Raw genomic sequence first — 288,358 nt, 5'->3', positions numbered from 1 at the left:
TAGAAGTAATTCACACTTGCAGTGACTGAACTTATGAAAGTTTTGCAATTAATTTCAAATAAAATCTCTGTAAATGAAGGGCTAACTCCTGCCCTATTTTTTTTCTTGTGCAGGGTGATTACAGGCAGTAGGTTTGCTTTATGTAAGATACAATAAGACCAGACCTAGTTAGTTATTATGAACTCCATGGTTTGTAACGATTATCTGATATTTGAACATTTCATTCGCATTAAAATAAGACAAACTGGGTGTTTAAAACCCCTGGACAACTTTGAAATTTCCAGCCAGCACATCTGAATTCTGCTGAGGGTCTGACTCTGTATATGTTCACGCAAATCCTATTAAAGTTGGTGGAAGTCACAAGCATGTCTCTGGGGCAGAGTGGGACCCCCTGCTATCTAGTCAGTGCAAATTAACAGCTGGGAGTGGAAGGAATGTAAAAAAGCAAAATCTCTTCACAGGGCCACATTGATATGCAAGGGATTTGCTTGTCAGGGTGAGATGTGTGATATGAAGTGAATGTTTATTGCACACTGCAGGGAGCTTCCAATAGTAGCCAAAAGGAGATATCTATAGTAGATCTGGATCGGAAGCCATCTAAAAGCCAAGACAGAGTGAAAAGCCTTTTGATACAGAATGCCTTTGTGATGCTGCTTATTTCTCATTAGAGAAAAAAAAAATTGCCAACATTTACAAATTGAGAAAGAGGAAATTGGGAATCCTGACACTTCACCAGCACTTGTAACTTGACTATTTTGCTCTATTTTGAAGTGTGCTTATCTATAGCTGTGGGTTGATGCACAAAGCTCAGTAAATCCCAGCAATGTTCCCACAGGAACACAGGGAGAGAGGAAAAGATTTTCAACAGAAGTGGTGTTAACTTTAGTTTGATAAGGTGGGTGAACAGTCATGGTCCCTGACCAAAAACACAGGCGTGGCTGGTACAAAAGACACTCACTATCCCTACCTCCCTTACTGGAAAACTTACATCCTTTTGATCACATGTGCCCTGGAAGAAAATATTACGGACTTTTACTCTGTGTTGTGTTTGGGTTGGCCTGCTAAAGCTTTCCTCCAGGAGAAGCTTGGAGAAGGACGTCGTTTCCTCTTCCAACAAGGAGCAGAGGCAACTAACCCCTGATTTCTTCTATTTACTGCTGAGCTCTGTTCAAGCGTGTGGTACGAAGGCAAAGGTTGCTGCTGCTTGCTGCTGCCACTGCTATGCAACCCCCCACCCTTCAGGGGGACCAAGCAAGTGTGCCAGGTCCTTGCTCAGGGAAGAAGAAGATACCCAGTGCCGATTACCTAAGGGTTAATCTCTCTGCCACAGATTCTTCAGAAGAAGCAGCCAACCAGATGAACAGCACCACACTGGCTGTTTAGGCTGAAATCACCTATAGCGCTTGGGATTCAAATGCTTTTAGTTGCTAGTTACATATGTTGATAAGTTTCATATGTTACTGCACAAATCATAACTGCACTACTAATACAAATAACAATTTGAATGATCCCCTGCAGATCAAGAGCTGCTTTCCAAAAGAAATTTGCAAATTACTTTTTTTAATGGCTGCATCAGTGAACTTTGCACTCTATTCATGGACCATTTTTGAATAGAAAATGAGGAGCATCATCAAACAAATCACTCATTTTGAGATACTTGCTATGCTCTCACTAGGAGCAGTACTAAATCCAAAAGTAACACCCACACACATCCCAGTACACTTAACCAGTTGGTCCAAATAGATAGCACGAGCCAAAGCCAGAATGAAAAGTGCAAACCAACACAACTGGGAGAAAGTAAACTGTCACATGCAGACAGAGTTGATGGACACAGAAGCTGAAGGTTTCTGTAGAGTTAGACAACAGGACAAGGTTGGCTGTGAAGCCCATGGGGAACCTGCTGTCCTGCAGGACATCAAGCTTGCACTGACGAGTGGGAATGGCTCCATGCAGTCCAGCTGCCGAGGTGACACAGCCAGCTGTCCTCACTGTCCAGACAGCTGGGACGTCTCAGCTGCTCAGCAATCAGTGTCCAAACCACCACAGTTTGTAATGTGGCATTTTGAAGTGAGCCATCACACTTTGCCTCAAGACCTTCACTATGAGCTTCTAGACTGGATCCACATAGAGTCATTTGGGATGTCTCTGGGTAGGGTGCTCAGCAGTTACACCAGTCCACCAGACCAGCCCTGCTGAGCCCCAGCTGGCCAAATGTATGAAAGACATTTGCAGATAGAACAACTCCGGGTCTATCTTCAAATGTATTTAGTGAGGGTGTCTTGTGCCTACCTGTAGCCTCTTGAGCCCTTCTGAGTCCTGCTGGTCAAAGTCTGCTTCTTCAAGTGCAATTTTCTGCTAGTGCTAATGGGAATTAAAGGAGATAGCTACCTAAATGCCACTAAGGATCAGGACATTAAGGCTATGGACTCCTGTCTACTCCTGTGAGGAAACTCATAGGATTTATCTCTTCTTAATGCTCTGTCTTTCTCTTCTTTCAGACTGAAAATTCAGATTTTTCCAGCAAGTGCTGGAGCAGGGGCTATACCAGTATGTATTACCAACTTGGATTTAATCCTAATTATTTCTTTCCCACTGAACACCTGCATTTGGGTTTCTTTCCTCTAGTCATGCTGGCTAACATGTTTCTACAGTCTGTCTCAGTTTAGGTTTGTGATTGCAAGGGTGGGGAGGGGTGCTAGAAACCTTTGGCGTCAGCAGGGCATTTCTCCCCTGATCTCAATAGCAGCTCTGACTTGGAACCCAGGACCAGTCAGCCAGAAGACACCGGCCCCCAGCACCAGCTCTCTTTCTACCTTCCTCTGGCACTAAGTTCAAAGCAAAACTTAGGAAGAAATTACAGCTATGTCCCTCGAGCCCTATGACTCAGCACCGGCACACCAGCCTTCCACGTGAGGAAACATAGCGCAAAAAATACCTTCCAGGAGGCTTCTGCCTAATGCTGGAAAGCACTGATGCACTCTGGCTCCAGGGAGAGGTAAAAAGTTGATTGCCACCTACTCAATAACCATTTCCTTCTGGGTGATCGATGGAGCATCATCAAAGACCAGTCTGGTGTCAGGCGCCCGTTAGCTATCGGAGGCAGAGGATGGGAACAGCTCTGTGATAGATGCTTACGGAGAGGGAAGCAGTAAAGAGCATGGCAGTAGTAAAAGGAATCAAACAGGCTTCCTGCTGAACGGAGGAGCAGGCAGTAGGATAAACGAAGGGACATTGATTGAATCGGAGCATTTTTTTAAACTCAGAGCACCAGCTGCAGCACTCTTATTGCACCATGTAAAGTCTCTTCCAGTGCATGCTTGGTGACATCTTGACACACTGATTTTAGTATAGCTTACTCTGTAATCCCTGGGGGCAGATATCTGAGCTCTGAACAGTGCTTTTGAGTCATACCTGCCAACTAAACTTATTTTCCAGTTCCCTCCCTGCCAAGGTCACTGAGTTTCTGATCTCAGAAGCAAAAGCTTTACAGGAAAGGTGAGTGGAAAGAGGAATGAAGGCTTGTGCTGCTCCTTCGGGGTACCAGCTGGTGCAGCTCAGCCAGTGCTGTTTGCAGGCAGCATTGGCTGATGTTACACTAAAGCTCTCCCACGTAGGCAGAGCAAGAGGACGGGGGGAGCAAGGCTTCCTCAGAGCCACAGGCTGTCCTTGTCTTGCTTTGGAGATTGCATAGTAAGACAATCTTCACACAGGGCTGTAAGCTAAAGCCAAGTTTTTCTTATATCTACAAGAGAGCCTGGAGCAGCCCGGATGAAACGGAGTAACTGGTGGCAGGGGAAGGGGCTGTGGATGAGAGATGCCTGTTCCCATGCTGTGCACCTCCAGCTGCTGGCAGGGCTGGAGGGGGCAGCGAGGAAACCCTAGCTCTTGCACTGGCTGCAGGAGCTGCCTCCTCTCCCATCACTGCAGGATTAGGCAATGAGAGAGCTCCCAAAGCAAAAATATTCGGGTATGAATGGGAAGGTCTTTCCTTCCCCTGCCTCAGCTAAGCTGCTGTGTTATAACAGCTTTTTAAATATCCTCCCCAGCCCAGTCTGTGAGATGCTGTTACACAAACCTACATGTTATCAAACACGTGGTCTCTACCTCCATGTCTCTCTCATGCTGGTACTGCTTTGCCGTCTGAGCCAGCCTGGCTGCACGAACAGGGCTCTCGCACACATACTTGCATGCATATTGGCACAGGGTGACTGAAGAAGTTAATAAGCTTCAAAGCATGCGACGTGATAATCAGAAGTTCACATCAGGACAAGAAGAGGACATCAGGGCCTTGCAATGGACAGATAAATGAACTTTGAGTCCTATGTTCCCTGTGCATTCATACAGACAGACTCATTTAACAACGGCTGGAAAAGCAGTCGGGGCAATGGTACCTGTACCCCCCATCATCAATACTAACCAACTTCCAGCTCCTCCCCAGGGCAGTGGATGGTATTTTATGACTCATCTCTTTTTATGTTACCCCTTCCACAATGTGTGAACCACTGGGGTTTGGGATTCAGTGTGCACCCACAGCATGTTCTTGGGGAGAAGAATATTATCGCCAAGCCTGAGTGCAGGCCCTTGAAAACACTGGGGCAATGGTTTGCTTTCTACACATATTTCATGAAACCATCAGACAGAAGAAACAACCAGGGAAGATGAAACTGCCTCAATTTAAGGTGAATAGCACCCCATAACAACGAGCCTTACGGAATAAGGAGGACTACTGCTCCAGGAGCAGGCAGAAGACATGAGAAACAATTGTGAAACAACTGGATAAAATAAACAAAGCTTCAATCAGTAAATGTTTGGAAAAATCACATCCAAACTAAGGCTTTAAGGCATAAATTTTCTCCATGCAAAAATAGAATAAAATATATCCACCAATTCAACACCATCACACACCTATCTAGGGATACTGTGAAGGTACAGAACAATGTGCATATAAAACACAATAAATCTATGTCTTATTTGACTCATACTTTGAATTTTTCACAAGAACTGCTTAAATATTTTTTTACATGACTAAATTGTTTTGGGAGTAACATGAGACTATGTTTAATAATATGAGGAAAACTTTGAATGTTCATCTTCCAGATTTTTACTTAAGGAAGTATTAGTTGTTAAACCTCGGCATTTTTTTTTCCATTCCAGATCAGTATTAAAATATTTCCCATTTCAACCAATCCAAAATACAAAAAATAAAAAAAACAACTCTGAAAAAATTACTTTGCATTAGTCACAAAAACTTGAGACTGAAAAATTTTTTTGGCTTTATCTTCCCCACTTTTCAGGGTTAATTTCTAAACTGAAAGGCCACATCAACTGAAAAGTCAAAATCTTTGCAATAGGTAACTACTAAAAAGAAATGCTGCAATATTTAAAGGAAATTCTTTGTTTCTTTTTCTCAATTAAATTATTCCAGTAATTTGACTCAAGTTCTATCCTGACCAATATTTTTAGCAATCTTCTGTTTCCAAAAAAGAAAATTATCCATTGTACAGTTTTGATATTTACCAAATGGCCATCTCTTATAACTGGAAAAGTTAGCAGAATAAGGGAGTAAAAGAATGGGTCCAAACACAAGCACAGTAAATAAACTGATTAGTCTTGTCTAACTCTGCAGTGATTCAGGATGTTACCAAAAGGGATTTCTGAGCACCGGTTTACAACAACTACCTTCACTGCCTGTTCAGAATCCTTCCAGTGAAGAATATATATATAAATACATTTTAATTATATATACTTGTATACTTACAGATACATTTTTAAAAGATCTTTTGAATAATTGCCTTTAAAACTTATATGAAATAAAAGTGTATTTCAATGTAATGTGTACTCCCACAGGCACATATATATCTAAACCATGCACTTTGGATCATAGGAAATGTTTTACTGCATGTCTTAAAGGTATCGAAAATTCTGTAAGGGAATAGTTTTGAAGATTTTCTTATTATTATTGATGTCCTTGGAAAATTCAGCAAATGTTGCAATATGATGGCTACACCAGAGAAGTTCATTATAACTCCATAGCTTTCTTTTGGTGCTACATAAAAGGCTTTCTTCAAAATGTTGCAACATGTTGTACTGCTTAGCTGAATTGACAGCATATTTTCTTGTCCTTCAGACATCATCAGCCACACCTGGGAGTGGAGGACTCCAAAGGACACACAGGTTCAGCGAGGCGATTGGGGACCTGATGGTTGTAAGAGGTGTACAACCACCAGCCTGATCATGGGTGTCCTGAGCCAGCCTGGACACGGCAAACCAAGATAGCAAGCCAAACAGCCCGAAGTCTGTCTTGTTTGCTGTCAAATACAGATAGCTGGGGCAAGGAGAAACACAGAAAGAAAAGGCGGGGGGGGGGGGGAGAAATTAAAATGTTAAAAAAATTTATTTTTAAAGTTACACTATGCATTCTTTATGCATAAAATCCATGAAAATTCCAGGAAAAAGGCTGTCTACCCCAAAACCATTTCAGCTTTCCTGTCAAACCCACTCCCTTCACAGCCATCTCCCCCTGTGCCAGCAGCAGTGTAAGGAGAGACTCCAAAGGACACTAGGAAAATATGTTATTGCTCCAGAGTAACCTCAAGCCCAGGGGCCAGAACACTAGCTGTTATAAATTGCTATATCGACTTCACTGGAGCCCAGGTGATTTACTTCAGGGTCCCATTCTTCACTGGGTGTACAGAGACCACAACAGAGCACAATATACGCACCCGTCATCCTGCCTGTCCTCCATCACATCACAAAATCCCCATAAAAACTGGGTCTTGCAAACACCACCACCCTGAGCCAGTCACAGGCAGGAGATAGGATGCTCCTTTCCCCCAGGGTCATGGCCTTCAAGATCCTGCCTCTCACTTCTAAAAAGTCATAAAATGAAAATATTCACTGAAGTAATCCCAGGTCCTGCCTGGAGAGGAAGCAGCAGAGTCCTCTTGGTGGGGCTGCCTGCCTCTGGGATACATCCACCCCCAAAATTAGCTCTTGGAAATGGCATGGGCATCTTAACGATCTGTGTTTAAAAGAGCTTGTCAGATAAGGGCAACGGTAACATATCATATGCAGCCTTCTGAAAACTCACTGAGTGTGATTCTGGTCATCCCTTTTTAAGAAAGCTGAATGCACAGGGAAATAGGCACAGAGGAAGGCTACAGAACTGACCAGGGACATGGAAAGCCTGTTTTACAAGAGGAGAAAAGATGTACAAGTTTTGTTTAGTTTTGCAGGACAATGGCTGACACAGAATATAGTTGCTGTATCTAAATATCCCATACTGATAAACACCACAGAAGAACTATTTAAGCTACAGGATGATTGTTGGCACAACTGGAGCAAGCCGGATGTGAAGACACTCAGTGGGGAATAGGGATTTTCTAACCATCAGAGGAAGAAGTTTTTGAAAATGTAAGAAAAGCTGTGAGATTTTATCATGAGATCCAGTTAAGTAAGCCATGGAAGTTTGTGATATTACTATAGCAGGGGGACTGGAATCAACAAACCTTCCCATCCCTTCCACCCCTACATCATATAAAAGCCAAAGGGGATTTTGCCACGGATTTACTTCAACTTACTCTGAAATGTCAACCCTACCAGCATTTGCATGTGGCTCAATCAATTCTGGGTCTTCAAATGATTCACCACAATTTTTCAGACCAGATATGGACTTTAAGCTAACTGAATGGATAAATTGTCTCTTCGGCAGCAGGACTCCAGACCTGGGTGTGTAGATCTCAGCACATAGAACAAACTGTAGTGGCCACAGATACAGTTTATTAATCAATTATCTCTGTGTATTGGAGACCAGGATCTTCCTGCAGCTGCTAAACCCAATAACATACAATGACAATTATGTAAACTTTCATGGAACTCCAGAAAAGCTATCAGCGGTTTCCTGGCTGTAATTTTTGAGCTGATCTAATCTGACATATGGTGATTTCTTGAGTCATTTGATAGTGCAGAGAGCTAAGTAAACCCTTTTCCAAACAGCCATAAAAAGCAGCCCTGCAGTTTTTGCTACTTTTGGAAACCCAGAAGCATGTTGCTGCAAACAGTCAAGCATGAACACAGGAAGGATTAGATCTTACAGCAGATCTTGACCTTGGGTGCATCAAACGCTTTTAAAACAGAAATATGTTTTCAGATAAACAACCTATTTTTATAAAAGGGTCAGTTTTCTGTGAAAGAGCATGACTTTTCATCAGAAACTGAAAAATCTAACAGACAAAAATCTTCATCCTAACATAGTATTTTTTTCAACAGTACACTTGCTCAAAACGTTCAGTTTTCAGCCACTTAAAATGAAAATATTTGTAACGGCAGCTGAATTTTCAGTGCAAAATGACACTAGTGATGCTTCTGCCATTTATGGAAATTTATTCTGCAAATAAATTTCATCCAGACATTTTCCAGTGCCATATTTTAAAGTCTGTCTTAACTGGATTTCTGTTTCTTGCTTTAGCTTAGGTCATTTGATTCTCTGAGAACTGATTGATCCTGTAAATCAACTATCTGTATATCTAAAGAACCTAAATTTCAAACTTTATAATAGGATTGCATATCCAGGCCTGTCCCTTAAATATCTGGAAAACACAGACCATTAGAAAACCTGTCTCAGAACGTCAGTCTTACAACTGATACCTACAGAGCAAAACAGAGATTAGCCTAAAAAATTTATATTAGCTTATGCTGAACTGTATAACATGCTTAGTAATAAGACCACATCTAAGTTTAGTGGAAAGCAAATGTTTGCAGGAAACCAAAGTACACAAAAATGGTGGCTCATGATCATGCAGCAGCTCCTGGACAGAACGGAACTCATCCTGCTTCACCTCCATCAGCGTCTTAATAATAAGGACTCTGAGTGTAGATGAGATTACTTGTTTCCACAGAGGAAGTCTTGCTTAAATTTGCTGTAATTAATTTATGAGCCAGTGACCCACTCAGAGGGATAAGGGAAGGTGCTGGTTGTGTGAAGGGATTTGGTTCCACCAGCAGCTGCAGCTGCTGCCGGTGCCCTATAGCAGTTGGCATGTGGGGAGATGAAGAAAAGGGCCTAACCAAAGAGCAGGAAAAAAGCAGACACTGGTGTGAAGCTGATTTCGTGCCTGCAGCTGAAGCAGTAACAGAGAATATCAAATGTCAGAAGAAAGTTTATCCTTGCAAGCTTTCCAGCCCCATTTTGCACAACAAAGAGATCTGGCTAGTTCAGATAAGGAGTGGATGAACATCCCAAGTTTCAGTTGCTTATTTATCTGAGCCACTCCACCCTTTGCTAAACATCTCCATTCCTAGAATGATGCAAGTCCCTTGACTAAAACTACAATGAGCATTACCAGAATACCAGTCCTACTGTGATCTGCCTGTCCCACCCCCAGAGAGCCATCAGAAAACCTGATTCTCTCCTCCCAAGTTAGCAGAACTCCCACCAACCTCAGTGGCACCAGTACCAGGCCTGGGTAAATGTTTTTGATCCATACACAAGTTGTCTTATCCAGTCATTCTCAACAAGGGACGATATTCCCACACACACCTTTCTTAAACAAAGCTTTTCCTTGGCTTTGTTTGTACAGCAATTTAAACACCTTGCACGGAAGGGATATTTTTCTCCAGTTGCCAGAACAACTGCTCACAATAACTGAGAAGACTGTGTATCAATAGGTCCCTGTGAAGAAGAGAAAGGACAACCTTGTCATGGCATAGACATTTCTTTCCCTTTCAAACCTTGCAAGCTTTAGTCAAGTCCTTATCTCTCTCCACCTGTATGTTCAACCTTTTTTGATCTGCTGATTTAAAAGACTCTGCTTGATCAAAGAGCAAATCCCTGTATAGAAAATGGGAGTCAGTAAAGAGTAGGCTCACCTTCCTTAGCTATCTTCTACAAATGTGTTGGAAGTGGTCCCCAGGTCTTCTTCGATGATCCACATATGGAAAATCTTTCCTGCTCACTAGTCTTTCAGAGACATCCAAAAAAACAACCCTGACTTCTTGAAATGTCACTTATCCATCACAAAGATGGAGCTGCTTTCAGGAGAGCTAAGCTGCAAATCATTTGCTCAAGTCTCAGTACATTAGAATTGCTGTTCCGTACCTGACTAAAAATATGGAGAGGGCACAAGTTCAAATGCACATCCAAATGTGGTACTTTTCTCTACTAAATTCAAAATTATTATTCTTAAGTGAAAAACTCTTTGCAGATTTACTGCATCACCTATGCAGACTAGATCCTCACAAATCCATGGGCCTTGATGGGATGCACCTATGACTTCTGAGGGAGCGGGCAGATGTTCTTGCTGAGCCACCCTCCATCATCTTTAAGAGGTCTTGGAGGACAGGAGAGGTGCCCGAGGACTGGAGGAAAACAAATGTCACTCCAATCTTCAAAAAGAGCAAGGAGGACCCGGGCAACTATAGCCCAGTCAGCCTTACCTCCATCCCTGGAAAGGTGATGGAGCAGTTCATCCTGGAGGTCATCTCCAGCCACGTAGAGGAAAAGAAGGTTATCAGAAGTAGTCAACATGGATTCACCAGGGGAAGACCATGCTTGACCAACCTGATAGCCTTCTACGATGGCGTGACGGGCTACATCAATAAAGGGAGAGCAGTGGATGTTGTCTATCTTGACTTCAGTAAGGCATTTGACACTGTCTCCGATAGCATCCTCACAGACAAGCTTAGGAAGTGTGGGTTGGATGAGAAGACAGTGAGGTGGACAGAGAACTGGCTCAACAACAGAACTCAGAGGGTCGTGATCAATGGATCAGAGTCTGGATGGAGGCCTGTCACTAGTGGTGTTCCCCAGGGGTCTGTGCTGGGTCCAGTCCTGTTCAACATATTCATCAATGACCTGGACAAAGAGACTGAGTGTACCCTCAGCAAGTTTGCTGATGATCCCAAGCTGGGAGGAGTGGCTGATACACCAGCAGGCTGTGCTGCCATCCAGTGAGACCTGGACAGGCTGGAGAGCTGGGCCAAGGGGAACCTCATGAAATTCAACAAGAGCAAGTGCAAGGTCCTGCCCCTGGGGAGGAACAACCCCATGCACTGGTGCAGGTCAGGGTTTGACCTGCTGGCAAGCAGCTCTGCTGAGGAGGACCTGGGAGTGCTGGTGGGCAGCAGGTTGACCATGAGCCAGCAATGTGCCCTTGTGGCCAAGAAGACCAACAGTATCCTGGGCTGCATTAAAAGGAGTGTGGCCAGCAGGTCGAGGGAGGTTGTCCTCCTCCTCTACTCTGCCCTGGTGAGACCACACTTGGAGTACTGTGTCCAGTTCTGGTTTCCCCAGTTCAAGGACAGGGAACTGCTTCAGTAAGTCCAGCAGAGAGCTACCAAGATGATCAGGGGACTGGAGCATCTCCCATATGAGGAAAGGCTGAGAGACCTGGGTTTGTTTAGCCTGGACAAGAGAAGACTGAGGGGGGATTTCATCAATACCTAGAAATATCTAAAGGGTGGATGTCAGCATGATGGGACTAGGCTGTCTTCAGTGGTGCCCAACGACAGGCCAAGGGGCAATGGGCACAAGTTGGAACACAGGAAGTTCCACCTCAATATGAGGAAAAACTCCTTTCCTGTGCGGGTGCCAGAGCAGCGGCACAGGCTGCCCAGGGAGGCTGTGGAGTCTCTTTCCTGGAGACATTCACACCCCACCTGGATGCGTTCCTATGCCCCCTGCTCTGGGTGTCCCTGCTCCAGCAGGGGGGTTGGACAAGATGATCTCCAGAGGTCTCTTCCAACCCCTGCCATTCTGTGGTTCTGTGATCTGTCACCCTGAGGGTGGTGGACCCTCGCTGTCTCACCTTCTTCTTTCATCTGACATCTGCCTCCTGCCAGGTCCCACAGACACTGTTAAACATCTTTTACGTTCATGTGTAAGTGAATTAGTTCATAGCATTTTCCAATATTTTCACATCTTCATATGTTTCACCTTAATGTATCCTCCTTTTAGTGTCTATTTCCATCTATTTCACTTTGCTGTCAGACTTCAACCAGTTTAGACTGAATAATCACTTAGTCTGTTTTACTCCATATGTAAATCAATCTGTCATGTTATTCGTTTGACAAAATTTTAGCTATTGTTTGTATGCAAGATGCTACACATTGTTAAGTTTCATCCTATGGCATCAGCACAGTTAAAATTATCTCCAGGTTTGTCTCCCTCACAATTCAGTTTCACCTTCTAATGAGCTAAAAATTAACAAGGTAGATACAGGTCATTAAATTTGTGTATTCATCTTTACCAAAACCAAATGGCACAGCTGCAATAGAACACATCATTTTATGCATTGCTGTAGAAAACAACATAACTCCAGGAATTTCAGACTTTAAGCAGCATTTTTCTAAGACTGATAATTATTACAATGCGCAACATACAGAATTCCCCTAGACATCGTCTGCAGATAATTTATCACTGTAGGTCTCTGCACAACCTTAGGACCTGACCTGAATATGGTTCCTTGTTTTTTCTACACTCATGTATGATAACCTGGCATCAGTTTGCAACTAATCAATTAATAGGTCACTCATAGACTGTGAGGTAGTCAAATATTAACATGAGAAGAGAGGAAGTGACCTCCTCCCGTCACTGCAAAACCTTTGGAGTGGTGACTTCAGTGGGCAACAAAATATTAACCAGCTCTGCTGGGATCTCCATGAATGAACTTCCCACTCTCAAACAGTAAAACTTTACTTGCCCTCTGGAATATCGCAGCATGAATCTGTCACATATCAGGGATTTCCCCTTCATGCTGTTAAGGTATCTCAGACTCAAACAAATACCAATAATTAACAGGCTTGTTGAGGAAAGAGAAACAGCTTACTTAGGACTTGCCTATATATGGAATTATTTCTACACCAGTGAGGACAATCCTTTTCTTGAACCTATACTCATCCTGAGCTTGCTTACTTATTACTTTGCACAGAGAAGTAGGAGTGTGAATCCAGTGTATACTCCTGACCCTTCCTCTCAGAGGATGGACTTTGTGAAGGGTTGCTCAGGTTTTATTCCCTCAAGCAGGCAGATAGACTGTTTTCAGCTCCAACTTCATCAGTTTTCAGGAAGCTAAACTGCTCTGTATCTGGATCTTGCCCAGAAAAAAACCTAGAAGCTGTAGGTCATGATTTGTGCTGCAAAACTGGTGCCAGTGATTTCGTGGCAGATAGTCACACATCTGAGTCAGATCTAAACAAATGTGGCTAGATCGTGTCAGAAGGGTACAGAGCCACCAGAAGTGCTGTCTTTTAGATTAAACATAAAAGCAAAGTTCAACCGTTGCTTCTGCAAGTAGATTAAACAAGTCCCTCTGTGTGCTCTTTGTGGGCCCCTAACTCTGATGTCCTTCATAAATCTCAGCCTGGTGAAAGATGCCAGATTCCCCAGTAGACACTGGCAGGATAAAGGTATCTTTTGTTTCCTAGGAACCTGCAGTTGTGCTCTCCTCTGCTTTTTGTGGGTCTTCTCTTCCATAAAGAAAGAGAGATTTTAATATTTTTTTTACGAAGCAAAATTTCTCCTCCAAAATTTTTGGTGTTTGTCATCTCTTGTTGTCACTTCTTTCTTGTGGAAAAGCTTAGCATACCACTGGCTGGAAAACAAAAAACCCAAACCAACTTTCTTGGTCATGAAAGCTCCATATCTAAAAGTCTATAAATCATTTTAGTGAAAAGAGTACCTTGCAAAGCTCACACCAGGAAAAAATATAAAAGAAAAAAATACAACAGGTTGTGTCTGAGGAGGGACTTAGTGCTCTTAAACAAAGGCCACCTTTTACCTCACAGACCTGAATGAACCAGTCCAAATTTCTTCTTCACGTCACCATTCCCATTGCAAGTGCAGCTGGCAGCTGTGGGAGGTCAGACCTGGTGTTTCAGATCCTTTCGAGCTGATATAGATACTTCTTTTTCACTCTGATACAGATACCTTTTTTAAAAAAAAAAACCTGATACAGGCAAGATGGGCTTCAAAATGTCCATCAGAGCTTGCTAAGCCTCCTGCAGTCCTCTTGTCTTTGTGGAACTATTTATTTTTGTGGAAGTGGTGGAAATCTGGTGACAAAAGAGGGTAGAAAGCACACTGCAATACTGCTGGGCAAGAATGGGATGTCCACACTTCTGGAGGCTACAATATCTTTACAACCAGATTTGTGAACACCGAGAGGGTGGCTTGGCTCAGTCATTTTTGCTATGAGAGTTAATAAATTTATGCCGACAACATCATACTCTCCTAGAGAACCCAAACTTTCCAAAGCCATCTAGTTTCCAGAGCCATGTACAAAGTCAGGCCTGTAATTATGGCTGTGAGAGACAGACCACATAATGAATGATAGAAATGAGTCAGAAGGGGGAAAGGACACATGAACACCCTCAGCTCAGCATTCAGGCAGCGAGTGTGGCCATCAACCAGAAAGAGCAAAAACAGCAAGCCAAGTAGTGTAGCTCCCTTCCCTATTCCCCACTCCATGGTATCAGCGGGAAGGAAAACTGGGCGCAAGGACCAGAAGGGAGTTGCAAACAGCTTCTTCTGACTGAATTTTTAGCCCTGTCCAGGATCACATGATTGCAGAGGAAGAAGAACCGTCAGTCTGTGTAACCTCTCTGATAGCTGTGGAAGGTGGCAGGAAGGAGCAAGACTTGGTGTTTACTGATGTCTTCATGATGGAGGCAAGGAAAGCAGAGTGCAGCTCAGGTAATGATGGTAGAAGCTACTTTAAGAAAACTTTAGGAAGTCATGATGCCAGATTGCAAACTACAAAGTAAACAGGTATGTTAGGACAAAGAGAAGATGTCGTGATTTAATAGATGGTAAGGAAAGAGACCCTGGGCTTTTCTGCAGAGACATGTCTGTGGAGATAACTTCCAACCATCCTTAATGGCGAGAAACCACATGCAATAGTGGTCTCTACCCTTCATTAATGACTGAGCAGAGTCTACAAAAGATGCTTCGCTTGGGTCCTCAGAACAGGTCTCTACTCATGGTGGAGATGAAAAACTAGTTACTCTTTTACACTAATCAGCTGAGTAGCAGCTGGCCTTTGGGTAGACAATGAAAACCTCTCTCATACTAGCGACAAATCCACTTTCTTAAAGTGACTACCCAGCTGTAAAATGGCAAGGTTGAAAAAAAAAAAAAGACAAAGAAACAGAAAATGAAAAATCCTTTCAGGATTATTCACTTCTTTAAATTACACTCTTATTATTCCCATAATGCCAGTCCAACAATTGTCCAACTCTTCTCTTTGTAAATTAAACCCCATGAAGAAAATGCTTTTCCCTTTTCATCTTAAAAATGCAGGTACGTAAAAGTACTGACCCCATGAATCAGGGGTCAATTATTATTTCTAAATGTGTGCTTACAGACAGGCAAGTAGACGCTGGATAGACCCCAAAAGGCTGTGGACTGTGTTCTGGCTGCCTATTACAGTCATTAAGTAGGTGATTCATTGCCTAGTATTTAGGGCTGCCAGACTCTGCCTTTCTATGCAATAAAGAGGGAGAAGGAGTTGCAACATCAAAGTCAGGCACTCACAGTTAGCCATCTGCCTAACACTTTGACTTATGTCCCTTTATTGTACCTGGATCAGGGTCTACGATGGTGTCCTCTGATCACCTACCAAACATCAGAGCCATTCTAGGTACCCATGTTCATACCAGGGGCCCTGCTCAGTAATAAAACCAGCCCCATCTAAGATGGGACATGAACAAAGCACGGAAGGTCACTGCAAACAATATACGAAGGAAGGCTGGCAATGCTTTAGAGAAGAATGGCAAAGAAACCATATCTGATGCTGTGTTCACCTGCTGTGACTTAGGTTTCATGGAGTAGGCAGTGGTCTGCAAGCATGACGCTCCCCACTTCCCCAGCATCTCTGTGGGCTGATCTCAAGGTGCTTTGCTGAAGTGAGCAAATGCTATTGATTCCCATTTTCCTGAGGAAGCGGAAACTTCATAACATCACCAAGGTTGCACAACGGGAGTCAGACCCAAATGGTTTCTCCCCAGAGTCCTGCTTAATGCAGGGAGGAAGAGCTGTAAACTGGCCTGCTACCAACCTCCAAAGCAACATTTGAAGCCAGGACTGCACTGCTAATCCCATGCCTAATCCACCCCAGGACAGTACAGGAGCAAGCAATTAGCATGTCTTTGTTGTGTGAACTCTCCTGCAAAGTACGCAGGGCTGTCAAAACCACAGGACTGCTGTGATCCTCTCAGTTCAGACTAGGCATTAACCCTGGAACAGAGAGAGCGGGCAGAGGTGTTTTGGCAAAGCGGCTCTTCCCTCAAGAGTCAGAGTGCATTGCTTCCTGAACAAGCCCAGCCCTGTTTGCTCACTTAATTGTATAGCTACAGGTCCATTTCCAGCTCTCATTCCTGTCACCAGGCTGCATAAGACCCACCTGGCTTCACACGTCAGGCATGAGACCTACACGCTTGACTCTTGGACCCACCTCTTGTACATCAGGCAGTGACGAAGTTATGCTGCAGGTGACACCAGCAGAGAGTGAATAGACAGTGAATCACTGCGCTGCAAAAAATCTGCCATGCATCACTGAAGACGTAAGTGGCACAGCCGGGCCACTGGCCAAATTGTGGCAACATACTGAGTGGCTCAGGATCATTCCTGCAGGCTTGATTCGCGTTTCCTATTGCTAAGAACCAGGCCGGGCCATGCACAAGCAGCAGGGAGGGATAGCGACTATCACAAGCAGTTACAGAAACCACAGCTGGGCACAAGGGGCAAGGGTTTGGTTTGTTTCATCCTTGTGCAGCAGAGCCGTTGCATAGGACACATCCCTGCACACATCCACTCCTGCCAGTGTGAAACAAGAAGCTCCATACAATGTCTGGGCGACTCTTTAGGCAGCTAACTTTGAAGTCCTTTAAAAGGACCGGTGGCTTGAAGTGAGCTGGTCAGCTTAATATACCCTGAAATACTCACATATCTGAATACCCATTCAGCTGGTTAGCTAGTCTGTGACTTGCTTCTGGGGACAATATTTAGGAAATATTGTTGCAATAATATTGTATGTATTCCTATTTGTTCATTTGGCAATTTTGAGCCTCTCCTGGTTTAGTTTGCTCATTTCTCTTGTGAAAACATGCACACTGATGTAATTCATTGTGCCCGCATAACTCTGTTCTGCTGCTGTGTTTATTTGAGATTCACACGTGCACACACACTTGAGATGGAGATAAAATCACTCTGGCTGAGAGGCTTTATCTTGCCTGTCTGTTCCTCAGATGGGTCCATTTGACTTGGAAAGGAAGAAGACAATTTGATTCCTAACAGAAAATGTCCTCCTTTGATCCAATGTTTCTGCGAGTTACCCATTCCCCTAGATCTTTTGTGTGTGATGTTTTCCTTTTGTTTTCCTTCATACCTGTCTCCTTTTGCAGTAACACATTTGAAATAACCCATCCTTCTTTCAGGGAAACATCATCTCTAGCCCACTCACAGGCAGTCATAACTAAAACTCACAGCACTGCCTCCTGTACCAGCCTGCATCTTCAGTTGATAAAACAGTATCTGGCTGGTCTTGCATTTAAGCCAGCAGATGTTAGTACCACTACATTTCAAAGGACCCCAGTCAATCCGTTTCCTTCATTGTTCCACTCTCAAAAAAACCTAGAGAAGCCTGAGGCTTTGTAGTTTTTGAAGTGCTCTAATCTGGACAGATCTTACCATTGCTGTCATAATTTATTAAGCTGTTGCCAGCATCCCCGGCATCTCCTGAGAGCTGTCATGGTTCACATGCATCAGGGCATGCTCCAAAGTTCACACACTTCCACTAGGCACAGGTCAGTGAGAATTGGGCATCATTATAATAATAATACTTCACACTTGTGTCTCGCCTTTCATCGCAGACTCCCAAGGCACTTTGCAAACACTCACGGTCCATTTCTGCTACCCATCGTCACACTGTGTTATACGGTATAGAGATCCCCTCCCCTTTCAAGAATGTTCCATGGAGCTATTTGCAGAGCAAGATGATCCAAGGACAAATAAACAGTTGTCAAAAATGTGTCATGATGCTTTTGGGACATAAGTATTATTCCTGTTTTTCAAATGGAAAAACTTAACGGCTGTGTTTGCACTGGTCTGCTAAGGGTGCAAGATGCCCCTGAGACCAGACTTGCCTGTCTCCCACATACACTGGGTGACTGCAAGCATTGCCTCAGGAGGGATCAAAGTATCCCCACTCAGGATTTTGTGACCCCAAAATATAGACTTTGTCATACAGGCTGTTTGCAGACTGAGTGTGAAGGAGCCATGAGGGTGGGAGGTGGATGCATTGGGGAACACACTGTATTTACAGGTGATTTGGAGCAGCTTCTTTCCATGTGATTTACCAAAGAGGTTGCAGGTGACTCAGTGTGGGAGCTAACACAGAGCACAGCATTCCTAAATTGCTGCTCAAGGTCTAGTCACTACAACATTTCAATTTTAGCTCACCCATAGATTCATTAGCTACTTATTTATTGGCTGAAAAAAAGGTACATATGAAATTTATTTTTACAAATAAGAAATAAAAAAATAAAGTTTGCATTTTCCATGATCAAATAGAAGTTTACTCATCCAATCTGTGTGTACAGACACAGATGCAGCGGATACATGTTTTTATAGGTGATTTAACGCATGTACAAAGCTGGAAGGGAAATAGTCAGGCACACGTTGATATAGGTGTTCATTCTGTACGAAAGAAAGCTTGCTGTGTGCATGTGTCAGGTAATTTTAAAACTGAGTTTTTTCTTCAAAGGGAAGTGTGTATAGAAGGGGATATTCCCCTCCATAACCAAGGTGGGGGGGTGGGGGGGTGGGCTGTCCTCCAGTCAGGTCTGTGAGCAAGTGGCCAAGCAAGAGCAAGGAAAGAGGCATCATTTGGCTGAGGGAATCAGAGTCTTTACTGGCTGCAGAAAAGCACAATGGGAAGATTCAGCACCCATCAACATTTAGCAAAGCCCTGTCCTGGGACACTGAGAAGTTGCAATTTGCCTTATCTCTTCTCATTTCTTCTATGGTCCTTAAGATGATGACTTTGCACCTCTATTTATCTGCTGTCTCCTTTTCTTCTGTCCAGACTTAAACAGAGTGAAGACAGCAGGTTACTAAAGTAAAATAAAACAGCTCACTAAAGAAAGGGCAAACTGACTTGGAAAACCATGAGCCATCTCTACTCCTACCAGCTGGAGTTTCTCCCACTTCTACAGCCATTAAAGTTATGAAATGTTTGGATGTTTTGCTAATTCCGTTAAGAACCAGAAAGGCTGTTCCCACCATGACCAGAAAATGAAACAGCAGCAATCACACGGGAAAATGCTCAACTTTCCAGACTCAGCAGTTTTATTAGTGCAAATACCCTCCAGATAGACAGCCACACGTTTGACTGCTTCCTTACACTGAACCCTAACTCAGCCTGCAGAGACTAACACGGTGTTACCAACCTTCTCTCCACCTTGTTCCACCAGCAAGAAGGAACTGCCCACCGATGAGGACTCTGACCTAGGATCCAGACATGTATTTTTTACTCTCTCTCTTTTGTGGACTCCCCAAGCAACTTTGGGCAAGTTGTTAGTTGTGTCTATGTCCCAGTTCCCCAGCTGTGAAATGGAAATAGCAGCACTTCCATGCTGCAAAATGGCATTAAGAAGGTTAATCTGGAGGCATCTGGTATATGATGCTAATAAAAACCTTGGAACCACCATTTCCCAAGATCCATCTCTAGCCTGGGTCGAGTTCTTCCCTAGGACTTCTCTAGCAGGGGCAAATGTTAATGTGACAAGCATGGAGCCTTTTTTGTGGTGTTGTGTATGCTTTTTCCTTGATCATTCAGCTCATGAAATCATGTGATTCTGGATAATCTCACTCTTCATTAAAATAAAGCCTAAAGTTTCATAGTCAGGAGTTTGCAGCATGGGGGTGGCAAAGGAAAGAAATGAATACCTAAAAGCATGAATGCAAAAGGGAGCAACTGAAGCAGCCCAACATTAGTTATTTTAAAGTATCAAGATTTCCGAGCTGATAGAGGCTTTATTAAGGATAAAAAAAAAATATTTTAAGTGCAGAGCTGACAATACTGAGTTTCGTTCCTCCTGTTTTTTCCCCTTCAGGTGCTATTGCAGCACAGATCAGATCAGCACAATTTGCTCCAATTCACGAGCACAGGCACCTAAATTTCAGCCCCAGCACTGCTTGGGTCTTTGAGAAAGTGAGATAGAGCTCAGAGCTGAGCTTTGAAGCCAGCGCACACTATGGGCAATCTTGCTCGCCAGACGGCAATGTGAGGAGTGTGTTAGCGTTTAGCAAAGGTATATAAAGCCATGGTCCCTGCCTCGAGGAGCTTGCAACACTGCACTACAGACGGAGGGACTAGAACAGGAAGCCACATAAAAAGAAAGAGTTAAGCAGACATGTTTGCTACGTATTCCTGCAACCACATCAAACCTGGTCAAAGGGAGGAAACTATTGTGTCCTTGAATGCAATCCCCACTCATGAATCCAGGCCCTGGCAGTCACGCACGAGTCGGCGCAGATCAGCACAGCTTTCCAGCGCCCTTTCCCAGGGCCAGCCCACCCTCCTGCATGGGGCTGCATGGTATGCAACAGATAGGCATGCATAAGTTAGCTGTAAGCCACACATGTAATTAAATTACTGGCTGGTTCAGCTAGTGAAAGCAGGCACGAGCTACGTACAATCTGCTAACATTTTCAAACCCTGTCATTAAAAATTCCTTACTCCAGCCTGTGCCAAACAGCATAAGTAAAATTTGTGGGTCCCAGGGCACCGGTGCTCCCATCACAAGCCTCCTTCTTCCTACAGCAGCCGTGTTCCTGGCACAGCTGCACAGGCCCCAGCCCATCCCAGGCCCCTGTACCCCAGAAGTGCCAAGACCCTCCTGCTAACTCTTCTACACCAGGGCTGCAGTGAATTATGTGTGGTCTCAGCCCAAAAGGAAGGACAGCTGTGTCTGGCCTGGGTGTCATCAGAAAGGGGCTGCCTGTTCTTCCTAGGAAGCTGGAAAATTCCCAGGCAATCACACAAAGGAAAGAAAATCTCAAGAGCTGAGGAAGAGAGTCGGGCGCACGGGACTGTGGAGGGACTTGCTCGAGGTCACACTGCAGGTCACTGCTGGAGCTTGACTAAGACTCGAGGACACCTGGTCCCTAGGCTGATCTATGCTCTCTTCCCTTAAACCAGCTCAGACCATGGCAGATCAGGGCAAGACTAAGGAAACTTTCTCTAATATTAGGAATGCCGGCACCCACAGATGATAATGTTGGTAGCGAGAAACTGCTCCTAAAGCTATACAGAATGTGATTTGTCCTTGACTACTCTGTGAACCTTAACTATAACTAGGATCACTACAGCTTCTTTGGGTATCCCAAGGCCAAACCAGCAAATTTCAGTTTCAGGCACCTTGTGGGGGCACAAGGGGCAATATAACCTGATCTTATTTAGCAGAAGCGGTCAGTATCTCTCAGATATTTAGCGTTCCTCTGCAGAAACCTATCAGGCTGCTGTGTGGAGCACTGCACATCCTCCTTTCCCTCTGTATAGTTTATTGCTTTCTTAAAGATAAAAAGTAAATGGGCCAGATCTGCAGCTGACGTAAATCAGCATCTCCCTCCTGAAGTCAATGAAGCTACACCAACGGGCACTAGCTAAAGATCTGGCCCAGTGAGTTTAATGCCATGAGGTTATGAATCACTGTTATTATGTGGCGCTGCATGTAATTGCCTGATCCCTTCTCCCCATCTCCCCACGGGGTCCAGAGCAACCCTCCTCATAATGCTGCCAGCAGCAGGGGGAGATGAGAGTGTAATGTTCAATTATCTTTTGCATGTTTTTCCAATAGTAAATCACAGCAGGGGATGTGACCCCCTGCTAATTGGAAGTCATGTCCTGTGGGGTACTCTTCTTCCCTTTTGCTCCAGTGTATATATTTGTATTAAATACTGATAAATGGCACAAATGCGGAGAGGTAGTAGATTCTGTGGAGTTGCAGCTCTAATGAAGATTTCTCTTACAGATCTGTTTTTCTCTGGTTTCAAAAATGTTCAATCATGTTTATGCTAGGTTTTAGCATGAGGGGCTAAAGCTGATGGAGATTACTGTAGCCAAACCTGATTTAAATCAACTGAGCTGTTCCTGTGTTATAGGAGGATAATATTTCTTTCACTACCATCTACCACAAGGTCTGAAATCCCTCCATGACCGCTTTGTGTTTCAGAAAGGGCAAAACCTAGAGATGGTAATGCAGTAGACAGGAAGCATTTGTGTGTAGCTCATCAGCAAACCAGTTTAGGTTTTCAAAGGGATTTAATCGGGATGAAATTCAACCCCGTGGTCAATGAAGCATTTACATTCCTCCCAAAGCTCAGCAATAAGGCATAGGCACCTAGGGGTGAAATTGTCAGGCAGAGATTTCCCGGGGGGGATATCCAGACTGTGACACCCTACTGTGGGGTGATGGGTGTGCTCTCTCGTGTCACCCAGGGCTGACAGCACACCTCCCCCTGTTTTGGACCAGGGTCACTAGACCTTCTGGTGGTGTGTACCATCCCAGTGTGGAGGCGCTGCTTCAGGCACTGTGCAGAGAGACCGCTGCTCTCCCCATGCTCCCTTCACCCCTTAGGTCTGTGTCTCAGGCTTTTACAGCCTTGTAAGTCCATGGGACACAAGTACCTGGTCAACCTGTTCTACACAATGTCCCCAGCTGTGGGGTGGCTGCTCTGGAAAGGCACTGGACCATAACCAAGCATGATGTCCCAGCAATGTTACCACCAAACTCTTCCTCCACCCAGTGCCACGTATCAAATATGCTCTCATCCCATAAACCAACCCAGCCCTGTCTCACATATGGAAGGCTGATACTTGAGAAGCCTGTTACATCACGATGCTGTGAGACAAAATTACACACCTTTGAAATGTACCCAGCACCTATTGCATCATGAGAGATGTACCAAGAATACGATTAGAGAAGGATAAAAGGTGTTTCTTTAATTTAAACGCATTAGCCAACGTGTTTAATGAATGTAGTTTAAATGCCAACTGCAGACAGAACAAAGTGTATTTCGACACACATTAGCTGATCAAGGGAAACCTCAGGAGGAAGTCTAAAGGGAACAAATGAACTTGGCAAACTGGAGAATCCAGCCCACAGAGAATTGAATGGGAATTAGGGCCCTAATTCAGCAAGGTATTTAAAGACAGATTTTTAAATGTACTTAGTGAGTTAAACATTTAAATACGTTTAAAAATCTCATCCACCAACATGTAATGATCTCTAAGTCTGTGTTCAGATCCATCCCTGTTCATTTCAGCAAAGTAAGCAGTACTGAAATGTTCTGCTGAATCAGGACCTAAATCAAATTTAACAGGTTAATCCAGAAATTATCTAAATCCTATACAAGCTACTAAAGGAAGATTCCTCCTCCCATTTTCAGTTCTGGAACCCTCTTGTGAAATCACTTCTCAATATTTTATTAAATTCTGTGGGTTAGTTAAAAAAAAATCCATAGCTAAGTAATCATTTTGTGTCAAATTCTGTCAGACCTTCTGAGAAGAGCAGAGATTTGAATTTCAAACAGCAGAATCAATAATCAACCACTGTATGATAATTTGGAGATTTGCAACACAGAATTACCCACACGACACATAGAAATGATGTTTTATAAACAGCTCTTCTCCCATTTTATGTCTGATTAGGAATACAAGTCACAGTTGCCTCTGAACAGTAACCTAGCAGGAATCTTAGAGGAGGGGGGAGTGAGAGGAAGCTCAGATACTAGAGATGGCCACTGTGTAAGAGCACAAACCAAATCTAGTGAGTCCTATCCACAGAGAGTGAAAGTGGCAGAGAATTAGGGCAAGTCAGAGGTTTAAGTATCTGTCTCAACTGGATGGGCAGAGAGTGAAGAATTCCCTGCACAGGGATTCCCCCACTCCAACTAGCTGCTCATAAAAAAAGTTTGCAAACACATTTTAAGAGGGAGCAGGAGGGATTGATAAGGTGAAGAAGAGACTCTTGACAGTCTCTAGTTCTTTTACCCCTGCAGTGAAAGCAAAAGCAATCTTGGCCAGACCCTGAGAGAATGAGAAGATCAGATACTGGTGATGCTACTTTAAAGTGTCTCCAGAAGAAGTGGCTGACACTACATGCTGCAGTGAAAATCTGATAAGCATCAAGTACTTGACAAAGCTGCAAATCTAAGAGCTTGAAGTGTAATGTGCTTCTTTTCACACCAAGGAGTCTCTGCACTCATCTCCAGAGCATGAAGCGCCCTGGCTGCTGGTCATGCTGCACAAGCACCATGGCTTTTCTGGGTCCTGGATCCACTCCTGGGGGAAAGTGTCTGTGTGTAAGCAGTTGCTGCAGCAAGAAGGTGTGATGGCATCCCATCCCCTGTCAGCTCGCTACCTTCAGGGAGCAGCAAGGCCCAGTCTGTCATGAGCAAGTGTTACCCTCAAACAAAGTTGAGAGCATTTTTTCAATATGGGCAATACAGGAAATACTTTGGTCTGTACTGCAAAAATAACCACTTTACAGAGAAGAGCCCCCTTATGCTTGTCAATAGCCCCAAAGGTGCTACTCTCAGGATGTACAAACGTAAGAAATCGGATCACACATCTTTTACTTACATTACTATTATGGGGAAGGTTTGGGGGCTGGTGTGTTTTTTGGTGAAAATAATACTGCTTTCGAGAAGGCATTTTAAATTACATTTTTATTTCCTAGGGCAAACTATCATATGCTTTGGGCCCGACCTGGGCTACAAAGATCATCAAGTACTGCTATTTGATTAAGTATATGAAAACATCATGTTCCTGAACAAAATTGTGCTGCTAGAACTAGCCTGCACTGGTGTGAATTATGCTGATAAAACCCACTCATAAGCTAGCGGAAGGGTTGTTGGTGTGATTCTGCTGCTGCTGGTTTCACAGTGAAGGAGAATGGCTGATATTGGTGTTATGACTGGTATTAAAAATCACTTTAGGCTGAGGTGGGATCCTTGCTCACTAAACAGCTGCGACACCATAAGATACCATTGAAATGTCATTGGCTTTCCACAAAATGTTCCTGGCCAGCAGCTCTGTTGGCAGAGTGCTTTGTGTGATCACATATACGGCCTAATTCCCTTTGGGGAAAAATCACTTGCAGTCACTCCTTCAGTGGGCTGGAGTGTGGAGCAGGGGAAATTGGACATGAGAAGCTCTGCTGCAGGATCAGTAACCTCCTGATGTGCAGAGCAACATCTTCAGCCCACTCAACTGCATCTGGAAGAAGGTAATTATTTATAACTTCTTTGAGAACATAGCTCAGACCAGGAAAACTTCACTTTTGCTGTCTGTCCTTTCTCACCAACCAAGAAAAATCAGGCAGGGATCACTTGAGGTTTTAATCATATTTCTCATCGTATTCCCAGCCACCATGACAAAGGTCTGGGATGTGTTTGTGGCCTTATTCTGCATTCATTTGGGGAGTTCTATGGATGTAAATACATAAGTATAATTTTTAATGTAAATTCTACTGTGCAAGAAGTGAAGTGTGAGCTTTGTGTCCACACTGTTTCCCCCTCTCAACAGAGTGCTTGTGGCTTAACTCCACTCTCCTGTGCAGTGGCAAGAAATCCAAGGTAGCCAAGACTGCCAGTGGCCTCCCTGCCACATCCACATGTGCTTGTGCAGCATGATGCAGACTACAGATAATCTTTCTTCATCAGGGTCTGGCTCTGCTGATTGCTCTTTCTCATGAGCTGCAGGTGACCATCCCTCAGCTCCACTGATGGAGCAGAACATGTTTGATCTCCCTCCTCCAATTCAGGACCATCAGCAGGTCTGTTTCAAACCAGGTACTTGAACTGTTTTGAGTAACCTGGTACAAACTAGACGGCATCTTTCCTATAGATTCCTCCACCAGCAGTCCTTGCTGAAGGCTGTCTTTGGCAGAGGGTTAATGACAAACAGACAGAGGGCATTCATGAGTTAAACCAGATATTTGCAGTAAGTAACTGCTGTAGCTGGAAGGTTGCTGGCATCTCACCTCTGCACTTAGCGACAACACGGAAACTCTGTGGAAACTCATTGAAGCATTAGCTTGCACTGGTCTTCACTTCAGTGATCAGCACTAGAGGTATCCCCCCCTGGACTGATCACTGGGACTGTTTCCAAACAGGTATGAGTAAAATAGCAATAAGAGCAGAAATGTTAGTAGCTTAGCTAGACAGAGTCCAGTGGTACAGTTACAATAGACTAAGACCTAATCAAAATCTGGGGAGATCTCAAAATTTAGGGGAAACAATTACAGAGTTCCATTTCAGAAGAGAAGTCGAAACCTAAAAAATTTCTTGGGGCACAGAAATGGCGAAAAAATGAGGAAACACTGACATAAGCAAACATTTGAATATCTGTAGAGGCTTCTAGTTCTTCTTCATATGGAAATTCTACAATCTTTGAAGGCCTGACAAAATCCAGACTTTCAGAGCTGGAGAACAGTAGCTGCTGACTTTTGAGCCTGGAATTGAAGTCTGGAAGTGTCAGTGCCCCAGCATAAGCTGAGATGGTCAGATTTTCCAAACTCGCAAGAGCATAGTGGTGGGATGAGCAGTGGCTCCACGACCTGGTGGCACACCAGCTCCATTTCACTGCATCTGTGGTGGCATGGTGTCAAAGACTCTATAAGCTCTAGGAACCACAGCCCTTTGGACTGTCTGCATGAGATATTTGCTCTAGGATTTCATTTTCTGAAGCCTAGGCTCCCTGCTATCATTCAGCAAGCAGAGGTGAGACTACACATAGGTTTTGACAGAATTCTTCTTGGTCAAAGCCTCTGAAGGGAATACCTGATTGCAGCTGACCGTTTTTCCTGTGTTTCTTAATGAGAAGCCTGTGAAGACCTGGAGGAAGCAAGGAGTCCCACATTGCAAGTTTTTATGCACTTCATGAATCCAAAGGAAAACCCAGACTCAAGTGTTGGGAAGATCAGGGTCAAACCCTGTCTCCACTACTGACTTTGTCTGCAGCCTTGGGCAGATAATATCACTGCCTTGCCTAAGTTTCTGCGAAACATGAGGATGTCTGAGTTACAATTTTTAAAGCACTTGGGTGACATAAAGTACCTTGTAAAGAGTTACTCCCACGAGTTAAGCTTTGCAGTGCTGGGCTTATAGGTAATTAATTGCTGTCAACTTTATTTTTTAAGTGGGTTTCATGTGTATATTTTCCCACAGAAATGTTTCTTTTGGTGTGTAACTCAAAGCTGTCAGGTTTGATTTCATGTGTTTTGCAGAAAAGAAGAGTAGGTTGCATGTGTCCTGCAAATCTTACAAGAAATCATTACAACTGCCCGTTGATTCAGTGTATGAAATTGCATACTCTAGAATGGGCATTTCTCCTGGTTTTCTACTGAGAAAGTGGGAGGAAAATACCTTTTGTTCTCTGGCAAGGGTTTAGGTTATGTGCAAATGTTCTTTGGGTTTCCTGTGAATGGGAAACCAAACATGGTGAGGGGAAAAAAGGAAAAAAAAACCAACCCACCCCCCGCCTGGCACATAAAAGAAACATGAACTTTGATTTTTATCAAAGTATCTCACATTTCTCGTACTTCTCAGCAGCACATATTTGATGAAATAACTCAACAAATGGGAAAGAAGAGGCAAATTAAATAAAGCAAGCAGTTCACAAAAATATATTGCAAGTGGAGCAGGCCTGCAGGAAGAAAGAGAGTTGCTAGTATAGGCCTAAAGGTTTGTAAGTAAGTACTAATTCCAGTTCATTAGGAGGAAATGCCTGAAAAAAGCCTTTACTTCCAGAAAGCAGTAAATTGCCAAGGACTTTTGGAAGATGAGCCACTTTCAACAGTAGGCATGCAGGAGAGCAAAAGGTAAATTAAAGCCCATGAGAATTATTTACATAAATAATTTTGAGGGCCTAAGTCTTATTTGCTCCAGGTCTTGGTGTCCCAATACTTTGGCGACAAAACCTAGACCTTCTTTCCACAGAAAAAGATTCTGGAAGAACAGCCAGGGGGCTCTGAATACATCGTGACTCTTCAGCCACTGGGACAGGTACCTGGAAGTAAACGGATGTCCTCTCCATTACTGAGACCATTTGAAAAACAATCTAAGCTGTGCAGCAGTGATTAAAAATTCCTAGTTAATGAATCTCAGCAGATATTTCCTATCTTTTCAGCCTCTTGAGCTAATGATTTCTTTGCCAGATGACAGCTTTAACAGCTATGAAATGCATTTTTTCCTATAAAGTTCTCATGCAGTCTGAGCATGCATTGCACTTGCTTTCAAAATGAATAAAGTAAATAGGAAATAAGTCTTTTCAAACCTTATATGTTTAAAATCATTAGCAACCCTAGGACACTTGTTTCTTACCAATCCTCATCTTGGCTAAAGGTCACCTATACATTTCTATACATCAGAGCTGCACGTGTCAAACGTACATTTGCTATACTCATGTTGACTGAAGGTAGTGGAAAAGCTGGACGTGACCCCATACCAGGTCGTCCTCTTTGTAAGCAACAACCTCAGAGTCCAGTCAGTGGAAGGAGTAATTTGTGTGTAGGATTCAAGATTTTTGATCTTATTTCTTCCTTTAGCATCCCCTCCTTACCACTGTGGTTGCAAAGGGGGCAGGCTTTCTTGCAGCTTCTACCACAAACGTGTATGAGAAACAAAGCATGCTTGGTTCCCTCAATTTACTATTTCAGCATCACTTCAACTATTTTGGTCCTTTTTGGCATCCTGTGCCTTTTGTATCCTGTGGCAGGTACTATGAAGCAGCAAATTTGGGAGAAAGGGTGATAAAAAAGTTAAATACACAGAGACATAACATCACATTACACTTACACCAATGTCACAGAAGGCAGCCACCAAGGGAAGATGCCCAGATCTAGCCTGTTCCTACCCCCATCCACCCCTTGCATCAGATCTAACAATCACCTTGAAGAATCTGGTCTGTTTGCTAACCCAGCAGAAAATAAATCTTTTTTTTTTTTCTTGTGTGTGGTTAGTTTCCATGTCAACCCACTGCACATTCGCATGATCTGTAGATGCTATGTGAGGGAGGGGCAGGAATATGTGAGTGAGGGCAGAGAGGGGAAAGTAGGTTACATCAGATTAAATTGAACATCAAACTGCACCCCAAATTCCCAGTGGCACATCTAAATCTACCAACGCTGTCATCAGAAGTCTGAATGGGATGCTGAATTATGTGACAATCCATGAAGATTTTTCACTATATAAAGAGAAATCTGAAGATTTGAAGAGTTTTAGCTAAAAGTTTCAGGCTCTATATCAGACATCAGAGAATTAAGGTCATGAGCGCAACAGTGAACTTAATGTTTAATGGTTTATTTTAGTACAACAAAGGTCATTTAATTCCAAGAATAATAGTAATCAACCTGCAGTATATTAACATTTAAAGACAGAAACAGTGTTAAAATGGACAGTAAGGATGTTTTATCAATAGTCATTGTAAGTTTTCCCTATCATGAAGATTTGTTTTTCATTAAACTTGTAAAGTTAATGCTTGACAACTCTATGACACTGTAATAAAGTAAGTACTATTTTTACTAGCTACATGAAACATATCAATGCTACACAGGTACCTAGCCTATAGGCATAGTTCATGCAGCATATTTAATTTGGATGATTTAGGGATTCTAAAGAAAATAAATATTTGTGTTTCCGTTAGAAGAAAGGGTTAAAAAACTCTCTAAAAACTGTTATGAGAGATCTTGCTTTTCATCGCATAACAAACTTAAAATCTCCATGTGTGAAGGTTGCGATGAAGAATAATGAAGGGTGTTCATCTTGTAACTTGTCTTTCATGCTACATAAGAAACAATGCTTCTACTGTCATCTGAAGACCTTTCATATAATTGCAGAAAGCTCAACCTTACTAAAGAACGTGCATTTAAATGCCCTAGATTTGTCTCAATCTTTATTAACAATATAACATTATATTTACTTTATTAACAATATAAAGTAGAACTTGGAGGCTATTTTATACAGCATTACTGATAACTTTGCTGGAATATACAGTCCAGGCATCACATGCATTTTCAAAAAGTATTTTGATAAATGTCAGTTCAGAAAATAGCTAAGAGGATAATGTGCTTTATCAGCTAGATCTGTCAGAAACATGGTTGTAGCACCCACAGAGGGTTTGAACTAATTTTAGCAATTAGTTCAGGTATCGATGTTGAAGCTTATGGTGAAACATGTTAATTCCTGCCTGTGCCTATGCTAGCCCTATTAAAGACATCTTGAGTGTCTCTGCAGATACCCACAGCTGCACTTGAGGCTAAGCCAGAATGACTTTTGAAGTTAGGGTCAGGAAGAGATCCAGAAACATGACCTCAGCTCAACAGTAAACCCTGCAAATGTTGAATTCAATGTGATGGGAGCAAAAGTGTAAAACTGAAGATGTGCTTTGCAGAATCATGGCCCATAAGATGAAATGATGCTACCTAATCCTCCACAGACAACCAGAAGTCCACCAATGTTTTGGGAAGTGACCCCTTGAGGATCTGCCTGCATTCACAGCTCTGTAGCCAAAGAAAGTCCAGTCACGTAATGAATTTTTCAAGTTTTGCATCTGCCAGAAGGGAAACATATTGCCCCAAATGTTCGTGTTGCAAAACTACTTTCCCAGACATTCGCACTGATGTGAGACATAAGCTCACCATGCTTATGCCATTAGTCAGATGGGACCTTGATGTCTGAACCAAATGTTCCCTTACTGAAAACTGGGCCACTCTTGCTGATTCTGATAGATAAAATATTTATGAAAGGTGTGAGGACCTCATCTGTCAAGATATGAGTGGTGTTAGCAGAGTGTCTCTGACTGACATGAGTAATTAAAAATACCTGAACTGCCTTACACCAACAGAATACAGATTTGAGGGGGGAGATCCAGACTAAACCCATGTTTCTCCTACCAGCAGATGGTACTGGAATCCTGTTGCTGGAGGACCAGATTCCCTCCCCACTAATTCTCACCTTTGTGGCTCTGCTCTGAAAAACACAGAATTGCCGTGGTATGAAAAGAAGAAGCATTTCTCCTTTGGCAATAGACTCATTACAAAGTGCTGGTTCAGCAGAGCAGGAGAAGAAACAGAGGACCTGACTATTGCTACACAGTACTCCCTCCTGGTTTTCCAATAAAACTTTGACATTAGAAACCAGTTCCTACATAGAGTAGTTATTTCGTTTAGAAGAATTATGCATGTGCAAAAGTTATAACATTTATCAAAGCTTCTGAAAGCTAAACAATTCCAGTTAGGATGAAAAGCTGTCTATAAGCCATGTATTTGATGGAAAAAAAGTCCACTGTGTTTGGAAAAAGGATGAGATCCATGGCTGTCCTTTGTGTCACAGCTGCATCTGCAGACCTTAAGAGTGTTATAACCTTTATTCAATAAGTATACCAAAGGGATGGAGAGATGAAGAAATTTGCCCGGTGAAATAAGAATTTGGCAGCAGTTCTAACATGTAGGTGAAGTCTACACAAGACACTTGCACTGCTCCATGCTAACTAGCAGCATGATTCTTTGTTACCATCCCCATGTTCTACACCAGCATGAACACCCTTCCCCTGCTCCAACCTTCCCTTTTGACAAAGCTTATTTCTTTGGGGTGAATAAAAGCACACTCTGAAACCTGCCAACTGCACCTCCAGCGGGAGAAGACACTACTGTATCCAGTCCAAAAATCCTGTCTGCATTTTAGGGTTTTTTTGGTGTGAATTGCAGTATTTATAATTTTGACTGTTTATAGGCATAACTCCCACCAAGTTCAGAGGATTTGGTCCTATAAGCTTTACCTTATCAACATGTAAAGTAGAAATTATAATCCTTTCCTTTCTCATTTGAGCACCATGATTTGTTCCTTAGTGTGATATCATTAATTACGTAGCACCAAGAACTCACTGGGAAATTTTCAGGCAACATCTATGCCAATAAATTAAATAATGCCAGGGTCATTCCCAGGCAAGGGAGCTTGATCATCACCACTGTTGATGGTCCCTAGCATAGTTTGGGTCTGTGCCAGGTAGCATTCTCTGAAAAAATTCCCCAGGCACAATTTAGAAGCTTGCATGGACCAAAGACCATTCCCAACAGGCTGTTTGGATGCAGCCAACCCATCTGGTATGATAAAACATATTAGTAGTAGAAGATGGGGCCTGTGGGCCCAGTGCCAGAGAATGGCCCTGGGTACTATTACTTGCCCGGACATATATTTAAGCTGTGAGTGAGGGAAGAACAAGGCAATTTGTTAGTGGTTTTAAAACCGTATTTATCATTGTCATAGTCAGACTCATAAATAAATGCACAGGATGTTGCTATCATTAAGTATCCTGATGCCAAGTCTCTGTGGCTATGTATGTACTAAATAAAAAAGACCAGAGCCTGACCCTAGGTGGGACGGCTGATGCCCAGACAGCGAGACTGCCCCTTCACTCCTTGGTCAGGCTGCCTGCTGCTGAGCCATCCACCCAGGCTGCCCCCAAACTATGCCACAAAACTGGCCTGGAGAGCTATTCATGGATGATGGTGTGACTGAGCTTTACCCCATACCCTGACCCTTCATTTTGTCAGCTTATATGGAGCTCTGTGCTCTGGAGCCCTCTGCAAATATAAGCAGTACAGCAGGATTAACATTTTTATTGAATTTCTATAGCACAGTATACTCCTGATTTTCTCAAGCCATGACATCAGTTCAGCAATGTGCCATGAGGTCCTTGCATCTCCACCTCATCACAAGACACCCTAGTCAGTGAACGATGCAGGTGGAAACAGTCCGGGGCTCCAGAAGGAAAATCCCTTTTGCGGGAAGCAGGAGGCAAAGGTCCTCAGCTGTGGACTAGTTTTGTGTTGATTCAGCTCTACGAAAAGTGTTTCTGTCCTCATTCAAGAGATGCAGAAATTTTTTTAACATCTAGGTGCAGAGCTGGAAAGTAGGTCAGGTAGAATAAGTGTGACAAGACAGGCCACTCAAAGGGAGGTGGAAAGTTCAGGTATTATAAGTAGCATTGTGACAAGTTTAGATTTGGCATTCGTTGATCGGGATCTCTTAAATGTCTAATAACTTTAACCTTCTCCCGAAAGGACAGTGAGCCTGTGTTTGTCCTTAAAACATTTTGTGAAGTGAACAGTAGAAAGTAAAGGACATATTTTAGGGGCTGAATATTCCATTAAATAAGCAATTCCAAGATACTTAGGACAGCATAATACAGTCGTTTCAGAAATTACACTTAACATCATATAGACAATTTTAGGGCACTGCATTTTTAACTACAGTGTGTTAATGCAAAAGAGCTGATTAACAATAAAGCTAACAACTATGTGTGACATGATCCATGCCTACAGAGATGTATTAATGTAATGAAACAATTTCAAATCATAACATTATTATGTACAAATGACCTAAATTTAATTTTGTACAGAAATGAGAAATACTGCTCTTATTTGTTTTTTTACTTATAAAATAGCCCCCAGCCTTCAGAGAGATCTCAAAAAAATTATATTAAAAACATAATTTTATAAGTGGTTCTTTAATATTGTTGCCAGTAAATCTGGAAATCTTGTATAATCTATAATATAATAATATCTACAAAATCCAGTTAAAACTCCCTATTCTAACCAAAGCAGTTAGAAGCCTGACCAGTTACAAGTTAACGGATCTTAACATAGAGTTCATATATTTCTGCAGTCTTTGTGTCAGACCCCATCACACATGCACAGAGTCACACTCATCCAGCTCAGTTATTGCTCATCTCGTCGATCAACTCCGACAAGGCAGACCCAGTCTGATGTTCGCGTTGCATTACAGAAGTTTGTAGCACCGCTGTCATCACGGGTAACAAATTGGAGGGATGTTGATTCAGCAGGACACTAACTCAGGAATTTGGAGATGTCAGTTCTAGCCCTCCTGTGTCACAAGCTCTGCGTCATGGAGCATCTATATTTAAATACCCCAGAAAGATAATTTTTCCCCTTCCTGATGGGTTGTGCAAGGAAGAACAAGTGATGCTCCACGGTGCTCAGGTACACCAGCAATGAAGGTCACACAAGCACTCTCAGTAATTCAGTACTTTCTGTTGTCACCGTCAGAAGTCCCCCTTCAACATTCACACACTTAAGATTTAACCCAATGCTAAATAGATGTTCATTTATGAGCTTTGGGTGGCCACAAAGTAATCTGAGAATTCATTTGAAATACAGAAATTTGCCTACGTTATATACTAAAAGTCTACCAATTTCTGGCAATACTTTTTTTTCTCTTTCCCAAAAATGCCAAAAGCCTGCTGTGTTTAAAGGACAGCCACACCATGTGCTCAGAGATTTTCTTCCTAAACTTGTAGACTCCCTGCTAGTGCCCCCATACCATAGAAAACCCTCTTCCGACATCCTTCCGCTGGCTCCAGCTCACACACCACCACTTGCTTTCCTGAAGCATAAAGGCAACATAGGCCCGGCAGCACTTCATTTTGGTCGTGCCTAAGCCAGGCTAAGCTTCAGAGATCAAAACAAACTTTCAATCTCGCTTACGTGTCTACAGGCAGCTTGCTGTGATGCTCAGAGCCATGAGACTCTCTTGGGAATAGACTTTTGGTACAAATTTCCCCACATGTGCTGCTTGCACAGGAAACACAGAATTACAATCGATTGTTCAGTTAATAAAATCACCAAGGGCTTTTAGAATTACTTGGGCATTGCTTTGCGGGTTTTTGGACCTAGGGAAGTCATTGATAGCTGGGTAAAGTGGGTGTAAAGTACTTTTCAAATTAGAAAGGTTACATATTACACTTTGCCACCACTCTGGCGTTGTTAACTGCTGCAGTTCATATTTTTCATATTTTATAGTGTACATTAACAACAATAATCACATATTCTGAGTTACCTTTCACAAGGAAAATATGACACATCTCTCCTACAGCCATGAAAACTTTTGTGAGATACCATAACTTTTGGAGTTTCCTAACTTTTCAATGCTTCATCTCACATGCATCAGACTGTGCAAATGCTGGGGGATTTTAAGGGTGACAGGAGGTGAGGGGTTCTGGTTTTGTTTTGGCCTCTTCTTTTGAGGTGGGGATTTGTTAATTCTTGTTTTGCATAAAATTTCATAAGTATTTTAAATCACAAAATAAGGAAACAGGAAAATCTGGTGCAGTGTCTAAATTTTACCTATTTTCACACCTTGCAAAATCTTTATTCCATACAAACTCTGTGGGTAAGTTTCTCCCTGTGGGTCTCCTCAGCTTTCACCTGGCATCCCTCGTACATAGAGAGTTTTACCTTCCTTTAGAACTATTTGTATCTCACAGCTTATAATCTTATTTGAATTTCCCAGAGTTTGGTTCCTCTTTGAAATGATCAACATACCCATAAGTGACACACAAGTCACCACACACAAAATACGGGTTCAGTGAGGCTCTCATATGAAACATTGGTAAAACTCACATGATATAAAGGTGCAGCATGCACTAACTCAGTGGGGCATCGTACGTACAGGCCCACATTCATCCACCTAAGCATGTGTTTAAACACTGTGTAATATCTGGTCTTTTTCTGGCAAAATGGAAATGCTTACTCTTTCTGCACACTGTCACTTAATTGCCATTCAGTCACCCACCATTTCTTCAGGAGGTAATGCTTAAATGAACCATGCTTGTACTAGGGCAAAACCGAAGCTAAGTCAGACCAAAGTGAAGGTCCATAAAGAGACCTCAGAGATGTCAAGGGTCTTTGGGGCTAGTTCCTGGCTGACACAACTTGGTATCTAATGGTTGGGGTTGGAATGATTTTAAAAAGAGCCTCCAATTCTTCACCACATCCACAACATGAGAACAACAGTAGAGATTCACCTGAACGAGTAGAGACACCATGCAGCATTTACCTGTTTGTAGATAAAAATCAGTTCCCAAGACCTATTAAGCTTGATATAGAAGACATATGCAACTAGATCCAAAGCCATTAAGGCATTTCCATTTAATCCATTCCTGGGCTGCTAGGGCCACCACAGAGCTGTACCACACCAAGTGGGTATGTTGGCTTGATATTTACACATTCCCTGCCCCCAAGGACAAACACGTCCAGAGACATATGACCGTGGCTTACCAAAGTAAGTTCACTACCGGTGGGATGTGAACTATTTTGACACACACTGCAGCCTGGCCCAGAACAAGGAGATGCCACAGGCAGTATCACCTACACTTGGCAGCAGAAGCTTGGAAAATTCTGGCTTACAAATACTGGCATTAAGTTCATCTTCTGATCAAGATCATTTCCCTTCCCAGGAAATGTGATGCCCAGAGAGTGATGTCCCAGACAGTGGTGTGCTCACGAATAGAAGAGAGCTTTTCTGAAGATCTCTCAATAGCATCTTCTCTCGGGCAGCTGTGTGTATCTCTCCTTTCAAGCAAGAATGTGGGTTGGGTTTTTTTGTTGTTTGGGCCACTGACAGCATGTGATTTCATTAGACATGTGAGTAAAATTGTGATTTTTTTGTCTTCCTCCTGTGAACTCCCCTCCCTATTGCTTCCGAGAAAGAGAAGCTGAAAATGGCTGCTTGAGATTTTCCTTTCTGTCGGACTGAAAATGAGAGAAAAGCTAAGACTTTCTGAGCACAGCTGTACTTTCCTAATCAATACAAGCTGATCGAGAGCCTGAAATGCTCTGCACACAGCTGCAGCCCTGCATTTCCTGTCACTGCCTGAGCTGAAACCTTCCATTGCCTGCTACGATGATTCATTTCCAAAACTTCAGTTAAGTTATCACAACGGCAGGTGACCTCTGATTTTCACCCATGTCTTTTCCCCACCCTTGCTTTCTTTCATTCTTTTTCAATTAAAATGTGACTCACTGTGATGGAATTTTGTCAGAGTCCATCAACCCTGATCCTCTTCTACAAACCCTGCTCCTAATACATCTGTCATAATTCTTTATTTTAAGCCTCCGTATTTGGTGCTGTCATTTCATTGGATACGTCTGCAGCTTCCAGAAACTGAATTCAGAAGGGCTCTGTTGTGCCAGGTGCTGTACGAACATAATGAGACCTTCCCCCAGGAGCTACCTGTTAAAAAGGTCTTTCAGTCCTTTAATGATACTGTCTCTCTCTCTATTTTCCCTTCTGTTTCTCTTGCTGGTGCTCTTATGAAAGCAGTAGCCTGGCTGAAAGCTTGCCTTTTGCTCCCATTGCAGCAAACTGGATGGTCTTATTGAAGACAGCAGAACTACTCCAGATTTACACTTTGGGTAGCTGACAGCAGGATGTCATCCCTTCTTTCACTCTTTAAAAACCAGTCATGATGAAATGCTGGGATAGGTGCAATGGAAAAATCCTTTGAGATTAGAGATCCAATGAACCTTCCTCCTTTTTTTGATACTACTTGCTTTAAGAGATTTTAATTACTAATTAGCTATGCTGTGTGTTTCTTTTGTTATATTCAGCCTTGCTTTCTGCTGGGATTTCAGCATCTGTTGGGGAGGAAACCTTGGAAGAAAGCCAAAAAGCTATAGTAAGCGGTGTCAGCGATGTGATGCTCTTTTCAAGTCAGAACTGGACCACTGACACCATTTGACAGTAGTTACCCCACTGTGATACTGCCTTGGACCACATCCTGGGAATGTGACACCTGGGAATGACGAGCATATGCTCATCAGTGCTCGGAAGTCCTAACAACAAACTGTAGCACATTAAGCAACAGGCTAAGTGAAAAGGAATTTTCTTTTTAAAGCACTTGTTTATAAATTGCCCTGTCTGATTAAGACATTACTGAAGAACCCTTAACTGGAGCACCCTTGGGTGAACTCATTCTCATAAGCAAAACCTTCCACTTTCCCTATCAAAAATGATCTTCACTTCAAGAGGTAATTGGCAGCAGACTGGCCTACAGACAGCCACATACTGGTGGTGGTGCTAATTGATGCAAAAGGCTCCAGGGTGTTTTGAAGAGACTCTCCCAAGGATCTTCACCATCCTCATCATCCACAGTGCAGCACAGCTTTGTTAAAGAAACAGGTGACCTTCACAAGCCTTTCTCTAAGAAGGAGAATCTAAACAGGGTTGAGAAGTCAGCACCAAATTCTAGTGCTCAAAATTTGAAAGCTGAAGGTAGGTGGCATTATTGTTAGTCTCTTAAACATTTCTGTCAATCTCTAATAATAGGTTTTCCCACATAAAAGGGTAAATGGTCCTGTGTGTCAGAGGTTGCCTTCACTTCAGAATTAACTCAGGTGAAGCTGTTGTCTCTTCCTCCTTCTGGTTCATAGAGACAACCCAAATCTGGGGGTGTGTTTTCCATTCAGAGCATGATTAACCAATTGAAGCTCAGAATCTGTTTTCACAAGGGCTGTCACCCTCAGTGCTGAAGATGGAGTCACAGCATTTGAATGCTGAGTTCCCCAGTGTTTTCCCACACTTCTCTGTGCCCAGAAAAATCACTCCAATTTACATACACTCACATGGGTCGGGGTATGTCTGCGCCATCATGTCACTCCCCACCTCACTCCTGGTCTTGACCCTCTATATTACATAAATGTAAATTCACTCCCATGCTATTTTTTTTTTTTTAAAGTACTAGGCAGCTCCTTTGGAAGGAAAATCAAAGTGTTTTGTCTTAGATATTCTACTCTGGGAACATCTCCCAGCAGGCAGTATGGACAAGAATGCACCAGGCTTGTTTTCTTCTGCTCTGCAGAGTCCTCCAGCATCTTCCCTGCAGGCTTTTCAAACTCAAGAACTCCACTCTTGTCATGTCAAACATACAAGACCAAAATGTAGAATGTCAGCTTCATTCCAGGAAAATACCAAGCAGCAGGACCACAGCACAGCTCACACTTTTAAATTGAAAGAATAGACCCAAAATGAAAACTATGTCTTAGGGGAAAAAGGACCTGCAGGAGACGTAGGGCCAAGTGTGGTAAGGAGAGGACTGCGCTACCCTGCTGTCAAGGAGGCCAGCCTGTCTAGTGTGGGTGCAACCGCTAGTGGATGCATTCATCAGGGTAGATGTAGCCAGAGCAACACCATTTAATGCAGTAAAAAGAATTATAGGATATTACTTTGATGGGTTCAGAAATGCACATGGGTGCATTAGTTCCCTTTGAGGAACTAATGAGTATAGAATATGGCCATGTTTTTCTAACTCAGGTTTAGGCCCACATGGAATTCAACCACATTTTTGCAATTAAGATCTTCCTGTGTGATTGATAGTGGTCCTTTTAAAGGATTTACTGGCCCCCACACTGGAACTTTGCAATGAGTAAAAATATGACAGGTCTCTTAGATGATGATTTTGCTGAGACAAAAGGCCATTAGTACCCCCTCAAGAATCAGAGGGTTTGTGACACTGTTCTTCAGCTGTAAAGTTTTTTTTTTTCTGGTGTGTTTTATAGGCCATCAGCTTTGCAGACAGCAGAAGCCTGGGGAAGTCTATTATGTGGATAACTGACCCTAGTCCTGTTTTGAATGTGGATTTCCTTCCATGATGCTCTTATATTCAAGGAGAAGTATATGCTTTGTGGCTCAATTAACATTGCAAGATTAACCTTAATTGGAGATCTCCTACCTGAAGTGAAAAAAAAGCCAGTAACTATTGTCAATCTACAGTTTGAAAAATTACCTACTTGCTACCCTGTGTCAGACTTCATGCCATAACCTGTTTTCATACCCAGGAGCTCCCCAGCTATTTCTGAGAACATGATTCAAGAAGAACCATGAGATCCAAATTTGGGGAAAATATGATTAGTTGGCTGTGGGTTATGACAGAGGGCAAACACTCTGCTGCAACTGAGGACGAAGAGGTTGTAGTCACTGTGCTAGCTTAAAAGTGCAGAGTAGTCTTATGTATGTCTACAGAGGTGGGAAGGATTGGAAGATTCTCTCCATGCTCACCCCAACTGAGGACTGTGTAGGCAAAAGATGTGAACCTTCAGTACAAGACAATTACAATGGCTGCAACATTTCTGAGGACTTTCTACAGTCTGGATTTTATCTATGGACACACTGAAGGGGTAAGATGGGAAACCTTCTCAAGATTAGGGAGAAAGAACTCACCGTACTTATATAAGCTTTATCTAAACCCCTTAGATCTGCACATTTGGCTTGGATATCTCAGAAGGACAAACATTTGCATGAGAATTCTTCTGATTTTTACTTCCAGAAAAGCCAGAAATAGTATAAGAATATCAAGAATGACCTCTTTACTTCTGCTTTGGGTTCTCTGTAGGAACAAGTATAAATCTCCCAATATGCTCAGTTCAACATGTCAGGAGCATCTTTTCTTTCTTTTCACCAGAAAAGCAGTTAAATCTGGATTGGGAACAGCATTACCAGAACGTGACTTTTTAGTGTGAGAGGTAACGTGGGTAGCTGGAAGTCTGCACTGCAAATAGGATGGGAGATAAAGAACTGCACATCTGGGGTGGCCTGCATATCTCCTTCACACCGGCAAAGTAAGCAAATGGCTTTGCTAAATGACAGCTGTTGGACTCAGCGAACCATTGGCCCCGTCCCTTTTCACATACTGTAAACATCCATATCAGAAAGCCCACAGCTAACCCATATTGAAGCCTTGGCAGATAAAAATCAAAGGAGAGATACTGAAGTCTGATGTCTTCATCCAAAACTGACTGAAGTCAATCTCCCAAATGATTTGGCATTTATAGCTATTCCTAAATTACCCTCTCATTCTTGGGAAAGGTAGCAGGGACAGAAATCTCTCCAAAGTAGGTTTGAGAAGCATTAGTATGACACTACACCAGGTTGGTGTTGCCTTTTTCAGACTATGCCCACAGGATCCGTAAGACAAGCTTATTACCAATCACGCACTCAGTGTGCTAATGTGAGCACTGCAGTTCATTTCTAACATGAGTTACTGCCCATTTTCAATGGCTTGTGCAATCAGTGGGTTTTCTAATTGCTTTGGGGATTAATAACACAATAGGAGGCTATTTCACATTGGTTGACAATTATTTTATCCAACTGTATAAAGAACAGGTGATAAATTAATAAATTATAATCAGTCAGTTATTAAAGCTTAATGGCAGATGGCTGTAACAAGAATAAAGAAAGCCTGAGCCTCACAAAATGGTATTTTGATAGTATTTTTCAATGCATTTTTAATGAGAGGCATATAAAATGCATAAAACTTATAAATCATTTATAGAAGAACAAACTACAGAATTGAATGGTCCAGTTATAATGCTATCATTATATTATTAATATCACAAGATTACACAGCAGCCTGCAAATCTGACCGTCATCTTATTGTGTCAGGTGCTGTACACAGAGTGCTGCCCTGGCGCCAAGGAGCTGGACGGACACGGTTGGATGCCAGGGGGCTGCACACTTGGAAGGTGACCTGCCAATGTCATGGGAAGATACCAGGGCTAAAGCCCACTCACCCACAGAAGCTCTGCACTGAAGTCCTTAGTGACTGTTGAACACAGCCTAGGATTCTGAGACTTTAACCTAGATGTGCATATATTTGTTATGCATTTTGGTGTGCAAAGAGTGCTGTGCTGTGAGACCAGAAAACATCCCATTTGCAGGTGGGAGAATGGATGTGCAACACCTTGCTTTTGGTTTGTAGACATACGGTTTTTCACAGCACAAACGCATGTGCACGTATGTACTTCCTGAACACTTTTTTTGGTATAATAGCCTGAAAACATAGTCAATCAAATCAGTCTAGGAAGTCTACTGTTCTTCTGCCTTTTTTTTTTTGTTTCTTCTGAGGCACTCTGAAACCTACATATGCTTTTGTCATTTCTGTATATTTGCATGAAATCCTGGCCCTTTTTAGGTCACTAGTACAACTCTTTTTTACTATAGTTGAGCCAGAGTTTCAAAGTTTGTCTTTATTTTCCAGGTTACATGTCTACGGAGTACTATTTTCTCCCTTGTACTCATACAGCACCCAAAGAAATAACACCTTGGAGTCCTAGTTCAATGCATATGCTAAGAACAGATAACAGTCTCTGAAGCCTTTTGCTGGTTAGAGACTGGCTCAGATTGACTTCAGTCAGTTATAACTTAGGTTTTTCCCCGTGGGTAATTTGGTGCTAGAAGGACACTGCTTAGGGGACATTGATATACATCTGGCAGTGCACAAAAAAGTTCAGGCTCTTCTACCTCAAACTCACCTCACACAAATTTTGCCCTAATTCCTCCCTGCTGAAGGTTAGCCAGTGATTTAGGCAAAATTAATTTAAAATTTTGGTTCCCCAAAGCCGGATGCATTCCTCACAAAACAGTCATGGCAGATAATATCCTCACTGGCTATATTAAGCCAGAGATCAAGAACTGAATAACCTCTGGAAACTAAATTATGCTTCTTATCCCAGAGTTTTGCTTTGGCACCGCAAAGCTTTAAAAATGTGGTTGACAGCCAAGTAGCCATCCCCAAATGTGGTCTGTCATGGTGACCAGCACTCTCTTGGCTTCCACCTGTTTCTCTCTCTCTCTCCACTCTCCCTAACATCACTGCTAACATTGCTTCTTAATCTTCTTCCCACACCAGAGGCTCTGTAGGACGTGGCTCTCTTTGGTTTTGGTGCACGTACAGACCTTAGAGTCATGGGGAGAGGCTGGCCCTTAAGAAAGGGCCCTTCCCAGAGCACAAATCAGAAATCAAGGACAAATATTCAGGAAATAGCTTGTAATTGTCTCCCTTACACTGAGTTTCTTGTAACCAACCTGTGGCTGGAGCACCAGAACACCAATCTGGCACCTTTTGCAAGCAATGACACTGGTTTTCCCTCAGTCAAGGGAAAAAAAAAGAGTGGCTTTCCTACACCTGCACTGGAAGATGGTTCTGGGGAGTGGCAGAGCAGAGATACACTCTTACTGGGCCTTGAGGGATGTCCTGGACCCTGGCTGAGAGCAGACCCTGTGGGGATGAGGGGAAGGTGTGATGCTTAAGGCACATTTGACCCATCCCATATCCACAAGTGACCTCCCTCCAGCAGGGCTACACTCCTTCTCGTGGCTGCTGTCTGCTGCTTCACAGGCAGGTTTTCACTGTACTCCCCGCTCCCTTCCCCTGCACCTCTAAGTGACCATCCTCTTTCACCTAAGTGAAGGGTGATATGTGCCCGGTCTCATGCCAAATAACAAAGAGGCATGGTTAACAGAGACATATAGGTGAGACTTTTTCAAAGCTCTTAAAATTTCATAGATACTAAAAGAAACACAAGGATTTCCCCATTTCCTTCCCCTCTAACACCTGCTTTCCTTATTCTAATAAAGGTCCCTTTGCTCAGCAGGGAGCAAAACCTCCCCTGAGTCACAGGACTGTTTCTCAGCCCCCTCATATGAGCTTTCAGAGTTCAGTTGTCTCTTGCAACCACAAGAAATAGCTGACTTTTCCAAGCAATCAACAGGGGAGGACTGGTTATGTAGCAAATCAAGGGCATTGATCTTTTGCAAGCTCTGAAGAGCACAGCTGGGTCAAAACCATGCAGTTTCCCCATCTCTGAAGGAACCTCCAGGTGGTCAAAAGCTTATAAGTACAACACCCTTCCTCCCAGCAGACAGGCATGCAACAGGGTTCCCAGGGATTGCGAGTGGGCAGCACTGCGCTCAGCTGGTCCTGCAGCCGCTGGGGTGGCCAGGCAGCCAGGTGAGTGGCCAGGCTGGCCCCATGCCACCCCCAGGCTGAGAGGAGTTTGAGTGACTTCTTTGCCTCCACATCCCCACCAACACCAACCCCACACCCCAACCCGACTACCCCTCTGCCACGAGAACTTGCTCTCTCAGCTGCAAGCCCCATTCCTGTTGCACTGGGCAGGTTCCCGTAAAACTGTACTTTACCCCACTCAAAATGTGTGTGATTTTACTTTTCGAGTCATTTTTCTCTCCCAAGAATAACTTGAAGCATTTTAGACTGTTTCTGCAAAGATCTGGGGAAACCGCATCTCCCACAATTCCCACATGAAAGCTGTCAATATACAGAGAAACCTTCCATCCACTTTACCTTTACCTTTCCTGATTCTAGGGTCTAGGGCTTATTATCATGATGCTACATTTATCTAACCTTTACTGGATACACCATCTGCCATGCTAGACACTTTAAAAAGCATTTAGCTCTGTCTGTATCTAATTGCAATTTTCCTCATTGCCCTCCAAATTTAGCACAATATCATCTGGAAACATTGTGGCTTTGATTCAGCTGAATCACAAAAACCAATTATATCAATAATAAGTATTTAATTTTTTAAAAAAAGAAAAGTTTAAAGGCAAGAATGCACCCAGGGTTTCAAGAACTAAGAAACAGTTCCACTCCCTGCAGGTTTAAATACCAGTTAATATCGTATTATATTTTTACCCGCTCCATAATGTAGGTATCAACCCAGACTTTCCTCACTGTTTCATTCTCCCCCAGCCCACTAAGGTACACAATGCTCACAGTGAGTTGCCTTTTTTTTGGTCTCCCTCAGCACCAATATCCTCAAAGAATTCCAGCCAGTTAATGAGGCATGCCCTTCCCTTCCTGAAGCCATATTAGATATCCTTAATTAGGCCATGCTTTTCTAACTGTTTCTCCCTCAGTATCTCAAAAGAAGAGCTGAAGACTTTCAACTGCACAGATCTGCAGTTCCCCGATGCATCCCCAGGCCCTTTATAAAAATAGAAAAAGAGATCACATTACCTCCCCCTCAACCCTAAGATATCTCTCCCCTGAAGGAAGCAAACTTGTAAAAATAGCAACTATGGCTTCTCCAGTTTCCCAGCCAGAGCAATAGCAGCCTAAACAGAGGTGTATTTTTCTTTCCTCAGCAAGGATGAGCCTCAGAAATGTTGGAAATGTGTTTCAGATGAGCATGAGAAAGCAAGGGAGCACATTCCCCTGCTCATCCTGAGCTCGTGTTTCTATTGTTTATTCTGTTTGCCTGAAACTTTACAAGATAATTTTATGGTTTTCTAAGATAAAGGTTTCTTCTGTTTTTCTTGGTTAGGGTTCTCAGTCCTAACCAGAACTGAAACGTACCTCTTCAGATCATGCAAAGCTTTGGCCTTGTACCAGAAGCTTCTGGAATTCTCCTTTTTGTTTTCTGAAGATAGGCCCAACACAGACACTTGAATTTCTCTTGATTTGGAGAAGCTGAGTTTGGAATTGAGGTTTGCAAACCATAAACTGATAAATTTTATCAAAATAAATCAATCACAGTTTACTCTCCTGGTCCTCTCCTGGAATTGCTGAAACACAAATCAGACATTTTGGTATTGGCTTTGCAAAAGTAAGCCCAAATCTGGCCCTTCTCCGCCTGCAGTTACAGTACTGCCCACTCCTTCTCCATCACTTTTGAAAAAAAAATCTGATTTTCATGTTTAACCAACAGAAAAAACAATTTCCTATAAACATCACTTTCTTGGCTTGCCCTATCACTACACATTTTATTGATGAGGGAGCATCTTTTCAACAAACATGGTTATCTCTTCTTATTTTCTTGATGCAGGTATATATTTTTCTTGCTTGATGGAACTAAAGATGAACATAACATGAATTCCACACAGACCATCCCAAAAGGGAGAAAAGACAATATCCGGCAACTGTGGCAGATGTGTGCTGGATCCAAATGGAGGCCAGGTCTTTCACAGTTGCCAGGCATGGACCAAGCACAACCTCCCCTCAGGTGTGGGAGCTGTTTCATCTGACTGCAGAGCTTTCAAGCTCCGTAGCAGTTGCATTAATGAACATCAGGTGCTCAGAGAAGGCCACACAGATCCGCGGGACTGGAGATTAGGAGGTGTGAAAGTTAGTGCCAGCGGCTTGAACAAGATGCTGCAGATGGGGAAAACTGGGTTCAACACTGAGACTGTGATACTCGGAGGAGAGGTGGGAGCAGGACAGCTGCTTCAAGGGCAGGGCAAGGTTTCTGCCAAAATTAGCTTCCTGTTTACTGGTGACTAACATTGCTTTATGTAAATTACACCAATAGGACTGAAAAAGTAATTTCTGTGACCATTATACACACCATAAAAATTATTGCCCCAGAAAGCTCCAGATTTTGCCATCGCTCAGTAGGTGGGTGACAATATCGAGCGGGTGAAAATCTTGTATCTATCTCAGCTCAGGGACTGTTTGATCTCAGGGACAGAAGCTACTTCCAGTACTCTGAAAATTGTAAGCATTTATTTACTCTTTAGAAACTCCTTGATCTCATTCAGCACAGGTGGTTGTCCTGCTTCAAGTGGGGGGTGAGATGGGTACTATCCAGAGGTTGCAGCCTTTCAGCACTTTTGTGGACCTATGAAGTACAAGTAGATATCTCAAATCCCATAGAATTACTAGGCAATCTTAAAATATATTAAAAATAGTTAGGAATTGCTTGTATAATGATGGTCCACTGAAAAAGACATTATCTGTGACCTTTGAGAAATAACTAGTGTGTCTGAACCCACTGAACATATACCACAATTAAAGGCAGTAAGAAACGTGTGACTATTTCTGTGGGGGAGACATTCACATTTACCCCTATTTCTTACAAGCACTGCCATCAAAAATATCTTTCAATGATGCTTGCACATCAAGAATAATGCTTTCCGCCCCCTCCTTGTCATTTCTTCAGTTCAGTGTGAGAGAAATGTAAAAGCTTTCTGTAAACAAAACATATCTCTTATCTCCAACATGCTGGTTTCTTTGCTTCTTCCTTTGTTGAGGGCAATGCTTGGCTTATCTTCTTACCTCTGTAGCTAATAACAATTTGTGCTTTTCTTTAGGGAAACGCAGACAAGGCATGGTGATGTAAAAACACAGCACAGTCGAAGCATTTCGGTTTTACCTCAAGATAAATTCATAAAGGTCAACATCAAATGTGGGTATGAACCTGACCCTGGGTAAGTCAATCTTGTATTTAAGGTGAAGTGCCGTTTATGTGCATACATTCTGCATGCCTCAGGGGTGCAGGGTACCCACCTCCGCAAGAATGCCTGCTTTCCAGCTTGTTATTCCACCTCATTGGGTAGAATGAATAATGAAGCCCTTTGTAGAGGAGTTTCCCTGGGTTTACATGTCAGAGAAAGCCCCCTTGCCAATATGTGGAGATTTCAAGTAGGTGTGTGCAGCTGAGGCTGATACTTGGTCCCCGCAGCTGTATCCCTACATCCCTTGCTGGGGTTTCACTACCATTTCTGGATGGGCGGGTGTGTACAGGTAGCCTTCTATTCACTGCTTGGGTTTGGCTGTGGTTTGGGGGAAATGCTCACATTTTCTGCGTTATGCTTTAACTCTTGTCATTGTTCATCCTCCTTTCATTGCCATGGAAGGACATTTCTTTCACTTTTACATTTGGCCGCAGCAGAATCAGATAACACTGTGGGAAGTGGTGGGAGGCGTGACTCATCCTCGGAGGTCAACCCGCTCTGCAGAGAGGGGGCATTATTGTCCCTCCTTCCTTCTTGAATTCAGCACCCCCCCTGCACCGAGTAGTGCTGCCTGTCAGTCCCACTTGCCCTCCCTGTCACCTCTCTGCCATCACTTCTTCTGCTTCTTGCTTTCTTTCTCCTGAGGAGAACATCAGAGGTCAAAGGGACCTTCAAGACCAAATTCAAAGCAGGGCTTCCTTTTGTGCACCACTGGTGACCTAGCTGGCCTCCCAGTGCTTGCTACAGGCATGAAGCCTGATGGCTCTGTCCATTCACATGTTAAGTCTAAGTATCAGGAGCTGCCTCATCACCTCAGTACCTGTGGGTTTACCCTCACAAGACTTCACAACTTTAAGGAAAGATTATTCTCCCTTTTTCACAGATGAAAACTGAGAGCCATAATTCAAACACCTTAAAAATGCTGGGTTTACTATATCCTGACTTTTTCTGTACTACGATCAAATAGGAAACCCTGAAGATGAATACTGAATCACCATTGTCTGAATATGGCCCTGGTCTAGTTTGCCAAATTATAAATTAATTCACAGAAAAGTACAGAGTGGAGTCAAGTCTCCACACTCCTTCCCATCCCACTTTTCCTCTTCACCTCAACTGTTAAAAATGTTGCAGTAGCAGAAGAAAATAAACCAACTTAGAAGAGTCACTGTGGCACTTAACAGGCACTCTGTGCTGGAGCCCTGAAAAGCCCATAAGCCATTAATTAAGTGGGAGAAAAGCTATTCCAGTGATAAGCATTTATGAAAATTTCACACTCAGAATCAAGTTGGAAAAAGCATTATGCTTCCCCTCTTGCTGTGCTCTGGAAATATAAATGTCTCCTCCTTTGGTATGTTATAGGCATCTCCTTGGAAAAATTTATGTGGGAGTGAGGAATTCCCAGGAATTCACTTCAGACCAAAAATGTACAGGAATAAATAGTCTTCTAAAGGCAATTTACATTATGAAAAACACTACTTTAATTTCTAGACCACAGAGCTATCTGAATATTGGATATAATCTGTCTCTGTTCCCTGAGTATACTGGTGATTCAGAAACTCAAACATGTACCCTTAAAAAGTGTTTGTTTAAAAAAAATCCTTTACATGTCATGTTATTAATATTATAATTAAAAGCTGATGCAGAATATTAAAAGCAAGATTCATCCTTCAAAGAAATTACCCAACAGAAGTAATTCCATGGGAATTCAATTACCAGGTGTTGGAATTGAGGTTGGGGGTGAGGTGAAGGTTTCTCCTTCTCATTGTTTTCAAGATTTTTATGTTGTGAAGACATCAGTCTGAGACATCTAAACACGTAAAGGCATCACGGGAGTTTAGACTGTCATATCCAGCCACTGTATAGCACTACTGTAAGGACCTAATGTAGGATGCTTGTGCAACAATCTAACTACAGAGGTGAGCCTATACAATTTAAATCATGCTAGGGCTTACTGTGTCACTGCTGTTGCACAATTGGCCCTCATACCTGTGGAAGCTACCCTTCTAGGGGAGAAGCCACACAAAATAAAAGAGAAACTATACCAGAACAGACATCCTGCCCCCAAAAAAGCAATGCTTGTGCCTGCAAAGACAGTGGCTGAAGCCTGAAACATGGGTGAGGATTCTTCTTCCTCACAGCAGAGCCCTTTTGCTCCTGCTGGGGCTCAGCTCCTGCTGAGGTCACATTGACTTTTGCAGCCTGAGCCTTAGTATTTTCGGGCTGTGGTTGCTGAGACTCAGAAAACAAAAGCCACTGAGGCAAATGGCAACTGCTTCCCCTATGAACTTGCAGCATCATGCTTTATACAGATTCCCTTGCTTCAGAGCCACCATAAAGTCATTTCTTCAATACATGGAATTACAAAGGTGCAAAATCAGAGTAACCGAATGGTAAAACCAGACCCTGTGGCTTTACAATTTCTTATAAAATTATTTGCCTAACATAAGAAATGGGCCAAATTTCCCTTTCTGTGGAGAAGGTTGAAATTCCTGGGAATCCACATGCAGAAGTAACACAAGAAGATAATTCTGTAGATTAATTAAAAATAAACCTTCTGAAACTTTCCTGTTTTTTTTTTAATGTAGAACTTTCCATACAGATGATACCCAGCCACAATTTAGATAATCTTATGTTGTTATTTTAATTATAAAAACAAAACATCAACAGTTACCGTCTGTCTCCCTTGGTATGAAATCCAAAGAGCAAAAGAAACGAGCCATTGAAGTAACCTTTTTCCCTGTTTTGAGTTTGAAACATCCTCCAGTTACACACAAGATGGCCAAAGGAATTGCTTCTCATTTACTCTTTTTCTCTCTGCAAACCATAAATTCCCCTTTAAGTGATTCAAAAGGTGGGTAGGGATTAGCAGAATCAAAGTCACACAGGCAGGGGAGACTTTTTTTTAAGACTTCCAGTGGCAAATACAGACAAGGGGGTCATGCAAACACAGTTAAACTCTTTTGATGCAAAGGAAGCAAATGCTCATATTGTGACTTTCAACAGAACAAGTCAAGAAATTAAGACAATGAAGCTATGTCATGTTTTAGCTCACAGTCACTGTAAAGTCTGGGGTTATAAACTCTTTCCTTTCAGACAGGCAAACAGTGAGAGCTCTGTTCTGTTTTCAAGGGATGGATGCTATCACTTAGACAAGATCCTAACTCCCAGTGGGTGATAAAAGCTTATCACCCCTGTGAACAACACAGCCCAGTAACTGGTGGGGGCCTCTATCTCACAGCTCCAGCTGCTGACTTCCTCTGCCTTGAAGTAAAGGAAACATAAATAAAACAATCACCATATGGATATTGCATTATGTAAATGGCAGTGGTTGTAAGGAATGCAGTTTCATACGGTATTGGCAAAGGACTGAATTCATCACTAGCATTTCAAGGCTGGTTGAGCTGAGAGAAATGTTTCTCGGGTATGTTCCTCCAGCAGCAAGGGACAGCTGAGCATTATCTTCAGGACACAGTCTTCCTGGTTAGCTGACACAGGGAGAGTGTTGGAAATTAATAGTTCATGGCTGAGGAAAGATGACTCAAACAAACTGCCTGAAATGAGCAAGACTTTGTACCAGCAGAACATGCTGCATCTTGCATCTAGCTGCGCTTCCATGTAGCATCAGCTTCCACTATGCTCGTGCAACAAAGGGTGGTTTGGGACAAAGAGCTGCAGGAAACATAATCCTGGGCCTGATTCTCTCTCCTAGTTAAAATCAGCAATAATAGCGCTGAAAGAAGAAAGGCAATAATGCACTGTGATTCCTGGACTGGACTGCATGAGGGATTTATATTGTGCTTTAGCACGAGAAAAGGCCTTTCTAAGCCTTCCTCCATCTCAGCCTGTGTTGTGCTGGGGCTGATTTGCTGCTCATGTCCATTTCCAGCCAAAGTCTGTTATTCAGTTAAACCAATGCAAATCAGGAGCAGCCCCAAATGAAGCTAATGAGGTTTCTTCTGACTTGTAGGGGTGTATGAGCCAGCACATTTCAGCCCTCTGTGGTCAGTGTTTATTACTATAAGCGGGGAGTTGCTCAGCTCTGGACAGAGAGCCAGGACAAGGTTGATTTCCAAGTTAGTCACCAAAGTATGCCATGAGCATCCCCCCTGAAGGACAGCCAGGGACCTCATAAAATTTTTAATGATTTCAGCACCGGCCTTGAATAATTGCTGACCACCTAGAAGCAGTTCAGGATTTAGGAATCTAACATGGGACTCAAACTGAATTTCAGTGCCAAAGTCCCAAAACTGAAAGCAGCAGCCCTGCACCCTCCTTTCTTTAAGTTTCTTCGAAAGGTCTGTCGGCACAGAAGCATTTGCTTTTCTGCGCACACCCAGCCCTGTCCTAGGCTTGACTCATGTACTGTGCGGTCAGGGCTGTCCCCAGCCTAGGGCTCTGGTCCACAGGACATGTTCAAAGGGTTCCCAACACATCCTGAGAGGTAAATGGCTGAGCAGTTTTAAATTCTACTCCAGAACCTAAAACCAGGGAATTGCAGGGCCCTATGCCTTACATTGGACCTGGCCATTCATCTCTGTGCTGGGCTTTCAGCACAGGTGTGATTTTCAGCCTTAAACAACTTGAGAGACTTCATTTAAATAAGCTGCCGGTCTGAGTTCCCTTTAATCTCTGAGATAGGGGATTTTTTTTGCTTGTATGTGCTGTGGTTGTAAGAATGAAAAATGAGTGGTCAGACCAGTAGTTTGCAGTTATATTGGCTGTTTCCTTTTCCAAAGATAATTCTTTTTTTTTATTCAATGAATTGGTTTTCTTAATGACTTGCAGGAAGGCTTTTTTTTTGTTGTTGTTTTTTTTTAAACTTTCATTGTTAATAATAACTCTGAAGTAGTCTTAAAGCAGTGTACGCACAGTTTTACAGAGGTGTGAACGCTCTGCTGTGAACCCCACGCAAACAGATCACAGCCCCTAGGAGAGACAAGTGAGTCTTAAAACTGACAGAGCAAAATGAGTAAACCCACTTACACAAACCACCACATAGTCTAAGAGACAATGGTTGCTCATTATCCTTTTATTATACTTAAGCAGAACCCTCTACAAAGCAACAGACTCATAAAAGCTTCTACCAGCTAGCAGCCTCTGAGAAAGCTGTCCCCATCGTTCAGTGCAGGAAGTTAATTCCACAGCCAAGGGAAATTATATTCTGATAACGTTAGGAAGTACACAGCAATAGAGGCAACCATTCAGGTTTTTTAGAAACAAATACATTACTGGGGTCCTTCCCATGAGTTACAAGCCAATGCTACTGAAAATAATTTTGCCCACTATGAGTGACTTATGAACATTTGCTTTCCTTTCTGCTCCAGCAAAGTCAGATACTAACAAACTTGAGATCAGAGGCAGAAGCAGGGCCTCAGCTATGAACAGGATCCTAATGCCTATAGTTCTCTGTAGTGGATACGTTGTCCTGAAGTCTGGGGATAGGAGGAAAAAAGTCCTGTGATCCTCAGGATACTCTTAACATCAGTAAAACTTTAATAAATCTGTTGAAGTTATGGAGCTTCACCATCTAGGTCCTTACAGGGTGCTTCAGCACAGGGCATAGAGAAGGGCCTCTGAGATCAGTTTATCGAATAGTAACTGTCCAAGGATGCTCAGGATGGAACTTCTATAAATTAAAAGATGAATCAGATAAACATTGCACACCTAAAAGTATTTTTGGATTGTTGGGACTGATCATTCCAGTGTTTACAGTTCCTATTTTCAACATTCCCTTTTTGCTAATAGAAGAGAGAAACAACTTTTGGAGAGGAGAATGAATCTTTCTAGTCAGCAAAGTTTGACTGGGTCTGTATGCCTGCAGCTGACTAGATATATGGGGTCACCTGATTATCCAAACAGTTCACTTTTCTTAATGCTATTACATCCTCCTCTGTCCCATGGATCACCTCTAGTTTCAACTCAATCAGACCAAAATTTCCTTCGCCTCCAGTCTGTACACAGGTCATTACCTTGCAACATCACCCTGTCCTTTAGATTAAAAGTTGCAAGACGCATAGACCTTGCATCATTTTCCGCAGTACCCGCAGGCCCTTTGAGGTGCTGCCTATCCAGGGACTTAACAGTTTAGCATTTGTCTGACACACCCACAAGAACCGCCTTCTTCCTCCACAGGCCTTTCTTCTCTTGCCAACACTTGCACTTTCTCTTCCATAAGTAAGAACATGGTTCCTGGATTACTCACAAGGTATGTCTCAGCTGCAGTCATTACTCATCACACAGATACAGAGCATGGAATTAATTTCAGGATTTAGACTGGCCTGAACAGAATAAATACCCATGCAATTAGTCTGCACAAAGATCCTTGTTGCAATACCTACACTACTTAGAGTACATGAACTAGCCTCGCTCAAGCTGACTCAGAGATGCCAACATGGTAGAGAAACATGGAGTTTCCTGAAGCGCACCTACTAAATTCTGTCTTACTAGAGAGATCCATGGGGTTTGGGTGCTCTTGGGTTAGACGCAGTAAGTCCAGAAGATTCTTTAGTCCTGATCTTTTCAGCATATGAAGAAGCACCGCGGCCACATAAAGCATGGAGTTCACCACCATGACTGCTGGAAGGACCCATAATTCCCTACCTTGCTCTTTAGCATTATTTCAAGTTTTGAACCCTACAGCAGTTGCAGTGCTTCTGCATGCATTTCAACAGTAAGAAGAATTTCCAGAAAACTTAGAATCATAGAATCATAGAATCATCAAGGTTGGAAAAGACCCTTAAGATCATCAAGTCCAACCGCTAACCTATCACTGCCAAGTCCACCACTAAACCATATCCTCAAGCACCATGTCTACCCTTCTTTTAAATACCTCCAGGGATGGAGACTCAGCCACCTCCCTGGGCAGCCTGTTCCAATGCCTGACAACCCTGCCACTGAGCATACAAAACTCTGCAGTTACTGTTTCAGAGTCTGATAAGGGATCTCTTACTTTCATTCATTGGTAGAAGGATGAATTAAAACAACCAGTGGATTTCTTCCCATATATAGGTCTCAAGGATGACTGAATATTTTTAGTTCTGAATATGATTAAGCCAGAGTATGAAATCTTGAGTGGTAAAGAGCAAATGATTAGGGAATGATTATTCATTCTTCCCCCTAAAACCAGAACTAGAAGGCAAGCAACAAATTACCAGGTAGAGGATTTAAACCAAAAGGAAGTACCTTTTCATGCAACACATACCTAAACAAATGGAATCCATTGCTACAGGATGTTGTAGGTGCCAGGGGTTCAGATGAATTTAAAAAGCAATTAGACAAATGTATTGAATGAAAATCCATTAGCGACTATGAAAAATAAATATACACCTCCTTTACCAGAAGTTGCTGGAAGGAGATGCTGGGGGAAGTGAAACTGGAGGCTTGACTAATTTTTATACCTTGCCTTTAAACCTTCACAGCAAATCAATGTCTGAGACAGAAATCCTGGGATAGCTGGGTCTTAACTCTAGAGATGCTCTTACATTTCTGTGTTTAAAAGGCATTACCTTTCTTCAGCTGCTGTCAATACCCATTTCTTCTTGGGGCAATTCTGCTAGCACCTGTCTTTAAAACAAGGAATGACATATTTTCTAGGTAATGGTTTCCATTTGTTTCTTACGTGCTATAATCTCAGTTGCTAGCAACCTCCTTTTTGCTAGAAGTGGCTGCCATTTTTATTTAGATATTAATATACCTTTTACAGAGCTGTTGGGCACACTTGTCCTCTACCATTTATCATTTTTATATCTTCACCTAACATAAAGTGAAAGTTTGAATAAAAATATATGGTCATGCCTTGAGTGCCATGCCAGTATCTCTGCAATATAGCTAATTATACACAATATTTCTGAAGTCACTGCATTTCATACTTCCATTGACATGACAAGGTAGTTTCAGGGAAATGCAAATTATCAGCTTCATCAAACTTCCAAGGGATAAAGATTGTGTTTCCTTTTTGGTGTAGCATGCCTTACAAAAAGGATTTCTGAAAGGCATTCCTGCAATATACCTCTGTTTGTGTCCTTCTGCTGTTAAAATGCTTTTTTCCACTACTTGCAGAATGTCAGGGTACCCACTCTTGCAGTTTCTCCTAATTGGACTCATGTGAACACCTCATGAAATCACTTTGTGCAAAAGACCAACAGGCACTTCCTTCCAAGCAGTCTAGTGCATTTTAGCATTTCTTGTTGCTTTGGGCCATTGCCCAAGGAGTAAAACCTGTCCATGACATGAAGTCTCTACACTTGAAATCTCTCATCAAAGGAGGTTGCCTTTTCCTCTTATTTTCCAAATCTCTTTCAGAAGTACCTTGGAGGGATGGGAAGATGCACTAGCAGAGAGAAATATGCAATAATTGCAGCCACAAACTTTCAGCTCCCATCCCCTGGTAAATATAAAGTTGCACGTTCCTTTCAGTATGTCCCCAGAAATGCCGCCATTCATTTAGGGAACCCTTCTCAAAAAATCTCCTTCTGAGTTTTCTTTTGAACCAAAAGCAATAACAATTTGAGAGTGAGCATCAAATCCACAGGTCTACCTAGTAAAAGCACATACATCTAAAGATTAGATCAAGAGAGGGAATTAACTGCATACATATAGAACACAGCTGCTGACTGGCTGTCAATGAAGGTAAATTTTTTCTTAAAGGACAAAATATTAAGAACAAAAAACCACACAATGCTTTAGACTGAGCGCTTCATCCTGCAGCTACAATCCTCTTCCAGGCAGAGTAATCTTCCTGTGGGATATTCTCTTGAGAGCTGGGTACAAGTCAGCAGTGCCCAAAGTCACTGGGAGTGGCCCATAAATGCTGATTTAACTCTGGAGCTGGCTGTTCTGCACAGGTGCAAATTTTGCCCTTGGCAAATGTAAGTAACATAAGTGTGACACATAAGCAATGACTTCTGCGACCTCTCTCAGATGATTTGCATCTGAAGAGAGACGTTTTTGGAAATAGAACTGTTCTGTCTCAATGTCTCCAAAATAAAATGATTTGACTCTTCAATTCAAAATGACTTTTAATTCTGAAACTTCCTTCAATGCTCGGCTATTCAAGTCATGGGCTTTTTTAAAGGTTAGACTACAGAAGGATTTTTTCTTTTGATTTTCACCCAACTCTGAGTTAAGAGCAAAATGCCAGAAGGGAATCAATCAAACTGAGTTATTAACAGTTGTGTCAAACTGAAACAAGGGTGAGCTTATCACAGAAGGTGTTGCCATCAAAATTTCCAGAGCTTTGCTCAAAACATGGGGTCATTTTTGCACATTTTGGAGCTATTCTTTAAATGTGTGGACAGCAATACTGACACGTAAAGAATTAGCAGCTGAGGCTACAAAGAGTGCTGTGTGCCTGCAGAATTCTGTCCCAAGGACCTCACTGTAGTACTGGGCCTTTGATATCCATGGAAATGTGGATTCCCAGGAATTGTAAGTAACCCTGTGGGCAAATTTATCTTATAACACTTGGGAAAAATAAAAGGCGTGCAGCATGAGGTCATCAGTTCCTACTGAGGGAACAATTGACAAGATGTGGTTTAAAGAGGCAGAATTCACTTGAAATCCCTTTACATCTGGAGCTTACTTCTCATGTTACAGGAGTCCCAAATGTTCAAAACAGTGAACCATTAGTGACTGAAGGAGCAGCAAAACATCTGTATAATGCATGAAATGTCTGGAAGTGTCTGACTCTCTGGGAATCAGCTGAAGCTTTCAATTGATGCTTTAATGGTGGTAATTGAAGTTTGCAGCACTGGCACATCCTAGCTCAGTAATTAGATGGATTACAATCTTTCTTGTTTGGCAGCAGTCTTTAAACAAGCTTCAGCTTTTCATATAGTCAACACTCTAGCAGAGATAAATGTCACATCAGTTCGGAGTGAAAAGTAATTTGAGGAAAGACTCAAATTTATCTTCACTGAGTACCAAACAGGAGATAGTTCAAAGACAGGACAATGGCCCTTTCTATCTCAAAAGAATGGTCCATTTCTCACATATAAAGGCTAGCCTGTGAGGGGGAAACTATTCGGGTACCTTCCCTGAAGTCACTGAAGCTAAACCTGCTTATAATATTTTAGGCTCCAGTGTATTAATGAAGAGATGAATTTTGGTAAATAGAAGTGTGTAGTGAAAGGAAAAAAGGGAGAATTCCAAAGGAGAAAAACTGTATTGCAGGATATATAGCAAGATAAGATTTGTCACTGTGATTGGTAACTATATGGCCAACGAAAGAGTAACCCATGGAAAAAACCTCTATGCTGGGATTGTGTGAAGTTAAATACAGTAGAGATCAGGAACCAGCCTCCATCCATAGAGGAATGGGGGACATCCTCTTCAGTCACTTACATCCAAACCTCGCTTTTGTAAATCATTTTCACTTTTACCTTTAAAATGGCAGCATCAAGCTTGTGCTTGATTTAAAGCTACTGATAAATGTGCTACATTTACCTATCTTATTTTATTGGTTCCCTTTGCAATTTCAGAAGGAATGTTTTGGAACCGGTTTGTTTCCTAGCGCTCATGTTGAGGTTCTCTCCTACCTGGGTGTTTTAGTTGAATGATATGAAAACTTTTAGACATCAGTGGGTTGCTTTGTCTAAAGAACTGAGCAGCCTGAGGATTTCACTGAACAGCTCCTCATCCCTATATCCTGGGAACCAGATCGCATGGTTGTGTCACCACCATGATGGAAGCAGACCTCCAAAGCAGAGCAGACAGGTATGGGTGATCTTCTTGTGGTCACACTGTTGCCTCAGCTTCTTCTACAGCATTTCCCATACCTTCACTTCCTTCCTTCCTCATTCAGCAGATAGAAAATGTTGATGCTCTTGCTATCCCACCAAAGTAAAAATATTTAATGTCTGGGGCAAATCAAGCTGGCATAATTCCAATGGTCAAAAGTAGACTGAGAAAGGAACTCTATGTCCTCTCCCAGTTTTTATCCATGGCCTTCCAATCATGTGGACTTTATCTGGAGAAAATCTAATAGCTGCCACCATCATTACTCCCGTATTACAGATTTTGCTTCATGCTTCATTCCCCCATGACTGAACAGAGTTTTGCGGTACCGGTGGGTCCCATTTCAGTGAAATTTATGAAGCACATAGATATTGAAATCTGAATCACTGAAGCCTTGACCTAGTATCCACTGACATCAGCGAAGGACCCTACTGACAGTAATAGCCAGGATCTCACTCAGTGTTCAGCAAAGGTTCCCAAGAACAAAATATCCCACAGGACATACTTAATTTTCTCAATAATTTGCAAGGCGCTCAGGTACTTAAGAGATCTGAATAAACAGAAAAAGAATGAAAAAGACAGAGACATAGACAGATGAGTGATAGAGACCCTCACTGCAGCAAATCACTCAGAAAGTCTGGATTATATTTCCAACTTTGCCACAAGCTGCTGTCTGATCTTGGGAAAGTCCCTTGAAAGCCATTTCCATTCTGAAAACCATCTACCTGAAAATGATAGCACCTTATTCAGCAGATCTGCTTTCTTGAGTAGTCATAGTCAAGTCATAGTGCCTCCATTTCATTTAAAAAAAAATTAAAAAGACCTGTTGTTTCTTCTTTTTCAAAGAGCTGAGCTCAGCTGTAGGCTGCCTTCTGCTTGCTCAACAGAAAAAAATAGTTGTATCCCTGCAACCTCAACTTCACAGGCTGTTCAGGCAAGGTCCCTGTGGACTTATTGGCTTGCACAATGTCTGGTGCAAAATATGCTTGTATTTCCAAGAATGAATGAGTGTAGACTCATTTTGATGAAAGACTGCACCACCTCTAAACATGAGGTCAGTGGTTTACCAGAAAAAGCTGCAAGTAAGAACATTTGGGCATAAAACATATTAACTACTTTTAAGATTGAGTTTAATCAGTTCATAAAAGGGATTATATAACATGATTGCCTGCACACAAGAGACCCTTTTCAGGCCTGCACTCCTTAACTGCAGAATATATCTTAAGGCTAAGAGATCAATCGACGGTAAGGACCCTTCAGAGATTTGACTGTCTATGGGAGATATACTTCAAATGAAAGTGTTTTAGCTATACATCCCTTCCTGTCCTACAACACATTCAGTAATGTAGCATTTAGGAGGATTATGATAAATTAGTAGTGTAACGGTAGGGCAGGGATATTGTGGGTGAAAGAAAACCCTGGATAGTGCTTCTGCCAGGACTGGTTTGAGTGCTACAATCCTTACACATTTTGGAGGTCTCCAAAGCAGTGTGGTGCAAAAGAACACCTTCAGTGGAAGCACATGAAGCACTGAACTAAAACAAGCTGCTCCCTGAGAAGCAAGAACTGGTAATGATGGACAAAGCCACCCACGATGGCCTTGCAGCGTCACCCCCACATTCATCAAGGGGCGTTTAAAGCCTGTGATTGACACACAGTGCTTTCCACATACCTTTACCACATATGAACCAGTGCTGAAGAGGGACCTCAGGAGCTAATTTAAAGCAATGGGGTTTACCGACTTGTACTCAGTGCCACATAAGTCATAAGTATAGCTACACTATTTTGAGACCAGCACTGGCTCTGAGAGCAGCATAGACACATGCACTTGGCACTGTGCCTGCACTAATAAATGATGGCTTGGGTGGTTCAGGTCTGGATCTCTCATCACCTACTGCATCATTTATGGGCAAAATCCACCCATGGGTAATGGTGAACTGACTGTACTGCTAAATAACTTCCGCTCCCCCGCGCACTGTATCAAACCAATGGCCACACATGCATACAGAAACTGAAATCTCCATGTGGAGGCCAGACAGAATTGCAGCAGCTGCAGAAATCACCACTGTCCGATGTAGAAAAATTGCCAACAGCTGTCATTCACCCATCCATACTCATTTGTTGCTAAGCTTTACAAAGAGGATCTCAATGTCCTCATCAACAGCTTAACTGTATAGTTCACAAACACACTTTTCCCCTTCTCCAGGCTGTACCTTGAGCAACATAATTTGTGAAAGACCATTTCAAAGATCCTTCTCAAAACACAGGTTCTCATCACCCAGGAACATGGTTGGGGATTGTTCAAGGTGACAGTGAATACCTGCAGGATACACCAGGTACCAGGTGTAAAGAGTTATAACAACTCCTGCATCAAGTGTGGAATATAGAATGGATGCTGAATGATAACCATTGCCCCTTGATTCATGAGATCTGGCATAGGTGAGATATAGAGGCTGATAATCTTGTTTCGCTGAAGTTCTCTATGGAAGAATATTATAAAGCATATTCTGCAAAACACTCAGCTTCCTATGCCTCACTCAGGTGGCATAAAAGCTGTACAGACCGGGCATGCCCTGGGGATCAGACCTGCAGCCTTTGGAGGTCTGCAAATGTCATGGAATTGATACAGCAGGATTGCACCGAGAACAGATGATGCTCCCTGTGGGACCATTGCCAACTGGCTCTTCTTATCTGCTGAAGGGTGGCTGGAGGTCAGACTGCTAGAACCCCAGTGCAGCATTATACTTTCTGTATATTAAACAGAAACGTGCTGTAGCAGTTTCTTTCTTATTAGGACCCTGACTCATTCCATGATATAAATAACAGGCTTGCTACTTGCATGCACATGCATATCATTTATATGTATAAATTTGAATGGGGCTGTGGCATTTCTTTGTGAATAAGCTAATATCCATGGGCCTCATTCGTGCACAGGTATGATGAGCCTGATCAAGGTAGGACAGGAAACATACGATGATAATTTTAACTTTACCTCAGAGAAGTACAAGAAAAAAATTGTGGAGTATTTTCAACCTGATGCAATTTTATTCTTTGCTATCTGTGGAATTCAAGTGGAGAAGGTCACTCCCACAGCAGAGACACTAATCACTATGGGCACAATTCATTTTATCTGAGATTAGCCATGTAAGAGTCAAACATCTAATCTAAGGCAGTTTTCTAGGCTCTGTACTCCATGGAGAAAGAAGGCAACACCCAGTATGGGCAGGATCAGTCACCCTCTGAAGACAACTCTTTCTGCTCACTGCAGAGGGAGTTCGAATTACTAGTTTACTTAAAATGCTTGGCTTTTATGCAGTTGAGGTTATAAGAGGCAAAATGTCCTCCAAATATTTAGTATTACAATATTCAGGAGTTATGTGTAGCATTCCATCTTGCTTGGGTTCCCCTTCCATTTCAGATAATGCTTTCTGCCAAGGTTAGAATATACCATATCATAAAGGAATAAAGAGCATCGCCTTTGTGGATCTCTGAATAACACACACAGGTTGGGTGCCTTTTCCCTTCACCTGTAAGAAAATTATGGGTCATTAGTGCATTCAAGAGGGGGAGCCAGTCCTGAATTTCAACAGGACATTCATCAATACCTGGCACTGCAATGGCTGAGAAATATCTATTGTTCGTTATAAACCCTACTTAACAGACTAGGGGTAAGAACCATAAAGCAAGCAGACACTCTTGGATTTTTGTATCCTCAGAAGTGTGATTGAAAAGCAGTGACTGGCTCACTGCACTATTGTTCAGGGATTAAGGCAAACAGAACAAAGAAGCGGCAAGGTCATCCAGTCCATCAGAGAAGACACTTTCCACAGTGTGTTTCTGAGTGTTTTGTCCTACCTCATTTTAAAAGTCTCATGCTGCGGGGGCTATACCAGCTCTTTGGGGATTTTTACTAGTCTAATAATAGATCTTCCTTTCAGGAAAAGTTCCTTGGTATTTGCCCTGTTATTCTTTGCATGGTATTATGTTGCTACATTCACTTCTTAGCTAATTCTAATAATCTTTCCTTCAAATTTGGGCTTTTCATGTACTTATACACAAGCTTCACTTCATCATGTTATGGATAATACTTCAGAGCTTTGCTGCTTAGAAGATTGTAAAGGCAAAGAAGTCTTGATGCAAAGCTCAAGATGTGAATTCAAGCTCACATGAATATGGTGGATACGTGGATTTCTGTCCTGGGCAAGTGTCAAAGGCCCCTTCCCATCCACAAAGCTACACATGAACATTAGCTGAAGGAGTAAAAGGTAGTTTCTCAGGTGCCTCCAGCTACAGAAGCCTCATATGATTTACCTGACCGTGCTAGTTCCCTGCGCTCCGGATGTGTTTTTTCTTAACTCGGCCTCACACTTTCTTGAAGTCTTTTCTGTTTGCCAGTACTGTTTTGACATCACAAGTGTCCAGCATTGAACATTTTGTCACAGAGATGGTTATGGAAAACAGAAGCCTCTGTTCCCATGAGCATCACTAATGTTTCTGTAGCACCTAGAGGCTCTGATGGTATTATACAATGTGTGGTAAATGAAAAACATGGTCCTTGTCTCATAATTAAAAGATTTGTTTGTACAAGGGAGCCTAAGACAATGCATGATGCTCATTTTTGTTAACCTCCTCAATCTGGTTGTATTTTCTTATCAGGCATCAATTAGCTCAATATTTTCAAATGAAAAGCACCCAAGATGTGATTAATTTTTCAATACTAATTTAAAGGAAACAGGGAGTCTTAATACTTGTTATGTCAAAACAAACAAAATGTTCCTTGAGTGGTGAAAGTTTTTGTTAAACCTACACCTCCAGTTAAAATCAGAGGCAATATTTTAGGTGGGGAAAAAAGCTGGTTTTCATTCATAAAATCAAATTAGCTTTTAGTGGAAACAAGGGAAAGTAAGCCTGAAGAAGGCAGACTGTAAGGGCTACTAAGTATTAAAATACAATGAAAAGAAATAGAAATGTAAGTGGAGAAATCAAAACATAACATTTTTAATTTGAGGCTTGGGCTGGGGTGAAAGTATTTAATACAACTTTTACCACCATGAAAGTTCTAACTTACAAAAAACTTGCCACCAGTAGGGAAAATAATCATAGGAGGAAGTATATGGTAGGTTTAGAAATTCACACACCCACATGTTCTTCCTCTGTCCCTCTGTCCCAATTGTGTCTGTTATTTTTCTCATAGAACTTAATTTATTTTGCTTTCTTGATCTATATCTGGTCACAATCTTTGCTGGAGTAAATTTCATGTTTTGGCTCCATGTCCCCTGTGTTGAGAGCGGATGTGTCCCACTCAGCTCACTAGGATGAAGTTGATCCTAAATTCGCTGACTCTTCTGGTGTGTACATTTTTTTATCCCACAAACCACTTTATCAGGCTTTCCATTTCCACCACAGGACCTCTTTCTGTTCTTCCTTATTCTCATATCTCTGAACAGGCTTTCACGCCATCAAAGGGGCGACATCTTCCCTGTATACTGCTTTTATTGACAATTGAGCCTGGTGCCACTCTTCCTGTGATGTGGGGTGAGATAAGGCTCTTGATGCCAATCAGTTACTTTACATAGGAGATGCAACATTCCCCTAACAAATTTTTTACGAACCTTTCTCCCAGCCAGCTAGATCTCAGTGAACCTCTATAAAATCCTGTGCCCTACCAGATCCATGTCACATTTCAGGGAGAGGACTTACCAGAAATTTTAAGGCAGGAAGGGTGGGAACAAAGTAAAGAAAACCAAACTACAAGCTACAATTTCAGCTGTTATGAATTAACAAAGCGTCATTGAAATCAAGAGCTGTATCATTTTACTTTGGTTAAGAATTAGGTCACAGAAGTTTATATTCCCAGAACCTCTCCTTGTATAAATTTTAGTATTGAGAATTGTTTCAATCAGGCAATGATTTGGCATCAAGTTCAGCCACTGAATGGGGTCAATATAGAAAAAGTTATATGTAAAAGACCAGTTGAAGTCAATGCACACCAACGTTTCCAGTGGATTTAGTGCAACCCTTTCATCCTGGGGGAAGACCTGAGTGTCAAATAGACCAGCTCTTTACTGACTTCATATGAATATCTTAATCTCAGCTTGATTGGCAATCTTTTGTAAACGGATCACTCTTGGAGGATGAAAGCAAAGGAAAAATTTCACCAGAAACCAAAAGAGGTGGGCAGGTAGCCAGCTGGTGGGAAAGTCTGAAAAGCTAAATTAAATGAATGTTGCTTCAGTGGGGACCACTGAGCAGCTCATCGCGACCAGAGTCTAGAGTGACGTCCCAACTGGGGATAGCGCTACTCCGTATAAACCCAGTTAAAACTCTGACCAGAATGAAGATCTTTGGCACATTCCCAGACTATTAATGTTGGGATAGGAAGCAAGACTTGAGATTTAAGCAATAAGGTACCCAGGTCTACAAAATGCAGGCAGATCTTGATACCAGGGACTGGCCAGAAAGTACCAAACACATATGGATGAGCCTCAGAAACCAGCTGCCCTCAACGCGCTTCGGCTGTGACATGTTCCCATGTCTGGGATATGGTGACAATGCAGATCCAAAATGAGAGGCACTGTCCAAAACTGCAGAGAAGGAACTGACTAATGGGGAGATGACAATGGCCTGTGCACAAAGGGGAACTGTTGGGCTGTAGAGAGTATTTCTGGAGTTCCTCAAGGATCAGTCTCAGGACTGATGTGACAATAATTTCATTAATAGCATTACCACAAAAAAAAAAAAAAGCCTGCTCTGAATGGAATTTGCTGATGATAAGTTTAAAATATCTGGCATTATCAAGGCAGAGAAGGATGAGGAAGTCATACAGAAAGCACCTGCCAATGTCAGTGGTGGGAGAAAGAGAAGGAGAGTGACTTTCAACAGGGAGAACAAGTTTGGCACTTCCCTTACAAGTCAATGAGAAAAGGATATGCTGATCAATGGTGTGAGTATATTAATGCAAATCTGCAATAATATGGATTCTGCTAAGTTTCTTGCTCACCAGTCCACTGGAATAGGTGATCTGATTAGATAGGTGAGTTGCCCTCAGCACCAGCACCTCAGTTAAGAGCTGACCTGACTTGCAAAGTCACCAATATGAAAAAGAACTGGGGATAACAGTGCCCTGTGTGTATCCAAACATTTCTGAAACAACTTTCTTCACTTTATATGGAGAAGTGCTCTCAGTGACATAAAGTATAAATCATTACCATGCAGAGATTTCAATGCAACTAAACAAGGACGGGGGCTCATCCCTCTTGTGCTGATGACTTTTTGGTCTTAATCACTTTGTGTAATATTTCCTTCCCTTTTCAGTATTGCCCCAGTGAAAAGCAGGCAATAGGCACAGGGCAGGGCCTGGCTGCTGGGCACTTAGGAGGGACACAGGGGACACTGCAGCCGGTGGCCTCCACTCCTCAGACAGTCTGAGATAGGCTGGTGGGTACAGAAGAAGGAATAAGTCACCTGGGACAGACAGACAAGCCTCCCTGACCTGTGCTGTCTGATGGCTCCAGCAAGGTAACAGAGCACAGCCGGTGAGTCAGAAAGGAGAAAACGATGCTCCAGAGGTGGGGATGCGAATCAGACTTTCAGCTTGTGAGGGTGGCTCTGAAAGCCGTCGCTAGGGCTGCCAAGAGGCTGAATCCCAGAAACACCACCCAGGTGTCCACTGTTAATCCCCGCTGTCTGAGCTGTCTTACCTGTCAGCAGTTGTCACAGGGTTCAAAAATAAAAAATTTGGTCGGGAAGGAGGCAAACGCCAGGGTATCCTCTTGACTGACTTATCCTGCAAGCCTGACACCCACATGCTGCAGGGACGGGCATCTTGGAAATGCTTGCTGATACCACCCAACACATTCATTTGGGCTCCAGGAGACACACACTCAGACGAATGCACTATGTGGGAGAAATGCAGCTATGCCAGGTGTACAGGAGCCTCCATCCTGGGACAGAGACACGAAGCCACACCTGCAGTCTCCCATCGGGTAGAATAAATTGCAGTTTTGGATCATAGCCCTTGGGCATTTGTACGAGCTAGCAGATCCAACCCTGGAGTGTTTCCCCTTAAGGTTATAAAACACAGAGGGGTTGTTTTTTATTCTACAGACTGTTTTTTGGCACCGGCACTGGTGCTTTTTAAAAGTAAATAATTTAAAATGTAATTTTTGGGGGTGATTCACACCAGGCTTTTCAGAGACTTTGTGCCAATATGTCTTAAGTAAGAAATTCTAGGCACCAAGATCTACAGGCTGAATTTTGCAGAAGCAAAGGGGAAAAAAAATAAAACAAAAAACCAAACATCAAGGCTATCATTTAACCTCCAGGGAAATTAATCCAAGGTCCATAGATTTCCTACTCTCCACTGCTTCTTGCGAACAAGACAAATATGCCTGAGCTGTTAACATCTCACTACTTGAATAAGTGAAATTGCCTCTTATAAGCCTAAAGCTTCCACTAAGAGAGAGCAAAAGTGGAAAAAAAAGAACATTTAAAACTACTGCTGGACACAAATGCTGAGACTTACTTGGCTCTGGATTTTTAGTCAATCCATTAAATGAACGGAGACACACTTGCAAGTTCCTATTTAGCCATACACCCCCAATCTTAAGATATTCAAACATAAAAGTTTGGTTCAAGCCATTCCCAGTAAAGATGTTATCAAAACTAAAAATGTCTTAGACTGCTGGTAAGTTTATTACTCAGAGAGTCTACTTGTCTGGTTTCTTGTCAGCCTACAGAGGTTTTCTGTTGGGGTTTTTCTTTTTTTTTTGACAACATAGTAACATTTTCTTTCTTCAGTGCTTCATTAGCTCATCTTACTCATGCAATTTTCCCCATTTTATTTCATGTAAATCAAATTACTCATCAGCTCTGTAATGCCATCAGTGTACAAAGAGGCTTCAATAAAAAAAAATTACACAGTAAAAAAATGCAAAACTGATACTTGTGCAGGTAGTATAATTTGCTGGAGAACTATTCATAAGAGGTATATAAAGTTAAATGCTCTTATGAGGATAGAAGGACTTGGGAGGAATTTTAACAGGATTAGATTCTCTACTATGCAGCTGAGGTAAGGTGGTCAGTAAATATTTTCCAAATCAGGGGATTTCTACCTTTCTATTTCTTTCTTTCGTTCTTTCTTTCTTTCTTTTGGCCAGTGTGGCTAATGGTACTTACACTTCAGTGCCTTAGTTCATCTGCCACGTATTACCCTCTTGAAAGGATGTGCCATAAGCAGAATATTCTGTTTATTTGCCAGCATAGCCAGGCGAACTGCAAGCAGTTTACAACTTTGCACGTGAGTACTTTCTCATCCCCTGCAAGATCAAAATTGATGGCAAAAGCAAGCAGTGGGGTCGACGGTGCAGACCTGAATTTGACTGTGCAAGAGAGGTTTCGGTGAGAGATTTGCATTCACTCACAGCCATCAGCAATGAACATGCACAGGTCAGGTGAAATGGGGGGGTGACAGCCCTGAAGCAGGGTGCTAGGGCAGGACTTGGGGTCCCCTGTCAGAGGTCCCTCTCATGGTCTGGGTATCTCCACACTTCTCCCCTCCGAGGACAAGCTTCTCCTTCCATGTGTAGGGTGCAGGCAAGAGAGGCGGAAAGCAGTGGGAGGGGGCTGCGAGGATCAGTGCATTAAACACTTGTAAATTACAGTTACAGAGTCTGAAAAAAAGCAGTTCAGCTAGAAAAAACACTTTTTCATTTATTAATCCTGTTACACATCAAGTGACTGATATTCAGATGTATAGATACATGTGCATATGCACACAATTCATTATTTTTAAATGTCTCATTTTACCCCTGCTTTTTATCCTAATATTAAGGTACAGCCAAATACTAAACACAAACCACTGCAAGAGATGATATTAAAGCAGTAAGAAAGCAAATGGTTGAATGCTGAGTGAGCAGACAAGAGAAAATAGTGTAAATCGTACCTAGCAAACCCTCAGGGGTCTTTCCCAAGCATGATCAATAACAGGTTAGTCTTCGGAGCAGAAGGAATTTCTTCTAGGAAAGACAGGCAGCATCAGCTGAAATTTGTCTCTCATAGATGGGGTATATAGGAAAGGTTTCCAAATGTCACTATATAACCAGCAAAACTGGTCACTTGTAGGATTGTCTCATATATACTGAAAGTGATGAGAGAGGGGTCTTACAATGTGCAGGCTAACCCAGGGAGCAAGTGTTGAAGTGGTATCAGTATGATGAGACACAAGAAGGAACATCTGTGAGAAATTTTAAAAACAAAAACGTTAGACAAAATGGTTGATCAAAATCTCAGGGAGAAACTTGGTCCCAATTTCATTAAAAAGAAGCTTTCACCTGCAACTAATGCCCTTGTTTGTAAAAGCCTTTTGGTTTTAACAGAGAAAGAAAGCTGGACTTTGAAAAGATCACTGCTTATGGCAGGGAGAGCACTAATTAGCCAGCAGGAACCCTGGGGAGTAGATCTGTGTATAGTTGTGAAACTCGACAGTTCTTGCTAAATTTTCTGTCAGTCTGAAGTGAGGTAGCATGAGTAGCCAGCAGCAGTCTTTTGTCACAGTATCACCGCTTTCAGGCCTGTCTGAAGCTGGGAAGCATAGTGGGTTTTGAGAGTTAAAAAATTATCTTCCAGTTTTTCATCACAGAGCTTGGTTTTCCCTCTCATTCTGGATTGCTCTTCCAACAATTTAGCCAGTAACGAAACCAGCTGTGATAGCAGACGAGCTGGGGTTAGTGAGCCTTCAGCACCATTCCCTCTCCAGCCTCCACTCCCAAGGACTTCCCTGGGCCAATTCAAGGAGAAAAAAATGATGGGGAGGTTTCCACATCTTCTACCCTTGTTCTTGCCTGTGATTTGTCCTTGAAATGCACACACTAGCATAACCGTAATCCAAAGCCAAGCAGCTGACATACCTCTAATTAGCACTGTTCTTGCAGCTTTACTTTGGATTTTTCCCCTGTGAAATCCTTGGTTTTGAGTCAGAACACTCGTTGCATCTTAAAGCCATTTCTGATGCATTTGTTCAGGATTATTTGTTTCTACCTGGTCACATCTAAACAGCCTTTTAACGGATGGTAGTAGCTATTCTTTCAGTCCAGGGGAAATTTTCAGATAAACAGGAATTTACTGCAAAAAGCTGTCCTTCATTCCTCTTTTTCTTTTGCATGACTGCAGCTGACTGAGGCGGAAATTTGCAGAAAGTAAACGCTGAGCAAAGCTGTCTTCTTGCGCTAACCTCATTTTCAGGAGAGAACTCTTTCTGAACTTTTATCAGACCTACTGTATGATTTGATGCTGTCCTTTCAGCTCTTCTTACCCAAACAGGTCAAAACCTCCTCTGTAAGCACCTGATCCTGCATCAATATCAGCTCCTGGGAATCACAGCCACTCCAGAGGCCCCATTTTTCATGGGAATGGGACATAACAGAGCTGTTATTTTCAACAGCTCAGTGAAATATGAGTACCTTACAAGCAGGAAGCATGGATTACCCCTGTGAACAAGGTGTTTCGTAGCTCTGGCAGCTCTAGGGTCTTCACACACAGGGAGCCCTGAAGAAAGCACTACAGAACAGATGGGCTCAGGTAGTCTTGCTAGCCCAGTGTAGCATCACCACCAGGCTGGGAAGAAAGTGGGGACACAGGGAAGGATGAAGACATGACCAATTGCTCAAGAGGTTTGGCTGTAAAAGGGTCGGCAGCTGCCCATACTGATACACTCCCAGGCCCTGCTCCACTCCTGGAACAGAGGAAAAAGGTCCATTTATACTTATCACCTCCAGTTAAAGAAGGTTTTTCCCCTGGACAACATATATCTGTCCACAGGCAAGGTGGAGGGAAAGTATGAACGCTCTCATTGAGCAGCAGAGCTCGTATTAGGGCTGAGAGAGCCTCTTTGGGCCTCGCTGGTGAATGACACCCAAAATCTGTTTCAGAGGTGGGACAGTGGGAACTTGCAGAGCAGGCTGCCTTCCTGCATCACGTATGTTAATGGTTGGCCTGTAATCCTGGGAAAGTTGGGGTCCTACAGGGACCGCAGGTTTCTATGGAGTCCATAGAAGAAACCAAAGAAAAACAAGCCCATTTCCTCTAGGATTTAAATTCCTACATGTGGATCCTCACCTCTTGACAAAGTAAGAGGAATCATCATGTGGAAATGGACTGAAACCTGCAGAGACACACTATAGCATGAGATGTAGGGCAAGGAATTTTTTGCATTTTCCTTGCATGCTCCACTGAGGGGAGACAGTATTTTCACAGTGTCTTACAGACTCTCAATTAGAGTTTCACTCTTGCCTTCCACTTGTGCTGTCTTTCCAGCCCGCCTTGACATCACCTCCAGCTGTGTCTGCTGCACTTCCCTTGCAACGGTGCTCTGCACCGGTTGCACAGATAACAGCCAGACAAAGGTAGCCAGAGGGCCAAAGGCAGCATCTCTTTCTGAATATAGATTACACGGCTGAAGTCACAGAATGAAGTTTACTCAGGCAATCCTCCTATGTCAGGAAAAGCAGGCACTTGCACTGGCCTCAGGAAGCCTGGGAGGCTGTATGAGGACTCTCATGTTTGTCCTAATTTGGCTTTGTGCAAGAGTGGTTAATGAAGCTCTTGGAAAATAGGTAGGTCAGGGTTCTTGCACAAGGGCTCACAGAGCCTTCTTGTCAGAGGAGAGCCATCTGCTTCCTTCTCCCTATCCATACTCTTCTGAGTTGCATAGCTATGAATGGGGATAAGATGCAAGAGGACAGCATAGGCCAAATTCTTGGCTGTGCTTTTGCAACTGCTGTGGAACAACCTCTTTGTTGAGATTTCCCAGTGGCAGGAGAACATCCAGTATTGCACGATCCCAAATAATCCCTAGATCCAGGAATGCCCTGGGAATGTGCCCTGAACAAGCCTATACCCTGCTGCTGCAACACTTCCATAAGGGTCACTGAACTGAGGTTGCTCTGATTTGTTGCAGTGAGTCAAGTTGTCCATCTGGTGCAGGGGTTTGGAAAACACAGGCTTCTGAGCTTCAGTAAACTGTTCAGTCTTCATGAATATTGGCCAAAGTGAGGTATCTGAATCCTAAAGTCTTACAGGTGTTATAAATATTATTTCAAACTCCCTTTGAACTCAATACAGGAGTAAGTTCTGAACAGGAAGATGCTGAGATTAGCTCCCCTTTTTGTTGGAGGGCTGCAGATTGTGACTGTGGATGGCAGGAAAGCTCCCCTCTCCCTCAAAGAGCTAGGAAACCAGAAATGCTCTTCCTTCCAACCTCTTTTACCTCCCTGCCCTGCCATCAAACTTCTCAGTGTTGCATCTTCAGCAGAGATACGCCCTCAGGTTTGCCCTCACTGGCACCTGCTTCATACTTAACCTCCCAGGAGGGTTTCTCCAGTTAAGATCAGGCTCCCTGTAATAACTCAATGAGATGTATTAGTGAGGTTCAGAAGAGAGGACACACTCCTTTCCCAGATTAGCTCCGGTGGCCTCTAGAGCAGCCTAGGCAGAAACTGCTCCCCCAAAGCAAAGGAGACAAAACTCCCCTAGCCCACAGAAAGCAAAATTATAGGATTCCCATAATAACTGAAATATATGTCAGCTACAAGACATTTCATGCCTCCTATATCTTCTTGTATGACGTCCGAAGTAAAAAAGAATAGTATTTTCATTATTCCACAAGTTCGTATAGCCTCCAAAACACTGGCAAGAGGTGTAAGCGTTTCTCTATGCAAGTCCAGTGCAGCTGGAAACAAAATTAAATGCAGCTGGAACTGGAAACATCACAGGCAGCTGCAGGACTACATCTCTGGCTGTTTGCTTCAGCAGGCAGTACTGTCAGAAAAGCTGTAACATGTGATTTAGATGCTCTGTAATCTAAGCACCAAAGGAGAGCTTTGACACCAGAGTTACAGGTCATATTCCCCTGACAGTCTCCAGTCCCCAGGGTGTGAATCTACAGCCATTCTAAAACCAGTGATTGTCGGCCTTCAAGAAGATTTGATGATTAAATCGTCATCTGTGACAGAAATTAAAAATAGGTAGGAAGCATTAGATCAGCCTGTACATTCCCTTTCTACAGCAGGAGCCTTCCCTACCATGCATCATACAGTGGTCTTCTCAGATGATCTTTAAAGGACAAATAAAACATGGTTCTATCAATTTGTAGATGGCTCTGGCATTTTCACTGCATTTGTCACCTTCATGCCAAGTCCAGTCCTCTCCGCACTTACTCCTACTTAATATGTGGGTAAGATAACCCCATTTAATACCTCCACCTTTAGCACAGGCCCCTCTTTTTGATAACTTAAAAGACTGATGAAGTGGTTGTGGACAGAAATAACTTCAGCATCCACACAGTCCACAACACTCAACTCTGATAGGAATTTTAATTATTCACGTAATTCAGTTTCCTTGACTCAGGTAACACATTTTTGGCATCACGAGTCTCAGAACAGCATGATGCTCGCCAGGCTCAGGCTCACCTTTGCCAGGCAGAGATGGCCTGTCAAGTCTATAACCTCTGCTGAAGTGGCCGCCAAGTCACAAGGTCATTAGTAAGAGTTTGCCAGCACACCACACAGTGAGTCATATTTAATAGCCCATCTGCTGTCACACTTCATAAAATACTTTCCTATTATTTCTCCTTCCTGTTCTACTCCTAAGGAGCAAAGCAATCCTCAGCGGATCTGTAACTGCCAGAACCCATTTTTGCAAATAAAAGAGCAGAAACATAGTTGTTGCCTTTCCCACTACCCCCAAACGTCTGATACCTCTTATCATTCTTGCTGACATTTTAACAATGCTGGCTGCTGTTAGGGATCAGCATTAGGATTCCTAGTCACAAGCCAGGGCCTTATTTTACTAGGCACTGTAAGGGCACAGCACAAAAGCTGCACCCCAAATAGCTGCCAACTAAATACATTCACAGGGCAATTCCCTTCTCAGCACAGACTCCCCTTTGGGACCAGCCTCCCAATTCTCGCTCTTGACTTTGCCTGGCCTTTATGGGGTCCTGCTCTTTCTGAATACCTAACTCCTCATTTTTTTCCTTTATTTGCATATGCAGAAATAAGTTAAAGGAATGACATTTCAGTAGCTGGGTTATTTTATGGCTGTCTCTCTTTACCTTCTTTTTTTTAATGAAATAAACTGTCCTGCATTTCTAAAGCTATATATGCAGCAACATAATTTAAAGAAATTCTGTCTTCGTCCTGCCATTTTATGCTATGTAAGTGCTATTTGTCATCTTGAAATTTAGTAGGTCCATTTTGTTGCCTGTTAGGATTTTTTTTTCCTAGAGTATCCGAAGGGGGCAGGCAGAAGAGGTTATTATGAATGAACTGATCACTTTCTGAACTCATTAAAGATGCCAGAAATTATTAATAATTAATGGCAGCAGGGTTACATTCCCCTCCTCCCTGAGAAGCCAAGAATGCTCTTTCGTAGCTGTACGGCAATCCTTTGAAAATAGACAATGAATCTGCTCCTTGAGGGTAGCAGTAAATGATCTGGATTGATGCTTTCCATTCCTCTTCCACTGCAGTTTGCATTTAACAAGAACTTTAAAGACAAAGGATTTGCTTTCTAGTCAGTTAATATTATGCTTACTTCACCTCTGCAAATGCCTCGAAGTCTAAGTGGCAGATGTCACACAGAACATCGTCTCTGGAAACCTTTTTGCTCACTTCAGTTCCATGATAAAGCTGCATTGCAAATGCCAACAGCTTTCCGCTGAAGAATTCTTTGGAGACATCAGCTCCTGAAACCTTGCAGCATCTCCTCGCAGCAAGCAAGACACCCTTCCCCTGCCACTGAGGAGAAAAGTGAAGCAGAAAGAGACGACTTGCAGGAGACTGCAGGAGCCTCAAAGCCAGAGGATGAGGAGAAAATGAGGGCGACGAGACTCCTGACGTGGGTGGCTTGGATATCCTCCCGATGGTCAGGCAACACCAATCCTGGTGGTAATGATCACGTATTCCACGCCTCCTCCTACTCTGAACCAAATCAGTTCCTCACGGCATGTTGCTGGAAGAAACGCATTCAGTTTTTATTCACCAGTGGGTGATGCAGGCAGAGCAAAGGAGGAGTGTGAAGTGCAGGATGAAGCAATCTCACTTTGAATGCATGAGACTCTGAAGGTCTGCTTATACTTTCATTGCAATTAATATTGCTTGTTTCGATCTTATACAACTTAGTTGTTTACCCACAGGCAAAGGGCTGAAGTTTTCCGGTCATGAAAATAAAACAACTGAGAGAAGAAAACAAAGTGAAAAAATAGCTAATGATCAGTGTATTTTTACAGGAAGTCAGAGTTTTGTGTGAGGGCTAATTTGTCTTTATGGCAGATGGAGAATTTAGATTGCAGGTTAATAACATTAGTAAAATTTAACAGATTTTTTATTTCATACAGGTAGAGGCTGTTCATCCTTCCAGCTCCAGCTCCAGCAACAGAGAATGTGCTTATTCAAAAATTCAAGGATATGGACCAGAACGCAGTAGCCTGTGATTGGAGTAATCTGGTCTTGCATGTATGAGAGAGTTCTGCTGTCCTTTGCATCTTCTACTGCATTTTACACCTTTTAAAAATTAACACATAAATTATAGTTGTCTTTCCTTATTCCTGTGCAAAACAAATGCAAAACTGGATCACTACAGCCATACAGAGGAGGGGGAAAATAAAATAAAATTAAATTAAATAATTAAAAAAAAAAAACCTGAACAAAACTATTTGAAGAAAAATGGTATTTGGTGGATTTGTTTGGCAGGAAAAGTTATGGTTTCACCTGTAAATAAAGAGGAAGAACAAGCTGATTTGCTTTAACTGAAAATAAGAAGACTGGTTCTTTCAGTATTTCCAACTAAAATACAGATTCATTTCTGGTGACTGATGAAAAACGGGACAGTTTTTTTTAGGAGACAGCCTAGTGCAATTGTTGTATGTGTCTGTCAGAAGATGCATTGCCAATCCTAACAGCAACTTTACCCTATTGCATAAACTGGCAAAGAGGAAGGAAATGATCATCTAGAGAAGTAACAGCAATAAAAGATGGAGATTCTGCCTTGGGTTCACAACATGGAGAAATAAATACAGCTTGTTCAAAAAAGATGGGGTGAAGGCAGTTATGATCCTCCATACAAAGCCAAATTACACTTGGAAGTTGGACTGATGCTTAGTTTTGCAGAAGCAGAAGAAACTCATGCTGTTCTAAGCGACAAACACGAGGGAGGAGCACTCAGCAATTTGTGGTGTCCATGCTCAGGACTGAAAGCGGCAGATAAGGGAAAAGTTACTACTTTCTAAGGAGTCCAGAAGTCCAGGGGAAGGTTTAAATTAGCAGCAAACCCACCCAAACCCCACATTGTGACTACTCGTACAAAGCAGAGGATATGAGCCCTGTGGCAGCTCCGTGGGAAATGGTTTTCCCAAACCACTTCCACTTTTGAAATTTCTCCCGTTTCACATCAGGACAAATCTGTGATCTCTAGATTTTCACAGACCTCTGACAGCCACCCATCTCAGAAGGGTCAATAATCTGGTGGGCAGGGCCTCCATGCTGGACAAATACGACCGAAGTTCAAGTCCCTTGTTGACCTCGATCAGGGGCTGGATCTCAAGTTTCCCATATGCCAAGCAAGTCCCATAAATACCAATCTGTCCTGTCCTGGGCAAGATTAGTTAGTTAAAAAAAACAACCTCAAACCTAGACTTTCTGTGAAAAGCAGGGAAGGTTGAAACCTTGAGGAGCTAGTAGGAAAATTAGTGCAGCTAGGAGAGGTTTTTTCTTGGGAGACTTTCTTTTATGGACTGGTGAAACAAATTGCATTTGTACAGCCCACATGAGCTTCAGGGGTAAGAAACAGTTATGTGTGAACAAAAAAAGCATCAAATTGACTGGGAGAAAAGAAAGACAACTACTTCTGTAGCAGCAGCCCTAGGAAAATTGAAAGAAAGGAAAAGAATATGAGCTACAGTATAGAAAAATCCAGCTTACTAAAAAGAAATAGCATGAAGAGAAACCAAAAAGAGAAAGAATATGAAGCTTTAAAACTAGTGGAAAAAGTAAAATTATGAACGAGGTCTCCGCGTGCAAACAGGCAGAGGTGGTGACTTAGGGGAAGTTCAGAGTGTTTCATCTGTAAACAAATGTAAGAGATTTCAGAAAGCAAATAAGGAACTAATAGTAGCAGCAGGAGGTACACAGAGAGGAGTGTTTCAACATCACAGGCATAACCAAATCAGAGCAAGGAAGTGAAAGTCCAAGAGGATGAGTGATGAGGGAGGGGAGCGATGTCGCAGCTAAGGACACACAAGATTTGAGATTTTAGCCTGGCAAAAATGAGATATCGGGTCGCACAGAAACTTTTGAGTTCATCTGTATGTCAGACCTGCACCGCAGTAGCATCACCTTCCTCGTTACCAAAAACCTGCCCCGAGGCTCGCAGGGACTGTGTCTACATGCCCTACCTGGGAAAATTACTATCAACTTACAGGAACAAGTTACTTCTGAAAACAGAGTTAGAAGTAAACTTATGAGGTCTCCTAGTTCATTGTCCTGCTCAAGACAACGTTATCTGTGCCTTGTTCATTCTTGACAAGTTTGTCTGCTCCATACAAGTTTCCTTACATATCTGCATCCAAATTAAATTGCTGCAGTAGTGAGACTTCATCAACTGTTAATGAGTAAGTATGTTCAAAACCTACACCTAGATCTGTCCAGAAAGTTGTCATCTCTACAGGCTGAGTGACAGGCTAAGTCCTCCACTGGGCTGCAGGAGGCTGACCCTACTCCTTTGTGGATAGGAATGAAGCTGTACATACTGAACAGTGTTGTGTTAAGTACAGTTTTGTTCCTTGCAGCATGCATTTAATCCACTCACACACACACAGTCTCAGCATACAAACAGCAATGTGAAGGTCTCTGTGATGTAAAAAAAATAATAAATTTTTTTAAGAACAGCAAATATTGGCTTTAAAGTGCTCTAATTTAATCTGAATGTGAGAGTGGATGGTGCCACATTCTCAGTGCTGGAGAACAACCAACACGTTCACACCACAGCCTTGGGCATCACGCAGCTTCTCCTCCAGCCTCTGCCAGATGCCCTGTTCACACCTCACCTGATTTTTCCCACTGGCACCTTCAAGCCTCTCCAAATCCTCTGCTACTGACTTGTGGGGACTGTGGGACAAATTTCCATAGAATGCCACAGCTGAAAATGGTCCAGACAGTGTCAGTGTGGAGTCAGGCAAGGCTCTGTGGCACAAGTCAGCCCTAGCTGGTGTGGCTACCCCAACTCACCTCACTTTTATCAATACTGTCCCACAGCAGCAGCTATTCAACTGACCCAGTGCTAGGTCTTGTGTAACCAGCCACAGCACAAAAAGTTCACACTGAGCAACACCACACTGCCAGTTGCCAAATGTTTATTGTACAAGCCTGGGCTAACCATAACAGGAACCCAGCTTGGCCACAGCCAAAAGAAAAAGATGCTTAGCTTGGGATGGAAGCCAAGTCAATTATTTTGTAAACAAGCTTGGTGTTTTTCCTAAAATTGGAGGTCAGATCCTTATTCGGTGTAAATGGGTATGGCTTAAACTGATCTCAAAGAGCAGGTCAGGAGAAGCAGCCAAGCACTAAAAGTCACTTTATACGGCTGTTTAGTGCTGTTCAGAAGGCCAAGCACATCCTCCCCCAGCTCTTCGCCTTTACTGACTGCAGGACCAGTCCTGTACCAGGACACCTGCACTTCCATTCCTGACATTGGCTGTAACAACATGCTCTCAATGGCAGTATGTTAACAGCTGAATAGCAAAATGCCTTTAAAAGGCCTAAGACTTCTGCCATGGGGGGAATGCCCCAAAAGATGATCAATACCTCTCTGTGTAGTTTGTTGCTTTACTCACAGCTGTAGAAAATCAGTGTAGGAATTTCATCGACATTAGATGAGATGACCCCTCTCAAACTGCTGCTGAAGGCCACCAGGGAGGTGGCAGAAGCTGGAAAGAATTTCGGATGCCTGGTGGGGTGACAGGCGGGAAGGAGGCAGTGGAAGAAGAGCCAAGCTGTTGTTCTGATGTGACTCATTCATTTTCCACTTGAGTTTGAGACTGTTCTTACAAAAAAAAAAAAAAAAAGCAATACTGCTTTGGGGCCTTATTTTAATTTTTTCTAACAAAAACAGAGCTTTTCTTCATCTTTTCTGTTTCTTCACCTGGAATTTCATGTCATAGTATGCGAGAGCTGATACCTCTTTCCTGTTTTTACCCCATCTGATAGCTACAGATGATGTGGTAACATTTGTTCTCATTTATGCAAAACATAATGACCCAAAACACAATGATTTTTATTCATATTATGCCACAAATCTGGAATTTGGGCTAAACCACGCTCTGGATGGAAGACATTATCTCAAAGACTTGCCCTTGTAACTCATATTTAGGGAATTTGAGTACATTTACTATCATTCAACTAGTTAGTTTTAAGCCCTCATGTTTTGGGTTCTTGGTTTTTGGTTTTTTGGGGGTTTTGGTTGTGGTTTTTTTTTTTTGCTTTAATAATATCAATGTGATAGGAAGTTATCCATTATGCTAAGAAAAATAAACAAACACTAGTAATCTGCTTTAACTGTGGTCTTTTACATCTCTTTAGACTTTTATTTAGTTATCAGGAGAAATGTTATACTGGAGCCCATTTTTTACTTTCTCTGTACAATCCAATATTTTGTATACCATTATTGCATCCATTCATCTTCAGCTGCTTTTTAAGCCAAGCAACACTGCTCTGCTGACTCTCTTCTCGTACAGGTCTTGCCTGACTTTCCCATTCCCCTTTATGGACCCATTCTCTTTCTTCAATACTTGAGAAACTCCCTGGCAAATGCCTGTTACTTTTATTAAATTCTCACCCCTTCCTGACTAAAGATTTATATGGCTTTTTATCCCATCCATGCAATACGGCCCTTTATATGTGTTTTCTTCAGACACATGGAGAAAGCCTATGTTTATATCTGCAAACAGGGATCTGAACCTCTATCAAAAAGAAAAATATCAAAGAATCACCCCCCAACACACACACACTCAGCCAACGGATTAATTTCAGCAAGAGCAGGGGGAAAACCTGGCAGATGGAGTTTTCTTCCCTCTGCGGCATTTTGGCTAATTTACATCCTCATTTCAGAGCTAAAGGCTCACACTGAAAGGCAGCCATGTGTTCTTATTAAACAGGTACACTTGATTAAAGGCTGGACTTCTGGGGCATGATCCTGCCGCCTCTGTACAATCAGCCCTACCAAGGATAATGAGATTACTCACAGGAGTAAAGCACCACAGAACAGAACCCTGGAGTTTCACCAATTAATAGGAGAATTTTCTCCTCTTTCCCCCTCCACCCCTTTCTTTATTGCTCTTAAAATGCCAGGGGAGCTTCAGAGTTATAGCAATTATTGTTATGGAGAACAGGGCATAAAATGAACTGTTATTGCCTTTAAAAGAGCTGGAATCTCTTTACCTTTCAAGAGTAGGGCATAAAAATCTGTATGCAAATGAATAAATATAAATGCAAATATAATCTACACCAGGAAAAGCTGTTTTTCCCTCAGCTAAGGAAGCATAACGACAATCAGGCTCCCAACTGTAAATGGTGTTCACTGTTTTGTAAGGGTTGTGGAAAAATGAGACGAGGGTTTAATCCACTTTCTCTTCTGGCTGGAGGAAACAGGTGTGGCTCCATTTGTAGGTAGCTTATTATTATTTCATGAATATATTACAGGTCCTCTTTGCATATTTCAAGTGGTAGCAAATTTTGCTCTTCCTGCTCAGGAATATTTGCTGGCTACAGAACAACACAGACTAAGATGTTTAACTGTGCTGCTTTGCTCAGCTTTGATGGGATTTGAAGAGGCAGTAAAACATCCTTTGGCAAACAAAGGCTTCCAAGTGGATGGAAGAAGAGTGCATCCTTTGTTTGCCAATGGACAAACAAGAGGGGAATTAAAAGGCAGAGTTTCTTGTCAAAGGCCCCACCTTGCAACAGATATCCCATGTGAGAAGCTTCCAGGAGACCCCTATCCCCAGCCCACATAGGGCAACCGGGGTTCGTATGCCTCAGACCTTGTTAGCAGTGGAGCTCCCTGAAGAGACTCCTGCACCAATTCACAATTCAGCACTGAGACAAACCGTAACTGAACAATGAAAGCATCAAGTATGTAGGTGGGCAGAGGCACATAGGTAAAATCGCAGGTGCTTGAGTGAGTTCTGGACCAACAAGAGCCATGTCAGTCCAGCACAACTGGAGAAAAAATGTTGGTGTGAGCACTACATTTCTGCATGCTTTTGGTTCCCATGGCCCAGAGTAACTGTACTGAAACAAAATCACTGAATACCACTAATCACCATTACTTCAATGTTGGGAGAAAAAGAAATGAAGTACAGTGTACTCTGGTCTAGGTCACAACAGAAGCACATGGAGCAGTTTGGGGGAAACTTGATGACCCCAAGGAAAAGAGAGAGAAAGAGAAGGGAAGCATTAAGTGACCCCCAAATGTGTCCTGTGTCCCAAAGTTCAACTTGATACTTGTAGCAAATTGATGGGAGTGACATCAGCTTAATGAACAAGAAAGTGAAGAAAGCAAGAGATGTGAAAAATAAAGACAGTAGGTCATGGGGAAGGAAAGGAACCAAAATGGCTCAGAGGACACCAAGCTTCTTAAAATGCTAAATGAAAAGACCATTAAAATTCAGTTGCAGACACCAGTCTGGAAGAAACTAAGAGTTCAGCAAAGGAGACAGGTTTAAATCCTCCCAGGATGTGACACAATTATTGGCAGAACAGAGAAGACATTAAAAAGTCCCTGGTCAAACTAAAATTAAAGAGGATTATTTTGCTGCAACGTTCACAAAAGGACAACAGGGAAACAACCGTACATTTCCCATGAGGTGCAAAGGTCAGAAAAGAGACATGAACAGATGAACAAGAAATCGAAACTGCTAGGGATTTGATTGTAACGATGGGATTGTTGCCAGCATTGAGAAGAACAGCAAACTTCTAAGGAAAATTTGGCAATAAACTATTGAGTCAGGAGAGAGCAATGAAAGCAAGATACAATGATGACCTTGACTTCAGTATTAGGGGGAAAGAAATGCAAGGTACAAGGTGTTTTGATCTGGCACAGAATAATGATGTACCATCAGGCCAATACTTAATATGGGAAGGAAAGAAAACATTAAACAAAATCCAGAGTCGAGAAGAAAATCCAAAAATTTTCTTCAAATTTAATGGAAACTTTAGCAGAGCCTTATTATCATAGAATCACAGAAGAGTTTGGGTTGGAAGGCACCTTAAAAGATCATCTAGTCCAACCCCCTTGCCACAGGCAGGGACATCTTGCACCAGATCAGGTTGCTCAAAGCCCCATCCAACCTGACCTTGAACACTTCCAGGGGTGAGGCATCCACAACTTCTCTGGGCAGCCTGGTCCAGTGTCTCACCACCCTCATCATAAAAAAGTTCTTTCTTATGTCCAATCTAAATCTACCCTCTTTCAGTTTAAGATGGTTGTTCCTTGTCCTGTCACTGCAGGCCCTGGTAAAAAATCTTCCTTGTAAGAAAGATTGGGAGGGAAAATGGGTGCTGAATGAAGACAAGTACTCCTTATGCCAACTGGCTCTACCGCATCCCAGCTGGAAGGGTGTCAGGGAACCACCAGGATGAGTGCCAGGGAAAAACACTATGTCAGGGAGAAGGGTGCCCAGCAGAACCATGGATGGGTAGGAGGGATACTTGTGGCCTGAAAATCGCATCTATAAAGAATGCTTGGAGAGAATGCATAAGGGAGAAATGTCCTGGGAACCAAAGTGTCTCAGTATGGCTGTCTGCATACATTGATAAGCCTCTTGTGTCTGAAGCAGATGGAGAACAGTGTGAGTCCATAGCAAGGGAACGAGCTGGGACACAACGGGTAGGCTGCACTGGCAAGGGGAGCCATTTCAGGGCATGTAGGAAATCCTTACAAAGACAAACACAACAGGCAAACAACTCTTATATGAAACTGGACATAATCAGCCTGGATGAAATAATCAAATCGGGGCAAGGGAGAACAAGGAGATAGTTATCGAGTGTGACATATAAAAACAGGTCCTAACGTTGTAAGCTGTTCTGCCTTGGCAGGCCCCTAAACTAACTCAGAACATTACTGATTTCAATGATGCTCCATATCTCTGATGGCATCAGTCTGAAATAAGCAGGATGAGCTGGAAGGTGCTTACATGCTTCAGTATGTCTCTTTTCCCTGCAGCAGGCCAAGATCCAAAACAAGAAGAGCAACCTCTCCATGGGCCCTCATTTGATAGCCTGGAGATGAATGGTTGGGGATGGGGAAAATCATAGTGAAAGCTCCAAAATGATCAGCAGAGTTTTCAGCAGCAGTTGGAGAAATTACTCACTGGTGATTCACAAATTCTACGGTCAGAAGGGGACGGTGATCATCCCCTCTGACTTCCTGCAAAACAAGCAACTAAAGCCTCACTTTGCATCAGGCTTTTCGTTGCTGGCTGGTCTGGAGCATGTCATTTAGGCTGAGTTCAAAGCCTCCAGAGACAGAAATAACCCACCTGCACGTAGGTGTCTGTAATGTCAGGTGGTGATCTTTTTGCAATTGGACATTATAGCCAATGGAGCTTCAGAGCTTCATTCACCTCATCCTAAATTAGGTGCCCGCCTTTGTTTGGGAGAATCACATCCTAAACTTCATTAACTCTGCTGTCTCGATCCTCACCAAAATGAAGCAAGACACCAAGTTCTGAGAAGTAGGTATAGACATATTGTAGGTACCCAAAGCTGGGTGAGATAAATCCCAGCCCAAGATCCACGGGTCCAAAGCACCCTTAATTTTGTTACGATTGTTAATCTCATTTAATCTGAGTGTGTAGATAAATAACACTATAAATGATGTATAACTTCTCTGTCTTCAGCTTCCAACAACCAACTTTGTAATGTCATTGCTTCCTTAACTGAAGAACTATTCACAATGAAATTACTCTGCTGTTCTAGGATCCCTTTCTCTGGATCAACAAAACTCATTATGGACTAGTTCTGTTATCGCTGAAGACTAGATGATGATGCTGAATCAAATCAAATAGTTCCATTAACCAGGAAAGAAGGATCTAAAAGAATCTGTGAACTAAATACTCTATAAAAGGGGTTGGGTTTGCCACTTCTCTACCTTTTTATCCCTCTCAAAAGAAAAAAAAAACCAAAAAATAATAAAACCATCCTCTCAATCCCTCACCCCAAAATTCTTCTACTTCCAAAGCAGTTATAAAAATAGATAGATGTGGATATTGATAGATAAAGCAGCAGTTCCTGTCATGGGGAAGAAATGTGTAAGGAGTGAAAAACATAGTAAGGGAATTTCTCCTGCTTGTTTACCCTGGTGTACTTCCTCTTGGATAGCATAACGAGTGTCGTTCTCATAGTGCAGTGGAGGCTTTGCCTCCAAAAATACAGCAGCCAAAGGGAACAGCCATCAGGTGCTATTTTTCTCTCAACTTCAGAACACAGTTTCTTCCTAAAGGTCAAAGATGAGCTTTAAATGCACCAAACCCATTGCATCTGGATCATAGAAGAAATTGCGAAACCTACCTGTAAAAGTTGACATTCTGTTATCACACAAACCTACTGCACGTTCAGGAATAAAACTGCCACTCAGAATGTTGTACTCATGCATAACTTATCTTGAAAGGTGCAGCTTTCTTTTTTATTCATGCATAACCTTCCTTTTTCACTAAAACTATTTTTATTCTGAAAATATTTTTACTCTTTTTTTTTTTTTGTTTCACAAGCAGAACCCCAAGTCAGAGGGGAAAAAAACCCATGTTGCCGGAAAAGTGATACATCATGTTTCACACTGGTGAAGGATAAAATGAGCAGCTCAGAAAACACAAGGTTAGCCTTGGTGCATCTGCAGTTTGCTTAATAAAAACTGATGTCTGTTTTGCAGTTTCTCTTCCCCCATTCCAGCTAGCTGGAGCACAGGCCAGCATTGCTCAGAGCAGGATGCTGTTGCTAATGATAACCACAGAAATTAGGCACTGGCAAAGACTTCAAGAGGTCATCCAGCTCAGTCCCTGGGATAAACAACCTCTGACAAATTCTGGTAGCAGATGCCTCAGAGGTGCTTTGATGCTGTCCTGAAGGCTGTGGTAGAGTTGTGCCATGACAGCCCTACTGAGCCGGCAGGAGACTGGGTCACACACACATTTTGAAGATGCACTTCACGTCAGCCCTGAGGACTCTGGAAACCATTTATTATCCTCGCCAGCCTAAGGGCTTCCCTTACCTCCACCAGCTGATCTGCTCCAGGAGCTCAAAGGGGAAGGGAAGCCAACCACATCTCTGCAGAGGGGTTTCCCAGCATGTACAAAGCCTTCCACGGGTAAAGAGGAAACCTAAGCAGCTCCGGTGACCCTTGCAGCCCTGGAGCTGCAGGATGCTCGGGAGAAAGGGAAGGGTATGTGCCTGAGGGGCCACTGGCTGATAGGTATTTCTTCTGAGCTCTTTTGAGCTGTTTCCACAGCATGTGTTGTGTCTCCTTTATTTCTTCAGGCCCTAAGGGGAAATGTGGTCATTATAAAATCCAGGCAAGAATCCGGCACTTTCAAAACTGTGCCGTGGAGGCCTGATATGTGCCTGATGCCTCCTTTTACTTCTCCCTGGCAAATCTCTTCTACATAAAAAACCTATCTTCAGCCATGCCCAGGATGTCCCAGGAAGGAGCAGGGTAACACTGTCCCCATCTCCTTATCACAACTGGGATCGGTACCAATGGGATGTTGGGCACTTAATGCATTAAACAATCCTTTCATATCCAAGTTACATTGGTAGTTATCCTGGGCTTTAATGCTCCATGCAGGCAGACATCTGATGTACTGTGAAAAAGAAGGAATAAATAGAAAACTTTAACACAGAGTTAAAGACTGGAAATCAAAAGTCACCAGGAAAAAAAAAATCATACAATCATAGAAATATAGAATTGTTAAGGTTGGAAAAGACCCTTAAGATCATAGAATCCAACCACTAACCTATCACTGCCAAGTCCACCACTAAACTATATCCACAAGCACCATGTCTACCCTTCTTTTAAATACCTCCAGGGATGGAGGCTCAACCACTTCCCTGTGAAGCTTGTTCCAATGTCTGACAACCCTTCTGGTGAAGAAGTTTTTCCTAATATCCAACCTAAACTTCCCCTGGCACAGCTTGAGGCCATTTTCTCTCGACCTATCGCTTGTTACTTGGGAGAAGAGACTGACACCCACCTCACTACAGCCTCCTTTCAGGTAGCTGTAGAGAGCAATAAGGTCTCCCCTCAACCTCCTCTTCTTTGGGCTAAACAACCCCAGTTCCCTCAGCTGCTCCTCATAAGACCTGCTCTCCAGACCCTTCACTACCTTTGTTGCCTTTCTTTGGACACGCTCCAGCACCTCTTGTAGTGAGGGGCCCAAAACCGAACACAGAATTTGAGGTGGGGACTCACCAGTGCTGAGTACAGGGGCACTATCACCTCCCTGCTCCTGCTGGCCACACTATTCCTGATACAAGCCAGGATGCTGTTGGCCTTCTTGGCCACCTGGGCACACTGCTGGCTCATGTTCAGCTGGCTGTCAGCCAACACCCCCAGGGCCTTCTCTGCCAGGCAGCTCTCCAGCCACTCCTCCCCAGGCCTGTAGCGTGGCGTGGGGTTGTTGTGACCCAAGGGCAGGACCCATCACTTGGCCTTATTGAATCTCATACCGTTGGCTCCAGCCCAACCATCCAGCCTGCCCAGGTCCCTCTGTAGGGCCTTCCTGCCCTCCAGCAGATCGACACTTCCACCCAGCTTGGTGTCATCTGCAAACTTACTGAAACACCACAAAAATCAGAAACAAAATCTGTCAGTTAATAATAATATTCTAGCATGGCTTAATTCCATGACATTTTCCTATCAAAACTCCTCCCATTAAAAAAACCCATATTGATGCTTTTGCATTTCTGAATTCCACCAGCCACATTTAGAAAAACCAAACCAAACAAACCCAAAAGCCACCCTCCAAAAAAAAAATACCAAACCCTAAAAAAAAATAACTCAAATGCTAAAATCTGGACAAAAATAGTTTCTAATTAATGACTATTGACAATGTGGATGGATTTATATGTAAGATCACAATGAGCTATGTCTTCCAGTCTTTTTTTTTTCTTCTATTTTCTGAATTAATCATCCGTGGAGAGAGATGAGCTCTCTTCTTCTTTCTGCATATCACTTCTCTGTTCCCTTCTCTTGGACAAGCAATCTATTTAACTTCCTCTGAAAGCTGCTCTCACCTACTCTTCTTCACATTTCTTTCTCAGAACCAAACTGGTTTCTTGAACAGCAAGATTAAGACAGCATTTTTGCAGCAGTCTGCCACTGAAATATCTTTTAGATACCATCTATAAGTAATTCCTGCCCTACTTTCATTTCAATGAGTCAAGCACCTCTACTCAAGTTCAAGCATTCTGTGAGTTATGCTTCTGTCTCTGAAAAATACTCCTACCCGTTTACAATTCCTCCTTGTCCCAAAAAACAACTTCAGTTATTGCTGTCATCTCCTTTTAGTCCACTATAAAGCTCACCAGTAGATGCGATGTTGCACATATGCGAGTATGGAGGATGGTATGGAAAGCAGACAGGTAACCAATTTGCATGTGAGCAGGTAGAATTACCATTCTGCTTACTGATGTCTCAAACTTCCTAAGCAACACAGGGCCTTCATAAGCCAACGTTATTTTAATTCAGTTATTTTTATTCAGCTATAGCCTTTGCTCTGGTAACACAGCCAACTGAAGTACTGAATACTTAGTGAGTAAAATTAGAGAGGTAAGCTGCTCCAAACGGAAAAAAATCAACACACACGCCCACAGAGGCATTATACAGGATGCATGAGGAGAAAGTTGAGGAGTGGAAGGCAAAGACTTGGACACACACAATAAAACCCCCACACCCTAAGCAATCTGTCTCTACAAAACCGACATCTCTGTCAAATGAACTCCATTCGCCTGATAATTTGGAGAAATGTTTGTTTGTGGAGTGGGTGGGTTGGACTCATGACCTGTTTGCTGAAGCAACAAAAGCTCTTGAAAAAGAGCCTTCCTAAGATCTGACAGGCTTTGGCCTTCAGCAAACAACATGTTCAAAATAAGCAAATAATGAGCAACCTTCATCGATGAACTGCCAGCACAGAATACCTTCAGATCTCACAGAGCAGTTCTTGCCTGGCTGTCCTTCAGGTCTTTTCTCATGGCCCCAAATAAGCTTTTTTGCTCTCCAGCTTTCCTTTTAGCGTTTGAGTCATTGCTATGTTTAACCTTCAGTACAGTTTCATAAAGAAGCCAGCTTGTCTCTGGCCAGATTGTTCCAGGTATTTACATGCTACCTGGGTCATGAGAAAATCAATAAGAATTAAATACCTAAATATATTTGAGGACCACTGTTCCTCCTGAAATACCCATCCATCTCCTGTCCTTCCAGTAGAGTAAAAGCACTTCTTTTCTATTAGTAATATGACATAGCCTTCCTGTTCACCCACAAAGATCTCTGGGGAGCGGAGGTTTTGCACTTAACTGGAACAGGCTGCAGTGACTAAAACTGGGAGAACATGGTCAAAGTTACAAGTGGCTGCAACCACCCAATTGCTCCTGGGTGGTTTACGTAAATGGGTTTGCTCAGGCTGGCCTTTTGGAGCAGCTGTTAGGCTCTGCCCAAGCACATCAGTCCTGTTCCTAAAACATGAGACCATCATCCACAGAGCTACCTACCACTTAACAGGAAGAAATTCAGCTAAAGTCTGATGCAGAACCCACAGGAGGCTCTGCAAAGATTTCTGCTAGCTTAAACTTTTCATTAGCTCCTAACTAATCTTTGTTGCCCATTTTAGTGGGAAAGTCAAGCAGGATGCACAAAAAGCAAAAAACAACCCAACCTCTCCCTCCAGAAGTCAGGCTTGAAACCCGCTGGGTAAGGATTACAATATGAAGGTATTCGCATTACTGTTTCCCACCATTTAGCACAAAAGTGTCCCAAGAGTGTAGTCTCTAGGCCCTATCAGTGCAAGACACATACCCATGAGCTTCTGCAACCTGCTCAAGTCTGCACTTGTTTCCAGAGCTGGGAGAAGCCGTTTCACAGTGCACGCAGTAAACCCTCCTTCTCTCACAGCAGTGAAACATGTACATTTCTGGAGCAGAAATTCTGGAACCAGTTCTTGTTCTCATTTGAAATCTCACATCTGACTTTACAACCAGGAGGCTTCAGCATCCTAAAAAGTAAAGAGGATGAGGGGGAGTAATCTGAGGTCAAGCTAAAGCCACTAATTTTTGCCGGCCCAACTTTGCCAGATTTGGCCCGACATAGCTGTATTAACTCCAGCAGAATGAAAGATAATCCATTAAAACAGTGTTCCTGCTAGCAGAATTTATTTTGTTAATGATCAGAGGGTGGAAAGGAAAGGGCTAAATCACCAGCCAAAGCAGACCTTCACCAGGGAAAACTGTGTCCCCAGTAGGAGAGCTCTGTGACGAGTACTGTACCTGGCATTACCTTCTAGCACAGATCTGGTCTGAGCATTTCAGAGGAATCCAGGTGTTGGCTTTACATGGAGTGAGAGTTTGTTTTCCCTGTGTTAGACCTCATTCCCTGGAATTATCCCTGCTCTTAAACCACTGCCTGTTTTGTGGCATCCCCGTTGCTTTTCTCATTTCATTCCATTTCCTTTGTTTGCTTTCACTTCATCCATAAATAGTTTTGCACAAACTGAAATAGCCCCACCCCAAGGGCCATGCCACTCCCCAACAATCATTCACTTTCAGTATTCCTACCTTCACACCAGCCTTCCTTTCAAATCCAGGGGCACATGTTAAAAGGGAGATGTGTTTCACCTCCCTAAGTGACTTGGTGGGCACTTGAAGGCAAGCCAAAGTCAACCCATCACAGGGTACGAGATGTAGGACCAGCACATTCAGGATAAAGATACCCATGCAAGCACCTAATGAATAAATCTATAGCATTTTAGGCCCCATAAAGACCATTTTAACCCTCAACCTTTCAATTATTTTTTGATCTGGACCAGGGCCTTGTCTCAAAGACAGTACCTGACTGTTGTAGCATTGCACCAAAACATTAAAAGTAAAATCAACAAAATATCCAACTCGCAGAGGGAAATTTCACTTACTGCTGACTTGGATCAGTTATTTTCAATTGCATACAGTGTTTACATGTGTAATGCAAGACACTGGAAAAGGCAGTTTTGTTATGTCAGTCTTCTGGCTAATATTTTAATAACTTAACCGTCCCTCTGCCCTTCGGTTGGAAGGGGAAGTCTTCACTTCCTGGCCTGGTATTTCTGCATGTTTCTACTTTCTACTTCATTTTTACTCCAGAGAGAGCTGGGTTTCAGCTTGGAAAAAATAACCTTTCAATACCTGTCTACAAAGAGATTTGAGATCTTTCTGACTGAAAGTGACAGTGTGTATCTGCTATCACTACCAATACTCTGATTTAAGTCAGGATTTAACTTTATTACCAAGATTAATCTAGAAAAAAAAAAAAAGAGGAAGAAATTCACAACAGTACTTACACTGCATGCAGAAATCGTGCCTAGATTATACAGAACAGTACACCTGAACTCCCTGTACTTTTGTCACAGTGCAGCATCCCCGCTGTTCATTGCCATTCTGCATGATCCGTCATGTCTTCCTGGTTAATTGTAATTTTCCATAGTACTTTTCTACTTATGAAGATGCTTTTTCTTAAGCTAAGGTCAGGTTATCATTTCTTTCAGTAAACCAGTTTTGACCAAAGAGCACAGTTTGTCTTGGCCTCCTTATGCAGACAACATCTCCCTGTTGTAAAGCAAGTCACAAAGCTGCAGCTCGCAATAACTTTCTTGCAGTTTTGGCCTTGTCTGTGTTACTTACAAAGTATGTTTTTCACACAGGGATTAATTAAGGCACATTAGTCATCTCCTGAAAGCTAACAACAGGGCAATACTATGCTAACACAATAGGTCTTCTCAACTACATGGCAGAGCTGTACTTAAAACTGACTGGCCTGAATCTTGCTTCCTATGGAACCTTGTGGGTTCTCACTGCACATTTCATTTCTGCTTCAGAAACACTCCTTTTCTAAGCAATGAAGATACAGCCTTAACTTTTAATTTTTTTTCAGTAAGAGAGTGTGTGAAGGTGGTGAAACATAGTGTATAGTGCAGGCACTGTAGTATTCCACAGCATTGGTTTTATATGTGATATGAGGTGATGCTAAAGTGCCAATCCCACCACAGATGATGCAGCAGCCCTGCTGGTGGGCAGATGGATCTGAGCCATCGAGATTTCTCTGTCTCAAACCTGATCCTGGTTTTGCCCCTTGTTAACAACTGACAATGAAAATCCACAAAGCGGGAGTATAGTAATTTCTACTACACTTCCGGAGACACAACCTTAATAGGTAAAAAGTTCATCAACAACACTCTCTCCCTGCTGGGAAGCATGACTGGAGGGAAACTAACAGCTTCTGGATACCACTGAAATCTTCCAGATTTCATCAGGATTTAGGCCGCTGATTCTTAATTTGACACTGAGCACTCCGTACTATTAGAGTTTTTGTGTAAGTACGTAGGTGGATATGAAACAACTTCATAAGACAGCTTGGGACATCTGACTGTGGTGGTTTGTTAAATGCCACTAAAATTGTCTGAAATGCTCAATGTAGGGTAAACTCATTGACTGCCAGGGCCTTCAGCACATGTTTTCTCCTGTCCAGAAGAAGTTGCACAAAACAAAGGAGAAGTCATTTCTTTATGACAGGGCTCTTCCTGAATGGTAAGCAAGAAAAGCAAGTCCATGAATAGGAAAAGACACCCTATACCGACTGTCCAAAAGAAGGAAGGGCTGAAAAGTTGAAAAGTCCCCGAGCAGAAAAACACAGACTTGAACTTGTAAAGGAAGAGTACTCAGCACCAAAGGAAGCTTGGGAGGTAGAGAGGAACTAGATGACTCAGTTGCTTAGCATAAGACAGTCTGTAAGACCAGAGAGGAAAGAAAAAAGTCTGCTTGGTAAAGACAGAGGCTTTGTAATTTGGATCAGACTTCATATGTAGGAAAAGAGGATATTTGCTTAGGGGGCTCTAACTCCTAAACTTCAAGGAAGAAATGTACATAGGTACAGAGCATTGGAAAATGGCAATAGTTCATGCTAATTTCTGCGTGGTCTGTGGAAAATAAAACCCACAGCTTGATGCAAAACCATTGTATTATTTGAAGGCCCTTTAAAGGGCCAACTTCATTATCTGTTGCCATCTTAGGGTATTCCTTCAGATGCTGACTATTGGATGAGGGCTGGAGGACAGGAGAACAGAGGTTTGCATGTAGAAAAGACATGAAATGGCATAGGAAAGAGAAAAACCCAATAATAAATAAAACCAAACCCAGTAATTTAAAAGAGAAAAAACTCTGGCTTTAGCTCCTTGAAATATATGTTTCCAACTTCAACCTCTGTCTTCCTCTAAACAAGGCATTCTATGGATTTTCTAGAAGTTCCTTTTTGTCTTAGAATGAGCCCTTGGAACTTGAGCAATGACTTGCCATGTCAAACATGTAACACTCACTGGCTTCTAAACATGCAAAACTAATATAACACAGGCACGGTGCTCTGCTGCTGTCTGAAAAGTTAGCCATACTCAGGGGTGATTTAATCTGCATTCATTGCTTCTGCGGGAACAATCCATTTGTCGGATGTTTTCCATGTTCATGATAACATCTGAGAAACTGAAAATGAATTGCCATCGAACGGAGATGACTCCTCAGGAAGGTTTGCCAGTTTAGCTGTAATCATATAAGCAAAGCAGACTCATTGACCCTCCAAGAATCAATACAGCCATACTAGTGCAAAATTATTTATAACAGTTCTGTTTAGGCCATGTCTACAGTACAGGCTTTGGAAAGCATCAGTCATGGGTGTGCTGGGCTGCAACGTGTGACAGACATAACAGAGCTGGCAAGAGCACCCAGCCTAAACTGACTTCCAAATAGCTGTACTTCAACCCGCGCAGAATACTACACTAAGCTATAGAGGCTGAAGAGGAGTTTTGCCCATATAACCTGCACCCCTTTTTCTATGCCAGAAATATGCTCCTTGAAATGACCTCATCTTATTGTGGTGTAAAACACTTTTTTAATAGTATAGGTCTCATTTGTGCTGACATAAAAAGCCTTATCATACAAGATTGTGGAGGCGCATCCTTTTTTGATTTCCCCATGTGCAGGGCAATGACTTATGTCTTCACAATCCAGGTTCCTCCTTCCACCTTCTCAGGTCAGCAAGAAACGTGCCTAGTGGGCAGGTCTGCAGGCTCAACACCTTCAAATGGGTGAGTGCCAAGCAGGGCATCCCCCAGAATATCTGCCGATATTCTACTGTCACTTCTGCATTTGCATAAAGTAGGGTCCAACAAGACAGATGAAACAGCCTCTGCTCTGTGTCCAGATTAACCCAGCTGATTTTAATAATATTTTAATAATTAATTTTAATAATTTTGTCTGAGACATCAGTAAATACCAGCAGGAAACCATGACAAATACCTCAGAAAAGTAACCTCTTCTACAGACATGACTGATCTGGAAGGATATCTGTCCAGTCCTCACCGGGTTTTCCTTTGTCTCTCTGTGTCAGAGCAATATGTTATCATTGCTGTTGTTTTCTTTTAGCCTTCCTTCCCAAGAGTATGAGGCCTATGTAATCACACTGTGTACGATTGGGTATACCTGTATGCTGGCCTTCCCTTGGATAACTTTAAAACCCATTATCAGTTTAAAAATAATAAATACATTGATAGAGAGGTGGAAGGCTCAAAGATAAAAATTATGCAAATATGAGGATGAGGAAGAAAAACAAAAAAAAATCACATAAAGAAAATACCTATATTGTGTCTTCTTTTGGGACCACCACCCAATTATAAGAGGGAGACAGACTGGAAGGCAGCCAAGCGAAGAGCACTAAGACGGTGAGGGCACTGAAGCTCATAATGTACAAGGAGAGGCTGGGACAGCTGGCTTTGTTCAACCTGGAGAGGAGAAATCTAAGGGCAGGGGGATTAAGTTGCTGTTTTCTACTGCCTGATGGAAGGAAAATAGGGAAATGGAGCCAGCCCCTTCTGAGAGATGCACAGTGAAAGGACAAGATGGAACAATTGCAACTTGCAACAGGGGCTATTCCAGCTGGACAAAAGAAAATAGTTTCACCTTCAGAGGGGTTCAGTGCTGAAACAAGAGCCTTGAGAGGGTGGGGACAGTCCAACCTTGGAGATCTCCAAACTTGGCTGAACATGATGCCAAGGAACCTAATCTAACTCCAGAGTTAGCCCTGCTCTGACCATGATGCTGGATTAGACACCTCAAGGAGACCCTTCCCCTCTAAAGCAGCCTCATATTCAGCTATCATTAGACACCAGAGAAACACACAAATTCAACCTCAGGATACAGATCTATAGGAAATGAAACTTCCTTGGCTTTGTTACTCATGGAACTATCTGAGCTTTTCCATACTGCTTTTCTCTTGGTTTGCCTTTATTAAGAGGAAGTTGTATTAAAGAAGTAGTGTGGAAAATAAAGAATGGAAATATGTGTTCAGCTTTTCCTTCAATAGAGAGAAAAAGAAAATGCATCTTTTATCATAGTGAAAATCTGCTGCTTAAAAGATGAAAGGAATTTTGCTGTACAGCTTTGAATTCTGGAGACAATATGTAAGTCTCTGGAAAATTAGGTGCATGCCTTCATTTCCAGTGCAGGAAAGGAAACAGCATAACAGCAAGGTACCAGATATTGTTAGTGGTCTATCCCCAGAATGGTTTTTCTTTCTCTGTCCCATCAGATGGGCCCATTGCCTCGGTTTCCCCTCTGAAATCACTGTCCTTAACTTCAGGTTATCTGAAATGTGATGCCATATCTGGCTCTAGACAAACTGTATGTTATTGCTTTTGCCCCAGGACAACCAGTTGCTGAACAGAAACACTAAGTAAAACACTTGACTTTACTTTTCCCCGGCAAGATAGACCTTTGCTTACAGTAGGATGTCTAGCTCTGACCCATGAGGGCATAGAAGTGGAGCAACTCCACAGTCCTTTCTTGGCACTTCCAGATGAAAATAATTGCACTCCGCACCTCATGGGCTCTCATGGGGTACCCAAAATCTCATCAGTCTAGAAAGAATAGGGCTTCCACTCCAGAAGGCTTTCAAAAGCTAACTGGATAAAGCCCTGAGCAGCCCAATCTGACCTCAGAGCTCCCTCAGCTTTGAGCAAGATTCTGAACCAGAGACATCCTGAGGTCCCTTCGAACTTGGTCTGTCTTGAGATCATACAGATATTTATGCAAAAGATTTAACACTCAGCTGACAACAGTCTAGTTGTCTTGCACATCTCCATTCCCCTGCATTCACCAGTTTCAGAAAAAAAAAATATAAATAAAAAATTCAGCTAAACGTGGGGGTTTTGGGGTTTTTAACCAGCAAAAAAAATATAAATTGGGGCTGGCAACTCCTTTCTTACGAGTTTCTATCTAATCCACTGAATTGCTTTTGTTTAAAAAATGACCCCCAACTCTGGAATAATTTCATTTAGGGTTTTTTATTCAGAAAACACATCATCTTTAGACAAGATTTTTAACAGCCTTTAATTATTTTTAATTGAGAATTATTTGAAATTACTTTGTTTCATTTATCTTGACTTAACAAGATATTTGTAGCCCTCTACCAAAGTTTGTTTATATGGCGATGAAGACTGCAGCCTTGAGTTTTTAAGGTGTGCATTGGGGCTGCTTGTTAGCTCACCAGAAGTAGAGATTAATGTAATTTTTGTCTGTTTGAAACAAATGTTTGTCAGAGACTTTGAAAGAGCAGTCAAACCAAGAAGTGGTTATTCCTGTGCCCTGAGCAGTTTCCTTATGTCTCCTGACCATCTCCAGCTTGTCATGGGTCCTTCTCTCCACCTTGGCCATTTCACTAGAGGAAGGCTTCTAGGGCTGTATGTCTTCCCAGCTTTCTGACAAAGCTCCCCTAGATAATTTATCTGGAACAACCAAACAGTGCCTGCTATGGCTCCAGCTTTGCTCTCCCAAAAAGATTCGTCAGCAGCCTCTTGGTGGGGAAAAGGACCCTGCTGCTATTGCATATCATATCCCAGCTGCTGCCTGGAGCTAACAGCAGGACCAGATCACGCTGGACCTATTACTCCTCTGGAAAGGGCCAAACCCTGAAATCCTGACATAATCCCAGGGGGATGGCTAAGTCGGTATGGTTACACAACACACTGTAAAAATGCCAGCAGACCTCTAGGACATTGCCTACGCTTCCATTACCTCCCCAGAGATAGCAGCAGTCATCAGTCTGGAAGAGGGAGAAGCAAAGTGTCCCTGAGACAAAAAGACCAAAGAAAGTCTGTGTTGTTAGATAAAACGGGAACTTGCTCAAAATAAGGCCCTCATGTCAATTTTCATGCATTGAGTGAGGTGTTTGCATTAGGTGAGAGACTGACCACAGCTGTGTAGCTTGCAAGGGACAACAACTCCTAGGCAAGACATCTGACTCCTTAAAATTTTGCTGAAAAAGCCACACGTTGAAACCCAGCCAGCTGGTGTGCCTTCCCACCTAGAAAATAAACGTGAGCAATCTTATATAATTATAATAATTAGCATTTGTAGTATGATGATGCTTTGATGTAACCCATTTTATGTGGCTTTTTATCATTGTTCTTTAATTAAAAAGATCTCCAGCTATTGAGATCAGCACAAGTGCGTCACACCCAAATGAGTGAGAAAGCAACTTTACCCCAGATCCTAAAAATAAGGGGTATTCAGAATTTAGATTACCCCTGAAGCTGGCAGTACTTGTAGCTGGGGTTTTGGTTTGCACTTGTGTCTCTAGGTACTAGCCTATGCTTGGCAGATAAGGAAAAGGACCAGAGCCAGTAAGTTTCCTAAAGCCACAGCTGGAGCTGGGATCTGCCGTGCTGGGTCTCGGTGCTCTGCCAGATCCAACAGACTGTGCACCTTTCCTACTGCAAAAGTTGCAGATGTGAAAAACAGACGGTGAAACAAGACAGATTTTTTTTTTCTTTAATGTGTTTAAAAAAGAGAATCCATTAAAGGAATCGCTATGTGGTGTATTCCAAAATGTATAGATTTCATGGCAGCTTGTGAAGTACAGTCATGGGACTGAAGCACGCACCAAGTGTTTGAAGGTGCTTAACATTCATTCCATCTTTGTTCTGATTTAATTAGTAAACATCTTCAAAGGGAACTGGCTGACTGCTCAGGCAAAGGGCACAAGCAGTCCAGCACCTCAACAAGCAAATAAATGTTTAAAGGAAGATATTTGGAACATACAAGAGCCTGGGGTTTGTCCATACAGAAATGAGAACCACAGCCTTCTGTGACTCACAGCCCTAGTTAAAGACATGGCAAATCTGTGCCTTATTCTGAAAGGAGCCTGCTATGGAAATTCATTTACAAAGAAAGGACTGTGTCTATATGCAGATTTGAACTGAAATGCATTACGGATTTGCAACTGCATTAGCTACATCAATACTGTTTTCCATGTAAACAGGGGTTTTGTCACTGGTTATCATAACAACCTAAGAAATATTGACCTATTGGAAAATAGTGCCCCAGGCTCATGGTAAGCAGTAAGCTGTTTCCAGGCTTCTGAAGAATATTTCTATGCACATCTCGGCATTAGGCGGGCTGCAGAAAGGGCTGGAGAAAGCCATCATTGTGTAAACCAGAGACCTCTTGAAACCAAAGAGTTTCTAAATGGAACTCACAGGAGGACAGTGTCAGGCTTTGACCTTTAAAGTTAAATAGCAGTCTGCTCTCCTCAGTGCCTAAACGTCCTGAGAAGTCTGGTTTGCAGGCTTGGTGACCAGGTCCCAAGTACCTGTGGGGATCAGTGGAAGGCAGACACGTTAGCATCCCTATGGATCCAGTTGGTGGCCTTTCCTGGTAGAACCACATGGTACATCTCCAGCTCCAAGCTGGCACGGGGCACTGGTGAAGAAGCTGGTGTGGGGCTGGGGTGGGGAAGGGAATCCAGGCTGTGAAATAGAGGGGTGAAAAGACAGGCAGCTACTCCCACACACCACTCTGCCAGGGCCAGGAGGGACCAGGTGACTGTTTCTTAAACCATCCCAGAAACCCTCAGCAGAGGCCTTTTCATCACCACACCAAAAGGGATCAAAGGCCACTGCCCAAAGAAACATTGCCAAAATTAGGTTAAACCCTTTCCCCCAAATACTGTAGCTTGATATGAAGACAAAATACCATAGTGGAAAGAAGAAGGAGGGATGTTCTTCCATCATCTGACTGTCATGGTAAATTCAGTCCTGAATGACCACAAACTTTCCCTGGGCTTTTGAAACCTTTCAGTGCAATCTGGATTCACTCTGCAATTCATATGCTATAATCCTTCCTCTTTGCCACCTGTCAGTCGTGTCTGGTTTGAATGCATGTTCTTTTTAGCAAAGACACTTTACTACATAGGAAAGTGCAGACCTGCCACACTGCCCCAGCTGGAATGTCTATATACCCCTGAAATGCAGTTTTAAAAATCAATGGGTTTGCAAATCCTGTGAAAAGAGCATTTAAGCAACCACAAGGCATTTTAGGACTCTTAGATACTGATGATGCAAGAATTAATCATTGCTGATGGAAAACATTTTAGAAGACAAAATAATGGAGTAACAAAAATCCAAAGATTCTTTACTTCAAAACTATTATCATGTAGCCTTATTTTATAATCATATTAACATAGCACACACAACCTGTATGGAATCTGAAAATAGGGCTTACATTTGTAATTAAAAAATACTAATAAAAGCTAGTCAGGAAGTTTTGTGTCTTAAAATGAATAGTTGCAGGGGATTTTTCAGTACCTCCTCCCCTGAGATAGACCCATAGCAAAGTAAAAATTTTCAAACATTAAAAATGTGAAAAAAGTGGGGACTTTTCTTTTTTAGGCTTTGTTCTTTTAGTGGAACTTTCCCGTGATTAAAGGAAAAACAGAACTGTTGCAAATGTTTCCATAGGAAGTACTTATCATTTCCCAAACACCTCACATCTTCTTTCTTCTTCATACTTTAGATTGAAGCTGACTAAACTCTGAGTCCTAAAATGATACTTAAGCACCATGAAAAAAGGGGAATAATAAAATAGTGCTTGGCGGACTATATATAACTCTATGTGACTTACTGGCTAATACCTGTCCTGTTTTTACTTCTCTGCTGTGGGTAAGCAGATGACCTCAGGACAGCAGTGAGTTAACTAAAATAATCCTTTCCTCTCCAAGAGTTAAAAACCCACTTCTTGAACATACAAACCAGAAATGAATTCAACTTTTGCAGCCTTCTGTTTGCTATAAAACAACTCCTCTCTGCAGCCACCAGAGTCCATTAGCTGGGAAAGCAGACAGGTGGAAAAGAAGTTCATGTTTAACCTCACTGGGTTTGAAAGCCGGCGCTGAAGTTTATCAGTTCACAAGTCCATGAAGGGAGGAGGAAAGGCAGAGAATGGGATTTAGTCAAAGACTTACTCAGAGTTAACACAGGCCACTGGCGCTAATAAACAAACATTGCCAGACATCAAAAGGAAGTAAGTAAATCTGGGAAGGTTTAGTCCAAACAATGGAAGGGCAAGCTAAGCCCATTGCAGGGTGGGCAGCAGGGCGGGTGACTTTGAGATATTAACCCTTGCCTGGGCCACAGTGGCATCATAAAGGGAGGGTTGGACCCCAAATTTGTTCTAGGGAAGCAAGAGATGGTTGCTCTCAAAACTGGAAAACCTCTACAGTGATAACCTCAAATTTCTTTGGTTCTCCAGCTTAAATTAATCAGCTCATGTAAGCTTAGGAGTCAGCCTGGTGCAGCCAAGAAGTTACTCAACCAGTGATTTGCCAAAAGATTTGCAGAGATTGATGAACCAAACCTGATTTCCAGGGTTGAAACCTGGCAAGTTTCACACAGTGCCTAGATAAGCGGTGGGCAATGGCCTTAGAGCAGAAGGCATGGCTGCTCAGCACACAGGAGCATGGAGGTTTTCTGTATTTGGGAGACAATCTCCACTGCTACCAGGCAGTGTGACTGCAGCACATGGAGCTTGGGGATGGGGAAGCCATGAAGATGTAGCAGCACTGCCTTTTGCAAGCATCCCCTGAGGTCTTCAACGGCTTTTTGAAAAGCACAGGTCCCAAGTCTTCCTCATTTAAATGGCATCGCTTTACCCTAGGTGATAGCGTCTCTACCCTAGGTGGGGTTGATTCAGCACAACCTAATTGCACACCTACACACACAATTCAGCGGAGGGGCAAAAGTGTCATTCAATCATCTGAAGCTTCCTGATCTGTGTAACTCTGTCTTTTTTTCTTCTTTCAGTTTCTATTCAATTATCAGTTTTGCTCTGCCCATAGCATATTGCCTTGTGAACACAGCTGTGATGGAGGCTCCATGGATGACATATGTACACCCACCCTCAGAAAAAGACTCTTGCTGAAGGAAAAGGGTTTGAGGAAACACCCAGAAGCTGGAAGAAGGGAAATATCTTCTCTTCAGGTGACAGCGCTCAAAGAGTTGTGAGTCTTAGAACTATGCGTGGTCTCTGACCCATCCATGCTCAGCAGGGTCTCCTGAACCAACAGAGTTCAGGATGGGCTCCACCAGGCTTGGCCAAGGATCCCCTTCCAAGCCCAAGGAGCAGGAGCTGCTGCCTTGCACGGGGTACCCTAAGACTACCCATCTTTCTGCAGAGCCAAACATCTTTGTGATCACTTGGCAAAGCTGGGAGAAGCCGCTTCTCACTGAGGCACAATCACACTTTTTTTGGAGGCAGCATCTCCAGCTGAGGGGGAACAGGAGGCACTGGGGTGAGTAGAGCATTGCTTGCTGAGGTCACAGACCACCTCCCTGAGCACAGGGTGCAGGAGCCTCAGCAGAGGCAGATCTCTCATGGGGTCCTGCTGTACATCTTCCCAAAGGCTTTTGGCATCACCTTGTTCCTGAAAGAAAGACCACATGGGGACAACTCCGTTGTAAGAAACAGAAACTTGCCCCTCCACTCTGTACTTCAAGTGGGCAGATCAAGAGCTAAAGAGGGATGCCTTTGATGCATGCTTTTCGTCCAGAAGGGTGTTCCTCTGGCTGGAAGCACAGGCACTACCTCCTGCAGGCTGCCTGCAACATATCCCTTAGGAAAGGACAAGTGTACAAAAGGGAGAACAGAGGAGAGAGCTTGAAGGATCCAGAAAGCACAGAGGCCCCAACAGGACAAACAGCCAGACATAATCAGGTATGTTTTTCTGATCACCGTGGCATTGTACCTGCAGGGCTTAGGGCTCCACTCCCGTAGCTCCCTCTACCCTTTTGCCAGAGCAGTGAGGACAGCTGAACTAGCACTGTCTTTCTCCCAAAGGCAGGTGATATATTTAAAAAAAAAAAAAAAAAAACAAAAAAAACCCACCCATAGAAACCATGATCAACACAGAGGTTTAAATAACATCATGCATAATACATTGCAAACTCCCACCTCTGAGTGAGGGAGAGATGGCTGAAAAGGAGCGTAGTAAAATGAGCCAAAAACAAAGCAAGGCTTTTTCCAAAAGGCAAGGGCTGGCAAATCTGTAAAAGCCTGCAATCTGCCATCATGCAGGTTGTTTGGAGGCCGGGATGAAGAATAGCAAGCCAAAAAGGCCCCAGTGCCTGAGGATTATTAACCTTTTTTTCTTTCTTCTTTTTTTTTATTTTTGTTTGTCATTCCTGCTTAGTCAAGGCTCAGCTTGGCACCTCACGGGCTCCCATCTGCTGCCGGGAGTGCAGACACGGACCACCCAACACAAAGGAACCAGCAAGCACTGAGCCACAGCTCTGGGTGGTTCCAGCCCCGCTCCCTTCTCACATTCCCCACCTCCCAACTCCCTTTCCATCAACTGGGATGCCTTGTCAGGCACTATGTCACCTCATATCTCTTCAGATCACAGCATGCCACCTTCCTTTGTCAGGCAAGGTAGCGCAATGACAGAATGATGTGCAACGGGTCCATGTTTCTTTTATTAGGATTGTGTACCTGCTGTCACTTTGGATAAGGACTATCTGTTTCAAGTGGTTTCCTGCAAAGTCAATGGGGCTGAGTTTCTCTGAGAGGTCATGAGAATTATCTGGAACCTCCAAGTGTGTCTATTCAGACCTGTATCCTCCATCATAGCACGGCCAGCTTTGTTATTTCAAGACCATGTCAGGCACATAAGCATCTAAAGCAGCCACAAGAAGGCCAAAGAACATAAGCATATATTTAACTTTGAGCTAAAGGATTCCTCTAGACTTCAGTTTTACTACCCCTGTGCTTAAAGCTAGGATGGATCCTAACAGCATCAATAATTTACATTACGGAAGCAGCTAGAGGCCCCATTTAAGTTGAGTTTGTTTGTTGTACAAACAAAATAATTGACAGTCCCTGCCCTAAAAATCTTTCAGACTGGAAAATGAGTCTGCAATTCCCTTTGTAGCTTGCTCTTCCCCGATTTATTTTTCCTCATATTTAACCCAACTTAAACACTTCCATGCAGCAACATCAGCATGTTATTTTTAAATTCAGCTCCTACTGACTAATGAGAAGAATTGACCCTCATCTTTATTGTTAGAAGAGGGCAGAGGCAGCTGGGTGCAAATGCTGAAAGATTTACTGTAGAGCTACCGGTTCTGCTGAGGCACTAACTAGATATAAGACATGAATTAAGATGCTTCTGAAATACTTTTGTGAGCTTTCAGCACTAGCAGAGGCTTCTTGTCAGATCAGCTGTTTGCCAGTCAAGACAATAAAAACCACCCTCCAGATGAACTCTTCCCCAAGGAGTTTGGGCTTAAACCACCCAGGATGGTTTTCTGACTGTATTTTGCTGTGTAGGAATTGGTATCAGTCCTGCAAGTTGGATCAGATGCAAAACCAAAATAATAAAAAGAACCAAGCAGCTGGGGCTCCATTTTCTGATTGACAGAGTCTTGTGTATTCAATGTATTTTTGCATTTCTAATCCCATACAGAGCAGGGTCCTGGAGATAAAGCACCTCTGACTATCAGGTGCCTTGCTGCAGAGTCTGAGTATTTCTGTGTGTAATAGTCATGAGCTGTCCTTGCTCACTTCTCTTCCCATTGGGCCAGTGCCCCTCCTCTGCAAAAATACTGATTCTCATTTTCCACAGCTGCTGTAGTCTCCTCTACAGACTGCCCCTTGTCCTCTTCTATAACATGAAGACCCAAACTGAACCTCATGGTCCAGCCACTGCTGAGAAAAGCAGAAAATTGAGTGTCTGGGTACTTTTTATTTGGTTTTTGAAATACACCCCACACTGCCTGCAGCCGAGTAGAGCAGCTTCCTTTAGCACCATGTTGCCCCACTGACTCATAGTGGATTTGTCATCCTCTAAAATCCCCCAATCCTATTCCATGATAGGAAAATACTGGTTAGAAGACAGCAAGTTTCCTCTTTTTTTTAGGAAACTGATAGAACTATTTAAAGGTTTTTACAGTAGCTGTTGTTTCTATAACAGCCTTGGTGTGCACAAAGTTGACCACATCCAATATTCTTCTTAATTAATAATTCTGTAGCTGCAATATAATACGAGCTGAGAGAGGGAGCCGAGGTAAAACAATAAATAGACAAACAGTTTTATTAGATTTCAAGTTTTCTATGGAAAAGGACAGGAGCATCCACAGCTTTGTTACAGATTCCCCATCACTCCTCTGTGTTAGATCCAGTGTACTCCAGGCAGACACAGATACCATCCCCAAGAGCTAACATCCCACTCAGCACAAGGAGATGAAAAGAATACCTTGTCCTTATGATATATAAGCATTTCAGTACCATCTAGAGGTTCCAGTTAGGGGTTTTGAGAGCGAGACACAGCTCACATGTAACCCCTCTGCCAAGCCTTGAATGGGTCAGGTTTAGTCTCCAAAGGCCCCTGCTGAAGAGCAGCAGTAAAATCAGCACCAGTCCCAGCCCAGATGCTTAGGACAACTGCTGAGATTTTCTCTGGCACAAGCAATATTCATCCTAGCAAGTACTGAATCAAAGACATGAAACCCTTTCTTTACAGAAAGGAGGGAAACAACACACAGCCACAGTCCCTATCATGCTGTCTGCTGCCCCTCAAACCTGCCATCCACCCCATGGAGTTGCCCTTATTGAAAACTTTTCAGCCCAAGCAGAAGCTGAGTTTGCAGCTTTCCTGGCTTTCCCTCTTCCAGTGGAGGCTCCTGAATGCCCAGGGCTTTCAAGAAGCCCCATCTGATCCTCAGATCAGAACCACCCTTCATGCATGACCCATCTGGCACCAAGAGGTACAGCTCAGATGGAGAACAGCTTAAGTTTTAGCTATCTCTGTTTCCAGCTCAGGTGCTCCCTCAGCAGCTGAATCCATCCACCTGGAGTGACTGGTGGTAGCTGTCACTTTTGCCAGCCACCCTTGGCCCAGGAGCTGTCATGAGCTGTCCTCTGTGGTAGTTGCCCCAGGGATGCTTTGCTCCCAAGTCAGGGTACAGTTGCACATGCCATCCATACATAAACCCTGACACAGAGGAGGCACCCTGGAGCTTGCTCCTCAGTCCCTCCAGGCTCCCGCTATGCTTCCCAGGTCCCCAGTGAAGCCATCAAGGACCCTCTGCCCTTGTGCTGTTCCACCCCTTTGGGACTTCTCAAGATCGGCTGCTCTTTTAATTTAGACCTGCAGCCATAGTTCAGAAATAAGTAAAACTTCTATCTCCATGAAAGACACCTCCTTAGAGACAAGGGTATTAAAAAAAATAAAATCACTCATTGCTGGTTCTGAGGTAAGATTTGAAGCCCATTTCCTTAGTTCCTGCAGGTATTTGCCAGTACTGATTCAGACTCTTTGGCCCACTTCACCATGTTGGCATATATTAAATGGTGAAAGCTGACTACTTTCATAGGCCTTTTATTACAGCAAGGATGATTAAAGTAGGGGTGTAAGAAGTTGGTCTAGTGGAATTTGTCCATGGGGCAGAGGAAGCAAGCTGCATAAAAAATATTTCTTTGTCTTCTATGTTTTTCAATTGAACTGTATTTAATAGAAAATATTAGAAATCATACTATATCCAGGAGAAAATCCTTCCTTTGTCATCTCTTTTTTATCTCTTTCTTTGGGATGAGCAACCCTCTGATAGATCTTTTCTAGCAGGCCATTCAGGTGCTGCATTGAAGTTATTTGATTTCTGCCTTCCTGAGATCAGCTTTCTAAGAGTAAATTAAATGTGTGCCTTCTGATTTCCGAAAGGGGTGCAAGCAGAGGAGATGATCAAAAACCAGCTGACAGTACTAGAAAGACTCCCCTCAAACTGAATGGGTTTTGGCAGACCCAAAGCCACTTGGTCTGAAGAAGAAGAGGAGCAGAATTTGAGTTTTCCCCAAGTGTCAGAGACATAAGCAAGGCTGCGTGTAATGGAAATAAGGAAAGGCTGGCTGATAAAGATAGGGCACCAGTTTCCTTACAAGCTTTTCTTTGTTCCTATGATTTAGGAAAAGGCAGTTTCTGACAGATTAGTCAATTATCCATTTTTCTTCTAGGACAAGCTGTGGTGAGCATCAGTAAAGGCTGAATATACCACACTGCAGAACAATTCTGCTGTTTGCAGTAACAGCCTTCAGCAAGGAGACCAGCCAGGTGGTCTGACCAAGCGGCAGGCACACAGGCAGCGTGTTGCCAGACACGCAGCTGTATTTGCAGTACACAGTTACCTGCAGTACCAAACAAGAGGTACAATGAAATTTCTCTTACCCAAATGCTGATCAAAGGGCACTGAGATATTCCAGGCCAAGGTAATGATAATCCAGCAACATATTCCCACTGTTGGTACAGAAGCAATAACCCCAACACAATCCTAAGGTGACTTTACAGCTGGTGCTCTACAGCCCAACCTGCAGAGACCCTTAAAAATCCCATAGCTCTTTTACAAGAGTGAACGCAAAGTTCTGATAAAATTAATTTTTTTTAATTACATGCTGCCTACCTACATCTTCCCCATTGCTGTCCCCTGAAAAAAACAAGACAGACCTGTTCCTTGGTGGTGATTGCATTTCAGTGGAAGAAAAGCATGAATCAATTACTATTTCTAAAATGCTTTTAAACCCTAAAAGTCTATAAATCCCTCTATAATCATATCACCTTAATGACTGATGAACTTCTGGGCCAGAAATGTCATTTTGATCAACTAAGTCAACCTTTGGAACAAGACAGGCCAGACAATTTCCTGCAGCAGGCCTTATAATCAGATTAAAACATGTGGTTATAGCTTAGAATCACGGAATCAATTAGGTTGGAAAATACCTTTAAGATCATGAAGTCCAACCATCAACCTAACACTGCCAAGTCCACCACTAAACCATGTCCCTAAGTGCCACATCTATACCTCTTTTAAATTCCTTCAAGGATGGTGACTCAACCACTTCCCTGTGAAGCTTGTTCCAATATCTGACAACACTTTCAGTGAAGAAGTTTTTCATAATATCCAATCTAAACCTCCCCTGGTGCAACTTGAGGCCATTTTCTCTCAACCTATCGCTTGTTACTTGGGAGAAGTGACTGACACCCACCTCACTACAGCCTCCTTTCAGGTAGCTGTAAAGAGCAATAAGGTCTCCCCTCAACCTCCTCTTCTTTGGGCTAAACAACCCCAGTTCCCTCAGCTGCTCCTCATAAGACCTGCTCTCCAGACCCTTCACTACCTTTGTTGCCTTTCTTTGGACACGCTCCAGCACCTCAATGCACCTCTTGTACTGAGGGGCCCAAAACTGAACACAGTATTCAAGGTGCAGCCTCACCAGTGCCAAGTGCAGGGGGACAATCACTTCCCTACTCCCGCTGGACTGGACTGACCACACCATTGCTGATACAAGCCAGGATGCCGTTGGCCATCTTGGCCACCTGGGCACACTGCTGGCTCATGTTCAGGTGACTGTCAACCAACACCCGCAGGGCCTTCTCCGCTGGGCAGCTCTCCAGCCACTCCTCCCCAAGCCTGTAGCGTTGCATGGGGCTGTTGTGACCCAAGGGCAGGACCCAGCAATTGGCCTAGTTAAACATCATACAACTGGCCTTAGCCCATCAACCCAGCATATCCAAATCCCCCTATAGAACCCTCCTACCCTCGAGCAGATCGACACTCCCACCCAACTTGGGGTCACCTGCAAACTTACTGAGGGTGCACTTGATCCCCTTGTCCAGATCACTGATAAAGATACTGAACAGAACTGGCCTCAATACTGAGCTCTGGGGAACACCACTTGCGACCAGCTGCCAACTAGATTTAACTTAACTTTGTTGTGGCAACAGAGGTAGCAAACAGGAATGTTTTTGTTTTTTCCCAGTGAAAGAATAGACGATACCTGAAAGAGTCTTAGCATCAATCTCTCAGTGATTTTAATTCTGAAAAACATTTCAAGAGCTTTACACTAAGTTTTCATTCAGGGAACATAGGTCTGTATTGCATGTTGTAACTGTTTCTGTTTAGGGTAGAACGTTTTTATCCTTCTTCTTCCATGGCCCAAGAACCACAAAATGTCTTTTCCTGGAACAGCTCAATTGCCTGTAACTATAAATTAAAGATGAGCTATCCCTATACTGAAGCCCTGTTCAAGACCCACATCAAAATATGTGTGTCCCACACTTACAAAATGCATTTTTGCTTCATGCTAAGAAAAACTGACATTTGCAAGCAGCTGTGTGCTTTGTGTTTCAGTGAAAAAACAAGTTTTCACTGTGGTTTGTGAAAGGTGGGCTTCTCTCACCAGAGGTGCATTCTCTCCCAGAAGAGGAAGGACTGGTCTCATTAAGATCCAGTTGAGAATGAATGGCCCTGCTAAGAGGTATGTTTTGCAAGTTCAGTATCTAAATAGCGAAGAGAAACACAGAACACTCAAAATAATAAGACCTGCCATTCATGCACAAGTTTAATCTGGAAAGCTGAAGAAGGCAGGTAGGAAAAAATGAAAAGCATTTCAAAGTGCCAGGCAAAACTCTAAATGTGTGGCATCTGCCCACCCCTTGCCATAAAGGTAAGGGTGTCTCGATCTTATAAATATTTTCCACAAGTCCTCCATGCCTACATACCTATAGGAAAAAAAAATGTAATTCAACTAAATGTACTGGGGTTGAAATTCAGATCTCTTAAATTCAATGGCAGTTTTGCTGCTGATTTCAGCAGAGCCAGATTTCACGTACAGCCAACAAAGCAGGTCACTGATGTCAACATCAGGCCACTTCCAGATTCCGTGCATGGAAACTCCTCTTGGGAAATGGAGCTGTCACCCACCTTTCTAAAGTCCTATTTCAACCTGGTACTTAAAGCCCTTGAGAGAGAGATTATTCACAGCTTTACACTAAGTGCTTATCTTGTCCAACTGCAGCCTAAGATTATATCTTCAGGGAAAACACACAAGTGGAAAGGAAGGGACATGTCCTCACTAGAAGGATGACAAGTCTGAGTTCTCCCTAACCATTGCTCTCAAACATCTGTTTCTTTCTGGTATTTGAGTGACTGAAAAAAACAGTTTTCACTTTTCCCCAGTTTGGGGACAAGTGGCATTCCTGAATCCTAGATAATGGGGGGACTCAAGGAGGAAGTGTCTCCAGGCTCTCTGCTGAGTGTCACATTTGTATTAGCCATGGCACCCTCAAAGCTTGGCAACAGTCCTCATACTTTGGGAGTCCCAGAGACCTGGAAAATCCTCTGAAGCCAGAGGTTAGCTAGGTATGACCAGAGGCCAGGGTGACATTCAGAGTGGCCTCTTCCAGTCTTTCCAACTCCTCCCACACTGAAGCAGCCATCACCTACACCGTCTCTAAGGACACCTGACCTTACTCTCTGCAGGAGCCTTGAAACCTGTTCTCTCCATTATTCCCTTCCTCCAGAAGGAAAAAAAAAGTCCACAAAAATTCTCTTTTGGTTGAAAACACCTTGCTGCATAAGACAGCACAAATTCAACCTTTTGAGCTGAGATGGTTTAGAAAAGATCAACCAACACCCAACAAATGAGCAAGCTGTTCTTCAGTGTTTCAAGTTTTAGATAGTTTCAGTCAGTTCTCTGGACAGAGCACATTTTTAAAGAAAAAGGGCCAGAAAGTCCTCTACAGATGAGTCACACTGACTGAATATCAGAGCGGAACAACGAAGCTGTTGTCCTATCAGGGCTGAGCCAAAAATAGTTGCTTTCACAAGCCTTTTACCTGATTCTCATTCTCATTGTGCTGAAGTCCAGTGGGGATGGGAGAACCAGTTTTACTTCAACTCTAAACTCTTTCAAGATGTGTAGCAGAAGTGTATTACTGAAAAGGATGTAGCAAATGCGGTTGTTGGCGAATGACTAAAATGTTGGCAGAAGAGGTGTCCTTAGAAGGTGGTAAGCAGGACATGGCATCATTCTGGGTTTCTGCCTGCCTAATAAAATTTTTTTATGTGCATCATAAGTATTCTTCTTTCCATGTAGATACCCCAACATTTGCTTATTAGTATAATGAAAAGCAGGACCACTCTGGGTATGACTACTGACCCCAGCAGTCACATCGCTGCTGAAATAAAAATCCATAATGACTGCAGAATTGCCTTCAGCTGTCTTTTTATTTCCAGTACTTCATGCTTACACAGGCCTTTCATAAAGAGCAAAACTCACTGTCTTGGAGGAACATATGAGCATGCTCCAACTAATGTACACAGGACAAACCTTTGTTATATTCTTGCAGCCAAGATATGTAACATCCCATCTTCTTATCACTCTCACCTCCATACTCATTTGTGCTGAGTTAGGTTGTTTGCGCAACCAAGAGAAAACTGTGTCATGCCATGGCAGGGGTGTTTGGCCTAAATTCAAAATGGGCCATGGTTTTAAATGCCTGAATTAAGACACAATAAAAGGAGTAAATTTTCAGAAGTATTAAATGTCTTTTCATACAGACAGAAAGAAGAAAAAAAAGGCATTCATTTTCAATTTGAACATTAAAAAAATATCACTAAAGCCTACATTAAGTCTCTGACATGAAAAGACCTTCAATAAGCCACACAACACTCAAAGTTGTCAGATAAAGAGTACAGTATTACAGATCAACTGGCTGGCATAGAGATATCAAATGATTTGCTCAAAACTGCTGTGGAGATGAGGGCAGAGCCCAGAAGTTAGATATTTCAAGTGGTTACCACATATCCCTCCCCTGGAAGCTGGCAGCTAATCCCATATGCATTTTTTAAAAACCATTATGGAAGTTGTCATGTTCTGTGACATGTTGATCAAGCTTTCCCACCAAGCAAGGGGCTTTACTTAACCTCAGACCTGCTTTTGAGTTGTGCACGCATCCAAGCACAAACATATAAGCACAAGTCAACAGACCCGCAGTATCATGGAGCTAAATGTTATTCTTTCAAAGCATCAGGCTGGGAGAGGGGGCCAGAATCCTTTGGCAGTGCTCAGACCTCCCAGCCTGAGAAGAGAGGCTCTCAGGTTGCTTTGTGGCTGCACACATTTTTTTAAACGGATTTCAGACCTTGGGAACATGACAAGAGCTTTATAACCTCCTCCATCTATCGATCCCCTTCACCTACCTTGGTGAGCATAGTCAAAGGATGGAATGTGAGATGATGCAAGGCAAGGAGAGGGGGCATTTTTCCCATCCTCTCAATTTATCCCAAAGTGTTTGTTTTCAGCACTTTAGGGCTACTAATTTATTCACATGTTCTTCACTTCAGCATAAACATTGTAAACCCTTGTGCAGCTCCACTAGCTAGAGCAGTTCAGCTATATCAAGATGCCTGAGTCAAGTATCATGCCCCTTCATTCAAGGCTAGTTTTGTTAAAAAGCAGAAGATACGAAAGCCTGGATGGATACAGAACCATGTATGAAGACCATTCAGAACTGAGAAAGGACCATCCTACACCCTAAGCCCTCTGAGATACCAGACAAATCCCTCCTACCTTTAGATCTTGTCACATACTTGGCTCTTGACCACACACCCTATGCTCATGGGACTCCATTTTAAGAGGTCATGCAGATACAACTACGTATACAAGCAGAACCCAGGCCACCTTCTACTTTTCAAGTCATATTTCTAGCCTTAGTGCCTTAGCCAAAGACATGCTAACTCCTCTGAAGGTAACCTGGCATGGTCAGTGTAGACAAGCAGAGTGCTGTTAATCTTTTGGCTGTCCAGCCAGGCTACCTTCTATGATGAGACAACTGTAAGTTGAAAGAAGGCATCATTCCCTTTTTTCTGACACTCATAAGATTGCATCTGGAGCATCGTGTCCAGTTTCAGGTTCCCCAGTACAAGCAACACATTGACGCAATGGACCAAAATACATTTCACCTATAATTCAGCTGTGCTGGATTCCAGGACTAATGGTTTATACAGGATGAGCTTTGCAGCATTGATTCAAATCACAATACAGTTTTTTCCCCAGGAGCATCATTCCTTAGAGGCAAGGCTACTTATTTATTTTTATCAATTTCAGCTGGGATTTTAAGGGCAGAAAAAGAGTCATTTTTTCAACAGGATCTACAGGTATGACCAGTTTGACTACAGTGAATTGCTATGAGTTTATGCCTAATAAAGAAGTAGACACGAGTACAGATGTGTACAGACAAAGCCTAGACATTTTTATGTGACAAGTAAGACCCTGTACATCAGATTGACTACCATTTCTGTTTGGTATTTCCATGTTTTTGAGCTGTCTTTACTTCTGTTCTCCATCTACTCACAAATAGGGAGATACAGTGTGCTTTTCAATTGTATCAGCAGCAATCTATCAATCTCCTACAGTTTCTCTGTAGATCAGAACAAAACTCCTCCCCAGTCGTTTCACATTTCTTTCACACTATTTTATGTCTGTTATCTGAAGTTGAAGGATTTCTTCCCTTCCTTGCCATATGGGAGCAATAATAGGTATTCAGCAAGTGCAGGGTTTTTGAGAGAGACAGTATCTGAAAGCAGTACCTGAAAGTTCAACAGAAATATGTATTTCAAAACCGCATCTAGAATTGCAAAATTCACATATGTTGTCCCTCACCACTGAGGCTCCTGTATCCCAAAGCCTTCATCTTGTCCACGCATGTAAATAAGACAAGCCAGGGACTGTTCCCTGGCACTGGAGTCAACTGCCCAGCAGCTCATATCCAGACAGCTAAGCCCTTTTACCTCCCCAGAACAAGGTGCCTGCAGCCAAATTACTACTGGGGATGGCCCCTGGCCAGTGCAGGTCCCCAGACAGCGCTCGGGCGTTGTCTGGAGAAGTGCTAGCCTGTGTGGGCTGGAGCTGTGCTAACAGCTTACAGTGTGGACAGGTATACACCACTGCTCAGGGCTATGCCTTGTCCCTGTTTAACCTGTTGGGATAAACCTTGCCACAACCTCCTGTGGCTCTTGTATTTGCAGGTTTTTCCTCTCTCTCTTGGTCGTCGCAGGACAATGGCCTGCATTCAGCCAAAACTCAGCTGCAGTTCAAGAATCATGTCAGCAAGGGCTGGAAAATAGCGGGACAGTACATAAATTCTTAGCGTTTATTGTTAGTATTTATCAGAACTGACTGTATAAGGCATCTTTTAAGGGCTAAGATGACTCTTGTTTTTCAGGAAGCAGATTGGTAATCACACAGGGGCAAATTGGGGGTAAAACCCGAAGTATCTGTCAAGTTCTGGAGATACAATATTAGACAAGAGGTGACAGATGAAATACTGCATGTCTGTCACTTACAGCCTGGTCTGTAAACCTCCGAAAGACACAGCTCTTATTTTAAGGTCATGTTTCCACACCCTTCTAGAGTATCTTTGCAGAACTTGATGGAGACACATCCCTGAGGCACCAACCTTGTACGCACTGGCCCTGCCTGCCATTTATCATTGCGCTGGAAGTGCTCATGAATTACTCTCCACATATACTAGTTTATTTAGAGATAATTCGAGTTGCCGCATGTGTGAACAGGGCCTTTCATTCAAAACCTGTAAGCAGCCAGACGGAGGGAGGGCTCGTGGGGAGGCATGATAAAGTGTTTCAAGCAAATGACACCCCAAACAGTTCCTCCTCTGCAATGCCAGCAGGCAGCCTGCAGCACAAGGGAAACACCAGCACAAACAGCTGTCACTTTTTGCTTGGTCAAAAAAGGGAGTTCTGTGTATTTGTTTAAACTCAGCTGACTATTAAAGTACACACATGTAATACTGACCACGGGTACAGCAATGACATGTTTCACTGGTGTCTTGTTTTCTATTGACTCTTTCCAGCCAGACCAGAAATGGATAATTCTCGTGAAAAAAAAATTTAAAAGACTGGAAAAAGGGAGGGAAAAAGCACATTTTCTGTCTTATGATCTTGAAATAACTTGGGGTTTGTATTAACAGAGCCTGGGTGGATGCCAGGTTTCCACCCTCCTAGAGGGAAGGCTTGAGGATATGGTTCAGTAGTAAAGACATAAGAAGTCTAACACAGCTCAGAGCTACCTGCTCTGTGAATATTTATAACAGCGTTAAGCAATGTCATGTCAATTGCCTTACAATTACAATTGTAATTACAATTACACCTTAAAATTTGAATCCATAGGTGTGGAAGAAGGACACCCATGTGCAGCTGCGCATTGGCAAATCACTGCCTTGGAGGTTAGTACCATTCACTGGCCTCGCGTGAACCTCCCTGGCCTTTCTATAATTTCCCATTCAGCCCTTGCTATTCTCCTCTTACTCTTCTCAGAAGCCAGATCATGAGCCACCAACAGCTAATATATGAAGGACATAGTCAGTTGTTGAGCTGGAGCAGAAAAACCTATCCTTTGGTAGTGGAGAGCACATATTTCCTAGCTTAGTCAATGCGGTGGTTATTAAAATGTAGAATTAGCAGGTTCCAATGCAACTATTATGGTATCATTGGATAACTCCTGGTATTTCAAAGCTGGAAAGTCTGGGCTAAAGATGTGTAGCTTGTTTTGCAACATGAAAGAAGCATACCGGTCTGACAGTGTATGTTGCTGTACAGCTGCTGTAATAGTGCTGAGTAACTGCACTGCCTAAACACATACTGCTATCTATAATTATTGATATCAACATCAGTCCACTTACTACGCTGGTCTGTACAAACTTTACCCAGACCTTTCAGCTAATAACTGACCTCTAAAAGAACTCTATCCACCTCTCAGGTGGTGATAGCTCCATCTAATGACCCCCATCACGGTACCAGACACCAGCATGCAATATCATGATTGCATTGTGAAACCAAGCTCACTCCTTCTTGGAGAGATCTGGCTTCCAGATACTGGCTGAGAGGCCAAAATCTTGACTGCTGAATGCATGCTAGACCAAAGACCAGTCCCTGCTAAATAAAACCTGCAAGAATAATATTAATGATAGCTTATGCTACACAGAACTGCACTTTACTTCACCTAGATCTGCAGATGGGATTATTCTACCATCAACAAGGGCATCTCTAGATCTAGACTATATGTCACCATGAACCATTGCCATTTACAGCCCAGAATTTGTCCTGTTTAACTAATTTGGACTGGTATCACTACACACAAGGACCTTCTGTTCTTTGCATGTTGTCATCCATAGTGCTTTAAGCAATTTGTCTGGTGTCAACCACATTATTCCCCCATGCAGGGAAAGTGAAAAACAATGAGTAAACAGCTTTGTGTAGAGAGAGGTCTTCCAGTCTGGATACTGGTGAAGGAAAAATACTATGTCCACCTACAAAAAGGGCAAAAAAGGAAGACCCAGGAAACAGCAAACTAGTCGGTCTTGTTTCGGTCCCTGAGAAAACTATGGAACAGGCCCTTACAAAAGCTATTTCCAGGCACACAAATGACAAGATGCTGACTGTGAAAAGTAAACATAAAGGGTCCGTCATGCTTGACCAACTTGTTCAGTGGATGAGGGGAAAGTTGTAGATATCATCTACCTTGATTTTAGCAAGGTGTTTGACACAGCGTCTCTCAAAATCCTTTTTGACAAGCCATTAAGATATGGACTGGACAGATGAAACAAAAAATGGTTGAGAAACTGACTAAACCTGCTGAGCTCAGAGGGTTGTTGTTAAAGGCTCAAAGTCATGTTGCAGCTGGTCATAAATAAAGTTCATCTGGAGTCAATGCAATTCAGCTTTATAAATGATCTGGAAGATAGGATTGAATGCACTGTCACCAAATTTGAGGACGAGCCTAAGCTGGGAGAGGATGTAGATGTGCTGGAAGGAAAAGCCACCATATAGAGAGGTATCAGAGGTTCAGCAGAGACAAACATCGAGTCCTGAACCTCGGATGGAATAAACCCAAACAGTAGCACCAGATGGGCACTGGCTGGCTGGACACTTGCTCTGCTGAAAAAGTACAGGGTGTCTTGGCAGACGGCAAACCGAACATGAACCAGCCATGTACCCTGGCAGCAATGAAGGCCAGCAGCATCCTGGACTGAAGTAGTAAGACTATTATTGGTAGATGAAGGGATGTGATTTTCCTACTCTGTTTGGCATCTGCTAGGCCACACCTGGAACACACTGTCCAGTTTTCCTTCCCCCAGTTCAAGAGAGATATTGAAAGCCTGGAGATGGTTCAGAGGGATCAGCAAGATTAGGGGGCTGGAGAACTTCACAATCGAATGAACTGTGCTTGCTCATCCTTGAGAACAGAAGGCTTAGGGTGGGGAAATCAAATCACTGCCTTCCAATACCTAAAGGTTAGTTGTGCCAAAGATGTGCCTTTCACAAGGATACACTATGACAGGAGGAGCAGCAATGGGCACAAGTTGCTTCAAGGGAAGTTCCACCTGGCTATTAAAAACGTTCTTTGCTGTGAGAGCAACTAAAGAGTAGGATCAGTTGCCTGAAGAGAGTGGACTCTTTCTCACTAAAAATATTGAAGACTTGGCTGGACTGAGCCTTGAATTACCTTGTTTAAGGCCCTGCTTTCAACAGAAGTTGGACCAGATGGTCCTGGGAGGTCCCTTCCAACCTAGACTTGTCTGTGTTTCTGTATTTCCTTTCTGTTTCTTTGCTATATATTTTGCTATGTATTTATGTCGGGGGGAAAATTGCCCTGAGCTTTTGAATTGTGAGCAGAAAGCAGGATGCAACAGTATTTGTTTCCCATGAGTGTCCAAGATATAAAGAGTTAAAGATCTCTTGTGAGCTCAGACAGCAGCTCCAGCTCCCACATACCCAGACTTTTAATGGCCTGGGTTGCACCCTAACCATGGGCAGACCTCCTCCCTGCCAGGTTTCTGCCCAGTCTAACCCTGCCCAGAGGGGCAGTGAGTCTCATGCTTTTCGCTGGCCATGGTTGCCCTGACTGCTGACTTGTTTCATGCTCCACATCGTCTGCCAGCCCAAAGCACAAGCCCTGCCCTTCCGCCTCCTGGACATGAGCTGGCATGCATGGCCTAGCCTCTGAGTGGGTGCAGCAACCTCCCATAAAGGTGAGGAAAAAAAGGTGACTGTTGCCGGTAAAGGCAAAACTGGCTGCAGCCAAAGGCCTCAGCCCACCAGAAGCCCCTGTCATGGCTTGAGCTACAAGCCCAAGAGATAAACAGAGCCTCACAGATAAACCACCTCAGGGCCAGTAACTGAAGGGTTAACTGAGGTGCAATAACGAGGCAAACCTATCAGCCTCTGTGATTTTTGGCTGAGCATCTTTGAACTTGCCATCCCACCACCATTTCCTTGCTAGGATCCATATTGAGGGGGACACGATAAGGAGGGTGGGTTTGTCATTCACGCCAATGCTTTGCCATCCTGCATGGGGAGGGCAGGAGGAAAGGAGACCTGGCTTTGGTGGGAGCAGCTGGCAAGTGAGGCAGCGAGCAGGATGGCAGTGAGCTGGGGCAGCACCAGTGGCGTGTGCCTGGGGAGGCATCAGGTCCACCAAGCACCATGGCACACCTTTGGAGTGGCTTCCACCAGTGTGAAACTGTCTCCATTGCGGTAGCCACACCCGAAATACCACTCCAAAATTGCTTCAGATAAGCAGTGATTCCTACCCGGAGGAGCTGGAGACATGTCTAATCCCAAACTCCTCCCTTCCCTGGCCCCAGCTCCTAGCTTGCCATAAGCAAGAGTGATACAGACACCTCCATCGCTATGAAGAACAATGAGATGTCTGAGACAATGGGACCCGCTCGGTGCAGCAATCCTTGAGGTACTTGGGGTGATGCCCAGCTGTGTTTTGCTTGGCCCCATCCACAGGCTTCCAGGAGACCCTACGTCACTGCTCCCTGTCCCAGCAACATGCCAAGGGCAACCACACAAGCCGAGGAGGAAAGCGGGACCATTAGTAGCAGAGCAGACAGCAGCCAAGCAGCCACTGCGGAGCCACTGGGAAATTAGAAAGTAGGCAGAGCAGGCACCTATTTTTGTGAAAATTATCTTCAATTAAATTGATACTGTTTCATGCACAGGAAGATAACATAGGCTTGAAAACAGGCATGAAGCACAATTTCACAAAGGCAGGAAACTGATGTATGCTCGTATTTATACCAGTTTCCCACAGAACGCAGTCCAGGAGACGTCTGTCTGTCTGTCTTCCCTCTGCTGACTACACTGGCACCAAACATGCCAGAGAACTGAAAGATTATAAGATTTCAATCCATTGTGTGAAAACAGCTGAGCAGAGGAGCAAAACCCTAAAGCTGCCAGCCCAGCCTGGGGATGAGTTCATGCACTATCAGAGATCAGAGGCTTTGGATGGGGACCAGCTGTGGTCCTGGGGCTGTGAGTGCAGGGAAGGCACAGATCCTGTCTGGGGATATGAAATGGTGGTCAGATGTCAGGACAGGTGACTGACTTGAGCGGGAGATGGGACATGGGCCTCCTGTGTTAGAGAAGAACTGCTCAGTGCTGGTCTCTGCAAGCTCTCATGCTTGGTAAAACATGGAAAAAGCAGGCACACCCAAAGAAACAGCCGAGTTTGGTAAAAATAGCATTGCAACTTCCTCCTTACACCGACCTACACCCCCAGTGGGATTCACTGGGCCCTACTTTTCACCCACCATTTTCTCAGCTCCTGAACACTTCCAATATTTCAAAAGTTTTCCTGTTTCATAAAATCAGAAGTCTTCAGCACAAACACAAGCAAAGAGAAATACGGGATGGCCAGAATGCCCAGTGCTCACCCAGTGCTCTACCCCTCTCCCTGCAAGCACAGGGGTGGCCATAGGCAGTAGGGAAGACCTTGGGCTGCCTGAGGAAGGGGCAGCCCCAGCTCCTGCCTCTTCTCTTCCCTACAGAAGCAGCCATAACTGCCGAACCACCTGGGGTTGCAGTAGAAGCATTTTGTGAGAAATTGCTATGGATCAGGGGGCTCCCCCAAAATACTTAGTGAACAAATAGTGATTTGGGAATACTTTTACGCCCTTGGATGTGGGTATCTGCAATTCAGCTCTTTGGTACACCCAGGCATTTTAGGTTCTTCACCTTAAAAGTTTTCCAGAGCTTTACTGAATTCCCATTCACCACCTGCTAACTGGTTGCTCTGGGACCAGGGCACTCTCTGATTTTTATTAGAAATCTCATCCTGTATACACAACTTTGCACAAAAGAGGGCAACACCCCAGAAGGACCAAGTGTGGATGACAAGCCAGACAGTGAGGACGATAAACACTGCAGTCCTGATTATAAAGAAATTGTAGTGGGCAATGCAGTTGTCTTTGTGGGCTCCCAGTTGGTCCAAGGCTCATCCATAATGCCTAAAGTATGATAGAGACACAATATAATGAAGACAAACAGTCTGGTGATGTGGGAATGATAAGAAGTTGTGAGGATTATTCCTCTTATCCAAGCAAATCTTCCTGTGTCTTGTCTTAGGGAACTAATTCAAATATCTCACCTATGATAAAAGGGGGACTTCCTAATTGAGGGTTAAAAATAGGAAATCCTATGGCTGAAAGAAGAAACATCCATCACAAGGAGGCATGCAGGAGATGGCACCTCCACATAAGAGAAATATCAACAGTTTCACAAAAGCTGCAGACTACTCAGAAAGTGCTACATTTTAATGCTTCTCCTGAACCTGGAATGCTTTCTTCTTAACTTAGCAGACCCTGAGGTCCTTATCACTACTGGATGTTTAGATGACTTGGCAATCTTCCCGAACATTTTCTTTAAAATGAATAAACCTGACAAGCACAATGCGAGTTACAAACTGCCTTGACTTCCAGGAATAAGAGGATGATTCAAAGAACACAACCCTGGAGTCCCTGATGGAAAAAGAGCATATCTTACGGCAGAGCCTTCCCATCCCCACCCGCATTTTTTCATTCAATTTTCTACCCCCTGCACTTTTGCTACGAGGCAGTCGGGATGTCTCTGTGCAGCAAGACTCATTCCAACTGGCAGCTCTGGATCAAAGAGCACTGGAAACATTAATCAGTGTGCCTAATCATTTCCAATCGCAAGAAACTTTTCTCTGTGACCTGGCATATAAACACCGAGTCATTTCATTCACTGGTTGACGGACCAGAAACCAAACAATCCTTATCGTACCTAATTCATCTTACTCCTCCGGGTTATAGATGGATCAGCCTGCAATCCTCCAGCAGCAGTGGCAAACTTTAGGCGCTTTACTTAATCAAACTGATTAGCAACCTGTCTGTAGCACCTTTTATCTGTTGGTGCCAAAGTAGTTTACAAGCATTAAGTGCATCTAATTTTGTGATAGCAAAGCAAGATGTGGTTACTATTTTCAAAAGCACCTCCAGTAATGAGGGAGAGCTCTTGTTTTAAGGGGATGGGGAGGTTCAAGGCAGCAAGTTTTGCTGATGCATAAAAACCGCTTTGAAAATTAAATGAGCGAATGGTGAAGTCAGGGAGGGAGCCCAGGAATTTTGATTGCCAGCTATCTGTGCTGCCCGTACTGCCATATGGTTTGTTCCAAAAAGGAAAAGAATAATCAAACCAGACATCTGTGCCCAGAGCCTTATCTCTTTGGGCACCATCCTCCGGACAGCCACACTCTGAGCACAAACAAAGGGTGATGAGATCTCCTCTCTGCTTGGCGGGTCTGCAGGGGGACGTGGTGCCTCCTGCTCTCGTTCAGGTTAATATGTGTGTGATCGCCACCTGTTTGGGAGTTTGCTCCTGCAGTAACATTGATTTCTTGCTTAATGCCAAGAGCAGAAGAACAGCCCTGTCACTGTTACAAGGAAAGCTGAAAAATTCAGGTCGCTTTAGCCCTCTTCAGTTTTCACTCAAGTGCCCCTGACTTGGGGAAAAAAAAAAGAAAGAATTATGCTAAAGGTCAGCCTGTTCCAGGGCAGCTTTTTTCCCTCTTTGAAGAGGAGAGAAATGAGGGTGGCACAGAAACCTGCTGCTACACCTGACGGGCTCTCATGGACAACACCCATTGACGGAGCCCTGCAGGAGCACTTTGCAAACCTGCACGACCTGCCTTGAACCTTGCCCAAAACTGTCCCGTTCCTTCCTCTGGTGCACAGTGCCAGAGGCAATCCAGATCCCTTTCTGCTTTCTCCTGGGCACTGAGTAGTATTTCTTTTCCTTGAGAGTAGGTGCCTTCAGGGAGAGGTGCGGGTAGGTGAAGAAGGGCTGGAAGAGATGCGCGAGTGCATGGAGACTTCCCTCCTACATCGATGCAACCCCATCCACTGTGGTGGAAAGTTAAACGAAGGATTTCCTGGTGGAAGGGCTGCCAACCCCAAGCTTGGGAGAGCTAGATTTCAACACCTGCTCAGCCACAGGCTTGCTGCCTGGCCTTGCACATGTCACTCAAAAGCCACATGTATAATGGTACTGACATATCTGGCTCCCAGAAGAAAGTCCACGACACCAAGCTGGTTGGCTGAAGAGGATTAGGGATCTATGAATAGATTTGGCATGAGGCAACACATCCAACAATGGCTGCCAACCAGGGCAAGAGAAGGTGCCAGAAGACAAGAGCAAATCTCCCCTAGGTGTCCGCTGTTTGAGTCGTTCGGCAGGAGCCTGCTGTTGGTGTGGGCAGCAAGGGGCTGGTTCACCCTCCACTGATCCAGCACCTGCAGTGGCTTAGCACATTATCACTCCTTGCTCCCATCTCCCTGCCCCAGGTTTCTGCAACTGTTCACAGACCCCAAACTGCATTTTATCCCTTTGATTCCCAGTCCCAATCTGCTGCAGAGGCTAATAAACACGACTGGACAGTCAGGGCAGCTGGAGGCAGTAATAGTCTCACCAGCTTCAGGGAGCAATGCCAGGGCTGGTCCCTGGGTACCTCTTCTTCTCTCTCTGCAGACGGCTGGGGACACGGATTTTGTACTTCTGCTTGTCACCTGGTGCTCGGGCACTGGGAGGAGGGAGACAAGGCTTTGGATAAGGAGTCACGCACAAACTCTAGGCAGCTCTGAAGAAGCAAAGCAGAGCCATATGTCCCTTCAGTTACAAGCAGTGAGTGGTTTTCTTTATTGACCTGGTTGAGACAGCACTGCATTGTGGTAGCATGTCAGTACCCTGGGGCTACAGAGCCCCAAGTGGGTAGGAGAGTCCAACGGTGTCACTGCCATGCTCGCCCCAGGCTGGGCACTCCCAGCATCGCTCCAGGCACCAGGGCAGCTGTACCAGCATCCTGTGCACCTCTTGGGTTCGCTGCCCAAGACCTTTTCTGTAGCTGCTCAGCTGGCCTTTGTCCTACCACCAAAATGGGAATAAGGACAGAAAGTTATAAAAAGTGTCTCAATCTCACAGTAAGAAAAGCACAGACAGGCAGAGGCTGGAATATTCCCACATACTGACCATTCTAAAGACCCCTCCTTTTTCATAGGTAACAAACCTACATTGCAGCTTTCCTAGCATTGGCTGATGCCTGTTAGGAAGGTCTCAGGAGCTGCAAACCAAGTTCACCCTTCCCTGCACCTGACAAGCACCAAAAAAAGAAAAATCAAGGACTTACAGAAGGAAAAGTGCTGCTACTCCTGCTGTAAGACTGAAACTTGGAATGCTGAAGTCATCAGAAAGTGAACAATTTTGATAATGATGAAGAAGGGCCACTAAGGCCTCCTGAACAAAACATGAGCCAAACAAACCATGCAGCCTGTGTGTGCTGGGAACAGGCTTCAACAGAGCTCATCACAGCAGGGCTGCTTCATCTGGGTTGTCAGAAAATACCCTGTGCAATGCTAAGCCTATCGTGAGTAGCCATGAAATAATTACATTGTAGATAAATACAAATACCTGGCTGCAAAATCAAGTGCACAGGAAAGAGTCTGTTCCCTGGCATGGAAAACTGTACCTGGAACAGTGACGTTTCCCAAGCACTAAGCAATTGAAAACAAGGTCTTTTAACAGGATGTATCAAGCAACCACCTACCAGCTGCCTCTAACACACACTGAAGGTCAGCTTCTCAGCTGGCACAAATCAACCCAAATTCATCAAGGTGATTGGAGATGCATTGATTTCCTTACTCAAATAAAATGTGGTTCTCCTGCTGGTTCTTCAGGAAGACAGTAACTCTGGGATAGACTTTTTCAAACCCTGCTGAAGCTGCTGGTGTGTTTTTCCTGGAATTAGAAAGGCAGAGCTGCTGTGGAGAAGAGAGCTTTGCAAAATCTTGGATCAATCACAGCCAAAGGTCCATATTCCCACAGGCCAAGCAAGCAACCGGTGAGTTTGCCCAGACTGGGGAGTATTGAAACCATGCTCCCGTACTGCTAATTCGAGTTGATATACCCTTCCTCTGGGCAAGGCTTTTGAGTTCAGCCTTGGCAATGATGGCAGGCTCCAGAGCCCAGGGACTAGAGTGAGCACGCGTCTGTCCATCTGCACTTATGTGCATTGATGAGTCCTACATGAAAATAAAGACCTTGATGCAACCATGGTGACTGTGAGATGCAGGCTGCTGTCATTTGGAAGGGAGACAAGGAAAATGGGGAGAGGAGTGCTGCTGGCTCCTTCTTCCTCATCCCCTTTCACTCACTGGATGTTTTCTACTGCTAACACAAAAAAAGATTAGATACATTAAAATAGCCGGGTCTGGGCTGACCATCAGAGCAGGACTGCTGTTAGTCCGTCCTGTCCTGATCTGCTGTATTTTTGATGTTCCCATGATCACACCTCCCAGCCCCTCTTCATTCACTAATGAGATTTGAAAGTAGGTCAAAATGAAATGCTTGCCATTTTGCTCAAATCTAAATAAAATTGAAAAAAATGTGGAAATAACCAAAACCCAACGCTTGTCTTCTCCTCACCCTGTTTCCTTTTGCTGCCAACTTACCAGGAACCATTTAACATATGGAAATCTTCATATGTGAGTAAACATTTTGAATGAAAAAAAAAAAACCAAACAAAAACCCTACACTGCAGCAAGAATGGGGGAAAAATCCCAGTTTTTTCAGTCCCATGAAACATGTTTGATTCATTCCAAACTGAGACTGAAACTCAGGGATTAAAAAAATGTATCCCACAAACCCCACCATTCTCACATTCTCTGTAACGACTCACGCTTTTCAGATGGCACCAAAATATACCACGAATGTTAGGCTTATAGTTACATCATCACCCTACCAATTAAAAAAAAAACAACACAAATCCTTTAGTCAACCACCAGTGAACAAATGACAAACAGGTGAAAGAGGTTTGTACTTCAGTTTGTCACACAAAGAAAAAGAGAACAAAAGATCAGAAAATCAAGGTGTGCTGTACACAGGGAGGAGGCGGTTTGTTCTCCTCTCACTTTGCTGGACTGTTGTCCACAGGCCCTGGAGCATCGCTCTGCCGGGGGAGTCAGCCAGGCCTCGGCATGCCGGCGAGTGCCAGCACCTCGCATCCTCCCAGGGTCTGGCGAGGACTAGTGGCATCCCAGCTGCAGCTTGTGGGACAGGTACACACAGGCGGGTGAAAGATCGGTGCTCATTTGGCAGCAGAGCGGCCCTTCCAAGGAGCATGTGGGAACCATCTTCCCAGCAACACCTTCCTGGAAGGGGATGTGGATTACAGTTTGCTGCATAGTCCACTGCTATAATTTTCTCAAAGCCCAGAGATTTTGGGTTTTTTTACCCACTGTCGCTTTTTTCACTTAGATGCCCCAATCTGAAGCCATTGCAAAGCGGTCACATCCCTTAGAGACCTTACGGATGGGAGCCTGGGTTCATCATGAGCCTCTGCGCAGGCAGGCTTGCCTGCAAGCGCGGACATCTGGCAAAACAGTCATGCGGCTACTTGCTGGTGGCAAGAGCCCTTGCTCCGTCACCGCAAAGCGGGCTACAGCCTGGGGTGGGGGCAGCCAGTCACAGTGCTGGAGCTCAGCCCCGAGGACACACGCTCACAGCAGCTTCCCCAGCATGGTACGGCTGGAGAGACTGGGATGCAGCAGACGGGTGCACGGATGGAACTGGGAAATCATTTGATCAGGCTGAAAACAAATCTCTCCGAACACCTCCCTCCTTTCTGAGCAGCTCAAAAAAAGAAATGCTGCAGAAGGTGGGTTTGCATTTAATAATGATCAAAATACCCCAACTAGTTCTTAAAAAGTCTTACCACTCACTGCCTTCCCCTGTGCTCCCGTCTCTTTTGAGATTGCTGTCCTTTCGTTCCTCCGAAGCCAGGCGGAATGCCCAGTGCCACGCTGCTGGGGCCCAGCAAGTGGGTCAGGCTTGGTATGGGACCTCCAGGGACCGCTCAGCTTGTGAGAGCTGATTAAAGTTTCTGTATTATTTTCATCTCGGACGGTGTCAGATGGATCTTCATTAGCTGCTTTGTTCTAGTAGCTCCTTCTCACTCATGCAGGTGGTGAGAGGGGGTTCATCTCATGGAGCTTCAGACATCCAAAGTGCAGTAGTCCATATCTCAACCAGCTGTCTGGCCTCCCCTCAGAGTCACTGGAGGCAAATAGCCATTACCAGGGGGCAACCTACCTATTTTAGATGCCTGCCTTAGGAGGAGATGGCTCCGAAGCCTTTTGACCTGATAGTTTAAACTCTGCCCAGCATTGTCCGGTCCCTGTTGAGGTCTGGTGGAAGTTTTACTATAGGACAAGAAAGGCATCGGAGCTCTTTCTTACAAAGGGGAGTGGGTCCATGCTGCCGCAAAGACAGGCCAAACCTGGGGCAACCAACCAGGGATGTCCACTGAACTGCTAAAACCACTGAGTGCCGGGTGGCACCATGTCACAAGTCACATTTGGCAGGGAAGAAAAGGCTGCAGATGGCAAGTGCTCTGCTCACACCTGCATTTTCATCCCAGTTGCATAAAGGGAAAGAAAACAAGATTATTTCACATTATTTTTATTTTCATTACATTTCTGGCTCATGATTTTCCCCTTCTTTTCTCCAGCTATTGCATTGCTCTGGGCTTCCCCAAATTTCCCTGTTTTCACAAGGTGCTGTGTAGAAGTGTGGGTGCTGAGTTCAGCTACTCTTACACATCCAGGCAACTAAAGTGTCTCTTTCCTGCCAGTTCTGGCAGTCCCAAGTTCAGTGGCTTGCAGATGAAGTAACTGGACACTAACAAAAGCACATACGCTGCCTTTGGAGCTTTCCTCCCATCTTTGCCTCATTGCAGGATCCCATGGTGCACAATTCCCATGAGGAACAGAGAAAAGCCAGTTGTTGGCTTTGCTGTGGTGATGAGTCGGTCCTCAGATGTTTGTTAAATCAGGGCTGGCATTAGGTACCATCCGTTCCTGTGGTCATGGGAGGCCCATAATAGTCAAGGTAGAGTTGCCTTTGCCACCCATACTGAAATTTGAAGCCCAACAAGCCCAACTTTATCCTCCTCCTAGGACAATTCGAAAGCAACACAGTATGATGAGAGGATGAGAGAACAGATGGGGTTTGTTGTCTGCATGCTACCAAGGCAAACTTTTCAGGCAAACTCAAAAAAAACCCCCTCACTATGTGATTCATAAATTCTAAAAGCTGAAACCAGCTAAATGATTTTGTCTGACCTTCTGCCTAATAAAGACCACAGAATTTCATCCAGTGATTTCTGCCCAAAGCCCCGTAATTTGTGGTTCAAACGGAGCATCTTGACCAGCGTGCTGTCCAGCTTTGATGTGAGGACGTCAAATGAGGCGCTAACCACTTCCCATGCTTCAAAAACCCGCTCTTCTACAGGTTGTCAGCATCTCTTCACCACTGCATAACTCGCCATAGCCTTCCCAAGGACAAAAATGTATATGTTTTTGCCGTCTCTATTAAAACTCTCAAACCATCAAAAAGAGGGAAAATGGAAATTCTGAAGCACAAAATATCAAGTGAGGACACACCAAGAGAAGGATAACAGAGCATCTCAATTTAACCTGCTGCAGTCAAATGGATGAATTCTACATTAAAATGAAACTCAGGGTCCACTCGTTTTGCCACACTGGATGGCACAGTGGAAAACTTATTTTGGTTCAAAACAAAAATTTTCCAAACATGCACCTATGTGAGACTTGTAAGTTAAACACAATTATTTGGTTACAAAAGTAGTTTTTTCTGCCACTTGTAAAGTGTGCTACAGTTTCACAGCAATAAATTCTTCCACAGCAGAGACCCTGAGTGGCCAGAGGAAAATGCACTTCAGAGCTATCCCCTGCAAGATAGGCCCAGTGAAAAGGTAGCTTACTGCTGACTACACCTTATGACTTTCTGTTTCCAAATTTCTCTGGTTGGAAGCACTGATGGGGAAAAGAAAGCTCTTTTTTTTTTTTAAGGAAACAAGCACAAAATGGCAAGCAGCCCAGAAGGCTACAAGACCAGACTTCTGTCAGGTGAAAAATACTTACGTTGAGCACTGAATTAACACCAGCTCTTCCTTCCTTGTATCTTGCCAGTGCGGCATTTGATGACAAGCAAATGATTAAAGTGATTAAAGTTCCTCCACCCACAGACCCACAACAGCCCAGGTGACAGCTGTGAGATTCCTCTGTAACATCAGCCTGTGTTAGAGGGTGGGAAGGGGTTTCACGCACCACATCCTAAATCCACAGAATCACAGAATGGCAGGGGTTGGAAGGGACCTCTGGAGATCATCTTGTCCAACCCCCCCGCTGGAGCAGGCACACCCAGAGCAGGGGGCACAGGAACGTGTCCAGGAGGGGTTTGAATGTCTCCAGGGAAGGGATGCCACAGCCTCCCTGGGCAGCCTCTGCCACTGCTCTGGCACCCGCACAGGAAAGAAATTTTTTTCTCATATTGAGGTGGAACTTCCTGCGTTCCAGCTTGTGCCCATTCTGTGCCCAACGCCCCTTGTCCTGTCACTGGGCACCACTGAAAAGAGCCCAGCCCCATCCTCTTGATACCCACCCTTTAGATATTTATAGGTATTGATGAAATCCCCCCTCAGCCTTCTCTTCTCCAGGCTAAACAAACCCAAGTCTCTCAGCTTTTCCTCGTAAGGGAGGTGCTCCAGTCCCCTGGTCATCTTGGTAACTCTCTGCTGGACTTGCTCAAGCAGTTCCCTGTCCTTAAACTGGTGGGCCCAAAACTGGGCACAGTACTCCAAATGTGGTCTCACTAGGGTAAATCCAGTCCCATTCCTGTTCATCATGAAATAACCATATTCACCTTCATGTAAAACCAAGCCAGAAGGTTAATTCCTAACGTGTCTCCTTTATTGCCACTTTCAAAGACGCTTTCTCACCCTCTGCATCTCACCCTCTGCCTGCACTCACGCCGTGGCCAAACCCAGGCTGAAAAGCAAATTCTCAGGGTGGGTATCTATGGCCCCATGGCTCAGCCTCTGCCAGGATGAGCCTGGCTCAGTTTTCTGCTCCCCCTGCAGAGGGCTTAGTCTCATCTGCAGAGAAGGTGAAGGTACAGTTCCAGGTTGCCAAAGTGCTGAGCTGGCTGTGGCCAGCACGGTGCTGCTGATAAAGGTACTGAGTGTTTATGCAGGGTGTCTCACTTACAGACATGCTCCTTTTGGCACCCAAGCTAGCAAGGTGATGGCAGTAACACCTCTGGCCGTAGCTTTCTCAGCTATCCATGAGCTGCTGCTACCTACACAGCACATAGGACTATGGCAACAGGAGCAGCACACATGCCTGGCTTATGAATTAGACACCTATCTAACAGGTCAGGTCTACACAAACCATCTAGTGCCTTACTGCATGTGAAACTTCAGACTCTTTTAAGGCACAGTTAAGGTGCTCTTTAAGGTTGAACGCACTGTCATTTTGTGCGTGGAAGCTCTCAAATCAATTAAAATCAAATTTGTGTTGAAGTGTACAGGTGCAAACCAACCTGGCACAGTCTGCTTGAAAGCAAAATAAGTGCACTTGAAGCAAGAGTAGCTGTATCCCATTTCTGTACCCATAGATCTGCAGAAATCAATGCTGCTGGTACAATGTAAAGATGCTGTATATCCACATAACTGCACTGACACTGAAGGGTTTTATACTTAACAGTGGTTCTGCTGAAAAGGCATAGCTTCTGAAAAAAACTAAAGCACTGGTTTTTTAGGTTCTGGGCAACCAACAGTTGAAGCTCTGCTTTTAAATCATCCATCCTGAAGCAGTCATAGCAGGCAAAAGTAGTAACCCCAACAGCTCAGCAGCGTAGATGACGGGGTGAAACCCCACAGCCAGTTTAAGTGTAAGCCTCACAGTTTCCATTACTGCTACTGTAATGATTTTGCAACTTTTATTTATTTTTCACTATTTCAGCTGCTAGTTTGTGGCAAATATTTTGCTAAAAAAAAAAAAAGAACCTAAAACCCCAGAGACTGCCCCTCCTTGACAGGAACAGTCCTGGCATGCCTGGAATGTGTAAAACCACAGAAGAGCCATTTCTGTTCATATTACTCCTTATGAAATCCCCTTTTAAAGAAGACTCAGCATTGCAGGCTTCAGCCACTCGACAGAGCCCCTTCAGGATTGCCTTTTGCTTTGAAATGCGACTTATCAGTTGGAGCCCAGGCGGGTTTGGGTGTCTGACTGTTGTGTCCTTTGCTTTGAACTCCAGGACCGTTAAGTGCACGGCCACCAAACTGGTCAAGCCATTTTCCTCTCCTCCTTTGTCCCCAGGTTCGGGGTAGATAAAAGCCACACCAGGCTCGCTGCCCTACCAACGCCAATTTGACTGTTAATTTTACATTTAAGAAAAACCAAAGAATAAAACCCAACACCACACACAGTGATTATCACCGTTACCCACACAAAGGCCAGAGCAACCACAGTGTGATTCAACAAGACCTGGGCTGCAGCGGGTATCTCTGGACACACACGGGAATACTCTCTAGTTTTGTAGCTCCTTCTTGCTCTGACATGTCCTTTTCTTGCTTTGCTTCTACAAGTCTTTTTTTCACCCTCACAACCTGTAGCATTGGTGAGCTGCTGCTGCTGGCAGCAGGGTGGGAGCCCAGCTCTGATCAACCCCTTGCACATGTAGTGATACCTATAGGGCACAGGCTGGGCAGATGGGAGTTTGTTTTGCTGGAGCAAGGAGATGACCAACTCACACCACTGCAGTGCAGTGTTGAGCACGACATCTCTTGAAGTGCCTCAGGAAGGTCAAATCCTGCTCCTGTTTAAGTTACTAGACAAACTCTTGCTGGCTGCTTCTTGTTTCCCTCCTCTCCTCTTTCCTTTCCTGAGGTTTCTGAAGGTTTCTGGGCTCACCTTCCCAGGTCGACCATCACTACAGGCACGTGGCAATCTGCAGTATGAGGTTCATCTCTTTCTTGAACACCAGAAAGCACCAGAGCAATGCAGGGCAAAGGTGAAACACAGTGACTGTTAACCCCAATTCCCAGCACTTACTGCCTCTTATTCATGTAGACTGACATGGAGCTCTGCAAAATGCAAGAAGCACTGTATTTTATAAGCAAGAGGTCTGTCAGAGCAAACATTAAAGACTGTAAGAAAAAACAGGCAAAGAAGTATCTAGTACAGAACTGAAAAAAGAAAAGATAAAAAATGATAAGCAGGAATTCCCCGGTGGTCTTAGTTTATCAGTGTGATTGCTTTCAGGACTTTTTTTGTTGTACCGCCTTGATTTGCATACAAAGCATCTCTAACAGGAAATATCAGCTGTCCTGGAAAAAACCACAAGAAGGATAAGGATTTTTGCTGTCAAGGGTAGCATGGCTTTCAGCACCGTATAACATGCCAGAAAGCCTCTCTCCTTGCTAAAGCAACTCCCGGTGGCACATTGTAGTTCATCCTCACTCCCAGCTCTGCATCCCATCCTTGGGGCCAGCAGTGCATGATGCAGCTCCTCAGGAGAGCTTCCATAGTTAGAAAACCTGAAAACGAAAGAAAAACAAGCAGGTGAGTTGATTTGCATCCCAGATTCACAATTAACACAGCACCGAATTAGCTGGTAGGAAGTGGAAGAGTAAAAAGGAAAACCGCCAACTTGAAAATGCAAATCTTCACCCTACTACAATTGCAAGCCACAGCCAGGATTCCTACTGGCTGGGAAGGCGCTAGTAAGAACGCATTTTTCACTACTTTTTCAATGTGGTCACTTCATGAACTCAACAGTGGCTTGTGATATGTGGTTTCATTCCTATCGCATATATAGTCAGTCTCATTTCCTGAAAAGAACATGAATGGAAAAGCAGAAGACCTTTAAAACGATTGTATCGGTCTTTCTGTCTTTTCTTTATCCTTCTTGTCTTTTATTTCTACCATGCTGCACTAAAAAAACAAAACAGCGTTTTTTAAATTAGTACAGGATAAAAAAATGGATCTTTTCCCAAGGCTCCTGGATCTTAAAGAATATAGGTTGATGGTTTGAAACTCACACACTAACTACTGGCAGCACAGAACGAAACCACGCCATTTTGTTTCAATAGGGTATACATCCATATATAAATACAATTCCTCTACACATGACTACCAGGAATCATGCTTCATCCTGAGCAGCAAGCACAGCAAGTGAGATTTGTTCCACAGCCCTTTGCACTGGTATTGCAGGACTTCAGCTCTCTGTGGCCATCAGCGGTTGCAGCCCCACGGGAAGCACAGCATCAAGTAAAAACTTGCTTTACAGATGAGTAAGTGAGACGGTGGTAATTATAACGCTACACCTCTTTGTGTTTTTCTGCAGAACTCAGTTCATTGCCTTATCTGTCCAGGCTCGGTCCCTTTCCCTGTGGGAGATGTCATTAGCAGTGAGAAGAGGTCTTTGCCACCCCAGGGCTCCTCCACGCTCCTCTTCCCTCCTGCCTGCAGAGAAACACTCGAGCTTTCCAAGGACAATGACAGGTCCTATTTAGAATATCATCTAGGCACAGCCCAGCATCCCAGCTGAAGAGCTCTGTTACTGCTCAGTTGTTGGGCTGGCATTTGTTGGGACCACGGGCCAACTGGGACCTTAGGAAAGAAACTGCAGCAAAGACCAACAGCATCCTGGGCTGCAGGAGCAGGAGCACAGGCAAGAAATCTCAGCACTCATTAGACCACATCTAGATGCTGCATCTGGTTTTGGGTGCCTCTGTAGAAGAAACACATTGACAAACTAGAACAAGTGCCGTGGAGGAGCACCAAGATGGCCAGGGACCGGAGGACTTGCCTGGAGAGAAAAGGCTGAGGGAGCCAGGCTTGTTCAGCCAGGAAAAGAGATGGCTTTGAGGGATCCAGCAGCAGCCCCCAGCACCTGCAGTGGGGTTACTGAGAATACAGAACCAGGTTCTGTGTCTGGCAGAAGATTGAGAGACACTGTGCATTAGGTGAGAAAAGAGTGGTTCAGACCGGATGTTAGGAGAAACTTTTTCCATGTGATGACAGTCAAGCCATGGAGTTGTCTGTGCACTCTCATCCTTAGAAGTCTTCAAGACTTGACTGCATGAAGTCATGAGCAACCTGGTCTGCTCTCACAGCTGACTCACCTGAGGTCCCTTTCAGCCTGAGTTAACCTACAGTCCTGCAAACCACCTTCTAACTGCCACCAGTGCAGTGACTTTGGAGGAAAGGGTGGGAATTGCTCAGTGCTTGGGTACGGTGGTATCACCCAAAAGAAAGAGTTGAAAGAAACACTTACAGCCCTAGACTGTGAAGGCCCAGGTCCCCCTAAGCACTGTAACTTATGTTCTCCTTGGGACATGACAAGCCCCACTTCTACATCCAGTCCCATGGTGACCCAGACACAAACTGGGCATCAGTGGCCAAGGAACCCCTGCCCATGTCCCACCCGCAGCACACACAAGAGCACTATTGGAGGACAGTTATACCTCCTTCCTCCCCCATACACACACGTATTTACAGAACAAGCAGGATTTCCTCAACCCAGTGAATAGCACCGACTATACAAGGGCTCTCTGCCCAAGGCTGCAGCCTCTATTCCACAGGGTGGAGATGCCTCAGGAAGCCTTCCCTCTGCCCTGCTGCGGTGCTCTGGTGCGGAATGAGCAAGCTACACTGCCAGCATGGCCTCCCCCCCACTCCATCCCTTGTGTCGTAAAGGGTATTGGAGTAATGTCTTGCTTCCAGTCAAAATAACTTATGTGGCTAAGAGACAGGAAATGTCACAACTGAGAAGATGAAAAGGGAGCTTACAGAGAGAGCTGCTGAGCTCTGGCTTCTCGGAAGAATCCATACAAACCATGAGGCAACTGTCACATGTGCTGGGTAGGCAGGAGAGGAGGAGGTGGAAGAGGAGAGGTTCATCAAGTGAGGAGGAGGGTCACCCAGGAGGTCAGTGGCAGAGCCGTGAACTAACCTACTCCCCTCTATCCCAGAGTCTTGATGCTCCCTGCCCTCTTCATGCCTCTGCGTGACAGCCAAGCTGTGCTAGGGGGTAAAGCTGACTTCCTGATACTGCACATAACCACACTCCTTTTTGGAGACCAAAGCCTAAGGGATGCCAGCTCTGCACCAGAAGTCAGTCCTGACCAAATAACATCTTTTAAAAATGCAAACCTGCATTTGCATTAAGAAACTGGTCCAGCTTTGAAAATACGCTCACCAACGTGTTTTGAGATGTGGCCTATTCTCACAGGGCCTTAGAGGGTTCACATGTGGGGGTTTTTTTGTACTTGGAAGTGAGACCAGTAAGCATTTTACACCCACCTATTCATAGGTTTTTATTTTCAGTACAGGAGAGGGTATCAGATCACTCAGTTGCAATTTCTGCTGAAACTCCTGCGCGGCCCAGGATGGCTAATTTCAAGCAGTTTCAGAGCCCCCGTAGTGACTTGTGCTGGCCTAAATTTCTGTAACTGCACCCATACCAAGCTCTGCACAAATCAGCAAGAGAAACCACAGCTTCAGCCAAAATTAGTACCTTGGTACAGAAATAAAGATTAAAAACCCCACCTCCTCCTCCTCGTTGATAGGTGAAGTCTTGAAGCCAGATATGCCTTCAGAAACATCCTCCCCCTCCTCTTTCCACCCTCCTATTCCTCCATCCTTTAAGCAAGGTCTCAGGGCAATACTTTGCAGCCTTGTTTTGCTGGAAGAGAAGGATGCTTTCTGTCTGGGAAGCTGGGAAGACTGTGTCAGAGCAGAGCAGACCCTGGGCATGCAATTACCCAGGCAGCAGCAACAATATGTTAATTCACTGGATCCCTCTGAAACGAAGCACAGTGCAAGTCCCTGGAAAAAGTGAAAAGGAGCCTGTTAAGGAAACTGTGTGAAGGCCTTGTGCGCAGCAGCCCCTTGGAGTCCAGACAAGGACGGACTTTGCACAGCCATCGTTTTTAGAGCTGAACTGGCAGCCAGCACCTCTTCTTCCAACCGCATTGCATCCAACAGGAGCAAGGGGAGCACCCTCAATGCTGACAGGTTGCTCCTGTCCATGGTACAACATCCTTATTTTGAAGAGTTGCAGACACACAGAATAGCCCCTGCAAGGGATGCCTCATCTGTGGTGAGTTCACCCTGGACAGATCATGGTCATACGGCCATCATGCCACACACCCTCTCTGTGTCCAGAGCTTTCTCACACTTCCAGAACCACAGTCTCCTCCTTGGTGTCTTCAGATGCCAAGTTCACATCCTGACCTCTGCCCCTCTGTTCAGGGGCCCAGAGCCCTTTAGATAACTCCTGTCCTCCAACAACAAATAACAAAGCCAACACAGCAAGGACAGAAGAAAACTGAAATGGTGTTTTGATGAGTTTATTGCCAGAAGTCAGTGCCCTCAGAAGGTCTGCACTGACCAACCACCTCCTGGTGCATCATCCTTTTGACTACTACTAATTCCTCTAACACCCAGCTAGAAAGTACAGTCTTATGCCAGCATCGTGATGGAAGTAGTCTTCCACTCCTAAACCAGAGGGATGCCTTGCTGCAGCAGGACAATTTGCCTTCCCTCCTCAGTGAAATGGGGCAGAGGAAGGGTCAAGAAGATCTCTGCTACCTCCTTATGTTGGACAGGCTACCCATTCACATGCTTTCAGTGCAGCTTTCAGTTGACTACAAACCTCCTTGAGCAGCAAGCAATGATTTCCATCAAAGGCAACCCTGGCTTTAAATCTGTCTAGCCTCTTGTAGAGAGCTTTCTGTTGTAACCCATAGAAAGATTAAACTGCCAAGTGGAAGAGTTGCACACAGAAGCCCTTTCTGCATAAGGCTGTTGACCATTGAGCTGATATACTGAGTTCAGAGGCTCATCTGTGCTGACATACTTCAACAGGGACATAAGCATGGCTTTCACGCACGTATACAACTGTTACCCTGAGGAGCAGGGAGCAACCAGTTTATCTACAAGAAGTTTAAATTCAGCCCTTAGGTTGCACCAAAACTCCTGGGTTCCTTCAGAAACAGGATCAACAGCAGTGAACATCTAGAGAAAGCGTTTACCAGCTCCCGCCATGCACTGGCTTTTTTGGAGAGGTTGTTTTCTGAGTGCAAGACTAAGAGAAATCACACTGTTGGCTCTTGTTTAAAAATACATCTGTTTTGCATGGACTGACTTTTGATTTCCAAGGAGAAGATGGGGAAAGCAAAGCACAACACTGAGCTGCAAAGGCACTCGTGCCTCACCATGAGCTCTGGCCTTCACAGGGCTCCTGGTGGCTGTCCCTGAATTGGAGCACTTCATTGCCAGATGACGTGTCTCAGATGAGATGAGTTTCCTGAAAAGCACTGACAACATGTAGTTAAAAGCTCGGTTCAGACAAGCAGCGAAACAAGTCCGCTTCTGGTTTTTCAGCTGAATATTCAATGCTTTCCATATTTGCTCACTCACAGGTTATCTGGGCTGCATAATCAGCAAAACTCCCACAAAAACACTTGCCAGGGCTCAGCTACTAGGCGGTCTGTAACAGAGCTGTTCTAGAGAAAAACAGAAGTGTTATTGCGCCCGTGGCTGTCCCAATACAATTAGTCATACCTGATGGAGAGATACGCATCCTCACAGGGCTCTTACCACCTTGTCAACAGATGAAGTCAAAATGAAAACATCCTAAGTATCAACAACCAACTTGAAAGCTGAATCATGAATCCTGAAAGCAGCCTCAACACTACAGAGATGTCTTATCCACAGAAGCAGGCAGCTGGGTTCCTTCCACATGGCTTCTGTTTCCTTTTCCCGTATAATTTCCTGACGTTGCTCAGTGAAATAGTATTTTTTCTTTCATCTCCCCACTCAAGTGACCCTTCTCTGCTCTGGCTGAGGGGTGCTGTGGCATCAGGAGAAGGAACCACACTTGAGGCATGCAGAGGAAAAGGCCAGAGCTTCAGTGGTGGGAAACGATGTCCGGTCGTCTCCTTTACATGATCGTGGGACAAGTTCCCCAACACTACTTTGCCTCATTTCCCCACTGAAATAGCAAGTTCCCCACCACGCTGGGTGACTACCACTAGGATCTGTGTGGTAGGCCTGGTGTTATCAACTGGGGGTTAACACTGATAATAATCAGGGGAGGCTGATGGTGTGTCTAAGCTTCCCTTCCGTGTTAGCATCCTGTTCAGTCATATGTCAATCTTCAACACAACCTAGACCATGGTTTCATTCAGCACTTCTCTACTTGTGTACTTTGCAAAGGTCTCTGTTGGCATCTTCTAGTTCCAAAGGTCTTGAAAAATGTTCCCTACCAGAAGAGCACCACTGCCAGCCTGGTGGTTCAGGAAATCATAGAACCACAGAATGGCAGGGGTTGGAAGGGACCTCTGGAGATTGTCTTGTCCAACCCCCCTGCTTGAGCAGGCACACCCAGAGCAGGGGGCACAGGAACGTGTCCAGGTGGGGTTTGAATGTCTCCAGGGAAGGAGACGCCACAGCCTCCCTGGGCAGCCTGTGCCACTGCTCTGGCACCCACACAGCAAAGAAGTTTTTCCTCATATTGAGGTGGAACTTCCTGTGTTCCAATTTGTGCCCATTGCCCCTTGGCCTGTCATTGGGCATCACTGAAAAGAGTCTAGTCCCATCACCCTGACACCCCCACTTCGGACACTTATAAGCATTGATGAAATCCCTCCTCAGTCTTCTCTTCTCCAGGCTGAACAAACACAAGTCTCTCAGCATGTCCTCATTAGGGAGATGCTCCAGTCCCCTGATCATCTTGGCAGCTCTCCGCTGGACTTGCTCAAGCATTTTCCCCATCCTTCTTGAACTGGGGAAACCAGAACTGGGTGCAGTACTCCAGATGTGGCCTCACCAGGGCAGAGCAGAGGGGGAGGATAACCTCTGTTAACCAGCTGGCCACACTCCTTTTAATGCAGCCCAGGATACTGTTGGCCTTCTTGGCCACAAGGGCACAGTGCTGGCTCATGGTCAACCTGCTGCCCACCAGCACTCCCAGGTCCTTCTCAACAGAGCTGCTTTCCAGCAGGTCAGCCCCCAATCTGTACCAGTGCATGGGGTTATTCCTCCCCAGGTGCACCTTCTCTCTTCACCCCTTAACAGACATAATTCCACAGGACATTTTTTTTGCATTGACACTAATGACAGATGGAGAGGACTGCCAAACAAATGGGAGGAGTTTGGCTTGTAGCTGGTACCGGAGGCAGAACATCAGGATGCAACTCAGTATTGAACCACAGGTGGGAGGTTACCTGGCCAGGAGGCACTGCACTGACCTCACAGGGATCCTATGGTTGCTGTCTGCACGGAGGACCCTGCGCTCGGCAGGGTCTATGCACGCATGCATGATGGTGCGGCTGGGAGCAGACACCCAGCAGTTCCTCTTGATAACCATTATGAAATTCATTTGGAAATGAATTGATTTTTCAGAAGCCTCCTCCCCAGTGCTGACAACTCTTTTGAGATGCAATCTGTACCACCAGGGCACAAGGGGAAGCACACTCTGCTTCGAGGGGTGGCCAGCAAGGCTAGGAGCTTCTGAGCAGATCCACATCCATGGCAGAGCTCATAACCAAAGCCAAATCCTCCAAATTTGGGTAATTCCCAGGCACGTCTCAGCCACAACCATACATCTGTGCTCACACCAAAGAGCAGAGACACATAGAGAGCGAAGAGCAATTGCTGTAGGTTGCCATGGCAGCGTGCATGGATGATTTTATCACCCTTATCAGCTGCAACAGCATTTAGACCCATTATCAGAGGATACCAGAGTATTTTTTAAGGGTGGAATAGGTGGGAGAAGCATAAAATCAGAGTCAGCCAGAAGCCAACAGTCAGCACACAAAGCAGGAGTCCTGGCTTCAAGCAAGCTGCCTCCCTTGGGCACACGGACATCTACGGAGCCCTGGGCTCATGTTGGAGTCCATGGGTGATGTAAGGCTCCCCAGCAGGCCCCCAGCCCAGGAAGAGAGCCCTCCCTTGCACGGAGAGATGTGCAGCCCTCCACGGAGTGCAGTGATGGCAAGCGGAGGGTGTTTGCCTGTGCTCCCCGTAGAGCCGATGGAAGTAGGTCAATCCTTCTGCTTTGCTGAACCTTTTGGCAGGTCGGTGCTTCACTGCTGTTGCTGCTCGCAGCTCGTCATTTGTGCCGCACAGCAGCCACATCGTTCAGAAGTTAACGAATTCAATACATCTAATTAAATCAACCTTGGCAGCAGTTCAAAACCCATCTCACTGCTTTTTTTTTTAAAACTTTTTCCTTTTTATTCCCTACTGTTGGTGGCAAAGAGACACACGAGAGGAGAGATGCAAGAGAGGGCTGCTAAGGGCTGAGCCAGTTTAATCTCTCAGCTATGTCACCGCTGCTCTCCCATCACCGCAGAGATGCTTTGTTTTCCTTGAGGGAACATGACAAACCCACGTACCATCACCCCTTTTTCCCCTTTCCTCCTCCTGCCCCCCCAATGAAATGACCTTTTCTGTCTTCTCACAGGCTACTCAAGGAGTCCAATGCAGGCTGGCGATCCTTTGGCTCTGCTGCTGACACTCACCATGCTGAACGCAGGCTTGGGAAGCAAGCCAAGCTGGCACAGCCAGCAAAAGGAAGGCACATCAAAGTGTGGCCTGCAGCAACTCAGCTGGGCTGGACATGTGGCAAGGTGTGAGCACTGTCTTCCACCATCAAACTGAGCAAAGCCAGAAAGCAATGGGGAGGCCAGAGGCCACCAGAGATGGCTCACCCCACCCACAGTCTCCTCCCCCAGCTCTCCTGTGCAGCTCCCAAGCTGTTCTGTACACCAGCGCTGCTTGATGGATGTTGTCATAAACGCGGGCTCACACTGTAGAAGCCATGCAAGACGTGCTAACAGACGGCCATGATGCTCTTGCCGCAAAGCACTGCAGGATGGGGAGCCGCCATTTGGACATCTTTGGTGCCATAGGGACGCAGCCAGCAAGCTGCCCACGCCTGCTCTCTTCCGCAGTGTGACGTAGACATGGGGTCCGCCCTGTCCAACCTCTCTTGCCTCTTCACTGTGGCACCACCAGCTCTTCCACTTCTGCCATGTCCTCCCTGCCCCGAGACCACCGCCTGGAAGGCAAGATGGTGGCACAGCCTGCCACCTTTCTGTGCTGTGACTTGCAGATCCCAGCAAAAGTGCCATTCCTGGCTGCTGAAGTTTAATTAAAGGCAGTTTGATCATACCAAAAGAGCACAACTCTGATCCTTGGAGCAAATTTGTTGTCTTTTCTGTATCCTTCAGGTCTTCTACAGCCTGCCTGGGCTGGGGAACCAGGACTAGGGAATATTCCAGGTGCCATCACACCAAGGCTATGTTGTTTCCTCCAACCAAGTGTTGTTTCCTCCTTAGCTTGATATGAAAGATCTCTCTGGCAAAGAGAGAACAGTATTATATCTGAATGACAGCACTTTGCACAGCAAATTCATCTACAGTCTGTTCCCTGCTATCAACTCAAAGCCAACACTGGCCTCCCTGCTCAAAAAGCAGTTGTTTACCTTCCCATACCGGCGCTATTTCCTCTCCTTTAACCCACCCTCCCTCAAAATAATTCCTAAAATACTCAAAACAGTCCTGGGCAGCTCTTCCTCTGGACTCCTAAAATGGCACCGTGCTGGGGTGTTGCTTTGCTCACCAGCAGAAGTGGGTACATTTGAAGAGCCCCGGCTCCCTGCGCGGCAGCTGCAGCAGTTCGGTCCTGCTCTCCTCGCAGGGAAGGGCATTTCGTGCAAAACCTTGTGCTCGACCCTCTCTCAGCAATACGAAAGTAGTCTAAAAAGCACTTTGAACTCCTCTGGGATGAAAGGAGAGTGTAAAATATCCCTCCCTCCATGGTAGCGGATGTTACAAGACTCTTGATGAGCGCAGAAAGGCATTTCTCTGTAAGCAATCACCCCCCTCGCACAGTGATGACGACGTGCGATGCTCTGCCAGGCTCAGGGCCAACTCTCTCCTGTGTCCCCTTCCTCGGCTTCTGCATGTGGGCCACGCACACCCAGGCTGCACACCAGCAGAGGAATACTCCTGGATCAGAGGAAAAAAAGGGGAGTAGAGGATACCAATTCAGGGCAACTACCTTGGCTGCTGTGCATCAGCATGCCTTCCCCGACACCACCACTGCCAGCGCCTCTCCCATGCGCTGACCTGCTCTGCGAAAAATGCATTTACATGTTTATTTACATTTCCTTAATACTGATCAGAAATGAGCAGGGCACTTACGTCTCCTCTGTACCACAAAAGCCTGACCCAGCCGTGCTGGGGGCGCTGGGTGCTGCAGGAATGCAGAGGAAGAGGCAGCCTTGGAGGAGGTGCTGATGACCCCAAGAGCTGAGAGAGGCCAGAAAGTCCAAATGCCACATGGCACTGAGTTTCAAGCAATGGTCTTTCATACTGCCGAACTAAGGGGCAACTGTCCCTTGCACAGCGAAGGGTAGTGAGAGAATCTGGTGAGTTTAGCACCGGGGTTGATGGGAGCTGCTGTGACTTTCAAACTTAGAAATAGGAGGTGGCTTGTCGAGGCATACAAAAGTTCACACAAGTGTTGCATTAAGAGATGGATATCTTTCCTGCACCCCTTGAGGCAGGCCAAATCTGGAGGAAGGTTGCAATTTTGGAGGTGGGCTTCCATATTTTGGCTTGCCTGCTTCTCCTCACCCTGCCAAAGGCCTGCAATAACCATCTTCTGCTGCATGGCGGCTCCTTGCAAGATGACCCAGAAGGGGACATGCCCAGGGTCCTCCTTGCTGGACCACGTGCCTGCGGTGGGACCACAGCAGAGACCCCAGTTTCCTACTGCAAGCCGTTGGCACACCAGGTCAAGTGCTGCCTTTGTGAAGCCACGTGGCTACAAACATGACAAGGGGCATGGAGAGGGGAAGGAGCTACAGCTCCTATTGCAAAAGTGGAGAAGGAGCTGATTCCAGGTGCTCTGCACCCAAACAACAACCTTCTCTCTATTCTCCTTTTCCTCTCTACTTGCCACCACCTCTGGCAGGAAGGGGCTTGTTCAGCTGCTCTTTTGCTGAGACATCAGATGGGTTACCACTAAGCACAGAGCAAACACCAGGGCTGATGGGGTTCTGGCCTCTTTGCAGTGGGTTTTGCAATTGAGGTGGTACAGTAAAATCCCACCTCCGCATTGCACGGCATTGCTCCATTAGCTATTGGAAAGGATATAGTTTACAATGATGTGATCTGGACTGCTGAAACACATCAGGTTCAGTCCTCTACAGCACGGACCTAGGAGCTGTGGGAGCACACACAGGGTGAGAGAAAAACCAGAAGCTGCCTCTGGCACTAGTGAGCACACACTGCATGTTAGTGAGTACATGTGAAATACTGTCCTCAGAGGAGCGGCCATCAGCTCAGCATCTCCTTTGCACTCAGCTGTTTTCTCTTTGCACAAACCTCTTGTGCAACCAAGCCAAAAAAGATAAACTAATTCTCACATATTTGCTCTTTTATCACATCTAGGTAAATGAGGGGTCAAACAGTAGGACAGGTGAATAGCCCACATGCCCTTGCAGCTAATAGCACCAGCTAGGGAACTTCACCATGCCTTCAGCAATTTCTCTCCCTTGCATTTTCCTCTTGCCCAGTGCTAGACAGTGAGTCTAAAGCAATTTATTGGCAGAGATGGGAGGAAAATCCAGAGGACCAATGTCCCCAGTGTTCCCAAATCCTGTGCACTCTTTCAGCTCTTCTAGATACCACAAAGCAACAAACACCAGCCTGCCTCAGGGCTGGCCTGGGTCTCACCATGGCTTCCAACCCCAACTCAGCCAGGACCACCCCACATGGGTTCTCTACACTTCCCTTCTTCCTAAAACAGGATCCTCATCGTCTCCCCAAGCACAGCCTAGCATGCTCACCAATGTCTACGAAGTACTCAGATAAGTAAGCAGCTTAGGAGAGCCTGTGAGTGATTCAGCCAGGCCAATGGCTGGGGCGTTTCACACCGCTGCTGTCGATGCCACCAACGTCTCCATCACTGGCGGGAGCCCTGCGGGGCCACGACAGGAAATCGGGTCTTAATCACTGTCTCACTTTTCACTCCCCACTTCAGTTCTGCTATTTTAGCAGCTGCTGCGAGCTGGCTCCACACTTTCAGACCAGCAACCGTTAGGGCACAGGGTTTAGCTTGAGTGTTTTCAGGCTGCAACTCCAAATGCAGAGAAAAATGTGAAGCTGGGGGAGGTTGGGGGAGAGAAATCATGCAGCGATCAAGGCTTTAAGACACAACCAAGCAAGCACCAGCTCCTGCCCAGGTTGATATTGCCTGCACTGCCTGGAACAGGCAGCCAGGCTGGCAAGTCCATATGGGCAGGACACTGGCACTGTGCGGACCTACTGGCTGGGGTTCCTTCCTAATTGGGACAGTCCTGCGACATGGTCTGATGCAGATGTGTCTCCAGGTGCTTCCCCTTCTCCTTGTCCATGATACAGCTATAGATCTGTTGCGATACCAGGGTTGGGCTTTATCAGTGTAACTGCCCAGCTTCTGCAGCAGCCAGGGAAAATTCCCCTTGCAAGGGGGGAAGTCTGCTGCCACCGTAACCCATGCAGATGGCAGAGCCAGCCTCTGTACACCTGCACCAGAGACCATCTAAAAGACACAGAGGGCACTGGCACCCAGAAAGGGATGTGGCGAGAGCTCACTGGCACAATGATCCCTGTGAACCAGTGCAGGAATGCTCGCCAAGTGCCTATCAGCTCACGCTGCCCATGCTCACACAACCCATGGACCTCCAGAGGCAGCAGCCAGCCCAGGAAAACAAGAGGCTGCATTCTGTGCCCAGCTTCGGTCACCTTCTCCTTCTGCAGCCCCTCAACCTAGGCACAACAGGAGGTAATGAGAAAGCAACCCCAAATCTCCCCAGTCCTGAACATCCAGACTGGTGCAGGTGACTCCTGGAGATAACAAACCACCTGTGCATTTTCATGGGTGCTCACACATGTGCTAGAATGACAGGTCCCTGCCATGCCCTGGGGAATGAGGAGCTGTTTGCAGCCTGTGTACCCAACAGCCCGCCTCCTCCCTCCTCTGTCTCCCCCTGCCAAACACTGCCTGCAGTTTGGTGTTCAGCCCAGCAACCCCCATTCCCCACCCCTGTTGGCCTTCCTGGCATGAAGCAGGTTCGACAGTGTGTTATCAGGAAGGCAAAAATAGCCCCTGCCCAGCTCCCACTGCCACTGCCACTGTCATCCTCACCCAAATAAACACCATGCCATATCCTGGGACAGGCTGCTGTACATGGAGGCAGAGATAACGCCAACAAAAAGGGGATGAAAGAGCTGGTTTTTACAGCAGGACAATGGTCCCAGCTGAATCAAGTGCAGGATGAAACCTTCCCCACCTCTTCCACAACAATGACCCTAAGCTGATGCTTTTGCTGCAGCAGAAAGACCTCATTTGTTTATTTTTTCCCCTTCTGCCCCTCCTGATCCCAGCGGCTGCCTCCCCCTGCGCCATCAGTCCTTACAGCATGAAGAAATCAATATGGGCGAGCAGAGCCCAAGCAAAGAGGTCCTTTCCCTCTCATTTCAAGCTGGCAGTATTAAGTGGCATCCTGTGGAATCCCCCCAGTTTTGTGTTAAAACTGTAGATCCACAGAATTACTACCAGAATAGCATGACGGCATTGGCCCAGTACATGAAGGACTTGGCTTTCCCAGGAAGGGATGACCAAAGTGGCAGAGCTTATGGGGATGCTAACACAGAAGTGGGTCCTGCAGCCAGCATCACTGCTTTCCCTCTCCTGGGAAACCATCCCATGGCAAAGTGAAAATCATACAATCACAGAACGGTTTGGTTTGGAAGGGACCTTCAGAGATCATCTAGTCCAACCCCCCTGCCATGGGCAGGAGCATCTTTCACTAGATGAAGTTGCCCAAAGGCCCATCCAGCCTGTCCTTGAACGCTGCCAATGATGGGGCATCCACAACTTTGCTGGGAAACAGGCTCCCATGTCTCACCACCCTCATCACTTCTTTATATCTAACCTAAACCTACCCTCTTTCAGTTTAAAACCATTCCCCCTCATCCTGTCACTACAGGCCTTGGTCTCTTTCTGTCGCCTCTCTTGGACCCTTCTCTTCTCCAGGCTGAACAACCCTAACTCTCAGCCTTTCTTTATAGGATCACACCCCAGGAGGATGCAGCAACCTCTGCGAACCTCGACTGGGCAAGCAAAGCCACTGAACGTCTCTCTCAAACACAGTTCCCACAACCCTAGAAGTCAACAAAACTCTTCCCTGTTCATTGTCACTACCAAGATGGAGGCACTGCAAGACTTATGCTTCTCTCCCATTAACACAGGATGTTTCTATCAGAGCCCAACAGCACGATGCCTCATTTGGCAAACCCAGCTCCTCCAGGATGCAACGGGAATTTCACCATCAACTTATCAGGGATCTTAAGTTCACCCTGCTGACTGAGCGACCATCTGGGCAACAGTGGTTGACCTCCCAGGAGCCCCATGTCAAAGGGGGAAGTGGGAGCAGAGGAGCTTGCGACCTTTCCCTTGGTGAAAACACTGAATCGATGAGCCAAAAGGAAACCTCACACCCTCTCAGGGTGCTCCTTCATTGTGATGAGTGTCCTGAAGTTCATGAGGCCCCTTCCACAGTGATCGATGGTAGGTAACAAGAATTTCTACACTACATTGATGCAGCACAGCAACACCCTGGAAAGACCATAGGAGAGGGAGTAGAAGTGACAATGAGGTTCTCATGACTGGCCTAGTGCCTAGAAGATGATGTGTGCCGGGATCAGAGGTCAGGGCAGACTCTGAGCCTGTCATTTTCCTTTGACTGAAGTGTCAGTTCCTCTGTTGGCTTCCCATCAGTTGCAAGGTTTTCCCCTAAGGCCATCACACAAAGCTGGCGCTGTTTAAAATACACTTCAGATGTCTGCTTCTTAGCTGGCCACCGATTAGCCTATTCATGATAAACCACTCTGGTTTCATCAAAGCATCTTGTGACACTTGCCCAGCACAATTTACCCAGACATGGTGAAACACCTGGGGATCTCTTCCGTGTGACTTAGGTACCAATGTCAAAATAACAAGTCTTAAAATTATGGAGCCCTTGAGCCAAGACCCAAAGCAGCCTTTGCCACAAAACTAACTAAGTCTTTGGGAAAGAGGATAGTATTTATCACCTGCCTTCCCCATACTGCCTCAAGCAACATTCCTCCTTAAAAACCCCCACATGGTCCTTGTGCCATGTCCTCAGGTCCTACCCTTGATTCCCCACCACCTTCATGTATCACAGCTGCAGTGGGTGCGGAGCCTGTGGGTGACACAGCCACAGCCAAATTGGCAGTGCATGGGCAATACAGGCCCATGACCTACAGGAGTCTTCCCTTCTCCAAGCTGGCCTTGGTCTGACCACCTTCTTCGTCAGAAATGGATGGGAATGAAGTCTTGCTGCAAGAGGGGCTCACAAAACTTGCTTTACAAATCCCCCCAAACAGCCCACCATAGCCTGGGGTGCGAGCATTGCTATAGCAGGTGTACGATTCGCCTCACCTACCCTATAGACATCTAAAGTATATGTATCTAAACTAGCTGGCTAGGGGCACACAAGATCTGATCAAAGAAAGGTGTTTGCAGCTGAAGGTGCAATTCACCTCATTCATCACATCCATAGCACCTTAAACCCCACGGACAACGCTGACTAGGTCTCCAGTGACTACAGCAGAAACCAAACGCTGCGCTGCTGACCCACACGGTGGGTACCATGCAATGACTCCCACCATGCCAACGAGTCAAACGGGAAGAAGCAGAGACTTCTAGAGTGCAAAACTGCTCTTCAAAGCCTAACTTAAGCATCTGAGATGCTGCTGCACTCACCCTGGTGCACTTCCAGCAGCTAATCCCCTGTCCTTCCAGCAAGGGGAGGCAGAACAGATACGCCACATTTTGGCTTCCCTGCCTTGGACTCTAGCTTTTCCAGTAAGCGAAGATGGTTTTGTGCTCATACGGAACCATGGATATGGTGCAAATGCACTTGTAGCCCATCCCATAGCCCTGCCTCTGTGGGTAACAGCTTTTGGCAACAGGGCAGGTGGGAACCGGGAGCGGCAACGTCTCAAATGGCTCCATCGGGATTCCTTTCACCTCAGAAAGGTTATCAGAGCATGCGGATTCGAGTGATACATTCAGCATAGCTGTATTAACACAACTCAGTAAAACACCCTGAGACCCCAAGACAGAAAACGCTGCATGGGCAGCTAATTTGCTCCTGATATCGCATTTACCTCTGGCAGAAGTCAGAGACTGCGAGTGCTTCATGAGCCATTCACAGGAATATTTGTAGGCATTACTGAGTAACTTGGGAACTTAGTTACCTCTTTTAAAATGACCTGTGCAATTTAAAAACCTATTTGGATTTTGGGTGCCCTGGGATCTGTGATCTCCCATCTAGTCGCACACCTGGCACAATCTCAGAGTTACCAGGCAGGCCACTCATGTTGCTCTAAATTGTTCTACCTACCTACCAAACCCACAAATGTGCCCCCAGATCCTCTTTCCCAAATAAACAGAGAAGCAAAACCCCAGCAACCACTTCTTTATCCGCTACCTGCTCAAGCTTCCCAAACGAGAGCCAGCGGACACACCCCATCCTGGGCTCAGCAAACTTTCAGCATGAATGTACGCCTGAGCATCTTTAGATGTGAAATATATTTTAAAAAAATATATTTTAAAAATATTTTTTTAAAATATTTTTAAAAATATTTAGGGAAGTCCTTACATTTCTCGGAAACTTTTTGCAACATTATTTACAAGGCTCAGCAGCAGTTTTTAGAGTCCACTGGCAGTTCAGCCTGAACCAAAAGACACACCACGCGTGAATTCTCTTACTAATAATGGCCCACGGGGCTGGAAAGCCCCAGTGCATCTCTCAGCCCCCTGCCGCAGGGAGGTGACACGCCTGGGTGCTCCATTTGAATACGTATGGCTGAGGCCGCCCACGGAGGGAAGCACCAGATCCTGCCTCTGAGCTGCAATCCTGACCCCAGAAAAGCAAGGTGAGCAGGGCAGGGGCTGGTGTTTTCATATCTCTACCCCAAAAGTATTTCCACCGAGCGATGGTTAGGAGCATTCATTGGGCTTTTTGGGGTTTTTTTTAGGCATATCATTATAGGAGGACATGCCCAAAGTGGAAAAACGTGACGGTAAAATTCCCGATTCCCTCCACCCTGGCATTCACTGGCTGACGCTACACCATCCCTGAGAGCCAAACTCCCATCCCTCTCCCAAAGAGCAATGCCAGATTATCACTCAGAGCAATTTAGTCCTGAGATCAGTTCATGGCACATGAATATCTGATACAGAGTCTAAAGGGAGAAGGCCTTAAAGGCATTTTCTGCTTTACTGGCCAGGGACCTAACTGAGCCTACATTATATGCCATCACACAGGGGCTTCTGCTACAACAGTTGTTCCTGGAGCCAGCTGAAATGTAATTTATTTTTATAGCACAAGCAGGATACAGCTCTTTACTCCAAAGTGGCACAACAGCCTTAAGAACAGAAGCTTTCATATAGTCCTCAGCACAAAACACCTTGCAAAGTAGATCCCTCATCAGTTCTTGCAATGGGAGTAGCAAAGCATCAAAATCATAGAATAAAATAATGGTTTGGGTTAGAAAGGACCTTTAAAGATCATCTAGTCCAACCCCAATGCCGTTGGCAGGGACATCTTTCAGGGACAAAACCCCATCCAACCTGATCTTGAACACTTCCAGCGGTGGGGCATCCACATATTCTATGTGTAACCTGGTCCAGTGTCTCACCACCCTCACAGTAAATGCTGAGACCCAAATCACATGATCGGGACACAAGCACAGATCCTCAAGCCTGATTTCTCTTCTGTATTAATGCACTGGGGTTCTAGTTCACATTCACTGAGAAACTGAGTGCAGCACCTAGTATAATGCCACTACTCTAGAGGAAGCTCCTGCTCCAGGTTGGCACTCGTGAAAGAGACGTGCTCCTCGTGCTGCAGCTATTTGGGGTCACAGTCCAGCGTCTTAGTGGAAACCAAACACCTTTGGCAGTTTAAGCCACGGTGTGAAGCGCAGGAGATGATGTCCAAGTGTGTGGTCCAGGCAGGGTATAAGCTGTCCGCAGTGACACCGCTGGCACATCCTTCAATGCCATGCTCTCCATCAGAATGTTTCCTTTTGACTCCGATTTTCACTCATTCCTGCATGGACCCTTTGCACCCCTCCAAGCTGTCTACCACCTTCGACTAGTGCCACCACAGCCCCCTGCCAACCCACTCGGGTTAACACCTCCCCAGCACCTCCTGCCATCCTGTACATACCCCACTGTCACAGCTCAGGCCCTCTGCATCTCCCCCAAAGGCAGGCTTCTCCCCCTTGCTCATCACTTCTTAAATCTCATCACATATCGCTCGCACAGCGCTAACACCAGTGTTTTTGGAAGCAAAGGGAGGTTCAGGCACACACTCCCAGGTAGCCTGTGAATTTGGCCCTGAACACAGTTATTCCAGGCAGTTTCATGGGGCTGAGCATGTTGGGTACGACTCTCACTGCCAGGGAGTCAACAGGGTTTTCTTCCTTTGCTGCAACCAGTATTTTGCCCTTAATGACTCAAAATTAACATGCTGCAACAGCAGTTGCCTTACCTGTTTCTGCACCTTCTGGGTTGTCCTGCTGGAGAAGGGGAGTAATGGCTCTGGAAAGAAAACAAAAACAAAACCACAAAGAATCGAGGAAAGCCACTAACGGCACCTGTTAAAAAGACAAAACCTGCGTGTTGTCCTGGAAAACAGCTACAGGCTGCAGCCCTTCAACACTAGCTTTCATTTTAAGGTGACATCCTGAAGTGTGACTTGAAATGACCTGAGCTGCCCCGTACTCTGTACCTCATCAAGGGATGGAAAACCTCTTCTGTGAACCCTTGAGATGGGCAAACTAAGGGGAAAAAGGTGCCAGAGACCTGAAGCACGTTTGTGGAAACGCATGGACAGTGGAATTAAGGTTCCTGGATCTTGGCATTGTGCTACAGCTGTTATAAAACAACATATTCATCTCAGCCGCACAGCTATCGATACTCTAGCGTGAGTCATCCATAATACTTATCTAACGGTGAGTAAGCTGCTCCCGCCGGTCATACTTTCCAGATAAATCTGTAAAGAAAGCAAGAGGGGAAGAAAACTTATCAGAACATGTTATCAAAGAAGTGAAAGGAAGGGGATGGTACCTGGGCAGCAAGACAGCACCCAAAGTGGCACAGGGGAAGTTGGCTTGGGGTCATCAGATGAAACACGCACACCGGGAGGAGCAAGACAACTATAAGGGTCCATATGGGGTATGCGTGATGTACCACTAAACCAACCATAATGTGACCCTTCCTGCTGGCAGATGCTGCAGCAAACACCTATGGCAGTGATGGTACATGACACAGTTTTGGGGATTGGGACTCAAATTTAAAGAAAATACAGCAGTCTGGAGGTCTGTGCTCATCACTTCCTTGAGGAAAGCAGTGCTTGGCAGGGAGTGTGGGTCCAAGTAAGGACCTGGCACCCAGGAAGGAGATGCGTGGGTCAGTGTCTAAAAAATCCCGAACAGCAGAGAAACCCCAACCTGCCCATGCACAGGGTGCAAAGTGTTCCCGGACATGGGGGATGCTTCCTTACCTAACCCTGTTTTTACTAAAGCTCAGCAACTAGATTGCAAATAATTTCATGGTGCAATTAATGAAAGAAAAAGACAAGGTGCCTTGTTTCAAATCTGTTTGATGAAAGCAACCCTGGATGACCGTGCTTGCTCTTTCGCACCTAGCCGTACATGACCTTTACATTCGCTGCTTGCCTGCGCCTCGGCAGGCTCTGGTGAGCCACAAGAGCAGAGGCCAAGCTGTGGAGGACTTTCTCACCAGAGAAATTGCTACTGGGGAGACTGGGGAAATACCCCCAGGGTCTCCCAAGGGGGCTGAGTCATCGCATGGATGTCTCACTGAGATTTCAGAGGGGTAGCTGGGGACTGGGGGCAGAGGGGTGAGAAAACTCCAAACACCTCCCCAACTTCACACAGCAGAAAGGAAGAGAAAACCTCAGGTATGAATCACACTGCCCTGACATCTCAGAGCCACCAAAGCATTTCACACGGGCTGCCGCAAAGGATTCTGCCAGCAGAGAGCAGCTGGACTGCTGTCCTGGCACCCCAGCTGCAAGGCTTTTTGGGGCAAGAAGCTTCAAGGGTGGGCACAATGCCTCTGTAGGCTTGCCCATAGTGGGCAGCAGGCATGAGAGCACAGCCATGGGGACAATCCAGCCCTCAACACTGAACCCTGAGACCTCCACGCCCAAGGGTGAAGTCCAAGATGTCCACCTCCATCTTCTCCCACCTGCTGGGAGTAGAAAACAAAAGCTCTGTCTCAGCTAGGAGAGCATTTTGTAGAATCACAGAATGGTTTGGGTCAGAAGGGATCCTCAAAGATCATCTTGTCCAAACCTACTCCCATGGGCAGGGGAATCTTTCATTAGATCAGGTTGCTCAAAGCCCCATCTAACCTGACCTTGAACACTGCCAGTGATGGGGCATCCACAACTCCTCTGGGCAACCTGGTCCGGTGTCTCACCACCCTCATCATAAAAAATGTCTTCCTTACGTCCAAATTAAACCTACCTTTTTCCAGTTTAAAACCATTGCCTCTTGCTCTGTCACTACAGGCCTTGGTAAAAAGTCTCTCTCCATCTTTCTTACAAGCTCTCTTTATACAGTAAAAGGCTGTGACATAGTCTTCCTGGAGCCTTCTCTTCTCCAGGCTGAATAACCCCCAACTCTCTCAGCCTGTCCTCACAGAAGAAGGATTCCACCCCTCTGAACATTTTGGTGGCCCTCTTCTGGACCCACTATAACAGGTCCTTGTCCTTCTTGTACGGGGGACCCACTGCTGCGGCAGTTTCACACTGCACCCTCCAGCACTGCTCAGGGCTACCTCCATCTTCCATATCTGCCCTGAGGATGGGGGTTCTTGTAAGGCAAGTGCAAGAATTTACCGCATCAAGAACAAGCTTGACTGTACTTTTTTCTTCTGGGTTAAATTTTGTTTAAGTCAGTGTTTCGACCCAGGTTGCTGCAGGGTCATGTGACCCGTAGCACCAACACCAGGGATGGGCTGGAAACCAATCTGGGAGAGGAGACTTGGCGGGACCAACGTCTTTGGCATCAGCACACTCACACCAAATGAAAAGGGCCATGTAAACATGGCCTTGGACAGTCGCTTTCAGCGCTTAACCATCAACCTCAGAATAAAACTGATTCTTTCATTTGAGCACAGGCTCTGTATGGGGACAGGAATTTAGAAATAAAACCAGGCCAACTTATTCTCTCCTGAATCCTCAAACTAATTTTTATTATATATTTTTTCTTCTCTCATCCCCCCCCCTCCACAGGATTGAGAAGGCCTCCCTGGAGCACGGTCTCCATCTGCATCTACCTCAGGCAAACACAATCCTGCCCAGAATCCAACCAAACACTTCACTCCCACCACTCTTACTAAAAAGCTTCTCCAAAACCTCTCTTCTGACACAGTTAGAGCTTTCTTATCATTTCCAGCCTAAGCACAGTCGTGCCAGGTGAGATCCATTTGCTCCTGAAACAACAGTGTCCTCCTTGCTTCAACAGGTCATCACCTCCCTGACGCACCTGGACTGGGCTAATCAAGCCATGCTGCTCCAGGCTCTACCCTCCCAGCCCTTCCCGTCCACCTCTTGCTATTTGAATTTATCTGGACAACACAAGAACTGGATCCAGTCAACGGCCTGTTTCAGGAGGGTGAACTGTCCTCTAGGAAACCTCCCCTACTTTTCTAGGTGCACATCTGCTGCTCTGAGACCTTTCTAGTAGAGTCTTTAACTCTGCATTTTGGCTTTGGTATTTTTTTTCTTTTTTGAGCTGTATGATCGAAATTGAATAGGCCTTTTAAATGCCTAAATATACATTTCATAGGAAATCAGTATACAGGGGAAGAGGGGGAAAAAACGCCACATCTTACTGTCAAGATGCAAATAAAGTGCTGGGTAGGAAGTGAACCGGCCACAGCTGTAATCTAGCCCTAGCAGTGCTTTTGCAGCACTTGTGATACAAAATTAGACACAGATTAGGAGATTCCTGAAAAAGAAAAGACCGTTTTGCCAGCAATAAATAATTTTTGGTGAAAAATAAGAGGAGAGGTCTTCAAACCCAAATCAGTTGAACACTTGGTCTAACACAGCATTTAGCCTAGCCCGTTTTTCTGGGGAAAAAAATCAATAATTATCTATGTATCAACCTATCACAGCTCTACACATTTCTATCAGTAAATAAACGTAGTTGTATTACAAGGATTGCTCATCTATGTTGTGATACAAAGGCAAATAAATGCACACTGCCAGCTTTGGACCAAGGCTCTGGAATTTACAGAAGCAAGGAAAAATCAACAGGGGCTTTGCCTGAATGCAGACCGCTGCTTTACGCATACATGGCTTGTGCCGATGTTCAGTGAACCGGCTTGGCGTGCATGCGTGTGTGCACAGTTAAAGATAACTATCTTGATATATTTGTATCAAAGAGGGAGAGAAAAAATATCTTGCATGCAAAACACGGTGACGTTTGCACAGATCTTGCAGATCTGGAGGCAACCGAGCAGTGCTCTCACAAGAGGTCACAGCTCTGGAGTTGATAACCTCTCTGACGTGGGCATTTTCTGAAAGGTGAGCTCATTTGGCTGCCCCTACAACTTGTGCTCTACACACCATTGGTGCAAAAGTCACATAGGGAGCACGCAATGAGGTGACGCAGCACTGTGGTCATCCAGCTCCTTGTTTTCTACCATTTGGGTCCTTTATTTTAGGCTTGGAAGTTTGGAGACTGGATTCTTAAGTAAAATGTGTCCGTTACTCTTAACCACTAATGTGACCATTTATTTAGATAGCACCTTTACCCTGGAATTGGTGAAGCATTAGTGTTTTTTACGGAGCAAAATCACAGCCACTGGTGGCATATCAGGGAACTGCAGGTCAGCATCACCTCCTCTACAGTCAACTTCTGCATTTGCATCTGCTTTGGTCACCCAGCTTCAACCAGCTTCTTCAAGCGCACCTCCCAGTCCTACAGTAGCTAATAATTCCTATTGTACACCAGGGTGTAAATAATGCCGTCATCTAAGACGTTTGCAGCCATTAATTAAATTTCCGGCTCTAGGTAATGAGAGATGCTATCTGTCTTCGAAAGCAGCAGCCTTGACTCAGCATACGGTGCAGAGGGAAGACTGCTTCTTCACTTTCTTCAAAGGTCAGCAAGGCAACGCCCCGGAAACCCTGAGTAGTAACAGCTCATCCTTAACCAAGGTACAGGAGCTGTATTTAGGCAGCTTCCTGAACACAAGAACTACAAGGGCACGTGTCTGCTCAGCAACAACCAACTCCAAATACGGATGCCTTTTATTAGCCGCCCTTGTATTTAGCTTTGCTGGGAAGAGCGTGCTGCTCTGCTGGTGGGACCTGCAGTGTATGGAAGAGCAGTTATTAGTTAAGCTAATTACAGACAACGTGGCTACTTAAGAGGGCTAAAAATAGCATCGGTGTATTAATAGATGGAGCACAAAACTGGGACACGGAAGATGAAGATTCTCATCTTGAACGTGGCAACATCCTATACGATCTCGGGTAAATCTCTTCATCTGTGTGTTTTGTTTTCACGGTTTACAAAGCAGGCAGAAAAATCACTTCTCAGAAAGGCTGCGAGGATGAATTCCTCAACATCCGAGAGCACCAAGAGGTCCTCCCCTTTATCTCCATGCAAGTGTAAAGCATTCCTCTGTCAGCTGGACTGGCTCCCTGACAATAATTTCATGCCGTTTATGTGGCAACTCAGGTGACAGTTCCCAGAAAGCTGTAACATTTACCTTAAATAGCTGAGTTCACTAATCGGTGATCAAAGAAACGCAGGCTTTGGAGCCGTTTTGCAGTTGACCCAGAGCTGCTGGAGCAGAGCAGCAAGCGAAGCCCTTGGTGCACTGGCTCGCACCCAGCACCGATCTGCAGGCAGGAAGACCAGGGTGAAGGGGGAAATGTCTGACTCATTTACTCCATGCAACATTTAGCCATTTTAAAAATCTTATGATTTGCATCTAGCTAATGACCAGAGACACAAAGACTTGTAAAGACATAAAACCTTCTGCCTCCCCACCAGACAAGCACGGTCTCAGCCCAGTGCCTGAGAGCAGACAGCAGAAATCAAGCCCCTCCTTCCCCCAGTTTGCAACCTCTCAGTCAAACTACAAAAGCATACAAGCCCCTGACTACTCTTCTAGGCTGGACAAATGCCACCACCGTGCTGGAGGACATGTGAACAATGGCCAGGCAGCAGGAAACCATACCAGCCACCAGAAGAAGGAAAGGACATGAGGACCCACAGCTTCTCTTCCAAATTCCTGATGTTCCAGAGAAGCTCCGATGCTCAAACCCTGACCAGCCCTGCAGGGGTACGAAGGCACCCTTGTACCGCTCAGGCTGCCATCTCCCCAGCTTCCAGGCTAGGTTTGAAACCACACTGCTGATGGCTACGTGCAGGGCAGCCAGATGTGATCAACCTCTGGCCCACCTGTGCAAGCTGCAGTTGCATGGATGCAATCCTGACATTGTCCCAGGATGCCGAATAACCCCTCTACATCTATCCCTCTGATGCAGCTGTTTGCGCAGAAGAATTTTTAAAATTGTCTTTAATGACGACGCAACGGCTGTACTGTAAGAGACCTGTCTCCTAATAACTATAATGCAACATACCCTAATGAGTGAGAAAAGGGAGTGGAAAATTATGTGCTCCAGCATTTGCAGAGGGCTTCATTTCTTTATTTAAAAGAGAGCCTGTGTCTGAAAATGAGATGATGCAATCCCACGGTAAATGACAGTAGTTATCCTACCTTTGCACTGATGTAGGAGAGATAAGATTCTGCCCTTAAGTGTTTTGTTAGCTTCTGCTCAAGAGTTCAAGATAAGAAAAAAAAACAGCAAAAAAACATAAAAGCCACAAACCATACCAGTTTCAAAACAAACAAACAAGGATATTTTCTTTAGCCATTTTTACCATGGCAGGAGTGAGATAAGCCGACCTTTCATATGAGTATTGTGAAAATAGCTGCAGAAAGATAACAAAAACTGAAATATTTGCTAGATGTAACTGTCAGTTACCATCATCTCAGGCTGCAACTGTTCCCACACTTCATCTTTAAGATGAGCAAACAAAAACACCTAGCAGGGCTTCAAAAAGTCACATCCATCAGCTGCACAACTGGCTTCCTAACCAGGAGGGGTGGTGGGACCCACTGGAGCAGAGGCTGCGTCCTGGAGGCAGAGCGCTGGGCAGGAATAGGAAGGTAGGAGGGATGTAGTGGGGAAGGAAGAGACACAGGAAGGAGGAACAGTCTCTTTTCTCCTCCATGTTTCCCTTCCTCCCCCTCTCATGGTACCAAGTTACTTAAGGCTTCTGCCACCTGACGTGTTTCCTAGTGGGCATAAAGTCCTTTACCACTCTCAGGACCAGGCACTTGGAGGAACCAAATTGCTTCAAGAGTCAAGGGTGGGACCAGGAGCTTAAGCTGCCTGGTCCCAGCAGAAGCGGTGCCAGGAGAAGACCCAGCTCAAGGCTGAGGTGCTGGGCCATCCTTGGTCGGCAGTGCTTCAAGCCCCAGCTTTACCATGCGGTCAACTCCGAGTTTGGGTGAGAAGTTTGATCTCCCACAGGGCTCTGCAGCAGAAAGGGGGATGACCCCTCTCTTCTGTACTTCAGAATTCTTCACAGTAATTCAGCTGTAGGACAGCTGCACCCCAGGACCTTGGCAGATGCATGGGGACTGTGCAGCACAGCAGGCCTTTGCTGTTGACGGGGACTCAGGGGCGATACTCTGCAAACCACCAACGGGAACACGAAAAGAAAGCAGCACCAAGTTACAACCCTGGGAGGAAAGAAGTGACATGCCTGGTGCACGCTTCTTTCTTCGTTTTCAAGCAGATGGAACGTTTTCAAATCTATGACCTAAATTTTTCTAAAATATCCCTTTATGTTGGAATAAAGCAATTCACTGAGATGGAGGTGCTCTCCAAAGCCAATATCCAGTGCAGCTCTGATGGACAAAAGGATTTTTATGTACTTAAAGGTAGAACAAGACACTTCAAAGTGACACAAATACATAAACTGTCAAAAAAAAGGTTTTTTTTTCCTTTTTTTAAAATAATCACCTAACTCATAAGCAAAGTGAAATTAAATTAAGAAAAGGGAAACTTTAGCAAGACGTTGGGAAATATTTAACAATTTCATGCATCTTCCTGTTGGGCAAAGCTTCCCATGGGAAGGTTGTCGGCAGGGGAGAGCAGTCACCACCAGCTTCCCAGCCCAGCTCTGCGCTGCCTAATCCGGCGCTGGCAGCATCGCGAGCGGCGGATGCGGCGGGTCCTTCCCAGTTCGCCTGCTGCAGCACAGAGTTGGGCTGACTTCATCGGAAGCGAATCCCCCCCCTTTCCCCTCCTCCCCCTCCGGCCCCCCATTCATGTTGGGAAGGAGCCTGGCAAACCCTGGGGAGATTACAAGGCAGGGGAAGCAGGAGGTTAAAATGCTCTGAGGCCCCTTTCAGTCTAAAAGACAAAGTAATCGTGAAGCTAAAACAGATGCTTTGCTGAAAATAAAGAGTGGTTTACCCGAGTCTCAAAGAGAAGCCAAAACTCAAAAATACCGTAGAATCCCAGGAAACTGTAAGCATCCTGCTCTTATAAATAACTGTAATACTTGAGTCTACAATAATATTATTGCAATAGTTTGAAATGGTGCTGAAAGATTGCATGTGTTGTTTGAAGGATAAATCTGAGACGGCACAAAGAGGAGACCATGCCGCTGCGTCTGATGTAATGAAAGCCAAGTTTAAAAATATGTATATTTACAATTAACTTCCATGAGTGACACTGGGAAGACTGACAAGACTAGCCACCCAGGCACAGGGATGATCAATTGCCCATCTAAATGAGCTCTCAACAATCAGAGCAAGAAATGCCAAGAGAATGCCCATGGAGACATAAGCCAGCACACGCCACTTCTCAATATATCTATGCTCAACTCCTGTCCCATTTGGTGGGCTGACCTGTTTCCCGGAGACCCAGAGAGGAGCGATATTTTGAGAGAATATTTCTGTAGGTTCACAGACATTTGTCCATGATCTTTTGTGGTGTTTACCCAGCTCACCTGTGCAGGCAAAGGGATGCTCAGGCTCTGGGCTCATCCACTCCTCCACCTTTCTTCTGAACCTGCACCTCCAAGTCGCAGCAGCTGCAGCAGTTTCTTGGTATGAGCACATCTCTGCTGCTGAATGGACTGACACTGCCGTGTTTCTTCTGTCTCAGTTAATGCAAATGGATCAATTGCAATAGGGGATCATAACTTGCAGGATTTGTAGAGCCACACACAGAGTGGTTTGGGTCAGAAGGGATCCTCAAAGATCATCTAGCCCAGGCCCCCTGCAATGAGCAGGGACATCTCCCACTAGATCAGGTTGCTCAAAGCCCCATCCAACCTTACCTTGAACACTGACAATGATGGGGCATCCACAACTCCTCTGGCAACCTGGTCCAGTGTTGCAACCCTCATAGTAAAAATTTTCTTCCTTATGTCCAATCTAAATCTACCCTCTTTCATTTTAAAACTGTTGCCCTTGTCCTACCACTACAGGCCTCGGTAAAAAGTCTCTCTCTGCCTTTCTTATAAGCCCCCTTTATATATTGAAAGACTGCGATTAGGTTTCCCCGCAGCCTTCTCTCTTCCAGGCTGAATAACCCCAACTCTCTCAGCCTTTCTTCACAGGAGAGGTGTTCCATCAGTACACCAGGGTAGGTAAAGGCAGCTTTCCTGGAGGTGAGCCCAACCCTGGAGTTTGGGCTCTATTTATTTTATCTATCTTTCTGATGAACACCTCTGGCTCCTGCGCTTGCTAACTCAACCTTCCAAATGGCAAAAGGACTCTGCATTGTCTTCCCCCAATCTCTGGAGCTACAGGTGAGGAGCAAGTCTGCCAAGCGAGGGAAAAGCACAACTAGCAAGGTTTGGCTCTGCTTTGTGCTGCTTTCCAGAATGCTTGAAGCACCCGTGCAACTGTCCTGGGACCTGGCAGTTAAACTCTGATGCAGCTGCACCACAGGTATTCACACTAGACCATGCCCATTGCCTCCAGATGGGTTTTACATTCACTGCCTACTAATATACTCTGAATTCAAAGACAGAGATAAAGCTTCCTGCCTAACTGCCACCTCAAGCCATCTCTCATCCTGCTGCCAGTGTGGATTTCTGCAGACTTCCCTTTTGCATCCACAGGTGAGTTTTCATCCCCAAGTTCAAGCCAGACCAGTACAGAAGTGACAGCCCCCCTCGTTTAGTTCTTACTTGGCCACAATACCCATAGCTCAATTACAGCCAAAAACTCTTCCTGCCTCGCAAAAAGAGCTGCCTATTTTTCACATGCAGAATATAGTGGCAAATGGTGAAGAAAAGTGAAAAACAGAAGGGGAAAAAAAGGGAGGATGAAAAGGATGAAAAAAAGGAGAAGAAAAGGAAAATGGGCGGGGGGGAAGAGACATGGAGAAAAGGATGGAAAGAACAAAATGACGAGGTGGGGTGACTTTAATAAGGCTCAGGCACTTGCTCACCTGCCATACTGCCCATAAAGAACAGGCAGTGCATTAGGTACCAGGTCCCCTCCATGCTGCCAGGCCCTGGGCTTTAGCCTTCCTCCTGCACAGACAGCCCCATGATCATGTTTCGATCCTTTTAAATTATTTACATCAGATAAGAGGAAGCAGAGACATTAGAGACGGAAAAGATGCACCAGCCCATCCCCTGGGGAAGCGAGCTGGATCCTTCCCTGCGTCACATGAGCGAAGCAGTGATGCTCTGTCTCTCCTTGGGAAGGTGTTTTGCTGCTCAATGCCCTCACCAGGCTGAAATTCTTCATGATAACTTTGCATAAATTGCCTTTGTTCTGACCTCTAATCCCTTCCTCCTAGCATTACCACCTGCCTGCATCCCATGCAGTCCTCTGGATTCTCACAGCATCACTGGGACACTTCCTCCTTTAAATTTTTCAAAAGGAATGATTCTGCAAACCCCAGGGAAAGATACCTTAAAGAATAACCCAGAGATCAAGTATTTAATAAAAAAAATTAAAATCAGATTGATTTTGAAAAACAAGGACCTTCAGCTAGCACTTCACTCTTCCTGCCTTCACCGCCCAGAGTGGGAGGGCAATCGCTAGCTAGGGATGTGGTCAGCAGAAAAATATTTCCTGAGCTACAGACCAACTACTTTGTAAAGCTACTCCTGCAGCACCAAAGGAAACGAGTGACTCCAACACAGCTTCATCCTGCATCCCGCGATGCTCAGGCAGCTGGAGTTCGTGGGACAGTGCAGCACCCACCTTCCTGAATGCTCAGCAAAGTTCAGAAAGCACAAAACAACCCCGTCGCCATCCCCAGCATCGCATTTTAGGAGCTAATTCCCTCCTGACAACTGAGACAGGGTACATAAAGGAGCGTGTCATGCTTTGAACTCCACAGTAACTCACCTCCTTGCCAGGATTTGCACATTCTTTCTGTTGGCTCCAAGAGTTATCGATGTTTCCTTCACTTGCACAGAGCTTCATGCAGATGAAAGACTCATGCCGCAAGTCATCAAGATTTACTGCAATTTTGGTTCAGATCAGGAAACACTTGCGCGTGTGCTTAAATCACTGCCAAGCTCAAGGGCACCCGGTTGCATGCTCCCATACTCCAAAGCAATCAAGATGAAATCCCTTTTTTTTTCTTTGAGATAAAAAGGCATGGAGAATCTTAATTAAAACTAGATGGCAATTACCTAAATGAGCTGTTTGTTACTGTAACAAATCAGGTGGGAAGATGATCAAGCACAGTTTGCACGTGAAGACAGAAATTGGATGGGGAAAAGCCAGCACTGAGAGTTTGCTCAAGCAAGCATGGGGAGCAGGACACAGCATTTGTCTGCAGCACCTTTGAAAATGGGTTCTGTGTTTTCAAGACACCAAAGCTATAGAGGAGAGGCTCCCAGTTAATTTTTGATGAAGATTCCTAACAGATGTTTTCTGACCTGTTCAAAATGAGAGGGATCAAGCTCATCTGCTTCTTCCCCATGGTGTAGTGCATTTCTGCCGGCTTGCCCTGCTTCACGTACACGAGCCTATGCTAGTACTGGGAAGCCCTGAGCACGGAGCAGATGTTTTGGAGGCTTTTCTAGACTCAGTGACTCCCACCTGGCTGGCAGCCATCTGTGCAGAACAGATTTGGGGATTCAAGTATTTGGGAATATTTGGTAGTTCGGCCCTTCCAGTCCACAGGCCTGCACTCCCAGAGATACACGTAGGACAGCTACCAGCCACAGTCAGCCACAGTCAACCACAGGCCCAGCAGGTTGCTCCACAAGGTCTCTGCTGCAAAATCACCCGAGGCTGTGCTAGAGCAGGACCAAAACTGGGCACTGACAACATCCTGGCCATGCACCGTAACCACTTCAACCTTCCCCCTGTGAATGTGCAAGCCTAACCCAGAAAATGGTTTCTAGCAGGAGCACTGTGGGTTCCATATTGACTGCGCCCCGGTGGCTTCTAGGAAAAAATTACCTCAGCTGACAAATAAAATGACAGGTTTGGGGTTTTTCTGCAAACTCAGTCTGGGAACTGAAAGCAAAGATGTGAGCTCTCCTCGTCACCTCAAGCACTGCTACCTGCCATGTAATCTTGACATGCTTGAGATGCACACGCTATGGGTACACCGGTGCGTGCCGTGGGTATGCGGGGTACATGCCAGGATGCCATGGGTGCGTGGGTTGCACGCCATGGGTATAGGGGGTGCACGCCATGGGGATGCAGGATGCTTGCTATGGGGATGCAGGGTGCACGCTGCGAGTATATAAGGTGCACACCATGGGTATATGGGGTGCACACTGTGGGTACTCTGCGTGAGGCCTACTCAGCCATGGTCAGCTACAACAATTCAGAAGCCACAGCAAGACTCAGTGCCTGAGACAATGCTCAGACAGAGCACATGGTTGGCAGTTAGAGGGAAACCCCCCCTCCTCTCTTTTAACAATCCAACATGATCCTGCAATAGGATGAAGAAGAGGCACCCGGCAGGACAAGCCAGGCTGACTCAGCTGTGAGAAACCTGTCTGTGCTGGCTGGTTGCCCCAGCTGGCCACCAGGCCCGAGCATTGCTCTTCCCCATGACCATCCGCAATCCCCCCCCCGAGGTAACGACCCATTTCCACAGGATGGGATAGCCCTGCACCCAAAGCCAAACTGGTGATAAACAGATACATCAGCAGGACCTAGGTAACGGGGTAAAACCTGACCGTGGTGCGATTTAGTGCAGACCTGGCCAAGGAGTGAAGCCCAAGGGCTGGCTGGTCATCCACCGTGCCAGAGACCTCCAGCCCAGTGTGACCTCAGGGCACCAGCATTTGGGCAGCGGTTGCTCAACTGGTGGCACAGGGCCAGGGGTTGATGGCTGGCCTGAGGTCACTGTGGTGAGGCTAGGGTGACTTAGTGCTTTTCGGGGAGGAAAATGGTGAAGAGAGAAAGTCTCAAGGAAGGGGGACCCAGCCCACATGTGACGGCACCCGGAGGTGCCTGGGACTCCCATGCTGTGAGCTATGATAGGTGCTGGGCCGGCGACAGAAAGCAGGAGGCAGAACACAGAAAAAACCTCAATATCAGTCTGTGGACGTGGTTTCAGGAGAAAGAGCAAGGCTGCATGTGTCCAGGGATGGTGCCACCCATGAGGAGGGTGGCACTGTCCTGCTCTCTGACCCCTGTTGCCCTGCCTGAGGGACAGGGCTCCCTAGGGGTGCTGCACCCATCAGCCCCAGCATTTCTTGCAGGTCAACAAAGAGCACGGCTGCTACAACTGGCAGAACAGCCTCCCTGAGGAGTCACTCACGGTGCAGTCTTGGCCTACTGCCACACCACAGAGGGTTGTTATCTCCGGGCATCTCATGGGGCACTGCAGCAAGTGGTGCCAGTGGTTTGGCTCTTCAAAACGAAGTGGTCCTCTCCAGGCAGCATTGCTCCAAGACCCACGCCATGCTCCCAAGAGCATGACAGGGCTGAGATGGCAAGGGTGCTCACAGTGGGACCTTCAGCCGCAATATACTCACCATACCTGGCATGGCTGTCAACCTTACACCAACCTAAAGAATGTCTTTTGCTGGACACCTGGGACTTGACCTCCTGCTGTGCATTATGTGGCTGCCACAGGCAAGCTTGAAGATACTTGTAATGAAAGGGTGAGAGGCGTAACTTGCTATGGTCACAGGAAAACTGAGAAACTCACATGAGACGATTCAGCAGAAGAAACCCATGGTGCACATTCAGACAGTCTCTCTCAGTGGAAGAGGGCATTTTACCAGATTTATTCTGAGCTGAGAAGATGACCCTGCCCTGTCCAAAGGACAACACTGTAAGACAGTATTTACCTGGCAAAGACACCCCCCTGCAAGGAGAAAATAGAGATGCCAATTCAGAGCTGCCTTTTCAAGGAAACTCTTACGATGAATTTGACCACAGCTGGGTGGTCGGGTGGGTGGCTGGTCTTGCTTTCTGCCCCAGAAGGGCTCCTAGGGACAAACTTGCCTTTGTGGACAAAACCCAGATAGAGAAAAGGACAATCCACCAACAGGTCCCTCCACTCTCCATCAAGGCCTTTGCTTGGATGCGCTGCAGAAGCCAAACGCCCCATGCTGTCAGTTCTGCACTGAAGAGGCAAAGAGAAGGCAAAGGGAAGATGCTGTGTGGGAAGAAACTATAAGGAAGAGGAGTTGTTTCTCCCCGGCTTTCTACTATCTGTTAAACACCCAGAGAACACCTTGAATCATTGGCAGCTACCAGATAAACTCCAAAGCACACAAGAAAGGGAAAGAGAGGAAAGAAAATAGCCTGTTCATTAAAGAGGCAGGAGGATGGGGAGACAAAGCTTTTTGCAAGCTGTGTAAGTACAGAGAAAAGCTAGGGCTGCTGTCAGAAGGGGATGGTTACTCACACCACCTAATTTGAAGAAGTCTTCATGCGCAGTGGGAGAAGAGGGTTCCTGGCTCCTACTGGCTGCGAAGCCTGAAGTTATCAGCCATGCATACAAGGACCTTCCAAGCGGAGATGTGTTTGCACAGCTGTAGGCCCCTCCATTTTAGTTAAATGAACAGCCTCGCTTCCCCTCCTCAATCCTACGTCCTCCCAGGCACACTGACAATCCTCGGATCTGCAACAAAACCTTGACGCAAGCGCCTCTGACCTACAGACACAAATCCATTTACTGCCGGGCCAGGAGGCTGGACAAAGAGGAGCGGTGTCTCAGAGCTGGGTGCCAGGGCCACTCTCTGATTCAGCAAAGCCCTTGATAAGAAATGTCATCCTCCATTGAGTAATTTTAGCCTGAGAGATAAGAATCTCTATCAGGCTTAAACATATGGCTGGCTGCAGAGCACGCAGCAAAATGAGACGGGTAATTTATTTGCTTGTGCTAAGAGCACTCCCAGACTCAGAAAAGCTGATGCAATGAAATCGTAAGTGCCAAATTACACTCCATTCTTCTGTGGAGACCTGAAAGAGGCTCCTGCAACACACAGGGGGTTGTATGTCTCCGAGCATCAAGCCACGGAGGAGACAACAGTACAACACGACTAATGAAGATGGGGCTGCATGGGATTTTCTAAGGTCTGTCCCTCTTGTTAAATCCTACTTGTTACACAGAAACTTACACCCACAGGTATGACCGGTGCTTTGTATGAAGTGCCAGTAGATGCAGGGGAGGAAACAGAGGGGTTAAGTGACAGAACTACACGGGACCAAGGGCTGAACTCCAGTCTCCTGAGATAAGCCCTAGTCTTACAGCACAGTTTAAAATTCATGGCCTGCAGCACCATCAGTGCACTTGGTGCAGCAGTGCTGTCCTGCCAAGTCCAACTTAGCACCTCTGATTTAGGTGACCTGAGCTAATCCATATAAACATGACATTGCATGGCTTGGGCTGCCTGGAGAGTAATGAATTCCCTAACCTGAGCTGCGGCAAGAGCGTCTGATCCATGGGGACAACTCAAGGACACTCCCAAAAAGCACTTAGCATGTTCAGCCACTGGTTGCTGGGAGGATCTGCTGGGGAATTCTCACCCATAAAGAGCTTTCTTCCTTATACTCTTCTCTCCCTTGGTTATCATCAAGGGAAATACCAAACTAGATGGTCTTGCTCTGTACAGCCACTTCTACTCCCTCTCATCTTCATTGGCATGGCTGCTTCATTGGCACGTATGGATCACATACTTCCCCCCATCACCTTTAAATGGGGGAATTTCACTCAGACTGAAGATTAACAACCCAATGTCCACTCTGAAACAGGAACTCATGCTTAACCTGCAAATATTTCAATTTGGTGCTTTCAAGTAACTGGACCAGACCCAGACTTTGAAAGTGTCCTTCCTCTCTCTGATTCAAACCTGCTGTAGAAATGTAGTAGCTACACATTTGGTCATAGAGAGACTCTTCATTGACGTGAAATCAATGTTGCTTCCTGGCCAGCATTATCTTCCCATCACCAGATCTACCCAAGTCATTGGCATTCTCACTGGAAATATCAGCAGTTACACCAACGACTGAATGAGTCACAGAGATTAAAAACTTCTCACTAATACTAAAAGACGGTCCTTCCAGCTCAGTACTGAGACATGGGGGTGAGGGGGAGTGGGGAAACTTCTGATCTGCAAAAAATGAGGGGATTTTAATCTCAAGGGAGTTCAATCCAGCCGAATTTCATTACTGCCGAATTTATTATGGAATCTTAACATGATGATACAGGTCTACATGCACACGCTGGCATGGCCTTCATGGCAACATCACGCACAGTAACCTCTGAGGAAGAGTCTGATGAATACTTTCCACCCTTACTACCACACATCCTTCATACAAACCAGCCGGACTGCACAAAGTGCAGCAGTGGAAAGACACATGTCCCTCATGCCCACTGAGTTGTATCTCTAGAACAGACAAAGCCCAAGACACCCTCTGCCATCCTGGCTAGCCTTCTCCTCCAAGGAATGCTTCCAGCGCTCCTGAACCCAGGGCACAACAAGTGAGGAGCCCCACAGGTTGATGAGGAAAAACATTTGCAGCAGGAGGGAAGCTAAAAAATAAGTCAAGCTTCAACTTTCTTTTCTGCAATCAATGTTTTTCAATTCTCCAAAGGTGGTAAATTGAAACCAGGTAACTTTGCTCTATTTTTTCCAGTTCCTGCTTTCCTCCTGTTGTGGTTTTGGATGAGGCAATGCGATAAGCTCATTTATTTCAGCTCTCTTTGAATCTCATCGGTTTGAAAAATACATCACTGCCGTACTCTGGAGCCTGAGCCACAAACAGTGCAGATGAGTGTGAGGGACTTGTCATCCTCGCTTCCAAAAATAAAGCAGCAAGTTCCTCTGGCATAAAGTAAAGGCACAAAGCTTCCTCTGGAAGAGATATATTTAATGTGTGTGTGTAAGCAGAGATGCTTGAAAAATTAAGTCTTAGGTACACAGACAAGTCAGATTGTAGAGATTTGCTGATCATTTTTATATGAAGCCTGCTCAGGTGTCTGCTGGCCTCTGCGATGGGCTCTGCAGGCAGGCACAGGTGACGTAGGACACAGGAAGTAGGGAAAGGAACAGGAGGGAGGTTGTGGGCAGTAGGAGAAACTATTCAATCAAAAATCAATGCGTGGACTCATCCCACCTCTTGTCTGACAGATATTCCAGTGAGGTGGGAAGAAGGGAAAATGTTTGGCGGGTTTGGGGTGTTTTTTACCTTGTTATGAAGCTTCAGTCCCACTCTGGAGGTCAGGAAGCTGGCTTGTAGTATCACCTCTCCTCCTTCCTCCTACGCCTTCCCTTGTGTCCCCTCCTCCCAGGCAAAATCCATCTCTAAAACATGGGCTATACTCCAGGCTTTTCTCATTTTGAAGGCTCCCAACAGCAACACAGCAACAATTTTGTTTACTTGTGCGAAGCAGCCAACTCCCTTCTTTCCGCTTGTATGATACTGGAGATAGGAACTTAATCCCACCCATCCCCACAGTCTGGGAAGGGTAGCCTGGAGAGTTCAGAAAGTCTTCTGAAATACGATAATCCAAGACCAATCACAGCTCATCAAGCTTCATCATCCAAACAGCGGATGCACCTATAAAGAGAATACAATTTCAATATCTGGATCGGGACAGACTGACAAATTTCAGGCTTTCTACACGATTTCTATTAGTATTAAAAGAGATTAGATGTTTACCCCTACAGGAGAATAATGTCTGGTTCACCCTTCAAGGGATACCCTGACCTTGCAGTACTGACGGAAGAACACCTTGTTCTTGCCTGCACATTCAGCCACCAGAAGGTACTACTCAAACAGAGATGAATAAGGGATATCAAAGAAAGCTGAAAAAAAACCTGATTCTATCATCCTTGGAGGGTTTCAAGATCTTGATTATTTTTTTCCCCATTCTACATGAGTGCAAAAAAAAATATAAAAACCTTGAAATTTTGAAGGTTGTTAAATTCAAACTCATTCTGATTCGAAGCACTTTGTTTCAACAGTTGAAAATTTTCCCTTTGGCGTCATAAACTTTTACACTTTCCATTGTAACTTGCATTAGAAACACAGAGTCATTTCAAATACAAACCAACATACAAACACGGTAGGAAAGTTTACAGATACTGTCAGCAGCCAACCCTCTCCAAAATTTTGCTATACTTTTCCCAAAAAGGAGGACTTATTGAAGCCGATTCAACTTCAGCATGGTACCATATTAGTCAGCTCAAATGCCGACAAAGGGAATGTTGAGCTCCTTTAATCAAATTAAATTGATTTTAATATACAACGCAATACAGTTAGTTTTACATGCAAATTATATCCTAAAACAATTTCAGTGCTCAACTACAGATTCATATAGACTAGCAAAACTACTACATTGTATGTTGTTTAATACCAGTGCAGACATTGCACCACCGGGTATAAAATACTGGTCCAATAAGGAAGTAGAAAAGACTCCAAAAAACAAATCTAGATTAAATTCTAAGTTTTGTCCAAAATAGTTTTTTTGTGTACAGACAGCATGAGAAACACAGTATCTAGGTACTTTATTGGGAACTAAAGATTTTCAGAATGTCCAAGAGGCCTTCCTGTGAACACTGGCCAGGCACAAGCCGTCCAACGTAATGGTCCTGAGAAAGGAATAATAAGCCTTCATCTGCTTCCAGAGGACGTTTGAAAGAGATGGAGAATCAACACAGTGGAGAGGGCTACAAGGCTTATTTAGATGGCAAGAGATGCAGAAGGAACCAGCAGCCCCATCTCACCAGGAATGAACTGCAAACAAACTCCAGTCCAGCAACGAAGGAGGACTGCCAGGGCAGGAGACACAGAAACTAGTTCAGGTTTAGGAAGTAGCTGGGAATAACTTGTAATTTAGCCTCATAAAAGAACAGATCCCTTCTATCAATGGATGTTTGTCCTTACCCAGATTTAATGTTATTAGTTATGGAGACCCACCATGAAATGACAGGCTGGCAGGAGAAGCAGGAGGGCTGGTCCATACTGCTGAAGGGATTCCTCCCTTGGCTGCAGAATGTGGCACAGGAGGCATAAAGCCACCAAAGCTCAAACACACTTTCCCTGGGGAAGTTGGCAGGTGAGGGTCAGGGAAGCTAAGGGAGATAGATCACCTCATAGCCAAAGGAAACAAGGTCATAACTGCTGTGGTGGAAGCAAATGGCTTTGGCACTCCCTGGGAGCACTGGAAGGACAGCTAGGAAGACAGGAATTGGAAACAGGGCCCTAAGCCCTGTGGCAATACCAACCACAACTCCATAGAGATGTGTCTCTGACCACCTCTTGCTGCTTTCTGTATTTACATGTCAACCGTTTACATGCCACACTGTCTCTCTTGCTCCAAGATCTGCTGTGCTGTTTTGGGGGCCTGGCTCTCTAAAGGCCCCCCACACACACATACCAAGTCTCTGCAGGCTCCTCTTGGGCTGTACAACGCTATTCATCACATCCATCTCCATCCTGTGAATCACTGGGCCAGGCCTGCTCCCTACCGTGTAACCAAACGCACCTGATGGCCCATCCTTGGCCAGGTCATGATGCTGTGTCATGCATTAGAGAGGAAGAAACATGAATGGGATGAGATCTAAGCCTTTGGGTCATCCATCTCACACGCACCTACCACATCAACGTCTCCTCCCCACTGAAGTGCTTTCCACAACCCAACCACACGCTTCCACCTTCTTCCCCCACTTTAACCTGCACAACCTCCGACGTCCCCTCACCATCCCTGGAAAGAGGTGACACACTAGCCCTAATTTTGAGTGATAATTGAGATTCTTTTTTTTATTCAAAGACACTGTGGCTGCCGAGTACCTTTCAAAACCAGGTATCTACATCAGTGCTTTCCAATGAGCACCAGTCTGCTCTGAAGGCATGCTCTCTGGGACGTTGAAAATTAGCCACCAGCAGGAGTCATTGAGGAAGAGGGAGAAAGAGCAGTGTGGCATGAGGAGCTCCAGCGCACACTAGGGCCTGGTACATATCAGAAGGGCTGTGACCATAAATCAAGGGTTTGCAATGTGCAGTCTATAAAGAGACTGCATGGCTCAGGGCATCTGGAATTACGGAGTGTTGTCCTCAGGCTGCCAGCAATATTCCCCTGGGTAGGGCATGACGCTGACACAGTGACATTAAAAGCACAGCTTCCAGTAGCATCCTGGCTGCCCAAAGCCCTGGCACAAGGCAGCCGAGCTGTCCCAAAGCTGACCCTCCCTGGGAGGAACACTGCATGCTGACAATCCTGGCAGAGGGATTAGCAAGGCAGTGTTGAAGTGCTAAACACAGATACAACCAGGGAGCGAAACAGCTTCCTATGAATAAGGGGGCAGGCAGGAATATCTTTTCACACATCGGTCGCTGCACAAGTGGAGCTTACCCTGTTCTCAGCTTAAGTCAATGTTCAGACAGACAAATGTCTTGCCCACATGGCTGAGCCACAACAGCACAGGTACACAGTGACCTGTAACCAGGCAAACCTGGGATGCAGTGCTCACAACAATTACATGCAAGACTACCTCCAAATACACTAGCCGAATGGTAAAAGCAAGAATAATTTGTGTTACAGTCCGGATTGCCTTCCTCTCCCACACCTCCTTGGCAGCTGGTTGTCCCTGCCTCTGCTGCTGCCGCCTAAATTTCCCCCTCCTCCATTTCTGCATTACCAATAAATTAGCATCACACACAGCAGCAGGCAGTAAAATGTATGAGCAGGGCTGCTGAAGGCACTGACTTCAACAGGGGCTTAAGCAGATGTGCTAAGGAAACATCTGGATGTTATTACCAAAAGGCTTTCTAGGTTCCCCATCAGATCAACACCTCTGTTTCCTCTGAGTCATTAGACACAAGAAACAACATAAAACTGATAATAAAAGGTGCCCAAATTGGAAATACAGTCAGCCCTCTGTGTCTAACATCTAGAAATACACGAGCACTGACCCAAAACCTCAGTGAGGGCAGCCAACCCGTGACTCCCAAGCAAGGAGCTTGGTGGTACGCTCCATAGCCAGCAACAACAGGTTTGGCTGGCACAGGGCTTGCAGGTTAACCATCTTCACCATTAATCTGCATGGGAGAAAGCGATCTGTCAAGAGCTGAAGAGGTCAAAAAAAGTTGCAGGACTCTGGAGCCCAGTGGCACGCAGTCTGTCCTCTCCCACCATGCACTGGAGATACATCTCAGTGTTATTTCCCTCTTGCGAACCACTTTCCTTCCCCCAGCTCTGTAAAATACATTCCTAGCAGCTCTCAGCTATATACAGATTTTTGACATGTGACTGGTACAGTGAGAAAGGTTGGACTAAAACTCCTTTCAGAATACAAACCAAGAAAAAAATACATCAAAAAGACTAATGAGATGCTTGGCGTACTAAAGAAACGGCTACATGGAAACTTTTCAAACATACGAGACCTACAGGACTGGCTGAGTTAAGAGGTGTAATTAGCCCAATGTGAGATCCCAAGGCAGGCCCACAATGCTTGGATACACAAACGAGGGATGTCACGTACCAGCAGAGAGGCCCTGTTATCTTTGGGCCTTGGGTTGGCACAGTCAATGGGAGTGCAAGCTTTAATACTTGTACCCACTCTTCAAGAATAATGCTGGAAAAACTGGAGAGAGTTCAGAGGACAGCCGCAAGAACAAAACCAGGCTTGTACGAAGGAGCTCAAGGAAGTCAATCAAAGAGAAAGTTAAAAGGTACCTCGCAGCCTGTAAGTACCTGTCAGGAAGAGTGCTCTTCAGTCTACCAGACAAAGGCATAACAAGGCCAAAGGTTGAAAGTTGAAGCTCAACAGAAAACAAACCAGAAACAAAGGTACCATTTTTCAACACTGCAGATAATTAACACAGGGAAAAGTCCTCCAACTGGCATGGCCAACGATCCAGCACTGGCCATTTTTAAAGTAAGATGGGATTCCACCTTGCCTCTCTTGCTTCCCCAAAACGGACATTTGGGTCCATGCACAATTGCTGAACCCGGAGTGGAAACTAATTCAAGGAATCTCTGTTATACACCATGTTGGACTAAACAAGCACCATGACCTTAAAACCTAGAAATCAATGAGGAACAAAGAACAAGAGGCCCAATTATCCGTGGTTGGGCCCCTCCAGCCCCAGAGATCCCTGCCCCATCTGCAGGTTCTCTGCATCCCATCACTACAAGGACATGGATTTTACCAGAAAGCAGCAAAAGCGCCAGACCCCCCCCACAAGCAGCAATGCGAAGATGCTGTTAAACCATGAAACTCACACAAATTTTTTTTTTCCAGATATGGAGCTGGGAAAAAATCACAACCAGACAAAAGCAAGCCAAAAAATTACACCGACAGGGCAGAAACAAAGCACGATATAAGAAAAAAGTTTTTTACAATGAGAACAATCATTCACTGGAACAACCTCCCCAGAGATGCGGTGGAGTCCCCATCACCAAAGTGTTTCAGGATACAACTGGACAAGGTGCTAGATAATCTCATCTGGGCTCTATATCCCATGAAAGGTTGGACCAAATGATCTTTCAAGGTCCCTTCCAACCTGGGCTGGTCTGTGACTCAATGAAAGGCACACAAAACTTTCCTGATTTTTTTTTTAACTCCAAGAGAGGAAGACTTAGATTCTCTTTCATAGTCAGAAGGATTTCTTCTCCAGTGGTTTTCCAGCACACCTATTTCCTTCCCCTCCCCAGGAGCTGAGGAGATGGGACAATTGCGGCTCTCCAGCACTAGCCATTGTTTGGAGGGATGTCCCTTCAGTTAGCTTCTGGCAGAACTTGCCAGTCATTTGGCAGCCAGATTTACCAGTTGATGTGGAAATGGAATGGAAATTTAGAAAGCAATCACTTTCCCCAGATGCTTACACCAGAAATTCCTGTCATGGAACATGGTCCTCCCATCCCAGGCAGCGGGAACAAGCCAGGGACACCTCTGCAAGTGTCATGCCACTGTGGGCAAGAGGACAGTCATCTACTAGAGCAGGGTGACTTTCTAAGCTTGTTAAAGCAGCAGTTAAAACCAGTGGAGACCAGCTGTGTTTTGACACCATTCCTTAATTCCTGCTTTTGAGATTTCACCAGTTATTGGTAGTTTTTCTGGACAAGTTACCTGAGAGCTGCCGGGCTTCTCCACTTTGGACATAGCTAATCCGTTTTCCCAGACACGGTTGTGTTTTAGCGCAGAGCTGTGACACCCGCAGACTGGCACTGCAACCTAATGTACGACACACTGGACCAGGAGCCTTTTTCTCTCTTTCCTTGTGGTCTGGCTTATGGCAGTAGCGATTCAATTAGCTTGTGCCTCAGTGCCCCATCTGCTAATGGTTTGCTCTCTCACACAGCGGCCACAACGATAAATATCAAATCATGCCTCTGGGCTAGAGACGATGTTCAGGAGGATCATATAGAAGAGCACAGGCAAAACGGCAGACTTGCCCATCGCTCCAGCACTGGTTAGCACAACCACATCTTCTCAGTAAATCTGTGGCTCCCTGAAATTCAAGAGATGGAAAGGGGAGATTTGAGGATCCCAAACTGGCATCTCTGATGCCCCTAAATCAGGGGTCAGCACAGTGACTCGAAGGAGCAGTGCCAGCGATGACTGCGATATGAGTCAGAGCTGGGTGCATTTGTAAAAGCAGCTGTTAAAGAAAACCCATTAATTTCTGCTGATCCATGTTCCTCCAAGCTAGTTTTTACATTACTTTAATACAGGTGTTTCAAAGTCACTCTGCTCAAATGCTGTGAAGCCCACAGGATTACAGAACTGTTTTCCGGCATCTGGCATTAGAAAGGCTCTAAATATTTTAATAACGAGATTTACTTCTGACCACACTTGGTCTTAATGGCTTAGGAAGAGGGTGGGGAAGAAAAGGTAGAAGTGGGACGGCTAATTAACCTATACTGGGAATGGAGGCCTGCCAAAACTGTCTCCAACAGCAGCAGTAATGACACGTTGTCATTATCATCATCATCATCATCATCATCATCAAAAGGCAAACCACCACAATCCCCGTCAATGTTATGATAAGGCTGGCAGGAGGCCAGTTTGGGATCTGAATGATGCAGACGATTATGTTGACCTGGTTCCCCCACGCCCGTTTTGGAGGAGGAAAAGAAACTACTCTCCCCTGAAGAGAGGACACAGCTCTACTTAAAAAGTTGTTCGCACGATGCATAGCACATAGAGCTCCACCAGCTCTGCTGGCAGAGAGGGCGATGTTGTCTTGGGTTCCTTTCTTCCTTCCTTCCTTCCTTCCTTCCTTCCTTCCTTCCTTCCTTCCTTCCTTCCTTCCTTCCTTCCTTCCTTCCTTCCTTCCTTCCTTCCTTCCTTCCTTCCTTCCTTCCTTCCTTCCTTCCTTCCTTCCTTCCTTCCTTTCTTTCTTTCTTTCTTTTCTTTCTTTTCTTTCTTTCTTTCTTTCTTTCAACATTAACCTCACCAAATAACACCATGCAACTGCATCCAGACCTTCACTGTCTCTCAAGACACCCAATCTCTCAGGATTTGGTGCACTTCTCAAAAGCTGTTGCTTCTGAAGTCATATGAAAATATTCTTTCCTTCTAAACAGGGGAGAGACTTTCTAGATTTTATAGATTGGGAAGTGTTTATAAATCACAAAAAAATATTTAAGAGTCACAGGTATGTAAAAGTAATCTTAAATATCTAGCTTTATGTACATATGCATATATGCATATTATGCATACACACACACACTTTTTAAATCTGTTGTCTTTTTATACCTTGCTGATGATTTTGCTTTGCTTCTATTATTGTCACACCTTAATTTCTCTGTACACACAGGCTGAATGAGCATAAGGAAGTCCATGCTCATGGACTAAAGGCACTTGAGCTAAAGGAACAAAGATCCCAACTCTGAGGTTCTAAAAACCCTATTGATATTAATCATATTTAGGCTTCCACGTTACTTTTGTGCTTCGCAACTCCAGGATTTTCACATCTGCCGGGTTCCTCTAAGCCTCAAAAGCATGTCCCAGGATGTGGTCCCTCACTGCATCCTCTATTAGAGAGCTGAAAAGCCCTAAGGATGCAAATGCCGTGCTCCAGCCCTTCCTGCAAACAGAAAGCAAATTCCAGCTCCTGGCTGGTTTGTATGAAGTTTTCATCACAATCATGTTGGTTCGTGGCTGTGCATTTGCAATACTTTTCCTCACCACTGTCTCTTCTTCCTTCAGAGCCCCACTGTGACAGCAACAGGATTAAGAGGGTGAACTAAGCTGTGGCACAAAAACCAAGGAGTTGCTATCGTTCCCTAAGAAACCTGGAGGCTGCAGTCAAAACCCAGCCTCCTCCAGCCCCGGGCTTGCAAGTGGTAGCTGGAAAATATGGGGGGAACTAGGGATGGGGATGAACTTTTGGGGCTGCAAAGCATGGGAATCATTTCCTAAGACTTTAAGGGCCATTGGGTCACGCAGGCTGAACCTTGCGTAAGGGAGGTCACAAGTTTCATTCATTTACCTTTGATTTCAGCTGTATTGCTAGTGTTTGCCTAAGCCCCACCTTCCTTCCAGGGAGGCATGCAGGCTCCATGCTAAGATCTCAAGATATGGAGATCGTAAGTCACCTTTTTGATGACTGGCTCGAATACTTAAAAGCCTTTGGTATTTAAAAAAGGCACTTTAACTCTGATTTATTTGCATTGCATTTGCAGCTAGGGGTGCCTGTGATATAGCTGCTGGCTGTGGGAGGTGCTTTGCCTGGTGATTTCCTCAGCTGCTCACAAAATCCATCTCCAGGAGAAACTCTGGGGCCCCTCAGCTCTCTTCCTCTGCAGACAGCCTGTCTTCTGTCCCCACCCTTTTTTATTTTTTTCTAATTGCCAAAGGAGAAGAGGAGCTTTCAAAGGATTTAGCCCAAGTGCCTGGCAGGGAATCATTGCTGCAGGTGGCTGGGGGTGACACCGCAGTAAGAAGGAAAAGGGGGGAATGGAAAGCCAAGGCAGAGCAAACACTTTCATCCCCATTGTTTCCATTCCAAGACGAATACACACATTTCTCCACACCCACTTTTCTTCCTGTTTCCCAAACGTCTCCTGCTCTCTACCAGCTCTTCCATATATGCACACATATAAGGATACTCACATGTAAGGATGCCCTTCCCCAAACATCCTCCCCGGATGCCTCATGACCACAAAATCCTGTGACCCCATGCCATTCTCCTACAGCATCTCATTAATAATAATTATTGCCCAAGTTATAAACCTTCTCCTTAGTGCTCACATCTCAAAGGGCAATTCTAACCTGTCTGGGTAAGCAGCGCTCGCCACTGAGCAGGGAAACCTGGGCTAAAGAAGATGCTTGTGGTCACACCGAATACTTCTGATAGAAACAGGGATCTCATTCCAGTATCCAGAGCCACATCTGCACAGTGAGCTCCTCCTGCCAAGCCCAGCTGCTGCCTGCAGCATCTTCATCCCATGTGCAGGAGCACAAGTTTCGAGAGCTTCAGCAATTCCACAGAAAACACTCTCTGGTATTCAAAAAGTTTATTTTAAAAATGTTTTGGTTTATCTCAAAGCACAGACTCATTTCCAATTTATGACAGCAAAATAAAAACCAAAACACAAAACAAACAAAGAAAAAAGACACCACCACCCCCCGACTTGGAAGCCTAAAAATAGACCTGCATATCGCAAATAGTGAACTGTCAGGTAAAGGCTGCGGATTGAAGGTTCAGATGAATAATGTGTTTGCTTTTCCTGCTTCAATACTTTCCTGCTGTTATCACTGTACAAATAAGTCAGCACACGCTAATTACTCTGATGGCAATTTCCTGGGATCTCGTACTTAAGCATCAGGCCAAATTTATCCCAAGCATCACGGGCTAGTCCTCCCCACGCACTCCCAAACAAATAAACAGCCCAGTTGCCAAATCACCCCGTCCTTTCCTTCCTTGCCACAGACCCAGCGCTGCCAGCGTGGTCCCATTCCTGACTCCAACACCAGCTGCAGGATCTGCCCTGAGCAACACGCCATTCCCGACAAGCCTGGCAAAAGCTGAGATGCTGACATAGATGGGTCTGGCAGAGCCTGAACTTGGCCTTATCTCATTTGAGGTCTTCAGTGTATGTACACATTGTGGATCCCAAGCAGTATTCATGCAGTAAAAAGAGCTTAATCCTGGGAGCTGAGGGTACCAGTGCCTTTTCTGCAAGGCACATGCGTTATGAGAAAAGGATGAGAAGGGAAACTTCTGTGAAGTATTTTTATAAGGAACCCAACCAACTAGTCTCAAGCCCCTTTTAGCCCAAAACCATCCCACAAGGCTCACAGAGTTTATATTCATGGCTGAACTACATCAAAGAACTGCCTAAACAATGCCTGTGGTTTCTGCTGGTTTTTTTTTCCCCTACTTGGTATTTATACAGCCATGGATTTGCACTGTAATTCGGTCAAATGCATTAGAGCAAAGATGAAGGGATGAGAGAGGAGAGGAAAAAAGTGCTGTTACCTGTGTTACATCCCAAACAGCACTGAATTTCTGTATAAACCTCTGGTGCAACCCCAATCCAGATGCAGTCTTTTGCTGAACAGGCAATACAAACCCAGCATCCTCCTTTGTGGGTTTTTTCAGCCTTTCAGTGTCTTTTTTGGGGATGGTTGGCTTGCTCTGGATTTATTGCATTATCATTCCTTTTTGCTTTCACTGCACGGCAAAGGGTAAAGCGACCTTTCATATCCTTCCTGGATGCAACTCCATGCGTAAAAAGAAAGCTTCCAGCCCAGTGAAAACAACTTGAAAGAAGGGCAGTGACCCAGCCACAGGCTTAAGTTTCGGGTCACAACACCCCTGCTCAAAACCATCCGTCTTCCTCTGGTCACAAGTTTGCAGCGAGCCACCTCCCATTAGTGCGATTTGTCTCCAGGATTTATAGGAAAACACCTTTTTGGGACCTAACTGGTGTTAGCATCCTCTCTCGCACCAGGGATAAGATCTGTGAGCCAGCGAGGGACACAGCAAGTATGCACTAATGCAGCATCCCCTTGCATCCAGTAATAAGTGCTAAAAACACGAGCCATTAGGAAAAAATAAAATAACAAAAAACCCCAAACCTTCAATAGTGAGCTTTGGTTTCATTTACTCTCAACTTCTGCAAGGGAAACTTCTCAGGGAAATGGGTGATTATAACCCCTGTCAACCTGGACACATGCGCACCACATTGCACAGCAAAATCAAAGCCAGTTGGCTAGCACAGGAGCATCACGCTGCTCTGTTAAAAGCCCTGGATCAAAGAAAAGAGAAGGTTTGGTGTTACCACACACTGCACCAGGGGAAATGGTGCATCTCAGAAATGCCACGTGCTGGAAGCAGGCTGCAGAGGAGAAGGACGTGCCTCCTCTCTCCTTTTCCAAAAGGGGCTCCCTCGGGCTGGTTAGAAACAATCACCTGCTGGACCACAGTATTTGAAACCATAGATTCATAGAATGATTTGGGTTTGGAAGGGACCTTTAGAGGTCATCTAGTCCAACCCTCCTGCAATGAGCAGGGACATCAGTGACTCCATCTCCACGCTGCAGCAAGCATGCTGGCAAGCAACCCACTGCTGAGAAAACAGCCAGCAAGATGTTAAAAACCCAGCTCCACACAAGCTGTACAGAAACATGGCTGCTGGGAGGGGGATCTTGGCTCATACGGGGCAAGAAGGACAAAAAAGGCCAGTGTGGGCATCCAGCATCGAGCCCGGCACTCGGAGCAGCTCCTCCCAACCTCACACCTACCAGGGGTGGTCTTGCTCTGGACTGATGGTGGTAGAGAGTTTCAGGGTGGGATGCAAATACGGAAAAAGATGAGGATGTGAAAAGAAATACCAAAAACTCTCCCAACCTCCAGCTTTGTGCTGTTAACTCTAAAAGCAAGAGTGTAAAGGAACAAACTGTGTGTGCAGGTACTTGGGTGTGGAGACTTTCCCATTTATCATCATTTAGCAACCGCCCCAAGGAGCAGGGCAGAGCGGAGAGGCAGAAAGCCCAAGGAGGTTCCTGGTTCAGCTGCAACTCCCAAGGTTTCGATGTGATTACGCCTATGACTCTCCCCCACAAGCTTTTTGGCAACACAACCAACCCATGATATTGTTTCCATTTGTTCCTCCCTCTCAGCCGTGCCAGCACACGCCGGTTTGCCATGCAAGACCACAAACTGGATTGGGGAACTGAATCCATAGAATAACAACCTGAGGGAGAGAAAAAATATAGTCGTGTTGGCCAGATGGGCTCCCTGTTGTGAGGGGGTTCAGCGACACCCTTTGCTGTCGGCAGCCTGAAATGGTTTTGGGTACATCAGTGCAGAAGGATGCCTGGGTTTCACAGTAATGCTGCTCGACTGCTGAAGGGATGAGCCACCAAACATTGCCACAGGCTTTTAACATGGCCACAGGCTTTTATTTGTAGTGACTAGCCATATTTATGTATACTCTCCAAAAACCGGACCGAATTTGGCTAAGTGATCCCATTTCTCAGCTGACTGGCTTACCATACAATCCCGCAGCACTGGAGGAACCAGCTAGAAATATCAGCTGCAAACCCAAGGCAAGCTATTTCTGACTAGGTGCTAAAGAGTAAAACCCATGGTTGAAGCTTGGTACAAACTGGGGACAACGCAGGCACGAGCTAAAACACCATCAAAGGACACAACAGCTTCACCAGTTTCCCTGACCAACAAGCAGTAGAGGAGTAACAAGATGCGGATCCCTTCAAGTGCAGTTATCTTGTACAGCCTTGTATATATTCATGTGGGGCAGACACGCGTATTTATTTTATTACTTGCTAAAAGAATTCATGCTATGTCTCAAAAAACGCAAAGATGCCCTTTGGTGCCCAGAAAGGCATGTCCTGTTGGAAAATGCAAAAAACCCCTTGTGCTTTGCCTCTGCAGCCAGCTTTGAGACTGATGCAACCCACTATCAAAGAGCAGGCACAGGCAGGGTCTGCATTAATTAGCAATGGCCTTTAAAAAGGCCCTGAGCCACCCATTTTCAGAGTAATTCATAACTGAGCAGCGTGAGTGCTCAGACCTCCCCTCCATGCACACAACCATCCCTTTGCTGCCCACACCACCCATGCTGGGTCAGCCTCTGTCCTCCACGCCCACAGCTCCTGCCACTCCGTGCCGAGGCCGGGGGATGCCCTGCACCCCACTTGCCCCTCTGGGTTAGCCAGGCTGGGGGTTGCCCTCACAGAATCATAGAATGGTTTGGGCTGGAAGGGACCTTTAGAGGTCATCTAGTCCAACCCCCCTGCAGTGAGCAGGGATATCTTCAACTAGAGCAGGTTGTTCAGAGACCCGTCCAACCTGACCTTGAATGTTTCCAGGGATGGGGCATCTACCACCAATCTGGGCAACCTGTTTCTCCTCCTCCTCGAAGGAGACAAGTGAGCAATGCACACACCCTACCTCTTAAAAGCACCCGAGCCACTCCGATTGCTGCACTTTGATGGACCTGAAGTGTGAGTGACAATGACACAAGTCAGTGGGAAGATGTGAGGACAGGACCATGGCTTTTCACCCAGTAACCCCAGTAATGCTGGGCACTGTCAAGCTAGGAACCATTCCCGGGTGGCTTCTGAAGCCTGGCTCTCTCCACTTGGTTTGGAGTGGGCAGAACAACTCAATCCTTGGCTCTGGCACTCATCGCCATACCTCTATTTCTACCAAAGTACCCAGTTTGGGTTTTTGAGCTACCCCAGGGCCACAAGCTCTGGGAGAACCCTGGAGGACAGCAGCACCAGAACTGGGGGCCATGACTTCTGCCCGGGAGATATCTTTCACCACCACAAAATGCATGGGGAAACTTGGGACAAGGGGTGAGACCTCCACCCCAAACCACAGAGCGGCTCCGATGGGGCACCCACCCAGAGGTCCAGCAGAACAGCCCGTAGTGCGCAGGAAGGGCTTGGCTATCCAGGGCATGGCCGCCATGCCAACGTTAATCACTGCTCCGCGCCATCCAGGGCTGCCAGCCAGGGCGAGCACCGGTGAGAACAAGCCCTGGGGAAGAAACCCAGCTCTGTGTCCTGGCTTTGCAGCCCGGCTGCTACACAGCGAAACAAAACCAGAGGCACAGCTCACCCTCCCCGAAGCACACGCCCTTCCTAATGAGAGTCGACTGAGGAGCTATGCGGGAGTCGCGCCCATTCTCAGGCAGGCTTCAACGCCACCGAGAGCCAATGCTGGAGCCAGGCAGCCTCCAAGAAAAGAGACACAGTTGGAAATTTTGCTTTGATGCTGGCTCGCCAGCCAGCTCCGGCACCGGGGAGGAGGAGGAAGGACTGCCGGCGCTCGCCCCGCTCCCCTGCATGTGCGTACACGCGGGGCTGAGCTCAGCCGGAGATCCCAGGAGAGGGATGCAACAACCGCTGAGCAAGTGCGGAGTCATAGCTGTGCCCTGCCTGACCAGGCACAGCCCAAGCCCCCGAACGGCAGCCAAGCACCTGCCGCCAGACAAGAAAGCCTGCGGAGGAGGGCTGGCGTGGCAAGGAGGCTGTGAAAGGATCGCCTTGTACCACCGTGCATCACCCTAGGATGTCGGTAGGAAAAACTCCATTATCCACAGCTAAATATGGGCAGAGCACTGTGCCAGGACCTCTTCTCACCCTAAAGAGGTTGTGTTCCAGGAGACATGCATGTTTTTTATCAGCCCTGTTGCTGCTGTTAGCACAGTAATGATGTCAAGCATCACCCAGCAGCAACAGCAAGGTTCAGGGCCTTGCAGTTACCACACTCTTGATCTAGCTCTAGAAAACCAACAGCAGAAATGGGATCAGAGAAATACAAAGGTGATATGATGAAAAAAATTTCCCAATTAAAATTCCAGACACTTGCATCCTTTCCCTTCCCCCACCCCCTCCTGCATCTCTTTTAATTTGCTTCCATAGATCTCAAAGCATTTAAAAGACTACTTAAATGCTGTTAGCATTGTCATCCCAGTGGAGAAACTGCAATTCGGAAAGGTTGAGCAACCCATCCAACATTGCCCAACAACCTGCTGGGAGAGGAGAAGGCAGGACTGGTTTAGCACAAGTCCGTCCATCCCACTGCGCTGCCTTGCCGCAGGGTACGAGTTACGGGCAGGCGAGCCGGGGCAGTTACGTGGCACTGCCATATTTCCCAGGGTGGGGCGTGCCCCATCATCACACAGGGTGGAAAGCAGTGGCCACCATCCTTGCTAAGAGGATAGTCCAAAATACATGACTTGTTTCTTTTCTTCTCCTCCCCTCCCAGCCCCCCCAAAAGGAATTAGTTTTTTCTAAAGCTTAAGAGTGCTGACTTTGTAGAGAGAACAAGAGCTGGCAGAGGAGGTGGCAGGTGTGCCTCAGTTTCCCCATCCATTAAATAAGATTGATGCCTGCAGGCCTTTGCAAGCAAAAAAAAACACCAAAAAGGGCTGAGGATTTCTGTTCTGCTACCACTGTCCAGTCCCAAACCCTCCATGTCCAAAGTCCAGGTTAAACAACAATGTGCCAGGGTGACTGGAGAGGGCATTTCAGAGAAATAGGAGACACATGGTGTGGAGTGGACCTCAGTGTACAGAGTCCCTATCGAAGCAAACAGGACCTTAGAGTTGCCTGAAGGTTGCAAAGCTGGATCATTCCAGCAGAAGGAGACACAAAGCCAGAGGCTGCAGCTGTGATGGTGCCACTGTTTGAGTATTTGAGCCACTGGTACAGGTGACCATGAAGAACACCCCATGGTCAGCAGGTCCATCCTGACTGGAGGACCACCAAGATATAAGATGCAGCAAAGCACTTCTATTTGCCATATGTATTCTCCAGCATGCTGTCAAGCAACTGCTTCTTCTCAGTCCAGGGCAGTGAATGGGCCAGGTGGAGAGAGCAGCCAGAAAAGTCTCTCACCTTGCCACAGACTTATTTCCCCTTCTTTAATTCCTCCACACTTGCTCTAGTGACCCCATCTTGTCAATCCTATCCCCTTACCTTCCTCATATTAATTAATCTGGCCTTCTCGTAACCTCTTAAATTACCATATAATTAAACAATTAAAGGATTATCGTCACAGCTACTAAGGATGATGTGTCCAAAGGTCACACCTCTTGAGAAGTCCACCAACTTGACCAAGAGGAAACTGGACAGGAGCTATCTACCAGCGACACAACCAAAAATGAGCCTCGTACAGAGCATGGAAGACCATCTCTGCCCTAGCTCTCGCTGTACAGCTATGGACCATGGGCACGAAGCAGCTTAGGGGCTGGGCCTAAAATCCAGAGGCTGAGTACTGAATTACTGTACCTGAGCATCCCAAACATGGGGCTGCTACACAAACCTCTTTACCGCTCAACTCTCCATCACGCAGTCCTGCCAGGAAAGACTAAAAATGTCACAGTACAACAAGTGCAATTGATATAGTCTGTCCAAATGCATCCCAGCTGTTGAAGCATGACTAATCTTATCTCATCTTTTAGGCACAGGCTGTCTTCTCTTCAGTGGTGTGCAGCATGAGAAACCTTGGTTAATGGCTGGTCCCCAGCTACCTGCCTGGATTACGCTGCTTCCATTCTCAATACAGACCCGCCAAAACAGTAGCCTTTAAACACAGACCGTAACGCTATCTTCAATAAAACCTTCTACGTGTCTCTGTGGCTCAAATTCAACTGTATCAGCTTCTATTAGGTCACCAGTGCTATCAGATCCGCACCGCTCGCTTCTGCCAGCAAACTCTCCAGCTGCCCAGCCTGTGCATCCACAGCTAACACATAATGCTCGTCTTTGCATTACGGATCCAGCACTACCGGCTTCCCCAACTTCCCAGGCCCTTTATGTGAAACTCCAGCAGCGGAGCCGAGAGCGGTGACAGCAGCAGCTGCCGCAAGCAGCCGGGTCATGCACAGCACCGCATTCCTCCCCTGGGAACGGACAGCGTAAATAAACCTAAAAGCTGATTTTATTGCATCTTTCAAATTCTTAACAAGCCAACAAAAATGACTGTTATCTTCTTTTTTTTATTTCCCTTTTTTAAAGTGACATGGCTTTTAAAATTAAGTTAATTTTTAAATGCCAGGATATTTTTAGATGCATCTGAGCACAGTTAATCAGAGGCACTAAAGAAATAATAATAAAAAATTGCAAAATAGGTTTCCCAGCAGGATACAGAAGAGTTCGGCAGTGACTGTCCTGCTCCTCCCTGCCCAGACTCGGGAGCAAGAGAGCATCCACCCTTCTTGCTGCCCGTGCCGGCTGAGGGACAGCGCTGTACAGGCAGGGCGGCCCAGGACTTGCAGGACAGGCTCTTTGGGAAGGAGGTAGGAGCCATTCAAACCTCGCCGGAGGCCATTTGCAGGGCTGAGGGCTTGCCAGCGAGGAGGTGCCAGCAGGTTTCCTCTCCCTGGCAGAGGTAGCACCAGGAGGAGCACAAAAGCCTTTTTGGAAGCAGGCAGCTGCCCGCAGCAGAGGATCCTGGGACGGGGTGCAATGCGGGACGCAGGGCAGGATGAGGGGTGTAGGAAGGACAGCCTTGCTCTAAAGCATCAACCTAAGCTCCTTCCCAGCTCCAGCCATCCTTCCCAGCACGGAGCCACACACATCTACGCAGTGTGGCAGAGTGCCAACTCAACAACTCAAGAGGTGCAATTATCATTAAAGGCAAGCAGGCTGGAGCAGGGGAGAGGAGATGCCTCCCCGCCAAATGAATAGGTTTAACGCTGCTCACATTCCTGCATTCCTTTGCCGCTGTGTAGTGAATAAACCCTCAGAAACTGCTAAAAACGAGGCGGTTTTGGTTAAGCCGTGCGAGTGTGCGGGTGTGTGTTTTGTAACCTTACACCTTTGCAGACAGAGCCCTGCTATGTTTGTAATCTAGGAGCTGAGGTTTCCCAGAGCCAGCTTGTGTAACCAGGCAGAGACGTCAGCACATGCCTGTTTTATGGGAATAGCATCCCCGCCACAAGTGTGCGGCGATGGGAGAGAAAGTGCATGGAGCCAGGCAGACACCTCGCTGGGCAGGGGTGCAGCACAGGTCCCTGACCAAAGCACACACACAGTCACTTATGATGACATTACATCCAAAGCTTCTCACTATCTGCACAGGTTTATCCGCAGAGAATCTGGAAGGAACAGTATTATTTAGTCATGTTTTTACTAAAAAAATTAGCAGCTCCTTAGCCAAAGGTCAGAATCCAAAGGTCCCTCTGCTTGGCCTTGGCTCCTCAAACCTGCTTCTGACTGCACCACCTCTTGGCTCTTCAGAAACTCCAAAAACTGTCTCTTCCTACCTCTTCATCATTCTCCAGTTCAACCTCAGGCTTCCCTCCCATGGGTCCTGTGGCTGCAGCCATGGTCCTTCTCTACCTCCCCTTCACCTCCAATAGGAACACACATCTAGCCCTCCTCCTCACAGACTCTCCTCTCTACTCCACACTGGTCTCATTATGTTTAAAAATTACGTCTCAGGGCATCTTTTGGATGTTCTTTTGTCCAGCATCCAAATCTGCTGTGGCCATCAAAGCTCTTATTTTCCCCCATCACAGCCAACACAACTACCCTTCCCTGAGAAATGTAACTTCTCCTGACCAAAGGGTATGCCACCACATAGGTCATGTTTTCTATCCCACTTCACCTTCTCAAGACTCCCCCCTTTCCCTGTCTCATACACAAGAACGCTCTAACTTTCAAGGCATAACCCATGCCCTACAGTACCCACTAGGTGCTGTTGACTCTTACAACATTGACTTCTACTTAGGAAGCTGGTCTTCTGGGCCATTCAGTAGAAAATGTCTTTGCTATCGAATGATATTTTCTCCCCTCCTGCCCCTTTCTTGCCTGGTAGGAATTCATCTCTAATGTCTGCCAAACCATCTCATCAACCTCATCAAAACTCTCCTTTGCTTTGACATTTACAAGAAAACTCAATAACTGTGAGGCTGCTGGTGTCCTGAGATGCATCTGTCAAGATGATCAATAGTGCCCTAGCATTTTCATTTTACTCCCCCATCTGCACGTATCCAACCACAACCTCCCATCATTGATCCAGACCATGAGCTCCTTGGGGGATGGGCAGCCTTTGATTCAACATTTGTACAAAGAATGATAGGCTCTGGGGGCATGGTTAGTGCTCCAGGTGTCACAGTGGTGTAAACACGTTTAAACACCCATCAAGGCTGAGATATCCATTTGTCCTAGGTATGATCCTGAGATTTAAAGCACAGAACACAGCCAAGAAGTCCACTCACATAATGTTGCCATGAAGTTACCTGAGGGCATTTCAGCGTGCACCAAGATCCAGGTGCCCTGTTGTTGCATCTATTTACAACAACATCCTATTTGTTTCCAAACAAATCACAGCACAAAGCATTCCCACCAGTTGCTACTAACATCTCTTGACACACCACTCTTGGTAGCATGGAAGGCATCCCATTATGATTTTTTGCACGTGTGGAAGAACACAACGTTACCCTTGCTTGCAAGCACAAGCTCCACTCTGACTACTCGACTGTGACTGCTTGACCATGACGGCGCTTCCGTGACATTCTCTCTACTAGACTGGAAATCATAAAATCACAGAACAGGTTGGGTTGGAAGGGACTATTAAAAGCCATCTAGTCCAACCCCCCTGCAGTGAGCAGGGACATCTTCAACTAGATCAGGTTGCTCAGAGCCCCATCCAACCTGACCTTGAAGGTGTCCAAGATGGGGCATCTACCACCTCTCTGGGCAACCTGTGCCTGTTTCACCACCCTCATTGTAAAAAATTTCTTCCTTATATCTAGTCTGAATCTACCCTCTTTTCCAGTTCAAAACTGTTATGCCTTGTGCTACTGCAACAGGCCCTACTAAAAGGTCTGTCCCCATCTTTCCTATAGTCCCCCTTTAAGTATTGAAAGGCCGCAGTAAGGTCTCCCTGGAGCCTTCTCTTCTCCAGGCTGAACAACCCCAACTCTCTCAGCCTGTCCTCATCAGTGTCACTGTGCTCCCAGAGACCAGATGAGCTGGTCCGGGTCTCTGAATCTTAGCCATCCCTCCGCTTTTGTCATCCAAAGGTGACAGCTACCAAGCAGCCCCTGCTGTCGTTCAGCCCCAGGCATGGGGGCAGCCCTGAGCAAGACCTCAGAGGGCTCTGGTTCAAACTCTGCCCACAGCTCTAGCCCCCGCGTATGCACTGGCATCTCTACTCGCAAATCAAGGACATACCCAACCAGCTGGGACCACAACCTGTGGGCTCACACCCCGGGCAGCTCTGACACAGAGTCACAACTTTGCATGTCTCTGCGGATGCTTCCTAGTAGATTGAAAGACACTGAAAATAAAAAAGCAAGCCCACGTGGAAGTGACTTTCCCCCCTGCTGTCCAGAAGAGGCTTGCAAAGCAAGTTCTTCCACCAGGCTCCAGGGCTGGCCACGCAGCACGGCGCCGCCGGCTTGCTGACTGATGAAAATCCAATAGTCACGAGACCTGTGCATTGCAGCACAAAAAGGAGATGCACACACAGCAGGGTTGGGTTTTTTCCCCCTTTCTCACTCATCCTTTATTTGAACCTGGCCTGAGCTGACACTGTAATGAGAGAAGCCAGACATAAACCACAGGCCTTACAGACCTCAGACATATCAGTGCTGTCCTATCTCTTTTAGTGCTTTTCACTGGGGCTGAGCCACATCTCTGCAGATTCGGGATGGATTGGCCCCATGCAGAGGGACCCCATGGCATCTGCACTGAAGGAGGCACGCTCTGCATTCCCCGGTGGGAAGCATATCCCATGGCCTACACCAGACGTTTTTGCACATATGCATATGAAAATGTTTCTTAGGCAAGAGCTTGTGCCTATCACCTTGCAAACACCTGTCCTCTAGGTCAGCTACCAGCGTTTTTGATCAGGGTTTCTCCAAGGAGTGCAAGGCTGAGAAAACACTGTTCTCTGAGAAACAGCAAGATTCTGCTTGGTTGAACACAAACAACTCCCTTTGTTTTTATTAACATAACAATTCCACATTACAGGCATTTTCAAGCTCACTTTGATTATTTTGTACATCCAGTGCTACACAGTTCACAGGTACAGCCAAAGGCAAGAAGGTCCCTATAAGGCTTTGACGAGCAGGGTTTTCACATGATCCAAGTGGGATGTGTCTACCTAAACATGTGCAGACAGACCTGGGCTTGCTCTGCTTGCGCCCAAAGCTGACTGGGACTCAATCCAGCCTAAGACAAAAGCCATGGAACCGCATTAGTACAGCACTCTGCCCAAACTCATATGCCCAACGTGGGTACCCTGGGCAAACGCCAACCAGACCTTTGATTTTGTCCTCCACAACAGTTACATGGGAATGGAAAGGATATAAATCATCAATGACCCAGAAAATTCCTAATAACCATAACTAGTAACTATTAGAAAGAACAGATACAAGTGTACAAGTGTACTACTCTGCCCTGTTCAAATGGTGCCTTTCAAGCTATTTGGTCCTTGGGGAACCACGTACCATATTGTATAGGTCTGTGGAAAATAATACAAGAAATGCAATTCTATTGTCAGAAGACTTAAATTTCCTTGAAAGGATCCCACACCTCCATTGAAAAAAGTATTTAGGAACCCACAAGGTGAGAAAGGTTTGGAGCACCAGTTGTAAGGTGCATAATAATGGGAAATCCACCCTTGGGTAGAAACAGGTGCTAAAAACCCAACCAAACAAAACCCCCACAACAGCACTAACCTCATTGCTACGGTTTGTGAGCAACAGTTTATTCAACAAAAAGGAAATTGTTCACAGGGAAGAAAGTAAGTTGAAATTTAGCCAATACAAAGATAAATGTGAATGTACAAAGAAAGGCTTTAAGATCCTGAGTGATCATCAAAAGGCACCTCCAATAACATGTGTCCCTTAAAGCTGGGAAAATAGCCATTTGCTGCATCACCAACGTCCTTGTGCACAGATGGCACCTGGAAGTGCCTGATGAACCATCCAAACAGCCACCAGGCTCAATCACATTTAGCTTGAGCGCCTCAGTAAACACGAGAAGAAAGTGTATTTCTAGATGCACATGGGTGACAAGACAACCATATACTGAAATAAAAGGAGCCGATAGCGTACTAGACTTTTCTCTTCTGTTGAAATAAAATTACACCCTATGCTGTGTTTATCTATGGAGGGCTTGGATTAGTTTCAAGACAGTTTAGAGGGAAAAAAATCAATGACCTTCTACACCTGGGTGCTTTCATGACTCTTGAAGAAGTTGAACTTTTTGGAGAGAAAAAAAAAAAACAACACACATTTTTTTAGCTTGTAAAATCATATAGATGCAGCCTCAAAGGGTGAGGTGGACTGGGCTGAAACTCCACGTTCAGCTCCACAACGTGGTGCAAGTCTAACACCTCACCGCTGCCAAAAACCAGGTACCCTTTCCCCACCTCCCCAGAGCCACATCTGGCCCTGGCGCTCACCAAGCCTCTCCAGAACCTGATGCAGCTCACCAACCAGCAGAAAGCTCACCCAGCATGGATACAAGCTCATTTTCTAATAGCACAGTGAGCTGTGGATGGATTAGTGCTGGAGCCAGCACAAGGGTTGAGGAGGGCTGGAGATGTAAGCACTACTGTCCCCTTCAGCAGCACGAATAGTGACAGCCCAGCCCCCCCCAGAACAGCCCACCACCTGGCCAATGAGCAGCAGAAGGGAGAGGTGGACAAAGAGGAGGAGGAGGAGGAAGGGAAAATGATAATATATAAAAGGCTCGTTTTGGCTTTGGGAAACTACCTATAATTAAAACCCCAAATCAGATGTAAATTTGGCAGCTGAAGAGAATGGTGCTGGGTTCTGTTTTGGTTTTGCTTGGGGTGATCAGAGGCAACACCTCTGATTTTCCTTAAGGATTCCAAGCTGCTTCAAACAAAGAACAAAACCTATTCTCAGGTATCACCCAGCTGGATTCCCTGACCGGACAAACACTTTTGTTTTATCTCTGAAAAAACTACTTTGTCACTCCCTACCTCTGCATGAAGAAACCAGCTAAGAAAAAGGAGAAGACAACTGCTTAGTCCAGGAGAAGAAAAACAGAATATGTATGTGATGCTTTGAAAATTGCAGAAAACACTCAAGCAGGAAAGAAAAGCAAGTGAGCACACAGGAAAGTGGCTCTCGCCCCTGGTGCCCTTCATGTCACAGGACTGGGTATGGGAACATGAAGCTCTGAATGTTCCTACAGATGCCTACAGCTGGTAACTCCTGCCTTGCAACCTGTGCGTGCCCCACGCTGGGCTTTCTCTTCTGTTTATTAAACCACACTGAAACACCCTTTTTGAAGTGGTTTGCCAGAAAGGGCTCCGACAGATTTGAGGTGTGGCTCCGCCGCCGCTCCGTCGATCCGAATTAGGGATGCTGCCCTCTGGGCTGCACTTTGCCTTCCAGCACCAGTGCTGCTGCCCGTGAGGAGCACAGCCACGACACAGCTCTATGAGCCATCTTCTCCAACAGATAATCTCATTTCATTTTATTTATGATTTATGGTATTTATTTATGATATTCATATATCATTTCATTAAGGTTGCTTTTAATTGAACTAAATTCATCAGAACTTCTCTATCAGCAGTAACATGCATTTGCACAATAACCCCATTCTGTACAAACAGGGTTCATTCCAGCCATCGCTTGTAAAACCGGCGTGATGGTGCCGTGCATCCCACCCCCACTCAAGCTGGCCCACATGTCCCTTGCATGGCCAGGCTCAAAGGGACAACGCAGAGGCTGCAGCTGTAGGGTACAGACAGCACCAGTGATGGCACGGGGAGACCATGCTCCATGCTGGGTTGTGGAGAGTAGGGATGCAAGGGCCAAGGCAGGAGTGATAAGTTTGGTGCAAAGACTTCACCGAGCATCGGAAATGGCCCTGAACGAGCACCCAGAAATCCACAGCCCCGGGCACAGGAGTAGGGATGTTTCAGCAAGGCTGAGTCAGGGCAGGGGCTGGCACACAGCTCTGTGCCACGGCAGTGCAGGCAAGGAGCCAAAATTAAGGGGAAGGACAGAGGGGTTGGAAGCAAACAGCAGGTGCTCAACAGGAGGAGAGGAGGCGCAGGGGCTGCGCCGGCTCCTCCTGCCCACAGGACGCCAGTGGCCCTGGGTGGCGGAGGGAGGACGAGTCACTGGTGGGAGAGCATCAGCTCTGCGCAGGAAGCAAAGATGGATGTACCAACCTGCAGCAACCAGAACCTCATGGCCCAGCATCCCTGCTGTGTCCTACGTGCAGCTCCTGCTCCCTGAAGATCTTTGTCCCATGGACCACATTAATTCAGACATTGCAGACTCTGGAATATTTCTGATGGGAAAGATTGCCAGCTGTCTCATTCTTTTACGCAAGTTTTGGTGGTCCTCTATATTTTGGCTTCACTCAAAGATATTATGAGTATGCAGAGGGTGCTTCAAACACAGAAGGAAGCATTGCAGAACAAGAGACCTGCAGAAAACCAAGCAGTAAAAAAAAAAAGCAAGTATGTTTCCAAACCATCAGAAAATACCACGAGGATGGCAGATTCCTACAAGAAGTAGAAAAGCGGCAAGAATTAAAACACAGGGATAAATGGGAAGGGAATGAAGGAGCCTCACTGCAGCGTGGGGATGTTACAGGAATGGGGGAAGGCAGTTAGATAAAGTGAGTACCACGGGGGCAAATCAGGCAGCGTGCAGCCATGATTCATTGGATTAACAATCTGAGCTGGGATGGAAATACCTTGGTAATTGACACTGTAAAATCCACTCAGTCACTTTAAAAAAAAAAAAGTGTAATTTGTGTATAATAATGTCATCTGCTGTTGACACAGGACCTGAGGCCACGGTTCAGCAGGACACTGGCACAGGCTCTGCAGCCCCTGCTGCTACTTTAGGACCTCTGCAAGGTGGCGCAATGTGGTGATGCTCAGCCTGTCCAGCTCTGCTCAGAAACAGTGCCGGGTAAAGCCACATCAGGCATCGTCCCTGATGCGGTATCATCTGTCCTGCAGCCAGCATGAAGCCAGCCCAAACACAGCAAGCCAACATAACCTTCGTGGGGCGAGTTCAGCCCGATTCCCCGGAGAGGCAACTGAACGCCCAGGGCTGATCTGGATCAAAGCCACGCTGCTGACTCACCCCATGGTGCCAGCAATGGGTTATAACCATCATGAAACCAGTGCCTGAGAAGGGCACAGGATCGGAAAGCAGCACAGCACCTAGTTTTGCTGCCCGAGAGCAGGTTCACGCAGAGGAGGAATGAGACAAGACGGTAATTGCTGCTGTTGTTTACAATCCGGAGCACTTGGGGAACAGCAGGTGTAAAACAAATTAGGTCACAGTTTTGTTGCTTTTTATTGTTTCCTGCATAAACCAAGTTTGAGTATTAAGAAAGAAAAGAGAAAAAAAAAAAAAAAGAAAAAAACAGCAAAAAATGATGAATGCCTTGTGTTTCAAAGAAACAGTGCTGCCAAAATAAGCCACGTACAGTCCCACTGCTAACCTAACTTTGTGGAGAAATATATACAGCAACCAAAAAAAACAAAAGAAATGCTGTATTCCCCACACCTCTCTTGCTCTTTGTTTTTCAGTGAGACACTGACTCCAAAGACCAGCTGGAGCCATTTGGATGCTAATAGTAGGAAGCATCTACAACCTAAGAAATAAACTGTTTTGTGAACCAATGCACCCACCCAGTCTACTCCCTCCTCTTGCTTTTTCACCAAATGGTTTTACACCCACCTTTCCCAAGGATAACTCTTCTATCTCAGTGTCCTTCTCTGGACTTGGACCCATTCGAACTCCTCCTCTCCCCAGCTCCCCTTCCCGTAGGCACTGCAAAATGCCGGAGGCTCATCCCCAGGCAGGAGCAGCTGCAAGATCTCAAAACACTTCAACATTTCATTTGTATTTTCCTTTTTTTAATATTATTTTTTCAAATAGAATTTTCTTTGGAAATTATTTCAGTGGGGTCACAGTAGACCTGTTTACTGCTTCACCCACCTGAAAAAGCATCGCTTGTCTCTGAACACAACAATGCACACGGGGCATCTCTGCAAGCCCTCTCACTGGCACAGCCCCCAGCATTTCAGAGAGCAGCACGTGAAGAGCCACCAAGCCCCCATGTGCAAGGGAGGAGATGCTGGAGGTCACTCACTCCAGCCACCTTTGGGGTGACACCTCGGCCAGGGAGCCTCTGCTGGCAGCACTGGCAGCCCCTGCACACCACCCACTCAATACTTGTTGACCTTGCCTACAGTGGGAGCTTTCAAGCTGTGACTCCCTGAAGCTTCCTCAAAGCAGGAATGCCTTCCAAACACGACAGTTTGGAAAAGCTTTGGACCTAACTTCAACCAACCTTCATGTGCAAGTTCATGTCCAAAAGAGGTTCTACCTGGATGAGGTGATGCTCGGGCTTTGAAGGACTCTGCTGGCCAGCAGAGTGGGCTGTGCAGGGTGGGCAACACAGCCAGTGAAGGAGAGTTGGGCTGAGAGGGGGTATCACTAGCTGAAAGCGGGTATCTATCGCTATCTGTATCCCTCAGGGTATCACTGAGGAAAGTCAGCATGGTAGCACAAGGCCAATGTGTGGCGCAGAAGCCCATGATGCTCCTACCCAGCCCACATCAGCTGCAGGGCTGGGAAATGGAAAGCAGTCTGGGATAAGACAGGAGAGGTCGCACAGGGAGAAAAGGTGCAGCAAGTGGTAAATTTGGATCTATTCCCAGTTTCCAAAGGAGGGGGCTCAGCCAGACAAAGCATACATTTCCCCTGCAGAGCCTCTCCAAACCTCCCAGCCACTGCTGCTGGTCCCCCCAGGGGGCCGCTGCTTCGATGCTTGCCTCTGTGGTGCCCACAACAGGCAGCGATGCTGCAGGCTCGTGTGCATGCCCAAAAGTGCCTGCAACCATCATCAACCAGTCTGCTGGACATCCAACTACAAAAGTAGCGTGCATGCAAAGCCACACATGTGCAATAAAAATGGCTGAAATCAGGATTCCTGCTCCTTTAATCAGCTTTTAATTGCTACGGTAAAACAGGATAGATGCTCAACAGGAGTTGTGCTGAAAGTGTTGGAGGTGCAATGGGCGTTTCTGTGGAAATCTTCCTTTTTTCAACAAATACATCTTTGAAATCAAAAGCAGCCTGCGGGAAGACATGGGGAAACCTGAGATAACATCAATGATCCAACCAGCATGCACCACTCAACACAGCAAAGGCAAAAGCATTTAAATTCAATAAAGTTAACAGCACACCATAGAAGTTTTTAAGTGAACAAAAAGTTAAAGAAACACGAAGCAGAAAGACTTGAAATTATCAACAGACGTGGACAGGAAACAGAAAGAGAAACGGAGAGAGTGGACAGTAAATCTTCACCGATCGCACCAGCTGTTTGCAAGGGGCTACAGGGAATATTTCAGCACCTTCCTTCAAATAACAACACTATTTTATGAACGCAGCCGAGTAAACTGGCACAGCCCTGCCACCATGAAACCCTTTTATAAACCCCTCTTTTACCATACTAAATACTGGCAGTTTATGGGCAAACTGCCTGGTGGGCTCCTGCCCAGGGAGCAGCAGCCTCAGCGCTTCATCCAGGGAGCTCCAGCAGATGCTCTGGCTGTGGGTCTTTACCCTGACTCCAGGCTCCTGGAAAGACATCAACCCATGTAAGTGGAGTGTTGTAAAAAAAGCTGAGCTCGGAGTGTTTTAAAAAAAGCTGAGCTCATCCCAGGAAGGCGAAACCCGTTTTGCTCTGGCAAGGCTCCTGCCACAAATTTTTAACTCACGGCCACGCATGGAGCGGCACCCAGGCGCAGGGCTGAAGCTTCAGCTCCTGCATGTATTCTCCATGGCTGAGCATCGTGGGGATGAGTAACATCCCTGGCAGCCTGTTACACAACACCAGGCTGTTTATGTTTTTTAACTAAAATGCTGAAAACAAAGGGAGGGGGAAAAAATTCACTGCAAGCTAGCATATTAACCAGCCAGAAAGGATGCATATGATGCCTGTCCCCTCCACACCATATAGTACCCCAATATCCTGCCAAACCCACATGGTTTGGATTAGCAATGCATCCTCTGGAGAAACAGCCCCGGCTTGGGGTGGAGGCGGGGCACAGTGCTCCCCTTGAGCATGGCAGAGAAGGGGAAGCACGTCCCAGCTCCCAGCCCTCACCTGCCATCAGATGGGCATGGATGTGGGGAAAGCACAGTCCATCTTCCAGACCTCGAATGCTGGATAATGCAGGTTTGATGGGATATCCTGGAAAGCCCTTCACTGGGGCACCCCGCCACCCCTGTGCCAGCCGAGTCGCTTCATCTACCCACTGTGCAGTGCTGGCCATGTGTGTTTGAACCGCAACCCTGCAGTATCCCAGATGGGACGGATGAGTCCCATGATCAGAAAACAGCTCTGGTCTGGCAAAACTCATCAGCCAAAAAAATCGGTGCAGGATTCTACTTTTTGTGACAGGCTTCTTTCCTCCCCTCTCAGACTGAGCCAAAAAGGCACGGGGGTTAAGTCCAGTCTGGGATGCTCAGCAGCCCGGCCCTTGCAGAGGGGCACAGCGGGAGATGACGAGGACAAGCACTTCTCTGGTCCACCTGAACAAACAGGTACCGCACTGCTGCACTCCTACTACTCCTCTCAACAGCTTTATTCACCAACTGCAAGGAAAGCTCCAGAGCAATTTTCAGCACAGATTCAGAGGCCTGTGAGATATTTCCAGATGATTATTCTTTCTTTTTTTTTTTTTTTAACTGGCTGCATATTTCTGGGTAAGTCAACAGATCCAGTCATTGCTGTTACACATTGTCCTCCGTCTGAGAGCTATTTTTGCTCATGGTAAAAGAAACTGCAGTTCTTTCTGATTAACTCCACAGAAATGTCCATTGCTCACACAGGAGTCTGTAAAGCTGGCTTGAACTAATTATCAAATTAGTTTAAAACAATTACATTTTGAGGATGAACATCCTCTGGCATCCGAAATATCACTCTGAGGGTTTTATTCACTTTTAATTTTTTTTTTTAATTGTCACCATCAGGTTAATCACAGACAGAACAAAAACATCATCAAAACCAGTCAGCCCATCGTGGTATAACCCAAAATAACACAATTAGTTTCCGTAACTGGCTTCACTGCAGAAACAACGTATCCTATTCCAGTCTTGGCTCTGTAAGTGCCTCATGATTCAGTTTTGAGGGAAAGAAGTCCACAAAGAAGCTGCATGGATTAGTGCAAAACCCAAAACTGCATCATGCAAAAGGCAGTATAAAGCTGACGCCAAAGGTGATTCGGCAAGCACGGTGCTTTGGCTTGCAGCAAGCTTGCCCAGCTGGCCAGGCGTGGCCGCTCGCTGGTGGTCCAGTACAGTGTAACTCATCCTTAGGACTGGAGGAATGGGTTTCAGCAAGTAAGCACACACTACCTGACGGACGGACACAAAAAGACCCTAAACAGGACTTACAGCATAAAGAAAAAGCCCAGACTGTCAAGCCAGAGTTGCACAGTGCCCCTTTGCGCTCCGTTCCCCTAGATTTGACAACTTAACAAAAGGAGGCTGCAGGTACTTCCACCGTCAGCTGGACTTTCACAGGAGCACAAAGCCTGAGCTGACAGTTTCAGGCTGACCCAGGGTCACTGCAGCTCACCAGTGGTGAAACAGCCCTGGAGCAGGACTCCACATGCAGCACGGTGACTCTCTTCTTTCCCTTTTGCCAAAGCACCACTTGAAGCAGAAGCCTGAAAACGCATTAACCAGGAAAGAAAAGCAAGCACATTACCAAGCGCACAAAGCACACCATGACATTTACAAGTGAGGTTGGTCTTACTCATTTGTATTTCAAAGGCCAGGTTGACACAAGACATTTTTCTTGTTCTAGCTTCACCTGTAAAGGGAATAATACATATTTTCAAGTGCTGTTACCACAGTGTCAGCCAGAGCCTTCTTGCAGAGGCAGCTACAGTGACATTCAGCCTGCCTCGCTTAGAGAACCTATGGTCCAACCTGGGAAAACCCCCTTTGGCTGATGCGACCCACACCGATTTCAGGAGGCTTGCTCATGCCAATACACTCACCAATCTGTCCTAAACTCCCTATAGCTTGAGTGAATATTAAACTAATCATGTTAAGTGTTCTTCCTCCTTCACACTGCCAAAACCTTTCCATCGTCAGAGCTCTCGCCAACTAAAGATGATATTTAGTGACAAACTCAGGCTCAATGTTTTAACACCTTTGTGGCCTCTATCAAACTGTAAGGTCTCCTCTTTTGCAGAAAAATGTTATTTTTGATCCAGCCACCAGTAACAACCCCAGCAGAGAGGATGGAGGACCACAAGTGATGATCAGAGTCACAGCCCTGCGGGTGGCAAGCTGCAGTGCTCCTTAGACCAAGAGCTGCCTCTTCCTACAGCCCAGCAATCTGATGTAAAATCAAGCTGAAATCCAGTTTACAGACTGCCCTGTCATACCAGACCTACCAAGACCCTTGTTGGAGGTGGCCATACCCTGCTCTGGTGTAACAACTGCCTCAGCTGACAACCTCAAAGCTCGCTGTGAAGGTACATGGCACATTTACCTCTAATAACTTCAGCCTCATATACTACCCCTAGCAAAACCCAACTGTCTCAGAGGAACAAACCATCCTTTCCACTCCATACCACACACATTTTTATGCACCCGTTTCAGTCATCAATCTAGAAACTCTAGAGCTTCTTGGAAACCTTTACTTGCCTACAACAAAGCCCATCACAATTTAGCTGGACTGTGATTCACATTAGGCAAATATGTAAAACTGACAGAGTCACAACAGAACAGGTCTCCATCTTCTTGGTAGATGCCATCACGACCATGCACAGGCCTTAAAGAGATGCCACCATAATAAATGCCATGAGTGCCCATTCAAGGAGAACATCGTCTTCCAAGCAGGACCAAAAGATTTGTGCCTTAAGTAGGCATCTTGTTGCATGAGCTCCTTCAGGTTGGAGTTGACCACGAGGCTCCTCTTTTCCTCTGTGACTCGACCCGTGGTTAACTCCAGCTCCTCTTCTGCCCCCAAAGCATGTTGGCTTTGTCCGAGTCCTTCTACCCTGTTCTTAAGTTCATGCACCTAGCATGAACCCTAGCAGGAACACTAAGAAAGCAAAGTAGCTGCAATTGCTTCCCCCCCAGCCAACTCCCCCCAGATAATATACTGAGCATGAAGTTACATGGTATGGAATATCCCCTTGGCCAGTTTGGATCAGGTCTCTTGGCTGTGCCCCCTCCCCTCCCGGCTTCTTGTGCACCTGGCAGAGCATGGGAAGCTAGAAAAGTCCTTGACTAGTACAAGCACTACCCAGCACCAACTAAAACATCCGTGTGTTATCAACATTATTTTCATACTAAGTCCAAAACACAGCACTGTACCAGCTACGGTGAAGAAAATTAACTCTATCCCAGCCAAAGCCATGACAGGTGTATAAGAAACAACGCAGGAACCAGCTTGCCCCTATTAATGATCTCTGTATCCAAATCAAGATTTTCTGTTTCCCACACAGTGTAGAGTTCTTCCCCATGACCTTCTCCTCCACCCACCACCACACATTCCACCTCTGCCCCAGCTGCTGCCTCCAGCCTTCATCCACGCCCATGAGGCTGCAGGCATCCTGCTCACAATCCAGCATGTTTCCCCTCTTCTTTCAGGGCAGTTTTATCCCAATTTGTAAAGCCATTTTCCCCATATATGCTTTGACCTCATTTGCGGACTCATGCCCATTTGCACACGTGGAGCTGACGAGCATCTGTTACTTAGAGCTCTGGGGGCTTCTACCTAGCAGCTACAAAGCCCACGCACTCCTCACCTACAGGCAACTGAAATGCCACTGGGTGGTTCATGTCTTCTCTTGCCTGAGTGGAGCACTGGTCTTATTTGGGGATGAAGGGAAGCAAAGTGGGACAGCTCGCAGAGAGGTCTGGCAATGGACTGGTTGGACCCAACACATGTGACCTGAGATCCCACCACAAAAGTGAGTATGATTTCCTCATGACAGCGCAGGCAAGAGAGGCTGTATGTAAATCACATACAGTAACGCATACACGCACAGAGCTATATATAAGATAAATATAGTACACACCAAAATAACACCAAGGAGTACAGATGCCAAAGCAGGGATAAAATTAGCTTATTAGAGAAGCGGCAAAATCATGGAAAAAAAGCCTATTTGGAACAGTAATGATCACATGTCAAAAACAGTGGATATTCTTGGCTTGGAGCCCCACATACCACAACAGACGACGATCAAGTCAGATCTCATGAGAGAAAAATCAGCCAGAAGGTCCATGGGAGATATCCCAGGAAAAAACAAGGATTGTATGCATTTGGGTGCTGCAGCAAATTATTTCCTTGACACAGATTATTTCCTTGGCTGTCTAATCAGCCTGCTGCTGAAATGCAATTTTCTTAAAATCACACAGCCCTGACATGGCAAAAATCAGCAAAACCTCAGAAATAACTTTTCGAAATCCATTCCTTGAAGGCTAGACCAACATTAACTAGATAACAAGTAACGTTGGCAGGGAGTGACAGGATGCCATCCTTGAAACTTAACCCAGATATGGCAAAAATGTCAATAATGTCAAATGCATATAAAATAGACAAGAGTAGCTCAATTACTCCATAAAAATCAAGTTACGGTGCAAAGCAAGGCTGAAAATGAACGAAAATGGGTCGGAGGGTTTTTATCACAACTGAATAATGTGCCCAAGGGCATCGAAGGGGGCACATGAGCATCCCAGGACTGGGAAGCATTTAACAGCTCCTCTGGAAAGGTGAGACTGATAAATACAAGGTGGTACTCATCTGTAATAAAGCACACTACAATATTAAACAACAATTAATCAAATTCAAATAAAGACAATGCTTCTATTGAGCAATAATAAATGCAAAACATAATCAGAATCACTGCCCCCCAAAATTGTTAGCACGAGGGGCAAGCACAGCCCATCTGAAAGAACCACGCTCTGCTCCATGCTTTATGGACGTCAGGACTCTTATTGCAAAACCTTGGGTAAAATCCCTCCCAGCACTTTCTGAAGAGAAATCTGCACCCAAGACATGCGGCTCTGAGCATCATTTGCCCAGCTCAGCTTACAGCAAAAAGTTTTCCTAAGTTTCCCATCCTTTTTGCTGACGTTTTACTGGACTATTAGGTTGTGGCACAAGGGATGAATTACAGGCGAAGGGTAACTCAATCCCTCTCTCCCGTGGAGGAGCTCTACTAGCAGCTTGAAGTGAGGTGCTGACCTTGGTTATCTTACCCTCTTTTTTTTCCCCTGCAAGCGACCACAGCAGAAACCTCAAGCGAAATTGTCTTAATCTCTCCTGGAGATTTTGATTTCTGTCCGATGTGAGTGCTATTTGAAGCTTCATGAAAGGAACATCTTAAATAAAGAGGTTTGTGGTGGCGTGTGGCAGTAAAATTGCTTTCAAAGCCTTAACGAATCAGTTCATTAGAAGAAACCCAAGTGTGGTCATTAACCCCTGGCATGCTGGCAGTTTCAAAGATGCTACCCATGGCCAAAATCAGCCTTCTACCCCAAATGCAGTCACCCATCCACTGCTGTAGCCAGGCAACAGCTCCAAATTTTATATTTATCCTCTGTTTCAGGGAAACAAGGACTTAACAGTAAACTCATTTTTCATACAAGCAACACAGACATCAAAAAATTAAAAGGTGGGACTGCTCACTCGGAAACCTTAGCTGTCTAGAAGTTAGGCATCTAATGTAAGCCAACTGTCTGGAACCTTTCCATGGTCCATGGAAGAACAGGCTGCTCCAAAGCATCATTTGTTCCCCCTCTTCTCACTGAATGTAGGTGGAGCTTATATTAGAGATCAGGTTTCTTTCGACGTCTCACTTAACCTCACCTGAGTCCTACCCACAGCCATTCAGGAGCTGTAAAGTCCACCAAATACCAGCCCCAACTGGCACGGTCATGTCAGTCCAACATCTCCAAGTGGCCAGCATGTTGGCTGCTAAGTCATCCTTTTGGATACTTCTGGTCCAGATGTGAGGCCTGTCTGAGGTCACATGGGAAGTTATGTGGCCACATCAGGACCGGGGCGCCCCACGCTCAAGCTTGGGCTCTTGCCCCTTTTGGAAAATGAAATTGCTTTAAAAGCCTTAATTTGTGCTCTCAGAAAACACAAAAAATTAATCCCATGAAATATCAAGATATTTTTTTTCTTTTTTGGCACAACTGTTACAGAAATATGAAAATTCAGTTCAGCAAGAGAATCCATTTTCCCCCACACCAAGACATCTCTTCCCAGGTAACCTATGTGGTACACGACTTCCCAGCAGTCGGACATGAGGAATGCCCATTCTGCCCACTCCCAGCTGGTTCTGCTCAACTGTCCAGCAACTCCGCCCACACCAGCAGCATTCCCCACAAGCAAGAGCACAGGGAAGGGCTGCAGCTTCTGCTGTTTATCCAAGATACCAACACATTTGGGAGTAACATAGAGTAGCCAGAACAACCCACTTTATGCTTTTTGGGACTATGCCTGGATAGGAAATCTTCCCAGGAAAAGATAATTTGTAAAGCATTATCTATACAGCAAGGCCTAATGAGTTAATCCCCATCACAATCTATATCTGATGCCTTCCCACATAGAAGGATGCAACCCAGTAAGGAGGTATTCCTGGCATGTCACTACGGACTGCCAATTGGCAGGAGCATCAGCTCTCCCTGTTGTGACCACAAGGAATGACAAGATGGGAAACCATCCCCCATCTCCTTCTGAGTAAGCAGCTCCCCAGCGTGCCTGCCTGGGGCAAAACACCCCCTCTCACAAAGGTGCCCCTTTCCTCCATCTATTGCTGCTAAAGACCTCCTCTCAGGTCTTCTTGTTTTGGGAATCCAGTAGACAAATTCAGACAAACACACTTGAACAAGAGAAAAAAGATCTAAGCCCAACACATGCAGCTGTTTGGCAGTTCGGTTTGTGTGTTTTGACATCAGTTTTTAATCTCTCCTTCCATGAAGGTACGTTGGCTCCCTGCACCCTCCAGCCCCATCAACATGGACCCCTCCAGCCTCTTGGCTCCAGCCAGCATGCCACCTTCTCCAAGCCAATAGTGATCTGGGCTGCACATTGCAATAGAGCAGGCAGTTATGACTCAGGGTTATCATTAAGAAACATTACCCTCAGAGCGCTTGGGGATTAACAGAATACACCCCTGGTAAAATAATTAAGCCTTCTTGGCCCCCTTTACTCCATATTGGTTTTCCATACACAGCTTCGTAATTCAGAAAATTAATACAGTTTTCTGCAAAGGGGTCAAATTTATTAAGGACAAACATCCCCACAAGGACAACATCTGAAGAAGACGTCTCTGCAGGACACACTGCACATGCATTTGCTGCCCACCCATGCCATCACTTGTTGCCCACAAGTGGCCCAGAGAAGACCTCTCTCTGCCTTCTCCCAAATCCTCCAACATCCACCCCATCGCAGCCAAGAGAGTAGACTATACAACAAAGGGCAACATCCACAAGTTGTGGCCTGGGACGATCGTGTAGGACACGGGGGAAAGCTTTCCTACAAGCTTTCAGTGGTACAGTGCTGAAAGGGATCACCTGGAGAGGTGAGGACATCTCCATCCCTGGAGGTGCTGGCTGCCCTCCCTCCAGTGCTGGTGGCACTAAAGACCTCTGGCGGTCCCTCCTGGCCAGCATTTCCGGGGCTCTCCCTTGGATCCTCTTGTGCTGTAGGAGATACTGATGGCCAGGTTGCTCCCCCGGGACTTCCCTGCCTCCCCCACAGTTTTGCTCCCCTCAGGTCCCCACCATGGACTACATCTGGATGATCTCCCTCAACTCCCTTTGTTACATCCCCAGGCTTGCCCTGGGGTGACACCAAAATCAGGGCAGCTCTGTGCATGGTGAGGAAGGCAAAGGCACGGAGAAGGTGGGAAGACACTCAAGAAAAACATACAGATGATGCAAACCACCCTATGAGCAGCTTTTTATATGCCTGTGATTTAACCATCCATAGACACCATTAACTTTAATGGGAAGCAGCAGAACTGAACAACTCTCATTGATGCAAAACCTAAAAAAAAAAAAAAAAGGACCAGAAAACACCTGGTTTAAGTAAATATATGCAGTTTGCTACTGGACACCCCCCACAAACACACAAGACCCACTCAGCCATACACACCCTGCGATTTGCAAAGGAGACTACAAATCTGTACCGATCCCATGCTCTCTCTAGGCATGGACACGTGCAACCACTGAACGTGGCAAGTCGCCGTCTGGCCCAGATGATGCTGGGAGCTGCTGACGAGGAGCAGCTGAATCCTGAAGAGGAAAATGCAAGGAGCTGAGAGAAGACCAGCCTGAACAACATCACCATTTATTTGTTCCAGATTTATAGCAACAGTTCTGGGAGGATGTAACGCCTCAAAACCTTTGATCAAAGTTCTGGGTGCCCATAGGAGTGAGGATGGAGGCTGCAGAGCGTGTGGGGCTGCCCAGCCTGCTGCTCCCTCCCCACCTCCCCCGCCCAGGCATCCATGCACACACTCATCGCCCCACACAGCTAAAGTAAATTATTAAAGTAAAATAGCCCGAGATAAGAGACAGCTCAAATGGATTGTATCATCACATCCTGCACATATCAAGTGAAATCAGAAAGGGGGAGGAGCAGCCACAAAATAAAAAAAACATTTAACCCTTGTGGTGAAAAAGTCAGCATCTCGGCTTTGGGGGTGCTGAGGAAGTGCTCATTAATGCTGGGAAAATCAGTGAAACTATCAGTGAACTGAAGCAGGACATGTTGCACCGCAGGAGAGCACAGGCGAGAGATGACGGGTGGGACCAGCCACCTGCGGCCACGGCTGAGCTGACAGTGCCCGAAGGGACACGTGTGCAGCTCCAAATCACAGCAAAAAATATTAACTTCATTGAAAACCCCAGTTAGGTGTAAAATTTGGCTGTAGCAGAATTGTGGGGCAGCACGGGAAGAGCGACAGCTCAGCACTGCTCCCCACCACACTCAGCATCGCCACACTGGTCAAGAAGGGTCCTAAATCTGCAACAGTTTCAGGCTAAGGGATGCTATTGCTTAATCAGTTACCACTTGAGCTGCGGCAACTGGTTAGATTTGTGTGCTGCACCTACATCAGACACGACGCGAAGCACAGCCTGAAAGCCCTTCCAGGTAGGTTTAAACTAACTGGTCTAATGTTGTACTTGCAACAGTCTAATGGGCAGCAGCTCAGCAAGCTCTGCTAACCCAACACTCAGACTGCATTAATCAAAGAAGGTTTTAAGCTGTTACACACAATCCTATATTGGGGATCAGCACTGATTTATTTAGCTGAACTACTGCGAAACCTGGAGGAAGGTTCACTGCAGGGACCTCACAAGTGCCAACTAGCCACCGTTAGCAATTACTTGCTGCCAAAGACGCTGCTGGTGCCTGAGCACCCTGCTCACAGCCCACCCTTTCACATTTCTTTAGCAACATGGATCTCCTGGCCTGGCCTCCGGGCTTTGCCGTTTTTGCCTCTTTACAAGATCCTTAGGCTCGACAGAGTCGTCTAGTCATGTTGGACCCAACTGCCTTTTCTGAGAGCTGATCAACTTGCATCATGCAAATCACTCAGGGTGGAGTAAAACTTTGTTACTGACAGAAAGGGGCATTCGGATGGTTGCTTTTATGTTTCACAGGTCATTTGCATCCTTATTCTCTGCCTTTAGGGCAACTCCCAGTTGACTGAACACCTGCTTTTAGCTGCCGGGAAGCAGATAACAAACCTCCATCTCCACCCACTCCCAATTCACACCCTTTCCCAATATTTAGCTGGTGTCACTGAGACTTGCAAAACCTTCCCGATTTCAGGCAGGCTGCTCATTTTATTTTGGTCAAGATAGAAATGAGCACATTCTTCTGCTTAATGCGTGCCAGAATCCCAAAGCACCCCAGCAAACCAAACCCAAGGAAATCAAAAAGCCTCCTATCACGTCATGGGCTCCGTGGCTCCGCATCTCTAAGCCCTGAACTCTCTTGCTGTCTGAGGTGTCAGCCTGGCACAAAGATCCTTCCAAAAAAGGAGGCATGGAGAAGGGAAGCCAGCTGGAGTGAACGTTATTGCGGAAAAGGCAGCCAGATGGCCAGACTCCAAGTGAAAAAGAGGCTCTTCGCTGGGAACCACTGATACTGCAGAAAGCATCACCCCTGCCTAGACACAGCACAGGATCTTCTGTTATATCGCTTGCCCTTAACATAATCATCACCACAACTCCAAAGGCTCAGTTTATCCCTATTCCCTGGATGGAGAATCGAGGCATGTCCTAAGAGCAAAGAGGCCAGTGGCAGAAGCAAGCATAGAACCCAAGAGCACCATGAGTCCCTGCAATATCTTCTCGTCCCCAAGGTAGACAGATGGAAGGCGGAAGACACATGTGTCCCCCATCTGGACATGGCCAGGACTCAGGCAAAGGGCAGTGACCACTCAGTGTCACCATAACAGTGTTTCCCTCACTATAAAAAGGAGTGTTTCCTCTCTCCAGGGCTGCAGTGAAAATACTCCAATGAGTAACACAGAAAACCTAACAGTAAACTAAACTGCAGAAGAAACCCTGTATATAACAAACACATGCGCATTTTCTTTGTCCACTTAAAACTGAACAGGAGTGATATACTGCAGCGAATGATATTTGTTCCTTGATTTAAGGTGACAATCTTGAGGATGCACTACCAACATCAATCCATCTTTCTTAATACAGGGCAATGGGCTGCACCTCAGAGAGCATAATGAGGGCATCAGCAAAAACAAGCATATCAAAAATCCTCCAGGCTTGCAGCTGCTTAGGCGCAACAGCTTGTACACCTAAGTTTTAACCTTTTCTACTGGATATTTATCCACACCACACTATGAACTAGCCAGCACAGGCTGAGCAGTCTGCAGAAAACAACGTTCCTGTCCCTCAAAAACTAAAGCGTATAATGAGGAGGTGAAGTGGAGGAGGTGGGCCAGCAAAGCCAGACAGATATCTGGAGGGGAATTTCCCCTGCACAGGAGATGCAGCAAAGTGCACAAAAGCTCTCAAGGGCGATGCTAATCACATAGCCCTGACACGCAGGTCTCGGCTCTTCACATTACCGCACCTGTGGGCTGCTGCACAGTAGCAAAGTTACTGGGATGCAGATGCTCCCGCTACAGGTGTCAGTCTCCCACAGGGACAGGGTAAGCTTCGCTCCAAACCTTCCCGTGGCAGAAAAGCCACAAGCCACATTACTTGCAAAGCCAGAGTGGCTCCAGGGCTGGTTCCCAGGAGGTTCGTGGGCAGCCCCAGCAGCCTCCCCAGGCTCTCTATGCAACGGCTCCTGGGGCTGGAGTTGTCTTGCTGGTCCCCACTGGAACTGCTACAGCCAGCATGAGATGACCCAGTTGGACTGAAACTGCCTTGGTGATGATACCCTATGCTTCAGGAATGTACTTACGCTGCCAGTCAGGGTGTATAAACGCTGAGAGCAGGCTCAGACAAGTAGCTCACAGATTTAGGCTGTGTCCAAACATTGAAGAAAATTTAAGGGCAGCTTAGGAGAGGCCCAAGCTTTCATCCAATGGGTTTGGACACCCCAAGCCACCAGTAAGCACCCTGAACTCCAGTCCTCCTACGCAGGGTGCAGACATTACACATACTTTGCAGACCCTATATCCAAACAAGCCGTCCTGGCTATGCTGTCAGTGCAGAGAAGCAGGTATTGTAGGGAATGATTCATACCATGCAGATGCCTACAGCAGGTCAGGGTCAGGCGCTTCCTAAAAATATCTATTTCCCTCCAGCAACTGTAAAAAGAGGCAGGGGACTGGTTCAGTTGCAGGTAATTGCAGCAGAGGTCTCTAAATCTAGAGAAGCAAAGTTCCCTGCTGTGAACCCCAAATACAGCCAGAAATACAGCCTGCGTGATGCACAGACCTCAGCATACTCGAGACAGACTCATGGGTTCTACTTCTGAGACGCCTGAGCACATCAGCAGTCTAAAATCATCCCCTCAGCCCTGAAGAGGCAAAATACAGGGAAATCCATAACAAAAACAAAGCCTGGAGGTTCAACAGAAGTGGACTCACCCAGGGGGTGCAGGGAAGCCCAGGAGGGCTTGTATCTCCAGGCTTACAAGTGCTGAAAGCCATCACCACTCACCTCATTTCCCAGGAAACCCTGGCAGGATCTGACCTCCGTTCCACACGCTCCTCCTCTCTCCTTTTCACAGTCAACTGAGACCTATATGACATTACAACAAAAGAAATGTCAGCAAGCCCAACCTTGTCCCCTCCCTCCAACTGAAAAGCCTAATTTCCTCAGTTCTTCAAAATGAGGCTGCACTGGAAAGCAATTATATATAAATTGCAGCTTATACATTTATTTAAATATTTATATGTATATTTTTATATATATATAATCTATTTAAATAGATATATAAATTGGGAAGGAATAGGAGCCCCCCACGAGCGGCCGAGGCAGCAGCATGGTGCTCTGTGGTAGCAAACAGAGCAGCATCAGGGATGGAGCCCTAGAGCCTGTGCCATGAACATCCAAGATAGCCCAGCAACAGGGCACCAAAGCGAGCATGATGAGGTCCTCCTGTGACGTTCACTCTCTGCTCTAAAGCAATCCCTCAAACACTCCTAAAGAGTAATGGGAGGAAACACCGCCAGGAGGGTCAGGAAGCTAAGGACAGTGAAGAGACGCCCTTCTTGTGGTGCTCACCCAGGACTGGCCAAGAGCTGTGAGGAAAAGGGGTAGAGGCGGCGGATCCCTGCTCCATGACCCAAACGTTCCCAGCAGCATCACCAGGAGGATGTGGGCTTTTCCCAGCAGTGACCTCCAGGCCTTGCTGACACCCCACGTTACAGCCTGAGGGCTGCACAGGACAGTCAGAGGGGCATCAGGCTGTTGCTCAGGTCCCCAGTGCCGTGCTGGGTAGGGGTCCCAGCGGTCTGTTTTCTCCCACCATCTCCATCCCCATCCTCTCTCTTCTCTCCTCTCAGGCCATGAGACTCCTTGTCATATATCACACAGTCATATATCACACAGCCACTCTGGCAGCGTAAGCTTGAGGCAGAGCAGGGTAAGGGGACTCTTATTACCATCAGAATAGCCTCATCACTCAGCTTACTTAACCCAGCCACATCTGCACTGCTAAATTTGGGAGAGTATGAGAAGAATTCCTGCAGAACGGGGGAGGTGGGGGAGGGACAGGCAGGCTTTTGGCCTCCTTTAACTCCCTGCCAAGCACTTTGTAATTCAAAGTCCACATCAGGGATGCCACCCCAAACTGCACAGCAATGCTCCAGAGCCAGCAAACCTGGAGATCTGGTGCTTAACCCCTTCTAGTTGGCATCTGAATTTGGCTATTTTAAGAAAATGGTTGAGCTGGGCTCTCTGAAACAGAGAAACAGTGAAACAGCTCCCACTGAAATAACAGGTTTCCAGGAGGCACATGAGAGGAACTCAGAACACCTCCATGCAGGAAAGGAGGCCCTCAACTTCAGATAGCCAAGTCTGAAGACCCTGCCCTAAATGGGTGCAGTGCTCAGCTTGTTAACAGCTAGCAGCAATCCTTACATTCAAACTAATTTAAGAAGTTGTGGATTACTATTTTTGGGTGCAAAACAGATTTAACTCCTCAGGAAAGGCAGGATCAATAGCAGCAGCAAGGGAGGCCACCATCCCTGGCAGCATGCAGAAACATCACCCTGACCTGCAGCACAGGCACCTAAAAACAACTGATCACCAAGCTTTGATTTTGAGATTGTAGAAGGAAATTAAACCTCTATTTTGCTCTTGTTGCTGGTGGGTATGGTAAGGAAATGCAGGTTACAGTAACCTTTCTGGGCCGGTTTTCCATAAACACCATCAGCACCTGCACCCTCCTGAGGGTGCCCAGAGAAATCTCCCCCTGGAAACCCAACCCACGAAACATCTTCGGGGGAATGTTGCTGCCCACATCCAAGAAACAAACACGGTAATTAATCCCAGAGAGTGCCAAGTCCAATGGTGTACAAGGTGAGCCAGAAATTTTCTGCGGCACCCACATCGAGATGTTCGAGGGAGCTTTTGAGGAATCCAGGCGTGAGCCTGCGCAACTGGCTGCAGTTAGGGCTGCTCTCCTGGGACCTTTCCCAAGTGATTCACATGCACACCAAAAAAAAAAAAAAAAAAAAACAAAACTAGGCTTGTTTGCTGTAAAAGTGGGCATCAAACGCTCTGACATCAAGAAGGATGATTAAAGACAGTTGAGTTACAAGGAAAGATTAAAAGAACTAAATATGCCCAACCTGGCTAAGCAATGAGCAAGAGGAGACGTGATAAAAGACTCCAGGCATCTGAATGAAGGGAGTGGCATGGCATTAAAGGACTGAATAAAATATCTTTCTGAGAAATGGATCCCTCAACGATCTCCCAAGAGATAAGGTACAAGCCTCATTTTTAGGCATTTATAAAACAGGTTGCTAGAACTGAGGCTTTTGAGGAGAAATCCACATTGCCCCAAAGGGAGCATGCACCAAACCTTTTCATCTCTGGTATGAGGTGCTGCGAACGAAGCATGTGATGCCACAGGGGAGTGCAGGAAACTTGGGAAGTGGTAAGTATTTCATTCTCCCCCACCCAAGAAACAGAGATACGCTTTTTCACTGTAAACTTTTTAAAAAAATTCATTTTCACCCCTTCTTTTTAATTCAGCAGCCATAATGTTGAGGTTAAAAAAAAAGGGGGGTGGAAATAACCACCAAACCCACTCAAAATAATCAGTTCTGGGGTCTTATGAGTACTTGACCTTTTTCCCCAGTACTTAAAGATACATGGGGTACCGCAGAGGCAAGAGCCCAGCTTGAGCTGGGCAGTGGCGCTCCCGGGGACCCGGAGCCTGGCAGTCCTCCACACCCAGCAAGACCCAGCACACACATGGGCAAGACGACAAAATCCTGAAAAGCATTTCAATACCTTGCTCTGCTGAGACTGTACCCCTCTGAGAAAATACCCTCTGAAACCCAGGGACCCGCTAGGCTTTATAAAGATTAGAAGTAAGCCCTAAGCCCTGAGAAAACTGCCCAGAACCGAGAGCTAAACCTGTTACGCTGGCTTTACCCCAAAAATCCATGTATAATGTATGCAACATACATACCTATCTAAATACCGAGCCTGTGAAGCCAAAGCAGTGGATTCTGTGTAATTTCATATGATCTCCAGGCATACAAGGGTCTCCTGAGCATCTCCCCCCAGCATGGACAGAGGGGTGGCCTGAGGGAAGGACCCTGACCTGGCCAACAGTATTCACCAAATACAGACATGTGCAGGGTGAGGTTTCCAGCAACACCAACTTATCAGTTCTAATGATGAGCCTGGGTTGCAATTAACCCCCAAATGTTCTTTCAGGTATTTCTGCCCCAATATTTTTGATGCAACTTGGCCACTGGGTACGAAGCTCAGCAGCATCGCAGGTTTGGGTACCTGAGAGACTCCTTCATCCTCAACAGGGAAAAGCCAAAAGCACAATTTTAAATCACAGTTAAATTCACATAATGGCCATAAATCAAGAAGATGGTCCTGCCCGAGCTCCCCCTGGCCCCCCTGACGTGGTGAGTCAATGCAGGGCTATTGGGTCTAAGAGAAACCTAGCTAGGGAAAAAAAAAGGTGAATAATTTTCTTCTAACCAATTCCCTAAACCAGTTCAGTGGGGTTCAGGCAAGTACTAGAAATCTTTCCCCTTTTGGCATGAGCAAGATCAGCTGAACTGCAACATGTGACCACAATCCAAGGCAACCTTTGTTTGCAAGACCAAGAGTGGATCTTTTTGATTTATTTTTTTCCCTTTCCCACAACAAGCTCTTAAGTCTGCAACTGCCTTTCTCCATGGGAACAGGAGATCCACCATTTACTGACCAGTGAGCTTTATTGCAGAATTGAAACAGGATGTTCACAGAGGATTTTATTATATTTTCTTTAATAAGTGGAGCAGTTTAGTATGCACTGAATCTTCTTGCTTTATGCTTGTGCGTCTCTTTGGGAGTCTGAAGTACAACACCACGCTGCCAGATTCATTTCATATATTGAAGAAACATGGTTCTACCCAATCTGAAAGGCAGGCCAACATAAAAAGACCTGTTCAAAGTAGAGGAAGCTCTGCATTTACAGTTTGGGATGAAAAGAGGAAAATTAAAACATCTAAAAGAGATTATTATACCTTCCATCAAACCTTCCTCTTTCCACACAAAATCAGCTGCTTCCATCACTGCAGCAACAGTGATGCTTGAGATAACCAGGCTTAGGGTATCACTGTCACAAAGAATTAAAGGCTTGCAGGCTGTATTCAGAGAACTCCTTCCTTTCTTTTTGAAGTTAATTTTGGGTATCCCCACTCTGGCCACGACTGCAGTTTTACTCTCCTCTCATCACGCATTCAGACAGACAGACAGCTCTTGCAGGAGGGCGAAGCCCCTCTCTGATGCACAACTCGTCCTTACGTGAACAGCTTTGGGGAGCTGAAGAAGGAAATGTAAAATTTTGTCTCGTGCAATTCTTACTACAAGGAGTGAGCGATATTTTTTTCCCAGTTCAGCTAGTTAATAAGAAACAACTGTCTCCCAAACACAGGCAAGTTCCTACTACTTAGAACAGTGGGTTGGGGTAACCAATGTGTAAAAAAACAAATGGAGAGGAGCCTGAAAGCGCCTGAAAGAGCAGCAGGTGCAGGTGTAGCGGTGCATCTCCTGCATCACTCACCAGCAAGGAGCGACGGAAGGTGAGCCCAGGTGCAGCCCACGTACCCCACCACAGGTGAGGGGGGGCAAGGGGGAAGGTGTAACCCAGAGAAAACAAAAAGCTGGATCCCTGTGGCTGTGCACAGACAGCGCGGATGCCCTGGTACGCAGCAGGGCTGCACCTCGCTCCTGTGCGACGGAGCCCTGGCACCTCCGTGGAGCGGCACAGAAGACACTCTGCACCAGGAACAGTCCATCTGAAAGCCAGGGGAGAGATGACTGTACAATTAACGACCTATAAAAAAACCCCACTTGCTGTTACTCTTTTTTACTTGCAAAGAGCAGCAGAACCCAAACCTCGGTAACACAGCTCTGCAGGGTGCAGATGCTTCACCGCTCACACGCTTGCCCAGCCTTCCCCGGCACAGAGTCCCGCTGCCAGCAGCAGTGACTGCTGCCCCAGCCGTGACAGCCATTTCTGTACCCCTCCCTTGCTAAAATAATGTAGCAGGGTGCCTTTTGGTCCTCAAGAGAGGCAGTTGCCAGCACAATCTTGGAAAGCATCTTGCTTTCCAACAGACCAAGCCTCGGGATACCTTCGGAGCTGCCTGGGAAAGACAGGCTAATGTATTCTGCACGTGGGCTGCGGAGCAACATGCACCAAACCCGGCTGGGTAGGCAGGCAGGAAGGGAAGCATCTTCTGAGAGATGTTAGAAAAAATAAAAAGCATGAACTGGCAAGGACAGCCCATTCAGCACCGAAGCACAGAAGACAACCAGCCGGAGCGCCACCTCTCTGGGTTCCCACAGGATGCGCCCCAGGAGGGAGGTGCGTGCTGGGAAGCTGCCAGTTCCCTGTGTCCTTCCCGAGAAATGCATTTCTCACCCTGACACGTGCATTTTGGTACCAAAGTCAATCCCTGCTCCCACTCAGCAGGGCCTTTGCCAGCAGCTGTTTTCCCTGGTTATTCTCCAAACACTTCTCCAGAGCTTCCCATCCTCACTCTCTCACACGACAATAACTGCTATTCTATTTTTGCTCCAGATCTGAAAAGGTGCAAGAGAGAAACGAGTGGTTTTTGAGTTTCATGAAGCCGATGACCTCTGCCAGCACAGGCAGCTGCTCCTTTGCTGGGGGAGAGGGGATGCACTTGCCCTGTGCACAAAGCTCTTGGAGAGGGAATGGAGCGGGATGTAAGTGCCTGGACCACTGCTGGCAGCCTGGAAAGAGTTACCACCAGGCTCGGAGGGTTTCTGCCTTCCCAACAAGGCGGACAGGGTGAGGAATGCAAGTGACGCAGCAGCATCCTGCTGGGAGAGAGGGAAAGAGTGAAAAACAAAAAAAAAAACAAAAAAAAAACCCCACTAAAGCTCTTTGGATGAGGTTCAGGATGACTACACTTTTACGGTAAGTGTTTAGTAACTCAGAGTCACATAACCCTTCTCTACCCACTTGAGGCCATGACACACAGATTACAAGCTACAAGAAACGCTTCACACACACACACGCCTGGCCGAATCCCCCATCCAACGGAGGACAAAAAACCTTTAACAAATTTAACAAATTGAGCTGCGTTTCCCATTTAAGCAGAGCCCGATTGCTATTTATTTAACAATTTAAAAGTGTTATTTTAGCCTTCCTGGTTTGTGTGTGTTGAGAGGCTGTTCCTGGGACAGGAGCCAAAGTCGATTAGAGCAACCCGGCAGCCAGAGAGGGAGGGAAAAGCAGGGTGGAAGAGCAGAAGAAGGTGCCGGGGCAAGGCTTCACTGCAGGGACAGTCACCAGCAGCCCCCAGCCACTGAGCCGGAGGGAGGCAAGCAGAACATTGGGGACAGCAAGTGAGAGAGGGAGCCGGGGTGGAGAGAAGCACCCAGTCCATCACCATTCGGTGGCTGCCAGCAGAGGCTCCCTGCTTTTGGCACACCGATGCCTTGCCCTGAGCAAGTGTGCCGGGAGATGAGCAGGTAGAAGCAAAGCCACCGCAGACCTGCACGCACAAGCATCCATCCCAGGAGGATGACACAGAGCTCTCTGCAGTGGGGTTGCCCCACGTGGGTAGTGCCCAGACAAGGTGCTGAACCTGCCTGAGAGATGCCTTCACAGAAGAACCAACCAGAGGATGGATGATCCACTCGGGTATGAATGCTGTTTGGTGTCCATCTGCTCAGCACGACCTGCAGCACCAACAGCCCTGGGACAAACACATCAAGGGGAGAACAATATTAAACATCCCCCCAGGGTACCAGATGAATCCCACTCTGGGGTCCTGCATCCTGCCATCGCTATGCTTCCAGGTCAGCCTCCAGGAACGGGTTTTGGAGCATGCAGGCAGAGGTGAGACGGATGGCAGCTAAGCAGGATGGACGCTGCCCACAGATGAGCAGCTTTTCTGCGTGGATCAGGGGAAAACCTACCTGGTACCCACTGATGGGGGCTGTGAAACACATAGCTTGGACCACCACTAGCCCCTTCCACCTCCACACTCCCAAAGTGAACCTTTTATCAGTTAACATGAGACCCCCTCTTTCACCTGTATCGAAGCACAAAATAGTGCTCATGGGCTCCTCACCCATGGTAGTTCCAAGCACAGGCACTTCCTCAGGCTCACATGCCCCACCACCACCGCTGCCATCAGCCCGGGGCTGGCCGGCGGTGAAACCATAATGGCTCTTCTGCATCTGCAGCACAGGCGGAGGGCGATGCGAGAGGGAAACCCGGGCACCCGCTCCCACCCAGCTCCTCTCCTCCAATGCACCCCTCTGCCCATTAGACGTAGGTGGGTGGAAGGAGAGATGCAGATGTGGGCTCTCCACTGGACCAAACAAGAGCAGACTCTTCCACATGGCTTCTCAAGTCAAAGCAGACAGAGGAAGAGCACACATGCAAGCAGGAGCCCTGTTAAAACATGCTGATAATAATGATTATGAGATGCAAATCTACAGATGAATGGAGCCAAAACACAGGGAGCACCAAAGAGGAGCCAAAACACACTGACAGGTTAGAGGAGCCAGTGACAACCCCTGACACATGCAAGAGCCGGGCAAAAGGGCTGAGTGCAGCCAGAGATCTCAGCAGACACAGCCATCAGGACTACCTCCCAGACTCATTAATACAAGAACAGCAGCGTGCCAGGGCGTCATGACCCCATCCTCCAGAGACATCCCCAAGCAAGGTCCCCATGTGAGAACTGGGAGCAGAACTCGTAGCCACGACGGTGCGTCGGGCAGAGCAAGATTCAGCGCAGACCCAGCAGCACCCTGGCTGGCAGCATGCAGCCAGTGCTCTTTGCCAGAGGACTCGGTCACCGTAGCTCTGTAGGAAGAGTATCTGCTTCCCATGCTGGCCAGGCAGAGGCAGTGACCCAACCCAGCCCAGACACCTCACAGCTCCTGATAGTCCCATTTTATTTTATTTTTTTTTAATATGACACGTGTTATTGCACAGAGAAACACCTGGAGAACACAGGGCAAGGGTGATGCTAGCAAGTAGTACGTCCATGCATGAAATGAGTGACCAGCGGATACAGGCTCCCCACAGTGGCTCTGCAAGCCATGAGCCTGCCCTGCATCTCAAGGCCAGTGCGCTCCCCTCCAGCCCCCCATCACCAGCTTGGAGCTAAGCTCAGCACCCTCCAGGTGCTTATTCTCCTTTGCTCTCATTTTAGGGTAGTACACAGCACTGAGGAAGGTAACAGGTGGGAAAAGGAGCAGGAGGCAATCCTAGTCCAAAATCCATTGGGTGGCTGGGGAAGCAAGCAGCCGAAGGGAAGAGAGCAAAAGTGAACCAAGAAAGAGACACAGCAAGCCCGGAGACAGTATTCTGTGTGCTCCAGTACAAACCTGGAAGGAGCCATGGGGGAAAAAAAACTCAGCCCTGGTGCTCAAGCCTCACCTGGCCCATCCTGAGCATTTGAGAAAATAGACTTTCAGCATCACCCAAACCACCACTGCATTTTGTAGAAGATGCCTTTTCTGTGTGCCCAAAGACACATCCCCGAGATGCCACTACAACCTGACTGACCATACTGAAGAGCTCCGAAGCTCCGCTGTCAGCAGGCCTGCCACACCAGCCCTGCCACAAGCTTGCCATCCAGCAAACCTCAACTGGTGGTCACTCCTTTTGATATTATGTGGTGTGCAGCAACTGCCCAGGGATTTGTCTTCTTCCCAGTGTAAGCCCCAGCCTGTTAGCCTTGAAAAGGGAATGAATAGCAAATTGCTTGTTCTCTTCTTCACTTTCTCTGTACCCTTTTTAAGACAAAGTACTATGCTTCTTTTATTTCTTAAGCAACCTTGATCAACACAAGTCAGATTCAGCGCCAGCATGTCACACATGTCACAAACAAGCACAGCAAGATTTTTTTTTTTAAGGGGAATTTTAGCATCAACTAAGCTAGAACCGAGCCTAGATTTTCCTAGCAAGGCTCACATCTACATCCTCCAAGACAGCAGGCACAGGCACTGTGACCTGCGCTGTGCAGGGATGCAGCAAGGCAAGGGAACCTGCAAACCACAGGGGAAAGCTGTGCACCCTACGACAAAAGACCAGACGTATCCAAGTACATCTGCCTATCTATGATCTTCCTCTTCAAGGCACTTTTATATCCTCCTGTGATTTTAAAACCCAGCACACACTGTTCTGGCTTTGATGCTATGCATTCTTATTATCAATGAACCAATACCAGAATATCCTTTCTTCTTGCAGTAAAATCCCTCTTTTCCCTTGGGGGTGCAGCTGGTAGGGCAGAACAGACCAGGCATTTAGCATTTAATCATAAGCATAAGTATCAGCTTGAATCATCTAGGCTCGCATGGCTCCAGAGCATTCCCACTGGCTGCAGACACCAGCCGAGTAACATCGCTGTCAGACGGCAGTTGCAGGGGTATTTGGTTTAGCATCCGCAGGGGAGGAAATAATCAGCTTGCATCACAGCACAGAGTGACCAATTTGTGGTCAACCAAACTACTCCCAAGAGCCCAAAAACCAAGTGCAATGCAGTAACATCGGAAATTTGGATTCAGAGCAGCAGGAGGTGTTGGGACACTTGGCCTCAGCAGGACTGACGGGGTGGAAGCTGTGCCAAAATCTGGATGCAAAGACTGCAGAATTGCTGGGTCAGAAGCGACTTCAAACAGCCACGCAGCCCCAAACCCTCTCTTGACTTGTTTGTCTTCATGCCGCTCTCCAAGGCAACACCGGCGCGGCTCTGCCAAGAAGGAAGCAGGACTCGGCTGCACTTCCCAGCGACGAGCACCGCTCGCCCCACCATCCGGGAAGGGCTGCTGTGCTGCTAACAAAGCGGTTTCTAACGCTTTTTGGGCCAGCTCCAGCATCACTCATTCTCCTTCACCACCAGGAGCTGGAACCTACGCTTTGAGAAATGCCAGCCCACCCCGCTGCTACCAGGCACGACGGAGGTCATGCGCTGGAAGACAGCATCCGGAGAAGCACTTCCCTGTATGCAATTTCCTCCTAGTCCTGTCCTCAGACATGGAAAGACATGGGGTGCTGCACTCCTCACACCACCTTCCTGGATGTCTCAAATCTGCTGCGTTCCTTTCAAGTCTCAGCTCTACCAGGTGCTCTAAACAACCCTCCTCTCCCTGCTCTCCTTCCTTCCTCCTGCATGGCATCTGTTGTCCAGGCAAAACTGCATAGCCATACTTTGAAATAATTTTGGGGACACTTTTCAGCTTTTTTCTATATTAAGAAAAGTTCCTTGTCCCAGCTCACAGTGTGGACATACAGGTTGTGGCCACACAACTGACTGCATGGTGAGCCGCAGTACAGCCAACATGAGGAGAGCAGAGATACCTGGCTCCAAAATTACTGCTGAAGACAGCATCCCATCAAACCATGGCCTGACACCTGTGGGTCGGGTCCCCCCACCGCACTGGGTTTTTCATATGCAAATCTTCCAGCTATTCCTCATAAATAAAGTTTCCCAAACAGAAGCTTCACCTTCCCAAGCCACCTGCTTTCATATGAAAAACAGAGGGCTGAGACTGGATGCTGTATTTCAAGCGAGGTTTTATACGACAACCAAGATTGAATTATTACCTTTGCCATCTTTCTGGGGGCTATTCGAGATCTGCCTTTCTTGTAACAGTATCTGACTGTGGATTCACAACCAGCCTGTAATTCACTGCAGCTCCCAGATCCCTTTCTGCAGTTAACCTGTTACAGCTCATTTTGGGTAGGTGCATCTGATTTCCAAGATCACTATTTTGCACTTGTCTTTATTGAATTTATTTTTTTTGTCTTTGAACCACCCCCGCAGCTCATTAAGACGACTGTAAGAGAAGATGCCATCACCTAAAGTACCTGCAATGTCTACAGTTGCATTTCATCTTCCATATCCTCTGCAGTCGACCATTTAATCTGCTACTGACCCTCAAAATGCCTTCCTGATCCACCAGCAAACCATTTCTTTTAGCTTCTTAAGTACCCACTTCTGAAGATTTCATCTTCGGCACATTTCCCGAGTTTGTTTACCGAGCTGTCTGGATTTTCTCAAGAACTACTCAACAGCTTTCAGCACTTTATTTTCTGTAAGGTCACTAAAATATCAGAATTGGTATGAGTTTGCCCAGTAGTTCTGCAGGCCCTCCATCCTTCAGGAGAACTTGCTACACCAGGAGGCATCACAGTTAAGAGCTGGCAACTCAGACAATACCAGTTCTGCAGTTATCTGAGGTTTTCTTTGAAGTCAGATTAAGCAGATCATCCATTCTGCATTCAGGATCAGCATCACCGTTTTTCTTCAAGTTTCACCTACCCAGCTGTCTCTCCGTTGCTATTTCCCTTGGCTGAGCTAGGACTTCAGGGCTGCAGGAGCTTACACAGAAAAGCTCACGCCCAAAGGGTTAAGACTTGTTTTTTCATGATCTTTAAGTCATAAATATGATTTCCACTTGAAAAGGGAACACCTCATTTAGCAGACACAGTGGCTCTGAAGAGTAATGCAGGGCTTTGACGGAAATTAAAAAAAAAAAAAAAGCAAGGGGAGAAAGCAAAATAACACTTCCAGAAAGTTTTCCGAAGGAAATGAGTAACCACTTGTTATTAAATTATAAATCAGAGTCCTTGGGAAGTGGCATTGTCCGTGGTCTATTTTTAAGAAGAGAACACCCCTGTCACTGGCACAAGGGCTGAACGTGCTGATGGGACGTGTCTGTGGACAGCGGCAGTGTTCACTCGGAGCCATCATCTCAATCCTGTCATTCCCATCACTCATCAGCAACCGAAACAGCACAAAAATAAAGTGGCTTAGAGCAAAAAAATGCACCCAGGACAACAAACAAGGGCTCCTGTTTTCCATGGACGGAGGATGGGAGGAACCACTAGAGACCAAGCAGAGGAACCAGAGACCAAGCAGAGGAACCAGATCCCAAGAGAGTCTTAGGCTTTGCTTTTGTTTTCCGTGTGTGAGGGACGCACACAAAGCCACCAGCAAGCAAATCTGTGTTGACCTCAACGTCCCCGTAGGGGTTCAGGTAACCTTCTACGTGCACTAGCATCCTCTGTGTCCCCAAGATGGGGACACGTTGGGCACGCAGCCATGAGTAAACCCCTCAGCCTCTTTTCCCTGGGGTCTGCCACCGAGACAGGGCTTTCTGAGGCAGCACCTGATGCTGCAGCTCTGCTGATACTGAGCACTTCAAAGGTGTAATTAGCCTCATTTTATCCTGATGAGTCCCAGATTCCTGTGAGACTCATTGACAGGGAATAAGCACACGGTGTCAATGGAAGGGAAGCAGAAGTCAGCATAGCTAGCTGGAGGCTCAGCTACAGGCACAGCCTCAAAACCAGATCGGAGGGACCACAAGCTCTCAGACACCCCACCATCACACAGCAAACCTCCTTGCATACTGGCACAGGGACTATTTTTGGTACCTTGGGCCAGGCCCATCCAAGCATTGCTGAGCCTGAGCCACTGGGTTCAGCTGCAGACCCATGTCCCGGGCACGCTCAAACCAACTCAAAACCACATGTGCACCCCCACACTTTCCAGGCTGCACCAGGAATGAGCAGGAACCTACAACCGGCTCACTGAAATACAGCACACTATGCCTAATTTTACTGTGAGGGTAACTGAGCACTGGCACAACTTGCCCAGGGAGGTTGTGGAGTCTCCACCTGTGGAGATATCCCAAAGCTGTCTGGACGTGGTTGTGGGCAACGAGCTGTAGGCAGCCCTGCTTGGGCTGGGAGGTTGGACCAGATGGCCTCCAAAGGTCCCTTCCAGCTTCACCCACCCTGTGATTCTGTAATTGCAAAGATGTACTGCACTGCAATCCTGCACATTAAATCAGTTTTCACTGACCTGGTGCAAAAAAGACTGTAATTATTCAACTTCTCAACTATTTCTGACATTCTTTCCACAGATGAGGTTTAAGCCTTTTTTTTCCCCTTCCTTTTAATAGGAACACAACCCCACAGTTTGCAGATTATATAACACACACACACATCACTCTTCTAAAACAGCATCTGAAAGCGTTTGTTTGATGATTTTTTTTCCCCTCCCCCCCATAAACCACCACCCTGCTGGTCTCATTCATTGTGCGGCATTTTGCAACGAAACGTAAAAACGGTATTAATCATAGCTCTGAAAAAACACAAACTTATTTTCTGAGGTTTGAAGTAACCATTTGGAAGGAAAACTTCCAGGAGCCAGAGGGACTGACAGGGCTGGAGACTAAAGTCCTTCTTTTCAAAGGCTATGTGTATCCCAATATATCCCTTGGACAGCTGCCCCGAGCCAAAGTTACAATACTTTATTCTTCAGTTCAAGTAGCAAGAAGGAGATTTGGTACAAAATCAGGACAAATACCCAAAGTGAATGGGGAGGTTTAGCGGGCAAATATGTCGTAAATCTAACCAGAGGCTTGAGCTCTAACCACAGCTTTGGTGAGGATCAATGTCTGAAGGCTCAGCTGTCTCTCACCTCCAGGATGCTGCAGGGATTGGGGCCAAAATGACCAGATAAGGGGACCCTCCCTCACAGGCAGCACCCGAGCATCCCGGACCGAGCACTGGCACTCACCCGCAGCAGAATGTTGCTTCAGCAACAGTCAGAAGCACAGAGATCTGTAAAGGTTGTGCCAAAAAAAAAAATAAATCATTATCATCTGTATGTTTTCTGGCCAAACACCATTGGAGAAAGTTACCTTCTACATAAATCAAGCTCTTTGTCCACATCCACAGATTTAGTGCTCCTCGCTTCTCATGGACACAAGGAGGGGCTTCTGCCAAAGACGGAGTTGGGAAAAACCACGAGGCTCTTTTCTACATTAGATGCTTTACCAGAGATTTGCCAAAGGCTTTGGAATCCCTCTGATTCAGAGGTAAAACATTAATAATTTAAACCCTTCCTTTTAAAATAGGAAGGGCACTAAAAGAAACTATTGAAAGAGAAAAACCATCAAGCCCACCACCACATCCAACTCAAACACCAACATTTTCTCTCAAACCCCAAAAGTGGTTTCAATGAGCTGGCAAACGAGGATTTTACCTTTTTCTTACCCATCCTTCCTTGACATTTTCCCCTCTGCCATTAATCTTCCAGGCAAAGCAGTCACCCACAGGGACAGGGCACATTAAGCACCCCATCACAGAAAGTCCCAGGATGCTGCAAGCAGGGGCAGGAATCCTGCAAGCAGTTGCAAAGCATCTCACAGGGCATGGCAAATATTTTGGCTTTATTGTTTTACTAGTAGGATAGGATAGGATAGGATAGGATAGGATAGGATAGGATAGGATAGGATAGGATAGGATAGGATAGGATAGGATAGGATAGTTCAGTTGGAAGGGACCTACAACCATCATCTAGTCTAACTGCAAGTACTTTGTATGAGAAAAGCAAGCAGAGAGAGAAAGAAAATAATCGATGATGGATCCTTTTTTTTTTTTCCTTTTTTTAATCAATAATCCCAGACTCTTGTGTGCGGTGAAGTTCCCTGCTTATTCAAAGCACACATGCCTCTGCCCATCTCGGCAACTGATACCATTTCTTATCAGCACGTTTCATTCTTTCCCATTCTTGCAAGACCACTGCAAGGTAAAAAAAGGATTTTATCTTCATATTTAAGAGGCAAAAAAGGCTGACAGGGATAGGTCCACCTCACTATCGAGGCTTTTGCAAGAGCAGGAACAATGTGGCAACCCAAGATCTAGTGTTGTCTACACCAGCCCCGCTGGCAACCCCAGCTCCTTTGTCAGCAGCCAGCCCAGGCGCAAGCTGCTGCCCTGGTATTGAGGTGGCCAGATAAAACCACACTCTCAGAGACACATCCCCCTCTTCCACACAGATGTACGTACTTCAGATGACCAGTCCAAATTTGCAAAGAAAGACGTGTAGGGCCAGGGAATATTACTCATTTACTCCGTACCATGGCTCCTCTTGGGCACCCAGCTCAACCAGCCAAGCTGAGGAAGACCTTTGCAGCCATGTAAACACTGGAAGAGTGCAACATCATGCCTCGGCAAAGGATGCTTAAATACATCCCTTTCTTGAGGAAAAAAGAAAGAGGAGGAATAGCTATTCAAAACCTCCGTGCCAGCCAATCCAGTGATCGAGTGCCACTCTCCAATAGCTTTTTTAGACAGTCATGAACTTTAAATTTATTTTGTCTCCTGCTCCTGGCAGCTCCTAAACAGTGTGAGCTAAATATTTACAGAAGAGTCACTGTTTGTTTAAGTTTCAGTCCATACTCACTGAGGTCCAATATGCCCAGATCCTGAAATGACAGCTGATTACAGAAGAGCCTGAAAACACGGCAGAGGGGACCCTGACGCTTACCAGACTTTTCATCTGGACACTTTCTCCAGTGGCTGTTTTGGGGCACCTTTCCCAGCTTCTTTCAAAAGAAAAGCAACGGCAGCTCCTGCCAGCCAAGGGCCATGTTTCACCAGATGCTCTGGCACAGGCCTGCTCAGTGCCACAGAGCCTCAGGTTCTGGGGAGCCCCCGACACGCTCCAGAGCCCACTCCTCCCCGAGTCGCAGCGAGGGGGCTGGATGGCTTCTGGAAATGCAACTCAAGCCCCTGCACACCGTGTACCAAGGCAGGCCGCAAACACCATTGAGCCCATGCAACCAACCTGCCGCAGGTGGGGCACAGCATGGTGTCATTCCAGCCCAGCGAGTCTCACCCCGACCTGCCCCTTTTGTCTCTCCTGGGTTCAGCAACAGCTTTTCCAATTTACCATAGCATCCACTCCCATGGCACAACAAAGTCCTCCCATGTCTTACCAAATAACTGAGGATACCCAAACTTTTTGGCTAACTGGACAACCCGTCAGAAGTTGAAAAGACATCTGTATGTGCCAATATGCTTCTGCTAAAAGCTAGCTGAGTCCAACAAGCCATGCTGCAGAGGATGACAGCACCTTCTTGCATGTCATAGTACACAGCTTTATGAGTGAGCCAAGAAAAAAATTAGACCATGCTTCAGACACAGCAATTTCCATTTATTCATCTCATAGCCACATGTGGGCCCAGCTAAACACTCCTTAGAGCCTTCCATTTGGGGTATAACTGGAGATTCATCACCACGAAGGTGCACATGAGAGCCGAGGTGATCGAGCAGGCCTAGTGCCATGACGGTATGCTCTTGATAGAGCATCTCACCCTGTAGATGTTCAGCATTCAGCTTTGCAAGCTCCCAGAGAAAGAGCAGAAGCAGGGAGACACCACTGAAGCAAACACACTCCTCAGCATCTTCTGCTCAAGGATGGAAACTCCCTTCGTTTTTATGTTTCCACGTAAAGTTCCATCGTAAGGAACTGAGCAGAAGGTGCTTATTCACCTCAGATGGGTGAGTGGCTTTTCCGGCTTTGCCTGAGTTCAGCAACTTCAAACCCAGCACCTGATTTGAAAGGCCCCTTGGATGAGCGCACATTGCTGAAGAACTCAAAAGCACCAACAACAGCTATTGCTGTGCTCCTCCCATCAAAATAAACTCTCATTCAGTGCTGCAGCAAGGTGGGACTCAGCAACATTGCTCTGTCCTAGCGTTCTCTGGAGAACGACAGGACCCATTCTCACCCTGCACAGGGTGTTTCAAGGCTTTTCGCCCCAGTAAAACAGAAAACATGGTGTCAAGCAAGAGGATGACTTCTGTCATCAGGTGGGTCTCAAGGTCAGGTTTGCACGCTGCCATCATTAGGAGTCTTGATATGCAGCGTGAAGGCCCTTGCATGGATGAAGAACCCAACCGGAAAATGGCCGTGCCAGTGCCATGGGTGCACGTGCTACCCGCCCTCCTCCTGACCCGTGTTTTCCATCCGGGCGTGCCTACGCGCACGCACACAGGAAAGCGCCTCATGGAGTTCTATGGATGTGCTTGTACGTACATGCGCATGAATATGCATGAGTACCCAGCCCCACCACAAGCAAGCCATGCTGACAGATGAGATTAAAGAGAAGACTGCAACATGGAGGAAGCTGGAAATAATGACAAGCACTTTCATCAGTAAAACCCCAATTACCCAGCCTGTACATAACCTCTCATCTCTATGGAGCTCGCAAAGCTACTTATTACAGAGATGCCTTGACCATAATTGGACTTTTAGAGAAAGGAGAGGAGCTGCCCCAGCTTTCCCATGTTTTATTTCTCCAGGTCCTGGGGGAGAGACCTGTTGTCAGAAGCGCATGCCTCACCACGCACACCACCACAACTGGTGGGTCCACTGGAGCCACTCGTGACCGGCAGGTTGAAGGCACAAACCTATGACCAAGGAGACTTCAAAACAGCAGCTGATCTCCACCAGCATAATCCACACCATTAACACCATGGCGACAGCTTTACTGATTCTTCATGGAAGACAGACACAGATACTTCGTGGAAGAAAGTAAAATTTTACTGGGGCACAGAAGAGAGACACTTTTCTATTGTAATTCACCTGGTCCAAAAAAAAAAAAAAAAAGAAGAAAAAAACTATATACAGCCCCCCCTTTTTTCCCTTTTACATAAATATTGGATCTGAGCACTTTATGCTCTTAAGAAGTTAAAAATAGGAAATAATATGAAGTCTATGTGCTGCATCTTTTATCAAAGCCTTTTATGAACATCAAAAACAGCTCCTCTGCGCTCTTTTATACTTTTCTGCCGTCACTCACAATTCATAAAAGAGGACTACAGAGATACAACGGGTAAAGCACTTCCCAGCACTGTCACAGAGAGCTGGGAACAAAAAACAGCTTTTCCTCAAAGCTCTGAAATCTAAGAGCAATTTTATGATATAATGTCACTTTTAGCACAAGAGATGAATAATGGATATTCAAAATATAATAATACTTTCACAAGTAAACAATGCTTTGCAGTGTCAAAGCTCTTCAGCAGCACTGTCAAGGCTTTGCAGAAGGATTGACAGTGCAATCAGCGTAACACCACCAAGAAGCAAACACTGCGAGAATAAACACATGTTTAACCAAAAGGCAGGGTCTCCCTGGCCAAACTCCATCTGTTTTCTCTAGAGACACACATTCAGATCCTCTCTGTAAAAAAGGGGAGGTCTGGAGATTAACAAGATGAACCAGAAACTCTTTACGTATAAACTTGACTTTGACCCTGCCATCTCTCAGAGACCTGTGATAAATCCAAACCTCCCCTCTATCTGTATGACGAGAGCACCTACACTCACCTATATTCAAGAGACATGAGCATTAATTAACTTCAACATTTAAAAAAAAACCACATTTCAAAGACAGTAGCTGCTAGAATATTCATGAATCTTTCCCAGCCTGTTTACATACCTGGATATGGAGCAAATCCCCCAGCAAAATCCACAGCAAACCTAAGTGCACCATTTAGCTGTTCAGCATCTTTTCCACAGAAGACAGATTCCATAACTTGCAGTCACCCCTGGTTTTTTTCCTGCCTTGCACAGTAAGAGTTAGGAATTCCAAGGGAGGAAGTGATAAGCTCATGATAAAAAAAATTCCAGCAAACTTTCAGCATTATCCTAAGCAAAAAAGAATTTCCTCCTTAGTCATCCATAGGCTGGGTAAGCCAGCTCCCCCATGAATTACAGAAGAGCAGAGAAAAGTGCTTATCTGGGAGGTTACTTCCCTTCCTACTACCTCAGTATTTAATTTTCAAGTAGGGCAAAGGTCAAATGAAAACCACCTGACACTGATGTAAATACAGCCCTGGATAAAACTGCACAGGGACCCCAGCAGAAAGAGTTGCTCCTTGCAAAAAGCTTAATGAAAACCGAACAATGGTGCCAGCAGGGAGGGTTTGCTACAGGGATGCTGCCAACCGCCAGGAGGGCACCTCCATGCTGCAGAGGTGGCCGAGCCGAATGGTAGTGACAGCCCCTGTGGCCTGTGGGGAGCCGGGGCACCGTGGGGGTCCCAGCATCGCTTAGCGACCCAGTAAATGGCCCCAGCACTCCCCTTTGGCCAGGAAAACTGGGGTGTCAAGCCCGGGCTGGAGTGGGACCTCTCGCCTGAACAATGGGCAGGAGTCCACCTTCCAGAGGCCCCAGGGCTGCGATGTATCTGTGCCTCATTCCCCAACTTATCCATGATAACCTATACAAAAATACATAGGTTTTTTTATTGCACAGCAGTAGAGCGCATGCTCAGGTCTCCTTTTTGCTCCTGGAGCCTCGGGTGTCTCATTCGACCTCCTGGCTTTGATGCTGCAAAGGCAAAAAGGAGGCAGCACAACGATGGTTTCCTGCAAAAGCAGAGCCACTAAAACCACAGGATCACCAAAATATATACAGGGGAAAGCCAGGAGGATGGGTGCAAGATTTGTTTCCAGATCAAGAAACAACCTCAGAATAAAAAACTACCCAAAACAGTATTTTTTGTTTTTGAACTGGGCTCCATGCCACAGGATCAGAAGATTGGGCAGATGCCCTCCCTTGGTGGCAGGCTGGCACGGTGGTGGCTGGGTGGCAGTTTTTGTCTGCTGCCCAAAATCAGCAACCAGACCAGCTTAATTACAGACTCTTCAGATCACGTCCCATTCACGGCTTCAAGACAGTGCAATCCTGCTGCCTTTACTGAACGGCCCCTCCGAGGGCCTCTCGCAGCCTTGGGATGCCAGCCAGCTTCAGAAGCTTTCCATTTTCGTGGCATGAGACAAATTTCACTACAAGTTCCTCAATATTAATCCATATAATGCCGCTCAGCAGAAAGGAGCCCAAGAAAGCAGCCTGTCGACACTTCCAGCTCTGCAGAACCCCTCAAAGCAACGTAAAAGATTCAGGAGCCGAGCGGATATTGTGGCTTTGCTGGCTTTAGCAATGACATGTCTTGTGATAGTTCACTGCTTCTTTGCAACCTGAAGCAGCACAGTAAGTCAGCAGATAGTTAAGTATTTACTGTGCATAGTAAGTCACCACCTGCAGATGCAGGCGCCCATGGAAAAAGCAAAGATCACACATTAATAAAGATCTTTATTCTGAAAGCAACGACTGTGATGCTTTAGTCGAGCCAAGTAACATATCAAAGTGATAAGTAGAGGCCCATTTAACACATATTAGCAGGATTATTTCAGACCTTTAAAAATATTTATTTATAGAAATAGAAATAAATAGAAATAAGGTCTCATGTATCCCCAGTTAGATGATCTGCAAAGAGGGCACAAAGTTTGGGTACGAATGGCACACGCCGAGATGCTGTCAGCAAGCGCCCCAAGAGAAGGGTAGATCTAAGGAGCGAAAACACACACTGCAAAAAGGGGACAAAGGGTTTAGCACAGCCTAAGAACCGAGATACACAATTAGTTTGCTTCACTCAAGCTGGCTCTCACCGCTGCCTGTCGAGCAAAAGCCAGCATACTCCAAACCGCAGTCCTGGGCTCAACAGCAGCAGGATGAGCACAGGCCCATCAGCATCCCTCACCCTGAGCACACTCTCCTCCAACCCACCCCAGGCAGGACAGGGAAAGAAAGATTGAAGCAAAATTTCAGCATCAGCAGCTTCAGCACTTTTCCTGAGCAGAGGAAGAAGCCAATCCAAAGATTCAGCTGTAAATATTTTAAAAGTGGCAATTGCACACTAGGCAGCCAAGGTAAGAAACTTTAAAAGCACTTACTTGCATTTGCTGCCCCCAACCTTTACAATTCCAGCCTGCTGAAGTGGTAAGGTAGGTTGCCCACAAACTGAAAGCTAAAACTAGTTTCAGACCCAATTCCAGAGAATTGGGTGTAATTTTAGAAACAGGAAACCATCAAGCAAGACACAGCATCTGTAGATTAAATCCTCTTCCTTTGCCAGGCTTTGATACATTCGACTCACAAAACCATACAGAAAGTAAGACTCCCTAAAAAAAGCTTTATTGTCAAATTTATTTTATAGCTTTGAGGTTACTGTTTTTCCCTTAAACCAATAAATACTTGCAATTCCTTTATTTGCTGCCAGCTGGGGAGAGATTTGAAAACTTCTGCAAACCTGCAATTTCAGTGCTTGTCTGTGCTGGGCACTAAAAAATTCCTCTCAGGTGAGAGTGAGAGGGGTTAGTTATGACAAGAACATCCCTGCAATATGGCAGGGCTGCTTTTTGCTGTCATCCAACCATCGTTAATACTGACTTAGACCATCCGTGATTTTTATAATCAGTTATGTGCTTTTGAAACACAAAACCAAATATAGTACCTTCAAAAGCAGCCAAACTGGAGCTTTCGGTTTGTTTTTTTATTTAATAATATGCATCTGTCCACAGACCTACCCCCGAAAGGACATTTTGACCCAATGCTCTGCACCCTGACTGAAAGGCTTTGCTATTTTACCAGCAGTATTTTAAATGCTGATGGGGTTCATCATTTAACTAGCACCCAGGGAGGTACCTAGCAGCCCCCCAGCCCGGACAGTCACACTGACTGAGGGAAAAGCCCTTAAATTACCCTCCCTTTGAAGCTGCACCACATTTGCGCAGGATGAGACTGGCTCTGTACAAACCCCAAGATTATTTTTCTTCCCCATAAAAGACAGCTGTAAATTTGCAACTGAAACATCATTCTTTGCCAAGCCCTAAACCCCGGGGCACCCCCAGGTACCAGCGGGCTCTCCGGTTCCTGCAAGGCCTTGTGTGACTCCCTTTGCAAGGGACAGTGCAGAACACAAGATTCGGGGTACATCTACCATGGCTTTTCTCCTTGCTCGGTGTCAGCGCAGACCCAGGCAACACAGAGGGCAAGCACTGCCGGGGCTGCTTTAGGTTACCCAGGTAATGGGCAGGTTTTGTTCGGTCTCCAAACAGGTATCTCCAGAAGCACCAAAGCAACTGCACCGCTGGAGCAGAGCAACTGATATCCCTGTTTCTGTGGTGACCTTGAGCACTGCTTGCACTCCAGAACTGTAGCCAACGCCCCTTCTCATACTCAAGATCCATGAAGAAATCTGTGTACAAGTGGTGATTACCCCTTTTGTGGCTCTCTAAACAGGAGGAAAGCCAAGGAACTCCCTCGCATCAAATTATAGAGATGCTCTTCCTAAAAGATTGAGCAACAAGGATTAGGAGGTCCAAAATACATTTTGCACATACACTCCAAGTCTTCTAAAGGTGTTCAGAGCTCTAATTAGGGTTTTTTTTTCCCCGCCAGAAGGAAAGCCCAAGCTCCTAGTTACATAAAAAAGATAAAGGTCATTCCACCGCAATGCACTGGTGACAAGGGACCTTTTCACATCTTACGGGAACAAGCGGAGATCTGGTTTGTAATGTCTTTATCAAACAGCTGGCCGCAAAAAAAAACCAAACCCAAACAAAAAAAGGACTTCAGATACCAATGATGTTTGCTTCAATTGTAGATAAAAAGCTCACACTGCCAGTAATGCTTCTTTCTTAGGTGCCTCAGAAGTCGTTAGGAGCTAGTTAATAAAACACCAGGAATTCTGATGATGGGAAAGCTGTGTTCTGTATACCTGAGAGAGAAAAAGGGGCTGAACAACCTTCCTGATCAACACACACAGTGGGACTTGCCCACCTGTGAAAGTTAATTCAGATTATGGAAGGAAAACTTGTATCTCCAAATGAAGGGCTGAGACCCCAGCCAAAGACACACCCATATCCTGGATTTTTTAGTCACTTCTTCATTCGGTGCACAGGATCAGGAGGCTGTGCGCAAAGTCCTCGCCGGGGCTGCTCTACAGTGTCACCCACCCACCTGCTCACCCAGGGCCGGATCCTGCGCAGACCAGCTATGCCTTCCCTCTGGCTCCACCAGCAGAAGACCCAGCAGGGCTGGGAGGACAGTGGGATCCCAGGATGTCCAAGCTATCAGAAAGCCCAGCCAGGGGCATCTCAGCGGGTGATCCCAGCTCTGCTGCCCAACACACAGCAATGAACCAAACCTGAGCTGCAAACCAGCATTTTGTGGCAGACATAAATGTGTGGAGTTTGGCTTGGTGAGCCCAGGTGAATCTCAGCAGCCTTTATTTGGGCTTAGTAAATTGATTCTAAGTGCTGAAGGACAAAAAGCTAGGGCAGAAGAGAAAACCTAAATCCCACTGTACGTGACATTATCACCTTTCACATGTGGACCCAAGCAAACGAATAATATTATTTGGTGACTTCACCAGAGGAACAGATGGAGTCACTGGAGGAGTCAGCTGCAGAATATAGATTTCCTAACTGCCCTTCTTCTCTCTCCTGGCCATCAGAGAAAGCCTTCAGATGTAACACAACTATTTTTCAGCCCATTTTCTACATCATTTGAGCCAGCCTGCAGCATGTTGAGTGAACAAAGCAGGAGCACAGTTTAGTGGGGGGAAGTCAAACACTGAATGTCCCAGTCCCAGGGGATGCCTCTGCAGCAGAGCACAAAGCCCAGGCAAGGAACGCCAGGGATCTCCACCCTCCCTGAGGGGTGGGATCCTGCAGATGCCGCTGGGCTGAGCCTCCAGGCAGTCCTCCTGGAGAAGGTCCTGTCTTGGCACATGACCATGTTGCACGGGGGTTGACTGCCAACCATCCCCACCAACCTGGCACAATGCTTTTTTTTATACCTACCGTGTCCAAATCCCTGTGGTTAATTCTAGCCTCTCTTACAGGCACAGCAAATGCTTGAATTTCCTGCTAGTTAAAGCAAAGAACCTTTTTATCCTCAATCTTTGTCTACCATCTCCATTTGGCCTACGGGTCACAGTCAAATTCAAGAGCGAGGCAACCGATTTTGTTTCCCCTGAACATGCTCTACCCCCCGTTTCCTTCCTTTAATCTGATGTGAAATTGCGCTTACAAAGCAAGAAGATGAGACTTGTAATGCTTCACAAATGCTGGTGGGAATGCAGAATAAATGTATAGCAAAGCATTTTCAGCCCCTTCCCCTGGGCACCTCCTCTTTGTATAGTAAAAATAGATAAGTTAAGCTAGATTCAGAGAGCTAACTTTTTCTCTGTCCTGTAGAAGGAACGATCTGTTCACCAGCACACATGAGCAGATTCAACCAAAACTAGCGCAACTGCCAAAAAGGATGATTTTCACAGCAAACTGATACCCACAGAGCCCAACACAATGATCCGGTTCTGGTATTAGAGAAAATGGAAAAAAACAAAACTCATCACCTTCACAAAAACATCTAACTCATTGTAAATGACTGTAAAAATTGTAAATTTGGTTGTTATCACTACAGCTATTGAGTTATCCATGTCTACACAGAATAGGAATAGGTTTAATTTTAAAATTTAAAGACATCTCCTTTTTATTGGGATAAATCAACCTTAAAATGACGCTCCTCAGCAGAAATACTGTTAAATTAAGAAGAGGAAAAATGGATTAAACACTTGCGTCATCTCCTTTGAAACCAGATGATGAAGCCTGATAAGCTGATCCATACACGGCTGGTGCCAGCTGTGGGTTACAAACACAGCAGGCAGCTGCCCAAGAGTCCGGGGCAATCCAGGAGGAGGAATGAGGAGCAGCAGATATGAGCACCTCCATCCCTCTCCTCAGATGCGAGGCTCAGGTTGGGCATCACAACCTTCAGGAGAAGCTGACCCCACCGCTCCACACAAACCTACACCTCAAATTGGGTCTGTGTCCTAATGAAGAAAAGCCACCTTCAGCTTCAGAGCATGGCACCAAGGACTTTGGAAGGTCTCACTTTTAGCAAAAGCTAGTAAGAAAACAGAATGATTGAACACCTAAAGATCAGGAAAGCAAACTGGTTAGTGAATGAGAAAACCATCTACATACCTGCTGGACATGAGTGCTGCTGCACTGGAAAAGGTCTGGGAGAAGAAAAAATATCCTTCTGCTGGGTAAAGCAATGGCTCCATCTTGATAAAACGCAAGGGGAGGTATTCCAGTAAGCGACTGGTTTCCTATAATCCTCAGGACAGAGAGGCTTCTTTCCCAAATGACACAAGGTGACCCAGAAAAAAACAGGGTAAAAAAACACAGTAGGAACTTCCAGATGCTTTTATCCACAGCCAACATTCTCCAGAGGGTTTTGGGGGTCCATACATCCCATGATCCTAAAAATCCTTGGGAGCTACTGAAAATACCACGCTGCCGGGCTCCTCCAAACGTTACTCCAGACTGGTGGGAAGCGTGGGGCTGGGACCTTCAGAGAGAGGAAAGGGACAGGCTGTTACACGACAGCTCCCACCATGCTGGACGAGGTTTACTCCCATGCAAACTCATATCTTTTGATTTATTTTTGCACAGTAGGAAGGTTTTGGATGGTTTTTTTTTCCTTTTTTCTTTCTTTTCAGTTTGTGTGGTTTATTTAAATGAATGTCACACCGAGCATAGGCACACTATGGGGCCATCACCTCCAGATGCCGCACAGGTGCCAGGTGATGTGAGAGGAGGACGACAACCCAGAAATTGGAAAAAGTTCTCACCTAACCAACATCTCCTTCCAAAACCCTCTTCCTTTTTTTTTTGGTCAGAGGAAAGGAGACAGTTTTCCTTCCCTCTCTTTTTTTTCCAACCTTCCTACACCTAATGAGGTGTTTTCTCCACCAGGGAAGAGGAGGACAGAACAGGCTGTAAGGTGGCAGGCCAGCAGGACTAACTACCTTCCTGATTTCTGAGGAAAATGTCCATCCACCATCAGGAGAATCCCACCAAGGTCTGGCCCAATCCATTAGCGGGCTCCTACCCACAACATCACAGAAACACGCAGCTCTCGAGAACAACCACCCTCTTTGACCTCCTACCAGGCAGACCCACGCTTCCCACCTCTTAAGTTCAAAGAAAATAAACACATCCCAGCAAAGTGGCTCAAAATACCCAGGGAATTAGTCATAAAGGTTCTAGTATCTGATGTATATAAAACAATCATAATCTGGGGAAGTTTGAGGGTTGGGTTTTTTTTTTAATCTGATCTTACTAATTGTGCTGGGAATAGAGTTACTGGGATTTTTGTTTGTTATTTCAAGATATGAAAACTGTCGCACAAACACAGGCAATTGCCAGACCCGGAAATAATGCCTAGCAAGCACTGAAAGGAAACACAAATGGCTTTTTGCTCAACGCTACTTTCTCGTTCATCTGTAATAAAAACAGCAGAGAACAGCTGAGAGCCAACAGGCTTTTTTTGCACTTTGTTTAGCTGCAGCAGCACAGGAAGGTGATATCACTGTGTAATGTAACCAAGCAAAGGAGTAATGAAAGTGCAAGCAAATAGATCAAATAGCACAGGGTTAAATAAAAGGTGTGATAATCATTTGTTCCGCTAATTGTGTCAATAAAGTCCTATCTATCCTCAAATAGCGGAAACGTCACCAGCTATCAAAAAAACAAAAAATCAAGTGAATAATTAAATGTAAAAACCCCATCATTTTTTCCCCAGATGCTCTCTTTAAGGGGTTGATTAGGAGAATCATGTGTTTATTTTAGATAAAATTCCACTGACTTTGATCATGTTTAAATCACCTCAAGTACAAAACCTTCTTTGAATCAAACCTTTTTCCTCCCTTGGGAAAACAACAAAAATTGCCTTCTCTGCAGCAAAAATGCAGCCTTACCGCAACCCAAGCTAACCTGGTTCACGATGCCACCAGCGGGACTGGATGACACCGTAGTCCATGAAAATCCAGTCTCTTTGCAATGTCTTTGGCTTGTTAACTACAACACCCAGCACGCAAGTCAGTGCAAGACCGCTGGAAGTCTGTAGACAGGCTCACAGATGGAGTTGCAGTTGAAGTCTGCTAATTCATGGAAAAAGAAACCGGAATTGCCTTGCCCTTGCTACTAGCTTTTTCCACTGACAAGGAGAGTTAGGAAATGAAATATTCCCTAAACTCCCTCCCATTAAATGAACCAAAGCTGGAGAAGGTCTGACCTAAACTCCTAAACTGATGAAAACATTTTGGAAAAAGACTTGAATCCCCCAAAATAACTCCCGCCCCACCAATTACACAGCAAACCTCAGCAATTTTGATGACTATATGACACTCAAAATGCCTGTAAAAACTATTTCTCTACTGCAAGAACACCTGGTAAAATCCTTGAGCTAACAGTCTTCTCTATAAACCAATTACCTGTAAAATATGAGCATGCAAACAGAGATAAATCTCTGTCACCAGCAAAATGAGCCTTGCCCCATAGGTCCAGCCCCTCGTCACACCGTGCCCAAAGCAGCAGCAGGGCTTTTTGTCCCAGCTCCACCACGGATGTGTCAATATGTACTTTGCTCACTTCTCCTGGGAGACGAGCCCAACGATCCTCACCGTCCAATGAGCAAAACCATAATTTTCTTGTTTTCTTCCTTTTCTTATATACCACACCACTCACATCACTCCCATCACCTGCCTATAAGCCCAGCTGGCTGGCAGCAGGACAAAGCGCTATGGAAGTGCTCAGTGACCAGCATCTTGCACGTGTTGTTTTTACATAAACATATGGGCTTTTCTAGCCAGGTTGTAAGGGTTGGGACAACTGATGAACCAATTGTGGATGACTAATGTTCATTTTTAGCATCTTCCTTCACAGTATGGAGGATCCTCAGCACCTTCCACACCTGGACATAAGAAGATACTGTCTCAGTACTTCGCAGTTTAGGATGCAGATGAAGTTCAAACTCTTGCACCCAGGAGAGATGCTGAAGTCAATTTCCAGTTCCTTGGACTCTACCCTTAAAAAGCCCCGGGTCATTAAGGCTAAGCATTCTGCCTGCTATGGAGATCCGAGCTCCCCCTCCAGCTCACTGTACTCCAGGCTCTCAGCAGCTTTCTGCTTCCCCCTGAAATCAGAGGGTATTCCTTGCAGACTGCCTATGAGTATTGCCTAACACCAACAGTTTATGTCTTGCCCTAAATATCTTCCTGAAGGTCATGTGGTAGGTTGGCAGCAAACCCCTGAAGAACATCCAGATTTTGCAAGTCATGAGCCAGCACTTGAAAAACACATTCATCCTCCCCATCCCTTGATGAGGAATTACTCTCTTACTCATACACAACAAGGGTTCAATCACCCACACAAAGAAACACAATGCACTGAGCACGCGTCCAGCTCCGAGCAAATAAGAGAACTGCCTCAGCACAGAGAGCAGCGCTCTGAGCCCAGGGCTCCTCTCCAAGGGCAGCAAGAACAAGTCAACATGAGCTGAAGGAAACCAGCAGCAAGCACGGTGTGCCCTGCTTCAGAGAGCCCCCGAGTGATTAACAGCCACATGAAAAAAGCTACGAGACTCATTGCTAATTAGCTAAGAAATACAGGGGGAAGGAGAGAAGAATAAGGAGTTCCACCTGTTAAATGCTGGCCCTTAAAAGAGTCCCAAGTGCAATGGCTCATTTTAAAAAAACAAAGGGTATTTTCTGTGCCTGTATTTTTTGTTTTAGGGAAAGGGCTGTTTTTCCACTTCAGCATGTTCATTACAACCCAGCCATGTGAGTTAAGTGCAGTAAGGGACCTGTTAAACCTCATGATCTGCCGTAGTAGGCTCCAGCAGTGACTTTATGATGGGCAAGAATGCATTTGCCTCTGCTGCTCTATCCACTAGGCACTGCAGGTGGTGTATGCTCAGCTCACCAACGCCAAAATCCCTCCTAAACACAAGGTGAACATCCCAAAATGGTTTCATTACATCCCCATGCAGAAGAACACTTCCAGGTGCAGAGACTGTTTATCAAAGTCAATGCTACCCAGCAGAGGAAGGAAAAAACAAAAAAAAAACCAAAACCCAATTTTGCTATTTTGCTACAAAATCTCCAGTTTGTTTTATGTGAACAGTTGCATATGTATTTTCTGAAAGGCAGCAGTTCACTATAGTGGGTATCCCAGCTACCATGGGGGAATGGTTTACTCCTGTTTAGTGAGCCAAAGCAGGCTCAGCACCAGTGCTGGTGGAAGGAGGAGGGCAGGATCAAGCCCAGACTGACCTCTGCAATAACATCCAGCTATTGAATCAGCTCAAGCTATCTCCAAAACCTCTCCTTGGCTGTCACCTCTTTAGGGGTATTCAGGTCAACAGGACTCATGTTTTGTATCAGTGAGGAAACATGAACTTGTTTACTTTATGGAGTCATGGGAGGATACCATTAACAGTCTCTTCTACCATGTGCCTATAATATTTACGTCCTTGGAACAGAGATATAAACAAAACCCTAAAAACAAAATATTCCCCAGTGCCCCCTGCCAAAAAAAAAAACCAAAAAAGTCTGCTGCTCCTTTTCCTCCTCACTCAGCAACACCAAGTTCTTGGAGTAACCTGACTGCTTTTGAGGGCTTCACGAGCCTGGCCAACAGCCACATCCCAGACAGTCTCTAGAGCTACAGCTTTTGCTCCTAGACCAGAAAAAGCAGCTATGGCTGGGACATGATTAATGAGGGAAGGGAACTTCAGAGACGCTCCACCAGCCTGTGACCAGGTGAAGACACATGCACACCTGAACAGCAGTGCAAACCAGGAGAAGACCATTACAGTTTCCTCATTAACCCCAAGAGTTGGTAAACTTACATCAGTCTGAGATACTCTCTGTAACACAATCCACTGTTTGTATTACAGAGTATTTTAGGAAAACAAGGTGGAGGCAAAAACCATTTATCATGTCCCACCCTGGCATTTTTCATCGTAAAAGTCAATTTTTTCTTGCAAACTCCAACCAAAAGATGCCTGAAAGAGAAAGACATGCCCGGTAGATTGGGAATCCCAACCTACGCTCTGCTCAAAGACAAGTCATTTCATAACGCATGAAGTACCACATAAAAATGCTTCCAAGAATTGCTGACTCTTGTAATAGTTCCACAAGAAAGTACACTTTTTAAAATGTAAGCCTAGGTATTCCATTGAAGGTATCATCACACAAATTCTTCTCCCTCGCATCCATCCAGCACTCTTCACCCACGCTCAGTATGGATCTGCCAACCAGCCTGAACCAACACCTGAGACCAAGGGGCTGTACTTTTACAGCTCAAGTTCTCACACAAAATGCAGGTCATGCCTATGATATCTTGTCTTCACAAAATTATTCCAAATGAGGATCACAAGCAGGGATACTATTATTTAAAATACTGCTGAGATGTCTTACAATGAACCCTGTTCTTCTAACCCTTTTTTTGTTTTGAAGACAAAAAGAAACATTTTAAGCAAATGTCCCACAATCTGACATTTTAAGCACCTAATGTCACCTTGGACGATTTTCAAAGTAGGATTTAACAACCTTATCACAGAATCATGGAATGGTAAGGGTTGGAAGGGCCCTCTGGAGATCCAACCCCCCTGCTTGAGCAGGTACACCTAGAGCAGGGTGCACAGGATCGTGTCTAGCAGCATGATGGCATGGGATGTGCATGAGGGGAAAATCAGACTTGCAGAGGGATGTAAAGCAACGGACAGCACTTCATGCCTCCTGCTCTCCCAGGTAAAGATTGGCTTGTGTGGATTCTGGCTTCAAAACTGTTCTACAGAAATGCTGGCCCCCAGGCTAGGCTTGCAGAGATAAGCTGCGTCCCTTCAAGTGCAGGAAGAAATGGATTTTTCTTTTGCTTGTTTGCTTGCTTTTTAAAAATAGATTCTTATTTAAATTAATAATCTCTACTCATCAACTTCAACTACCAAAGGGAAAGTCAAGAGCTGTGCATCAAAATGAAAGGCAGGTTCTGGCACATGGGTGGAGGAAGGGCCCTTCCTGACAGTTTTGTTAAGTGAAGCACATCGATCAGCCCAGGAAGGACCAATGTCACCACCCCAACATGGTACCCACCATCCCCACACGGTACCCAGCCAGGCTGCAAGAGCAATTGCAGATCCTTCAGCTCTCTCTTCAGCAGATGAGATATTTCACACTTACTAGGGGTCTCCTGCCCCTCTGCATTGGCCAGGCAGGAGGTACAGATGGGTCACCACCCTGACAAAAGCAAAGCCACACCAGTCCAAGATACATCTGTCTAATCTTCTCTGCTTCACACGGGCCTTGAGAGACACAGGAGGGCATTCAGTAATAGGTTGTGTGGTGCTGCAGGATGGAGACAGTGCAAAAGGCCACGCAAGGGCGCCTCACATAACTCACCCCATCACATTTAGCTTCAGGAGGAGTGAGGGTCAGCACATGCTTTTTGCAACACCCCTCTAAAAACCCACCAAGGAGAGCAGTGCCCATCGCAGGCAGAGCGGGGACAAGGACTGCAATACTTCCTGGGACATTAGTCCTTATCCTCCAGGACTCCAGTGTGTACAGCCTCACACTTCATCTCTACTTTTTCTTCTGCTCTTCCAACTCATTTTGGTCTTACATGCACACAGGGGAAACCATGTCTTAGGACAACCGTGCTTGAGGGCTGGGTCTATATCTCAACCCAGCTCCAACTAGTTAACGACAGAGCTGGACCTCTCGCAGGCTTTCATCAGCCATAAGTGTGAAGAAGTGTCTCATGCCACCAAGAGCACCAGAGACCTGACGGACAGACTTGTCACAGAAAGGATGCTTCACACAGTTCAACAAGCAGAATGCACAGGAGTGGCAAAAGCACTTCCCAACAGCACCCCTGGGGCTATGCTTGGGCTTTTTGGCCCATCCTTCCTTTTGGGGAGATTTTTTTCAAGCATAATTGTGCTAAAGCACTATCTTCCTCACTGCAAGACAAACCTCCAAAAGTCTCTGCTGGTACAGAGATCTGTGAGCAAAATCCTTCTGGCAACACCCTGGGCTAAAGGAGGTACCGGGAGCCATGACCTCTCTGCTGCTAATCTTGCTGCTGGGGGTGCTTCAGCTCTGTCTCATGGCGGTAAAGTCTCTCATGACCTACACTCTTATAAATAAGTTAAATGATGGGTGCAAAAACACCAAGTTTGTGGGTTTTTTGGTAATCTCTCAAAAACTGAACCAGGCAGATACAGTTCATCTCTACCTGGTCACCAACATACATGGATAACACAGCAGTGGTTCTCCACTCCATTAAAAGGAATCAGAGGGGTTCATGTTTGTAATGATTTTATGAAGTGTTACCAGCACTTCTTCCATATCTGAGTTCAAATGTGATTTAAAAATAAATGTCCACTTAAAATAGCTCAAGCTACTGAACCACTTAAGTATCTACCTCCACACCAGGAGCACCAGTCTCCTCAGGACAAGGCTGCCTGGGTCTGCATACTCATAGCTGGACCAAAATGTCATATCACCTCTTACAAATGCAGAAGAAAGGTGGCTGGGAATCCATGAGAGTCCTCCACAATTTCTGAAAAGCCCTTGGTGACCCCACGGTTGCTACAAGTATGCAGGAGGCAACCACTAGCCATGACAAAGACCCAAATGGGAGATTAGAGATAAGAGTTCAGCTGCACAGAAAAGCCATTCTTGCATGAACATTGCTATGGGAGAGCCCTCCCAACCAGCTGACAACTTCTCTTCCAGAAGAAACAAAAGGTACTTGTTATATCTGGTGGGGATGGTTGCATTTTGGAGTTTTGCGTATACCCAGTGAAGCCTGTAACAAAGGCACACAAACCATGAGGTGATTATGGTCCCACCCACCAGAGAGTAGAAGCTCCAGATAAGCCTAATTAGTACAGTTCTTTAAAAAAATTCTTTAATTCTTTGAATTCCTTACAAAACAGACATTTGGTGTTTGTCCATCTGCTGGAAACTGGTGCTCACCCAGGTTTCCATCCCACAGTTCACGCCCAAGTGGGCACCATTTCACCTTGCGTGCCACCAGCAGGCTCATACAAGAGCTTCTTTCTTTCCTCGGATCCCATGTGCAGGCACATGGCAGCAAGGAAACCATTAGCTCTCCCACTGGTCCATGTCTAGCCCCAAAGACTACTTTCCAAAGATAAAAGTCAACCAACTCAAGGCCTCTCCTTTGCAGTTGATGTTTGCTTTCATCGACCTCTCACCACTGCAGCCTCCTGAAATCCCTCTGTTAAACCGCATTTGCAGTCCTCCCCGTCAAACCATCCATACTGCCACTGCTTCAGCTCCACGAAGGTAGAGATTTGCCAGCCACCAGAGTTGGGATGGTGGGGTTGGTCCTCTGAAGGCACTGGTGGGACAAAGACTCCGTGCGAGACCCCAGTGCTGGTGAAGTTTGATCACTGTGGCATTGGACCAACACAGCTCCAGCCCCATGAAAGCCAAATTGATTTGCTGGTCCAACAAGGCCAAAAGGGGACATTTCTGAGCCCACTGCTCCTCTCCATCCTCCTTTGAACCAGCTCAACCCATAAACCCAACGGAAACCACACACTGCTCTTGCTGGGAGTGATTTTTGCGAGTAAAGCACAACAGCCCAAAGCTAGTTGAGCAGCAGCAAGGGGGTAACGGGCCAAAAAGTAAAAAGCCATTTTTTAGTGAGTGTATACCACCCTTTGCACGGCTGATGTATTTCAAGCTTAATATTTGGCTCCTTTTAAAGCTGCCTCCTCCCCCAAGAACCGGACGGGAGCCCAGTGGTAATGACTTTCCCTGTGCACTGTCACACTTGGCTTGAGGTCCAAGCATCCCCGCGGAGCCCAGGAGAAGCCCCACGTGCTCCAGGGCTGGCACACGGCTCCACAAAGGCAACTGAGGTGAAGATTTCAAAACATCTCTGGGAATAGCAGCACAGAGACATTTTGGCAGATTAGGCTCTCTTCCTGTTACTTTTTTTAAAGCTCCCACTTATTAAGGGCACATGTTCAATATTCCGTAAATAATAACAGAAAGTGTTTGCCATTAAACCGAAGCCCATGGAATAATTTGACTCATTTCAGCTGGGAAATCCAAATAAATGCCTGCCCTGCTCCTGCTGTTACGAGCAGCTTTAATGTGCAGCTTAGTGAAGTCAACGGGCACAAGCTCAGGACCTTCTTGAGGTGAAAGAAAATATTATTATTAGGAAAGATTTCATAACAGCATAGGATTAGGCTCCATCTAAACATAGATGTTGCATTGGTTTAACTAAATCCAGCAAGGAAAAGTTTTATTTATTGCATCATACAGTTACATTACGAAGTTTCAGCCCAGGACTCATTTTTCTGCTGGTGGCCAAGAGCAAATCCCTTTTCTGCTGACACAAAGTTTCCCATCAAGGACTGCGCTCCATCTCTACCTACCCCATCCCATGCCTTTGCAAAAGGATCTTTTGCTCCCTGTTTCGTACCTGCAGAGCACTCCCTACTGTGCACCAGTTTTAATCCTCCTCACCAAAACCAAGTCAGTCCTACCAAGTCTCTGTTCCCACCACTCTGCTTTTGCCTCCATCGCCTCCATCCTTTGTGAAATTATTGCAGCCACATCAAGAGGAAAAAAACAGAAACACAAAAAACAAGACCCCTGAAAACACGTCTGGCTCCTGTATAACCCTTTCTGTGTTTGCCAAATAAACATACAGCCTAACAGTGGCAGGAAGCTGCAGGGAACCAGCTGCTTGCTCCTCACCCCCGAGCTGCCTCCCACCGACCCTGCACCGCGCACAAACAGGGCAGTGGTCAGGCTCCAGCTCAGCTGGGTGGATGGATGATGGCATCCCCATCATTTTGACACCTGAACGTACACACAAAACCAACTAACCTTCCTGCAACCCGGTTTTATTTTTTTTTAATTCCATGACTGGTGATGTATTACACCTCTTCTCACTCATTTATTGCTAGTAATATTTTTATTTTAGTCATGTCCAGGCTTTTAAATGCTTAATGACCAGGTTTTCTGAAGAGCTTGCATGCTGTGAGAAAAATAAGGGAGAAATACAGAAAACCAGGATTATTTTATCACTACATTAGCATCTAAAGGCATCAAAGGAATTCCTAGCCACATACCACTTGCTGCATGTGAATGCAGTTAAATACTGTATTTACACACAAGGCCTGCACCTTGAGTCTCAGCAGAACTTACAGTCATATAATCAGAATCACAAAATGGTTTGGGCTGGAAGGGACCTTTAAAGATCATCTAGTCCAACCCTCTTGCAATAAGCAGGAACACCTTCAGCTCAATCAGGTTGCTCAGAGCCCCGTCCAACCTGACCCTGAATGTTTCCAGTCCAAAAGGTCCCTTTTCTTTTGCAGGGATGATGCTGCCTTGGAAGGTGCAGGGTTCACTCTGCCAAAGCATCTCACGGTTAGGTATTACTGCCCCTTTTGCTCTTTGCGGCAGCCCCGTTACGGGAAGCACTGCCTCTGCCGCTGTGCCAAGACAATGATGCAGGTGAGTGCTCTTTGATTTGCTCCAGAGAAAAAAAAAACGTAGGGTTGGATGAAGCTGTTTAAACATCAATTTGAGCTCACTGAATGGGGAGCGAAAATGCCTGGAGCCTGTACAACTGGTCCTGCAGCACTGACCACCCACCACTTCCACGGCTCTCCTGCCCCAGGCTCAGCTAAAGCATGCCCATGGGCTTCTTGGCAGGAAAAGGGCCCACCAGCACGTCTACCAAACCCACAAATAAAGTCAGGGATGTCTCTTACCTATTGTGCAAATACATTAACACCAAAGGCAGATCCCTCTGTCACCATCTGCCTGAGATGTGCCTGATGAAAAGCTGCTGCCTGTGCTCTGAGCTTCGCTCCTCTCCTTCCCAAGAGCTGCTTAAGAAGAAAATCAGCCTTTCTTAAGCAGCTGACTTACCCTTGCCAGCAGCAAACAGTCCCAATTCAGCCTCTCCATTAATTTCAATGGGATCGGGATTTCTCTCACATGGTCATAATTTGCTCGAGGGACACAGCAGGGGAACAGAAGATCTGTTTTCATGTAGATGCCCATCCTTTATCACAAAGAATGGAGGGAGATTATTGCAGGTGATACTATCTTTCCTTAAGTGAAACAATGTTAGCCTCAGTCCTTAAGTCCTCAGGGCTATTCAGCTAAAATATCTGAAATAACTTCCTTCTGAACACTGCTCATGAAGGCACCATTTTTGCCAATCTCCTTCCTAGGCTGAACTCATTTCTCTTGGGGATGATGCTGGAGCAAAAGTCCGTGGCATTTCCAGACCACCTCCCCCATTTCCTTAAGATAGCAAATGTAGAGCTGATACACACGGTACATAATCAAACCACAGGATGTATTTGATGAAGGAAGCTCCCAAGGTTAAAGAGAAAGAACAGAAGGAAAGAGGGGTCACTTAAAAACACATCAAGAATATCACAGTAAGTGGCATACTAACAACTTTGTGATTCAGGGCTAACAAACAGCAAAAAAAACCCAAAATTTTAAGAAAGTATTATAGGAGATTAAACTTAATCAGTTTTTTCTCAAGAAGATGACACCTCCTGCCCTCCTCTGACCTCAATATAAGCTGCTTATGTGGGAGTCAGGCTATCAGATTAGACACGTTTGTGGCTGATGCAACCCAGCAAACCTAACGCTGAGGCATACTCAGCTGCCAGCGCGTGCTCCTGCATCCAACACGGCACACGCAGTCCCAACACTGCCCCGTGATCCCGGAGCTGCCGGGAGGTGGGTGGCAGCTGCGGCATGATGCAGCAAGGCTATAAAAAGCCGAGGACGCAGCCGGGAAAGCAGCAGACGATCTGCGCCAGCAGCGTGCCGGCATCACCTTTCACCTACATCTGCCGAGCTGCTTTCCTGATACAAGATTATCTTGGAAAAACAAGCCCCATCACGGCTGCTTGCTCCAACAGGTCCCAGGATCAGAGTTTTGTCCTCATAGGACATGGCAAGCTAAGGGCAGGGAGGGAGGGACCCTGTGCTCAAAGCCGTCCCCCAGGTCAGAGAGGTCGGAACAGGCTGTCGCAGGCAATGAGCGCCCATTCCCAAGCCCGTTCCCATCCCCGGCAGTTCCTGCCACGGCTCAGCCCCACTCCGTCCCTCCACAGAGGCTGCCCCCACACTGCGGTATAAGCAAAAGCCCCGGCAGCTTCAAGCAGAAGACTGATGCCCCCCTTCCCAAAAAGGGCCACCAGGGAACAGCACAGCAAGAACATCACTGGAGGTGCATGTGGAAAAGCCCTGACGGCTTTTCCAGCTCCATCCCCGTGGCTCCCTGGCCCGGCAGGGAACACAACAGACTCAGGGCCTGAGAACCAGCAATGGAGATCTGCGAGATCCAACTTAGGACACTTAGAGAGGAAAAACATACCAGAAGTGCATCAGCCCCACAGAAACATGCCAGAAACTACCATCAAGAGGATATTTAGATCCTCACCTGACGCTGATTCCATCAAAATACTCTCACTGCCTCCCATGCTGGACCCCACAGTCCGTGCCTAGTCATAACTCAGCTTCGCTCTTCTCCGTGTCCTCCCCAGTGCCCAGCTGGCTCTGGTGCCCGGCTCCTGGGCTGCCACGCGCAGCATCCTGGGCATGGCAAGGGCGATGCCAGCTAGGCAGACAAGACCAGCTGAGCTGATGTGATCACGGGATGGACTTCTGAGCTATCGGAAATGCTGAAGGCAGCCAGTAAGACATGAGAAAACTCAAGAAGTCATGTTAGCTGTAAGTTGCAATGTTTTTGATCTGCCTATCTGGGTTCACATTGATAGCAATTTTTTATTTATTTATTTATTTTTGTATCTGTCTTTTTAAAGCCCTCCTATACCTCTTGCTAGTCACCCATATGCTGTCACTATATATACATCACCATACCCAAAAAATAAATTGCCAGAGTCTGGTTTATACAAAAAAGCATGAAAGCAAAGGGTTTTTTTTTTTTCCTGATAGGTAAACTGATTTATCAAAGGAAAAGAGGCTCACACAATATAGCAACAGGTCTGCAAACATAAGACAGGACCCCTTAGGAACTTATTTTCAGGAAAAGAGTGGAAAGATCCTGGTAGATATTACCAATTTTCCTACCTCAAAAGCAGCACGGATTAACAAAGCCAACGAAAATGACCTGGAAACCTATACTGAAGTGCCTTGGCCTCAATTTTGATCTTGAAATAACCTGGCCCAAGCTCAAGAATCATTTTAATGTTTATTTTTAGAATGCACTACCTTCAAACCTCCAGACCTATCCTTTAAATAGCTCGACACGTTCGATACCTTTTCCATTTTTTTCCATGAAGCTGAAAACATGACCTGTGAAGTCACATTTATCAAGAGAGATTTGTCCATCATCGCTATCTCAGTAAGTACTTTTCCAAGGAAAGCAGTGCTCGTTTCACAGCAGATGTAGGTTTTCCCAACACCTACCACCAGGAAATGCATCATGTCGATATCCAGACATGCCAAAGCCAGCCTGCTCTTTCCACAGCTACACCAAAGTTCTGGCCTTGAGTTGACAAAGCCCAGTTTAACTGGTATCTGCTATTCGCACCGACACGAGCCCAATCTGTGTAAGTACTCACTATCTCAGGGCAATATTTTCTCACAGCTGCCAACCTTGGTCCACCTGGCTACTCAAGTTGGATGCAAAGGGCTCCTTGCAAGCAAGACTTAAGTATGTGCAGCAACATGTCTGAGCATGTTTTCATTTTATTTGAGGAGGTCTGTGCACTCTCAGCCAGGTTTGGGAACATGCACAGCTGGCACACGGTTCCCCATGCAGTGTGTGTACTGGCACCGCCACTAGTCAGGACCCAAAACCAAGGGAAACTGCTGGTTTTCCTTGAATTGAAACAGTCACGTTGGCAGAGGTCTGCATGAATGCATCCAAGCCAATGAGGGCATCCTACCTTCCTGTCTTCTCATGAGTGTTCTCAACAAAACAAAGCCATTGAAGACCACACGTGGAACTGGGAGGGATGGTGGAAGCCCATTCTCCAACCCTAATGCAGCGCAACGGAACGGTGTAAATAGCCCTACTTGTGGGACACCAGGGGATGAGACATCTTGTGATCCTCAACTGCCTTAACATCAGCACTTCCTGCCACCCCCTCCTCCGTGTGACTCCCAAAGAGGGACCTCTGTGAAACTGTCTTCTAAATCCAAGCCCTCAAGCATCCCCATGGACGCGTACAACCCGGAAGCCTGCAATAGTTTACTGTACATTATTTTAAGTGGTTCAGCTGCACTAATGAAGTCTTATTCATTAGGATGCCCTGAAGCACATTAGGCCACAATACCTAAAGGTCATAGCCCTGCACATCTAAAGAGACCAGGAATAACTCTGATGAATGTGAACGCTCCAGAGACCATGCAATAAGCCTTCCAGTGAAAGGGATGGCTTTTAAACATAGTGACACAGGAATCACCAGACAGGATCAAAACCAACCACCACCCTTGCGCAGCATCCGGTCTCCAACCTCAGATGTTTTGGAGAGCAGACCCACGCAACTGGCAGGCATGAGAAGACACTCCTGGCCAGCACCCACCACCGGCATGCACAGACGACTTGCTGCGTTCTGCAGCCTAATTAAATCAACAGTTTAAACTAATTTCTCAGCTGCGACTGGTAGCAGCTGAGGAGCTGACACAGTTCCTCTTCCATGACAAGCACAACAGCCTCCAGGAAGCACAGCAGACACCTGACAGAGATGACAACATCTACCACGGCAGTTGCATTGCTGGGAGACCACCTGCCACAACCCCTAGAGGTCCATTTAACCACACAGTCACTGCTTAAAACAACCATGTATTTCCATGTAGATATATATATTTTACCTCAGATAGCTTTCTTGTGGTTTTGCCCCATCCGACCTATTCTGAATCTCAGCAGGGTATAACTTGCTGTCTGGCAGCAGAGGAGGGTGCTGATCCCCTAGCCCAGGTGAGTCAAAGTAAAACAGCTCAGGCATTTGCTACCCACTGCTCCGCACTTCACCCTCCTCCTACAAGAGATCACAGAGCACCAACAGCAACCCATTTCAGGTGACTTTAATGTGCCGGGTTACCAGGTATGACAATGCCTGAGCTGTTTCATGCGGTGGTCTCCATTCCCATGTGTCCCCAGACAAACTCCAGGAGAAGGTGCCTGGGTCTACAGGTGCTTCAGCCACTGCCGGTGAACCTCCTGCAAGTCAAACCTTGCATATTATGTCACTGTGGTTAGGTAGCATCCTGACCTCAGCTCTGCTGCGGACTCTCTGATTTGGTAGCTCCGGTACTGGCTCCACAGAGATAAGTTCCCATGATTGTCTTGTACCTATAGCCCTTCATAAAGGCAGAGCCACCCAGCACACCGGGAAGCAGCGAGCATGAGCAGGTTCTGCGCTTTAGTAAAAGGGGGTACACCTGGTTTCAGGGAGTCACCAGGGTAAAGCACCAGGTCTTAAGAATGGTCCTTTCCACTGCCAATACTAAGAAATAATAAAAGCTGGATGAGGAAATGAGGGGAAAAATAAACACCCACACCATCACATTGTGGTTCATTTGTTGTTTCAAACAGTTGCAGCAGAAATTCTGCTTCTGTTTTTGCTGGCTTTTCTCTCCTTTTCCCCTTCCCTTCCACATAAATGAAATGAAGTATGGAAAGCAAGGGCCCTGTCAGTGTCCGTTCTGCACTGACTGTTCACTCCTAAGGTCTAGCTAGAGAGATGGACTTCAAGTTACAACCACCACAAGTACAACTGGATAGATAAACCTCTTCGAGAGATAAAGCCCTTATTTACAGCAGAGTATACCTCTACTTCTAACTGCACCGCTCCAAAAAGCATCTTTGCCCATCTACAGCTGGGGCTTGTCCTGACTTCATTGCATGAGTAGCTCGAGTTGCAATAAACCCACAGCACTGAGGAGGATCTGCTGAAAGCCAGGTGAACAATGGTGTTGTTTAAAAGCTTTGGTGTTTCACTTCAGCTCCTGTGACCCTCATTTAAAAAGATGCAAATAGTTTAAAGAAAGAACTAAGCACCTGAAGTCTACAGAAAAATTGGAAGCAGAATTTTCATCTGAGCAGCAGAAGGTCTATTATGAACAAAACCATCACAGAATTACAGCTGTATCTTCTCAGTCATTACTGCCACAATTATAACCAAAAATAACGATGCCACCATATTACATGTACTTTTTATACCGCATATTGCCAAACAATCCAGGTAAAGACGACTCAGTCATTTAAAATAAACAGCTTTCACTGATGTTGCTTCTAAGTACTTCACACTTTTCTGCAAAGATGCCAAAGTTGGTGCTTGATGCCAGAGTTGGGCAAAGGTCAGTTTTAGTTAAGGCTGGTCCCACTAGAAATGTCAACGCCCTCTGCAGAAGGCCTGGAATCAAACCCCCCATTTCTCCAAGCAAAAGGCAGCAGAAGTAAGAAGACCAGCACCTCACCCCTACCACTGAGCACCCCAGCCGGCGTCAAAGGCTGGGAGGAGAGCGCCGGGAACGTCAGCGTAGCAGGGCTTCAAAGGCAACGCCACTCTGGCGAACGCCGGAGAGCAAAGTATTTCTGGCAGATCTAAAGAAGGTGTAAGGCTACACCAGTAAAAGCAGGATGCCCTGCCTCCAAGATGCTGTGTCCCTCTCGGAGCTCACATTCAGGAAGGATGCATCTGAACAGAGCCCATTAGAGGAGGCTGCTGCCAGGAGCAGGTGGGGAATAACAAGCCCCTCTCAGACAAGAGGACAGAACGAGCTGCCCGTATTGGGCCTGCACAGCTCAGGGGGATGAGGCTGCTGTCTGCATCACAGAAAGTACGATTTAAGCTAAAGGACAACATTGGCACAAAAACATATGAAAATCAGCTGGCTTTGAACGACTTCAGGCTGGAGCAAGAAGGTCCCTACCCATGCCCGGCTCTGGATGCCTTCCAGGAGCAGTGGGGTGGGCAGCCCTATCAGTTTTAAGATGCAGCTTGCGAAGTTTTTTAATGAAATTATACCCTTGGCTGCTCATGAGGGTAAGGAAGAGACCTTCATAATCCCAGCAGCATTTGTGTTCCTCCTCCCATTAGCAGCATTTCTTAATTGGCTGCTGCTCACCCTCTCTGACCTAGACACCACAACTCTTGCAACCATCCTGACTGACCCTCTGATGGGAACTCACTCTGGACGTGTAACAGGACACTCTGGAAACCCAGAGGTTTAAAAAGCTACTGCAGAGAAAAGTATTGTTTACCCGATATTACACGTACAGTAATGAGGACAGGAGGAGTCTGCTTCCACACCACAGGGAACCACTTCTCAGCACTGGACTACATACCACTGATAGGCATTACACATCAAGCCTAAACCAGTACAACTACCAGCAAGGGCAAAACCACACCATCGTAGGGATTACCCCACTCCTCCAAGGACAAGAACTCCCAAAGCTTTCAAGTGAGCTTGCTCTGCCTGATTTTTGTTACCCTTTGCCAGCACTTGAATGCCAAGCAAGGCTCTGCCACCCGTCTTTCACTGAGTGCTTTTCACATGCACGCTACAGTAAATCCCATATAATCTTCTCTACCTGACTATGCTTTAAAAGAGGGGTTGTCCCTACCACCTCCCAGCGATTGTCCCTACCACTGCCCAGCAGCCCCCCTGCTACAGCAGACACTCAGGTTTCTTATCCCCCAAATACTTCCATCACTTTTTTGGTATGTCTTTGGAGATTACTGCTCAGTGCTCTTCTAAGCCATTTGTTGTCAAAGGCACTCAGATACTTTGCCTGTACCTTTGATAGGTTTCCAGCTTTCAGATCCATATATTTAGATAAAAATTGCTTTCAAGTCCAAGGTTCATAGTTTAGCCTTTCAGCTGCAGATTTTCAATGACCAGATCTCAATTAAGCCAGTAAATGCTGTTGTTGCCTTGCCAACACGTGACACCATTTCCTTCTGGACATCCCCAGTGGCTCCAATACAACTACCAGGATACACGAATGGATTCATTTCTTGTATTCCACTGCCTTCTAACGTAAGGCTTGACTCAGGAGCTGTGAGACCAGTGGGTATGTACCAGTCAGGACACCTCCTCCTCCCTAGCAGGCTGGGAGGTCTCTGTTTGCACATCATCTGAGCAGTCCCATGGGTTCCACGGCATGCAGTGAACTTGGGAGCCCGGGTTTGCCTTCAAACTCTCAGCCAAGCAAAAGGAAAAGCCCGGCTGTATATACGCACAGCTGCAGCACAGGCTTTACCTAGGCTGAAATATATCTTAATGGCACTGAAGACATTGGAAAAAACCTGGGTACAGGTGCTCCAGCCTCCATAAAGCATGGGTGCAACCCGGTAGGGACAAAACCGAAGCCACCCCAGCACAATAAACCACAGGGCACATCTCCTAAAACACTCCAGTCATAGCTGCTCAGGAATAACCAGGAGTTTTACTTTTAATCCAGATTAAGGTAGCACCTGAGTTTACTCTGTAATACAACAAGCCTGAGCTTAGACAGGTTTTGCTGGGCACGACTGGGTTGTCCCCAGCGCTGGCGGCTGGGTGCCAATCTCTTGGAGGAGCTCCACCTTCAGCAAAACCTCACCTAGCACGAAGCCTCCCCACCCTTCAAGACAAGAAACTACAGCCACTGACAGCCCCAAGCTGCCAAGGATTACTTAACATTTAGACGACCATTGCCAAGCAGGGAGCCCTACAAAAGCACAGGGAATTATGCAAATATAAAGCAAAGAGGAAACGTCGGCATCTCATACAAGTTTGCCCTCATTCTATCAAAGCCTTGCAGTGGTAATGCATTCCCCCCAGTAAGGCTGCTGGGATCATGTCACCTGCTTTAATGCACTCGTCTTTAGCCTCTTCTACATGCCAGGAGTGCATCAATTCAATTACTATCTCCATTTTATTTAGGTTTTGTATAAGGGGAGGGGATGTTCGCAAAGGGAAGCCACTTCTTATTTCAGAACCTTGACCAGCCTCAGCTGGATGAATATTTTTTTAAAATGTTACCACCCTCCCTGCCTGCTCAGATGCCAGGGGCTGCTATCATCACAGCATCGCAGGTCACGTCACTTCGGCGGGCAAGGCTGGCCTAAGCAGGCTGGCTGAGACAGTGACTGACGGCAGCGATCAGGCAGGCTGGGGGAGTGACCCTGTGTTAAGGTGCTGTATTTGACTGCGAAAAGCTTTGTCTGCATTCCAGGTCAGCAAACCACAGTAAGAGCACTTACTCCATTGCTGTTAAGTAATGTGGCAATAAAAATTAAAATAATTAAATTTCAAATCACTGAAGGTTTTTCATACAGGCAAATGCTATAGTATTTAAAAAATACAAATTTCAGGGTACTATCCAAAGACTCCCTCTCCCCCTTAAATCTCATACACACAGGGGAAGAAAAAAAATAATCCACACCAAGAGACTTGCAAATTCCCCATCCTCACACCCAAAGGCATATTAGTTCCTTTCCACAGACAACAAACCAAGGCATCTCACATTTGCCTTGGCTTGATTCATATTTAGGATGTGCCAGGAGCCGGTCAAATGATGAAAAGAAAATTAAAAGAAAATCCAGAATACACCCACAGCCCCAACCACTGTAGTTATGCCAACAAAATGCAGTGATATAGAAATAGCTCTATGGAGGCAGCAGGAAAGGAAAATCAGAAGCAGCCTTTTTTTTATTCTTCTTCTTCCCCCGCCCCCCGCCCCCCGCCCCCCCCCACCCACCACCCACCCCCCCCGAAGAAGCTTATTTCTTTGTGGGAGCTGGTTTGGCTGCCCCAGAAGAAGAGCTGTACATGGGGTGTGGGGAGCAGGTAACCTCACCTGGTATAGGTGACATCTGCACCACCCAAACATGCACTGCCCCCCCCCCAAAGCACCGCCACCTCCTTTCCTACAGGGAGACAGCCAATGCGATCAGGGAACTGAAAAACAGCCTTATACAAGGAAAAAAGAAAACAAACCAAAAAAACCTATAAACTCCATGCTGTATATCGTCCATCCATCAGAGCAGTTTTAGGTGTAGGAAACCCAAGGGGCAGTGAAACTCAGATCCAGCACCAGGAACTCTGAGCTCCCACTCCCGGACCTGGATGCTACCAGCTTTTCTCTCGGGAGGAGCACTTATCCTACCATCATACCTGCGATAATGAAAAATTAATTAAGGATGCTGTAAGGCAAAAAGAACAGTCTCATATCCAAATGAAACACTTTGCTCACTGAAATTTAAATCACCCACACCTCCTTTCTCTCTCTCTGTGTGTGTGTGTGTGTGTGTGTGTGTGTGTGTGTGTAAGTATGGGTGTGCATCTATGCATTAAGTTTTCAATTCTGTATGCTTCAAGCAAAAGAAATACTCAAAAACATTTTTACATACATACAGAATCTAAAACAGCAGCTCATATTGGTAATATAACATAATTAATTGTCACTTAGTCACTTCATCCAGGAAATTAATCTAATCAGCTAGAATAACAAGACAGCCAAAACTCAGCTCCCAAGGCAGAAGCTGCCCTTCCTGCATGGACCAGCTCTGCCACCCACAACATAACCCCCTGCAACCACCGCAGTCCCTCAGCCACATCTCCGGGGACGCCGCTGCCTCTTAATGCTGCTGCCTCTGCGAATGGCAACAGTGCTGGGGACTTGGTTCAGTACTCCATCCCCGGCCCTACTGCGGTGCAAGCGAAGGCCAGGGGCAGGTATAATATATTAAATGAGTACTGATTTTATACACATCTCTTGGGAAGGGAGATCTAATCAAAATTAATTTAACAGAGTAAAAATCATGGCACTGTCTGAATCTGAAAGCACAGTAAGAGCTGGTTGACAGAATAAAATGCCAAAAATCAGGTGCCCTGTAAAATTACACAGATATCACATTCCTCGGGGTCTTAGGCTCAGGTAGGTGTAGGAACATCTCTGGTGTAGGAACAACAAGATGACAGCTAGTCCCCCTCGGTGTATTTATATCACTGAGCCGAGGGTGCTGAGTGACCATCACCGTATTAAACCCCCTTCGTAAATAATTTTGAGATGCTCAAAGAGCAGGTGCTGGTTGCAAAATGGGGGTATTTCAAGGGTGGCAATGCTGCAGGGGCACAAACAGCTGCCGGCGCGTGGTCCTCCCCTGGCACGTCCCCTCCGGCAGGAAAGCACCGGGGCCCACCCTGCGGCCACTGGCATTTGGGGGGTTTTGAGGAGGAGGAGCGGTGCCCAGCTGGCCGGCAAGTGGTTTGCAGGGCTCGGGCTCAGCTGGGAAGCTAGGGGGACACCAGGCTCGGGTAAACCATGGAGACGAGGAGGGGGGAGACAGGGCTGCATTCTTCATGGATGAAACAGCAGAGAATGGGCTCTCGCCGCTTCTCTGCGCATTAGTCAGCACACAGAGACACAAAAAAAATCCTAAAGCAAATCCGCTCTGTAGTTTTGGGGACTGACTCAGATATTTTTTTTTCCCTCATCCCCATGATTCATCTGGTGCAGCCTAAAATCTCAGATTCAGAGCAGCCTCATGGGTTTGGGCTCTGTCTGCCCAAAATCCCACTAAATAATTGTCCTTCGCAGTCAGCAGTAAAGAATTCAGGGGGTTTTTTTTCCCTCTTTCCCAGCCAAAGTGGGGGCTGGAGGGGGCAAGTGCTGCACGCCGGGACCACGCGCCCGCACGGATGCTCAGCGCTGGCAAAGCTGGCGCAGCCCCGTGGGAGCCGCGTGATCGGCTGTGAGCGCACGCGCAGCCCAAGAGGGGAGATAAATGGGATGTTATCCACGGTGCAAGGGACGGCTGCTGCGAAGTGCTCTCCGGGGGGCGCAAAGGAAAACACCAGGAGGGGGTACGACTTCAGAGAGGCGGCAATCACTTGCTGGAGGCAAAAAGCATCCCATGCAGCAGCAGTGCCTCCTGGAAAGGACCTGGTTTAGCCCCTGGGATGGGATAGAGTTTGCTTGGAAGGAAGCCAGGAGCAGGATGGTGGGGCTGCCCAGGGTTTCTAGCTAAGGAGACCATCCTCTGCCTCCTCTGCACCTTCAGCATCGCTGATGATGAAGGATACCTTGCCACATGGAATGACACCTCCAGAAGCATCCCACACAGCCTGCCACCCCACTGGCGACTGTAAGAGAAAAAGAAGTTGCAGCTGCAGGACAGGCTGCTGTAGAATAATAGGAAAAAACATTATTTTGCAGAGGACATGGCCTGGACAGCCCTATCCTGCAGCCGGGACCCCAAGCACAAAGTGATCTGGGCAGGGCTGAACCAAACAAAAAGTCTCGTGGCCCCTTTGCACTGGGATAATAATAGCAGCAGATAAATTCCACATTTCAAACAAAGGGAAGACATTAAACAGAGACGCTGTAGAGAGATTAGGTGGAATTAAAAAAAAAAAACAAAACCAAAACAATACATCCTTATGTTCTTAGACTTGAACCAATTGGCAGCGGAAGCCAGGGAGCTGGGCCTCCCTTCCCCTGATACCACCACGGTGCCCTGCATAACTAAGTGCCTTGGAGTTCGTTTGCCCAAAGGATAAGAGCTGCAAAACAGAAGTATCTGAGAGACCCTCCTTCAGGTCCACTCCCAAAATCACTCGGTTCCCAGGCTGCCATGCATCTGTGAGGTCCCTGCTCATGCTACCCAGCTCTTCCCAGAAAGACCACGTAAGGGCACTCAGGCAAGCTCAAGATGCCAGGTGGGAAGCACCTCACCTTCTCTAGCACAAAAGGCTGGGCAAGCAGATGATCAATAAAACAGGGTGAAAAAGTAGCAAAGAAATTGTTTTGCTTCATAGGGCTGTAGAGGGAGAAGTTACAAAAGCATTAACCCTTTCCCAGGCTCCTACAGGAGGGATTTTTGAGTCAGAAAGCCAGGAACAAACATTAGCAAAGGCAGGAAGAATATAAGGGGGACTCTCTTATCTGGATTCTTTTTTTTTTTTCACTCAAGGCTATTTCTGTTCTGCATGCTCTAGAGGAAGCCACCAATTCAAAGTGCAGTTTTCATCCTTCCCACATACCTCTTTGAAGCTGAAGTTCACATCTCCCAACCTAGTGTGGAGGCACCTCTCGCTCCTCCTGCCCCCCTCACCTCCCAGGGCCAGACTCTGCATGAGGCAGATATATAGCTTCAGCCAAAATAATGAATATCAAGAATTAAGATTCCATCTAAATACCCTTTTCTTTTTAAAATAGCTTTTAGATTAAAGATCTAAGACAACTGACTTCAAAGACTGAATTTACTATATGGAGGTCAAACCAAGCTCTACCGATTGACGCCGATGTGCTGTAGGGCAGCAGGCAAGCTAACAGACACATTTCCATGTTTAAAACCGCACCATGGAAAGAGTGTTTCTGCTGTGTGGAAAAAAAATGTGCTTTAATGACTTAAGGATCCAGTAAACTAACTGGTGCAGAGGGACTCTCATCTTCTGCAGAGGGAAGCCTACCCTGTCACAACCAAATTATCAGTTAACATTGCCTCATTTTTCAATAAAACCCAGCTACAATATTGCATCATAACATGGGAGGACGAGCATGCCTAATGCCAGGGTTGTTCATGCTTCCTGTTACCCCTGACAGTAAAATTAATAACATTAATCCAAACAATATTTGCTAGAAAGAGCTCTCAAATGCACTTAAGAGTTTCTAAACCTTATTTCCTTACCCGGATTACCACGTCCCTTATCTAAGTGCTGGTGACACTGCGAATTCAGGTACCTGTCTAGAAGAAAAGACACTTCACCCTTACACAGCCACGGGTCACCTACGCCGAGGGGGAAGGCAGCAGGAGGTATTGACAGAAGGACAAACACTGACTGCAAAAAGAGAAGCAAGTGCTGGGAGAAGACAGGCAGCAAATAACAGAAAGAGGAGAGAAGGTAGTTATGAGTGTGAATCACACATTTCCCCAGACATCTTTCCTTTAATGATGAGTATCATAATTCCCCTAAATAATGCAAGGAAAATGTGGTTAATCATTTAAAGGCATAATCAATAATAAATAGGTCAGCTCCAGATGCTAACCTCGTTGTTGCTCCCTGCTCAGGGACTGTTCTAACGAAAAGACTATGATTGCTGTCACTTTTTAATTTTGGATAGGTGCTTCAGTATCAGAGTTGGGAGAACAAAGGAAGTACCCGAGACCGAGGAATGGAAACCTGAGTGCGCACAGACCCTGTGTGGTATAAAAGCTCTTTACACTACGGCTGCCATTCCTGTGCGATAAAGCAGCACTGAAAGCGCAGTTCTTGCTTACTCAGGCAAAGTGCGTACAAGCAGAGGTATGCACTGAGATAGCAAGGGCCAGTTAAGAGGAGAGCCCTTCCCACCTGCCGGGAGAAGGCTCCCCACCAAGGACCCGCGAGGATAAGGAAAGGACTGCACCAGAGCCAGCGCAACCATCACCTGCAGCACAGAGGCACAGGGGCGATACCATGTCTGAGGGGTACCCAGCTGCTACACCAGCACTAAGACCAGCATCTAGACAAGAACAAGAAGGAGAAAATGGTGCATGCCACCTTTCAATACTGGATTTCTCACAAAGAGCAAAAGGAGATTTAAGAGCCTTGAGCTTCATTGCTGCCTGCAAATACTACCGTGTATCCAGGAGCATCCTCTACAGCACCAGAAAATTGGACAGGTTTCCCAGCTCATCTGGACCTGGGCACCGACTCCTCTGAGCCACCCACCACCTCAGCAGCACACAAGCCACACCCTCCCTGAGATGTGGACTCTCTCAACATGATCCTCTGTCGTGACAAAATCATAATCCCAAGGGCCGCTGCTGCCATGGCAACTCCAGCCACTGAAAACAACGGCATTGATAAGGTGTGCGGGACTGGTGGGAAGAGCTACGGGCCTGTTTGGGGATGTCCGACTCGCAGTACAAAAGAGGGAAAGGAGAGAGAGGTCAAAACCCAAAATCATGGGGACACCAAATTTCCAAAATGCTAGCACATTTTCCAGAAAAGCCTTTTCCCTGAAAATACAAGAGGTATGCAAGAAGCAGGGGAATAAATCTGTGTAAAACTGGCATAGTTTTGACTTCCAAAGTCATATTCTGGCATCCCCAAAATAAAAGTGGGGTGACCACCAGCAGAGAAGATGGAAACCCAACTGCACAGAGAAATCACAAGCACAGTGAGGAAATCCAGCCTGCTGCCTCTACCAAATTTCTGTCAGGGGTTGGGGTGGGACGAAAGGTTTGTGCCACCAAACCATGATAAGTATTGTTTCAACTTTTCTCTTTTCCCTTGGAGTCACTCTTCCGATTCAGAATCTACTATTTTAAGCAACTCCGCTAAAAAAAAACCCACAAGATTTAATGCCTGTTGGGGCCGCCTGTAAAAATCTTTTCCACTGGAACAAAGATTTAAACCTGTGACTCAAAATGAGTTTACAATGGGGGGCTGATTATCAAGAGGACCAGAATATCCTCTTATTAGAAAACTGTTCACCAGGCTTTCCTGAACTTTACACCGGGATATTAACTCAACAGCTTGTTTAGTTGCACGCAGGCAATATTGGTTGTCTTTGACACAGGGGGAGAATATATGTATTTTATAATACAGAAAAAGAGCAGGTATGTGTGTGTGAATGTATGGTATGTGTATCCATACATGCACATACACGCATGAACACAGGCATCCTTCTGATTATTGTCAACAAAAGAGATACAGGAAAGAAAAACAAGAAATCACAAAAAACAAAGGTTGGAAAGGATCAAAGGATGCACTTTGCCTGCTTGCCTCAAGTAAAACGGGCCTAATTAAGGCACTTTTTAAATTATTATTATTATTATTATTATCATCATCATTATTATTATTATTATTAGTCTCTCACAGTAGCAAGCATCATGGGGGGAAAATCAGGGCCCTATTTGTACGAGTCCTATGCAAATACTTAAGGCAGTCTGGAAGAGATCTACAGTCTACTAGACTTCAGTTAAACTGATGTAAACCCCTAAAGGTACCCTGAACTCATTTTAGCTGAAAACTATTTGTTTTAAAGACTTATTTCTATTGGTACAATATTTATATGCAGATCAATTATTACAAAAAGGGGGAGGGTAGGTAGTCTGGCAGCAGCCCAGGGGGAGGCAGGACCACAGCCTGGGTCTGGAGATGCCTATCTCAGCACCATCCTTAGGAAGCATTTCCCGAGCTCTGCTCATTTTTGGGGGCTGGATCAGTTCCAAGAGCCCCTTGCCGTAGGCCTGCTGGTGCATGTCCCCAGGGTGAGCTCTGCCCCAAAGCCTTGCACGGGTGACAGCCAATGGCACCCATGTGCTTGGTGCCACCTCCCAGCCCGCCCTGCACACACAGCCCCAGCGCAGCCGCCTGCCTGCTGCCGGGGAGAAACCCTGCCCTTGCTGACAGCGCATGGAGTGAAAAGCATGCGTAAAATGCCCTGCTCGCGGTTATGCAGCAGGACAGATAAGATTTTAAGGCAAAAAGTCATCAGCTATGAGCCTATGAACTTGGCTTTATACATGTCAGAGCAGCACCACATAATAGGGACTTCTCTCTCAATCCCCCTGACCCGGATCTGAACCAGCATCCATGAAGGAGACGTTTTGGAAGGCTTCCTAGCCCATTTTTTAGGTCCTAGAGCCAACAGTTAGTCAGAGTTTGGCCTCCTGGCAAGCAGAGAGAACAACTGCATCCAAACTTTAAAAAAAGAAAAATTTTACCCTGGGGAACAGCAAAGTGTAAAACTCCTATTTACAAGTTTTCTGGCTGGTCTTTCATCAGCAGAATTTACTGGAAAAACTCAAAAGCAATCATCATTCTACAAGCATGTTCTGCTCCGTGCGGTTCCTGGACACAATTCTACATGAACGTCAGCAGGGCGACACGAGCCAACTGCCTCCCCAGGCAGCTGCCGCGCACGCCCCCCTCGCCACGTCAAAAGCCCACCTCTCAATTTATACACTGTGAAATAATTATTTTGCTAATCACAGGGTGCTCTGCGCTTCTCAGCCCGAATTATTATTATTAGAGCTGGCTCAGCTGCAAACGCGCCTGCTTTCCAAACACACCGTGTTCGGCTGAAGAAGAGGGGCGGGGGGTTTAATCCTTCACTGGTTGCAGCATAAGGCAGTGAATGGCATTCTGGCATGTAATTTATTTCGATGGGAAAAATAACATCTTTCAGGAGGTTTTCCATTTTAAGTTAGCACAGAATCACCACAAAAAGAAAAAAAATACTGGGTAAGGCCACATAACACATACTATGGCCTTCTTTCAATTCACCGGCTATATTTATCTCTCAACTGCAGCGTAGAAACATATTTCACTTAGAAAAACTTTTTAGCTGCTTAAAAGAGACACTGAAGTAGCAAAGGCCACACACTTAGATACTGGTGGGGTGAAAGAAAAAAAGATTTATTTGTTTAGATGCTGTAAACTGGCTGAAATCTGCCACCTACAACTCATCACCATCCCTCCAGTGGGCAGGCATGACTTGAGCGCAAGCCAAGCCGAGCTTGTTTTGGTAGAAAACTGTTCATGTGATCTGGCTACTTTTTAGCCAGTATTTCACCTTCACACACTGTTTGTTTTTTTTTTTCCTGAAACATCTGCCTTTGACCAGGGCCAGAGACAGGATGCTGTCTAAAAAAACCACGAGTATCTGCCCCAGTATAGCAAGTCTACCATAGCTGAGCCCAAATATGCAGGACCAGCAGCACTGCAAGCCTCACCATCAAACCTGGGACAACCTGCAAGGTCACAGCTCTGCATTAAGCAGACCTGGCTTTTAAAAACAAATTTTCCCCGCCGCCTGCCAGGTTACCTCAGCCACAACCTGCTCCTTATCCTTTCCAAGGCAAGGTCTTCTGCACCCACCAAGTCAACCAGTGTCATTGAGTGTCCCATCCCAAAGGCTGCAGCTACAGAAGTTCAGGTGCTACCGCCATGTGCTGCGACTGACAGCACCAAACTTGTGAGTAGATAAACAGCCCACTCCCAAGCCAAACTAAACCAGGGCAAAAAAATCCCATTTGGGCATGCAAGAGAAATAAGATCAGGCCCGAGTGTCTTGAAAATAGCAAAGCACCCTAACAATTGGCAGTAAATGATCCTTGGGTGCAAGGGTCATCAGCAAGATCAGATTATGAACATGGCCTGAAATAACCCCTCATCCAACGGGAGCTGAGGGATGGGAGTGGATGACATGGGACACTTGCACCACTTGTGAAAGCAGTCTGCATTGCAGAGGGGAAAAAAAAGAAGGAAAAAAAAATGAAGAGTCATCCTGAACGAAACACGACCCTGAGTGTTCACATTTCACATAAGAAGCCTCACGTATTATCATCAGCAACGTGAAGGGGAAGGTCTGGAGTTTGATTTCTGTTTATTCACCTTGATGATACCCCTTACGATTTTCTGCTCATGTTACATTTTTCCAATTTTAAAAAAAAAAAATCTTTCCATCTATCCAAAGGAACGTCCCCTCTGCAGATCTGTTTGCCTAAACCGCGCTCAGCAGAGCTCACCCGGCCTGACCTCCACGGAGCGCAGGCTGGGCACATTCAGGAATTGCGGCCCATTGAAGAAACCAGCACCACAAACTGGGGCTGGAAAGCATCGGTTTTCCAGCATGGGAAACACAGTGCTAAGTCCTGGGACTTTTTATTATTTTTTTTTTTTGGGGGGGGGGGGGGGGGGGGGGACGGGGGACTAAAAAACAGCTGTGCAAACAAAGTCACCCAACCAACTCGCTTGTTGCAAGGCTGATGTGGCCAAGAATAAAATGTCTGCTGTCAAGTGATATTGAGCGCGTTCTTCAGATCAACAACATCAAAGAGTTTCCTAATTTCAGATCTCTCCGTTTCTATAATCAGAAGCAGTTGAAACACTCAGCATTATCGGTTACTAGTCAATCTGTAAAAGATGCTGCACTTCGCAGCCCTTGCTGCTTGCACAGAAGTGGGAACACTGTGCAGGACGTGACCCCAGCTCCGTTTAAAAAACCCCCTGCTCCAAGCACTGCCCACCTGCTCTCACTGGGCAGCATTTTCTTACAGGGATGGGGATTGCTCAAATCAAGCACCACCAAAACATGCACAAACCTGCCTGCTCAACTGCTCACGCACCCGAAAGCCCTCTGCCATCGGGGCATAGCAGCCCTCGTAGGACCACCACAATCTGGGCCACAACCCTCCGGCGGGCAGAAACAGGGCTGAAATCAGGTGGAAGAGCCCTGGGCTTGCAGCAACCCAGAGGGCTACTAAAATTAGCAGCAGGAAGGGAAGAGTGGTAACAGCGGGAATGCAGAGCCTGGGCTCGGAGGGCAGACCGCAACCACCAAGGAGGGAGCATCGCCAAGCCCGGGGTGCAGGGGAGAAGCACCATGGCCATTAACCCCAATTTTATTCTTAACCATCCGATCTGAGAAACACCTACTCGGCCACACCAGCTGCAATCTGGAGCAGGCAAGGGAAGCCAAAACTGTCGGGTTGAGACTCATTTAGAGAGAAGGGAAACGAGAGCAGCTCCGACTCCTTATTCCTTTTTTCCAAGAAATAAGGGGCACAGCTGTGGCCACTCCTCAGGCCACAAACTCTCAGGGTGTGCAGAGGTGTTAACAGGGTGCTTGGCTGACCTGCCTCGGTGAGAGAAAGGAGGAGCCATGTGGAAGAGGAATTATAAACCAACTTGGAGCAGAAACATGTGGACGAGAAGATAAAGAATGAAAAGCCAGAATAGGAAAAAAAGGGGAAAGAAGGTATGAAAAAAAGGGAAATATGCCTATGAAAAACACCACAGGCATAAAACTCAAACATGAAGTGGAACAGAAAAAGAGAAGCAGAGGGAAACTAGGAGGAGGAAGCAAAGTTAGAGCCAAACAGGCGACAATGCTTTCACACACATGTTTGTATATATATAAAAATATATATAAAAATTACTTGGATATAGATCTATGCATACATGCACAAGTAGAAAAACGGTACTGTGCTTTATCTACACTGCCCTGAATAAAAGCAAAGACTTCACCACCGGCCACTGGCTCTGACAGGTCAGCACAGACAATTTTCACCTGCACGGGGACGACTTCTGTATGCTTCTTGTACCGAGCCAGCTCCTACATTTACTGCTGTTCAGAGCTAAAAGAACACAGAAGCCATGTAAGAAAATTCACATTACAGCAGGATATTTATGGCCATCACGTGTCCATTGTCTGCACAGATAGCTACAGATCCCCAGGAGGAATATCAGTGCTATTGGATATTGGCATTACATATAGCACCACCAAGAGCTTGAGGTACCAAATGTGTCCATTCTCTATTCTATTTTTATATAGCATCCATAGGACAGTCTCTGTCCCAGAGACCCAATGACCTAGGGTAAAACCAAGATATAGATGGAAAGTACACACAAATAAGGCAGGCTGACCAGAGAGGAGCAAAAGACACGCCAGAGGAAATCATCTCACCATTCGCTGTAGTCCTGGATGGGCACATCTAACAATCTTGCTTTAGACATGAAGCCAGGAAGGGGTCAACCATGATAGAGGATGAGCAAAGACCCACCCATTCCCTGTTCTCTGAAATCCCACTTAAACCACTAACGGAGATGAATCCCCCAGTACTGAAACAACCAGTAGTAAGTAGTAACCCACATCAGAACCACCACATCCATCAAACCACACAGAGAACAACCCCTAACTAATGTGGCCACAATGCCCACCATGATCCTGACTTCACGGTTCCTCTTCTGTTGGTTTGTTTAAATATCACATTTTGGGACACATAACAGATGGGGAGCAAGAGTCATGCACGAATTAACTTGGAATCTATGAGCCTGTCCACAAGGCGATAAAGGAGGCAACGTAATTTTAAAAAACCCAATAATTTAACATTTAACAGATCTCTCAGATAAAACAGCTTGCTCTGACCTGTTAATACAACCGGGTGTTACCAACCGGTCTTGTGTCTGCAGAAAATTCCTGGTAATTAACCCTAGTTTGAAAGGGGTCAAAAGAAAAAGGGAAGGCAGATTTAAGGATGTCTGGATGGGTACCTCAATCTTGCTATTTCTTAACTTTTTTTTTATATTCTGAAAAGGCTCAGATCACTGCAGGTAGCTGGAATTACAGTCAAATGTATTTTCCTCAATGCTCAGTTTAAATACTGCAGTCATCACCAGATCATCTTTCGCGCACTGTATTAAGTGATGAAGTAACATCTGATACATGCTATTTCTCTTTCCTCCAACCAAGCAGTGGAGGGCCTTGCTTTGCTTGTGCATTCCTCAACTGTCTTTAAATATTATACAAAACATTGCTATGTATTTAGAAAAAGGCCTTCAGCTGAACATACATTGCACATGGAGCAGAATATTATGAGGTTTATGGTGGTCCTTATCTCCTGGGGTTGCCCAGTCCATGTGAAACTGGACCCTCAGAGAGCAGAGCTTCATTTCCTTGCAGAAAGCTCCTATGGTCTTTGCCACAAAGTCTGAAGCAGTCTTTCTGCTACCTGAGGCAATACAGGGAACACCCTAAAAAGAGAACAAAAGACCTCACAACTTTACCTGTATTTCCAACAGAAGCCAGCATAGAAAGACATTGTAAGCTGCCCACACAGCAGTGGAGATGGGCTGCAGCTTTCTGGACTGGTTGGAGCTCCCTTTGCTTGCAGGGTCCCTTCACAGGCATGTCATTGCTGTTGTCAGGCCAAGATGCAATGAATGTCAAGGCCAAGACCAGAACTCTTACCAGGAAGATGGAGCTGCACCTCCTAATTAGCTAGAGATGACAGAATCACCAGAAGAAGAGCTAAAGGAGAGCTTATCACCAGCTGTGGACAAGTACCATCAGTCAACAGAGCCAGCACGGGAGCGGCAGACTCTTCAACCCCTTCCTCATGCTCTTCTGCATTGCTGGAGCTCTGAGGGCTGTTGCTCACCAATGAGCCAACAATGTCCAAGAACTCCGCTCCCTGGCAGCAGCGGGGTGCAAAAATGTATGGATGCAAAGAGCTCTGGGTGCAAAGAGCTATGGATCATCTTCATGCCATGGTCACCTGAGCCTGGGTTGCCCGGCCAAGTCACCTACTGCAAGGCAATGTGGGGCTCCAAGTATGAAGACTGGTAGAAGGCGGCAACCTCATTGCTTCTCCTGTGGTACCAGCTACCCCAAAGCGCTCAGACATGACTTCAGGTTCCTTCTTCTGGAGCCACTGTGGCCTGCCACCATGGAGGAAGGTCAGGAGCCTCTCTGGGCAAACCCGCTCTGCTGGCCAAGCCTCCAGTGAAACCACAGCCGCATGAGCTCAGCCTTAACGCTTGCCAGCTTCTAATGGATATCGAAATCCCTTAAGATCTTCAAATGAAATATTAATGTTATAAGCACTATTTCATGGGTCTACAGGCTTTGTCACACCTCAGGGAGGCCTTAAACAGATTTAGCCCAGACTTCAAGACTTTCAAGAAAGCACGGCTCCCAGGATGCCACGCACCAGCCCCATCCCTGATGGTATCTCTTACCTTCATAAGCCACAGCAGAGACAGCATTTTTACCTGCTCAGCATCCAGATCTTCTATGCAGAACAAGATACAAGTGTTTGTCACTAGGAATATTAGCACTCCTAGTATTATTAGGAGGTGAAATGCATTTGCAAGACCAACTGTAAGCTCTCCTAGTCATGGTGGATCAGCACAAGTGACTGCAGACTGCTTAATCCCTCCCATACTGCCTCGTTCCATGAGGTGGTGTTAGCAGTTAATTAACAGAGGGAGATATAGAATTGAAATCCTATTTATTGTCATTTGTCTCACAAAAGTACCAAGAAAAATACTCAGTGAAAGTTACTAAAAACATCCTGCAAAATAAGATCTTTGCTAAAAGTCTCTTAGGTCATCAAGATTTGTAAGGAAGACAGGGACACTGGCTACAACAGCAGTGCACAGGCTATACCACCAGGCAACATAATGTTATGCCTTATGCTAATGGACAACATCTTGAGCTCTGAACAGGCTACAACCTGTCTCAAAGATTGTTACACCGAAGTTACCACCCAGTAACCTGTAAACTGTACTTGATACACTTACCTTTAAAATTAAAATTATAAAACTACTGTGAACTTCCCTTCCCCTTTCCCTCCTCCATATGAAGAATGTCCACGGATTCTGCCACAGAAGTGAAAAGCCAGTACTCATGTTTACCTGTCATGCTAAGCTAGGAGCTAAGCAAGGTCTTATTTCCAGACCTTCAACACTTGTAGTTGCAATATATGCCTGGTGAGAAGTTTTCAAAAACCTTTTTCCTGTCTAGGTGCATTGGTTGCAGCCACAGGACCGCCCTGTCCGAGTCAGCAGCCTATAGAAGCCACCATTGCCATTTCCAACCATGTCAAGCAAAAGTACAGAACCTCAACCATTTCTGTGAAGCTCTGAGGGCCCACCTGACATCAGGGCTCTACTGTCCTACGCTGTGAACAACCATACAAAAGAGAGTGTCTGCCCTGACATGTTCACAGATGAAAGAGGCAAGCAGAAGAGTAGAAGGGGAGGGAGAAGAAATGCTTGCCAAGGGCAGAGCCCCCAAATCCTACCTACAGCCAAGCACTGGGAACCCCATCATCTCCCCATGCCACTTGTAACAAGTAGGACTGATGGGTCTTAATACTAACTGCCCAAGGTAAGGAAAACATTTCAAGACAAACTCCTCACTCCTTCAGCGTCTTGGACTGCAAAAAGCAGCATCTTCCTTCCCCTCTGAACCTGCTCATCTTAATCACATTTATTTACTAATCTTGTGCATTCATGAAAGCTGGGCCTCCTTCCATCTCGTTCCACAAACACAGACTTGAAGCTCAAGCTTTTCAATTTTTCCTCAGTTACCACAGAAACAGAGAAGTGCTGGTGGGAAGAACCCTCTGTGGTCTCCAGTCCAACCTCCCAGCTCATAAACAAGGCTGATTATTTTCCTCTGTAACACCAAACACGTGCAGTTTTTTCTTAGTATTTCTTTGTAGTCTAATACCAGCCTTTTTAACATTTAAGAAAAATGTTGAGCTTTCCCCACCACCCCCCCCAAAAGAAAACAGAAGAACCAGAGCCACATGTGAGATACCAGTAAATCAAATGATCCAGCAATTCACACAGCAAACATGATCTTCTAAAACCCCTGAGTAGCATCCCAACTGCCTGTGCCACAGCACAAAGCTCTTGGCCTTTGCTCCCCCCATGGTCATTTCTGGGACAGTATATTTCAGACTTTCCTACTCTTTTGAAGGAGGAAAAAAATAACCCATTATTATTAAAATATGGCTGGAAACATTATTAAATTTTTCCAAAAGGATGAATGGTAACTTTTTGCTCTGCCTGCTAAATTACAGGTCATTGCACTGATAGGTATGACTACCTATTTACAACATCAGCTGAAGCATAAAGGGGTTTGGTACATCACGTCTAGAGACTGCTATAGCATGACTACATTAATGTATAATAAACTTTATGTCTGCAACACAGCTCATGTAATTATAATAATAATGATAGTGATAATGATTAGGATGATAATAATAATAACAAGAACAATGTAACCAAACTTCAACATTAGTGAAGAGAGACCCATGACAGACCTTCTTCCATGAGAGGAGATGTACATAAAGGGTTCAAGCACAGCCAGGGCTTTGGCCATTGCTCCACGTCCCACACGCTCAGCCTTGAGCCCACGGCTGCTGTTTCCGCCACGTAAACCAGCACACACATCACCACATGTACGTCAGCGATGCACCACTGCCGGGGAGAGCGATACCTGATCCGACACCAAGCCCCAAGGACACAGCACCTGGCTGAAAGCTGGCCAGGAAAAACCACCTTTCCTAAACCTACACAGGCAGTAATGCTCCAACCTCTTGCACCACTCGTTCCTTGCACAGCCTGCAAGTCCTTTCCACTTGTGCAGGGCTCTCTCCTTACCTGGGCAGGGAACTGCACAAGGCAATGCAATGCAATTTATTTTGGCTGGGATTTTGCTCGGCCAACATTTTCAGGAAGAGATGGTTGCAACATGATCAAATCTAGGCCTCAAAATACAAAGTGTTACTAAAGAGTCACAGGTTGTTTTTGTTTTTTTTTTTTCTAAATACTGCTAAGCTGGATTTTTCTTCTCCTTTCTAAGTTACTGGCAATAGCTCCTCAACCCCAGCTAAGATATATACCGGACCTCATGGGATGCTGCCCCTGCAGCACCAGTGAAAAGATCAGAAGTTTTAGTCCTCCTGACTGGGAGGAAAAAAGCAAGGCAAGCAATCTCTTAAATCCAGCTGTTGGGACTTCAGGAAAGGCACAAAATGTTCTGAAACCAAAGGCAAGCAGTATGTAAGTGGGCAGCAGAGCGGCTGGCCCGGATCTGCTCCTGGCTGACTTTGAACCTGTAGGGTTTGCTACCTTGCAAAAATCCCCTAATGCAGAAGAGCTTACAGCAGTACTAACGTGATGGCACCTACCAGTGCAAGGAATCAGGACACTGCATACACATCAAAGGCATTACCAGTGTGACATACCCCTTAACCAGCTCAACTCCACCGGTAAAGCTAAAGCAGAGACCAGGCATCCAACCAGCAGTTATCCAGGGAAGATGGGCGGCACAGAAAGGGTGTTCAGAAAAAGCCAGGGAGAAGTGGACTGGACCGTACCAGCTGGATGGAGGGAAGACAATGGTGGGTGGTTAGGAGGACTGGACCAGAGTTTTCCACCTTAAAATCCCTACACTGGCCTGCTTCAGAGCCTGGGGGTTGGAAGCACAATCTGCATTGTGCTGAGGGCCTCCACAAGCTGCTTAATAAACTACGTGACGGGACGTGGTCTTGCCTCTCCCACCCACCTCTGCCCTCCACCTGCCCCTTGGGATGCACCCTACAGCTCTGGGCACTGCTTTCGTGGGAGGGACCCCCTCTCCCCAAAGGGAAAGCCTTCTGGGGCTTCCTTTGGGGTTCTCTGCTGTCCATTCCTACCCCCAGGAGAGTTGCTGGGTTCCGTGCCTGGACAAGCTCCCAGCTTGTAGGCAAGAACCCCAGCAATGTCATCCTCTCTCCTCAGGAACCTCTTACAGTCCTGCAGCTCTTGGCCATGCACATTTTGGCACTGGGTATTCCTGACCAAGGGAAGTGACAAAAGGGGTGACAAAACACCATCTTCCAAAACATCTCATGGCAATGACACTTTCCTGTGTAACACACAGTCCTGCCAGGGCTTTGGGCTGTTATTTCTTGCCAGGGTGCTCCACACGCCCCATCTCAGCTCAGCCCACTCTCCAGCAGCACAGGTTTGCTCCAAGCACCCACACAAACCAACCTCCAAGTTGGGGGGGTGGGGTGGGGCGAGGGGGGGCATGGTCAAACCTCCCCTTTCACATCAAGGGACCTTCTAGTGAGCTGATTTGCAGGAACCTACCTGATAATTTTTATACAAAACAACTTCTACTGCTTTTTACTACTCAGTTTTTAAGGCAGAAATGACTGAAAAAGACAATCTGCCCCTTCGGGCAATTTGTTCCAGTGGCTAGTCACCCTTGCCATTAAAGACCTGTGCCATAATTTCGAATTTGAATTATCTACCATACACCGGTTGTAGCTCTGCCTGTCACTGCTGTGTTTGAGAGCCCTTTGCTGCCTGATGTACTACACCAGCAGCAATTCACGGACCGTTTTTCCTTTGAGGTGATGGGGGATGCAACTGTAGCATCTGCTGACAACTACAAGGTATCATTAGCAGTGAAGATGTGACAGCACAGGCAGCAGAGTGGGTGGGACAAACCTGCCTGGAAAGCCTGGGTGATACTCGACCGGCCTCTGATTTGCAGGATACAGCTCCGCATAGATATTCACGTCCATACCTTATATTCTCATAAAGAATGATACCACCTAGGGATGCATTAAAAGTCATTTGATAACACAGATCTGCTTGCAAACCATCCAGGCTGCTCCGTATGCCCGGCTGGACCCCACGTTTCTGTCGCCCTGCAGACTGCTGTCTTCAGCTGAGCAGAGCTGATGCACCAAGTAACCATCTTGCTGCTTCTCATCTGTCACCCTTGGAGTGACAGGGGAAAAAGCACCACCAGCAAGCCCCGTCCTAAACGACCTGTGGCACTTGCCAGAGAGAGAACTGAGGAAAGACTCAAGAATGATACTTTATCAGAAAACTGATAGCTCCAAAAAAATGTTGTCCTCCACTGAACTGCACCAAGAAGGCAGGCAAACAGCAGGCACTGCATCTCCGCGTATAAATAAACCACGCACAGATGTACAGTAGTATTGCTTGCCAGGGCACTAAGCACTTTGCTACACAAGACGACAGACCAGCTCTGGAACAGATACAGCTGTGACGAGGGAAAATGTGCAGCGCTAGCGGGTCCAAGAGGCAGATTATGTCTTTATTCCCTCCTCACTCTTCATAAATCTCGCCAGGAGCTATGCAGGTGTTCAGTACTAAAGCTACCAGCCAACAAGGAGAGAAAATAACACACCATGCTTCAAAATAAGATCTGTATCACCTTGCTGCAAACAGGCAAAAGCTTCCTGACCAGGTATGCATTTTTCTCTCCGCTAGTACAGTTTGCAGCTCTGCACCCTACTTGGCTCACAGAGCAGGACCTCAGACCACGCCGCCGTCCCCCTGGCCAGCAGCGAGGGGTCGGGGCAACATGCCCACCACCTCGGCCCCTGCAGCAGTAATGCACTGAGATCAGCACAGAGGCTCCACGGAGGCTCTGACAGACCCACTGGCATGCTTAACTGATGCACATACAGCTGCAGTGCACTGCTCCAAGCTGCAGTGCACCGCACCACGGGTACCTGGCACCAGCCTTCACTAAATTCATGTACTGGGAGCAAAAGATGCACCCGCAGTATCCCTGCAAGCAGCAGAAATACCCTCAGGTCACAAAAAACAGCATTTCCCCTTCCCACGGCCTGCCAGCACTACTGTCTGCATACACCAGTGGGGAAAAAAACAAATATTTTTCTTTTATTAATATGTCATACTTGTAAGCCCTACCTTGCAATTCCTTGCAGAGCTCCACCAGCATAATTACAGAAAAGGCCTGAAGAAGGAGGCCTGTACAAAAATAGTGATACTGCAGTAACCCACTGAACAGCTTCAGCTGAAGGGTGACAAACACACACAAGATGCACTGATATCTTAAAAGCATGTAGATATACAGGTTTTTTTGCCTAGCCTTGCTCCACTGCATCATCACTATGGGTCACTTCCCCTGCCAGTAATCCCTTGTATAAAACTTAGTGAAATATATACAGCCAGGAAGCATAAGCTGTCTTTGTAAAGCATTCTGATTAAAAACAGGAAGATACGGTTTGAATCTTGCAAAGAATTAAGCATAAGCTCCAATTTTAGCAGATAACGTCCTTAATTAAACCAAAACTTACACTTTGGTTCGGCAGGGGCACAGAGAGAGAACGCCATGACTGCAGAGCTGCGCAGACGTGCTGCACTGTTGGAGACACAACTCACCATCGTCTCTGCAAGCTGTCAGCTCCCACCAAAGTTATATTCCAAGCATGCACATTCACCCAGGGAGCCAATATTCCATTTTACAAACTAATTCAAACACGCCATTCATTTCTGCGACAGATGGGCCTTCCAAGGGCTGCAGGCCTAAGCCCTTCCTTATTTTCAGTATTACAGAATCGCCCTGACGTTGCGTGGGCATCAGCGTGCAGACGCAAAGGATGCAAAATCCCTCAGGCCTTGCTGAGGCAGAGAGCTGGCACTGCTCTGGCTGTCCCCGCGCAGTCAGACCGGCACAGCCCCTCTTCCAGAGATGCCCGACGGTAGATAGATGGTATATTTTACTCCTAACAGGTATAAAGGCATTCCCGTTGCTGACAAACTGCACCTGTACAACTAATTACCTTAATATAACTCAAAATACACAAAGGCACAGTCAGATCCATCAGAATTCTAGCAATGATAAACTAGCTGTAAGCCAGGCTCATGCCTTATTGCTGTGAGAGAGAGAAGAGAGAGAGAGAGGGGAACAAATAAAGTTAGAGGTGCATTTTTAAAATGATGCAAAGCATGTATAAGATCATTTGAAACTCCCTGGTGTGTGAACTGGCATTTATCAGAGATATGCAGCACCTTGCACAAAAGAGCATCTGACTGGTCCACGTGCTTGGAAAATATACATATTTATTAAATAATTTGAAAAATCACAGTAGAAAGGAAACTGGATGTTTATGACTAAATATCAGACTGTATCCTTATTTCTTACAGTGAAGTCAATGATTCTGAGTTAGATTTTTTAAACATCCTCATATTTTACGACATATCTAAGAGCTCTCATGATAATCCAGACCAGTTGGCACAAACCGGTATTAGTGAGGTTGTATTTCTGCTCGATGAAGAAATAAATACTCCCATTTCATACAGCCGTAACATGTACATAATACACTGTGCTCTTTGTATTTAGGAATGGCTAATACATTCTAATATACCCCCAGAAAAGCTCCTTTTTTCCAAATCAATGACTTCAACAATGTATATTTTTTTAACATATTGGTAAAAAGGAACTAGCGTGGGATTCATGACTCACTGTGTCTGACCAGATACGTGGACAGGCAAACATGTCTAAACTTGTCAACATGAACGGGATTAAAAACATCTCGCTGAAGGCCTCCCGCATCCTTCAGATACAATTATCGGTTCTGCTGGGATTTCTCCGCACAGCATTTTAAGATGCAGCAACCAACAGTTTAATAGTTCAAGACCGAAGTCCTAAAGCATCCTGTCAATGGAAACGTTTTTGTATTATTTATATATAAAAAATAAAATACGGCCTATTAAAGTTGCACTTTAAAAATCCACAGGTTTTTAAGGAAAAGAAGGCCTAAAAAACACTTTGTAAAAACGGTCTTTGGAGCCTCCAGAGAATCTTCCCTTTTTATTCCTCAGGCCCTCGTGCTGCCCAGCTTAAAATTAGATTGCCCGTATTAACGGCGGCCCAAGCAAAACAGTCCAGCTCCGCAGATGAAGAGCTCAGCTCACCCCGCAAACACATGCGGGCGGGAGCGGGCAGGAGCCCCGAGCCCCGCGCCCCGGCCCAGCGCACAGCGCGCATCTTCCGCGCAGTTGCAGAGAGCGCAAAGAGCCACCCCCCCACCCCCGGCCCCGGGGACCCACCATCACCCCCCGGCCCCGAGCTTCTCCCCAGGCCAAGGGGCGGGGGGGCACACCTCTCCCACCTCTGCGCCCCCCTCCCCCCGCCGCCCCGGGTCCGGCGGAGCCGCCGAGGCAGGCCGGGGCCGGGGGGATGGGCACATCGAGCAGTGTCATTTCGGAGCAAAGCCAGACCCCAAACACCCGCGGCCCTCAGCGCCCCCGTTTATTTACGCTGGAAGGCATCCCGAGCCCTTCGCCTCCCCATCCGCACGGCCTTCGGCTCGAGATTGCTATTTTTAGCCCACCGTCGACCCAGCGCTTTACAAATAAATAAATAAATAGATAAATAAATAAATAACCCGAAATGCAATCCCCTCCCCCCCCCCCATCTGCACGAGCCCCCGCGCCTCAGCTGTAAACTCCGCCGCGACCTGCAAACCCCACCGCGGAGGCTGGGATCATACGGCAAGGCGGGGGGGGGAGAAAAAAAAAAAAGGGTAAACAAATAAAAAACCATAAACATGCAAACAACCTCCCCTCGCCCCACCGCCGGTAACTGCAGCCCCGGTACTCACCGCGCCCCCTCCCCGGGAAGGGGTCGGCCGGGCCGGGCGGCGCGGCGCGGGGCGGCGCGGCGCGGCGCGGAGGGGCGCGGAGCGGAACGGGCCCCGCTGCCCATGTGCTCGCCGGAGCACGCGCTCGCCTCAATGGAACGTTGTGCTGGCGAGCGGCTCTGTGACGTCACCGCCCCCCGCCGTCGCCGCCGCCGCCGCCGCCGCCGCCGGCCGGCCGCAGCCCGGGGCATCGCGCAGCGCCCGCCCCCGCGCTCCTGCCCCGCACCGCCGCCCCGCACCGCCGCCCCCCGCCTCGCCCCCCCCCCCCCCCGGATCTAAACAAAGGTGTAAAAATAAGACATAAATAAACGGTGGCGGCGCGGCGCTCCGCAGGTGCGGGGGCAGCCGGCGCGGAGGGGCGGAGCGCGGCGGGGAGGCTGCGGGGACCCGTCCCGCGCGGGATGGCTCCCGCGGGCCCGCACACGGCCGCGGGAGGACGCGGCCGGCTTCGCCATCAGCGGACGGGAGCCCTTGCAGCTTGTCCTCGGGCTTACTTTTAACCCCCAAAAGATGCCCCCGGTCCCATTTGTCCCGAACTCCGCGAGCTTGGCGAGTAATAGAAGCCAGAGATTTAAAAAAATATATCCCGAAGTTCGAGCGCCGAGATATCGTGGGTGTCTCCAAACAAGCACATGAGAGAGGGATACAAGCGTCCCGCATACAAGCAGAGAAAGTAGCTTTGCAGTCCTCTGAGTGCTGCAAGAAACAACATCAAAATAGAGAACAGGCTGCACGCTGGCGAGACAGTAAAACACAAGCAAATCCCCAGTGTACGGACAAAAACAACCTTTATTTTCCTTTTTTTTTTGTTTTAAACAAACTAAGAAAAAAAAGTATCCTCCTCGATTCCAGGCTGGAACTGAAACCAAGCAGAAGCTTCAATGCCACATGATTTTTTTTTCCCCTGCGCTATTTTTGCTCTGACTGGGAGGGAACCTAAAATGCCGCTGTGCCAGCACCTTTGCAGCGACCCGGGAGCTGCGGTGTGTCCTTCCTGCCGTGTGTCCTTCCTGCCATGTGCACAAACTGTTAGCACCGGTGTGGGCTGTGGTGGCCAGCCTGGGAGCTGCCGCTGCCGCATAGGGCTAATCACCCCCTGCATGGAGTCAGTCTATATCCGGCATAATCAGATTTTCAAAGCAGTATTGAAAATGTGGATAGCACACGCCGTTTCGTTTAACTAGTAAATATGCTCCCAATCCCCCTACAATGCTTTGAATACTGCAATAAAAAGCCGATCTGCAAGAACAACTCAGTCATTACAGGAAAGGCAACTGCTAGTGCAACAGGGATAAAATTATGGTATAAAATGTGGCTTTATCCAAACAGCAGTTCCGTGGTCCCGCAGTTTAAGCAAGATACAACGCTGGGTTGGAAAAAGAGGCTTTGTGTGCTCACACTAAGAGAGATGAGAGCCCTCCGGCTCAGGCACATTGAAGGTCTTTGTGCCATTCCCTTCAGCAACCTGCTGCATCAGAAGAGGGGTGTAGGTGGAGATCTTACAGCTGGGGACCAAGTCCTAAATAAAGGGTCTTCTGAGGCCAGTCAACCTGGGAGCAAGACCAAAATATACAGTTACTCGTGAGACCAAAGGATCATTTTGTCAGCTGAAAAGAGCCCACGTGCTGGAGCAGCCTGACACACTTTTTCTCCAAGCCCGTTCCTGCTCCAGAGTTTGGGAGGGTGGCATAAAGCTATTACTCTGGCTTTGCATGGGCATTGCCCTGGAATGGGGCCCTGATGGCTCCTTCACAGCTCCCTGTGCTGTGAAGAGCTGCCAGAGCAAGAGAGAAATGTGTATCAAACAGCCCTGAAAATTGAGTTTTCATTCCTTTCTCCCCCGGATTCCCTTCCTTCCTTGGCAAAACACAGGCAGAATTTGCTGTTAAACATCAGCTCAAAATAATACTGTTTTTCCCAATGCCACAGACTTGCCTGTGTGTCACCACAGTGCCAGCAGCATGGCCATGAACACAGCTCTGAGCACCACGATGAGAGATAGGTATCTCCATGTACAATTCCCGACGTGACAAATCCAGAAAACTTCATGAAAAAGAGAGTGAAAGCATTTTCCTGCCTGTTCATACACAGAGAAGTCAGACCACAATCACACGAGCTTATCCAGACACTGCTCCAGGAGGGACCTCTGCAACCAGTGGCGGGACAGGCTGCTCCCATCCACCACGAGACGGCCCCAGGGTTTGGAAGTCAGTCTCCACATTCCATGAAAACGCACAGACCATCCTTTATACGGTATCCCTTAATGGGGAGACACAGGAGGCTGGCAGGGGGGTGGCAGTTGACCACCAAGCGTTTCCCCCAGAGCTGGCACAGCTGGAGCCTCAACACCCACGGCAGGACCCACCATTTCCATCACATCCAACATCTCTCATTGCAGGAGGTAGCACAAAGACGGTCTTTCCACAGCCATGAAGAATACATCTTGTGTTCGTATCACTCAGCCCTGCAGCCTTTCTAGTGTTTGTACTCTGAAAATCATCTAGTATTATGACCTGAATATACCAACCCATGTCAATAAACCACTTGAGTATAATCATCTTTACGACAGCTTAGCACACTTACATGAGGCAATTGCTTTGCTCCCAGTTCACCCCTGCAAGTTAAACACAGCAAAGTCAAGGCCAAATGACACAGCGCGCTCTTTCGAGGCCAAAAGAAGATCTGAGGCAAAGATCAGGGGTCAGGCTGCAACGAGGCTGTGCCAGCAGAAGGCTTTTGCCCTCCAGCACTGTGCTGCTCCTTCTCTGTCTAGGGCCCCACCAGCTTTGCCAGCTGCAGGGATCACACAAGTGCTTCTTAATCCATGTCAGGCAAAGCTGCCCAAGTTATGTGAAGTGCCAGTGGAGCCAACGAGAGCTGTGCTCCCCGTGGCTCGCACAGCGTGGAGGTGACAGCCTCTAGCTGGTGACCACAGGCAGCTGGAAAGTGAAGTGTCCTCAGCCAGGGTTGGGAGGTGCAGCAGAGGCTGGGGCAAACCACTGCACATTCTCCCCCTTCCAGGGGAGATCTTCCAGGGAGAAGCACAGCAGAAAAAGCAGCTGAGAATGTGTAATCATATCAATAACTATACCTTCCCTCATCCAAGGATTAATCTTGTTTCAGGTTAATTCTGGAACTGTCCAAAAACCTAAGTCATCGCAGACACTCAGAAGAAAGGGCTGGGTAGTTGCATCTGCTCCACTCCTACTAGAAGCCATCATTTCACACCAGCCTGCCCATAAAGGCATCGAGTTCAGCATCAGGGTTTTGTCCTGACTACACCTTCTTGGATATTATCTTGGAACTTTTCTTCTCTGAAGGTTAGAAACCACCTAATTTCCATCCTGAATGCATTCAAAGCCAGGTACACCCATTTGTTCTGCAGCAGGTGTTATGATTTGACACAACTGGATCTTCCCCTCGCCCTTACACATACCTCCCTGCTGTATTTACCAATATCAAGTTCATTCTGTGATAAAATAATAGTATAAGGCAATGGTGCTTTTCATAATTTAGTTATACTCCCCAGTCTTTTAATTTAACTCCTCATATTAATCTGAAGAAGATCCATTCCTGTCCCCAAACAGTGATCCATCTCTAGGCAAGGGTGAGTTGCCTCTGATTTTGATGGGGACGAAACTCTCAGAGCCAGGAGCAGGTGACAATAATAGAGCTGACACAAAGACTGGAAACTTCCTGTAGCTGCTGGAAAGATTTCCACTGCCTTCCCTGTGCTCTCAGTGTTGAATGTAAGATGAAGAATAGAGAGGGGGAAGGTGTTAGAGTAGTATGGTAGCTACGCAGGTGTATAAGAAATCTCCCCATCCAGAGCTGTGGGAGCAGATCGCACCATTGTCATTGCCAGTTCCGCTCCCCAGAATTTATGTAATTTTTTTTCCAATAGAATTACGTCACTAGATTTCCACCTGTCCATTTCTTCACACAGATTATCCATAAACATAGGCTGGTGCCTCTCTTGATGGCTATTTTGAGCATAAAGAAAGATAATGGGTAGAGGAAACAGAGACGATCCTGTTGGTAATGCAGCTATATTAATGAAGCTGGGCTCAATTTTGCTAGGGCCCCCAAACTGCATCTTTCTCTGCAAGGCTGTAGGGAAGAGGTTTGGCAAGTAATTGGGAGCGTGTTCCAAGGAGCGGGAGATTTCTTAAGGCTCTGATTTGGGGTCGCTTAGCGGTGACTCCAGAGCAGAGAAGGAGGATATGCAGGGTTGATATGAAGCACAGAAGTAACAGACTTGTCACTGATGGCCTAACTACCGCAGCTTGTAACTCAGGTGCTCCATATATTTCCCAAGTTTATGGAATTAAAAAAAATAAAGGGACATTTTAAAGTGATGCCTTTCTGAGTCTGCAGCAAGACTGAACTTGCAGGACAGAGAGGTGCAAAAACTCAGTTTGAGATTATGGAAAGCATTTAAGATGACTAGCTGGAATGTGATTTAAGAAACAAGAAAGCAGTGTAATAAAGTGAAACCAAATGTCTGCGTTACTAAATCTGTGTTGGACTGACAGGATGGAAAGTAGATCCAGAGATGAGCATGCTTGAGTTTGCGGGAGAGTTAACAAAACTGTGAGCTGGAGGTTTAACATCAGTAGTGAAAAAAACAAATGCTGTGAGAAAAAGGAGAGAATTTGAGAGAGAGAGAGGCAACACCATCCGTGTCCCGGTCAGATTTCCCAAGGAAGCCCCTGAGAAAGGGACTGCCTGAGTCCCTGGGGAGAAGGAGTCGAGTTTGTTTGTTTTGTGTGAAGGGCGAAAGATCATGACAAGTTGCAAGCCTGAGAGAGGATGTGGCAAGTGGTGCTGTCGGCAGGGATAGAAAACCCAGGATGTGAAGACATGGTCGGATGAGAGAAGAGAGCCGTAGGTCCAGCCGCAGGAGACAGCACAAGCCCACTAAAGCCCATGCTACGGCATCAGGGAGATGTCCCACACTAAGCACGGCGCACCGCGGGGTTGTCTGCCAGGAGATGCTCAGTTTGAGAAGTCACTGCAGACACCCAGCTATGGGCATGTGGAGATCTATGGTACATATATTTAGGTTCCTTGGGCCCTGTGAAGAGAAGAGGAGACCAGAAGAGCCCTGTGCACCCAGCAGTGCCCATGTAAGGACTGTATGCCTCAACAGCAGCAGAAGACACACAAAGCATGTAAAACACCACCAGCTTCCAGGGAAGACCCTCATGTCTGCTTCCCTGTTTCTGAAGCCCTTGTCTCCTGGGAAAACAGCAGGGCCCCTGCCCTCCTCACACAAGGATCCCGTTGCTAAATTGCAAAGAGGAAACTGTTTAACTTGTCAGTTATTCTTTGGCACCTGTGATTGTGTTAGACATTATAAACAGGTTGGACCAGCCAAGCTGGCATACACCACTGCAGTATCCCCAGGGTCCTTCCCTTTCTGTTTACTTTCTTCTTTAGTCTTTATGCTAATCTCTCCATCTATAACAAATATACAACATTCACGTGAGTGATTTTCAAGGGAGAGTGACACCGGCAGCCCCTGGAGTGTCACGACAGGCGTGTTGACGCAGCCAGGCTCAGGAGCGACTCACGGTGCTCCTCCAGCAGCAGGATGGGAGCAGGGCACAGCATGTGAAACTCACGCCGGACCTGGTGTCCCTCTCCTCTCAAGCCCAGTTGCTGTCTACACACTCACATTTAGAGTTCAACCATCCCAAAGTGCTTGTTTATGGATGTCCCCCACACTGCCCGTGTGGGCACAGCCATGGGGCAGGCATTGGGGCTGGGTCCTCCGGGGGCTCAGGCAGGCTGGTTTGTGGCTGCAGGGCTGGGATGTTCCTCAAAGGCATTTGGGAGACTTGTGCTCTTTTTAGCACAGATGGTGACAGTGGTACCACTGCCCACAATTCATATATCGACCCAGCACTTCCCTAAGAAGTGGGAGACCTGGTTCAACGCCCTCCTTTGCGTCTTTTTACTGCCCAGAGAGCAGCTGCACCCTGGGTGCAAAGAAGAGTCTCACCCTTTGGCCTGTGCTGGTCCCTTTGTTCCCACCTCCCATCTCAGAGATAAAGGTGTGGACTGGAGCAGATGCTTTCCTGGGATTTGGAAACCCATTTCATGGCCACGATGATCCTACATCTACACTACAAGGCACAGGATTCCCCCTGGGATGGGAATGTGAATATAGGTAAACTGGTTAACAGCCACTAAATGAACTCCACAAGCGCTGGAGAAAAGACCTTAGGAGGGAGGGAGGAGTATCTGGTGTGTCATAAGCTGCTCACCAGCTCACCAGTTCCGTCCCAGAGAGTGTTCCATTTAAGCCCTGACCTTGTGATGGACATCTGCGTAGCTGGTATCCTCACTGTACCACAAAGAGATTTAAGCAATTGCATATTCCAGGCTAAAACTGAAATCAGAGCAGCCACGGTACTCACAAAGGTAGATAAGCACCAGGCTGTGCCCCTTCCACATCGCAAATGATGATAATCAGTTTTGCATTGTGCCGTAGAAACAGAAGACATGGAAACAGTTCAGAAGCAGTAGCTATCAACAAAGTTTTATAATGCCCCTAAGATGCATATATAGGCTATATACAAGTTCACAGACATGCAAACTGAGGTACAGATAAGTAAAATATCTTGCTTGCAGCCATACCAGGAGCACACATTGACTTCTGGCTGGTGTAACTGGGAGGTACTGGAGTCCTGACTCCCAATCTCCCATTCTCAGCGTTGGGTGACCGACAGGCTTGCCTAGGTGAGTGGGATAACCACGGCTGACATCTCTGCAGTATCATAACTCTACAAGACCTAATCACTGTTAAAACAGATCAAAAATGAAATTACACATAAAGAAATGGGAACTACAGAGCCTAAAAAATGCAGACATGTTCTTCCCCATCAAATCTAATTAGATGTGCCAAAATCAGTGTGCATTGATCTGTGATTCAAACAGTGTGCTGATAACAAATTTTCATGATAGACATGGCTATGAAGCTACTTGACTAGACTATGAATTAGCCCCTTCAGCAGAAGCTCTCAGCACATTTTCTCCACGCGCTCTTCCACAGACAGCTTTTAATCCCCAAATCAACAGGCGATCCCATTGTTCAGGGTTTGCCAGGCTCTCTGCTGCGCGTCCAGCAGAGAAGCGAGGCAGGCAGCATATTCATGTTGACTATCAATCTTTGTTAAAATCAACACACCATTTTTAGCCAGCCATCTAAGCAAAATGTAGTATGTGCTGGGAAAAGACCTTTCCACTACTAGGCAGAGCAGCTTATTTTGTTGTCATGCTGCATAGCTTCACCTCGGCAATGATGGATAGAGAAAGCAGACCTTGTATGAAAAGCATTGCTTTGGAAAACCAGCGCTGCACAGATGCTGCGCACTGTTATTTCCCTTCCTACTAGTGTCCAGTCTCTGCCCTCAGGATTTAGGGGTGGTATTTTTTTCCTCAGCTCATGACAGTGAAGCCATGGCGATCTGTTTGGATGGTTTGTCTTATAGCCAAATGATCCCGACAGGTACAAGTGAATGGAAGTGACAAAATGAGGGCAGAGCAGGTAAGTCAGAGCAAATCCTTGGCATGCCAGGAGAGACCAAAAGACAGGATTTTCCATTTGTGCTCAGTTTCAGCTGAGCTTTGCATCCACTGACACCTGAGAGCTGCTGAAAATGTGCCTCCCGTGAGAGCCAGAGTGCATCAGAGTTTAAAGTTACCCAGAAAACATTGGCAGAGGGAAGGCAGTGCACTTCTATCTGTCTGTACCCCAGATTTATCCTTTCTCTGCTATCTTTTCATTGAGAAATCATTATTGCTTCAGGAGAGGAATACCGCAGCAGGTGTTTTGCCCGACCTTTAAAGGCAACGAGCATCCCCAACAGCAGCTGGAGGCACTGAGACCTGCAAATGTTCAGCACGTCTGAAAATTGACATACTCTGTGTTAAATCATGTGTAACAACCAGATCCACCTTGCAAAGCAGTCATGACCAGGATGTTGGTCAGTGAGCGCCGGCACAGGTTGTTCAGGGAGGTTGTGGAGTCTCCATCCTTGGAGATATTCAGAAGCCATGGTCATGGTCAGAAGGTCACAGTCCTGGACAGCCTAGGAAGAGATTATACCAGAATAAGCATTTTTATTGCAGTGGACAGGGGGCTAATGGGAGGTCCTGGTGCACGTCCTGCCAGTCTGCACCCTGCCCCCTGGGCTTTTACCGCCCTGACCTGGCTGCAATGCCTGTCCTCTTCGCTGAGTCCCTACTTCACGCCAGCTGAGCCACAGTCACACCGAGGCCAAGGAGAAGAGGGGACAGCTTGTCTATACTTAGGTGGTGCCATTAAGGTCAACTGTATGTATGGCACCACCATGGTACTTTTGTGCGGCTAGGCAAAAAAGATAAGGCATCAGCTGAGCTCATTTAATAAACCAAAGTAATTGGAACAACAGCACAGTATGGATTGTATGCTCTTCAACCTCAACTGCCCACTGCAAGGTGTGGGTTAGCGCATTTTCTCACCCACACCAGAATTCTCCACCCAAGGTGGTTACAAGAAGAAACCCCCCAGCAGAGACAATACAGGTCCTGAAATTAGTTAAAACTGGAATGGGCTGCCTTGTAAAACCTTATGGAATCCTGTCTGCCCTTCAGTTTTAAACTTAATTTGGCTGAACCGGTTTTAAAACTGGCTGAAGAGCCAGCACAGGCCAGCAGGATCACCTCGAGAGGCAGACGGTGCAAATTTAGCGCCTACGTTGATCCGAGCAGTGCCCCCTTCTACCAGGGAGGGTGGAGTGCTTTGCCTGATAAAAGGCTGAGCTCAGCAGACATTAAAGGAAGGTTGTTAGGAAAGATCAAAAGGTAGGAATGGGAGATAGAGCTGCAACATTTGCAAGGTTACCAAAGCCTTCCAGTGAGAATGAAGAGGTAGATGCTGTGATGCTAAATGAACGGGGCAATCTAGATAATGATATCAGAATTAAATTAATTAAGGGAAGATTAAAGAATGATTGCAAAATTAAGGTTGTAATCCTGGTCCTGCTGGAGTCAGTAAGTGTTTTGTGGTTTGTGTGGTGCTTCGTGAAGAGGCTGAGATTTTGCTCCCAATGCATACCGAGACAAAGGAAGGCATGAACTGAAACGTAATTTACAATAAGCCAATTAAATTAGGGAATAAATAAGTTCTGGTGGCCTCCTAGTCACAAAATCAAAACCATGCATGGCTGGAGCATCCAGCAAGATAAATACGATTCGGATCAACATCATCACTGATCTGTACACTGGGGGGTGTTCGTGATGGCTTTAGACTCTCTGTGGCAGGATACCAGATTTGTCGTATCGTCTGGCAGGACAAAGCTTTCTATTCAAAGTGTCTTAAACAGATTTGATCTGGCAGAGTGAGTCACACCGGATCAGCACTTTGCGTCGTGTGGACACGGTGTGTCTATTCCAGGAGCCGGCACTCTTCGGTGGGATTTACTGTTCCTCCGAGCAGGCTCCCCGAGAGCCAGCAACGGGCATATTTACAGAGGAACCTCATGGAAACATCAACTGAGCATAAAACCTTCTGGCACGTAGCATTCCTGAACAGGAGTGCATGACATAAATGGGAATTTGGCCACCGATTAAAAAAAAAAAGGGGCTGAAAAGGAGTTAGAGGGGTGGGGGAACCCCCACGGCCAGGCAACGCGCTGCAGCCGCACAGACCTTTGTGGCAGTCACGTCGCTGCCCAGACATTTTGCTCCAGCTGCTAAGCAGGTCATAACCATGTCATTTTGGTCCCTGGAGCCCCTTTAATACTTTCGCAGTTTGTGTTCACTGTTTTCGGTGTCACACTCAGGTCTCAGTTTTAGGACAGCGTGCTGAAATGAATGGGGAAGGGCTGGATTCATTTTAATCAAGCACCAAAATTAAAACGTGAATAAAAGTACAGACACTGATGAACACTTTTGTCCTTGTAAAACATGGGAAAATGCTGGGTTTTTCCATAAGTGCAGGAGACCCATTTTTTTCTCTCTTTCACAAATGCAAAAGGAGGAAAGCGTTTTTCAGTAAGAATCCAACTTTACAGGGAGGGAATAATATGTTACATAGTTGAATCACTTTGATGTCAATTTTATTTTGCAATCACTTCATAAGATATTCATATAGCCCTTTACATTCCCTTAAAGTGTAGAAGCCTAGTAGGCACGATGCAATATTATCTTACTCTTTACCATAATGATGAACGGTAATGAGAATGTATGATAGGATTTTACTTGTGCCCAAAGAAAAATCTGCTTTACCCCAGATGAGGGGAATTTTGCAGCTCAAATTAATATTATAAAACAGTACAATTTATCAAAATAATACTGCTCTTCTTCTCTGAATCCACTGCGATTCACAATGTCTGCAGCCAATACACGGCAAACTATTAGTCTGATGTATTTTTTTTTGTAAAATCTCTGTGTATGAAAAACACTTGGTTGATAAAAGTAACAAAACCCCAAACCTCCCTTTTCCTCTCCTGTCCACCATATTTATACAGTATAGAAAGACTAATACTTGAAAGCCAGGTTGCAGCTGTTATATAGCGAAGTGAGCTGATGGAGGGGGGGGGTGTGCTGTTGATTTTTTTTAATACCTAGATTCTCCAAAATCTCTATGAGACTGTAAAGCTTTATGTACTAGAAGTTACTTCCCTTCGTATCACCACACTGAGTAACAGCAAAAGTGCAAATAAACATATATAAAGATTCATTTCGTTAATAAGTCTGAATATTTAAGAGGTTGAAGAAATTTTAAGATGATGATGAAAAAATAGGAGGTTAAACACCTGGTGCACGTGTGTCAAACAAACAAACAAACAAACAAACAAACAAACAAACAACAAAACCCAAACAACCCTCAGGCTGATTAACATGACTGAAAACATGACTGAAAGTGTTTCTTAAAGGAAACAAATGCTTCTTTGGACAAAGTCACCCATCCATTTCAGATCTTGCTCTAACTTAATTGCAAGGTCTTTTTTTTTAAATGCCCAATTCATAATTGCTTAAAATCAGTGATATAAAACCACACTGTTTACTTAAGGGTGAAGGTATTTCACATGGAGGTAGTTAAGTGAGCAGTTCTTGCAGTTAGTTGACTAGCTGTGGCTGATCAATCTAAAGAAATCTGGGTTTGACGTAGAGGAAGGATTGGCGGGATTACTGGAGTGGAGTTGAATCAAAGAGGTTCATTTTGGGAACTAGTTCTCTGAACCACTACATAGCATTTATTTCAGCTCCAGACTTACATTGTTAACAAGTGATAGGACAAGAGAAAACTGCCTCAAGTTGCACCAGGGGAGGTTTAGATTGGATATTAGGAAAAATCTCTTCACCGAAAGGGTTGTCAAGCACTGGAACAGGCTGCTCAGAGAAGTAGTTGAGTCACCATCCCTGGAGGCATTTAAAAGACTTGTAGATGTGGTGCTTAGAGACGTGGGTTAGTGGTGGGCTTGGCAGTGCTAGGTTAATGGCTGGACTTGAGGATGTTAAAGGTCCTTTCCAACCTAAATGATTCTGACTCTGTGATGCTGTGTACTGTTGAAAACACAGCCCAGTCCAAGGCAGAAGTATCTTTGTTCAGGTTCCTCAGAAACTAATGGATCATATTTGATTTCTCTCTGAAATTTGTATGTATGTGGAACACGGATTATAGAATAATGCTTGCAATATACCTTGTTTCAGCCTTTCAATTTAGATTCTGGTTACTCCTCGATTCCTGGTTTTAACATGTGGCCTAAAAGGAAATTAATAAACTGTGGAATAGTGAAAAAACCCTGATAGAAACAGGGGGTGGAAAGGTGGTCTTTGTTGTCTGATCCAATCTGTATTTTCTAGCACGTTTTTACTTAGCTTTAAATACATCTACACCAACTTTCCAAGAACGCTGTTGTTGGAAAGCCTTGTTCTGGTGGCAGTTCTTACTGAGCAGGTTTTCTTTCTTGGGACATATATGACATGAATAAAAACAAATTATTTAAGGAGTTATTGTAGTCCAATCAAATGAAAACCCAAAGAATTCTAGGAAACAGCATTGCCCAGATCAGACTGAATAAACCTAAATAAACTAAATAAATCAGACTGAATAAATTCAGAAGCTGAGCAATGTGAGGTCTGTCCAGTGCTGTGGTAGGAGCCCACCTACTATTGCAGACACCACTTTTCTGCAGGGGAGGGAAGGGGGGGATCTTTTCGTACTGAGGGGAAGCGTGCAAACCTTACATTTGCTGTATCTGCACAGTTGCAGAGTTGAACCCTCTTCCACTAATTCAACCGTAGCACAGCACGGCCTTGGTCACAAGCCAAAAAGGGCTTTGTCAGACACTCAGCCAGGCACTAGATCACACGAACTACCTGCACCGAGGGGCTTTGTTTGGCTCTGCTGTCGTCACAGAGCAGATTAATGGGAGAAAAAGGAGTGGAAGGAGTGCTCTCACTCCAGCCGCTGCATCCCTGTGAGCAGCCCCTTGCACACACGTGGCGCCTGGAAGAAAAATGTGCTGGGAAACAGGAGTGCTGCTGTGCAACTGGAACCTGCACGCAATCCAGAGAGGCGTTCAAAGGGCTGCAGGAGCAGGGCTTTGCATTTGGTCATGCATGCTCACAATTTAGCCTGCAGAATTTTTGAGGGTTTGCCTAGTCATAGTAGTTGTATATAAAGCACAATTCCTGTAATTTTTAGTTTTTTTTTTTCCTCCTGCTATTTCTGTCCTCTTTCATCATGGATAAATTAGCATGAAGGCAGCTGATGGGGCTAATTAGTTCCAAGCAGTGTTAATTTGTCTGCTTGGAAATCTTTGTTACCCAGTTAGATTGCTCCATTTTTGCAGCTTATATTTTAAAACCTCTTCATTCACAGCACCTAATCCTTTAGGTTTGTTTTTTTTTTTTCCCCTATGATCCCATAGGGAGAACATAATTCCACATAATTGGCACACAGAAGCTTGCGATGGAAATTACATGTGGCTGCAAGAAAGGTTTTGCCTTGAATGGAAATGTATTCAGCAAAGCAGTAGCCATGGCAAGACCCATGGAGAGACCTACGAAGGGTGAGTTTGACAACAAAATGCAATCACTGTAATATATAACATCAGGAACTAACCTACCTAGCTGCTTTCTCCTGGACTTCTGTAGAACAAGGAATAGCTCTGCAATTCATACATCAAGCTGGAAGCTGCAGGTTGTGTGGGAATAAGATACTTTGCCATCAAAGTCAGCCAGAATTGTGCAGCTCCACCCGCAGCCAATGACTTCTGCCTCCTCTTTCACGGCTTCAAGCAGGACCATGCAGATGTGCCTCGTAGCTCAGGCTCCCATGCACTGGTGGCAACTTGAAGCAAGGGTTGCTCAGTAACTACAAACCTTAAATAGTTTTGGCAAGTGGCAAAAGAAACTTCTTCATAAGCACTAATATTTAGCACCAAAGGTCGTACGTTTTATTATCAGAACAATGAGCTTATCTCATTTCGTAGGACACGTCTGGGCACACTTAGGGACAAGGTCCTTGGCCTCTATAGAGATGTGAAAAAAATACCTTGTCGTATAGTCAAGAATTGATTAAAAGGTGGTATTGTCACTGCCTGGCCAATGTCTCACCCAACCCTGTTCCATCTGGATGTGTGGTAACTGCAACTCTTCCATGACGTGCATTACTCGCGCCGCTGAGTCCACTGCCATCAGCACCTCTCCCATCAGGATCCACTCCCAACACTTGCACCCTCCCTTTGCTCAAGATGTCTGTGGAAGGTGATTGGCAGAGTCAGGAAATCCCCCTTTGACTTCCTAGCTGCTATTCTGAATCTTGGATAACGTTCTTGCCGGTTCCTGTCCCCACTGACTCTACAGCTATGCCTGAGATGAGTAAATGGCATGAAGGCTGGTAAAACCTGCTGAACATCAAACATGTTGTACTGGAAATGAAATTTGGCTTCTATTGCTCATCTATCTCATTTCTTGATTTTATTTTTTTTTTCTAGTCAGGTTGAGGCCTCCTCTGCATGGAAACCTCAAGGGGAAATCAAAGGTTAGTTTTCAGTCAGCAGAGCCTTTTTTTTTTTTTTTTCAGAAGGTCCCGTAGTTGTCCTCTCAAAATGAGGAAATAGCAAACCTGTAAGCTGGGAAGTAAATCCTGAGTCTCTTCCCAAGCTGTCTGGTTGTGATAGGATTGTTTATCATCCAGTTTTATTTTTCTGATAATTCGTTGACAGATGACTCTAACACAGATCATCAACAAAAACTTGTTAAAAAATAATCCAGCGTATTAAAAGATGGTTCATCTCTGTAGATGAAACAACCACCTCTACCTTCCGTTTTGAATAAATTCAGATGTTAACTGAAGTGGCCTGGCATATTTCCGGTTTACAGTAATTCTATTCCACTTACCTGAAATTCTCCTTTTAGTACAACTCTGATGAAACATTTGTCATCTCTCAACTGCCTGCAATGGTTACAAAGTGCTACAGGAGCAAGAGTTGTTACAGCAGTGGCAAGTAAAGTGATTTCTTTATAGGCAGTGATAAAATTTTCAAGAGCATCCTCCACTGGCACGAGCCTGTTTCCCTGGAAGAAACATGGAATTTCCACTGACTCAGACAGGAGCTGAATTAAGCTGACACAGGTGCTTTTGTACATCCCAGTGCTCCCCCAGCATATTCTGTATTGATACGTTGAAGTCATTCAGATTATTAGTTGGCTGGAAAGACAGAACTTATACAGATGGAAAAAAAAATTAATCCGGAACTTTAAAGATCAGTATTATTAGAGGAGAAAAGTGAGAGTATATGATAAGGGCAATTTTATTTTCACCAAAATGGTTTGTTTCTACTTTCCTCTGATGCCATATTTTGCCTAATGTTTTTCTGGAAGAAAAGGCTTGAAATCTCCTGTGAAAGTAAGGAGCACCCAGATGAAGCTAAAAATGCTCCTCATATTTCAAGCAGTTTTGGTACAGCTGTTTGGCAAGCGCTGTAAATGCTTACTGCATTTTATTTCAAGGCTCAGAAGTTTCTTTATAAGCTTATCTCCTTTCTTGCTCCAAAGCAGCAGCAAAACCCAACACTTCCCTATCCATATACAATGCGTTACTAACTGAATCCAGCCCGGAAACTCCGGTGGGACGTCTGTGTCTTCCAAACGTCCTAACCTCTTGTGCAGAGACAGAAAGTGGAAGCCACCCTCCCCTTCATTGTAGCAGCAGTTTAATGACCAGGAGCGGTATTTTACCCCTGCATGTATAGGCTGCGTTAAATTTATTTCTGTTTTACTACACTATGTGGGTACTTTGTAATCCTTCAACAAAGTAAGAAATGCCATAAATATGAAACGTCATCCCATAAAATCATAGTCTTTTAGAGTGGCAGGTGGAGACCATGTTCATGATCTGGTGTACTCTTCCAGTAGGAAAGTGGCAAGCAGAACTGATGCTTAATTAAAAGATGGGAGCAAGAAATTAAATAACTGCAAGTATCCTGTTCATCAAAAGACCGAGGACCTTCTGCCGACAGAAGAAAGCAACAGACCTATTCTCCAAATGATTTCAGAAGCCGACAAATAAGGAGAGGTTTACTAATCATTGTGGTCTAACCTCATTTAATGGGAAGAAGTGAGGGGATTTTGCTAATAGGTGAAAGTGGAACCCAAAAGTGACAGATATTTTCATAGTTCATGGATGGAGCTATACCTGCCAGTTTGTTCCGGAGGATGGGGATGCAGTTAGAAACTCTCAAACAACAGCTTGCTTTTGTTCCTAAGTGATATCTAAGACAGAGTGCACGCCAAAAGGCAAGAGAAATTAACATTCTTTTAAAGTAAGTTATCCTGTCTAATAAAAGGTAGAACTTTCCTGTTATTCAGAGCTGGAAGATGTCCTAATTTACAGTTCAGATAGAATTAACAGTTTCATTTCACATAATTCTTTTTCCTCGTAAGTAAATATCTGAATCACACACTGAAAAAAGCAGCTACAGACCACTTCTATAAACCCAGTTACAAGCCAGTGGTGCAGACAAACTGAAGAAAAAAGCCTTGCTTCCTCCTGGTTTTCTAACAGAATGAATTTTCCCTCAGTAAATCTTCAGCCCAGCACCTAAAGCATCTCATCATGGTATTACGCATGTTATTAAGGCACTGACTTTCTTTTGGGAGTCCCATGCGCAAAATTGTTGGGATGGTTACCCTAGGCTTTGCAGGGCAGAGACCTCTGGCGTCTCCCCTCTCCCTAAAATGCCCCCACACCATGTATGCCCACACTCAGCCCTTCCTCTTGCTCCAGACTTGAAAGCTATAGAAAACCTGAACCCTCACTCTGAGTTTGGTTGCTGGCACTGCTGTTATCTGGCAGCACTGCCACTCAAACAGTTGGAAGCCAAGTAAATATGTGTTTAACGGGAATTATGAAAATCAAAAAGTACCAGGTTCAACTTTTTGAAAAGCACTTTCTTCCCCCACATCAAAGTACTCATTGATTTCTTGCTCAAGTTCTGACCAAAGTGGAGCTAATTTGGCGAAAGGAGAGGAGAAAAAAGATCAAATCTAATCTTAGGAGCTGTGTCAAGCACTTCATGGTGCATCCAAAGCTGATCATGAGACAATTCCTGAATGTAAATACGATTTAGTGTGTCTGGCAAATGTTAGGAATCTGTCTGAGCATACTCTCCAGGTGAGAAATAGCTGTTCTTTTCCTCTGCTCCCTTTTGTGTGTCCTTGAACTTTGCATTCCTTGAAATCCCGAGTAACTATTCGCATTAATAAAGCATTAAGGTGCTCGTCCAGGAAGATTGGCTCTGCTGATTTCAACACTTAAAAAAGGGAAACCACTCTGTTGTTTTAACCACTGCAACGCTCACCCTCTTGGTTTATTTTGTTATCCCATTTACCTTCTGTTCAACATCAAATAAGATGCAATTAAGGTGAGCCTGCTACAAAGCAGCCCTCAAAATACATAGCTGGGTCCAGTGCAGGATGAAGGTATGTCCCGAAAATTCAGTTAAACGTATGTGGAGGGAACGCAGAGCCCATGCACCGGGGTGACTGCTGTAAAAATACAGCACCTCAGCTCAGGCAGGTGACCATGGCCTAGGCAGATGTTGCCACCAGCACCTTCAGGGAGGCGCTGGTGGCAACGCTGATTGAACCGACAAAGCACACTAGACCAATGATCTTATCTACTTGAATTAACGCAAGAAGAGGGGGGAAGGAACCAAACTCCTTACTAAGCTGCAAAACTATCATCATTTCCTCTCACTTAACTCCCCTTTGACTTTTGCCAGGTCACTGCCATGATGACAGCGAGAGGGATGTCATGGAAATAAGCATCTAATAACAACAGCAGGAGACAAAGCAAAGTCTTTACACAGGATTTATCTAATTAAATTTTGGGCAAATATTTATTTATCTAAAACCAAAATAAAAATCATTTTTGAAAGAAAAAATGTATTTAAATAAAAAACAAAATTGTGAAATGTTATGGCACAGAAGTTCAAGACAAGTATAAATCCAGTTGCCACAACTGTTGCCTATTAATGTTGCACATTTTTCTATAAAGACTTTATTAAAAGGTATTTACATGACAATAAGATGTGGAAATATATACAGCAATCCGGGCACAACTTTTTGGGGGGATTCTCATATGAAAAAATGCCTTAAATACAAAATCTTTAAAGAAAAAATCTTGAGGACTTCATCCCCAAGCATGAAGAATATTCCATCATCCCTTATGCCCAACGTATCAATTATGAGGCAGTTTTGAGGTTCTGGCCAAACCCTTGGGAGATTCAGCCAAGGTTGTGTAGTCTCGAGTGAAATCGCACAGCATGCAGTTGCAACAGTTCCATACTCAATAAACTGGTGTAGTTCATGAGTGATATTAGAAACGTTAATATTTTATCATAGTTCAGTCTAGTTTGGGTTATTCTATGCGATGCCCAAGAGTTCCTATGCACAAGAGTTCCTTAGCTGCTCGAGTTTGTGTTTCAACTGTTCTCTCCTCCGCCTCAACTGCTCTTTCTCTGCGATCAGTCTGTGTTCATCCGACTGGATGGAAAGAACGTATTCCGTGGCTTTTTTCAGGATGACGACCTTGGGTGCCTTTTCGTTGTTGGCCACCTCGGGTATCTGGTCACGCAAGGCAAAGAAACTCAGCTTCAGCTCATTTCTCCTCTGGCGCTCCAAGACGTTGTGCGTTCGCCTCTTGTCGTTCTCTTCCGAATCTGACGTGCGGGGACTCGAGCATTTTCGGTTATTGCTGATCTGTTTGAGAACTCTGCCACTGTCCAACTTTAGCCTTTTTGCAGCTGGGTAGTCAACCTTGGTGGAAGGAGGAGCGGCATAATTGTGCTGATGGATGTTGACGTGACACCGTTTGAGAACCAGCGGGCTGTGGTGGGGCTTACTGTGCTCTTCTGATGTGTCTGTGCTGGATTCTGTGCTGGATTCGGATTCATTCGCTTCAGCTAATGTAACGACATCAATTTCCTCATCTTCCTCTTGTTCTTCTTCTGTGAGGGGAAGAAAGTAATAATAATAAAAAAAGACTTATAAGCTGATGTGTGCAAATTGTCTCACGACCACTGTATTTAGGAGGGAAGGTTACTCTGAGCTGCACAGCCGTTGCTAAGCCCTTATTAAACCCATTTGATGCTTCCGGACTCCACTTTCCCCAGGAGCCTTTACTTTAAAGGTGCAATGCTTCAAGTGCAATAGGACACACAGTCCGCGCTCCAAATCCCGGCTCCCTGATTTCAAAAGTTGCAAAGCTCTTGCACAATTTCGGGGAGCGCATTGAAAGATAGCAGGGAAGTTTAACCTCGGTTGTCAGCAGTACAG

At 45.7% G+C, this 288,358-nt stretch overlaps 1 protein-coding gene and 1 long non-coding RNA gene across 3 annotated transcripts in view; both read right to left on the bottom strand.

The window, feature by feature from the left end:
- Positions 1-108,325: 108,325 nt before the first annotated feature.
- Positions 108,326-269,624, bottom strand: LOC142053747 (uncharacterized). 2 transcript variants are annotated; one of them, XR_012659310.1, is made up of 6 exons: positions 269,477-269,624; positions 228,883-229,252; positions 204,165-204,245; positions 164,246-164,617; positions 121,134-128,895; positions 108,326-120,359 (listed from the first exon to the last, which is right to left on the bottom strand). It is a non-coding gene; the product is annotated as an uncharacterized LOC142053747 (long non-coding RNA). The 2 variants fall into 2 exon arrangements; XR_012659311.1 differs by having other exon boundaries at positions 108,326-121,229; positions 123,205-128,895.
- Positions 269,625-286,892: 17,268 nt separating this feature from the next.
- Positions 286,893-288,358, bottom strand: part of MYC (MYC proto-oncogene, bHLH transcription factor) — a 4,104-nt gene continuing 2,638 nt past the window's right edge. Inside the window, exon 3 of the mRNA XM_075085805.1 lies at positions 286,893-288,030. Within this exon, the coding sequence (XP_074941906.1) occupies positions 287,468-288,030 (563 nt within the window). The 3' untranslated portion in view covers positions 286,893-287,467. The remainder of the gene's footprint in view (positions 288,031-288,358) is intronic.

The sequence above is a fragment of the Phalacrocorax aristotelis genome, chromosome 2, assembly GCF_949628215.1.
Source record: "Phalacrocorax aristotelis chromosome 2, bGulAri2.1, whole genome shotgun sequence".
Taxonomy (NCBI): domain Eukaryota; kingdom Metazoa; phylum Chordata; class Aves; order Suliformes; family Phalacrocoracidae; genus Phalacrocorax; species Phalacrocorax aristotelis.
The sequence above is the reverse complement of the archived record's forward strand: the minus strand, read 5'-3'. Positions and strand labels throughout refer to the sequence as shown.